Source organism: Grampus griseus (assembly GCF_964374135.1).
Source record: "Grampus griseus genome assembly, chromosome: 5".
NCBI lineage: Eukaryota > Metazoa > Chordata > Mammalia > Artiodactyla > Delphinidae > Grampus > Grampus griseus.
In genome coordinates, this window is record NC_138998.1 from 72,307,313 (window position 1) to 72,535,550 (window position 228,238).

General features: G+C 45.4%; 3 protein-coding genes and 2 long non-coding RNA genes across 15 annotated transcripts; 3 read left to right on the forward strand and 2 right to left on the reverse strand.

The window, feature by feature from the left end:
• Positions 1-78,189: 78,189 nt before the first annotated feature.
• Positions 78,190-104,339, forward strand: TFRC (transferrin receptor). Its single transcript, XM_082654197.1, has 19 exons — positions 78,190-78,279; positions 84,090-84,148; positions 84,691-84,901; positions 85,415-85,625; positions 86,777-86,926; positions 87,099-87,210; positions 88,786-88,899; positions 90,535-90,633; positions 91,015-91,154; positions 92,543-92,700; positions 93,426-93,545; positions 94,696-94,781; positions 95,008-95,071; positions 96,258-96,325; positions 97,037-97,095; positions 97,292-97,373; positions 99,361-99,582; positions 100,536-100,676; positions 101,299-104,339. Exons 2-19 carry the CDS (start codon positions 84,113-84,115, stop codon positions 101,539-101,541), a joined length of 2,316 nt encoding a protein of 771 aa, XP_082510323.1. The 5' UTR covers positions 78,190-78,279; positions 84,090-84,112; the 3' UTR covers positions 101,542-104,339.
• On the reverse strand, positions 84,917-104,540 carry LOC309822418. The gene is made up of 3 exons (XR_014296730.1): positions 104,500-104,540; positions 86,364-86,538; positions 84,917-85,064 (listed from the first exon to the last, which is right to left on the reverse strand). It is a non-coding gene; the product is annotated as an uncharacterized lncRNA (long non-coding RNA).
• A 3,327-nt stretch (positions 104,541-107,867) lies between these two features.
• Positions 107,868-131,952, reverse strand: LOC309822417. Its single transcript, XR_014296729.1, has 4 exons — positions 131,820-131,952; positions 128,365-128,473; positions 126,469-127,434; positions 107,868-107,934 (listed from the first exon to the last, which is right to left on the reverse strand). It is a non-coding gene; the product is annotated as an uncharacterized lncRNA (long non-coding RNA).
• On the forward strand, positions 115,641-119,187 carry LOC309822588 (N-alpha-acetyltransferase 50). Its single transcript, XM_082654543.1, has one exon. The coding sequence runs from the start codon at positions 115,831-115,833 to the stop codon at positions 116,338-116,340; it is 510 nt and encodes a 169-aa protein (XP_082510669.1). The 5' UTR covers positions 115,641-115,830; the 3' UTR covers positions 116,341-119,187.
• A 1,041-nt stretch (positions 131,953-132,993) lies between the features above and the next one.
• On the forward strand, positions 132,994-174,572 carry TNK2 (tyrosine kinase non receptor 2; the record flags this gene model as incomplete). 11 transcript variants are annotated; one of them, XM_082654236.1, is made up of 16 exons in its annotated part: positions 132,994-133,360; positions 155,096-155,276; positions 156,316-156,386; positions 158,245-158,466; positions 159,600-159,752; positions 160,256-160,533; positions 161,990-162,116; positions 162,521-162,667; positions 162,749-162,843; positions 167,824-168,018; positions 169,415-169,506; positions 170,117-170,236; positions 170,891-172,236; positions 172,338-172,433; positions 172,603-172,730; positions 173,768-174,572. In XM_082654236.1, exons 2-16 carry the CDS (start codon positions 155,114-155,116, stop codon positions 173,772-173,774), a joined length of 3,240 nt encoding a protein of 1,079 aa, XP_082510362.1. In that variant the 5' UTR covers positions 132,994-133,360; positions 155,096-155,113. The 11 variants fall into 11 exon arrangements, with proteins under 11 accessions (XP_082510362.1, XP_082510356.1, XP_082510359.1 ...); XM_082654230.1 differs by lacking the exon at positions 132,994-133,360 and adding an exon at positions 151,503-151,909; XM_082654233.1 differs by lacking the exon at positions 132,994-133,360 and adding an exon at positions 151,503-151,909 and having other exon boundaries at positions 172,344-172,433.
• Positions 174,573-228,238: the final 53,666 nt, after the last annotated feature.

Consider the following 228,238-nt stretch of genomic DNA (forward strand, 5'->3'; position numbering starts at 1 on the left):
GTGACAACAATAGTGACAATCGTTTTGATGCAAACTGTGGGCTAAGTGCTTGGCTTGTATTATCTCATTTAATCCTCAAAATGATTTGTGGGGAAGATGCTATGACTTTTGTGGGCATGACCTTGGACAGTCCTCGGGCCTCCATCTCCCTATCTGTAAGGACAGAGTTTTCTGGAGGATCCTTGGGGCTATTCCTGCCCTGCCCTCCTGGGAGTCCATGGCTTAGTGGCCAGGGAGGAGGGTCCTTGGTCTGGGCACAAGCCCTGAGGTGGATGGGGCCCCGGGCGGAGCTTATTCGAGGCTCGAGGACCTATTAGGGTCTTGTGCCTGAACTTCATCTGTCCCCTAGTAGCCGGGATGGGGAGAGCATTAGGTCACCAAGCAAGAGTACCGATCCCTGGGCAGTGCCGATCTGGGCTGGGAAAGTCCCCTGACCAATTGTTCCTAGGTAGCTGTTCTTCAGCTCCTGACAAACACAACACGGAAAGACACTCTCCTTCTTGCCCTTTGCCTGGCCGGGCAGTGGGATGCCAAGATGGGGCATCAGGAGACCTGGGTTGGAAAGCAGGGTCTGTGCTTCCCTGTGGTGTGGCCCCGGGAAAGCCCCTAGCCTTTCAGAGCCGCTGTTACCACATCTGCAGAAGGGAAACTCGAGCCCAGGCCCAGCTACCTCTGGCACTTGGGGGTGACACAGTGTACCATGGGAAGGTGCTCTGGACTTTCACTTCTTCACACCAGCCACAGCCCCACGGGCACGGGGCTTCTGGAAAGGGAGCAGCGGGAGGGCCAGATTGGGCCTGGGGAGCCTGGCAGGAGTAGCTCCCTGTCCCTCTGTCTACGTCTCCCCTGCCGTTTTGCAGGCTCTGGATTTGGATCATCTGGAAGTGGCCAAGGCTGAGGATGGGCCGCCTCACTGTAACTCCCAGCCTGGGTCACCTTCCTCGCGTGACTTCTCAGCTCCCTCTCTTCCCCACCAAGTATCTGTCCCGAGGGGAAGAGCTGGCTGGTTTGGGGCAGGGATATGGCCCTTTCTGCTCCCAGATGACGCCCCCATCTGCCAGCCACCCTGAGCCCCTGGGGTGGAAGCCTCTGGAAGGCCTCAAGATCTGGTTGTGATGGCTCGACTCTGAACCCTCGGCAGGGACGTGGGCTGCACCCACCTTGGCCCAGGGGCTTTACTTTACTTTGGTCTTTACTCCAGACCAAAGAGTAAGGGAGGTTTGTTCCTGAAGCAGAGACCAGAGGTAGGCACACAGAGGGCTCTGTGCTTTGGAGTTGAGGCTTTTAAAGGGTTGTTTTCTTTAAAGATCCTGCTGCAGGAAAGAGAAGCCCCAAGTCAAACATTCCCGAAACGTGAATTTCAGGTGGCTTTAAAGGAGGACTTTGTTTGGTTTCTGTCCCACCCTGATTCTGCTCGGTGGGGTCTTGGGCACTCATCCCTGGGGGTTGGTGGAGGGTCCAGCCTCACCGGGAGGTTCCTCAGCACCAGATCCAGCCTGAGGGCCTCTGGTCACAGCCAGGCCCCAAGCTTGCTCCCAGGGGACGCTGGTGCACACCCATCTCAAGAAGGGAAGGCCACTGTCCGTCCATCCTCAGCTGCATTCCCGCTGCTGGCCACACCCTCTTTCCTGAACTCTCTCTTTACCCTTGATCTCGGGTATCTGACACCCTCCTGACTCTCCCCCTGAGTTAAGGATACTCTGTCTATGACTCTTTCTCTCACTTCCTGCCAGGATCTCTCCCAGGTCCCATCCTTGGGGTGTGCCCCATCTCGGAGAACTCACTCATTCCCTTGCTTTCAGCAGTGCTGGGCCTGGCCCAGCCTCCATCTTCAGGCTCTCAGGCCCTGCCCGTTTCCCAGGCTCTGGCCTTAATATTCTTTTATTTTTTTTATCGGGCATAACTGACAAGTAAAATCCTAAGATATTTAAAGTGTACAACATGATGATTTGCTATCTGTATACATCGTGAAAGGATTCCCCCATCAAACTAGCCTTAATTTTGTATGATTGAATTATTCCCTTAGAGTCCCACCGGAGGCTCAGGGGCTTTCCAAGCCCCAGCACCACGGGGAAGAGAGAGAAAAAGCAAAGGCAAAACCAGCCGTTGAATGAAAGAGACACTTAGTGTGAGGGAGCCTCTGAGCAGGGTGCTGGGACATGGATCTAGGGGAGATGGCATCTGGATGTCCCAGATCTGTCCTAAGTCTAGTCCAAAGAGTGTCCCAAGGCCAGCCTTGACCTCGAGAGGAGCAGGATTAGAGGAATTCTCTGAGCAGCCTTGTTTGCCCTCCTTGCCCCTGGGTCCCTTCTGTGGGGCCCATGGTAGGACTGGGTGGGTATGGGGAGGAAGGGCACTCGGTGAAGGGATATCCAGAGGAGAGTACCTATCAAAGACTTGTTCCTGTCATTCATGGAGAAGCTTATAAAAAGATTGAGGCCTGAACTGGGATAGTGGGAATACAAATTCATTCATTCATTCATTCAATAAACACTGAATAACCACAACATACCCAGGAGGTAATGAAATTAATTTTTAAAAGAATGTGTTCATGTATAATTTAATTTAAATGTATACTATATTATTTAAATCATACTATATTTCAATATAATTTAAAATTATATTTATGTAGTTTTAAAAGACTGGAAGCAAATTCATCAGATACTCTTGGTGGATGAGCAAGTGTTTCCTAATGAAAGGGATTCTGGCTGCCAGTCTGGGTGTTTGGACACCTGTTTCTAGGCCCAGCGCTTTCTCCGCCAGGCTGTGTACCTGGGAAAAGCCCTTCCCCTCTCTGGGCCTGTTGCCTCATCTGTGCAGTGAGAGTGTGGAACCAGAAGATCAGTGGCTCTTTCCAGCTCTGACATTACCTGAGAACAATGGGGACGAGGGGGTTAGAGACACTTTCGTCGGCACGGCCAGCTGCTCTGCTTTGCCCGCCCTCACTGCAGGCCCCTCTCCTGCAGGGCTCCACGAATGGGAGGTAGTGGCCCCCCGCAGCCTGACCAGCTGTGAGGCTCTGATCTCAAGTTAGAATCACTCCTCTCGCCTCTTTATATCCACTTTGAATCATGCAAGACCTCTTCCACCCTTCAGCTGCAGCCTTATGACCTGGATCGAAGGGGGCTATGGCAGCAGCCTCGATGGCTCTGAAGGAAGTGAGGGAGCCAGCCAGGCTGGGAGGTGACATGTGTTGATTACCTGTCGTGTCCCCCCAGCCGTGTGCCCGACTCTGTGCCTGAGTTGTTCTGTGGACGTTATTCTCCGCAGTAGCCCTGGGTGGGAAGTGTACCGCCTCTTCAGTAGCAGATGAGGCTCAGAGAGGTGACGCACCTGCTGGGTTGCACAGCTGGTAAGTGGGGCTCCAGGACTGGAACCGGCTGTCTCAGCATCAGAGCTGAAAGCAGCCAGAGCGCTAGGCTGCTCTTTCCAGGTCTGAGGGGGTTTTCTAGCTGCTTTCAGATGCTGCACCTGCCCCCGCTTCCAGAATTTTGTACATGGTGGCAGGAGTTTAAATCCACTTCTGGTTCTACCCATTGGAAACACACTTCTCTTCCTGAGAAAATGCCTTTCCCTCTTTGTTCTCAGGCCTGTGACTCCCCAGGAGTCGGCAGGTCCAGTACCTTCTGTCATCTTTCTGTGGAGGCCAGAACTCTTGTTCCAATGGGAAGCAGCCTCTTGAGCGGGAGAGAATTTAGGGTCCCTGGCCATCCTGCCGGCCCCTTCACAAGGAGCTGGCTCCCGGGGACCTGCTTCTTCCTTACACAACATCCCGACTTGGTCAACTGTCTCTGTCCTTTTTTCTCCAGCCTGCGCCCCACTGGCTGCTCTGTGCCCCCCGCCCCACCTGTTTTTTCTTCTTTTTCTTTAAATTCTAAAATAGGAGTGCAGGGGAAATTATGTCCACTCTTCTATCTGGCCTCAGATTTTCAGGCAAGCATTGAAGATGAAAAGTAATTTCTTATCAAGTGCTATTGCTTTTCTGTTTCAATTACTGGTGTTACAACAATGTTTTTCTAGTGTTCACTACACATGTTCAAGAATTCTGGAGTGTTGTGGGTTAATTGGCCCTCCTTGGACCAGCCTGAGTACCTAAATACCATAACAACCCTATTTCAGTGGGAAAATATCTTTTGACCGTATCTTGGGTTATGCCCTAGTTGGAAGTTGGGGGCTGCTAGTAATTAACAAATTCAAATCGGCTACATCTTGGGTAGGGTTCTTAACTTTGTTTATTTGGCTTATAGTCCATACTTCCCAGCACTGTCCCAAGTATTAGATGAGGTCAGACATGGGAACATACCTGCTCCTAATAGGGGCCAGCAAGTATCCCTCGTTCCTCCCCCTCCATACACATCTCAGCCTCTCCGAAGCCCAGTTTCCTCATCTGTGAACTGGGGTAACAGTCCTGGAGTTGCCCTGACTACCTCACAGGGAAGCAGAGCGTGTGAAAGTGCTGTCTAAACTGACCGTGCAGAGCACAATGACAGGGTTGTTATATGCAGGCCCTGTGCACCACTTAATTGACTTGTTTTTGAAGCGATGAAGCTCCACACCCTTAAACCCTCGCTGGGCCAGGCTGCTCTGAGCTCACGGAATCAGGCCCTGCCGGCCCACACAGCTCGAGAGACCTGAGCTTAACGAAGGCCAGATCTGCCCTCGCCCCCTTGCCCGGTCTCAGCCATCCTGGCACTTGGTCCTCAGGCACCGACTGGCAGGAGGAATGCACTCTGACAGTGGCCTGAAGTGGGACTCCCAGGATGAGCTGACGTCTCATTGCAGCCAGGCCCTAGCGCTCCCTTGTCCCCTGTGCCCCCCGTCGCCCTGCTTGGGGGCTGAGGGCGCTGGTCCAGGTGGCCGGCAACTCCCCCAGGCAGAGGTTTCCCATGACCCACAGCCACTGCACCCTGCCTTGGGTACGGGCTCCAGGCTGCCTATCTGTTACCTTGGGGTCTCCCAAAGCATGTTGCAGCAGCCCGCATGTCCCTTCCCCAGGGGACTTTGTATATCAGTAGTTAAGCATTTATGGCAATGAGTATTAGAAAAGAATATAGGTGTCTCAAAAGAGGCCTGTCCTGACCAAGAATTGAAGGATTTGGGGACAGGAGTTTTTTAAATGGGTCAATTGAAAGGAATAATTGCGTGGGCTCAGTGTTCTTTAGCAAAGTGTATTTTTTACAAAGAGATGATTTAAAGTTGATTCAGTGACAAACACCAAGTAAAGAATAGAGCAGGTGATGTGCAGATATGGTAAAATTTGTGTTGGGAAATTGAATGACTGAAGTTTGGGAAACACTGTTTTCCCATTTAATGCTCACAACAATCCCGTGAGTAGGTGTTATTGTCTTGTTTTCCAGAGGCAGGAACAGGCGCAGAGAGGTGAGGCGAGTTGCTCAAGGTCACTCGGTGAGGGGGTGGAGGAGCTAAACAGTGGCCGCGACCGAGGGTGGTAGGGTGGTCCCTGCAGGACCACTGAAAGGGGGGGCAGTGGGGCCAATTCAGAGCTCACGTCTGCTCTCCAGCGGGGAACTGTGCCAGGCAGGGACTGGTCCTCCGACCAGAAACGGTTGCATCAGACTGGCTGATGTCACGCCTGTGGCAGGGCAGATAGCGAGACTGACTGGGGACTGGGGGGAGGGGATGGTGGGAAGGAGAAGCAGGCAGATACAAAAGGCAGGCAGAGGCCTGCCAGGCTGGGCCTCACAGGGATCTAGGACCTGGAGGGGGAACTAAGTAACTCACCCTCTGAGGTTCTTTGAAGCACTGGTCTGGCCTAGAATTGGCCTCCAGCAGGCCTGTAACACACAATCTGGCGATAGGTGAGGATTCAAGTCCAAGGAAAGCTGTAAACTTTGCGAACGAATCCCCCCCACCTGCCCAGACCCACAGACACTGTCCCTGCCACAGCTGCCCCTCTCCTCTGACACACACACACACACACACACACAGCATGAATGACGTGGGGTCAGGGCCCTTCCTATTTGAACACCTTTTGTTCTGGTGCCTTTTGTAAAACCCTTAGGGTGTGCTTTCACCTTTGGAATGACTAGTTGCTGATCTGTCTCTCTGCCTTTGTTCTATTGTCACCATAAAGTTTAATGGTTTAAAAGTCCCTGGCTGAGACTTGCCAGAGCGGTTCAAATAGAACAAACAAGTAAGGAGGCACCGGATGAGCTAGCTCTCTGCAAGGGGTGGATTTGCTGGGTGAAAAGCAAAGGGAGGGAGAGAAAGATGAATGAGGTGGCCTTGGCCTCAAGGGACTTGGAGCACCCTGAGGGGGAAGAGAAGGGAGCTTGCTTGAAGCTTAAATGACCAGCCAGCAGAAGATTTCAGTAAGACTTGTCAACTGAAGAAGAACACACAACGTAAAAGTCGCGAGTTGTGTTTTATTCAGGGACCTTACTACAGACTATAGCCCGAGAGACAGCCTCTCAGATGACTCTGAGGAGATGCTCCAAAGAGGTAAGGGAGGTTCCAGGATATATAGGAGTTTCCCTCGAGAAAAAAAAATGTAGTCAAACATCAAAAGATTACTGCTAATCATAAAAAACAGACACCTCAAGTTAATGATTTTAGTGCCTTTCTATGTGTGGGAAGATGCAAGAGTCTGCGCTCATTGAAATTATTCCTTTGACATGTATCTTATCTGTCCAGGGCCAGAGAATCCTTTTTTCTTCATCCTGAGTTTTCCTCAGGGCACACTGTTGGGGAGGCTACAGTGTCTGATGGCTTGATGGTGGGCAACATTAGTTCTTTTTTTTTTTTCCAACATCTTTATTGGAGTATAATTGCTTTACAATGGTGTGTTAGTTTCTGCTTTATAACAAAGTGAATCAGCTATACATATACATATATCCCCATATCTCTTCCCTCTTGCGTCTCCCTCCCTCCCACCCTCCCTATCCCACCCCTCTAGGTGGACACAAAGCACGAGCTGATCTCCTTGTGCTATGCGGCTGCTTCCCACTAGCTAGCTGTTTTACATTTGGTAGTGTTTATATGTCCATGCCACTCTCTCACTTCGTCCCAGCTTACCCTTCCCCCTCCCCGTGTCCGCAAGTCCATTCTCTAGTATGGAGAATACTAGTATAAAGTCTGCGTCTTTATTCCCGTCCTGCCCCTAGGTTCTTCATGACCATTTTTTTTTTTTTTTAGATTCCATATATATGTGTTAGCATATGGTATTTGTTTTTCTCTTTCTGACTTACTTCACTCTGTATGACAGACTCTAGGTCCATCCACCTCAGATAACTCAATTTCGTTTCTTTTACGGCTGAGTAACATTCCATTGTATATATGTGTCACAACTTCTTTATCCATTCATCTGTCCATGGACACTTAGGTTGCTTCCATGTCCTGGCTATTGTAAATGAACATTGTGGTACATGACTCTTTTTGAATTATGGTTTTCTCAGGGTATATGCCCAGTAGTGGGATTGCTGGGTCGTATGGTAGTTCTATTTTTAGTTTTTTAAGGAACGTCCATACTCTTCTCCATAGTGGCTGTATCAATTTACATTCCCACCAACAGTGCAAGAGGGTTCCCTTTTCTCCACACCCTCTCCAGCATTTATTGTTTGTGGATTTTTTGATGATGGCCATTCTGACTGGTGTGAGGTGATATCTCATTGTAGTTTTGATTTGCATTTCTCTAATGATTAATGATGTTGAACATTCTTTCATGTGTTTGTTGGTAATCTGTATATCTTCTTTGGAGAAATGTCTAAATGTAAGGCCAGACACTATAAAACTCTTAGAGGAAAACATAGGCAGAACACTCTATGACATAAATCACAGCAAGATCCTTTTTGACCCACCTCCTAGAGAAATGGAAATAAAAACAAAAATAAACAAATGGGACCTAATGAAACTCAAAAGCTTTTGCACAGCAAAAGAAACCATAAACAAGATGAAAAGACAACCCTCTGAATGGGAGAAAATATTTGCCAATGAAGCAACTGACAAAGGATTAATCTCCAAAGTTTACAAGCACCTCATGCAGCTCAATATCAAAAAAAACAAACAACCCAATCCAAAAACATTAGTTCTTTACTGAAATGGAAGACAACACTTTTTGTCAGCAACTTGAAGATGACTGACCATAGAAGGGTGGTCACAGTGAAGTACATGACGTCCTCAGGGGCTGGAGCCCATCCTTGGGTGAAGGGTAGAGTGTCAGAGAGGGTTTCCTCTTCCTGGAACTGGTGCCAACTGAAGAAAGTTTGGTCTCACCTGTGTCATGTGAGGCTTAATGCACAAGTCACAAAACATTCCCTGATGAGCCAGGTAAGGCAGGAGTTATCGGTGCCAGTAGACAGATGAGGAAGCTGAGGCTCAGGGAAGCATGGTAAGCTGCCCAAGACACCAGACTAAGTCAGTAAAGGATGCATCCAGACCCCTGAAGGCAAGGCCAAGCCAAAGATTGGGCTGGGCATGGGGGATGGGGAGGGCACAGGTGGTTACTCCTGGGTCTGCAGAAAAGGGACAAATAAAAGAAGGGAAGGGTAAAGTATGGTCTCTGCCCCCCAAAAGCAGCTGCAGGAGAGGCAAGCTCAGGTAATTCACAGCAGAGTATCAGAGAAGGAGAGGGAGGCCGGGAAGGGGGATATGCAGGGGGAGTGGGAGGGGACACACTTGCTGGCAGGGATGGGAGGGAGGGGGGCAGAAATGGTGGTTACTGCTGGTTGAGAGAGAAAGATTTCCAGTACCGGGTAAGAGAAACCTCAAAAATATTCAATTCCAGAACTGACTTTCTTTTTCAGAGATCATTCAACTCTCTTTAGTTTTATCTTTTTTTTTTTTTTAATAAAGCTTTTCTTAAGTCAGTTCTATTCTTTTTAATACCTTGAAGTTAAGACAGGAAGGGAATAGCAGCTACTAGTCACCCAGTCCCTACCATGCTGTGGGAACACTGCTATGACCTCACTGAACCTCTCAGCCACCTTCAGAGGCTTCTACAGTCATCCCCCATGTTATAATTGGGGAAACTGAGGCACGAAACATTCAAGTACCTAGCTCAAGGCCACTCAGCAAGCAAGTGGCAGAGCTGAGATGTGACCCAGGGCTGGCTTGTTTTGTCCGAAGCTGGTTGCCTCCGATACTGTAGCTCCAACACATGGCGCATCCGCCGCCTTGCCTCCACTGTTGCCCATCTTCACAAGATCCCTGTGACTTAGAGATTGCTCTTATTCTGAAGTAAACACTTTTTTTCCCCCTCACTACAAAAGTAAAACATATCTATTTTGGAAAATTTTTAATGTGTAGAAAAACACAAAGAGGAAAATTAAAATTCTCTCTAATCCCACAACCCCAAACTAACCACTGTTAACATTTGGGGAAACATCCTTCCAGTCTTTCTTCTGTCCATCTACATGCAAATGTAGTAAAAATTACCACCATACTCTGTGGTAATTTTTAACAGCTTTATGGAGATATAAATGACTAAACTGGACATATTTAAAGTGTACAATTTGATGAATTTTGACACGTGTACATCTGTGAAATGCCACCACAGTCAAGATACTGAACACACCTGCCATCCCCAAACAATTCCTTGAGGCTCTTTTATTTCCCTCCTTCCCTTCAGTCCCCTTCCAGTGAGGCTGTTACTGAGTGCAAGCTCGCCACAGGCCAATAAATAGACGAGTTGCTGGGGCAAGGAATAGCAACCTTATTCGGAGAGTCAGCAGACGGAGAAGATGGTGGACTAGTGTCTCAAAGAACCATCTTCCCTGAGTTAGAATTCAGGCCTCTTTTATACTAAAAAGGGAGGGGGTGTGATTGGTTGCTGCAAACTTCTTGGTGAAGGAGTCCTTTGTTCTCGCAGTTGTCCAGGTAGGTCTGGCCACAGTGTTCCTATAAACCTCCAACAAGGCAAAAGATATTCTCTGTTCCGCAACTTTTTATCTCTATATGAATGGAAAAGTGTTATACCTTTAAAGATCAGAGCCTTGAGAATGGGCTATTCTATATCTTTCAGGCTGTAGGCAACATTCTTTTAGTTATTAACTTGTAGCAAAAGCAATAGCGTACAAATGTTAAAGTAAAAGATCCAATATGGAGTTAGATTTATTCTTTGCAATTAGAAGGTCAGTGTCACAGGCTTGGTAGCAGGCATCTGGCAAGGGCTTGCCTAAGCCCTGGCTCTCAGCCGTGGTGTGCTTCAAGGTGCACGAACAATGCCACCTTCTGAGGTCAAAGGGTGCTTTTGATTTTGTCAGCCTCCTCCAGCAGTGTGACCTCCCAATGGACCTGCTGCCCTCCTCCCTGGGCTCTCAGCCCTCTACCTCTAACCAGCCCTGCAGACCTGCCTCCTTGGATCTGAATCTCCCAGTTCCCTGAAGTCGGCCCCACCTCCCCCTCGAGCTTTTATCTCTTCCATACGGGAAGGTTGCTGGGGTCCCCAGTCTCAGATGTCACAGGCGCGTCCTTGGCTTTTGTTGCCTCTCCAGGTGGAGTAGGAGCTGGGGTGGAGTCATCCGTCTTTGAGGGGGTGCAGCAGGTTCCCTGAGAAGTACCCATACTTGCTTTTTGCTGCTTTCGACAGACATCTTTCTGAATCTCGTTACTCACGCACTTTGGTGAGCAGATTTCCTGAGCATAATTTAATCTTTTCTTTATGACTCAGGGCTCTCTTGGCAACCACATTTGCTCATGTCAGATGGCTGATGGAGTGTGCAGTGTGGGTGGAGGGGAGAAAAACCCCAGTGGTTTTACTGGAACCTGCTTTCTTGCAAAGGCCACACATGTCCTTTAGCCTCAGAAGGGGGGAGGTAGTTTTGTTTCTGCCTGGCCTATTGGCAGCCTAACATGCAACCAACTTATTAGCTAACCAAGAGCTGGGACAGCCATCTCTCAAATGGCTTTCTCATCCCGCATCAAATTAACATCATAGGCCCCGCATTTGTACAGTGACAGTTCTCAGTGCCCTTTCCCACACATTTTCTCTTCTGATCTTCACAATAACCCTGTGAGAATAGCAGGGCAGGTTCTCTTGCCCATTTTAGATTCCTGCTACACAGCAGTCTCAAAAATCGATAACAGGTCCATTAACAGGCAGAATATAAACCCTTAAGAAGGGTATATAGGAGTATATCTCTGTGACCTTGGGGTGCAAAGAATTTCTTGAGAGCACTAACTGTTAAGAAAAAGATGAATAAATTCCACTACATTAGAATGAAAGCTGATAATGATGTGTCAGTGTAGGTAAATCAATGGTAACAAATATACCATTTTGGTGGAGGACGTTGGCAGTGGGGGAGCTGTGCCCGTGTGGGAGGCTGGCAGTATATGAGAAACTCTCTGTACTTTCTGCTTCGTAATTTTGCCATGAACCTAAAACTGCCCCCCCCCCAAATAAGTCCATTTAAAAGAAAAAAAAGAGGGCTTCCCTGGTGGCGCAGTGGTTGAGAGTCCGCCTGCCGATTCAGGGGACACGGGTTCGTGCCCCGGTCCGGGAGGATCCCACATGCCGCGGAGCGGCTGGGCCCGTGAGCCATGGCCGCTGAGCCTGCGCGTCTGGAGCCTGTGCTCCGCAACGGGAGAGGTCGCAACAGTGAGAGGCCCGCGTACCGCGGAAAAAAAAAAAAAAGAAAAGAAAATTTCTGTTCCTCAAAGGATGCTATAAATAAGACAAAAAGGTGCAAAACAGAAGAAGATACTTGCAGCACACAGCCAACGTAGGATTAGAGTCCAGAGTACATAAAGAACTCCTGGAAATAAATAAGAAAAAAGACAAGGAAAGTACAACCAGGTGTTTTGCAAAAGAGAAAACCTACATTGTCAGTAAACATGGAAAAATGCCTAACTTCATTAGGAATCGGGAAAAGGCAAATTGAAGACACTAGGAAATACCATTTTACACCCACCGTATTGGCACAGGGGTAGCAATCAGGGTTATCTTGCCGAGTATGTTAGTGCTCTGATTGTTGCTACCCAGTCAAGGCTTGCATCTGCCTTCTAGACCCAAACGACAGTTCCCTATAGCGTCCACCACGCAGGAGGTTCAGGTCAGCACCATTTGCCATGTCAAAAAATCTGTAAGTGAGCCATATAGCTTTGCAGAGTAAAATGGATAAATGGTGTTATGTCACGTCACGGAGCATGGCAGAAAAAATGAATAAACCTCAGCTTCATTCATTAACAAGTGAATTTCAAGAATATATTATTGAATGATGTATTCATTTCCTGGGACTGCCATAACAAAGTACCACAGACTGGGTGGCTTAAACAACAAGTATATTCTTTCACTGTTCTGGAGGCCAGAAGTCCAAGATCAAGCTGTCGGAAGGGTCATGCTCCCTCCGAAGCTGCTGGGAAGGATCTGTTCCAGGGCTTTCTCTGAGCATCTGGTTGTTCTTTGACTGGTGGCAACATAACTCCAGTCTTCACATGATGTCCTCCCTGTGTGTGTGGCTCTGCATCTGAATTTTCCCCTTTTTATACGTATGCCAGTCATATTGGATTAGGGCCCACACTCCCACTCTAATGGTATTTAAAAAAAAAGATATATATTGTGTGATTGGAGATATAAAGTACATGTATGTAAAATATTTGTATGATACATAGGCATATGTGAATAAAATAAAAACACATAGTCACTGAGAATCATCTTTTTCATTTTTATGCCATTGAATGGGAAAATACATCAGTATAAGGCAAAGTGGGCAAATAAGACTCTAACAAAGTGGGCTAGATAAGAAAGATTGCGAAGGTAATAAAACTCAACAGTATGGGGCTTCCCTGGTGGCGCAGTGGTTCAGAGTCCGCCTGCCGATGCAGGGGACACGGGTTCGTGCCCCGGTCCGGGAAGATCCCACATGCCGCGGAGTGGCTGGGCCCGTGAGCCATGGCCACTGAGCCTGCGCGTCCGGAGCCTGTGCTCCGCAACGGAAGAGGCCACAACAGTGAGAGGCCCGCGTACCGCAAAACAAACGAAAACAACAACAAAAAAAACCTCAACAGTATGGAAAATAATGCATCTTTAACACCGTAAATTAACAGTTATTTACACAATTCATGAAAAAAGGAGCAAGATACTTTGACAGGGCAGTGGGGAATTCAAAGGTGAATAAAACAAAATTCCTATTTTCAAGAGATTTGTAATCTAGTTGGAAAGAAAAGATAACCACCTAAAATAAGGTAATTAGTAATCTAAGTTCTAACAAGGCAGATTCCAAAAATAGTAACTAGTCTGTGTTAAACTATTTAGTTGATTTGGTCCATACAAGGCAAATAATTGGCTTCATTGATTTTCTTCCCTTATTTGTTGACTGAGTCAGTCATATGTTTTGGCATCATGTTGAATAAACCAAAACATAAACTTTATGCCTACATTCTGAGAGGTTATGGAGTAAATTGTAAATGGACGGCCTTTTTTTTTTTTTTTTTAAAGTGAGTTTTGCATGGTTCCTGAAGTTTGCTGGAGAGAAGGTGGGAAAAGATGCTGAAAAGAACATTTAGAGTAGAAATCCGAAAACCAGGTTTTCATACTGATTGATAATAATTTTGTTGTCAAGTCACTTAGCCTCTCTGGATTTTTATTTTCTGATTTGTGAAATGAAGAGTTTGGACCAGGTGATTGTTTAGAAGTTCCCTAGATCTCCAGTGCTTGTGTCCACATTTCAGAATTAGTACATTTAATGGTGGCACAGAGGTGATTTGCCTGGAGAAGGTAATAACCAGAGGTGATGTTGAATAGGAAGGAGTGGAGGGGGTCTTGGAGGTAAGCAAATGGTGGACAGTAAGAGCTGAATATCAAGTTAAGGAGTTTACCTTTGATCTGGTCGTCAGTAAGAGATCCCTGAAGCCATAGACTGATGTGATGAGTGCATATTTGAGGCAGACTGTCCTGGCAGTTAACTGTTGGCTGAATTAAGGCAGAGACCATCTAGTGGAAGCAGTAAGCTAAATGCCTTGCTACATTATTTTTAATCTTGACAGCCTCTCTGTGAGGTAGGTATTATACTATTTGACAATGGAGGAAACTCAGGGATAGAGAGGTTAAATGAAGGTCACACAAGTGGCAGAACTGAAATTTGAATTCATGTCTGTCTGACTCCAAGGACCAGGCTCTGCTCTCAAAACCACTATATTTTGCCTCTTCCCCAGCTAAGATACTGTTGCTTTTGGTTCAGAGGGTGTTGATAAGAGGTGTTGGTTAGAGTAGACATTGCATTGAAAAGGAAGGGATTAAAAAAATTTTTTTTTTAATTTTAATTTTATTGGAGTATAGTTGATTTACAATGTGTTAGTTTCAGGCATACAGCAAAGTGATTCAGTTTTATATATATATATATATATATACACACACACATACATACATATATTCATTCTGTTTTAGATTCTTTTCTCATATAGGTGTCATAGAATATTGAGTAGAGTTCCCTGTGCTATACAGTAGGTCCTTGTTGGTTATCTTATACATAGTATATGTATATGATATACATATACACTGTGTGTATGTTCATCCCAAGCTCCTGCTTTATCCACCCCCCCCTCAATTTCCCCTTTGGTAACCATAAGTTTGTTTTCAATATTTGTAAGTCTGTTTCTGTTTTGTAAATAAGTTCATTTGTATCATTTTTTAAAAAATTAGATTCCACATATGAGTGATATCATATGGCATTTGTCTTTCTCTGTCTGAGTTACTTCAGTTAGTATGGTAATCTTTAGGTTCATCCATGTTGCTGCAAATGGCATTATTTCATTCTTTTTTATGGTTGAATCCCACCCTAATGACTTGATTACCTCTACGAAGACCCTATCTCCCAGAAAGGTCACATTCTGTAATACTGAAGGTTAAGGCTCATGACACAATCTTTTCTCGGGGGTGACACAATTCAATCCATAACAAATTTAAAAAGTGGCAGAAATACGTTTAATGAGATACCATTTATATAAAGTTTAGGAATACATAAATACTTCAAAGTTTGATGAGAGGGGAGTGGCCAAGATGGCAGAGTAGGAAGACGCTGAGCTCACTTCCTCCCACAGGCACACCCAATTACAGCTACTTATAGAGCAACTATCGCTAAGAACAACCTGAGGACTAGCAGAAAAGATTTTCCACAACTAAAGCTGTAAAGAAGGAACCTACGAGTTGGGTAGGAGAGGTGGAGACAAGATATAGTCAAGACCTACACACCTGGGTGTGCAACCCACAAATGGTGGATAATTATAATTGCAGAGGGTCTCCCCAAGGAGTGAGGGGTCTGAGCCCCATATCAGGCTCCTCAGCCTCGGGGTCCTGCACTGGGAAGGTGAGCCCGCAGAATGTCTGGTTTTGAAGGCCAGCAGGGCTTGCCTTCAGCAGGACTGGAGGAAACAGACCCTACTCTTAAAGGGCTCATGTGAAATTTCACACACTCTAAGACCTTGTGCAGAGGCAGTAATTTGTTAGGAACCTGGGTCAGACCCACTTGCTGATCTTGGAGAGCCTCCTGGATAGGCAGGAGGCAACTGGGACTCCCTATGGGGACATAGATCCTGGCAGCAGCTATTTTTGGGAACAGTCCTGTACCTCAAGGACACTGTTGCTGGCAAGCACCATTTTGGAGTCCTCCCCCTAGCCTGTTAGCAGAGGGGGCTTACCCACCCACCAGTGGGCCAGCACCAGCCTCAGGGCCCCCAGGCCCTGCAGCCAATCCCCTAGAGACCTGACCCAGCCAACCAATGGGACACCCCATTGGACAGCCCTGGGACACCCCAGGCCGGACGGCCAGCCATGCTGGGTCCAGCCCTGCCTGCCCACCAGCGGGCTGGCAGCCTCTGCACGGGGCAGGGCCTGGCAACCAAGTGGGCCAGGGGCCAGCCCTGCCTACCAGTGCACCCACAGTGGTCAGCCCTGCCACAACAGAAGGGCCTATACAGCTCACAGAGTGGACACTCTAGAGCATATAACTCTGGTGACCAGACAGGAGTGTGCTACTGGGCCCCATAGCCTGTCTCCTACATAAGGCCACTTCTCCAAGATCAAGAAACGTAACCAACTTCCCTAATATATAGAAATAAAAACAGAGAATTGGGCAAAATGAAGCAACAGAGGAATATGTTCCAAATAAAGGAACAAGATAAAACCCCAGAAGAAGAGCTAAGCAAAGTGGAGATAGTCTACCCTATAAAGAGTTCAAAGTAATGATCACATAGATACTCAATGAACTCGGGAAAGAATGGATGAACACAGTGAGAAGTTTAATGAAGAGTTAGAAAATATAAAGAAGAACCCGACAGAGTTGAAGAATAAATAAATGAACTAAAAAATACACTAGAAGGAATTAACAGTAGATTAGATGATACAGAGGAACGTATCAGTGAACTGGAAGACAGAGTAGTGGAAACTACCCAAGCTCAACAGAAAAAAGAAAAAAAGAATTTAAAAAAATGAGGATAGTTTAAGAGACCTCTGGGACAGCATCAAGGATACTAACATTCACATTATAGGGGTCCAAGAAGGAGAAGAGAGAAAGAAGGGGTCAGAGAACTTATTTAAATAGATAATAACTGAAAACCTCTAACCTGGAAGACCTGAATAGACGTTTTCCCAAGAAGACACACAGATGGCCAACAGACACATGAAAAGATGCTCAGCATCACTAATCACTAGGGAAATGCAAATCAAAGCCACAATGAGATATCACCTCACACCTGTCAGAATGGCTATTATCAACAACAAAAAAGTGTTGGCAAGGATGTGGTGAAAAGGGAACCCTTGTACACTGTTGGTGATAATGTAAATTTGTGCAGTCTCTATGGAGAACAGTATGGAGGTTCCTCAAAAATTAAAAGTACCATACGATTCAGCAATTTCACTTCTGGGTATTTTTACAAAGAAAACAAAAACACTAATTCAGAAAGATATATGCACCCCTATGTTCATTGCAGCATTGTTTGCAGTAGCCAAGATATGGAAGCAGCCTAAGTGTCCTTTAGTAGATGAATGGTTAAAGAAGATATAGTATATATACACTTGAATACTACTCAGCCATTACAAAGAATGAAATCCTGTCATTTGTCAACATGGATGGACCTTGAAAGTATTTTTTTACCATATAATACTAGTGTTTATTTTTATTTTATTTACAGTAAGTCCCCTGCATACAAACCTTCAAGTTGCAAATTTTCAAAGATGCAAACGTGCCTTTGCATGTCCAATCATGTAAGTTAGTTCACGTGTCTGGCGTACATTGTCACATGCATGCATCCTCTATAAGTGGTTGTGCTTTTGTGTACTGTATAGAGTACAGTAGTACAGTATTTTTATTTCAAGCCCAGGATGTCTGGAAGCAAGCATAAAAGCAGTGGTGATGTAGCTGCTACAGTACTACCCAGACATCACTGGATCATTTTTTCAAGAGGGTAGATAGAATTGAATCCAGCTAGGAGCCAGAACCTCTGCCATCAACATCAGGCGTGAGTGAAATTGCAGCTTGCCCTCTGTCTCCTATTGCTGACGATCCTTCAGCTCTACCATCTCCCATCTCCTCTCTGTCCTCCAGTCAGTAACTCTTCTTGCCTGTTCACTCGATGCCAGCCCCAGTATGCCAGATGTTGTACTGTACTACTGTACTTTTCAAGGTACTGTACTGTGAGATTAAAACTGTTTTCTTTATTTTTTGTGTTTGTTTTTTATGTATTGTTTGAGTGAAAAGTATTATAAACCTATTACAGTACAGTACTATATAGCCGATTGTGTTAGTTGGGTACCTAAGCTAACTTTGTTGAGCTTACGAATAAATTGGACTTACAAACGTGCTCTCAGAATGGAACTCGTGCATATGTAGAGGACTTATTTTATTTTATTTTTAATTAATTTTTTTATTGAAGTGTAGTTGATTTACAATGTTGTGTTCATTTCAGCTGTATAGCAAAGTGATTCAGTTATACATATATATACATCCTTTTTTATATTCTTTTCCATTATGGTTTATCTCAGGATATTGAATATAGTTCTCTGTGCTATACACTCGGACCTTGTTGTTTATCCATTCTATATGTAATAGTTTGCATCTGCTAACCCCAAACTCCCAGTCCACTCCCCATCCCCACCTACCCCTTGGCAACCACAAGTCTGTTCTCTGTGTCTATGAGTCTGTTTCTCTTTCACAGATAGGTTCATTTGTGTCATATTTTAGATTCCATATATAAATGATATCATATGGTATTTGTCCTTCTCTTTCTGATTTACTTAGTATGATAACCTCTAGTTCCACCCATGTTGCTGCAAATGGCATTATTTCATTCTTTTTATGGCTGAGTAGTATTCCATTGTATATATATACCACATCTTTATCCATGCGTTGGTCGATGGACATTTAGGTTGTTTCCATGTCTTGGCTACTGCGAATAGTGCTGCTATGAACATAGGGGTGCACGTATCTTCTTGCATTATAGTTTTCTCTGGATATATGCCCAGGAGTGGGATTGCTGGATCATATGGTAATTCTACTTTTGGTTTTTTGAGGAACCTCCATACTGTTTTCCATAGTGGCTGCACCAACTTACATTCCCACCAACAGTGCAAGAGGGTTCCCTTTTCTCCACACCCTCTCCAACATTTGTTATTTGTAGACTTTTTAATGATGGCCATTCTTACCAGTGTGAGGTGATATCTCATTGTAGTTTTGATTTGCATTTCTCTAATAATTAGCAATATTGAACATCTTCTCATGTGCCTGTTGGCTATCTGTATGTCTTCTTTGGAGAAATGTCTATTTAGGTCTTCTGCCCATTTTTTCCACTGGGTTGTTTGTTTTTTTGTTGTTGAGTTGTATGAGCTGTTTGTATATTTTAGAAATTAAGCCCCTGTCATGGACCTTGAAAGTATTACACTGCATGAAATAAGTTAGACAGAGAAAGACAGATATCATATGATCTCACTCATATGTGGAATCTAAAAACCAAAACAAGTGAACAAATATTACAAAACAGAAACAGACTCATTGATACAGAGAACAAACAGGTGGTTGCCAGAGGGGAGGGGAGTGGGGGAGGAGTGAAATAGTTGAGGGAGATTGAGAGGTACAAAATTCCAGTTACAAAATAAATGAGTCACAGGGGTGAAATGTGCAGCGTGGGGAATATAGTCAATAATATTGTAATAACTTTGTACGGTGACAGACGGTAACTAGACTTATCGTGGTGATTGTTTTGTAATATACAGAAATATCAGATCACTCTGTTGTGTACCTGGAGCTAACACAGTGTTCAGGTAAATTTTACTTCAATTAAAAAAACCAGGTTTAGTGAAAAGGAAGGGAATGATAGATGGCATATTTGGAATAGTGGATACTCCTGGGTGGAGGGGAGAGGGACGTGATTGGGGACTTCAGATGCCTTAGTAGTCCCTGTTTCTTAAACTGACTGGCAGGTGCATAGTTTGTTTTAATATCCTTTATAACATATACGTTATTTTTATTTGAGAAGTAATTCACCATAAGTGCAAATTTTTTAAAAGAATCAGAAAAAAAGACTCAGAGGCGAGTATCCACAACACTTTGGAGGAGTTTTGCTATAGAGGGGAGGAGTGAAATGGGGTGATGGCTGGAGGAGGATGAGGGAATTTTTCGCATTTTATATGGGAAGAGCTAAGTTCAGAGAGGTGAAGTGTCTCACTCAGGCTCCTCACACAGCTGGCCTGGCTCAGCTGGGAATGGCACCCAGGTCCCTGTCCCCCAGCACAATGCCCTTTCTTCCCCCACAGCTGCTGCCTCTTTCTCGTGGTCATCATCAGGGTCCTTGGATACTGGCCCTCGGGTTGGTCCTCCTACTCCTATGGGAATTCCACGATTCAGAGCTTTGGAGCTGGAGGGACCAGTGCTACCTCTTGACACACTTGACCAAACCTCCCTGTCACTTGTCTCTTACTGTGATATGAAACCAGTTTCCAGACATGTGCAAGGTCGTGTATCTCTTTTTTATTACGTATGTTGAAGTTTGTTCAGGGTCCTCGTGACTAGTGAGTGGTGTGGTAAAAACACTGCAGCCGTTGGTGGTCAACCTGCGCTCAAATCCTGACTGCATTTGCTATCAGTTTGACCTTTGGCCAAGTTCTTTACCTTTTCCGAGCCTCATCTGCCAAAGGGGGCTAATGCCTGCATCCCAGGGTGGAACTGACGACCGAGGGAAAGAAGGTGGGTGCCCAGCACAGGGCCTGACACACAGTAGGTGCTCAGTGAAGGTAGGGCCCCTTCCCTACCCCATCCCCACTCCATTTCTTGCACAGGGCAAGCCTAGGTCTTCTCTGCCTCTCTCTGACCAAGAGCAAACCACCCAGCCACGTGCCTGCCCGTGGAGCACCTACCTGTGTTGTAAACCTAAGACCAGGTTTTTCTGAGTTTACAATAGGAGAAGGGGCTGAGCCGCTGTCCTGGAGAGTCTCACTGGCTCCTCCTGAGAGCCAGGATGTGGTCATGAGGCATTTTCACTGAGGCTGTCAAAAGATGGCCCGAAATGACCTCGCAGCTGTTCTGGAAGCTGGCGCTTGGTCCAGTGAGCTGGAGAATTTACTCTCAGCTGTTACCCCAACCCTCCTGGGGGGATGGAGCAAGCTCAGTTTTAGCTCAGACCATCCATCAAGAAAAAATAATATTATTCGCCTTTGTGTGCCCCATTTTCTTTTGGACAGAGCTGCATGGGGCCATCTCTAAGTCCCTTCCAGCAACAGAGACTCTAGACTTTTTTTTTTTTTTTAACATCTTTATTGGGGTATAATTGCTTTACAGTGGTGTGTAGACTTTTTGTAAGATGTCATTTGAACCTACAAAGTTACATCATAGAGACACAGGGACCCTTTTTTACTTTGCTTGAGTTCCAGAGCATTTAGTTCTCCAGCACCTGCAGGAGTCAAATCTAGCAGAAGTCAAAGGAGAGAAAGTCTGGGGCCTTCTGAGCACTGGCAGACACAGAGCACAGATCACGGGCCAGCTGTGCCCTGTGAACAAAAATGGGCGTCAGGAGGCCCTAGTCAGTGCCTGCCATCGGCCTCAAGATACTCAGAGTTTAACTCAGTAACTTCACTTCTGGGAAATTATTCTAAGGAAATGGTCAGAAATATGGATAACAGTATATACAGAAGAGTGTTATCACAGTACTGTTTAAAAATACTGAAAAACTTTATAAACAACCTAAATGTTCAGAAATAGAAGACTAGTTGAATAAATTTTATGTCCATATGATCACATACCAGGAAGCTATTAAAAATCATGTTACAGGAGATTTTGGAAATACTTACAATACATTAAGTGAAAAAGTAGTATATATAATTGTATCCATTGAATGCTATAAATTACAGATGGATAGATAGGTGTACACACAGGTACATGTCCAAATTACAGAAGGACATGTATCGTGTTAGCAGCAGTTGTCTCTGGGTAGTGGGGTTATGGGTAATTTTTATTTCTTTATGAGTTTTTATATGTAATATCTGAGATATGTCTTTTCCTCTTTAAACTTTTCTATAAGTCCAAGATTTTTAATATATATATACATATTTTTTTAATTAATTAATTAATTTATTTATGGGTGTTGGGTCTTCGTTTCTGTGCGAGGGCTTTCTCCAGTTGTGGCAAGTGGGGGCCACTCTTCATCGTGGTGCGCGGGCCTCTCACTATCACGGCCTCTCTTGTTGCTGAGCACAGGCTCCAGACGCACAGGCTCAGTAGTCGTGGCTCACGGGCCTAGTTGCTCCGCGGCATGTGGGATCTTCCCAAACCAGGGCTCGAACCCGTGTCCCCTGCATTGGCAGGCAGACTCTCAACCACTGCGCCACCAGAAGAAAAAATATTTCTTTTACATGCAGAAAAACACAAAATGTCATTAGGATTTTTATTTTTAATAGTGGTAAAATACACATAATATAAAATTTACCAACTTAACCATTTTTAAAATTTTTATTTTATACTGTAGGTTCTCATTATCTATTTTATACACATCAGTGTATATGTGTCAATCCCAATCTCCCAATTCATCACACCACCCCCTGCCCCCACTTTCCCCCTTTGGTGTCCATACATTTGTTCTCTATATCTGTGTCTCTATTTCTGCCTTGCAAACTGGTTCATCTGTACCATTTTTCTAGATTCCACATATATGGATTAATATACGATATTTGTTTTTCTCGTTCTGACTTACCTCACTCTGTATGATAGTCTCTAGGTCCATCCATGTCTTTACAAATGACCCAATTTCATTCCTTTTTATGGCTGAGTAATATTCCATTGTATATATGTACCACATCTTTTTCCATTTGTCGATGGGCATTTAGTTTGCTTCCATGACCTGGCTATTGGCTATTGTAAATAGTGCTGCAATGAACATTGGGGTGCATGTGTCTTTCTGAATTTTCTCTGGGTATATGCCCAGTAGTGGGATTGCTGGGTCATATGACCATCTTAACCATTTTTAAGTGTACAGTTCAGTAATGTTAAGTACATCCACACTGTTGTATAACGAAACTCCAGAACTCTTTCCATCTGGCAAAACTGAAACCCTACCCATTGAACAACAACTCTCCATACCCACCCCTGTAACACCATTCTACTCTCTGTCTCCATGTATGTGACCACTTCAGGTACCTCATGTCTTTGTCTTTTTGTGGCTGGCTTATTTCACTTAGCATGATGTCATTCAGGTTCATCCACGTAGTAGCAGGTGTCAGAATTTCCTTCCTTTTTAAGGCTGATTAATAGTCTGTTGTATGTATACACCACACTTTTTATACATTTTTCCGTCAGTGGACACTTGGGTTGCTTCCACCTTTCGGCTATTGTGAATATTGCTGCTATACATGGATGTACAAATATCTCTTCAAGATTCTACTTTCAGTTCTTTTGGATATATACTCAGAAGTGGAATTGCTGAGTCATATGGTAATTCTATTTTTAATTTTTTGAGGAACCGCTGTACTGGCACAAGGGTTCCAATATTGTTGGTTTCTTTTCCTTCTTTTTTTTTGATAGTAGCCAAAAAAAAAAGTCATTTTAAAAAGAAGACAGGCTAAGCTGAAATTCTGCCCATGCCCTCTGAGTACCAGATAATGACTCCTGGGCTAGGTGCAAAGAGCATACATAGAAGTTTATCACAGAGTCTCAGCCTCCCTGGAGCTTGTGGACCAGCCAGGAGACTTGTTCTGGCTGTGGCTCATCACTGAGGACCTCACTGGAAGGACCATTCGCTAAACTCATTTCAAAGTGGGGGCATTCAGGAAAGCCTCGTGCCAGAGCTTGAGCTACAGGGGAGGTTTGTAACCTGCCCCATAGCCACGGGCTGTAAAGGGGTGCATTCAGGCCTGGCCTGGCAAGTGCAACAGGGTGAGCCATGGCACACTTATGGCTTCCTTGTTTCTGGCATCACTGCCATCCTGGCCTTCGGTCTTCCTGGCCTGGTCTCTGGGGCTGAAGCAGGAGGAGTGGGGCTGGGTTGCCCCCAATCAGAGCTGCTCCCAAAGGCAGTGTAGAGAAATGGAGGTCCCTGGGCAAACTGGGGCATAGACGGGGACCTGTTCTTGGGTGCTGAGGAGGGTCAAAATAAGTCATGAGTGGGCAACAGAGCAGTAGGTGGGAAGCAGCCATGTCAGCCCTGGGCCTCTTCCCACAGACCTGTGAGATGGCCTCCGAGATGGTTGATGCCCAGTGATGCTTCACGTCACAGAACTTTCCGCATTTGCCTTGAAATTGCTGGAGGCAGGGGGTTGGCCTGGCTGACCTCTGGAGGGCCCAACCAGCCCAAGGATGTCACTTTACATCTCACTCTCATGCTGGTGCCTATCAAATATTTATGTGTACGGTACAGTTTATTATCCGTCTACTTTGGTTTCTGTCTCTGAGACCAGAGGGTCCCTGGCACTTCCTTTATTTGGGATTGTTAGCATCAGAGGCTCCTGTCCCTTTTCCTGGCCCCTGAACCTTCTGCTGGGGGTCTGAGGTGAGACAGAAGGCACAGGGAGGGACAGGCCATTGTCACTGGCCCCCAGACTATCGTAGGGCAGCTCCTTCTCACGCTGGGGAAATTAGCATCCATTCTGGCTTGTGGAAACCCACAGTCACTCCTGATGACTCTTATCGGACAGAACTAACTCTCCTCAAGCAGAAGTAGGGAGCGTGACACATGGTCACTGGCTTGGGGGAGGCCTGCTGACCCCTTTCCCACAGGTCTGCTCTGTGTCCGAGTCTCCCAGAGGCAGCAGCTGCCCTTCGTGCAGGACCTGAGAGGCCAGCAAGGGGGTCACACAGGGCCGTGCACCCAGAAGGGCCCCACCCTCAGTTTAAGGCTCTGCTGTCACTGAAATTAATTTTTAATAAATTCAGCTGGTCCTGGTGGCACCTCTTCCACGGCAGCTCTGGAGGACTGCTCCCTAGGGTGGGAAGGACAAGACCACGCTACACCCACACAGCCTCTGCCACCTCTGTGAAGTCCCAGCATTTTCAATTAGCACAACACATAGTTGTCACTATACCCTGCCTCATTTTAGACTTATTTGCCTACATGCAGAATTCTGAGAGCAGACTGTACCCTCCTAGGGCGAGGGCCAGGCCTCCAAGCAGCAGAGTGCCTGCCACTTGACAATTGCTCAGTAAATGCTAGTTGAAGTACTTCTGAAGACTTCAAGCCAAGTCAGCTTTTTAGTGGCAAAGGAGAACAAAACGGATGACTCCTGATTTTAAAGAGTTAGATTTTGTAAGCAAAGTACATGGGAAATAATATGATCTTGGTTTATGCAAAACCATAGCTGGTCCATGGCTGCATTTCCACATTGCTGCATCTCTAGAAAGGCACTGGTATTATCGAATACCTGCTGTCTCTGGGCACTGTGCTCGGTGCTCTAATCCAGCATCTCCTATTCAATCCTGCAACCTCTTGAGGTCTGCGAGGCCCAGAGAGCTGAGCAGCTTCCCCAGGGCCACACACTGACCAGAAGAAGAATGGGGATTTGAACGCAGGTCTGTTTGACTTCAACGGCCTCCTTTCCGGTGTTTTGATCCTGGGGAAGGGCCAGGGACGGTAATTGAGTGAAGGAGGCGGGGACGGCTTCCTATAAGGAGCAGTCAGTTTAGGACCAAACAGTTGAGGAATATCTGAATTAGGGCCTGTAAAATCTTGACTCATGTGTATTCCTGCAAAGTGTGATGTGCAAAGTGTGGAACTCCCCTTTCCTGCCTGCAGGAGGGAAGATATAATAACATTTACCTCATGGGGTTGCCCTGAAGATCACTTGAGACAATTAGTGATAACTGAGATGATTGTATCAAGGGCCCAGACTTTGGCGACTTGGATTGCCTTCCCAAAGTGGGGCCTTACAGTTTTCTGGAGACTGTTTCAGCTCCACGTCGGCATATTAACTTAGTCTTTTCCAAAAACGTTCACCTCTGGGTTTGGTTGCCTCCCCAACGTCCGTTTCCCCTTTCTTCCTTACTAATAGAACCCTGATTTTGTTTGGTGCAGTAGAACGACTGACGAGCCTAGGCCATGATCATAGCAACCCCGCGCTCTGCTTTCCCAGCCTGCGTTGCGGCTGAGGGAGACCACGTGACCAGCTCTGGCCAATGGGACTACGGTGAGAGGAGCGCGCCCAGGACAGCTTGCCTGCTGCAGTTCCCTAGTCTTTTCTGCCTGGGTTGAAGAGGTTCCTGATAGTTGAAACCGCAGTAACTGTATTTCCACGGAAAAAGGCCAAGATAACCACAGAGATGCCAGCCCTGACGCCCTTGAGTGCCAGTCCCTGCCCACTTTCAGATATTTTATTTTGTGAGACAAAGAAGCCATTATTTGTTCAAGTGCCTGCAAGTCAGGTTTTCTGTTGCTCGTAACTACATTTATACTTGACTGACGTGTGGCGCTTCCTTCTGCTTTCACGTGGGAGGGATGCCCTAAGGCTCTCGAGGAACGCTGGGTCCTGCAGTGTGTCTCTCCTCTCCTTATTCAGACTTTTGTGGGAGCTTTTTGTGCTCTTGGAGCCTTGGGGGCATTCTGGTCTTTCTCTGACCACACAGTTTACCCCATTTTTCCCTCATCTTTTCTGACCTCAATTTTCCATTTCCTTTGGTCAATCCCCTCCCCCCTAAATCATCTTCCTATACTACATACTAATTCAGTGTCCACTTCCTACATCACGTGGCACACAAAGAACACACACACACACACACCATACACCTCTCTCCTGGCCTTTTTGTCTTTTATTTTTGTCTTCTTGATAAATGGAGAGCCACAGATCTAAAATCCAGTGTCCTCATTATGCTCCTGCCCAATTCCATCTGCTCTTGCCAGATGGATTGCTTTTAATCCACATATAATTTTAGGGACAGGAGAGGTTACCACGGGGACCAGAGACATTCACTGGCGCACAGAGAGCCTGCCCTTTCTCCCCTCTGCCGCACCAAGTTATGCCCAGCTGGCCTACCCCAGGGGATGTATCCAGGAGGGTATGAGAGCAGAGAGCCTTTCCAGGATTCTCAGTGGAGTGCTGACCTCGGAGGCCAGGACGCCCAGGCCACCCTGAGGGCTATTTGGGGATACCTCCCCAGGTCCCACCCCCTCCCGAGCAGGCCCAGAGCTGGCCAGAGTGGCTGATACTTAAGGGAATCAACTATTTTCTTCTGCCTAGGCTTACTGCCCTTCTGGCTGAGCAGGTCCTCACCCACTCCAGTCCTCAGCCCTCTCCAGTGCAGGCAAGTGAGGGTGGTAGCTTTGCCACTGAAAGGGGTGAGCTATAAGGAGCCCCTGGGGGGTGGCTCACTGCAGAGGAGGAGGGAACGGCCCCCTGTCTTGTGGGAAAACTTTCTCTACGGGACCTGCCACCCTACCTGGCTGATCTCGTGGGTTCTGTAACCTAGGTTGCAGGAAGCAGCTCCCGCTGTGTGGGCCTGCCCTGGGGACCAGAAGCTCTGGTTCCTCAGCCACACCGAGGTGCCTCCTGACGCTCCGCAGAAGGTCTGAAAGCTTTCCTGGCTTCCCCTATTCCTGCCTGCTGGCATGTCTCCCATCCTGGGGATCCTTGCTGAGGTGGCTGGGGGATGGGTAATCAGGGCTTTCTCCTGTGTGTCAGGAGGCTACAGGCTCCCAGGCTCTCCCTTTGGGCACTCCTGGCTCAGGTGGGCTCAGTGTGTGGTCTGCAGGGCATGGCTGAAGGTCAGGAAAGGGGCGAAGGGAAGGGCACCCCACCTTTAAAGGTCCCACACCTGAGCGGGGTCTCAGACTCCACCGGGGGCGGGGTGGGGGGGCTCCTGCATGTTTTGGAAAGAGGCCTAGTTCTAGTGTCAGAGTCCTGAGTCGAGACCTGACCGTGTGACCTTGTTGCTTTACCTCTTGGAATCTCAGCTTCCTTCCTTGTGAAAGTGCTGCATGAACCACAGGGCCAGCAGAGGAGGACTTCTGTAGACAGTGGGTGCTTCTCTTGTCCACCTTCACACAGTGGGGACTCCCTCCTCTTCTGTTCCCTTGGTAGGCCCCGGAAATAGTTCCTTGTGGAAGCTTCCCAGCCCACATTAAATATTTTTTGCTGTAAACATTTGGAAAGAGTTTTTAAAAAGCTGCTTTATACATTATTTGACTATAACTAACCTACTGCACTTTGACTGGCTGATTCTTCAGTGATCATGGTGTGCTTTGGAAATTCTTAGAAAGTGAGAAAAGCTACCAAGAGTTCTAAATGTAGTGCCATTGTCTTGAATTCTGAATGAGTTCATTTGCAAGCCAATTAGTAAACCGTTAGCAGTTTGGTGGGAGCATTTACACCATGGAAATTGCCGAACACTACAAATCAGTGTAGTGTTAATTCATGCTCCCACCCCTCAACTGATTTATCCCCGACCACTGGGAGACTGTTTGTTTTAAATCTTCCTGGGTGATTCAAATGGGTAGCCCCCTATCTGGAAGTTCAAGTCTGGGAGTCCACCGAGATGGGCAGTAACAGGGACTCTGGCTCAGGGGGGACCCAGACTCGCTTCAGTTTCATCCAGCAAGGATGAATCCCTGCAGGAAGGAGGGAGTGCTCCCTTAGGGAAGTGTTCCCCACCTCCAGCCTCAGGCCTTGTTCTTGGTGAGTCCTAATTTAGATCAAAGTCTCGTCAAAAAGGGTTTAATCGCTATGTTTTTATATTTGCACTGTAAGTAGTTGGTTTGTTTTTATTGTTTGCTGCTGCCATTTTATTCACTACCCTTCAGCCTATTTATTGTGTTTATTTTACTTCTCTTTTTATCTTTCACTGTTAACAGTGAGTAGAGGTGAGGAGAACTGGCCCAGCAGAGAGGAACTGAGGGCTGCAGGGAGCTCCTGAGGCTCTGCTGGGCCTTCCTGCTCCTGCAGCAGGTGGCCAGGGGGAAGTCCTTGATCTTGAACCCAGACGGTTAGGGTCTGCAGGTGGCCCCACTTTCAAAGTGAACTCCCCGTGATTCTGGCCTCTCCGGGCCGAGGAAGTCTGTGAGCCCAGGAGGCTTCCTCAAAGCGGCTCAGGACCTGCCCCACAGAGCCCACAGCCCTCAGAAGCAGTGGGAAATGGGGCAGGAGCCTGGGGCTATCAACAGGGTCCATCAGGCATGGCACGTTTGATGGTGGAGTAGAGCAGACCAAAGGAACAAACCAGATTCATGCGTGTCAACAGGGACAACTCTCGAGACGTGCTGTGGAGTAAAAAATGCAAGTTGCCCAACCACGGGTGGTACGTGCTGCCATCTATGTGAAAACACCCGCACAAACACAGTATTTTGTATAGGTTTGTGTATCAATAAAGGAATGGAAATGTCTATGTTTTTTAAAGTTCTGGAGCATACATATCAAATCCATAAACAGGAGTCACCCCTGGGGAGGTGGATACGGGGATAAAGATTGAAAGGGATGGACAAAGAAACTTTAGATTTATCAGTAAGGTTCTAATGTTTTAAAAGAAAAAACTCATTTATATATGTAATTGAACTTTTTTTTAAAGTCTAAACTTCTCTGTGTAAAGGCAAAGCATGGGGTTTGGTGTTGGAGGGTGTGGACTGAAGCCCTGCTCCACCCCTTGTTACTCCGTGCCTCTAGGGCTGCCTCAGTTACCGCCTGGGTGAATATATATATGCTGGTTATAATTAGCGTTTGTTTTAAAAAAGCAGTCTAGAGTCTCTGTAAAGACAGGCTCAAAATACATCCAAGTTCTCTCCCCAAGGACAGAGAAAAGAGAGTGATCAGGAAGGAGTCACTTGAGTCTCCTAAGAGTAGGTCCTGTGAGACTAACATTACTTCTTTCCCTTCCCTTCTCCTCTCCTTTACTCCCAGGAGAAGGCAGCAAACATTTATGATGGCTTTACGGTGCCCCAGGCTCTGTAGTGGGTGTACTCAGAGCTCATTTTCCAGATGTGAACCCTGAAACAGGTTCGGCGATGTTGAGAAGCTCACCTCAGGGGGACATCGAAGATCTGGATGCAGATCTAGATTCACCCAAATCCTGAGCAGCTCACAGCAGAAGCAGCAGCAGCAACATCCACTGCTACCCTGGGATGTCATTTAATCGTCATAAAGAAAAGTTTTATTACTCACATTGTATAAGTGGAAAAAAATGAGATGCAGGAGACGTGGAGTAAGCCAGCACAAAGTCACAGCTCTGTCTCACACCAAAGTCCAAGCTCTTAACCAGGCTACTCTATGGCCTCCCTCCTCTTCCTACCATCTTCCCACGCCCAGGAGATTCTGGCCTCCCCGCCAGGGAGATTCTATCAGAATCTCTAAAAAGTGGAAAGGGATTGAGTTATTTGTAGTGAGGTGGATGGACCTAGAGTCTGTCATACAGAGTGAAGGAAGTCAGAAAGAGAAAAACAAATACTGTATGCTAACACATATATATGGAATCTAAAAAAAAAGGGTTCTGAAGAACCTAGGGGCTGGACAGGAATAAAGATGCAGACGTAGAGAGTGGACTTAAGGCCACGGGGAGGGGGAAGGGTAAGCTGGGACGAAGTGAGACAGTGGCATGCACTTATAAATACTACCAAATGTAAAATAGATAGCTAGTGGGAGGCAGCTGCATAGCTGCGGCTATGCCTAGCTGGGAGATCAACTCGGTGCTTTGTGACCACCTACAGGAGTGGGATAGGGAGGATGGGAGGGAGACGCAAGAGGGAGGGGATATGGGGATATAAGTATACGTATAGCTGATTCGCTTTGTTATACAGCAGAAACTAACACAACAATGTTAAGCAATTATACTCCAATAAAGATGTTTAAAAAAAAAAAACATGGAAAGGGAGAGGGCAGCCACATACAGCTCCTGGTGGCAGCCACCACTCTAGACTGGGTAAGTGGATCAGGTTGACTGGTTTATGGGGGTGGGTGCATGGAATCCCATGGCCACCTGGATTGCAGCAAGATTTTTTTTTTTAATTTATTTATTTTTGGTTGTGTTGAGTCTTCATTGCTGCACATGGGCTTTCTCTAGTTGCGGGGAGCGGGAGCTACTCTTAGTTGCAGTGTGCGGGCTTCTCATTGCGGTGGCTTCTCTTGTTGCAGAGCATGGGCTCTAGGCGTGCGGGCTCAGTAGTTGTGGCTCACAGGCTCTGGAGCGCAGGCCTAGTAGTTGTGGCACATGGGCTTAGTTGCTCCTCAGCACGTGGGATCTTCCTGGGCCAGGGATTGAACCCGTGTCCCCTGAATTGGCAGGCGGATTCTTAACCACTGCGCCACCAGGGAAGTCCTACAGCAAGACTTCTGATAGAGGAGATCTTCAGACATGAAAGGACATGAAGGAAACATGGGAGATGAAAACCGATACTGCTTGTATGGTGGGTTGAATTGTGTCTCCTAAAAAGATATGTCGGAGTCCTCACCCCTGGTACCTGTGAACATGACCTTATTTGGAACTCGGGTCTTTGCAGATGTAATCTAGTTAGATGAACTCATACTGGATCAGGGTGAGCCATAAATCCAATGACTGATGTCCTTATAAGAGGGAAATTTGGACATAGAGACACAAAGAAGACACACATAGAGGGAAGAATGCCATGTGAAGATGCAGGCAGACATGGAGTGATGCAGCTACAGTGAAGGAACATCAAGGATTGCCAGCAACCAACAAAAGTTAGGAAGAGGCAAGGAAGTATTTTTCCCTAGAGTCTTTGGAGGGGACATGGCCCTGCTGACACCTTGATGTAAGACTTCTAGCCTCTAGAGCTGTGAGAGAATGAATTTCTGTTGTCTAAGCCGCCCAGTCTGTGGTAATGTGTTCTGGCAGCCCTAGCAAACTCAAACAACGTGATTGCTCCATAGCTGATGGGGCAACATATCAGCTATGTTGCCCATATCGTGCGGACTTGGGAAGTGGGACAAAGGGCTTTTTCCTTGACCCTAATTTATTTTATTGTCCTCTTGGATGAAAATAAAGAAAATATCTGCCAATCAAATAGGTGGTTTATGCAAAACCTGGAGAGATGGTTCGTACTGAAGACAGGATTTAAATTCATAAACACCTCAAGGAACTGCAGTAATGGACCAAATTTTATAAGTTGAAATTTAACAAGGACAAAGTCCTTTATTTAGGTTCAAAGAACCAACTGTGAGAATGCAAAATGAGGAACCCCTGGCTTAATGCCAGCTCATATAATACAAGGTGTTGGCCGCAACTGAATATGACAGCAATGCATAGCATAGCATAGCAGTTACTAAAAAAGCTAGTACATCTTTAGGGTGCTCTACTGCCAAGGAGAAATAAGATGAGCATCCTGTGGGCCTCTGGACAGGTCAGGCCACATCTAGCACTTCATTCAGCTCTGGGTACCATGTTTCAGTATTTTGACACTACTCAGCGCCCAGGGAAAGAGAGCCAGGAAACTGAGGGGTTCAGAAACTGTCATGCAAGGATAACCAGGGGGTCTAGGCTTGTTTTCCCTGGAGATAAGAAGATGTGGGAACAGGGGACATGTCTTTAAACACTAACAGTTCTCGTGAAGCAGAAGAAATGGGCCGACTGGGTAGTGTTCTAGGAGAAGGCTCCTAGCCAGTGGCTTATACACTGATGATGAGCAGCCATCTCAGTTTTGGGGCACAACTGTTGATTTTGCAGCATTTATCCTCTCTTTTTCCAATAACAGCACCCAGATTTCCTTTGTGAAACCACTCCACCCCCACTTTCTCCATGGTTCCCTGGTGGGCATATGACTCAGGCTTAGCCAGTCAGAGGGCTCAATCCCTTTGGCCATAGCAGTCTGCTCAGGGATGGGCACGTGACCCGAGGCACATCACTGAGTGTCTATCCCAGGCATATTGTTGCAAATACCGGGCAAAGACTGTCTCCTTCCATTAGGATAATGAAGCTGGTCGGATAGAAACCTGGAGGTGCTGGAGGCCAGCTTGCCAAGATGGGAAAGGAGCCTGCTTGAGAATGAAGTCAACACAGGAAAAAAAGACAAGAAATGGAGACAGAAAGACTTCTGCTAGCACCATGTGACCGCCTGGATCCAGCCATGACTGAAGCTTGCTTGTGACGTGACACAGTACAATCCCCTTTATGCTTTCATCCGTTTGAGTTGAGGCTCGCTCATTTGCAATCAAGTGTCCTAACATATCACAAGACAGCTGCAAGAATAGCAAGCTGTCTGATGACATCGTACAGAAGGAATTATAATGGGCGACGTTTAATGAGCACCTTCTATATGTAGAAATTGTGGTAGATTTTTATTTAAAGTTTAACTTTTAACAGAGTTATACGTGCACATAGTCCTACAAGTTAAATAGTTCTGTAAGACTTGTGAAAACAACTGTCTCTTGCGACTCAGACCCCATTTCCAACTCTTCAGAGGCAATCGCTTTCAACTTTTCAGCTAATTCTTTATCTGTTGACTTTTCACTGTGGAAGATGAGGATTTAGCTTAGTTTCGTCCTCCCTGTCCCCACCTCACAGCACGCTTCCCATCCCCCATTCCTCTCCATTTAGTTCTGTTGTAATTTGTAGGTCAGTATTCACTGTTTATACTTTTGACTTTGTAAACTCCATTCACAGCTTATTAGTATACTGTGATTACTTTTTCTTGCACAACATTTTGTTTTTGCTAGAGTTAACAATTGTCTTACATTTTTCGTTTGCTTAGTCGTCTGTATACTTGTTACTAATTCAACCCCAAACTCTCTCCCATGTGTGCAAATCTCTAGTCAATATGTTCAAAACATTAGGTGGTCTGTCGGTGGCATCTTCCTTAGCAGACCTTCTGATGGGCCCCCGTGTGGACCAGTCGCCCTCTAGGCTTTGGCCACAGCTGTTATCCTGGGACCTCCCCTCATCACCAGCTAGAGAGTCCCTTTGCTCCTTGTTTTATTCTTCTTCTTTCTGGGTTTACTATCTCTTGTTCAGAGCACATCCTCGAGTACTTTCCTGAGAAATGGGGTTCATGGAGTTAAAGGTTTGAGATCTTCTCTGAAAGTGTTTTCACACTCACATTTTTTTTTTTTTCGGTACGCGGGCCTCTCACCGTTGTGGCCTCTCCCGTTGCGGAGCACAGGCTCCAGACGCGCAGGCTCAGCGGCCGTGGCTCACGGGCCCAGCCGCTCCGCGGCATGTGGGATCTTCCCGGACCGGGGCACGAAACCGTGTCCCCTGCATCGGCAGGCAGACTCTCAACCACTGCGCCACCAGGGAAGCCCCACACTCACATTTAATTGCTGTAGGTTGGATATCATTTTCCCTCAGAATTTTGAAGATCTTGTTCCCTTGTGTTCTGGCTTTCCAGAGTAGCTATTGAGAAGGTGATGCCATTCTGATTCTGGATCCTTTGTATGAAACCTGTCGTTTTGTTTTGGTTTGGTTTTGCTTCTTCAAAGCTTGTAGGATCTTCTCATTATCCCCTGTGAGCTGCCCCAGCATATCTAAAGATAAATAAGTCAGTCCCCAAGGGGCTCCAAGGCCAATGGAGAGCACAGGTGGTTACTGTGTAACAACTTACCCCAAAGTTAGAGGCTTCAAACTATAAACATTTGTTATCTCATGGTTTCTGTGGATCAAGAATCTGACGTAGCTTAGCCAGGTTCCTCTAACTCAGCGTCTCCATTCCAAAACCAATCAAGTGACAACTAGGGCAGCCGTCATCTCAAAGGCCTGACTGAGGGGAATCTGCTTCCAGCCCACTCCTGTGGCAGTAGACCCACCTCAAATCCTTACTGACAGTTAACCAGAGACATCTGTTCCTTGTCGCATGGGCCTCCCCATAGGACCGTTCCAAAATGGCAGTGTGTTTCCGTCAAAGTGAGGGCTCGGACATGGAGAGCCCAAGTCAGAAGCCACAGACATTCCTTTTGTAACCAATCTCAGAAGTTACATCCTTTAACTTTTGCCACATTCTTGTCATTAGAAGGGAGTCAGTGAGCCTAGTCCGCACTCAAGGGGAGAGTGTTGCATACGGAAAAATACCAAGAGGCAGGGGTCATTGAGAGCCATCCTACTAGCGGCCACCTACCACAACAGGCAAATGGGTGATTAGAGCACAGGTGGTAAGCGCCTAGAGAAGTGAGTGCAGGTTCTGCCTGAGGAGATCAAGAAGGGCTTTCCAGAGGAAGAAGCTTTGGGTTGAAATGTGAAAGATGAGTAGGAGATATCCCAGGTAGACCAGGGGGTAGAAGAGCATCGCAGGCAAAGAAAAAATGTGCAAAAGCCAGAGGTGTGAAAAGGCTTGGTGGGTTCTCGAAGCAACACGGCGGAGCGTGGAGCAGAGGGCTGAGCTGCAAGGCCCTCCCAAGGAGTTGGTGCCTTATCTTGGAGGCGCCAGGGAACCATGACTAGCTTTCAGGGGCGTGAGATGACCAGGTTTGTGTTTCAGGACACTCTCTAGGTGCTGGGTAAGTGGGAGGGCTGGAGGAGCAGAGGCGGGAGGCTGGGCACAGTGAGGAAGCTGCGGCAGGTGTCCAGGTGAAAGTGGGGACGCTGATCTAGGGCGAGGTAAACGTGACCAATGGGGCCTCTACAGTGTCAGTGACAAGGGATCCAGCCTGTCTGTGAGCCAGGTGAATGGAGGAGGTGGAGAAAGGAGGAAAGGGTGAGAATGGAGGGAGGTGTTGCCCAGCCCTGAGCCGGTTGACTGGTAGGCAAACAGTGAGCAGGCAGGGTCTTGCTCCTGCGTTATGGGAAAGTTCGCAGGGTTGGGTGGTGACCTTGGGAGGCTGGGAAGAAAGGTCAGGGTGGAGACGTCAGTGCCATTTTGGGTCCCTGGTTTGGTACCAGGAGGCCCGTCTCTAAGTCCTGTCGATGGCTCTCCCTCCGTACCTTTTAGATGGCTGCCCACCTGTGGCTTAGAACTCCAGCCCACCCCAGCAGCCTTCAGAGCTAGGCCTACCTTTGCCCCTCCGAAGTTCATGGAAGACTTTGAGCCTTTGAACTAACAGCCTTATCGCCTCCTCTTCCTCTATGTGACTGTGGGCAAGTGAGTCACTTTTCAGTCTTCTGTCTATAAAATGAGGGGCTGGGACCAGCTGCTCCCCATCATTCCTGCCCACGCTGACTTGCTGGGAGCCCATCTCTCACCCATCTCTCTGGGCTCCATGGGCTCCAGGCTGTTTCTGTAGCATGCGTTCCAGCCACTCTGATGGCTACCTGCTTTCCTCCTTCCTTCTGCTCAGGCCTGCCCTGCGGAGCCCGGAGGGGCTGCAGTGAGCTCAGCTCCTTTTCCTTCTGCACACAGTTTTTGAGGTTTGGTCTTGTTTCCAGTGGAGCACTTCGGTACTGGGACCAGGATGTCCTGGCCTGGGATCTGCCCAGCATACTACGAACCATCAGGCAGGCAGAGTCTTGCAGTCCACCCCCTTGCTCCAGACAGAGCTACTTTATTTATCAGAGATAATCTTTAAATAGGTACAGAAGAAAAATTCACACCTTCATGGTAACACGTTCATAGTTTACAGATCCTCAGTGGTGAGGTTCTCTGGTGGATGTAGCCTAAATCCTTCAGGGAACCATAAAAGAGAACAAAGCTGCCCTCTAAGGGCTCCTGGATAGAAGACTCAGACTGGGGCCGGCCCCACTCAGCTTTCCCTCTCCAGAGGGAGGCCTTCCCAGCAGGCCTCCAGGTGGGAAGGGGACCCTTCTTTGCCCTCCTGCGCTCTCTGACTGGGCCCAGCACACACCTGCCTTGGCCCAGAGCTGCAGTTGCCTTTGGCATCCAGAGGGTCTGAGGATATTATGTAACTGATCTTGGCCAGACATTCTGGTTCGGCAGGTACAGCCTGCAAAGTTAAAAATTGTTCTAAAAATGCAATGCAGCTGCCTAAACACACAGCCCTGGAGGAGGAGGCTGGCAGGCAGAGGCCACAGTCAGCAAAAGGAAGTGTCTTCCACGGGGACTTTGGGTCCAGTGCTCTGACACCAAGGGAAACATCAAACTCGGGGACCAGTGGTACATGCCTGCTCCCCAGAGATAGGTTTAGTGGCTTAACACCCTCTGAGCTTTCTTTCTTTCTTTCTTTTTTTTTCTGGCTGCGCTATGCATCCTACGGGATCTTAGTTCCCCAGCCAGGGATCGAACCCATGCCCCCTGCAGTGGAAGTGGGGAGCCTTCACCACTGGACCGCCAGCGAAGTCCCTGAGCTGTTTTCTTTAGAACCTACTGTGTCTCCCTGTGAGAAAGCTGCTCTGGCCCCACCTCCTCCATAATCCCATCCAGTCTCTACCTGTGTCTGTTTTGGGGTCTTGCTTTTTGTTCTTTGATGTCTTGTTCCCTTTCCATACTTTTAGGCACCTCTGACCTTCCTCTACTTCTTCTTTTCTGGTCACTTCTCTTCTTTCTTTTCCTTTTTCCCCCTCCTTGCTTCCACTCCCCTCAACCCACTAAGTAATGGGGATGGGAATTCCTTTTTCCCCCTCCTTAAACTCTGCCCGCCTTCCTAAGCCCCTGGGACTTGTCCTGGTAGAGGGAGGCAGACTCTGGTCCCTCCAGCTGTGATCTTGGGGAAGTCCCTTCTCCTCTCTTGGCCTCTGTGAAACGGGGACGATAATATACACTTTATTTGCTGCTTCACAAAATGTTTGTGAAAATCACAAGAGGCGACACTGACTTCTGTACACATATACAAGGGCTTAAAAAATTTTTTCCTTCAGTTCATTAATTTGTTACATATTTGTTAAGCACCTATGATTTGCCAGGCCTTATGGTAGGTTCTGGAATATAAGGAAAGATACTGATGGAGTAGGCCCTGAACCTGCTCATTAGAATCACATGCAGGGCTTCAGAAAAGACAAACTCCCAACCTCCACCCAGACCTACATGTCAGGGTCTGCAAAGATGGGGCCTAAGGAGGCAGGGGTAGAGTCTGTGTTTTTACAGCTTCTCAGGTAGGCCCCACCCTCAGGCTTGGAAACCAGCGTGCTGATGAGGGAAGGAGCTGAGGGTGGGCTGGGAGGAGGGAGGGCAAAGCCAAAAACTGGGAAGACATAGACAGGCAAAGGTGAGGATGGCAGAAGAAGATGGTGGAAGAAGCTGGTGACAGAGAACCAAGACGGCATTTTTCTCTTGCCTCTTGACTAGGTCTGTCCAGGTATATCTGTTGCCAGACTGGCCAGCGATTAAAGGCCTGTGATGGAGTCCTTTAAAAAAGTAATGAAGGACTTCCCTGGTGGTTCCGTGGTTAAGAATCCACCTGCCAATGCAGCGGACATTGGTTCGAGCCCTGGTCTAAGAAGATCCCACATGCCGCGGAGCAACTTAGCCCATGAGCCACAACTACTGAGCCTGCATGCCACAACTACTGAGCCCGTGTGCCACAACTACTGAAGCCCACGCGCCCTAGAGCCTGTGCTCTGCAACAAGAGAAGCCACCTCAATGAGAAGCCCACGCACTGCAACGAAGAGTAGCTCCCTCTCGCCGCAACTAGAGAAAACCCATGAGCAGCGATGAAGACCCAATGCAGCCAAAAATAAACAAATAAATAAATAATTTTTTAAAAAAAGTAATGAAAAGAATCACAAAGGAAATGTAGTAGTTCTAATCATTTCTTCATGATTGGTGGCTTTCTCCCCTCAGCTAGGATATTTTATAGGATATTTTCCACAGATCTGCCTTCCCCTATTTGCTTTGTCTAAAGGACCATTCGAAAAGTAGGCCTACGTTTTCTACTTTTTCTTGGTATACTTATAAATAAAAAATAAGGTTTGTTTCTTAAATATTCGTGATATTTATTCTGATGTTTATGAAGCAATTACTAAGTTTTGTTGCCTAGAAATTTAAACTTATGCCCATTAAGAAATGAAGGAACAGTTAAAATAAAAATCTAATGCCTCCAACCATGATGATTTCATATACATTTTTTTTTTAACTTTAAAAGGGTCCTTTAAGAAGGAACATAATCTGATGTTCAGTAATTCATTCTACTACAGTATTTTTTTTTTTTTTTTTTTTGCGGTACGCGGGCCTCTCACTGCTGTGGCCTCTCCCATTGCGGAGCACAGGCTCTGGACGCGCAGGCTCAGCGGCCATGGCTCACGGGCCCAGCCGCTCCGCGGCATGTGGGATCTTCCCGGACCGGGGCACGAACCTGTGTCCCATGCATCGGCAGGCGGACTCTCAACCACTGCGCCACCAGGGAAGCCCCTTAAGTGTAATTTTGAAAGGAAAAAGAATAGATGACAAACTGGAGAAGAATCTTGCAGCAAATAAGACAAAAAATTAGGTTCATAAATAACTAATCAATACTGATAATAAGCAAGGAATATGAACTAAATTTCTTTCAAGAGGAAATTAAACAGTAAATAAACACCATGCTGTACCAGATTTGGTTAACCATATTCAGTCATATTAACACCAACACTAAAGCTCTCTGCAGAGTTGGTGAAGACCCGCTCACACACTGCTAGAAAAGTGAAGATTGTTACGCTGGGGAACAACAGATCCATAAAGGATTAAAAAGGTATAAACAAGGGAGGGATAAATTGGGAGATTGGGTTTGCCATATACACACTACTGTAAATAAAATAGGTAACTAATAAGAACCTACTGTATAGCACAGGGAATTCTACTCAGTACTCTGTAATGGCCTATATAGGAAAAGAATCTAGAAAAGAGTGGATATATGTATATGTATAACAGAGTCACTTTGCTGTACACCTGTACAGAGTCACTTTACAACACAACATTGTAAATCAACTCTACTCCAATAAAAATTTAAAACAAAACAAAACAGGAAGGCTATAAACAAACATGTATTTATCTTTAGCTGCAAAAAGAAGCAAACTAAATATTCAGCAATAAGAAAATGAATAAATAAATAATGGTTCATCAACTTGATGGACAATCAGCCTGCCATGAAAAATTCTATGTGTGAAGACTATAGCGTTATGAAAGAGCATTTATGATGAAATGTTAAGTGATGTGAAAAATATAAAACAGATTACAAGTGCAGTGATATCAAATATGTATGTATTTGGACAAACAGGGAAGACTAGACAGAAAGAACATCATTGGGTTAGAACGCTGAGATCCTATAAGGTGATTTATTTTTCCTTTAACATCTTTGTATTGTTTTTACAATAATTCTTTTTAAAGAGAGGTCAGGATATGGGTTAAAATGTGGAATGATTTGGGAAATATGCTCCCATGCTATCTCCTCCTCTCTGGAAGTCTTGCCCAGGTCCCCCGTCCTGCCAGCCCTTGCTGTCCACACCCTGGGAGAGTCCTGAAGGGAGCCAGCTACGTAAACTCCATCTCAGCCACGAGCAGGCCCTGGCGCCCGGGCGCTCCCCTTTGCTGAGCCCGCCTCCCTGCCAAGCTCTTTACAAGCTTTATCTCAATTTAATCCTCACAACTGCTTGGTGAGGTAGGTGCTGCTATCTCCATTTTCTAGATTTAAAAACGGTCTCATAGAGAGTTTGATAACTTGCCCAAGGTCACAGGGTATGGAGCAGAGCCAAAGTCACGCTGCTGCTGCTAGCTTCTGTGCGCTCCACTGTGCTGGCTTCTCTGGGCAGCCCTGCCCCGTGGCTTGCTGTGCAGTGGAGTGAGCTCCTTAACCTCTCTGATCTCCTAGTCATTTGTAGGTAACAAGGAGAGGCGCCCTGGGGAGGAACCCACCTCCCTGGTTCTGGGCTCAGAGCTCCACATGCATGTGAACAGAGCAGAGGATGGTGGGACCATCAGCTCCACTGACTCGCCTGTGCATTCATTCATTCATTCATTCATTCCATGCATGTCTACCAAGCACTCTCCCTGAGCTAGGCACTGTGCTACCTCTGGGATAGCATAGTAAGGCTCGGTCCCCATCTAACAAAGCGGGGAGGACACATTAACAGAGAAGCATAATGAAATACTCTCTCCATTCAAGTATCCCCTCCTCAGAGAAGATGCGCCGCACCATGAGATTAATAGCATCTCTTCACGACCATTCACTCTCCCGTCATTCTGGTGTTTCTTCATATTAGTGAAATTCTTTTAGTGTTTATAACTTCCATGAGGTCAGGAACCTCTCTTGTTTACTTCTGTTATTTCCCAGGGCTTAGCCCAGAGTAAATCCTCATGCATGTTCACTGTTTACTGAATTATCTTAATGAATGAAAGTGTGGCCAGCACTGTGGTCGACATTTGTAGAACCGAGCAGAGCCGGGGGAGGGGGGAATGATTTCAGGAGGAGGATAAGGTGGTGGAGAAATTGTGTTGTGGGACAGTTTGGAAAAGGGCGGGAATGCACTTCTTTGGCAAGAGGTCACCAACACACTCAAGACCTTTTAAACCCAGAAGAGAGGTGTCTGCGGCTATGGAATGACAATCAGAGGGTCTGAGCTAGAGGGGCCCCAGAGCTCATCTGAGCAAATACTTAACATCTCCAGCTTCTGTGCTTTGTGGAGAAAAAGAAAAAGACTCATGGCTTTAGATGTCAGCTGTTTTAAAGAGACATGCTTTAAAAGATTGCATTCCCTTCAAACTAGCAGTATATTTCCTATAATTTGGCCTAATCAAATAATGACAAGATGAAGGCAAAGATGAGTACAAGAATGGTCATCCCCGCATTGTTGATAATGACAAAAAGCTGGAAAAGCGTTGTCCAACCACAGGGTAATGGTTAAATAATGATAGAGTCATGCAATGGAATAGTACGTACACATTGAAACATATGTGTAGCCCTGCATATGTATAGCGCCAAAAGTGTACTCAAGAAGTGTATGTCATGAAGAACAGTGTTCCCAAACAGTATGTTTGATATTATTTTATTTTGACAATTTTATATTTATGTATGAGACAAAGATATATTGGTTATCTCTGGTTGGTGGGCCTACAAGTGACTTCTGTACTTTTTTGCTTATTTTTTTCTTAGAATTTCTGCAATAAATATAAATACTTGGACAATGAAAATGAAAAGAAAAGAAAGCTAAATACACTCTAGGCTGTACTCTGGAGGTAGGGTTTAGGCGATGTGACCTGACAGGTGTGAGCTGAATAAAGGGAAAAGCATATGCGATCTCAGGGAGCAATATCCTCAGGGGAGGAACTTCAGTTCTCGTCCATCCGCAGAGGAAACCAAATCCTCCCTGAACGTGGATGGTATTGAAACCCAATGAACTAACTCTAATAGGCTTAGTGTTCATTCAGTACACTGAAGGCTTAGCCTGCCAGGTGCAGGGATCATGGGGCTAGGATGCAAAATTGATTTCAGGGCCACAGGGTCCCGGTCCAGTGTGAGGTAGAGGTCAACGGCTCCATCCCAGGATCCCAAGCAAGTGCCAGTTCCCTTCTAGGCACTGGGGTGTCTGATCCTCACACACACAGAGGGGTGGCAGAGCCTCCTCCCTGGGGACCCCTTTCTTGTCAATCCCACTCAGGGTGTTCTTCCATACTCCTAATTAAGCTTTCTGCCACTATTATTACAAATATAATATTTTCATTGTTTTCTGCTTATTGTAGAATCCTTGAAAGATATAACCATACATATGCTTGGAATATATCTGAATTATAAGGAAGAAAGTTATCACCGATAAACCCGTGCCCTGGAATATAACCACTAATTTTTTTAGTAGACTTCCTTCCCCACTTCAGTGCATAGACATAGGCATAAATGGCATCACCCCGTGGGGTCCTGATCTCTTCATTTACCATCAAGCATGCAGTCTCCCCAGGTCCCTGGGAAAGCACCTCGCAGCCTCACCCTGGGGCTCAGCTCCCCAGGCAGGGCTTGGCTGGTGCTGGTGGATCTCTGACTGGAGCACCTGTAGAGACTCAGGTGCCTCTTCCCCTCGGTGTGTGCTGTCCTGAAACCCCACAAGGAAGCAGATTTCCTTGGCTGTGGACTAAACTCATGGGGAAGGGCACTTGGAGGCAAAGGACATCAAGTTGGAATTAAGACTATGAAAGCCCCTATTACAGTATGTTTTTGTTTATTAACAAAATCAAGACAGCACCCTGCACAAAGGAGCACCAATAACATTGCCATATCCTTTGTTTCACATGACAGGCACCACACCATTTCCATTGTCTGGCTCTGGCTCTACACAAACTTCCCAGGGTCTCCCTCACAGGCCCAACGAGACCACTCCAGTTTTGCTTGGTTTTGCTGCTGGGTAATTCACACAGAGAAAGCTAGGGGTTCTGACTGGTTTCCAGAGCTTGACCGTTGCTGAGTCTCTGACTTGGGAGCAGGCTGTTCCCACCTCCTGACTAGGATGTTGGCCATTTGTGTGGCTCGGTCAGCCTGTGGGACCCTGGAGAGTCCCCATCTCTTTCCTCCCCATCTGGTCTTCTTGCGATAACCCATTGCTGCCAGGGTCCCCAGATGGGCCCCACCAGCCTAGTCTACACAGGCCCAGGAACCCACCCCCTTATCCCACTGAGCTGGCCCGAGGCCAGGGTCCACCTTCCTCAACTTCCCACATTTCTCCCCAGGCTCTGTTATGCAAGGATGAAATCTCTCCTCCAGCCTCTGGTTTACCAGAAAGAAATGGGATGAATTAAATGATGACCCGGAAGTTCCTGAGGCAGCTGAGATGTGGTGGAAAGAGTAAACATTGTGCAGCTGGGAGATGTGGATTCAGGTTCTACCTCTGCCACTTCCTAGCTGAGTGATAGGTTTCAGAACCTCTCTGTGGGAGGCAGAATAATGGTCCCCAAGGATGCCCGTGCCATGATCTTCAGAACTGTGAAGGTCGTACATTACATGGCCATGGCAAAGGTGACTTTGCAGATGTGATGAAGTTTCCAGACCTAGAGATGGGGAGATTGTGTGATGAGGTTTCCAGACGTAGAGATGGGGAGATTGTCCTGGATTATCCCTGTGGGCCCTGTCTAGTCACATGGGCCCTCAACAGCAGAGAGCTTTCTCTGGCTCAAGGCGGAAGAGAGATTAGTCACAAGAGGAGCTCTGAGAGACTCAAAACATGAAAGGAACTCAACCACCACTGGCTTTGAAGATGGCGGAAGGGAGCTGCAAGCTGAGGAGTGCAGGCAGTCTCTAGAAGCTGAGAAGGGCTCCCCGCTGACGGCCAACTGGTACCTCATCCTACACTGCATGGAATTCAATTCTGCCAACAACCTGCATGAGCTTGGACGCAGATTCATCTTCAGACCTTCAGAAAGGAACACAGCCCTGCCGACACCTTGATTTCAATGTCGCGAAACCCAAAGCAGAGGACCAGCTGAGCCGTGCTGTGCCCGCACTGCTGACCTACAGAATGGTGAGATGATGCGTTTGTGTGTTATTAAGCTGCTCGGTTTGTGTTGATTTCTCACAGCAAGAACAGAAGATGGATATTCTCTTTGAGCCTTGATTTTCTCAGCTGTAAAGTGGAGACAATGCTTATGGTAGGCATCTTGCCGACTTGCTGTAGCAACTGAATGAAATCAGAAGTACGTAGGCGCTGTGTAAACTGGAGAGTACTCTACCACAGAAGGCTGGAAGTTATTCTATCACTGAGTATTCCGCCCTTTAGGAGCCACAAGCTAATGCCTCAGCCCGGAGAGGCAAAGAGAGGAAAACTCAGCCCACCACCTGGTATCGACCCGAATTCCAGGTACGTCCAAGAATAGTGGTGAAGGGCTTTGATTCCTGGAGGCTAGGCCAAGGTGGGCCCCCTCCTCTGTGACTGTGGAAGGGAAGGGCCCAGGTCAGAGGCAATGAGGAGCCATTCCTGGCTGCCCTTCAATCCGTCTGGCAAAGCCACGCTGCTGATAGGCACACCCGAGGTGAGGTGAGGCGAGGCAGGTAAGGTGAGGAGACGGAACGTCACAAAGGGTACTTCTCCCAGCCCTTCCCTTCTCTTCCTGCTTCAGTTCAGCAAGTCAGGCCCTACTGTGCCCGAGGAGGCAGACGCAGAGATTCCAGGGAAATGGGAGCCCCTCCTGCCGCCCAGGGCACCGTGCTTCTGGCTCCAGTCCTGCTCTCTCTGCAGTCAGGGGCCCGCTCGCATCCCCCAGGCATCTGAGAGGTGTCCGCTGCCCCTGGCATCCCCCCTTCGCAGCCTGGTCCTGGTTGAAGCTGGGGGTGTGGGTGGGGCATGGCGTGACCCCTGAGCTGCTTGGAGCCTGCAGGGGGCAGTCCCCAAGCTGCGAGCACAGAGAGGAGTGTTGGCGACTTTGTCACTGAGCCTCCTGAGGAGGAGAGAATAGCCTCAAATGTGGGAACTGTATTCTTCCAAGGCAGGTGGGGGATGATGAACCCTCTTCCCAGATCCTGTGGGAAGATAAGGCCACAGTGGTTGAGAGACAAAGTAGTCAGGGATTCCACTGCCTGTTCCCACTACCCCCCAATGGACAATTCCACCCCCAGGGAGGCACCTCATCAACCCCCCTCCCCAATACACATAGAGCAGCCAAGTTAGAAGGGCCCTTTGAGGCTTTCTGGCCCAAACTCCTTGTCATACGCTTAGGAAACTGAGACCCAGAGAGAGGGATCCTTCCATTACACAGGCCATTGCTATGAAGTCAGTGATGAGGCCTCAGACCTTATCCCTCTCCAAAGTTCACACACTATGCCTTCAATGAGCTGTACCAAAAAGCAAGGTCAAGTCTCAAATGCCCCCCACCTCCACCCACTGCCAACCTTTTCACCTTATATTAACTTGCAGCTTTTATATTCTAGACAGAGATCAGGCCATCCTGTTTACTCTTGGCCGGAAGGGCTTATCGCAGTGGTTACCACATTTTCCCAAGATTAAATAAAAACAGTCACACTTCCAGATATTCACTCATTTATTTATTATTTATACCACACCTACTTCTAAAACATATTTGAGATGGCTCACAATAGAAGCCACACATACTACAGAACTATTCAAAAGTGAATAAATGTTCAGACAGTCAAACCTTTCAAGATTTTCAGACTGTGAGACTGATTTTGTTTTTTAAGAACAAGAGGTATTTGACCTCAGGTACTTGAGAGTCAGGTCCTGAGTGTGACTATTTAAAGGTGTCTGGTTAATTTGAGTATTTAATTTGAGTAGTTAATTGGAGCATCTGATAGAGGGTAGGGACCAGGGGTAGGAAAGGACAGGTATCAGCAGGCCAAGAGTGAGCGTAGGAATGAAAGGTTCATTTTTTTCCTACCCTCTTTCTTCCTTCTCGGATGCTGAGGTGTGATGATGTGATACCTGGAGCTACGGCCACTGTCTTGTGGCCGTGAGGCAAAACACACTCAAAATGCTGACGGTGATGGAAGAGAAAGGGCCTAGGTCCTTGATGACAGAGGTGAACTGCTGAACCAACCCTGAAGAGTGCACCATCAGTTGTCTGAGAGATAATGAAATGTTTCTATTGTTTAAGTCACTGTTAATCAGGTATTCTGTTACTTGCACCTGAATGCATTCAAACTGATAAAATGAAGCTCATTGTGGGATGGGATACAGTAGAAGCACAAAGGATGGCTGACATGTTTTATCCAGATGGATCATAAAAAGCTTCTCAGAAAACAACCCTGAAGAGGGTCTTGAAGGATGAAGAGGAGTTTGCTAGGCAGGCAGGGGAAGGAAGGGCATGCCAGGCAGTGGAATAGCATGTGAAAAGGCATGGAGGCAAGAAGGAGGATGCAGGTTAGGGGGGCCACTCACAGATTGCTGAGAGGTGAGAAGGCATCTGGTGGAACATGAACAGAGCACAAGGGACCAGGAGTCAGAATAAGAAGTCTGGACTTGGCTGAGTGGGCAGTAGAGAGCCAGTGAGGGGATTTAAGCAAGGGGCTAGAAGTGGGAGCAGGAGGAAGTCAAGCAGGTTACAAGACATCCAGGTGATTGGGATCCGTTGAGGCCGGGTGAATGTTGAGGACGGTCGAAGGGACCCAGACCACTGAGAGGGAGCCAGAATCAGTGTTAAGGTTTTTTGCCAAAGAATTTCTCACCTTTGTTTCGGACCTTCTCGAAGGGACTCTGTTTTGTAGGAACCAATCACCCTGAGGCTGGGAACAGTCAATCACACAGAAAATCAGCAGCTGCTGGAGAAAGCCTGACAAAGATCAGGAACCCTCCAAAAGAACCTGCCCGTGTGCTAGCACTTCAGAGCATCTGGCCAGACCCTTCATGACACAAATGAGGAAACTGAGCCTTGAGCAGGGATGTGGGCTGAGCAGACCACACAGCTACCTGGAAGCAGAGCAGGCCTGGTCCTTGGATTAGCACTCAGCCTCAGCACCCCTCAGCTCCTCTCCTAGGGACACATGGCCGCGGATCAAAAGAGAACAAACGAGAAACCCGGGCCCAACAGGATGACACAGCAAACAGAGAAGACGGATCAACAACGTTTGAAGCATATGAATAGGGCCTGTCCCCCAGCGTGAGGAAGTTAAAGATAAAATTCCTTCAGCTCATACTGATTACTTTTAATACCCTTTCAGAATTCCTAAGGAACTAAACTTTTATTCAAAAAACTACAAACAAGCTTTGAACTTGTTTGAAGATAAAAGAAGTACGTTATGGCCCAAGGCTGGCGAGGGGAAGGCTTACAGGTATTTTGAAACAAACTTTGGAGAGTTCATGACAGTTTGAAAGGCATTTTGCTAGTAGACGGCAGATGTGTCTGTCACCGCCCAGCTGAGACAACACACAACAGCCTGAGTCTTCGAGAGAGCAGAGCTACCCAGAGCGCCTGGGCTTAAACCCCAGTTTCATTTACCAGCTGTGGGCAAGTCACCTCACCTTTCTTGTTTTGTTTTCCTCATCTGTAAGTAGGGATGATAATCACAGTCACCAGCTGATAGAGCTGTTGTGAAGATTTATTGAGTTAGCGTTAATGGCGAAGAGTGGTGGTTGTACTTTGTTGGTGTTAGTTATCTTTATGAGTTCCAAAATCTGGGTGAGGAGAAATAGCCCAGCTGCAGCCAGCCTGCCTGGGCCTCCTTAGTCACTGACCACTCACCTGCGGGTAGCCGGGGATAGGCTCCTGCTATTAAGGGTGGTCCCTGGACCAGTGGTAACCATTATCTGGGAGATGGTTAGGAAGGCTGAATCTGAGGCCCCACCCCAAACCTACTGAGGCAGAATCCTCATTCTAACAAGATCCCCAGGGGATTCAGGTGAGCACTGGGATTGGTCACTGAAATGAGCACTAAAGGCATCTCCAAGTGGAGGGGCCTCGGCCCCTTTGTGGCCAGGCCCCTGCTGGCCCTCCTGGTCCTGAGACCAGGGCTTCTGGAGCTGCTGGAGATGCCTGGCCCCAGGGCCTGTTCATCCTGACTCTGGCTTTCTGCAAATATTGAGGTCACTTCCATTTCCCTGTCTCTGGTTTGGGTCCAACAGGTGGGGGCATGTGGGAGACACTGACCTTGCCTTGAGTTTACCTGGAGCAGGGAATTGGTGATGCATCTTCTGTGGAGCCGCTAGCTTTTCCCTAGGGGGATCGTATACAAACTCCTGTGGCATGTAGAGCTTGAGGCAACTTTCCCAATAACCATCCAAAGGTCAGTGCACCCTGCCACTGAGACAGTCATGGGGCTGGCTGTGGGGATGACTAATGCCAAGAACTTGGGGTCAACTAAAAACCCTCAGCAAAGCAGAGAAGGAACCATTCATCCAGTAATCCTCTCCAGTAACATTTTTTATAGACTGTATTTTTTTTCCTTTTTTAAAATTTTTTTTGTTGGATTATAGCTGATTTACAATGTTGTGTTAGTTTCAGGTGTACAGTAAAGTGAATCGGTTATACATATACATGTATCCACTCTTTTTTAGATTCTTTTCCCATATAGGTCATTACAGAGTATTGAGTAGAGTTCCCTGTGCTATAGAGTTATTAATTATCCATTTTATATATAGTAGTATATAAATGTCAATCCCAATTTCCCAATTTATTCCTCCCCCCCTTTCCCACCTGGTAACCATGTTTGTTTTCTACATCTGTGACTCTATTTCTGTTTTGTAAATAAGTTCATTTGTGTCATTTTTTCAGATTCCACATATAAACAATATCATATGATATTTGTCTTTGTCTGACGTACTTCACTCAGTATGACAATCTCTAGGTCCATCCATGTTGCTGCAAATGGCATTATTTCATCCTTTTTATGGCTGAGTAATGTTCCATTGCATATATATACCACATCTTCTTTATCCACTCTTCTGTCGACGGACATTTAGGTTGCTTCCATGTCTTGGCTGTTGTATAAAGTGCTGCAATGAACACTGGAGTGCATGTATCTTTTCGAATTATAGTTTTTCCGGATATAAGCCCAGGAGTGGGATTGCTGGATCATATGGTAATTCTATATTTAGTTTTTTAATGAACCTCCATACTGTTCTTCATAATGGTTGTATCAATTTACATTCCCACCAACAGTGCAGTAGGGTTCCCTTTTCTCCACACCCTCTCCAGCATTTATTGTTTGTAAATTTTTTGATGAGGCCATTCTGACCTGTGTGATGTGATACCTCATTGCAGTTTTGATTTGCATTTCTCTAATAATTAGTGATGTTGAGCATCTTTTCATGTGCTTTTTGGCCATCTGTGTGTCTTCTTTGGAGAAATGTCTGTTTAGATCTTCTGCCCATTTTTTGATTGGGTTGTTTGGGGTTTTTTTTATATTGAGCTGAATGAGCTGTTTGTATACTTTGGAGATTAATCCCTTGTTGGTCGCTTTGATTGCAAATATTTTCTCCCATTGTGAGGGTTGTCTTTTCATTTTGTTTATAGTTTCCTTTGCTGTGAAAAAGCTTTTAAGTTTAATTAGGTCCCATTTATTTATTTTTGTTTTTATTTTCATTACTCTAGGAGGTGGATCAAAAAATATTGCTGTGATTTATGTCAGAAAGTGTTCTGCCTATTTTCCTCTAAGAGTTTTATAGTATCCGGCCTTACATTTAGGTCTTTATCATAGACTCTATTTTACTTAACTGGCGCAAATGGTTCCACTTGCTTTAGAAGTCAGAAAAGCTTTGGTGTTGCTACTAAATATTTGAGTGACCTCAAGGAGGTCACTTTCCATGTCTGGGCTCATATGAGATTAGATGTAAAATGAAGGAAGTTCTCTAAGATCCCTTCTCTCTGTTCAGGAGTAAGGGTAGATATGCCTGAATTCGTAAATGGAGGTCAAGTTAAGAAGGACTTGGAAGGTCAAGCTGTGAAATTCAGACTTGATGCTCTAATCTGCACTGTCCAACATGGCAACCATTAGCCACATGTGGCTCTAAACATTTGAAATGTGGCTACTCTGAACTGAGATGCTGCAAGTATAAAATGCATACCAGATTTTGAGACTTCATATGAAAAAAATGTAAAATAGCTCATTGATATTCTGTTGATTACATGTTGAAATTATAATATTTTGGATATGTTGGGTAAAATAACATACTTTATTAAAATTCACTTCACCTGTTCCTTTTTTAATTTTAAATGTGGCTACTAGAAGATTTTAAATTACACATGTGGATTGCATTATACTTCTACTGAACAACAAACACTTCTCAAAGTGAGGAAGGATGGAAGTACAGATTAGTTTATCTTTGAATATTGCCCTGTGGGAATCACTTCCAAATTTAACCATCAAGGAAAGAATCCAGTGGGAACAATATGAGGAATAATTCTACAGATATTCTAATGGAAGTTCCAGATTTTGCCTGTACTTGCACAAAACGTCAGAGTTTGAACCTAAATTATTGTTCTGTCTTTGGGGCACCACTTGGTGCTTGCGTTAAAAGCCAGTTGGTTGAGAACCAGGGCTAGGTCTCTGGAGTGTGAGGATAATTCTTCAGGTCCTATTTTAATGACATGGCTGAGAGATAAATACAGATCTAGAAAAAACAGATGTGTTAATGCTGGGAATGGTATTGCAATATATTTTCCTGATACAGCAGATTCTTTCCATGGCATTGAAGGAAATGCTTTGTGGTTTAGATAAAAACTGGAAGAGTGGCAAAATGAGAGCAGAGGCTCATAGGAAGGAAGCTACCAACCCATGTCTCTGTGGATCAACTTCCTCTGATGAAATTCCCTGCGGAAGCCCCGCCATCGTTTGCTGTCATTTGCCGTGTGGATTTTGAGAAATTGGAGTTTTCTCTTCTTGACGTCCTGGCTGGCTCCCTGTCAGCTGCCACCACGGGAGACCTTCTGCCTGGCACATGTCTGACCCTTGGTCTATCCGGGGCCTGCCTGGGCTGGGAACCAAGGTAGAAGTTAGAGTGAGGGCTGCAAGGGTGAGAGAGGGAAAACACCTGCTTGAGCTTCATCTTTGGGCCTCCCTGGCCCCAGCTGAAGCCCATGCCAAGCTACAGCCCAGCAGATCCAGAGTGGCCCCCACTCCCAGGTTCTGCTGATCCTACCCAATCCTCTGGGCCCTTGACTGTGAGGATGGGACAATGTGGAGAATGATGCTGTCCCCACTGGGGGCCATAGGGCACTAGGACTGCATGGCCTGTGCCCTTTGGGCCAGAGTTGCTTGGGCCATTTACAATAAGCCTATTTTTCCCTCAGTGTTTTGGAGAGAAACCAAATTTCCTTGACCTAAGCTCTCATTACACTAACAAACAACTCCTCAAAAGTCCTAGAATAAAAGGGACATGGTGACTATACTTTTGGAATAAAAAATTTGGACATAGGATCAGATAAGAAGGGGCTTATTTATGGTGTGAATGGGGCTGTCTCTGCTCATTCCACAGAGTTCATTTGTTCCAGCCTCTACAGGGCACCGCTCTCCATCCACCCCCAGCCACTGAGTGCTGAGCTTTTTATTAAAGGCTCCAGAGGAGGGGACTCCTGGCTCCACAGTCCCAGCAGGGAAGGGGCACTTTGGATTCTGGTCCTTCCATGGAGAGGTGCCCCCTGGAGTCCTGAGCTTTCTCAACTGGCCTGGCCCTGATTGTCTCAGTCATCAGGATTGAAGCCAGCCTTAGTCATGCCTTTCTTCTTCTTTTTTTTTCCCTTACTTGACATTTCTAAGTGTGATGACACACTTAGAATAGACAATTTACGAATGGACCAATACTTTGGAGGAATTTCTCTCAGAAGCTCAACCTGTTCAGAGTAAGAGTTCTTACTTTCAGTGCTGCTGAGTCGGGGTTATAGTGAGTTTTAGACATTGGTTTCTCCTATTTAAAAATGTAAGGAGGTTATTCGCCACTAAGGAGTATTTTTGGTGAACAGAGAGCCTCGGGATGGAAATTCGTTCCTGGAATGGGTCTTAATTGAGATGCTTTCTCCTCCCAGGGGTCCAGACCCAGAATCCAGTCCACACGCCCCACCCCGACTCCCAGACAGGCCGGTGGGTGGCTCTGTGCAGGGACTCATTGTGGGAGGTGATGTTTGCTGTAAACGGTGCCTGCCTCAGAGCCAGTGAATGGGAAGAGCAGGAGAAATAACCGGGAGCTTACGCCATTGGCTTTGTAAGAGGCAGCCTAGTGAACAGGTTCTATCCATCAATATCTGCTTTCCCTTCCCTCCACAGCCAAGGCCATTTAAGTCCAACCACGTGTTCTAGAAACAGTCCTGTTTTAGATCAGGATGATTTAAGGAGCTGAATTTGATTCTGACCCTGCTCTGACACTGTTTATTTACGGTTATAATCATTAACCGTTTGTTGCACTCTTGCCATGTATCAGGTGTTTGCTTACTCATACTTGGCTCTGAGAGCCCTACAGGGAAGTAACTATTATTACAGTCACTCATAACATGACAAAACTGAGGTTGGAGAGATTCAGTCACTTAGTCACAGAGCCAGTTCAGTCCAGCTCCAAATCTACAGTTTGTCATTCTTGATTTTTTTTTTTACTGTAAAATATATTCTCAAAATAGAATGTATAACATATGTAATTGGCTTAACAAACTATAATATATATTTTATATACAGATAATTTATTGGTTATGTATGTTAGAAATGTTTGTAGCTTACTTTTTGCTTTCTTTATAGAATCTTTTAATAAAAACAAATTCTTAATTTCAATGGAATAGAATTTATCAATATTTTATTTTATGGTTTATACTTTTTATAGCTTATTTAAAAAATCATTTCCTATTCCAGAGTTATAAAGATGGTTTCTATATTTTTTCTTTTTTTTTTCAAGGTATAGTTGATGTACAATATTATATAAGTTACAGGTGTATAATGTAGTGATTCACAATTTTTAAAAGTTATACTCCACTTATTTATTATAAAATATGGGCTATATTCCCCATGTTGTACAATATATCCTTGTAGCTTATTTTATACCTAATAGTTTGTACTTTTTACTCTCCTACCCCATACTGCCCCTCCCCCCCACCATCACTGGTAACCAACCACTAGTTTGTTGTCTGTGAGTCTGCTTCTTTTCTGTTTTATTCACTAGTTTGTTGTAGTTTTTAGATTCCACATATGAATGATATCATACGGTATTTGTCTTTCTCTGCTTGACTTATTTTACTTAGCATAATGCCCTCCAAGTCCATCAATGTTGCTGCAAATGGCAAAATTTCATTCTTTTTTATGGCTGACTAGCATTCCATTATGTGTGTGCATGTGTGTACGCGCATATCACATCTTCTTTACCCATTTATCTGTTGATGGGCACTTAGGTTGCTTCCATGTCTTGGTAATTGTAAATAATACTGCTATGAACATTGGGGTACATGCATCTTTTTGAATTAGTATCTTTGTTTTTTTCAGATATATACCCTGGAGTGGAATTCCTGGGTCATGTGATATTCTATTTTTAGTTTTTATTTATTTATTTCTTTATTTTGGCTGCCTTGCGTCTTCGTTGCTGCGTGCGGGCTTTCTCTAGTTGGGGAGAGCGGGGCCTATTCTTCGTTGCGGTGCGCGGGCTTCTCATTGCGGTGGCTTCTCTTGTTGCAGAGTATGGGCTCTAGGCACGGGCTTCAGTAGTTGCGGCACGTGGGCTCATTAGTTGTGGCTCACGGGCTTTAGAGCGCAGGCTTAGTGGTTGTGGCGCATGGGCTTAGTTGCTCCACGGCATGTGGGATCTTCCCCAATCAGGGCTCGAACCCGTGTCGCCTGCATTGGCAGGCAGATTCTTAACCACGGCACCACTAAGGAAGTCCCTATTTTTAGTTTTTTGAGAAACCTCCACAGTGTTTTCCACAGCGGCTGCACCAATTTACCTTCTCACCAACAGTGCACAAGGGTTCCCTTTTCCCCACATCCTTGCCAGTGTTTGTGGTCTTTTTGATGATAGCCATTCCGACAGGTGTGAGGTAATATCTCATTGTGGTTTTGATTTGCATTTCCCTGATGATTATCAATGTGGAGCATCTTTTCATGTGCCTGTTGGCCATCTGCATTTCCTCTTTGGAAAAATGTCTATTCATTTCTTCTGCCCATTTTTTAATCAGGTTGTTGGATATTAATCCCTTATCGGTCATATCATTTGCAAATATTTTCTCCCATTCAGTAAGTTGTCGTTTCATTTTGTTGATGGTCTCCTTTGCTATGATCCTTAATTATGTCCCATTTGTTTATTTTTGTTTTTATTTCCTTTGTTTTAGGAGATGGATCCAAAGAATATGATTTTCTATATTGTTTTTTAGTTTGGTCTTTCACATTTATGTCTTTAAACCACCCAAAATTTTTTTGAGTGGGATGTAAGGTAGCGTTCTTATTCTTTATGTTATATCAAGTATAGACAATGTGTGTGCTTTCTAAACTTACACAGGAACTATACATTTCGATTTTATAAGATTTTATCTAGTATCTACTGTGGGCCTGTCTAGAAGTAGGTTTTTTTAAAAATTTTATTTATTTATTTTTGGCTGTGTTGGGTCTTCATTGCTGCTCCTAGGCTTTTTTTTCTTTTTTCTTTTTTTTTTTAGTTGCAGTGAGCAGGGGCTACTCTTCATTGCCATGCTCGGGCCTCTCATTGCAGTGGCCTCTCTCGTCGCGGAGCACCGGCTCTAGGCGCACGGGCTCTAGAGCGCAGGCTCAGTAGTTGTGGTGCACAGGCCTAGCTGCTCTGCAGCTGAACCGGGGCTCGAACCCATGTCCCCTGCATTGGCAGGCGGATTCCTAACCACTGCGCCACCAGGGAAGCCCTAGAAGTAGGTTTTGTATAGAAACAAAAAAGGAAATTATGGATTGCTACAGTTTTGAATCATTAATTAGGAATTTACTGGTAAGGAGAGCATAACATATTTTCTAGCTTCTTGATTCATTGTTTTCACATATAGAGGTATATAGGGGTTCTATGGGCCATTGGGGATTCCCAAACTTATGTCCTTTGAAATGTATCTGGTAAACACTGGTATGTCATGGTGAGCCTATGGTTTTGTTCACATTCTATTTTGTTACTTATCTTTCTCCACAGAGATATGCTGTGGTCCAGAAATTTTTCTTAAGATCTTACAATCACCTTCTACTTTTTCACAAGTAGGATAGATGTTTACAAAACAAGTATGGTACTCACATGGCTAAATGCTCCAAGAGTTAGGTATAATTATGGTTAAAATCAATGGGGCCACGTTTGGGTCATTAGGTCAAAACAATTGGCTTACCATGAGCCTACCACTACTACTGTAGAAAAACCCCTCAAGGCTGATAGTCTATCATGTTTGCATTTGTAGAACAGAGGTTGTTAGGGGAGTTCTTTCTCATTCAATATAAAAAATTTCTGGGAATTCCCTGGTCCAGTGGTTAAGACTCTGCACTTTCACTGCCAGGGCCCGGGTTCGATTCCCGGTTGGGGAACTAAGATGCCACAAGCCGCGTGGGATTATATATGATATAATGTATTATGTATATATGAACAAAGGGGAAGAAAACATCTCAAATACTACAGAGGGCTATAAGACGAAAAATGAATTTTTCCCTGGCCCACTCCCTGAAGTTAATCATTATCAATAATATCTTATGTGTCTTTCAGAAATTATTTAAAAATATTTATAAGCAAAAAATATTTATATCTCCTTTTTTATAACACAAATGGAATCATGCTGTTAATCTTACCAACAAATACAGTATTTCTGAAATCTTTTACCAGAAACGACTCTTTACAGGGGCGCACTGGACTTCAGTTCCTGCGTCTGTGCACTATGGGGAGGGATGAGATGGCCACTGAGGGTCTTTTCTCCAAGCCTCTGATGCTCAAGGGACCTAAATGGGCAAATAAATGTCACTAGGGGCATACATTTTAAAATATTTTTTAAATAACCAACAAAAAGGAACTGAGGTAGAGGCACTACAGACCAATAAATCCTTGAAAAAGAAAGGCTACTTTGATATTTAATAAGGTATATAATGCAGAGAAATGGCTAACATGACATCCTATTTAAGTCGGAAGCACATTCTACAGCCTATTTTTAAAAAGTGAACGAATATGCGATGCTGGTGTGAGCCAAAGCAAATAATAAAATCAAGTTATATCAAAATAAAGCCAATATGATCTTGATAACTAAAATTTTATGTGTGAAGCTCAGTGTCTATCATACGTTGTGTCCGTTGGAAATCCAGATTGTATCTCATCTGATAATAGATTATCATGGTGAGCTTGGTCAACAGACCCAAGACCAGGTTCCTCAAAAAAGAGATAAAGCTAAACCTGGCAGTGTGGACCAGAGGACAATGAGCCGTTTCCTCTGAGAAGACAGCTTCTCTCAGCTGCTCACCCACTTGCCAGCACCCACTCTGCACCCCAGTGATATCCTGGAGACAATTTTGCCCAGGTAAATAATTATTATTATGACTATGGCCCAAAAAACTGGTAAAATACATATTCAAAAACATGTTCACACTTCATGTGTGTACAATTATAAACAGGATCTCTAAGGACTCTCTTTGGAAATTTAGAATAGTTGCCCCTGAGTTCCATAAGGTTTACTGCGACCTCACCCCTCTCGACCAAATCACTACAGATGCATTTTAAAAATATATTTATTTATTTGGCTGCGCCAGATCTTAGTTGTGGCACGTGGGATCTTTAGTTGCAGCGTGTGGGATCTAGTTCCCTGACTAGGGATCAAACCCGGGCCCCCTGCATTGGGAGCGTGGAGTCTTAGCCACTGGACCACCAAGCAAGTCCCCAGATGCACTATTTTTAATATATCTAATTGAATCAGTGACCTGCAAGGTACCTAGGAGAACAGGCTTTAGTTCATATAGTGTTTTCAGGGGTTAAGCCTCATCTTGCAAGCTGCAATTTGACACCTCTGTGTATGTTCCCTCTCTGCTCAAATCCAGGCAGTGAGAGCTCCTTCAAGGAACTCATTATTGCTATTAAAATTTAAACTCTTGATTAGCGTCTAAAATTTTTGTACAGTTTCTTACCCAGAGCAAACAGTGGGTTTTCCCTTTTTGCTTAACTTGAGCTGGGGTGTTGGGGGAGGGAGCCAAAAACTCAGTTGTTACTCAAGAGCCTTTTAGAGTGAAGCAACTTCAATACAAAGTACTTCTGAGAAGTATGGTTTGGATTGTTCCTCTTTAGTGGTTCATGGGATTATTAAAATTTCCTTTTCTTTTATGGAGGAAACATTAGGATTTCTGCATTTTCTCCCAGTCTCTAATTTTGATCAGCTTCTGTAGGTTACCAGATCTGGAGGCATCCCTGAGGGGACAGTGCCCTGTCAGGGGAACTAGGAGGGTACGTGCCCATCATGGAGACAAACGCATTAGACTGTAGGAGATGGGGCCATTTGATAATCAAACCTTACAACTGTCACAGGTAGGGTGTCTGGGAAACAGACCAAGAGGGAGCTTTGCACACAGGAAGTTTATTAAAGATGCCCTCAGATTAACATCTGCAGAGAGGGGCGTGCAGCAGGATTGGGAGAGGTTGCCTTGGGTTGCAGGTGTGACCAAGGCCTCAACTGATCCTACAACAGGAAGCTCTGGAGCTGGTACAACCCTTTCCATGGGGAAGGTATGACCTTGGAGAGGCAGGTCTCTTCAGCCTCAGGTAATCTCCAGAGAAAGACTTCCCTTACCCTAATTCCATTCTACCTACCACTCTTCTGATTACATTTTGGTTTCTTCTGTGTTCGTCTAATAGGGAAAGAATGTCCCACATAGGCACATGGGGAAAGTCTGGTCTACCTAAGAGTTTCATCTTTGTACTTGTTTTTACCCCTATATCATTCCAAAAGAGGATTTGAGGTGGCAATGGAGAATAAATACAACTTAAAAATTATTACATTAGCTATCATTTATTGAGCATTAGTATAGGCTGTGTACTGGGCTAATTATTTTACACAGATAATTTTATTAATTCTCAGAACAACCCTGTGAGGTAGGTACTATTATCTTACAGATAAGGACGCAGACTCAAAGAGGTGAAGTATCTTGTCTAAAGTCACACAGTTGGTAAATGGCAATGCAGAAGGTTGGACTGACTCCAAGTCTGTTGTTTCAGCCATTCTCCTACTGAGAATGACAGGAAAATACGATGAAGCAAGTTGGGTTGGGCCTCTGTCTAAAAAACACACATCCTGAAGTCTTGCACAGTTGTTGGAATAGGGCCCTAGAATGGATTCTGACTTCCTCGGGCTACAGCAGAGAAAGAAACACGATCGGGAGCAAGATTCACAGCAATGTTTCTGCAGTTGATCAGGAGAAGCTCAGCCTTTTTTGGTACTGAAACCCTAGAAAAATTCCTAGAACCTCACAAGAGAGACTGATGGCCATCCTCCTTAATGGCTCCTACAATAAGTTCAGTCATGAGTTTCCTATGACTTTTCATTATAAAGTCCCTCAATGAAGGCAGATAGCATTATGCTAAAGAAGAATTTAGTGTAGGCTTCAGATGTCAACAGTGTGGTCCCAAGTCAGAGCTCTGTGTTCTCTTTCTCATTATTGTTAAATTGGCATTCACGGTACTAATGAGGGTTCTGGAGAGGAACCTCTGTCTCCAAGGTGGCCCTGTGTCTCTGGCTTAGACCTGTTGCCACAGGGAAGCTGTTGGTGCACACGTACTGGGGCACAGGGTGATTCAGTGGCTGGGAAACCTGGGTTCACCTGTTCTGACCAAGCCCAGGTTGCCCAAGACTGTGGCCTGCTCTGCTCCCTCACTTGGGATGGCCCCTCTCTTATTTCACAGACTATGCCACCGGCCATCGTACCTCTGAGTTGCAGCTCCAGGGAGCACCACTCACAAACGTGGATGTTGTGCCATGCAGTGACCCTGTCAGCAATGGCCTTGTTTCCCCTCACTGTCTCCTGGGAAGAAGGGGGCTTACTGCGGAGGAGGGAAGGACAGACTTCACCCCATCCCCATGGCTCTACAGTGGTTGGGGTCTGGGGGGAACCAGGAAGCCCTAAGGGGACTGTGGCCTAGGTGTCTGCCAGGCAGAGATGCTCAGGACCTGCCTACCTACTCTTCTGCCATCACTCTGAACCCTGGGTATTAACCAACACCAGCCAGCCTGCAGGCTGCAGGATTCATGGGAGCACAGGCCAGCATGGGCTCTGGAGTCAGTTGACGTAGATTCAACTTCTGCCTCTACCCCTTATTAGTTGGGCAAGTTCCTAACCACTCTAAGTTTTCTCAGCTGGAAAATGGGTATGACGATTACATTAGTACCCACCTCACTGGATTGTTATGAAAATTGATCGACGCATAAATGCACATTTTATGTGCTCAGAAGGAGTTAGCTACCTACACAAATCTATTATCTGCACCATGTTCAGCAGAAGAGAAAGATGTGCCTCCTATTATATAATAGAAGTAGATATAAAATAGTAGAAGTGAGAAGCCAGGGTTCGTTTTTAAACAAATACTCATTTTCTCTTTCCATGGTTTTAAAAAAAAGTTGTGGGGAAGAAAAATTTTTGGTCAAGGTGTACAAAATATCAATTATGCACAATGAATAAGTTCTGGAGGTCTAATGTTATTAACAATATGACTATAGTTAATAACATTGTATTGTATATTTGAAATTTGCTAAGAGAATAGATCTTAAGTGTTCTCACCACAAAAAGAAAAGAATGTGGTAACTATGTGAGCTGATAGATATGTTAAGTAGCTTGATTGTGGTAAATATTTCATGGTGTCTGTGTATATCAAGTTGTACACTTTAAATATATACAAGTTTAGGGCTTGCCTCGTGGTGCAGTGGTTGAGAATCTGCCTGCCAATGCAGGGGACACGGGTTCGAGCCCTTGTCCGGGAAGATCCCACATGCCACGGAGCAACTAAGCCCGTGAGCCACAACTACTGAGCCTGTGTGCCACAACTACTGAAGCTCACAAGCCTAGAGCCTGTGCTCCACAAGAGAAGCCACCGCAATGAGAAGCCCACACACCGCAACAAAGAGTAGCCCCTGCTCTCCACAACTAGAGAAAGCCCGCACACAGCAATGAAGACCCAACGCAGACAAAAAATATATATATATATATGTATATATATATATATATATATATGCAAGATTAAATTGTCAGCCATACTTCAATAAAGCTGGAAAGAACAACAACAAAGTTGTTTTTGTGTTTTTGTTTTGTTTTGTTTTTTGCAGGGCTTGTGGGATCTTAGTTCCCTGACCAGGGATTGAACCCGGCCCCTTGGCAGTGAAAGAGCCAAGTCCTAACCACTGGACTGCCAGGGAGTTCCCAATAAAGTGGTTTATTTTATTTAAAAAAAATTTTTATGTTCAAAGTAATATACATTCTTTAAGGAACATTTAATGAAAAAGAAAAAAATTTTAATTGTTTGCTATTAACTTTTTGTTATTTTTTCTTCTATTCCTTTTCTATAACTAGGTTGTATGTGTTGTATAATGTGTGTGTATTTTTTAAGCAACTTTCAAATATGTAATACAGTATTATTAACTATAGTCACCATGCTGTACATTACATCCCCATGACATTTATGACTTTATAAGTGGAAGTTTGTAGCTTTTGACCTCCTTCACCCATGTATATTTTTTTAAATAAAGTTTTTACTTTAAAATATTTTTGATTTACAGAAAAGTTACAAGGATAATACAGAGAGTTCCCATACACTCCACACCCACTTTCTCCTACTGTTATCTTACATTACTGAGGTACATTTACCACAACTTATGAACCAAAATTGATGCATATTCTTAACTAAAGTCCATAGTTAACATGGATTTCTTTGTTTTTACCCAATGTTCCATTTCTGTTCTAGGATTTCATCCAGGATACCATACTACATGTAGTTGTGTCTCCTTAGTCTCCTCTAGAAAGTACAAGTTTCTCAGGCTTTTCTTTTTTCTTTTGGTGAACTTCACAGTTTTAAGGTGTACTGGTCAAATATTTTGTAGGATGTCCTTCAATTATGGTTTGTCTAATATTTCCCTCTGATTGCATTGGAGTTACGGGTTTGGGGGAGGAAAACCACAGAAGAAAAGTGCCATTTTCTTCACATTATATCAAGGGTCCTATCAACATTGCTTATCTCTGTTGATGTTGACTTTGATTACCTAGTTGAGGTACTACTATTTGTAAGTTTTCTTTTTTCTCCCCTTTTCATACTGTGCTCTTTGGAAAGAAGTCACTATGCACAGTCCACACTCTAGGGGTAGGGAGTTAGTTAATGGAACAGTATCTGCATATATTATTTGTATAGGAATTCTTCTGTACAGAAGATTTGTCTATCTTTCCCATTTATTTATTTAGTCAATCATTTATTTATATTAGTAGGGGCTCATCAATATTTATTTTATGCTTTGGATAATAATCTAGTATTTTGCTATTTACTTTGTTGCTCTAATTGTTCCAGCTTTGGCCACAGGGAGCTCCTTCAGTTGGCTCCTGTGCTATAGACATATCTCCATCATTTTGTCCCTTGAGAAGTTCCTTATTTTTGGCACCAGAAGATGCTCTAGATTCATCTTGGATATTCCCTGCCCCAGCCATTTCTCCAGGTAGCCTGGTTTATTTTTATTGGAGAATGGTATTAAAAACCAAGATCTGGCACTAGATGTGCTCATTGTACCTGAATGTTTTTGCTTCTAGGCCCTCTCTTTGGCAGAGTTAGGAAATATATTTACATGTATATACTAATAGGTTTTTAATAGATATATTAAGATTTTCTATAGGTAAAATCATATTACCTACAAAATAGAGATAGTTTCACTTCTTTCTTTCTATCTTTTTAGATAGATACTTTTTTTCTTGCTTTATTGCTTTGGCTGGAACCTCCAGCACAATGTTGAATAGAAGTGGTGAGAGTAGACATCTTTGTCATTTTCCTGATTTTAGGGCAAAGCATCCTGTGTTTTACTACTAAGGATGATATTAGCTGTGGGTTTTTTGTAAATGCTCTTTATCATGTTGAGGTAGTTCCTTTCTATTTGTTGAGTGTTTTTATATGAAAGGGTATTGGAGTTTGTCAAATGCTTTTTCTGCTGTCTACTGAGATGATCATGTGGTTTTGGTCCTTTATTCTATTGATGTGGTATATTATGTTAATTGATATTTAGATGTTAAACCAACCTTGCATTTCTGGGATAAATCCTGCTTGGTCATTGTGTATAATCCTTTTTATATGTTATTGATTTCAGTTTGCAAGTATTTTGTTGAGGATTTTCCAATCTATATTCATAAGAGATATTGCTGTATTTTTTCTTTTCTTTCTTTCTTTTTTTTTTGGTAAAGTCTTTGGTTTTGGCATCAGGGTAATACTAACCTCATAGGCTGAGCTGGAAATTGTTCCTTCCATTTTAATTTTTTGGAAGAGTTTTTGAAGAATTTTTATTCATTCCTCTTTAAACATTTGTTAAAAGTCACCTGTGAAGTCATCTGAGCTTGGGCTTTAAATTGTGGGAAATTTAAAAATTACTAATCCAATCCCTTTACTTACTATAGGCTTATTTAGATTTTCTATTTCTTCTTGAGTCAGTTTTAGCAGTTTGTGTCTTTCTAGGAATTTGTCAATTTCATCGTAAGTTATCTAATTTGTTGGCATACAGTTGTTCATAGTATTGCCTTATAGTCTTTTAAAATTTCTGTAGGTTTGGTAATGATGTCCTCTTTTTCATTCCTGATTTTCATGTTTTGAGTGGATTTCTTTTCTCTTTCTAAATTTGGTCAGTTTACCTAAAGGTTTGTCAATTTTCTTGATCTTTTCAAAGGACCAACTTTGGTTTTGTTGACTTTCTCTCTTTCTTTATACGTATATACTAATCTGTGTATATACACACATCCATAATTGTTACTGTTATATCTATCTGTATCCACATTAAGCTAAACACAGATTCATAGTGATGTCTGCAACTATCTAGTATCACATGATTCATTCTAGACTCCCCTCTTGCTTATCTGTAACTTCACACTCCAAGAGTGAGAAATCTGCCTCCCACTATCTGCCATTCATTTATTTATTTGTTCAATCCCAGTATACATGTATAGTGGTTTCAGAATTGTTAACCCATGCCCCCATGGGAAACAACTTCATCAATTAGAGTACAGTGCTTATGTACAGTTCCTTTAGTCTTTAGTCTTACAGCCTCCACTCATTTCCAAAGTCACTTATGTCAGCACTTACCCTCCATTCTCTTCAGTAAGGTTATATAGTACATTTTAATAATATTCTTTTATCACAGTCTGTATTCCACTCTGGGATTCCCCTGACCTACTAATTTATTTTTTTAATTTGCATACATTAAGGTTGAGTCTTTGTGCTATAAAGTTCTATGGGGTTTTTTTTGTTGTTTTGTTTTTTTTTGCGGTACGCAGGCCTCTCACTGTTGTGGCCTCTCCCGTTGCGAAGCACAGGCTCCGGATGCGCAGGCTCAGCGGCCATGGCTCAAGGGCCCAGCCACTCCGCGGCATGTGGGATCTTCCCGGACCGGGGCACGAACCCGTGTCCCCTGTATCGGCAGGCGGACTCTCAACCACTGCGCCACCAGGGAAGCCCAAGTTCTATGGGTTTTGACAAATGCATAGTCTCATGTATCACAAAGAATAGTTTTACTGCTCTAAAATATAGTTCATTTATTAAGCCCTCCCCACTCCCCAAACCCCTGGCAACCACTGATGTATTTTCAGTCTCTATAATTTTGCCTTTTCCAGAATGTCGTATAAATGGAAGCATATAGTACGTAGTCTTTTAAGACTGACTACTTTCACTTAACAGTATGCATTTCACTTAGCAATATTTTCCATGTTCTTGCATGAATTGATAGCTCATTCCTTTTTATTGCTGAATAGTATTTCATTGTATGCATACACCAAAATTTATTTATCCATTCACCTATTGGTGAAGCAACTATCTTGGTTGCTTCCAGTTTTTGGAGATTATGAATAAGCTGCTCTAAACATTCATGTGAAGATTTTTGTGTGCACCTAAGTTTTCAAATCAGTTGAGTAAATGCCTAGGTGTGCGATTGTTGGATTGTTCTGTAAAACTGTGTTTAACTTTATTAGAAACTGCCAACCTCTCTTCCAGAGTGGCTGTACCATTTTGCATACTTACCAGCAATGAATGAGGGTTCTTATACACTGTGCTAGAGGGCTTTTCAGCTAAAATGACCCAGGATCTAAATTTATGGCCCTATGCTAATCTTGCTCTTTACTGCTCTGATGGATCTAAGGCCGTGGGAAACTGCAGGAAAGTAAGGGTGTGCCTAGGAGGGAGATATGGACCCTTTGATTAATTTTATCAGTCTCCTGGTCAATGGCTAACCTTATGAACACCAGATGTCCAAGGACATCTCATTCTGCTAATAGTAAAGGGCTATTGCTACAGAGAGAAAGGGTTCTTTCCTCACTAAACTGATAATCTCAACCTCTCACTTGAGATTTCCCTCAGGCCATGTCTATTTTGCACCCCTTCCCAATAAACCAGATGGTACCATGCCATAGGGTACTACAGATGTTATACTTCTCAGAAACTGCTTTAACTATCCCTTTCTTTTTTAGTAGAAAAAGTATACATTTGGGTTGAAGTGTTATAGGATAAGGTGGTCCCTTTGTTATTAATTTTGAATTCCAACTAAAGATGAATCTTAGGATATAGCTATGATGGGGCAAATAAATATGGCATTGGGGGTGCTGGCTACAACAAGACCCAGAGGAACTGGCAGGTATTAGGACAAGTGTGGAGAAATGGAGTCAGGAAGCCATAGTCAGTGATGGGGAGAGACAACAAGAATAAGAACCTATTTGTGGAAGAGGAAAGGGGTCCATGGCAGAGAACACCATGGGCCTGAATGGAGGAGGTGAAGAGAAAGAAAGATGCAAAAAGTCAGCCTAGAAAGTCAGGATATGGGGGCAAATGCAGTCTGACCCGAATGGGAGCTGAGAGTGAGAGACGTGGGGAGAAGAAACTGGGAGGACAGTTAGTTCAGGAGTCACTCTGACCTGAAGTATTTTTGTTTGTTTGTTTTTCCAAAACCGAAGTATTTTTTATTGTGGATTCCAAAAATGGCAAATTTTCATATACTTTAAAAAAATTGAAGTATAGTTGCTGTACAATATTATATGTTACATGTGTATAACATAGTGATTCACAATTTTTAAAGGTTCTAATCCATTTATACTTATTATAAAATATTGGCTATATTCCCTGTATTGTACAATATATCCTTGTAGCTTATTTTATACCTAGTAGTTTATACTTCTTACTCCCCTACCCCGAGATTGCCTCCCTGCCCCCCTCTGGTAACCACTAGTTTGTTCTCTGTATCTGTGAATCTGCTTTTTTTTTTTATTTTATTATATTCACTAGTTTGTTGTATTTTTTGGATTCCACATGTAAGTGATGTCATACAGTATTTGACCTGAAGTTTTGACACGGTATCAGCAACAGTTAACACGTTTTGAGTCCTTCTAAGGTGCCCATACTGTACTAAGCACTTAGCATGCATTATCTCACTTAAACCTGTGAGGTGAGAATTATTATTCCCATTTTACAGATTAGAGGTCATGGAGATTTAGAGAGTTTAAGATACTTAGAGACGAACATCTCTAAGATACTCAGAGAGCTTAAGTTGAGAGTTCAAACACCTAGGCTTGTTTGGTTCAGAGCTGTCTTCTTTGTGTCTGTGAGCAACTCTGAACATCTAAAGGTGGGGTATCAAAGTGCTCACAGCCTGTGCAGACGGTACCTTCAGGACTCCCAGGTCTGTTTCTTCCAGGATCCTCCCCAAGATCCCTGGTCACAGTCTTCCCTCCTCTGAACTCCCAGATACCCTTGTCTAATGATTCCTCAACAAGCACATCTCACCTTGAGTTTCAACTTTTGCATTTATATTGCAATTTCTGAACTTTTAACAACTTACCTTTTCATTTTTTTCCTACTCTTTTTTTGTTTCCCTTTAAATAGACTTTAATTTTTAGAACCCTTTTAGGTTTACAGAAACATTGTAGAGATAGTACAGAGTTCCCGTGTATCTCCCACACTCAGTTTCCCTTATAATTACCTGTTAGTCTGGGGTGTCTCCCTTTCGACTACGTTCTGTGCACTCAGGTACCCACCGATGTACTTTTGTAAATGCAGTTTGTTTTAGGAGCTCCACTCAATAAACATTTTTGAGCACCAACAGGTGACTGTGGGAGAGTCCCCAGGACTGTCAGGACTGTCCCCAGAATCTGTAAAGCACAGTGTCATGGAGCAGGGAAGACAGGAGGCAGGGGCACCAGGTTTGGGGAGGAAGGTGTTGGGTTCTCTTTGGGACAGGTTGAACTTGAGTGGGTCATCCAGGTGGGGGCATCCAGCAGGCACCTGAGAATAGGCACTTAGAGAGGACACAAATTGGTGTTTGTATAGTGAGCAGAATGAATTCCACTGTAGAGGTGAAGATGGGAGCATGTGGGTACCTGACCTTCAACTCATCACTTACCTTCTTTCTGATAACTCATGGCATTTGCACATCTGTTGCCTAGCTTGTTTTTACAAAAATTCTTGGAAGTGGGTAACAGTGAAGCACTTCTATGGGCCCTCTGTGCTGGTCATTTTGTTTTAAGTGATACCTAAATATGAAACAAGGAAGCTTCTCTTAATGTTTCAAAGGCTTTTGATACTATAGAAGTGGAATGGTGGGCTTCTGGAAGACGGGTAAGTCATCAGAGAGAACCCAAGGGAAGCATTCTGAGGCAGCTCTTTATCACCAGGGCTCAACACAGTGCCTGACACACAGTGGATCCTCCACAAATGTTCATCCAATACACTGTTAATAAGGTGAGAAGAATGGGAACAGAGTTTCTCTATTCTCTGAACACGTGGAAAATCAGAGTTATCCCTCAGACAGGGAGAGGGGACTTGACAGATAGTCCCAAAGCAAGCTCAGGCTTAGAAACAGGATGAGGTAATGCAGTGCCTCTGGCAGAGGGAGCTGACGCCATGCAGACAAGCACAGGGTGGGTGCCCCCTGCCACTCAGGCAGGATGCTGGTTTAGGGCCATTCATGACTGAGCCTAGTGACCGAAAGAAACGAGTCGAGGCAAGGCCTGGCCTTCCAGGAGCTAACGACACAGAGCTTTCCAGACAGGGTGGAGTGGCGTCTGTGGGCACTGTGCAGAGGGGCAGGGCCTTGGGGGAGGGATCAGGGGCTCACCTGAGGCTCAGCTTCTAGTGGAGGGCCTGGGTGGCCAGGGATGCTTCAGGTCAGGGCAATCCCTGTGGGGTGGGGGGAGGAAAGGATAACGTTGACAGTGCATTCCCAGGCAAGAGCCAGCTGTGCCACCCACACTGTGCCAGCACCAGCCCTCCCCAGCTCCAAGTATGAGTGTCCTTGCCCAGAAGCCACTCCCTCTGCCAACTCAGGCGAAGAAAAGGAAAACGGTCAAGGCGAGGGCCTACTCAAGCCGACCTTTACCTAGGCTCCCAAACTAGGCTTCCAGATGTGCAGTCTGTGATCTGTTTCATATCCTATGAATGTGTGAGTGGGTTGGGGAAGGAGGCAGGATAGTGATTTAGTATTTGTTTCCCTTTAGTTTTCCAGTAAGAATTTTTGTTTGTTTGTTTGTTTGGGGTGGGGGTGGGGAAAATGGGGGGTGGTGCTTGTTTTTGAAAATATCTACCCTCGTTCCAGCCCAGCCCCTGTCTCAGGAGAGGTTCCAGAGCAGAGTGTGCAGGGACTGGTTTTCTCAGCCCAGAGTCCTTGGTGAAGTTCACAACAGTTCTAGGTCATTCCTTTGTTTCGGAGACTCAATTTTATCAGTTCACCCAGGGTCATCAGGTAATCTGCTACCCAGAGGCACAAACACTGATTCATAAGGCCTGTTTATTAACTTGTATGGAGCAAGAGACCTGTCCTCTAGGCCAAATCTTCACATCAGGGTCTAGGGGCTTCTCCGGCGGGGGGAGGGGAATGCTCTCAAATCAGGATGAGTGGGTTGTTTGGAAACTGTGGATTCCCAGCAAAGAAGCTGAAGGTTGAGGTTGTTTACTTAAGCTGTGATAGCCCCAGTAATTGCCTTTAGCCACATAAAGATAGCTGCCATGCAGAAAGCACTTTCATGCCAGCTGGCCACACAGTGTGTCCTCTCTGTGGGAGTACTGGAGAAACTGCTAGTAAAAACTTCTTGCTCTAAAACCTACTCAAGTGTGCTCAGAAGACCAGCTGCCTGGGCATCACCAGGGATCTTGTTAGAAATTCAGAGTCACAGGCCCCCACCTGGGGTCAGAATCTGCACTTTAACAGACTCCCAGGACACCCATGCTTTTTATAGTTTAAGAAGCCCTGGGCTGATAAAAAGAAATGAAATTGAGTTATTTGTAGTGAGGTGGATGGACCTAGAGTCTGTCATACAGAATGAAGTAAGTCAGAAAGAGAAAAATACCGTATGCTAACACATATATATGGAATCTAAAAAAAAAGGTTATGAAGAACCTAGGGGCAGAACAGGAATAAAGATGCAGATGTAGAGAATGGACTTGAGGACACGGGGAAGGGGAAGGGGAAGCTGGGACGAAGTGAGAGAGTAGCATTGACATATATACACTACCAAATGTAAAACAGATAGCTAGTGGGAAGCAGCCGCATAGCACAGGGAGATCAGCTCGGTGCTTTGTGACCACCTAGAGGGGTGGGATAGGGAGGGTGGGAGGGAGACACAGAGGGAGGGGATATGGGGATATATGTATATGTATAGAGGATTCCCTTTGTTATACAGCAGAAACTAACACACCATTGTAAAGCAATTATACTCCAATAAAGATGTTTTAAAAAAAAAAAAAAGAAGCCCTGGGCTAGAGTCTAGGCTCCATGTGGATCTCAAAACCCACATCAGCTTGATTCATCTCAACACCCGCAGGGAACCCTTCCTGTCCACAGGGTCCCTCAAGGCTGGACCCGGGATCCCCCGCTGGCAACGGGGAGGGCACTGGGCTCAGCAGGGCTGCCTCCTGTTCCTGGATTCTCTTTCTCTCTGCAACTCTCTGCAGCCATTGCCTACTTTTGAGTCCTGGCGTGGACTTTGTTGTGGAAGTCAGTGGGTCTCTTCAAATGCTTCACTGTCTGAATCCAGTCTCAGAAGCAGTAATCTTATGACGTTTAGAGATGGTTTACAATGATAATATTTTAGGTTAGCTGCTTTCTGATCACCTGGTAGGGGGCTGTGGACTTTCATGTCATCAGTTAAGCAAATTTCAAATCTCACTTTAGCACAGGTTATTTCTAGGAAACATTCTGGGGGATGGTTATCCCAGGCACACTGCACTTAGTGACCTTGTCTTTATATTTTAGGGTCTTTTATTTCATGCCTGTGGCATCAAATTCAAATATAAACTGGACTCAAACCTTCCTAAGATGGCTATGGTTACAAGGTCCAGGCTGGAGCCTGGCAGTAAGTCATTCTATTCTGGGCACAGAGCTTCAGCCATCTGCCTGCTGGATAGTATTTCAATGTCTCAATACCTGAGATGTGCGAAAGGTGGCTTTAAGATAGAAGATCTCAAAGATCTGAAGCTAAGCTGTTCCACTTGGAATCAATTACTTTGTGTTCTTTTCACTCCCACATATTCGTCTATAAAACGGATATGGTACCTATTTGATAGAATTGTTGGCAGGCTAAAATTGACCCAGTATAAGCACTCAGCCCATTACCCAAACCGGGTAGGGGCTCAGTGAATATTAATAGACTGACACCTGGGAATCTTAGCTGTAGGACACAGCTTCCCTACCATTCAGGAGACTGTGTGCGATAAAGCAGGGAAGGCAGGCCAGCCCTCGTGGATGTAACCACCAAACAGTCGCCTGCTTGACCACATTTCCATGTATGAGAAATAAAACTGTTGGCAGGATAATTTTCCAAACCAAGGGAACATTTGTCTACTTGCACATATTAAGCTGAAGAAACCAAAAAGTTTCAGATGATAAGATATTTTCCAAACCCTGGATTTGCTGATTTAGGATTTAGATTTAATTAGGTTTGCAAGTATTTTCTTTACACATTTGTTCATGTTCCCCTTTTACATCAGCAGCCAGCCAGCACTTCACATTCAAAAGCCTCTTTTTTGAGCCCCCCCCTTTTTTTAAGACCTCAACTTATGCTAAGTTTGGCCATACTGCACAGAGTTTATCAGACGTATTATTAAGATGCCAGATTTACACCATAGAGGAAGGGAAACTAAGACATAAGTGAAAGAGTTGTAAGCTACAGATGTCAAAAAGAGGAAGATGAAACTGATTCATTGATATTTTAGGAACAAATATAATTATTTTAATTCAATAACTCTCCTTAGCAAAGATAAGTACACATATTGAGAATTTAATAAATCAGCTTGTCTTGTAGAAATAAAATGAATGCATCGCAATTCTGTTAAACCTGTACTTAGATTTCTGGACCATCAGTCACTCTCCAAAGTCTTATTTTTAGAATTATTTGAGATTTCCCCCTCAACATGAATCTGAATCCAAATTTTGAAATAAAATTAAATCTGAAATGAAAAATAAATGGATCCCCCCCAAATATTCAAATTTTTCAAATCCCACTTGGATGTTCCCTGAACCTCTTTAATAAAAATTCTGCCTTGCAGTCAGTCTGTGTCACGGTTAGATTTATAATGAGGCAGTACAGTGGTGTCATTTGGGGCTGGGTTCAGAAGCTAGACTGCCTAGATTTGAATTCTCGTTGTCACCACTAATTAGCCATGTGACCTGGGGCAAGTTCCCTCTGTATAATGCCAGTTTTCACACCTGGAAAATGGAGATAATATTTATTCTTATTTTTAAGGATTGTTATGAGGAGTGCATGAACTAATACTATAAAGGGATTAGAATTGTTACCAGCACACAGTAGATGATCAGTAAATCTTAGCTGTTGTCCGTCATTCAGCTCTATATTCAAGGATGTTCCCAGCCAAAGAGACTAGATTCTTCCCCATCATTCACTAACTAAAGTGGCAATAAACTGGGGAAGATAGTCTATGCATAGTGTATCAGACTGCAACAATATGTGGATATCACATTATCCACGGAAAAGAGAGAAATACGGAACAGTAGCACAGTCAGCTAGTACATGGCAAAACTCGATTTTGAACCCAGGTCTCTCTGCTCCAAAGGCCAATCTGTTCTTTTTGAACCCTGTTGCCAAGAGCTCAGCATGAGCTGACAATGTGCAGTGGTTGTTAATGCAGTGAATGTGGTGGTAGACAAATGGGATGTGTACAGGCAGAAGCCTCTGGAACAGAGGAATGGTGGTAGCCCTGCTCCAGTCCTCTGCTTGACCATCTGAATCGGTCAGACCATGCTTCCAAAAGTGACTAGTGGGTGGGAAGACATGGAATCGCGTCCTGTGGTGGCCCTTAGGAGGGATTAAGATATTTTTGCCTGAAGGAGAGAAGACAGCTGTGGACATGAGAGCAGTCTTCAAACAATAACCAATTTATCAAAAATAGAGGGGAAGAGAATTCAGTATAACATAGGTGAAAAACTTCTTTCTGGGCTTCCCTGGTGGCGCAGTGGTGGAGAGTCTGCCTGCCGATGCAGGGGACGCGGGTTCGTGCCCCGGTCTGGGAAGATCCCACATGCCGTGGAGCGGCTGGGCCCGTGAGCCATGGCTACTGGGCCTGCGCGTCCGGAGGCTGTGCTCCGCAACGGGAGGGGCCCCAACAGTGAGAGGCCCGCGTACCGCAAAAAACAAACAAACAAACAAAAAAAACTTCTTTCATTTTTGCCCACACCGTGTGGCTTGCAGGGTCTTCCCTGACCAGGGATTGAACCCGGGCCGTTGGCAGTGAAAGCTCAGAGTCCTACCACTGGGCCACCGAGGGAATTCCCTAGGTGAAAACGTTCTAACTGTCTGAACCATCCAAGGCTCTCTGGTTTGGGAAGTGATAAATTTGCTCTCATTGGAAAGATTGAGGAGAAGCTAGACAACCACTTGATGGGGTAAAGTAGAGGAATTTTGTCAAATGAATTCAACATATATTTAGTGGACATCTGTTACAGGCCATGTATGGTACATGAGTCAAAGTTCCTGCCAAACTTGAAATTCTATTATGAAACTAGAAGGGCTAACTAAATAGGACCTTATATCCTGCTCAAAACTCTGACTTTGACCACTATACTCATTGGCATAAATATTCTTGTAATTAATTTTAAAATTAATTATATATTCTTCTTTCCCTTACCTGAGTAACTTTTGCCACTTGCAATAAAGTAGGGGCAAATTCCACCATATTAACCTGGATTGCTCCTGTTCCATGTTCTCCCATGTAAGCTTCCTTCTAGCACAGGGGAAACAAAGAATAATTTAGTCAGCAGTATTAGGACAGGAAACTGAAGGTTTCCAAGTACATTTTAAAGGGAAAAAAATGCAAAATAAAATGGAAAATAGTACCAACCTCAAATATCAACCTCAAATATATGAGCTGACAATTCACCTTCATTCTCTGGAACACATCCTGTTCCAGTGTGCAGAGCTCCATATTTTTATTTTATGATTCTGGCCCTAAAGTGATTGCCCTGAGCTTAGGGTTCCAAAGTAAAGAAAGTGGATACAGCTTGTCAAATAGGAGCTGTGGTCAGAGCTGAATGTAGGTTGGAGTGGCGTCTGTAGTGGTTGCTGGGAGGACCTACTATGTGACCAGCAGAGTACGGCCATGACTGACCAAAGCATGTTTGAAAGCATTTGAAAAGGCTTTATCTATGTTTTGTTTTCTAACACTGCCTACCAATTCATAAAACCTCAATCAATATTTGCTCAAGTGCAGGGTGGTAGAAAGTCGAAACAGTGGGCAAAGTAACAGGGAGAAAACTTGCAAGTTGATATTTAACTTTGAGCGAGTCATTTGTCCTGTTCACTAGAAAGACGTATGCTCTGAGAAAGGAGATGAATTAAGACTGTGGTTTTCAAACACAGGTCGTAGCCCACTGAGAAATCAATTTAATAAGTTGAAATCAGCATTTAAAAACATTAAATAGAGGGGCTTCCCTGGTGGCGCAGTGGTTGAGAGTCCGCCTGCCGATGCAGGGGACACAGGTTCATGTCCCGGTCCGGGAGGATCCCATGTGCCGCGGAGGGGCTGGGCCCGTGAGCCATGGCCGCTGGGCCTGTGTGTCCGGAGCCTGTGCTCCGCGGCGGGAGAGGCCGCAACGGTGAGAGGCCCGCGTACCACAAAAAAAAAAAAAAAAAAAAAAATAGAAATAGAAAATTTCTATTTAATTTAAAAAATTAAATAGAAAATTCCAGACTGCTTTGCACACATCAAGGGTATTATTTAATGAAACTTTTGCTTATTTCATGTGAATACACACACATACCCATACACACACACACACACACACACACACATACACATGCACATGCACACATGTGTATACTGGATTGTGCTGTACCATGGAGCACAGTCAAAAATGTTTGACAAATGCTGACCTAAGAGAACCTATTTAGCATTTGGGCCACAGAGAGGACCCCAGAAAAAGCAAATAAATGATTTTGGATCCTCTATTACTGAGTTGACAGATTAATGTATTTTTATAAATTGTGATAAAATATACATAACATAAACAGACTAACGTTTTAAAATGTAAGGGAAAAAGCACTAAATGCCTTTGTCTAAAAACTAAAAACCTCCCACCCCCAACTTGTATCATCTTAAAGGTTTGAGTTTACAATGCTATCCCCCTTCTCCCATCCCCCTTGTTTTTCCTCCTAGGACTAGGACCAGGACTAGGTTCCTGGTCTGTATCTCCCGGAACAGGTGTATGTTTTGATTTTGATCTTATGGGGCAAGTAGCAAAAGTCCCCTCTTGTACCTGTGACTGAGTTAGAGAGGAGAGTGTGTTTACATTCAATTGTACTCTTATATTACAAAATAGATTGTTAAAAAGCAGGTAATTAACTAGAATCTAAATAGGCATATAATTTGGAACAAGATTTAGAGAACTACAGTGTGCCTTGGTGAGCATACCAGTCTTACCTTCCTTTTCAGATCTGGGCAGTTGTCTGTCACAGACCCTGACTTACTTTTATTTTTGCTTATGTTTCATATTTGCATCCTTGTTTTTTGTCCTTTAAGTATAAATTGTTTCCCCAGCTACATTGTTTGCCTTATCAGGGGTACAGATTCCTTTCCTATCTATTTACGTGTCTTTGCCAGACACACAATACTATTCAATAAATGTAATTGTATAAATGCAGTAAATGATAATTGATTACTTTTTCTTCTCAGCCATTATCAATAACTGAGTCATTTTTACTGGAATCAGGCAGTCAAATGCCATTGAAGACAACTTTTCCTTTTCTGGAGCAATAACCTCATTGCTAGTTGCTTAGAATTTCTCAGTTTCCAGGCTCTTCCCCCTCAGGCCACATTTACTCACTTGGCTTGGGCTCTGAACTAGCTGCACCTTGTATTTGTATAACTGTAGTTAAAGGAGCTTTACTACTTTTTAATTCACTGGTGAAGGACATAAAGGGATGTTATCTTCATGTGGCCAATGGGGAAACTGAGGCATAGAGCCATTAAGCCCATGGTTCTGCAGCACAGTTGGTGACAGCTCTGGACTAGTTGCTGACTTCGAGGGTGGGGCTCTTTTCACTACATCAGTGGCTTCTCTGCTTTGTTTTACCCTCCTATTCCTCCCTCACTAAATTGGAAGATTCCTGCTTTCATCTCAAGGTGAAGAAAAAAGAGAGGGAGGGAGAATTGTGCAGCTGATGATTTCTATAACTCTTTTCCACCAGTGATTTCCCTGAGGTATTTACATAGAGTAGGATTTTTAATACACACCACAGGCAAGCCGGTCTCCTCTGGCTAAATACCTTATTTCTTCCTCATCAATCCAAGTCTGGCCTGAAGACATCTTTCATGTTACTTTCCTGCCTGATCCTGCTCCATCCCACCCAGACTGACTCAGTGAAGAGGCTACTCTGTGCCAGTTTACTGTGTGTTTTTTGTTGTTTTTTTTAACATCTTTATTGGAGTATAATTGCTTTACAATGGTGTGTTAGTTTCTGCTTCAGAACAAAGTGAATCAGTTATACATATACATATGTTCCCATATCTCTTCCCTCTTGCATCTCCCTCCCTCCCACCCTCCCTATCCCACCCCTCTATGTGGACACAGAGCACCGAGCTGATCTCCCTGTGCTATGCGGCTGCTTCCCACTAGCTATCTATTTTACGTTTGGTAGTGTATATATGTCCATGCCACTCTCTCACTTTGTCACAGCTTACCCTTCCCCCTCCCCATATCTTCAAGTCCATTCTCTAGTAGGTCTGTGTCTTTATTCCCGTCTTACCCCTAGGTTCTTCATGACCTTTTTTTTTTTTCTTAGATTCCATATATATGTGTTAGCATATGGTATTTGTTTTTCTCTGACTTACTTCACTCTGTATGACAGACTCTAGGTCCATCCACCTCACTACAAATAACTCAATTTCGTTTCTTTTTATGGCTAATATTCCATTGTATATATGTGCCAAAACCCTGCAGAAAGTAGGCATAGAGGGAACTTTCCTCAACATCATAAAGGCCATATATGACAAACTCACAGCCAACATCGTCCTCAATGGTGAAAAACTGAAACCAGTTCCACTAAGATCAGGAACAAGACAAGGTTGCCCACTCTCACCACTATTACTGTGTGTTTTTAGGAGACTGCACCTGCCTTATCTCACTTAAACCCACAGAAAATCTGTGAGGCAAGTATTTTTATTCCCATTTAAGAGCTGATAAAACCCAGGCTCAAGAAAGTTGAAAACTCCAGTTCCTCAAGTCCAGGTTTTGTGCTCTTTTCCCAGATCTCCAGGGCTTTTATTTATTTACTTGCTTGTTTATTATTTAAGCACATCGTACATTCCTCTCCAACCTCCAGTTTCCTTTATGCAAAATTCTAGCATACATGATTTAAAAAAATTTTTGTGTACCTTTTGGAAGAACCGCAAGAATTTTAGGTCCACTGTAAGGTAAGTCTTGTGTAACAGCCTGTGGAAAGTTGGAAATTGAATAATGTCCATTTCAGTTATGCTGGATAGTTTAAATAAAGTTACCAAAAATTTATTTCATTGCAAGCAACCAAGTTACTGGGTCTCCAGAAGTGGGAGCCAATGCTATGTAATAATGGCAACAACAACAATGAAAATCAGATTTAAAAAATAAATCTTTGATCATATGTATGGAATACGAGACAAAGCAAAATTGCCTCTCAGTATGTATAGATACTACAAACAATAAATGCTGGAGAGGGTGTGGAGAAAAGGGAACCCTCTTGCACTGTTGGTGGGAATGTAAATTGATACAGCCACTATGGAGAACAGTATGGAGGGTCCTTAAAAAACTAAAAATAGAATTACCATATGATGCAGCAATCCCACTGCTGGGCATATACCCAGAGAAAACCATAATTCAAAAAGACACATGCACCCCAATGTTCATTGCAGCACTATTTACAATAGCCAGGTCATGGAAGCAACCTAAGTACCCATCGATAGACAAATGGATAAAGAAGATGTGGTACATATACAATGGAATATTACTCAGCCATAAAAAGGAACGAAATTGGGTCATTTGTAGAGACATGGATGGACCTAGAGACTGTCATACAGAGTGAAGTAAGTCAGAATGAGAAAAACAAATATCATATATTAACACATATATGTGGAATCTAGAAAAATGGTACAGATGAACTGGTTTGCAAGGCGGAAATAGAGACATAGAGGTAGAGAACAAACATATGGACATCAAAGGGGGAAAAGAGGGGTGGGATGAATTGGGAGATTGGGATTGACATATATACACTAATATGTATTAAATAGATAACTAATGAGAACCTGCTGTATAGCACAGGGAACTTCACTTTGCTGTACAGTAGAAACTAACACAACATTGTAAAACAACTATACCCCAATTTAAAAAAAAAAAGATTCTACAACAAAGCAAGACAAATTTATTTTCATCTACTTGAAATTGCAGAGGAGGGAGATCCTGCAAAGCTTCCAGGGAGAAAGGGATAGTGAAGGGAATGTAATTGCACAGTATCCGTTATTACTAATAAAAGCATGAAAATAAACATATAATTGACACGCTTTTTAGTGTCTTCTTTATTGTTTCATTTTGCTGAATGTAAACTTTTAAATTTGGATTTTCATAGGTTCCATCCTGACCTCCAGTCTCCTAAGTCTATTTTCTCCACGTGGTTATAAGATTTTCACCTGGATATTAGCATTCTTTTCTTTTCTTTCCTTTTTTTTTAAGGTCCCACCAGTCTGGGAAAGAGAAGGGACTCAGGACCTACTGTCAGAATTTCAAGTTGGCCCCATCACAGCGAATCCATCCCATTCCCTGCTTTAACTTTTTCCTGTGTAGAGCCACTAAGGTGCAGCGATATTCCTACTTATAAGATTTTAAAATATTTCTCCTTGGGGAGAGATTTTAGGGCGGCGGGCACACCCCTCTGTACTTCCTCATTTCGGCGCGTAATAAGTGGAAGCGCAGAAGCCCGAGGCCGGGAAACGGATTTGGGTTTCAAAGGGCTATTGTGCCTCCCTCTGGGCTCTGACCTGGAAAGCGCTTTATCTGTAACCCTTTTATGGCCCCAGACGTATTCTCGCTTCCTGGCTATTTGTAAACTTGTCTAATCTCGCTCACAGGACTGTAGGTTGCCGACCAAAGGGAGGGAGGGGGTGAGAATGTTTGTAAGAGTTTAGAAAGTGATAACAATCCCATTTTATTTATTTATTATGCATTGCACAATCCTATAACAATGACAGTGTACATGAAAGTTCTTCTACAATTCTATCACCCTAATAAATGCTTGTTTCTATTTTATCTTCCATTTCCTCATGCATTAAAACATTCTGCAAAGCTCTGTGCCAGCCTTAGGGATTCACGGGAAACTTTTACACATCCTAAATGCAAATTTGCATTGTTTTTTTAAAAAATTATAGTTGATTAACAATATTGTGTTAGTTTCAGGTGCACAGCAAACTGATTGGTTATACATACATATGTACATATCTATATTCTTTTTTTGACTCTTTTCCATTATAGTTTATTACAAGATATTGACTATAGTTCCCTGTGCTATTCAGTTGCATTTTGCTTTTATTTTTCCTTTTTACTTATCCTAAGTATTTCTGATGCTGCAAAAATATTCACAACATGGCTTTAGTGACTACTTAATATTCCATCAACGACATACACTTTAAAGTGTTATTTCAGTGTAAGTATCCAGCATTTACGAGTAAACGCTAACACCCTTTGACCTTGCACTGCAGGGCCAGAAGACCGGTCAAGGTTAGACGGAGGGCTCCGGGAGGAAGGGCTGCCGCCCGCGCGCCAGCCGGCCAGCCGAGGACGCGAGGAGGAAGCTTGGTGCGCCACCCCCTCGACCCCTTCCGGCACCTGCAGTCTGGCGCCTTTTCCCTCCGACCTCGCTTCCTCGGGTCCCGCGCTCCAGCGAAGGGCCCCCAATCCGGCTGCGTGCCCACCCCTAGCCCCGGGCTGTTTCCAGAGCGCCTCCTAAGGTGTACGTGAGGCAGGAAGTGACGCAAAGGGTCTCCGAGGATCTGGAGAGGGCGGGAGACTATAAACGGCAGACTGCAGGCAACCAACCCGTCAGAGGGCGTCAGCATCGGCCGGTGACGGGTAGTGGAGCGGCGGACCCGGGAGGCGCCTGTGTGAGTGACACGCTGCTGCTAGAATCCCGCTGACCCTCCTGCCCTCCCTTTAGCCTGCGGGGCTGCTCCGAGCAGTCTCGGGTGCGGCCCTCCGGCGTGCAGTCCAGCAGCCTCGGGGAGTCGCCGGGGGCGCGGGAAGGCTGCAGCGCCTCCGGGTGGGGCGGGAGGGGGTGCGCGCCGCGTGGCGGCGGGGAAGGGGTTGCGGCGGAGAGCGGAGTAGCCTGCAAGTGCAAGCAGGGTAGAGCCGCGCTGCAGAGAGGGGCTGCCCTACCTTTCTCTTCCTCTTGGTGCCCTCCTCCTCTTGGCCCCCGACCGGCGAATGGATTCTGTTAGGGCCCTGAGGGCGAGATGAGGGGTGCCCCACTGTCGCTCTGCGCTCCGCCATTCTTCTTCCGGCTCCTCAGGCCACCCGGATCCCTTGTCCTCAGTAGCTTGCCCTTAAAAGATGCAGGCCCTCGTGGGACAGCCCTAGCCTGAGGGCTCGGGAGCGAGGCGTGAGCCACGCTGCCGCAGCGCAGAGCCGCTGTGCGGGGAGCACGTGGCCGCTCTAGGAAGAGTTCCCAGGGAATGGCTGTCGCGGTGCGTGGGTGACCTTGAGCTCGTAGCCTTTGGATTCCTCGGGGCCCTCCCGGGCCCTGGTCTCATCGCTGTCCTCGACTAGATTACTGTGTCCTGGGCATTTAGGCGGGGGTTTCTATAAGCTGTATATTTGAACTCTAGTACAACCTGATCTTTCAGCGCTGCCCGTTGGCCTTGTGTGTGGGTTCTCAGTTTTCCCAAGGCAGAAGCCGACTGAAAACCGCAGGTGTTGATATTAAGAATATTCGGATTGCTAGGCCCTCCTCACTAACAGATGGGAGACTGTAGGAATAAGACTTATACTTTGTGAAAGCTATGGTCTAGAGACTAAATAAAAGCTATTTGGATTGGAATCGGCTTTTGCCTTCAGGAAATTAGGGATATGGTATAAAAAGGCTGTGCCGTATGGTATAAATGGGCTTAGAGACCCATTGTGTCACTGTTTCGGGTGGACAGCTTTCTAAGCTCGTAGTGGGGAGAGTGGGTAAGTTGTGACTTGACTCGTGTTAACGTCCTCCCTCTGCCTACTGCTTGTGGCGACTTTGGGTATACCAAGGAAATTGATTGCTGCTGCTTTTTTCGGAGAAGATTGAAGTAGGAAATAGTTGCCCTGTTACAAATATTTGGATACCTTTATTCTAGGTTTCGATAGGACTTTGGAATACTAGATGCTGATTCTGTGGTCTCTGAGCTAGGGAGTTTGACCTTACTGACAAAGACATTTAAGGTGATTTCCAGAAGTGGTTTTCTACCTTTTTTTTTTTGGTGGTATCTTATTTCCCCGACCGGGGATCGAACCCACATCCCCTGCAGTGGAAGCTCGGAGTCTTTACCACTGGACTGCCAGGGAGGTCCCTGATTTTCTGCTTTGAAAATTAAGGTTAGGCTATCTAAAGTATACTTGTTTGCCCTGCTGTTTCCCCCCCCCCTCAATTTTGGATTATAATAAACTCAGTATGCTTCACAAGAAAATCCAGAATTTAAAAAATTTTGTCATTGATATGAAATATTTTCCAAAAGTCTATATATAGCATAGCATCCTTTAACTTTTCTTTGATGGAATGTTCTGACAAGAACATTGTAGTGGTGGCTGTGAACCTAGCCTGTGCTGAAGATTGTTGGATAGCAAACAACTCAGCTAACTCTGCCCTAAGGGGTGACATTTATTTGCCTCTGATAATGTAGTTATCTGTAATGGAGAAGGCTCCCAGCTAAACTTGAATCAGACAACAACTGAAAGCTCCTAAAAATGATTCTCTGAGGCCGTTTGGAACTCTTCTGTGTGCCTTCTGTCTGTTCTCGCAGATGAGCAGTACACAAATAGACTGCAGGGACTTCAGGTGGTCCTGACCTTCAAGTTGAGCAATCTTTTTTTCAGAAAGCTAAATAGGAATGAAGATTTTGCTTGTTTTTTTTTGATTTCCTCCACTGCCTTTTCATTTTAGGCCCGGAAAGTTAACTCTGGAAGCTAGTAAAGACCTTGACCAACCGTCTCTTTACAGTTTTTCTACTTTTTAAAGTTTCCCTACTACCCAAGCTTTACCCAGTGATTTCAGGATAAACCAAAATAGTAGCAAGGATGGGAAGATCCCACGTCCAAGGTTTTCATCATATTCTCTTTCATATAATTTCCAAATGATATGAAAAGTGAACTTCATATACATTAACCATGCCCCCGTACGTTAACAAATAAAATATTTTAGTCTTTGTTGATTATGATATAATTGCATATCAAGTATTATAGGATAGGAATATCAGTCAGAGAAGGCTTCATAGAGATGGCCCTTGAGCAGATCCTGGAAGAAATGAGTAGGACTTTAAGAACAGAGGAAGAATGTTAGTGGGTACAGGCAGGGGCTGGATTCTGTCTCATTTTGGAGAAGATAGAGGGCGGCAAAGTAATTAGGTAGTATAGGTCTCTAGAACAGAGCCTCAAAAGCAGGCAGAGGAATTTCATTTTATGCGATCTCCAAGGACTTGAAACTGTGGCTTGTTTTCTAAATTGAAATGGGCTTGTCAATAATAACAAATAAGTGTCTTATTTTTATTTCAGGTAAAGTGGAGTAGCAGCTTTGGGTATGTTTTATATATAGGTGAAAGTATATTTTGGTACCTGATCCCCACAGCCCTTTAGCTGTACGTATTTTGTACAGAACTATTGTTTTAAGACATCCCGAAGTAGCTTAAGACCATAAGATAATTACTGTATTTAAAAAAAAATTAAATAGAAATGCCACATTTCAAGAAAGTAGGAATAAGATGATTTGAATTTGAAAGAAGTTTGGGGCTGTAGTCTAGCGAGTACCTTTGCTTGCCTCCTGTCTTCCATCCCATGGCTCAATTAAAAAACATTTCAGATCTTCCTTCCATTTCATGTTCAAAACATGTGGGGCTCTGGTTTTGCTTACCTTAATTTTCATTATTGTGAGAAACTGAATAGTTTTCCCAGTTATCACTGAGAACACCAAAGATATACAAGATGCTAATATGAATAAAAATCAAGGTGATGTTTGGTTTGTCTCTTGTAATAGATTGTTAGCACTGGTGGTGACATCTTGAAAGAAGCCAAATAATGGTTGTTTGCCTTTTATACATAGTCTTGTAAGAGAACTACTTGTTTATAGACTGGTATATAACTGGTATGAAAAGTTTCTCTCCCATGCTTTTAGAACACGTAAATTAGAGTTATTTCAGTTAGAAGAAAATTCATTAAGCGTTCTTTGAAATAGCTTTACTATGTGTGAGATTATTTTGAAAGAATAACTCAATTTTGTTATGTGTAAAAACTTCAGGAATAACTTTTCTGGATATCATAGAATTAATTGTGTTCTTCACAGATGTGGGGTTAAATGATGGAGTTAAAATGGAAATTACCTAGGTCACACTTTTTTTCCTCTGACTTGATTTCTTTTATGTTATAGTCTTAATGTTCTGTCTGGGGATTGAAAATAGAAATAGTGTATCTGTTTTCTCAGTAAAAAATATACTTTTAATTATACAAAATCATGGCATGTGCTATTAATGTTTTTTCAGACTTGCAATCCTCAATCTCATTGTTTATTTAAATCTTTTATGTAGATCATTTATTTAAATATGTTGTCACTTTAGTCTTTAAAACTAGAAGCCTTGAGGAATGGCTGGGTCAGATGAATATTAAACTGGTAAGCCGTTTTTTCCTAGAAAAGGGTGATTAAAGTTGGTTCAGGGTGGGGCCTTCTAGTTCTGGCTCTAGTGATTGGGTCTCTACGGTTCTGGTGCAGTGATAGTGATAAGCTTTTTGTACCACATGGGGCAAGAGATTGTGCTTCTAAGAATATGACCTATTGCTTATTGGCTCCGGTCTTTAAAGCTTGGGGATTAAAAATTGTTTTTTTGTTAATAGGTTTTGATAGACTTTTCTAATGCCAGTTTTTATAATTTCTTTGTTTTACAATCTGCATGTATATCACAGGTTGCTTTGTGCAATGTGGGTGTTAAATGTGCTATGAGTGTACTTGTAGTGGAGGAAAAGCTTTAAAATGGTGTGAAATAAATGTCCATTTTATACATCTCAACATACTATCACTTTCAAGCATCTAGATGGACTCAAACCAAATTAATTAGAAAATCTAGATTTCAGTTAATACCTACGCTTTAACTTAAGACTCTCTCTTGGTTACAGAGGTGTAGTTTGCTTTGAAAAAAGTTGAAATTAATTTCTTAAATTTCTGGAGATGAGAACGCGCTTTCTATAAAACCAGTTTTATAGAAACCCATTGGACTTCATTTTTAGATGATCAGTTTTCAGCCTCGAGCAAGTCACTTAACGTCTCAAATAACTGGCCTTTTCATCTGTAAAATAGCATACTCTGTTTTTCTTTTACCTATTCTTTTTGCATCGAAGATCTATCAAATCATTTGTTAGGAACTGTTCATTTAATCAGAAAGATCAGGTTCTCTCTCCTTTTCTATTGGCGGTGATTTGTTACGGATTTGTGTAGCATAACCAGTCTTGACTTAATTTTACTTTTGTTAGGTTTTTTTTTTTTCCAGGTGCTAGTCTATTTTCTTTTGTATTTGTCCCTTTTCTTTGACTACTAAATTCAATTACTTAAATCTACTTACCATGGATAACATTCTAACTAGTTTTCCTCACATTTTTTTCTTTTTTAAATAAATTTTTTGGCTGCATTGGGTCTTTGTTGCTGCGCACGGGCTTTTTCCAGTTGCAGCAAATGGGGGCTGCTCTTCTTTGCGGTGCATGGGCTTCTCATTGCAGTGGCTTCTCTTGTTGAGGAGCACGGGCTGTAGGCGCATGGGCATCGGTAGTTGTGGCACGCGGGCTCAGTAGTTGTGGCGCATGGGCTTAGTTGCTCCGCGGCATGTGGGATCATCCCGGACCAGGGCTCGAACCCGTGTCCCTTGTGCTGGCAGGCGGATTCTTAACCACTGCGCCACAAGGGAAGTCCCAGTTTTTCTCACTTTTTTTTTTTTTTTTTTTTTTTTGCGGTACGCGGGCCTCTCACTGTTGTGGCCTCTCCCGTTGCGGAGCACAGGCTCCGGACGCGCAGGCTCAGCGGACGTGGCTCACGGGCCCAGCCACTCCGCGGCATGTGGGATCTTCCCGGACCGGGGCACGAACCCGTGTCCCCTGCATCGGCAGGCAGACTCTCAACCACTGCGCCACCAGGGAAGCCCCCTCCTCACATTTTTAATTAAAAAAAATTTCAAACCTACAGGAAAAGCTGAAATAATATTACAATGTATATCCATTACCTAGATTCACTGATCGTTAACCACATTTCCTTTATTTCTTACATACTTTTTAAACTGAACTGTTTGGAATTAAGTGACAGACATCACAATACTTCATCCTTAAATTCTTTGGCATTAATCTCCTAAGAACAAGGGCGTTCTCCTCCAAAAAACGCAATACCATTATCACACTCCTAAATCTAATATTGATACAATCCTGTTATCTAGGATACAGTCTATATTCAAATTTCTTGTTTCTTCCAATAATGTCGTTCAAGCTGCCCACCCCCTGCCCCAATTTAGATCTAATCAAGGATCACACTAAATTTAGTTGTCATGTAAACTAAATATTTTGGTTAAAGACCGTTTCTAGAAAGGTGATAATATATTTAAAAGGATATTTGATATACAATAATCTAGTGTGGTAATGAAAAGTCCTCACCAGTCTGATACAGTGGTATGTATCTCATTATATTAATTCTCTATTTTACTACTAGGCTCTTCTGTGTGGCAGCTCGCAATGATGGATCAAGCAAGATCAGCATTCTCTAACTTGGTAAGATTTTCAGTAAGAAAGATTTCTCTGTCACCAGTTTGCAAGAATACGAAGTATACAAGGATGGCTTTCACCCAGTAAGCAGGAGATAATACCCAAAGCTGTCATCAGGTATTCATTTATATTCGAAGTGGTGGTCTTGAGGCGTAACTGATCTCACAAAGGAAGGGTATATTCAGTCTTGAGTAGAGCTAATTATGGAAAATCTTGTAAGAAGTTTCAGGGCAGAGAGACAATCAAGTAGGTAAGATGAAGTAAAGAAAGCACTGGTCAAATTGTATACCAGTAGACATGCATAACAGAAACCCTGAATGAAAAGTCTGAATGAGATGAAGGCCAGTGTGTGATCCAGCCCTCATCTGCCGTTGACAGAACTGGGCACAGAGGAGAATGCTGATTTGAAGGGGGAACTTCTTTTTCCTTGAGAATGTATAGCAAGTCATAGTAATGGCCCAATAATATGTATAACACCTCACCAAACTTTCTTTAACTGTCCCTATTCCCTTTCTTCTCTCTGTCCTTTGTTCTTTTTTAAATCTCAGTTTGGTGGAGAACCATTGTCATATACCCGGTTTAGTCTGGCTCGGCAAGTAGATGGCGATAACAGTCATGTGGAGATGAAACTAGCTGTAGATGAAGAAGAAAATGTTGACAATAACATGAGGGGTAACCACACCAATGTCACAAAACCAAAAAGGTTAAATGGATATATCTGCTATGGGACTATTGCTGTAATCGTCTTTTTCTTGATTGGTAAGAATGGCCATTCAAAACTTAAATGTTCCTTGTCACCAACTCTAGGAATTCTGTCCATCCAGCTCAGCAAACATTTATTTCGTACCTTTTTATGTGCCATTGTGCAAGGCACTAGGAATACAATGATGGCTAAGACTCTGTACCTGCCTTTGAGGTTAACCTGGTGGGAGAAGAGAGACACGTGAATCATTTCAGTGTAATGTGCAAATGTTATACTAGAAATATGCACAGGATATTTGTAGCATAGACCCTGGACCTGAGGATTCAAGGAAGGCTTCGGGGGAAGAAAAGGTACCTTTGCTTTGAAAAGGTAACTGTTTAAAGTAAAATTATTATATAATAGATTGGTTTAAAATAGACAAAATGGAGATGCATTACTTACTTTCAAATGGCTTACAATTTGATTAAAACCAGTATTTTCAAGGGTTAGCTGAAAATATTAACAATTCTTATAGGAATAGATTATAAATGAAATTCTATGAGTTCAGCTCTGAAACTTTTTATCCTTAGGATTTATGATTGGCTACTTGGGCTATTGTAAACGTGTAGAACCAAAAGCCGATTGTGAGAGACCGGCAGGAAGAGAGCCTTCGTGCACAGAGGAGACAGAAACTTTCGAAACAGAAGAGCAGCTCCCCGAAACACGTCGCATATTTTGGGCAGACCTCAAATCAATGTTGTCCAAGAGACTGGATGCCATAGACTTCACCAGTGCCATCAAGTAAGCTTGAGCTGCTTTACAAGTTCAACCTCAGTGCCTACACAAATATTGATTATTAGGTGCAGTGGAAAAAAACAAAGGTGATAGTCTGGAGGAAACGCTTTATACAATAGGCGAGACTTCCCATGTTCAGTTAGAGCGTAAAGAGTCAGTAAAGAACTCAAACTATGTTGTTAGGAAAAAATGTTAGAATTTCTGTGGGGACTCTCCTTTTTTTTAAGAAAATTCACAGGCTCTTGATCTTTTTGTCGTCTGGTTCTTTGTAGCCTGTTGCTTGCTGTCAGACTTTCTTCTGCTCCGATTTTCTGTCTCAACCCCTTGTAAGTCATGCTGAGCCCTGCTACTATCCATAAGGGCATCGGTAGCCTTTTTCATCCTCTAGTTCAGAACTAACTTGACTGCCCAGCTTGATATGTCTCTAGTTTCTTGATTTCTTCTGGTTCTCACTCAATCTATACCCTAAGAAGTGTCCGTAAGTTTCCTGTCCTTAGATTTTTAAGGTCTTCTTTGGACACATATCTAACTCCGTATAAAGAACAAATCAACTTTTACCTTTTGTTAGCCCCCTATAATTTCAATGGTACAGTAATTCTTTTTGTCTTAAATTAGAAATCTTGGCATTTTTTACTTCATCTGGTGAATACTTCTGTGGATACTGTATATTAGGCATTATGGATAAAGTGAGGATAAGGTCTATCAAAAAAAAGATCATATAACTAATATGATGTGGATACTTACAAAGAGTCATGGGAAAGAAAGCGGAACGAAGAGGAGTTTTGCTTCCGGGGTATTCAGAATGCTTCAAAAGAGTGAAAGTTGAAGCTGTAAATCTTGAGTTCACCACTAGCAATACTATCTTTCATTTTCCTTACAGCAGATCTTCTGGAAGCTACTCATTTCCCCTAAAATTACCCTAAGCAGATACATCAGATAAAGAGGTTTTAACAAGTTTGAAGTCACAAATTCCCTAAAATATAGGCACACAGTTTTTTTCTTCTAAGCTTGTCTCTGTCTGGTTAATCCAGGATTTTGGGTCACAGTTAATTTATTTTTTTGACTTACGCTTTTAAAACGATTTGCTTGATACTTGAGTTCAATGTTTATTTTAGGTTAAACTTTAGTTCATTTAACAGTGACGTTTTTTCCTCCAGGATGCTGAATGGAAATTCTTATGTCCCTCGTGAGGCTGGATCTCAAAAAGATGAAAGCCTTGCTTTTTACATTGAAAATCAGTTCCGTGAACTTAAACTCAGCAAAGCCTGGCATGATGAACATTTTGTTAAGATTCAGGTCAAAGGCAGGTATGTTGAAAGATGGTAACCTTATTTTATAAGAAGTAGCTATTCTCAGGTGTGCTAATTATAGCGAAGACCTTCAAAAGAAATAATGCAAGTCAAACGCTAAATGTATTAAATCCATTTAATTTGTTTCTCAGGAATGCCTTAGCTTCATTTTAACTTAATCTTTTTTTAGCAATGCTCACAACTCGGTGACCATAGTGAGTGAGAGCGGCAGCAGCAGTACGGTGTACCTGGTGGAGAATCCCGAGGGTTATGTGGCGTATAGTAAGGCTACGACAGTTACTGTGAGTAAGGCAAAACCGTGTGTGAGACATTTTTCCCTGTTGAATAGCTCAAAAACTCATTGTCTTTACTGTCCTTAGTATAAATTTACTTACAAAATGTAACTGACCTTGGGATATTTTTTGTTCTCAACCCTCCTAAGCCACAGTTAAAATAAAATCCCAAGTCCTCATCTTGGTTAGCAAGGCCCTCAGTAATTCTCCTGCTCCCCTCTTTGCTCACTCTGCTGTGGCCACTCTAACCTCCCTGCTGTTCCTCAAACCCTCAAACTCAAGCATGCTCCCACCTCACGGCCTTTATAGAAATCGCCTTTCCCTTTGCCTGGCCCACTCTTCCCTTAAATATTAGCATGGCTTCTTCCCTCACTTTGTGCACGTCTCTTCCCAGCATTACCTCCCTAGGGAAGTCTTCCTTGATTATCTGATCAAAAATGTCCTTCCTCTAATCACTTCTCCTTATCCTGCTTTATTTTTCTTCCTAGTACTTATAGCACCTGACTTTATTTACTTGTTTCCACACTAGAATGTAAACTACATGAAGGGCTAGGGGTTGGTTTCATGTTCTGCTATGTCCCAGAGTCTTGGACAGTGCCTGACACATGGTAGTATTTACTAAATGAATTCATGTATCAGGTACCCCCTTATGTGGGGACAGATATAAATAACTGTCTCAGCTAGAGTCTAATCTTAGTTTGGTTCTTTAATGCTTGATCTTTTAAAATTTAGGCAAATATGGCCAAACTACTATAGAAATTAAAAAACAGCTAGATAGATCTATCTAGGTTTTTTAGGTTAAAAACCACATATTTATATGCTGGGGTCTATCTAAAAACTGCCTTCTGAGCCAAATGAAGTTTTAGGGTTGTTCTCTGCCTTCCTGCTCTACCTGTGCTGTATCACTTTCCCACAAGCCAGTGGTTTGGAGGCGGGTAGATTGTTCTATTAAAGAACGTGGAGAGTTTTGGTTCACCTGTGAGCTTTCTATATTTAGATATTTGGTTGTTAATGTCAGTTTATAGCTGTATGTCTGAACTCTGATAGAGTTTAGGAGCATTATGATAACAGCTTATAAAAACATCTAAAAGTTGATCTATGCAAGTCATTTTATTATAAAACAATTTTCAGACAGATTTATTAACAGAACTTTTAGTTAATTCTTATGTCCTCAATTGTCTGGAGTTCAAGTGTGGGAACATTATGTAATTGGTACTGCCTTGGCTAGCCTACCATATTTATATTGATAGATGTCTCTTTGCTTAAGGATATCTTATTATCCTTTCTCTTCCCCCCAAATATCTGAAGCAATGTAAATTAATTGATGTAAATAATCAATGTTAATTAAAGGCATCATAAGATAATAAATGGCATGAATATAGGAGACCAGAAATCTTGACTTCACTCCTGTTAACCCTGACCAGTTTTGACTTTAGAACTCTCATATATTCTTTCCTGGCCTTGGCCTTCATTTTTTTCTCTCTTGGTTTTCTCTCTTGGGTTTGACCTGTAAAATATTTGGTGGCAGACTCTGTCGCTATTCTGATACCATAATGCTCATTGAATCTAATGTCTTTATTCTAGGGTAAACTGATCCATGCTAATTTTGGCACTAAAAAAGACTTTGAGGATTTAAATATGCCTGTGAATGGATCTTTAGTGATTGTTAGAGCAGGGAAAATTACTTTTGCTGAAAAGGTGAGTATGAGTTATTAAATACATTGGTACCATAACATTCTTCAGCTAAATGGTATTGTTAATTTTCTTACATTCTGAAAACCATCTGTCTTACACTCTCATACCTGATAATATAATTTATTAAAGTACTCTGCAAACCAAATAAGTTCCAGTTATCTAAAGTTATAGGATACTTCCAAAACTGGCATATCCACTTGGAGTATTTTGCAGTCGTTGTCTTTCAATAAAAATGCAATAATCAGAAATGCTTAAGTGAAAGAAGTTTAAATTGTGTCTATGTAACTGAGTTATATATAGAATATATTATATATATAAAATTCAGTTATAACTATGTTTTCTAAAAAGGAAAATTAAAAGTCACCTACACAGGGCTTAGAATGGAAAGACAGTGGCTGTTTTGGATGGGTTTTTATTATTTCTCTTATCTTCTGAACTCTCCTTAAGAGTTAGTTAAACTTTGTTGTGCAGCCACATTGAATTGTTTCTTTTTTACTTTTTAAATTGAGTTTAATCCACATACCATAAAATTCACTCTTTAAAGTGTATAGTTCAGTTTTTAGTATATTCACAGGTTGTGCAACAATCACCATGATCTAATTCCAGAATATTTTCATCGTCCCCTAAAAAAACCCTATACCCAGCAGCAGTCACTCCCCATTCCCCGCTCCTAGTCCCTGGCAATCACTCATCTACTCTCTGTTTCTATGGATTCGCCTCTTCTGGACATTTTATATGAAGGGACTCATACAATATTTTGCGTCTTTTGACTGGCTTCTTTTCACTTAGCATAATGTTTTCAAGGTTCATCCATGTTGTAGCATTAATCAGTACTTCATTTCTTTTTTTGGCTGAATAGAATTCTACTGTGCGGATATACCACATTTTGCTTGGCTACTTGTCAATTGATGGACATTCGGGCTGTGTCCACTTTCTGGCTTTATTAATAATGTTACAATAAACATTCATTTACGTGTTTCTATGTGAATAGATATTTCTAATTCTCTTGTGTATCTACCTAGGAGTGGGATTGCTGGGTCATATGGTAACTCTGTTTAGCTTTTTGAGTATATAATATTTTTGAAATGACAACATTTTAGAAATGGAGGCGAGGTTAGGTTAGTGGTTGCCAGGAGTTGAGGGTGGAAAGGAAGTGGGTGTGGATATCAAATGGCAATGGGAAGGATCTTTGTGGTATTAAAACTAATTGTTCAATATTTTGATTGTTTAGAACTTAATACACACAAACACAGAAATGAGTACAAGTAAAACTGGGGAAATCTGAATAATATTAGTGGATTGTATTGTATCAATGTTAATATTCAGGCTCTTACATTATAGTTTTGCAAAGTTTGACTAATGGGAGAAACTGGGCAAAGTTTACAGTGGATCTCTATTACTTCTTAAAACTGCAAATGAATCTACAATTACCTCATTAAAAATTTCAGTTAAATTTTTTAAAAAAGAGTTAAATTTTAAGGCAAGTATTTTTTTCTAAACATATAAGCTATTTGAAACATTGGGAGTACTGGTGTAGTCTGCTGTAACCCTTTGTCTTTCAGTATAAGTTCAGTATGTATTCTTCTAATTTTGGTTGATTAGGTCTTCATTTTCTGAGCTTTACCTGTTTTTCTTTAGGCTGCAAATGCTGAAAGTTTAAATGCAATCGGTGTCTTGATATACATGGACCAGACTAAATTTCCCATTGTTAATGCAGATCTTCCAGTTTTTGGACATGTGAGTTTTTATTTCTTGAGTAAATGAGTTACTGGGTTCTCCAAATTGTTGCTGGATTCCATCTACATTAATAGAAAGAGAACTGTGCCATCCTTAAATACTCTTTTTCCCTTGGAGAGTTTTAGCAGTAAGTGAGAAGATGAATTACATGACTTTGAGACCTAATTATTACTTATTGCTAAAAGTACTTTATCAGTCGTATCTTGAATTGAGAATTTGACATATGCCATATAAAAGTAAGAGTCACATATTATAGAACCACTCAGACTTTCAAACTTTAAGGTGCTAAACCAAACTCAGGTTATAGCCCCATACTGAATTTGAATCTTATAGGGATTTCTTGAATAAATGCCTGAGCTAATTATTCTTTTGTTTTACTAGGCTCATCTGGGAACAGGTGACCCTTACACACCTGGATTCCCTTCTTTCAATCACACTCAGTTTCCACCATCTCAGTCATCAGGATTGCCTAACATCCCTGTCCAAACAATTTCCAGAGCTGGTGCAGAAAAGCTATTTCAGTAAGTTCTCATTTGAAAACTGTAATGCAGGGTCAGGTTTTATGATTAGGGAGAAATAATAATAATTTGTTGATTTGATAAAATCTTAAAACAATTGGCTATAATTTTCCACATTTTGGACATTTTGAGGATGGTTAGCTGTTAACTTGGTGTAGATAAAAATGAAATTTTTCCTCCATAAAGTGATCTTAATAATAGACATTGGATTTATAAACTCAAGGAGTCCTTGTTCAATCCACCCAGTGAATTTCTTGTGTAATATTCCTGGCATAGCTTCTGCTTAAGTACTTCCTGTGGTAAAGCATTTTGTTACCTATGGCAACCCGTCCAATTATTGGAGATCTATAAGAATTTGTATTGAGCTGAAATCGTATTCCCTGGAACACTCATTAGTTCTGGATTTTCTTTTGAAGCAACAGAATGATTCAAGTTTCCTTGTCTATAGATTGAATATCCTCAGTTCTCATGACAGTTTCCAGATGCTTTATAGTCATGATTAGTCCTTCTGGATATCTCCCTAGTGTATTAGTACCCTCTTTAGAAATAGAACTCAGTCTGATTAGAGTACATGTCATTAATTTTTATCTTGATCTGGATATATTCCCCACCTGGTATTGGCATGGGATGTCAGTCTAGTTTCAAAACTCATGTGAGCATTTATTTGCTATGTGACATAGAACAAGTCACTCTTAACCCCATTGATCATGTTTCTTTGACTTAATCGGATAGCTATAAAGTATATTCTACTTAGCAGGGTTACTGGTATCAAATGAAGAGCCATCTACATGTAAGGACTTTCAAATATCCTATATGGCTATTAATAATGCTGTTTAAGAGGTTTTTGTAATGGATGATTCTTTTTGACTAAAATCAAACTGAGAATCAGTTAATTCTTCCTACCATCTACAAGTCTTTCCTAACCTATGAAGCCAGCCCCTTATCTTCTTGTGTAGTGGGGAGTAATGATGTTTTGACATATTTATGTAAGTAAGCCGTTTTAGAGTAGTCAGTGTTTGAATAACACAGGAGGAATCAGGTAGGGGAAGATATCTAACCTAACTACCAGCAGCATGAGAGTATTCTTTCTTAACTGAAATAAGAATGTATACTACCCTTGTTAGTGGAGAGTTAGGAAACAGGAGACTATATTAATGGACTTTTATGTATAAGAACTTCCTTCCGAGTCCATCTTGGAATCTATTTCAAATGTAAATTGTAGCTATGTCTCTGGCAGAAAGGCACACATCAGATGGGATAGGTAATACTTTTAGAAAACATTGGTTAAATTAGGAAGTAACTCATGATTTTCAAATGACCGCCTACAGATCAGAGTAAAAACACAAATGTAACAATAACTCAGAACTCTGATCTCTGTTTTCTACTTCTAGACATATGGAAGGAGACTGTCCTCCTATTTGGGGATTAGACTCTTCATGTAAGCTGGTATCCTCACAGAACAAGAATGTGAAGCTCACTGTGAACAATGTGCTGAAAGAGATAAGAATTTTTAACATCTTTGGAGTTATTAAGGGCTTTGAAGAACCAGGTAAAGATCCTTGGGGGGTTTTCGTTTGTTTTGTTTTCCTTACTCTTAAGGATGTGGCCAGAGGGAGGGAGTGCAGGAAGGCTGACTTGGCTTGGTTTCCTGAAATGCTAAATCTTATCTGTCCTAAAGGAACTGTTCAGGTGTCAGTTTTAGTGGGAGGTAATAAGGCCCTAGGAAATTAACTTGTCAAAAACTGACCATTATGACTAGAAAATCTCTTGTAAGTTATTAAATAGACCAGAGGTAAGCAAATTTCTTCTTAAGGGAGCAAATAATAAACATGTTGCAGGCCATACAGTCTCCACTGCAACTCTTCAACTCTGCCATTGTAGCATAAAAATAGCCATGGACAATATGGGCATGCAGGCTGTAGTCTGCCAATGTATCTGAATGCCATCAAATAATAATATTTGGTAAGGAAAGCCCTTGGACTTCAGTGCTTATTAGACAACTAGCACAAATAAGTAGTCAGTGAGTAACCTTATTGGTAATGTAGAAAAAAGAGTAGCAGTATGAATAAGGGAAAAGAGATCAGTATTGTCATGTGAATTTTTTAATCCCTAGAGTGCTAAGTCAGATCTGAAGGAAGGCTCTCTTACCCTTAATACGTATACTACATTGTTACCCTTCTACTAATGTGCTTACTCTAGACTTCAATATTAGAAAACAGTTTAAAAGCTGATTGTATAATTTATCTTTTTTTTTTTTTTTTTTTTTAAATTAAGATCGCTATGTTATAGTAGGGGCCCAGAGGGATGCCTGGGGTCCTGGAGCTGCAAAGTCCAGTGTAGGAACAAGTCTCCTATTGAAACTTGCCCAGATACTTTCCGATATGGTCTTAAAAGGTAGAGTACAAATTTTGAGAACTTGAACATCTATGTACTGTATTTCTAAATGTTATAATATGCTTTGCTCACTTTTGCCTATACTCTTATGGTTCACTTGTGTTAGACCCTGAATTCTTAAGTACAAAGCAGGTTGCCTTTTGTTGTATCTGCCTTTGACTTTGAAACAGCTTTCTGTGCAGTGCCTTCATTGTACTGGGAATCATGAGTTTCTTTGAGATGCTGGAAAGCATTATATTGGGCCCTAAATTCTTAGTTTGACATATCCAGAATGATACGGCAAATCTAACATGGTCCCTAAGGAATCTATTTGAAAGCAAGCAGTGTCATACCTTTGCACTAATGTTCTATAGTTTTGTTATAAAATGATAATATATAACTTAAATATTTATAAATACAACATAGAATATGTATTTATATATTTGATTTATAAATATATAATATTATATAGTATATAATTTGTTTATGTAAGAAAGGCTTCCTTTCAAGCCTTTCTCCCATAGTACTTGCCACTCTTTTGTACCCACCCACATGCAGACCCCCACCACATTCATGAATCTTTGCGTCATAGGGTAAGTTGCAGTGCTTAACTTGAATACAAAAGTACATTAATGCAGAAAAGTATATACCCAGGAGAGGGGGAGGGATGGAGGGTAGTGGCACATAAAACCCCCAAAGGAGCTGTCATTAATGTAATTTTTCTGAAAACTCACTCTTTTCCTAAACTTGAATTTGTGAGTTTTAATTTTATTTCAAACAGTTGTTTTTAAAGTAATCTAGTGTTTTAAGTGACTTACCTCTAGGCAAATTGTTTTCAAAGAAGATACTTTGGCTGTGATTTCAAATATCTCTTGGTCTGGAAGTTATAAGGGACTCAAAGAATGGAGGGTAAAAGAGTGAGGTCTAGGAAGCTCGTCCCTACTATGTACTTAAGATCTTATTTTCAAATGATCTCCTATCCTGTTCTTTGCTATATTACTTTAAAATTTTATTTCTATTTCTTTTTTTGGTTCTTTCACCTGGGGCCTCAAAAGGAAAAGAAATATTTCTGAATCTGCAGGCTTGAATTAGAAGTTTCTGATTTCATCTTAAGTCAGTTACCTACCTATAACCTTTACCAAGACAAAACTAACTTTCTGTTGTCTTTTAGGTCAGTTTAAACCCAGCAGGAGCATTGTCTTTGCCAGCTGGAGTGGTGGAGACTTTGGAGCTATTGGTGCCACTGAATGGCTAGAGGTATTATCTATATATCATCCATACCCAGAATGGGCACTCGAACTTGTATTGGCTTAAGCTGTCCTCCAGAAACCATGCTCTTTTAAATGTGATTATATCACTTTTACCTTTGTATATTTAGTTTCAATAGAATCCAAACTTAAACAGAAATCCCTAATAATAGCTACTGTCTGTGATAATTAAGTTAATACATATTAGTACATTTGTATTTTTCCTTCTCTTCTAGGGATACCTTGCCTCCTTGCATTTAAAGGCTTTCACTTACATTAATCTGGATAAAGCTGTTCTTGGTAAGTATCCTTGCATTAGCTGTTTATAAATTTATAAACTACTTACAGAATAGTAGAAGAAAGCTTTCTAAAGCAGCACTTGTTATTTTTTACAATTTACATTGGATATAACCAGATCAAAAGATTAACTTAGTTTCCTTTTTTTTTTTTTTTTTTTTTGCGGTACGCGGGCCTCTTACTGTTGTGGCCTCTCCCGTTTCGGAGCACAGGCTCCGGACACGCAGGCTCAGCGGCCATGGCTCACGGGCCCAGCCGCTCCGCGGTATGTGGGATCTTCCCGGACTGGGGCACGAACCCGTGTCCCCTGCATCGACAGGCGGACTCAACCACTGTGCCACCTGGGAAGCCCTAGCTTCCTTTTAAATAGTGGATTAAGTTATAGAATGGGTACAGACTGCCTTGTCTAGAGCAATGGTCTTAATGTGGTCCCAGATAAGCAGCATCAGGATCACCTGGGAGCTGTTAGAAATGCAAAATTTCAGGCCCTACTCCAGACCTTTTGAATCAGAATCTGGAGCATAGTGTCCAGCAAACTGTGTTCTAACAAGTGCTTTAGGTGATTCAGTTGCACTAAAGTTTGAGAACCACTAGTTCTCTACTTTGGACCAGAAGGAACTAAACCATATCAATAGAATGGTATTATTTCTAGAGACTAATTCACAACTTGCTAGATTGTGGCATCATGGATAGAAATACAAGGTAATCAAACTTCTGAAAGAGTTCGGTGTTATTTAACGTACAGATGTAGCTAGTGGATGAACTGGAGAGTAATGAAATGTCTACTTTGGGAATAAAAAGGCGTTATAATTAAACTGAAATTTATTAGGTTAGTCATTATTGCCATTTTACCTTTGCAGCAGAATGTACTGAATATAGCAAGCTTACTGTAGCTAATAGATGCCTACCCTAACATGGGTGAACCAAAAAGATACCAGAAAAACAAGTCATTAACATTAAATATGCAAACTCAAGGAGTAAGAGCTTCAGTTGAGTGAGATTAGGGTTATCAGTCACGAAAGAGCTTGACCCAACCATTTTTTTTAATCTACTTCATTAAGAGGATAGTTGTTGTATATGCCACTGATCTAGGTTATTGTCTTCCTGTTTGCCAAGTAGTTTTATAGAAGTAGCACTGTGCAAATTGCTTGACTAAAGAAAGAGCAATGTTAAAATAATCTCTTTGCAGGTACCAGCAAGTTCAAAGTTTCTTCCAGCCCACTGTTGTATTCGCTTATTGAGAAGATGATGCAAGATGTGAGTGTATACCTACTTATGAAAGTGTAATATAAATTAGACAAAAAATTAAGTTGAAAAACATTGATATTTAAACTGTAGGTGCCCACAGAGGTTATCTATAGAGTCAGAATGTTAAGGAAGGTTTAAATGAACTTGAACCATACCTGAGACTTAAATAAGAAGGCCAGATGAGATAGTCATTGAATAAAAACAGACATGTGAATGAGTGAGGAACAAAGTTTCCCTGATGGGATTAGAGACAATATATTGGAGTGACTGAAGTTGGAGAGAAATAAGGGTCAGGGAACTTGACCTTGATCCCATGGGAAACTAGGGATTGCTATAGGGTCTCCAACAGGGCAGTAATGTGCTTGCAGGTTAGGCTGGCAGTAGTATAAAATGTGCTGGAAGGAAGAAACCAGAAAGAAGAGAGGCAGATCATAAAGACTAGAGAGGGCTTTTAAAACTGTGGGGAAGTCACCTTTAAAATGTTAAGAAGGAAAACTTTTTTTTTCTCACCATAACTAGAGGAACTAACAGCACGAGCCTAGTAGAAGTAACTTCAGAAATTTGGGATTGTTTTAACTGTCTTAAATTTTTTTCAAGAAGATATAATAAAAAATTTAATATTTTTAATAAATGTTTATAGAGAAAAATGTTAGTGACTAGCCTGAATGAATAAGTCCAGAAAGGTTCACTGTAATGATAAAATAATGTCTTATTTTACAGGTGAAACATCCAGTTACTGGGCTCTCTCTATATCGGGATAGCAACTGGATCAACAAAGTGTAAGTTGAGATAAGTGAATGAATAGCTAATAGAAAAGCAGAGTCACTCAGTAAGTAGCACCTACTGTGTTAGGTAGAGGTTTAAACATAACCTTGCAGTGAGTTAAAATTTACTTGGGGGTGGGGTAGGGTTGCATGTAGCACAGTCTTTTTCTTTAGATAACTTTCTAAAAACACATTCCTGCTTTTCTTGCAGCGAGAAACTTTCTTTTGATAATGCTGCTTTCCCTTTCCTTGCATATTCTGGAATCCCAGCAGTCTCTTTCTGTTTTTGTGAGGTAAGTCTGAAGAACGCTACGGCATTATATCTTAGATCTTCTTTCGTCAGTTTTGAGGCCAAGTTTCCTAGAGTGCTTAGTATGTTTTGAGAAGTTAGATACGTGCAGTTATTGTAATGTCCCTTATTATCAGTCTTAAGACAGAATTTTAATCTCAGCTTAGTTAGCATTTGAGTTTATTTGCTAAACTTCTTCAGTTATGCATGATGAGCTTTTTTGTTTTTGTTTTGCAGTGCGGGCCTCTCACTGTTGTGGCCTCTGCCATTGCGGAGCACAGGCTCCGGACGCGCAGGTTCAGGGGCCATGGCTCACGGGCCTAGCCTCTCCACGGCACGTGGGATCTTCCCGGCACGAACCCGTGTCCCCTGCATCGGCAGGCGGGCTCTCAACCACTGCGTCACCAGGGAAGCCCCATGATGAGTTTTAATAATAAGGCCGTCTACTGAACAGTGCAGTATAGAATATTTCCTTCAAACAAAGTTCTACAGGATAATACTGTTCTTGATGCCTGTTGAAATATGGTTGTAGATGTTCATCCTGAAATGTTAGTCTCTTAAGCAGGGATTATAGATAAAGGCAGAAAAACCAAACAGAGGTAAGATTTTTAAGAGACAGAACTTTGAACTGACCAAGTTGGAAAACAAAATTGACTTGGTACAAGAGCCAGTTAGAAGGCACTAAAAACCAGGCAGAGTAAAAAGCATGATGAAGGCTTCTGTGCTGAAGGCTAGAGTTGGAAGACCAGCTCCGTAGCAGGCTCTTCGGAGGTGTGAAGAGATCCCAGAGTTAGTCTAAGGGGTCAGGGTGGAAGCTGTTGACTTCGGCATTAAATTGATGACGCTGTAGAGGCCAGGTCCTTAATAGACTTCTTACCACTGGGTGTTTTAGCCTGGAACTAGGACGGAAAGGTGTGAAGTGACGGAGTGATGAAAGATCTGGATTTGGAGATTAACATAGCTGGAATTCCCCTGACTTTCTGCTAGAGCAACAGTATGAATGGTATTGAAATATCTGGTCATTATGTCTATTTAGTACTTTAGGAAGAACTGTCAGGTCCTAGGGTTGAGGAAACTTATGGATGATTTCTGTTGACCTTCAGAAGTCATGTTTTTTTTAAAAACTTCTTAATGATTCCTAGCAGTGCTGGTTCAGAGGTATAGGTAATACAGATATATACAGTCTGAAAGTAAAGAATCGAGGTCAAACCAAAGGTTTGGCAATGAGATTATCACCGGGGACGGTGGTAGGGAATAGAGTTGAAGAAATAGCTACTAGGGGCTTCCCTGGTGGCGCAGTGGTTGAGAGTCCACCTGCCGGTGCAGGGGACATGGGTTCGTGCCCCAGTCCGGGAAGATTCCACATGCCGCGGAGCGGCTGGGCCCGTGACCCATGGCCGCTGAGCCTGCACGTCCGGAGCCTGTGCTCCTCAACGGGAGAGGCCACAACAGTGAGAGGCCTGCGTACCGCAAAAAAAAAAAAAGAGCTACTAAAGTTGTCCAGTGAAAGTGGAGAGGAGTTCTTGTGAGCATCCAGCGGTCTTGTTAGAAAGGTAACATGTATGAATGGATGAGTGCTGCATGAAGAAGGAGGTAAATTTTTGTCTAAAAGTAACACTTTATATTGAAAGTACATTTCACGTGTGCTCTCCTCTTTCCTCATTAATATGGGCCAAACTTCCCAGAGAGAAGGGAATAAGGATATAGCCTCAAGGAATTTGGCTAGAAATCTGTTTAGGGTCTGTGATGTGATTGAACAGGGATTCTGTGGAACCTAGAAGAAACTAATCATTCCAGGAGTAGGCTAGGTTCAGAAGAACTAGGAAAAGCCGTATCTTCTTAAAGTAGTGGATATGAGACAAAGTTGGAGTAGGAATATATTAGAAGCAAAGGAAGAATTACAGTTACTATTACTTTGATGGGGAAACTAGAACGTGAGGTTCCTAGTCTTACAACCCACCCAAGTACATTAACCTACCTTTGTCTTCCAGGACACAGATTACCCTTATTTGGGTACTCCCATGGATAGCTATGAGGTACTGAATCAGAATGTTCCTCAGTTGAACAAAATGGCACGTGCAGCAGCAGAAGTAGCCGGTCTGCTTGTGATTAAACTTACCCATGATGTTGAATTGAACCTGAACTATGAGATGTATAATGACAAAATACTTTGGTTTGTGAGAGAAATGAACCAGTTCAGAGCAGACATAAAGGTGAGCACTAACTAAAATCAGGTTCTTACTGCCGAAGTATCAAGCAGTTTGAAGAATAATGTTTAGCTGTTTTAAAGTGAACTGAAGTATAATTTTGCTTAGGATCCATAACTCATTTGAAAGGGAAGTTGGGAGGATGAAGGTTATAGATATAGGATAGACCACAGCAAGTCTTTCAGAATCTAAAATGGTGTTAAGCTTTCTCTCATTCATGTATTCCAAGCAACCCATAAAGAAGTTGAGCCTAGAGAATATAAAGATCTCAACTATGACTCTGAACCTATGAGTTTGGGCCACATGTGCCTTGCAGAGATGACATGGATGGAGAGAGAACATAGCCAGTGGTTCAAGTGTTATTTAGTGTTGATCCTTTGTGTCTAATATTCAAACATTTGATAAAACCAAATTAATTAATAAGTGGCTTTTATGGTACTAGAAGTCAATTTAACAGATCCCTTAAATGACGTAAATCATTGATAACCGAATCCTAATTATTAGGATTGGCTTACTTGAAACTAATTGTAACTGATCAGAAACTGGGACTTACCAGATGGAAATAACTAGATTTTGAAGTTCACTGAACCAAAATGTTTGAAGTTTGCCACCAAAGGGAAATTGAACCGGAAAGAATATACTACACAGGATTATATACTTTTACTAAGTACATTATGTTACATTTCTTGATGAGGATGGTTTTCTTATGAGACTAAGAATGGATAACTGTACTATCTGCTGAGCTGAAATATGAGTGTGTTACGAGTTTATAAAGCTTGGAACCTCCTGTACAAGATGGTTAAGTCTAGCTTTTGCTGGCTTGAGCTTGTCTGTGAGTCTCACCCCCTTCTATCAGAATCATTTCAGTTAGTACACCTAAATTTAGAAAGGTATATAGAATAACATCCTTAGAAATATAACGTCTAATAAATAGTGAGTTTAATGTCTTTCTGCTTCAGGAGATGGGTCTGAATCTACAGTGGTTGTATTCTGCTCGTGGAGACTTCTTCCGTGCTACGTCTAGACTAACAACAGATTATAAGAATGCTGAGAGGACAAACAGATTTGTCATGAGGGAGATCAATGACCGTATCATGAAAGTACGTAAACCCTTAGAAAAGGAGGAATTGAAGTATGTGCATTTTTAATTGGTAAATCTTGTGTTTCTAAAAAGTAGAGTAATAATTCCAGGAGCCTAAAATCCTTTGCTGCTTTAGAATTCAGCACAAATTTTAACTTTTACTTATTAGCAAGGTATAAAGCCAACATATCTAAACTGGAAATACAAAAGACATTTGACGTCATATTAACTTTTTTAGGCTTTAAAAACATTTTAAAGAAGGGATCATTAATGGTTTTTAGCTGTCATTTTCTCTGTATTTCTGTTTAATTTAGCCCTTAGCTGCTTTTAGCCTAGTCTGCTTGTAAGAAGCAGAAGACTGCATTACAGTGGAAACTTGTAAACCTTCCCTATATAGGCTCTGACCAAAAAAAAAAAAAAAAAAAAAATACCCAATGCAGTTAGAGTTTACAAAGGAATTGACAAGTTGCTTTACAATTTTAACATTAGAAGATTAGTAGCCTGTTCTCAACATTCTTAAGTTCAGGGAAATTTCAACATTTGAAGTGAGAGAATGACAGTTGTTTTACTCTATCAGGTCCTTCCCTCACAACAAAAGTCACAGCACTGTGTAAGCTCCCTTGTATGTTTTGTTTTCGTAGGTGGAATATCACTTCCTGTCACCCTACGTATCTCCAAGAGAGTCTCCTTTCCGACATATCTTCTGGGGCTCTGGCTCTCACACTCTGTCAGCTTTACTAGAGCACTTAAAGCTGCGGCAGAAAAATAACGGTGCTTTTAATGAAACACTGTTGAAAAACCAGTTGGCTCTAGCAACTTGGACTATTCAGGGAGCTGCAAATGCCCTCTCTGGTGACATCTGGGACATTGACAATGAATTTTAAATGTGATACCTATAACTTATATAAGAACATCAGGGTAGTGTGGTTCCTAGACTTGTGTTGGTTGTGCTAAATTTTCAGTAGGGCTACAAAACCTAATATTGTTAAAATTCTACCCAATCTTGGTACTAATAGATGTCTTTAGGCAGCAGCTTTTAATACAGGGTAGGTACCTGCACTTCAAGTTAAAGTGACTAACCACTTAAAAAAATGTTCACGATAGAATATTTTCTCTGATTATCTCTAGGGTTTTAAGTGCTTTGTAATGGTAACTGCCTCTTTCCTGTTACAGTTATGAAAAAGTCAGAACCATTTATGTGAACTATTGCTCTAAATCCTAAGTACGTGAACTGGTATCTTTTGAATTGGAGGAGGAAGGTGATATCTGCTGAAGGTGGAAAGTGGTAGCTTAATGTGATTCTCCACCTTCACTGGATGCTATATAGGAGATCCCAGGCTGTAAGGCTTTCCTCTCCACATGAGATCTCTGCCTTCTTAAAGGATTTAGCTCGTTTCCACATCTGAAAGTGAAACAGTTCACTTTCAGAAGAGATGGGACTTGTTTTCTTGCCAGTGAGGTCTGAAATAGAGGTCCTTCCGCTGCATAAAAGGAGGCTCAACTGTTTATCACAGGAGTAAGGCCTTAATGTGTTAACCTCAAGATTATGTATGAAAAGAGGAGACCAGAAGCCAAAGACCTAGTATATTTTCTCTTCCTCTGTCCCTTGTCCCATAAACCTTTGTTAGTTTTTTGTTTTCGTTTTTTCCGAGGTATTTTGAAAGAGAACCAAGTTTTAGGTGTTTAATTTCAAACTCAGTTCGTCAGACTTTAAAGAACACACTGCCAAATTTTGGCCAAAGTGTTAATTTTTTGGAAAAGCTTCCTGTCATTTTGGCACTGAGATATTTATTGTTTATTTATCAGTGACAGAGTTCACTATAAATGGTGTTTTTTTTATAGAAGATAATTATCGGAAGCAGTGCCTTCCATAATTATGACAGTTATACTGTCGTTTTTTTTTTAAATAATAGCAGCATCTGCTAATAAAACCCAACAGATACTGGAAGTTTTGCATTTGTGGTCGACACTTACGGGTGTTAGAAAACAACCGCAAGCCAAATAAAATTATAAAGCTAAGTCTTGGAGAAGAATTAAATTTAATTAGTGGTTGCTAATCAAGTTAAATTTCTATTTAGCTAATCAGATAAAAACAGCAGTTCCCCTGAATGCAGTGAATTGTGACCAAATTATAAATTAATGTCACTTAAAAGCTGTGATCGTACTCATACATGCAAAATTTTACAGCTCAATTTATCCAAGGTGTAACTTTAATTCGAATTTTGCAAAATTTCCAGTACCTTTGTCACAAACCTAACTCACATTATCGGGAGCAGTGTCTTCCATAATGTATAAAGAACAAGGTAGTTTTTGCCTACCACAGTGTCTATATCGGAGACAGTGATCTCCATATGTTACACTAAGGGTGTACGTAATTATCGGGAACAGTGTTTCCCATAATTTTCTTCATGCAATGACGTCTTCAAAGCTTGAAGATCGTTAGTATCTAACATGTATTCCCAGCTCCCTATAATTCTCTTTTAGTTTTAGTTGCAGAAACATGGAGGTCATTAAGCATTTGGTGGATAACTTCAACCACTGTAAAATAAAATTACTTCCTTCAAGAGTCTTTGTTTTTAAACCTAACGTTGTGTTTTGTTATATTTTTGGTTTCCCCAGGTCTTCTGTTTAGCGGGATAGTGGCATACATTTATAATGTTTGCTGTTGTCAAATGAATTTAACTTTATCCCCTTATTTGCATGTTATCTCCTATAAACTTAGTTCATACAAGTTTGAATCCAGAATTGACCTTCTAGCTTAAAGCAGGGGAAACTTATATAGGAGTTTGGGGGGGAGGGAGGAGTGGAGGGTGTGGGGAGATGAAGCTTGCAGAAAGGTATTTGATCATGTCTCCCCAACCATTAGGATTTGGTGGTTATAAGTTAAACATAGATTTGAACAAATAAGTTTGAGGCTACATCAGTTAGGACTTTCTTTTCTACTCAGCCATCATTATAAACCTGATAATCAGCTGTTTGTTCTAAGGCAGTTCAATACTGTCGCCTAAGAAAAACTCCATAGGGTCTCTTCAGGTTCTTAAAGTTAGTGTCCTTTATGTAAGTTAAAATAGATGTAGATTAATACGGTCTCACTGATTTGACCATTCACAGTCTATTTTAGTCTTTACGGTGTTTTATCTTGAACTGATATTTAGTGGTAAGTGAAAAGGTCATAGCTGGGATTCCTGGTTTGAGTATCATTCTTTATCGTATTTTAATGAAAGTTCAGTGGCTTCAAGGCATATTATGAACAATGGGCATATATTTTACAACAGTAAATCTCTTCAGAAAACTTTTCTGTAGTTAGGACTAAGTTATTTACAATCAAACAAGTCAGTAGTGGTAAGGGGCTTAATATTCCTGAATGAAATGTGTATCTGACTAGTGACAACCAACTGGTCTTCAGATTTTTTTTGTTTTAGATGTCATGTGCATTTTGAAGGTAAAGCATATAATGAATGAGCTTTGTCATGATTCACTATTCTAGAACTTGCATGACCTTTATTGTGTTTCCTTTTGAATGTTCTTGAAATTTTAGTTGGCTAAACATGGTTTATTAGACTTGTCAACTTACTGCTCAGCTGTGTCTTCGTAAACAAGTGATATGCCCTTATAATTGTATACAATCTGGTATGTGCAACAATGTGGAGATTCCTTATCTGATTTAATAAAATGCTTGAACACTGTTGTCATTTTTAATAGACTTTTTAGATCAGTTTTAGGTTCCCAGGAAAACTGAGCAGAAAGTACAGAGAGGTCCCATATACTCCCTGCCTGCACACTGCTCCCACCCCAGTTTCCCCCACTATTGACATCCTGAGAGCCCCACCCCCAAGAAGTACCTTTGTCACAATCAATGAACCTCACTTGACACATCATTATCGTCCATAGTTGACATTACGATTCACTCTTGGTGGTGTACATCCTATGGGTTTGGACAAATGTATAATGACATTTTTACTATTATGGTATGACACAGAATAATTTTACTGCCCTGAAAATCCTCTGTGCTCTGCCTCTTCATCTTCCCTTCCCAGGAACCCCTGGCAACCCTTGATATTTTTACTGTCTCCATAGTTTTGCCTTTTCCAGAATGTCAATATAGTTAGAATCATATAATTCATTCAATCTAGCTTATTCAGATTGGCTTTTTTCACTTAGTAATATGCATTTAAGATTCCTCTGTGTCTTTTCATGGCTTGATAGGTCATTTCTTTTTAGTGCTGGATAATATTCCATTGTCTGGATGTAACAGTTTATTTCTCCATTCACCTACCAAAGAACATCTTTGTTGCTTCCAAATTTTGGCAATTACGAGTAAAGCTACCATAAACGTGTACAGGTTTTTTGTGGACATTTGGGTAAATACCAAGGAGTGCAATTGCTGGATTATATGGGAAGAGTATCTTTAGTTTTGTAAGAAACTTCCAAACTGTCTTCCAAGGTAACTATACCATTTCGCATTCCCACTAGCAGTGAATGAGAGTTCCTGTTGTTCCACGTCCTTGTCAGCATTTGGTGGAGTCGGTGTTTTGGATTTTGGCCATTCTAGTAGGTGTGTAGTGGTATCTCATTTTAATTTGTATTTCCCTAATGACAAGATGTTTTATATTCTTATTTACCAAGTGTATATCTTTGGTGAAGTGTCTGTTCAGATCTTTTGCTCCTATTTTAAGCAGGTTGTTTGTTTTCTTATTGTTGAGTTTTAAGAATTTCTTTTTATATTTTAGACAACAGTCCTTTATTAGATATGTGTTTTACAAGTATTTTTCCCCAGTTTGTGGTTTGTCTTCTCATTCTCTTGAAAGTGTCTTTTGCAGAGCAGAATTTTTTAATTTTAAAGAAGTCCAGCTTATCACTTATTTCTTTCATGGATCACCAAACCCATCTAGGTTTTTCCCTGTGTCATCTTCTAGGAGTTTTAGTTTTCCATTTAACATTTAGGTCTGAGCTATTTTCAGGTAATTTTTCTAAAGGGTATATGGTTCATTTTTTTTGCATGTGGTTGTCCAATTGGTCATTGGTTTTCAGTAAGAATACTCTAGCAGGTCACATCATTTGCAAATATTTTCTCCCATTCTGTAGGTTGTCTTTTTGTTTTGGATTAATTTCCAAAATATACAAACAGCTCATACAGCTCAGTATCAAAAAAACAACCCAATAAAGAAATGGGCAGAAGATCTAAATAGATGTTTCTCCAAAGAAGACATTCAGATGGCCAAAAGGCACATGAAAAGATGCTCAACATCACTAATTATTAGAGAAATGCCAATCAAAATGACAATGAGGTACCACCTCACACCAGTCAGAATGGCCATCAAAAAAATCTATAAATAATAAATGCTGGAGAGGGTGTGGAGAAAAGGGAATCCTCCTACACTGTTGGTGGGAATGTAAATTGGTGCAGCTACTATGGAAAACAGTATGGAGGTTCATTAGAAAACTAAAAATAGAGCTACCACATGACCCAGCAATCCCACTCCTGGGCATATATCTGGAGGAAACCATAATTCGAAAAGATATGTGTACCCCAATGTTCGTAGCCAGCACTATCTACAATAGCTGAGACAGAAGCAACCTAAATGCCCATGGACAGATGAATGGATAAAGAAGATGTGGTATATATATACAGTGGAATACTACTCAGTCATACAAAAGAATGAAATAACGCCATTTGCAGCAACATGGATGGACCTAGAGATTATCATGGTAAGTGAAGTAAGCTAGACAGAGAAAGACAAATATCATATATCACTTATATGTGGAATCTAAAAAAACCCAAAAAACAAAAGATACAAATGAGCCTATGTACAAAACATAAACAGACCCACAGACATGGAAAACAAACTTATGGTTAACAAAGGGGAAAGGGGGGAGGGAAAAGGATAAATTAGGAGTTTGGGATTAACATAAACACAATACTATGTATAAAATAGATAACCAACAAGGACCTACTGTATAGCACAGGGAACTATGCTCAATATTTTATAATAACTTATAAGGAAAAAGAATCTGAAAAAGAATATATATATAAAACTGAATCACTGCTGTACACCTGAAGCTAACAACATTGTAAATCAACTATACTTCAATTAAAAAAAAAGAAAACTCTAGCAGGACCTATTTTGTCTCCCCTCCCCCTCCAAAATAGGTGAGTTACCTATCTAATTTTAATTTTTAGCCACATTAAAAACCTAAAAAGAAACATGAAATTTTAGTATATTTGAAATCAATATATTCAAAATGCTATTATTTTAACAGGTACACATTAAAAATTATTGCCAAGACATTTTATATTCCTTTTTCCATACTAAGTCTTCAAAATCCATTGTGCTTATCACATCACAATTTGGGCTACCCCTATTTCGAGTGCTCAATAGCTAATGGTTAGTGGACACTGCTGCTCTATAGTAAAAGGCATAATTGGTAAGGGTTTTATTTTACAGGCTTTCTACTAAGCAATTACCAAAAAAACCATTATACAACTGAATCTCGTAGCTACAAGTGCCAGCCAGAATTCTTCAGTACGCTTGCAGGAATTGCAGCCACTAGAATTGGGAAGCCTTTTAATTGCCTCACCTATGTCCAAGCTTTCCCCTGTCAGAATTAGTAGCCACGTGCACAGCCTGGAAAAAAATCAAGACAATAGATGACTGTATTCTAAGGAAAATGTGCCTTGTGAAAGGTGATGGGCCAGGAGGCAGCCCTAAACAAATATTTGAAGAGACATATGGTTGGTTATCTGCAACATATACCTTCGCTTGGAATTGAACACATCAAATACCGTTATCTTCCTTGTAGCTATCAATGGGCTTACCTTCTTAGGTGCTTGAGTGAAAGCCTTTGTAGTTGGCTACATCTGTCCTTCAAACTACCTAATGTTTAATCCATCCCAGATTGATTATTTTGACTAGTTGTTAATGCCTTTTTTGAAAAATGTTTACATACTAATGGTCAAAGTGCAGAAGGGTCTGTATTGAAAAGTTTTTCCTCTTGGCCCCCACAATTTCTCCCTCTAAATATCCACAATCACCAATTTCTTGCGTCTGCTTTCAAAGTAGTCTATGCATAAGTGAGAGTAGCCGTGAAACCTTCATGAAAGGAGTTTTGGTTCCAGTATCACAATGTAAGCCCCTATAACCCATCCCTCCACTGCTTACGATGATAAACTCTGAGTAAAATAGAAAAAAAAGAAAGGAAAAGAAACCCACCTGATGACTTAAAAAGTAAACACAGGCAAACAGACTGTGGATGGGAGTAAAGCTGGGAGAAGTGACCTTAAAAAAAAAAACGTGAGTTGGTAAGGACAAAAACAGAGGACAAACAAAAAACTAATAAAATATGCCAAGGTCCAACTATATCAATAATTACATCAGTGACACGTTAACATTCTAATCAAAAGGTTCATTTAAATGCTGCCTACGAGAAACACTTTAAAAACACAGATAAGTTGAAAGTTAAAGGATGGAAAACAAAGAACATGTAAATTAGCATAATAAGACTAGAATGGCTATATAAACACCAGATAAAAATAGACTTTAAGACAAAGATTATCATAGATAAAAATAGGAACGTTTCATGATAAACAGGACAATTCATTGGGAAGATAGTACAATTATAAATATGTGTGTAGGATGCCTGATAGCCTTAAATACATGAATTAAAAGTTTATAGCATTGTGGGGAGAAACATAATTCTGCCATAGTAGATTTAACACCCACTTCTTAGAAGTCATTAGAACAATTAGACAAATCAGGACAAAGATTTGAACCACTTTATCAGCCACCTCAATCTAACTGATGTTTATAGGACACTACATCCAACAAGTGCAAAATACTGTTTTTTTTGAGGTATGCATGGTAAATTCAAGATAGACCATATGCTGGGCTCTACAAGACTCAGATTAAAAAGTATTGAAATTATACATGGTGTGTTCTCTGATCACAAAGGAATTAAATTAAAAATTTAAAATCAGTAACAACATATCCAGAAACCCCCAAAACCTCCAGAAATTAAACAGCACAGTTGTAAATAATTTATTCATCAAAAAGATGAAGTCACAAGGGAAATTAGAAAATATTTTAAATTTAATGATAATTACAACATAAAATTGTGGATGCAGGTAAAGCAGTGCTTGGAGATGCACTGCTCATTACAGAAGCCACTGGATACATGTGACTAAATTTAAATTAATACAAAAGTTCAATTCTTCAGACACACTGGCCACATATCAAGTGCTCAATAGTTACATATGGCTAGTGGCTACTGTACTGGACAGCAGAAAACAGAATACTTCCATCACTGCAGAAAGTGCTATTGAATAGTCATGGCTTAGAGGGAAGCTTATAGTTTTAAATAATTATATTAGAAAAACATCTAAAATCAATGACCTAAGTTTCCATCTTAATAAGTTAGAGAAAGAAAAGCAAAGTAAGCTCACATGAAATAGAAGAAAGGAAATACAATAAAGAACAAAAATCAATGACATGAAAATCATACAATGGATAAAATTAACAAAGCCAAAATCTGATTCTTTGGAATGAAAAATGAAATAGAAAAACCCCTAGCTAGAGCAATGAAGAAAAAAAAATGATGGAAAACAATTACCAATATCAAGAATGAAAAAGGTTATCACTACAGATCCTATGACATTAAAGGATAGTAAAGGTATATCACGAACAATTTTATGCCAACAAATTAGACCACTTACATGAAGTAGACAAATGTACTAACAAATTTAATTATCAAAATTAATACAAGAAAAAATCAGGAAATCTGAATGGCCCTCTATCAAATAAACAGAATTTATCATAACTTTCCATAAAGAAAACTCTAGACTCAGTTTCACTGGTGAAGTCTATCAGACATTCAAGGAAGAACTATCACTAACCTTACACAAACTTTTTCAGAAAATAGAGGCAGAGGAAACTATTGATGTCAGTATAACATACCAAAACCTGACAAAGACATTACAAAAACAAAATTTACAGACCAATATTATCATGAATGTAGATGCAAAAACTATTAACAAAAGACTAGCAAATTGAATCCAACAATATATAAAAGGATAATATATTATGACCATGTAGGGTTTATTCTAGGAATGCAAGGTTAATAATAGTAATAATTGTTAATAATAGTAATCATTACACCCAGGTATTTCATGCCTATGTATACACCCAAGAGAAATAAAAACACAAGTCCACACAAAAATTTATAAGTGATTGTTCATAGAAGCATTATTCATAATAGTTAAAAATTGAAAACAACCCAAATGTCCATTACCTGATGAATGAATAAACAAAATGTGGTATAAGCCTACAATGTGATATTATTTGGCAATAAAAAGAAATGGAATGATGTCAGGGAAGGAAGCCATTTCTCCACCTAAACAACTACTGAGCTGGCAAGAACTGTCTAAAGCAACTATTTTGGAATTCTGGAGTCTAGTTAAATACTTGCAATGTTCAGGGTAGAACTTGATGAAGAGACTGGTAAATCAGTAAATTCTTGGGAATGTTGGTCTTTCACATAGTGGCTACCATTCCTCCACTACCATCCTCTGAAGCAGGGAGCAGAAAGGAGAGGTGGTGGCCCATATTCCTGGTGCAGCTTCCTGGACAATAAGAAACTTGTCCTCCAAATATTAGGATTGTGTGTTTTGATTGATAATTGCTGCTTTTGATCACTGAGGGGCCAGCACAAAGGTTGGCCATTGTTTCAACCCCCATGAACTAAAGTGGTTTACAGGGGATTAGAGACAGTATTTCCCTTTGGGAGCCAGACATTTGAGGAAATATTTGTCAGCTTACTGGCTGACTGTAGAGATATCAGACAGAAACTTCAGTGACCACACAAAACAAGGAATACACACTTTGCAAAAATCGTTTGGAGAAGTCACAATTATGGCTCCAGCCCTCAACTAGCAAGATTTACCAATTCCTGAGGAGAGGGAGAATTAGATTTCAGAGTTAAAACAACATAATGCTCAATATGTCTGGTTCTCAATAAAAGAGTTACAGGAAACAGAAACAGGAAAGTATAGTCCAATCATGGGGGAAAAAAGATTTCGACAGAAACCATCCCTGAGGAAGCCCAGACACTGGAATTATTAAAGATATTTAAGACAGTTGACTTAACATGCTTAATGAACTAAAGGAAGCCATGGGCAAAGAAGTAAAGGAAATCAGGAAAACTATGTAGAACAAATGAAAATATCAGTAAAAACATAGAAATTATAAAAAGGACCAAATAAATGCTGGAGCTTAAAACTGAAATAACAGAAATGAGAAACTCACTAGAGTTATTCAACAGCAAATTTGAGCAGACAGAAGAAAGTATTAGTGAACTTAAAGATAAAGCAATTGGAATTATCCAGTCTGAAGAGCAGAAAGAAAAAAGAATGAAGAGGAGAGCAGCCAAGATGGGAAAGCAGAAAGATTGGAGGCTCACCTCCTCTCACAAGCACACCAAAATCACAACTATCTGCAGAACAACCATCAGTGAGAAAGACTGGAACCTACAAGAAAAGACCTTCTACAACTAAAGACATAAAGAAGGAACCACAATGAGGGGGGTAGAAAGAGCAGACATGCAATATAATCAAATTTCATATGCCCTAGGTGGGTGGCCCACAAATTAGAAAATAAATACACTGCAGAGGTCCTCCCACAGGAGTGAGAGTTCTGACCTCCACATCAGGCTCCCCAACCCAGGGGTCCAGCACAAAGAAGACAAGCCCCCAGAGCACTTGGCTTTAAGGCCAGCACGGTTAATTACAGGAGCCGCATCAGACTGGGGAAAATAGAGATTTTCACTCTTAAAGGGCACACATAAAATCTCATGTGCACCAGGACACATGGCAAAAAGAGGAATTTGATAGGAGCCTGGGCCAGACTTACCTGCTGGTCTTAGAGAGCCTCCTGGAGAGGTGGCGGGGGTTGGGGGGAGATGGCTGAAACTCACCCTGGGGACATGGACACTGGCTGCATGCAGACATTTTGGGGGGCATTCAGCTGCATGAGCACTGCTACTGGTGGCTGCTGGCCCCACCCAACAGCCTGTAGGTGCCAGTGCTAGGACACCTCAGGCCAAACAACTAACTGGGCAGGGAGACAGCCCCACCCATCAGCAAACAGAATTCTTAAAGACTTCCTGAGCCCACAGCCACCTCTAGATACGCCTCTAGACATGGCCCTGCCCACCAGAGTGCCAAGACCCAGCTCCACCTACCAGTGGGCAGGTGCCAGAAGCAAGAAAACTATGATCCTGTACCCTGCAGACCACCACCAGCAGGTCAGACCCTACCCTGGGACCAGCTGGGCCGTGGCCCTGCCCACTAGCAGGCCAATGTAACCTGTGGGACACCCTGGCCCCCATACCCAACAGTGTCAAGAACCCATCTGCTCCAAATGATCTGAAACAAGCTCTGGGATCCCTGGGCCCTGCTGCCAGACTCCAGGAACCAGCTCTGCCTGCCAGTAGCACAGCATTAACCCCAGGACCTGGCTTCACCTGCCAGTGGGTGGGCAACAGACCCAGCGTCTTCAGGATCCTGACACTGCCCACCAGTGAGCTACCACTAGCCCTGGCGCCCCCTAGGCTTCTACCAATAGCCACCTTGTGACCAAGCCCTGCTCAACAGCAGCTAGCAGCATCCACACATGGAAGGGTCAGGCAACCAACGAGACTAGGGGCCAAAAAGCCTACCACACCGCCCCAGAGTCAGCCCACCACAGCAGAAGAACCCCTGCAGCCCTCTTAGGGGGGACTCCCTAAAGCATATAGCTTAGGTGATGAGAGGGGAGTGCACCGCTGGGATGCATATGACGTCACTTGCATACGAAGGTCACTTTTCCAAGGTCGAGAAATTTAACTAACATACCACATACATAAAAATACAGATAGCAACTTAGACAAAATGAGGTGGCAGAGGAGTATGTTCCAGATGAAGGAACAAAATAAAACCCAAGAAGAACTAAGTGAAGTAGAGATAGGCAATCTCCCTGAGAAACAGTTCAGAGCAATGATTGTAAAGATGATCAAAGCATTCAGGAGAAGAATGGATGCACAGAGTGAGAAGTTATGTTTTTAACAAAGAGTTAGAAAATATAAAGAAAAACCAAACAAAGAAGAAGAATACAAAAACTGAAATGAAAAATACACAAGGAGGAATCAATAGTAGATTAAATGATACAGAGGAACAGATCAGTGAGCTGGAAGACAGAGTAGTGGAAATCACTGCTGCTGAACAGAAAAAAGAATTAAAAAAATGAGGACAGCTTGAGACGTCTGGAACAACATCAAATGCACTAGTATTCGTATTATAGGAATCCCAGGAGAAGAGAGCCTGAGGGCTGAGAAAATATAATATTTGAAGAGATAATAGATGAAAACTTCCTTAACATGGTAAAGGAAGCAGTCACCCAAGTCCAGGAAGTGCATAGAGTCCCATACAGGATTAACCAAAAGACATGTTGTAATAAAAATGATAAAAATTAAAGATAGAGAATATTAAAAGCAGCAAGGGAAAAGCAACAAATAACATACAAGGGAACTCCCATAAGGCTATCAGCTGATTTTTCTGCAGAAATTCTGCAGACCAGAAGGAAGTGGCACAATATGTTTAAAGTGATGAAAAGGAAGAAACTACAACCAAGAATCCTCTACCCAGGGAGGCTCTCATTCAGATTTGATGGAGAAATCAAAAGCTTTACAGACAAGCAAAAGCTAAAAGAATTCCAAACCAGCATTACAATAAATGATAAAGGAACTTCTCTAGGTGAAAAAGAAAAGGCCACAACTAGAAACAAGAAAATTATGAAATGAAAGAGCTCATCAGTAAGAGAAAACATACAGTAAAGACAAGAATTAATCCACACACAAAGCTAGTACGGAGGTTAAAAACAAAAGTAGCAAAATCATCTGTATCTGCACTAAGTAGTTAAGGGTTAAACAAAACAATTAGATGTAAAACATGATATCAAAAACGGTAATTGTGAGAAGAGAGAGTACAAATGGAAGGTATCTAAAATGTATTTGAAATTAAGGGATCAACAACTTAAAACAAGTATGTGTATATATGTGTGTGTGTGTGTATACACACACACACACACATATATATATATATTGCTATATAAAAATCTCACAGTAACCACAAATCAAAAATCTATAACAGATATACACAAAAAAAGAAAAAGGAATCTAAACACAAAGCTAAAGATAGCCATCAAATCACAAAAGAAGAGAACAAAAGAAGAAAGGGGAAAAAAGATCTACAAAAACAAATCCAAAACAATTAACAAAATGTCAACAGGAACACACATATCAATAATTACTTTAAATGTAAACGGACTAAATGCTCCAACCAAAAGACATAAACTGGCTGAATGGATACAAAAACAAGACCCACGTATATGTTGCCTACAAGAGACTCACTTCAGAACTAGAGACACATACAGACTGAAAGTGAGGGGATGAAAAAAAGGTATTCAATGCAAATGGAAATCAAAAGAAAGCTGGAGTAGCAATACTTATACCAGACAAAGGAGACTTTAAAATAAAGACTGTTACAAGAGACAAAGAAGGACACTACATAATGATCAAGAGATCAATCCAAGAAGATATAACAATTGTAAATATATATGCCCCCAACATAGGAGCACCTCAATATATAAGGCAAATGTTAACTCAATATAGTAGGGGACTTTAACAGCCCACTTACATCAATGAATAGATCGTCCAGACAGAAAAATCAGTAAACACAGGCTTAAATAAGACATTAGACCAAAGGGGATTTCATTGATATTTATAGAACATTCCATCTGAAAGCAGAATACACATTCTTTTCAAGTGCACATGGAACATTCTCCAGGATAGATCACATGCTGGGCCATAAGGCAAGCCTCAGTAAATTTAAGAAAATTGAAATCATATCAAGCACCTTTTCTGACCATGCTACGAGATTAGAAATCAACTACAAGAAAAAAACTGTAAAGGCTAAACAATATGTTACTAAACAGCCAACAGATCACTGAAGAAATCAAAGAGGAAAGCAAAATATACCTAGAGACAAATGAAAATGAAAACATGACAATCCAAAGCCTTTGGGACACAGCAAAAGCAGTTCTAAGAGGTAAGTTTATAGTGATACAAGCTTACCTCAGGAAACAAGAAAAATCTCAAATAAACAACCTAACCTTACACCTAAAGCAACTAAAAAAGAAGAACAAACAAAACACAAACTTAGTAGAAGGAAAGAAATCATAAAGATCAGAGCAGAAATAAGTGAAATAGAGATGAAGAAAACTATAGAAAAAATCAATGAAACTAAAAGTTGGGTCTTTGAAAAAATAAACAAAATTGGGAATTCCCTGCTTGTCCAGTGGTCAGGACTGGGCGCTTTCACTGCCGAGGCCTGGGTTCAGTCCCTGGTCGGGGAGCTAAGATCCCACAAGCCATGCAGTGCTGCCAAAAAAAAAAAGAAAAGATAAAATTGATAAACCTTTAGCCAGACTCATCAAGAAAAATATGGAGAGGGCCCAAATCAATAAAATTAGAAATGAGAAAGAAGTTACAACTGATGCCACAGAAATACAAAGCACCATAAGAGCCTACTACAGGCAACTACATGCCAATAAAATGGACAACCTAAAAGAAATGGACAATTTCTTAGAAAGGCGCAATCTTCCAAGATTGAACCAGGAAGAAATACAAAAAATGAAGACCAATCACAAGTCCTGGAATTGAATTTGTGATTAAAAAACTTCCCAACATACAAAAGTCCAGGACCAGACAGCTTCACAGGTAAAATCTGTCAAACATTTAGAGAAGAGTTAACACCTATCCTTCTGAAATTATTCCAAAAAATTGCAGAAGAAAGAACACTCCCGGGGCTGGCGGCTGCGGTGGCGGAGGGCGGGAGGCGAGTGCCCCGCGTGCACGTGTGGAGAAGCGGCGGCACCAGCGCGGCGGCGGGAGGCACCCCCGCCCCCTCTGGAGACGCAGGGCCGCGCTCAACTCTCCGGCCTCCGTCACCCGCTCAGCTCCCTGCCCTAAGCGAGGAGGCCGGCTTGCGGGGTGGAGTGGCCCGAGCTGAGGGCGCGGAGAGCTCAGGGCGGCGACGACAACGGCGTTGATATCGGTGGTAACAACGGCCTCAGCAGGCGGGGAAGATGAAAGGTAGCCGGATCGAGCTGGGAGATGTGACACCACACAATATTAAGCAGTTGAAGAGATTAAACCAGGTGATCTTTCCAGTCAGCTACAATGACAAGTTCTATAAGGATGTGCTGGAGGTTGGCGAGCTAGCAAAACTTGCCTATTTCAATGATATTGCAGTAGGTGCAGTATGCTGTAGGGTGGATCATTCACAGAATCAGAAGAGACTTTACATCATGACACTAGGATGTCTGGCACCATACCGAAGGCTAGGAATAGGAACTAAAATGTTAAATCATGTCTTAAACATCTGTGAAAAAGATGGCACTTTTGACAACATCTATCTGCATGTCCAGATCAGCAATGAGTCTGCAATTGACTTCTACAGAAAGTTTGGCTTTGAGATTATTGAGACAAAGAAGAACTACTATAAGAGGATAGAGCCAGCTGATGCTCATGTGCTGCAGAAAAACCTCAAAGTCCCTTCTGGCCAGAACGCAGATGTGCAGAAGACAGACAACTGAACAAATTACAGATGAACTTTCTTGCACTTGCTTGTCGCCAAATAAAAGAGAGGCCCATTGATCCCCCCCCCTTTCTTTTAAACCTTTCCCCCTTCCTCGTTCTTGTGTTTCCTCCTTTCAAAACTTCCTTCCCTTTCCTCTAAAAGTTTTAAACTTTTAAGGATTTATTAATCATGTTTGGATTGTTTTAGTTTTCTTATTTTTATGAGGTTGTTTGATTGTAGGAAGGAGAAGGTATAGATCTGTTTAGTTTCACAGTTAAGATATATGGTCCCGAAAACTTGAGTGTCAATTTCTTTTTTTTTTTTTAATGTCCTGCTTTCACATTGAAGGGCAGAGCCTACAAAATATTGTATATTTCAAAGGACAAGAAGCAGCAGCAGCAATATCTTGTTCTCTAACTCATAGACAAGTTTAGTGTGTTTGTGGTACTTTGGGGTTTTCAAGATTTTGTGGGATACTAATCCCTATACATTGCCTTCACTCCACCTTTTGTCCTTCTGAGTATTATCTCAGGAGTTGGACCATTGTTATCCTTGTAAGAAATACTAAGTTTATTTTGTTCTGTTAAGCAGTTATTTCTTCCTTCCTCGCTGGTGGCTGACGGTGGCTGGGACAGTCTGAGTAAGTAGTATTATACTTTGGTCTCAGCATTTGAGTTAAACTGCTTTTTGCTAATGAGTGGGCTGGTTGTTAGCAGGTTTATTTTTCCTGCTGTTGATTGTTAGAAGTGGCATTAACTTTAGGAGTGTGGGCTGGTGAGATTAATTTTTTTTAATATCCCAGCTAGAGATAATGGCCTTTAACTGACCTTTAACAAACCTAAAGAGGTTTGTTGTGATTTGCTTTTTTTTCTCCTGTCCTTTTTCTTCAGTAAATCCACAATAGTTAGTCAAACCTTAAAAATGGAGTTGATGTCCTTATAGGTCAATGCCCCTAAATAAACCTGAAGCAGGTGTTGTCTCTTGGACATATTAAAAAATACCTAAAAGGAAGCTTAGATGGACTTGTGGCACAATAAATGCATTTAATGTCAGCTAATGCAGACGGTTAGAAGTGTGGCCACTGAGCATTTGATTTTAGAGGAAGGAATATCTAGACAGTATTTTTGAGAATAACATAGCTGTGCTAATTGCTTATCTGTTGGAGAACATCCCAGATTTGCTTACATTCTGTGCCTGTGATATTGAGTTTAAGGATTTGGGGGTGGGGGAATTATTAAACATATTGCTTCTATTCTTGGAAAAAGTAGAAGTCTAGAAGTGTTAATAACGCAAATGTCACTGTGACCTCCTCTACTGACAGGACTGGTTTATGCCAGATCGTTTCCTGGCACATAGGGAGTGGCTTTGACGGGTCGATAACTTTTTGTAAGATAGAAGACATCTGAAATTTTCATGTTTTCCTCCATAATCCCATCTCCAATATTTAAAATTTTCTACATTGCCAATACTGGTGGCCCAAGAAATGTTTTCATTAGACTTTAAAACAATGCACAGAGCTTGAATTTTCTGTCATTTGACTTTAAAAGGAAGATTGATTCATAATATTTATCCTCTTATGTAAATTCTGGCATAAAAGTTTCATCTCTTCAAATATGTTGAATGACAAAATTATTTTACACAATGTTTATGCACATTTTATAATCTTAAGTTCTTATTTGAGAATGTAAAAATACAAGGTACAATAGACTTCAGCAGTCTTAGTTGAGTGCCAAGTATAATATAGAAAAGGAAGATAGTTGATAAATGAATTTATAGGGTTATAATCTTAAGATAGTAAAAATGTAGAAAGACCATGCTGGTTTCTTGGGTATCCGTTTCTTAAGCAGTCCAAATCTAAGCTTAGAAGAAAAGTTTAGCATTAAGCACCTTTACCTTCATGGATAAGCTTCAGCTTGCTCTTGCCAAGAGAAGAATGCTTGAGTTACAGAAGGCATAATTAGTTTGAAGATTCAGCCTTTTTGTAAACTTCGCATATCAGAATAGATTTTGATATATAAATGAGTTTTGTGAGATGACACTGCCTCTATTTCTATAACCATTTCACCTGGACTATCTAATCAGTCCTATGAATGTATCCCTGAATGTGGTTAATGAAAACCGAATAGCTGCCTCATGACAATTAAGTACATATTATTTATGGAGGAAAAAATATTAAATTTTGAATTGAGTGTGTAGGCTCCCTATCATTTTAGTGTTTCTTTTTCCACACTAGTCACTGACTTTAACCTAAATTGTAAGTGTTTGTAAAGGGTGAATTGTCCTACATCAAACTTACATGAAATAATTCCATCCACTTATGGAGGAGGAGGATGTAGAAGAGGTGGAAGCTGGGCACTAGTTCACGTGCCTATGAGTCAGTAAAGACTGAAATAATGTCCCATGTTCAGTTGGTTATTTTGATAAAAATTATCGTTGAGGTAAATTCTATTAACTGGAAGATCACAGGATATATCCATCATATTTTTCAGGGTAGATAGTTTTTTTCTGTAGGGCAAATAGATAAACATTATATTGTATGGTAATTGCATTTAGGTTCTAAAGAAAAGAATCAGCAGAGAAATCTATGCAATATATAATTTGTCCAGATTAGTTTTCATTTGGGGAAAGAAGTTCTGAAATATCCCCAAAGTGGCTTACTCATCAATTGAAAGTCCTCCAAAAATAGAACTATTGGGAAACCATGACATATGGGGTGGAAAAGAAAAGCTCCCTCAGTTTTTTGGAGGGAATAACTTTAAAAATACTTAAATAGCTGAGTTTATTTGGTGCAGTTAAGATTTAAACTTGTTGATTTTAACATTGCTGTTACATCTGAAATAAACTTACATGATGTTCTGGTAAAAAAAAAAAAAAAAGAACACTCCCAAACTCATTCTGAGGCCACCATCACCCTGATACCAAAACCCAACAAGGATACCACAAAAATAGAAAGTCACAGGCCAATAACACAGATGAACATAGACGCAAAAATCCTTGACAAAATACTAGCAAACTGAATCAAACAATACATGAAAAGGATCATACACCATGATCAAGTGGGATTTAACCCAGGTTTGTAAGGATTCTTCAATACCCACAAATCAATCAGTGTGACACCACACAGCAAATTGAAGAATAAAAACCAAATGATCATTTTAATCAATGCAGAAAAACTTCTGATAGAATTCAACTTCCATTTATGATAAAAACTCTTCAGAAAGTGGGCAGAGAGGAAACATACCTCAACATAATAAAAGCCATATATGACAAACCCACAGCTAACATCATACTCAACGGTGAACAATTCTTCTAAGATCAAGAACAAGACAAGGATGTCCACTCTTGCCACTTTTATTCAACATAGTCTTGGAAGTTCTAGCCACAGCAATATGAGAAGAAAAACAAATAAAAGGGATCCAAATTGGAAAAGAAGTAAAACTGTCACTGTTTGCAGATGACATGATGCTCTACATATAAAATCCTAAAGATGCTACCAGAAAACAACCAGAGCTCAATGAATTCAGTAAAGTTGCAGGATACAAAATTAATATACAGAAATCTGTTGCATTTCTATACACTTATAACAAGGGATCAGAAAGGGAAATTATAGGAAACAATCCCATTTACCACCACATCAGAAAGACTAAAATACCTAGGAATAAACCTACCTAAGGAGACAAAAGACCTGTTCTCTGAAAAACTATAAGATGCTGATGAAAGAAATCAAAGATGACACAAACAGATGGAAAGATATACCATGTTTCTGGATTGGAAGAATCAGTATTGTCAGATGACTATACTACCAAAGTAATTTACAGACTCAATGCAATCCCTATCAAATTACCAATAGCATTTTTCACAGAATTAGAACAAAAAATTTTATAATTTGTATGGCAACACAAAAGACCCCAAATAACCAAAGCAATCTTGAGAAAGAAAAAGGGAGCTGGAGGAATCAGGTTCCCAGCCTTCAGACTATACTACAAAGCTACAGTAATCAAAACAGTATGGTACTGGCACAAAAACAGAAATATAGATCAACGGAACAGGATGGGAATTCCAGAGATAAACCCACGCACCTATGTTCACCTAAGCTATGACAAAGGAGGCAAGAATATACAATGGAGAAAAGACAGTCTCTTCAATAAGTGGTGCTGGGAAAACTGGACAGCTACATGTAAAAGAATAAAACTAGAACATTCTCTAACACCATACACACAAGTAAACTCAAAATGGACTAAAGACCTAAATGTAAGACTGGATACTATAAAACTCTTAGAGGACAGCATAGGCAGAACACTCTCTGACATACTGCAGCAATATCTTTTTGGATCCACCTCCTAGAGTAATGAAAATAAAAACAAAAATAAATGGGACCTAATTAAACTTAAAAGCTTTTGCACAGCAAAGGAAACCATAAACAAAATGAAAAGACAACCCATAGAATAGGAGAAAATATTTGCAAATGAAGCAATCAACGAGGGATTAATCTCCAAAATATACAAACAGCTCATGCAGTTCAATATCAAAAAATACAAACAACCCAATCAAAAAATGGGAAGATCTAAATAGACATTTCTCCAAAGAAGACATATAGATGGCCAAGAGGCACATGAAAAGATGTTCAATGTCACTAATTATTAGAGAAATGCAAATGAAAAGTACAATGAGGGGACTTCCCTGGTGGTGCAAAGGTTAAGAATCTGCCTGCCAAGGCAGGGGACACGGGTTCGATCCCTGGTCTGGGAAGATCCCACATGCCACGGAGCAACTAAGCCCATGCGCCACAATTACTGAAGCCCATGCACCTAGAGCCCGTGATCTGCAACAAGAGAAGCCACTGCAATGAGAAACCCGCGCACCACAACAAAGAGTAGCCTCTGCAACTAGAGAAAGCCCGTGTGCAGCAACAAAGACCCAACGTAGCCAAAAATAAATAAATAAAATATTTTTTTTTTTTTTTTTTTTTTTTTTGCTGTACGCGGGCCTCTCACTGTTGTGGCCTCTCCCGCTGCACAGGCTCCAGACGCGCAGGCTCAGCGGCCATGGCTCACGGGCCCAGCCACTCCGCGGCACGTGGGATCTTCCCAGACCAGGGCATGAACACGTGTCCCCTGCATCGGCAGGCGGACTCTCAACAACTGCGCCACCAGGGAAGCCCAATAAAATTTTTAAAACACTTCATTGAGGTATCACCTCACACTGGTCAGAATAGCCATCATCAAAATGTCTACAAACAATAAATGCTGGAGAGGGTGTGAAGAAAAAGGAACCCTCCTACACTGTTCATGGGACTGTAAACTGGTACAACCATTACAGAGAACAGTATGGAGGTTCCTGAAAAAACTAAAAACAGAAGTACCATATGATCCAGCAATTCCTCTCCTGGGCATAAATCCAGAGAAAACCATAATTCGAAAAGATACATGCACCCCAATGTTCATACCAGCACTATTTACAATTGCCAAGACATGGAAACAACCTAAATGTCCATTGACAGAGGAATGGATAGGGAAGATGTGGTACATGTATATAATGGACTATTACTCAGCCATTAAAAAAGAATGAAATAATGTCATCTGCAGCGACATGGATGGACCTGGAGATCATCATACCAAGTGAAGTAAGTCAGACAGAGAAAGAAAAATATCATGTGATATCAATTATATGTGGAATCTAAAAAAATTTGATACAAATGAACTTATTTACAAAACAGAAACAGACTTACAGACTTCAAAAACAAACTTACCGTTACCAAAGGGGAAAAGTGAGGGGAAGAGATAAATCGGGAGTTTGGGATTAACACATACACACTACTATATATAAAATAATCAACAAGGACCTACTGCACAGCACAGGAAACTCTATTCAATAGTCTGTAATAACCTATATGGGAAAAGAATCTGAAAAAGAATGGATATATGTGTAACTGAATCACTTTGCTGTACACCTGAAATTAGCACATTGTAAATCAACTATACTCTAATATAAAATAAAAATTAAATTAAAAGAAACCCAAGTGCCATGTGGGAAAAGATTGATACACTGATTTCATACAAATTGTAGCATTGCAAAAAAAAAAAAAACATAGCATAAACCAAATCATAAGATAATTGACAAACTAATAAAAAATGTTTTCTCCATACATAAAAGGCTTCCTTAATGCCTAAAGAGATCCTATAACACCTTTCTGATGTAGCATCATTCCTGTGGCCCCTTCTCTTTTCTGTATTTTTTGCCCTGTTTCCTGCTCCTCTCCCTGCTGAAAATGTCTATCCTATGTAAGTGCTCACACCAAGGACCAGGAACCTCATCAGCTCAAAGTGTGTCTGACTATTATCCACGCAGGCTACCAGTGTTTAGGAAAAAACTATGTGCGAGTGCATTCATGCATGTATGAACTGGAAGGTAAGGAGGCCTGATGGCCTAACCTGTTCCCATGCTAGAACTCAGCCCCAGCCTTCCTTGATATCCAGCTATTCCCCTCAACTAATTCCATAAGGTGCTTTCTCATCACCCCCAACCAAGCATATAGAGACTGGCCCATATATAATTTCTATACGTAAATCATCAGAACTCACTAGGATATTCTTACTCCCTTCTGTTTTTGCAGCTCAGCTTTGGCATGGTATATATGTATTTGCTAGAGGGAAAGTTGGGAAAAAGAATTAGTAGAGTAGGAGCCCTGCATTTGTATCTGGGTCATGGAGATTCTAATCCAATTCAATTAAATTGCTGGACGTCCTTGGGTAATCTGCTGTACATCTCAAGACCTCCGTTTCCTCACTTCTAAATGAGGGGGTTAGGCCTGCTGTTCTCTAAGATCCTTTCTAGCTCAAACAAAAAATCCCTCTCCCACTGAGAATGTATGTTTCCTCCCTCAAACCCAGATTTGATTCTATCCTCTTAGGGTACCTTTACAATCCTTTCTTACCCATCCCAATAGCTCAGATGTGCTACCGATGAGATTGTTAATCTGTCCTTATCTTGTAGACATTCTTCAGGCACTTATGCAGGTGCCCTGGATCTCCCCAACTAGTGTTTCCCATTGGTTTAACCACCTGATCACCTCCTTTGGGGCTGTTGATATTGAGGTGTCTTGGACCCACGTTCTCCCTAACGGTACTAAGGTGGTAGCTGAGAGGAAGTGAGTCTGGGGAGGAGGAGGCAGGCTGGAGCCCTGCAGTGTCTGGGGTCTGCACAGAGTGCCGAAGGAGGGGATGTGGAAAGAGGCGGCCAAGGACCTGAGTCTGGTTCCTGGGCAAATGAGAGAGCCAGGGGAGTCGAGGAGAGAGGGCTGGATTTGAGAGTCTGGGTTCTGTTGCCACTTCCTCAGATTGGCATGACCAAAAGGAAGTGTCTGGTAGTCACCAATGAACATTGTGGTTCAAGAGGGCAGCCACAGATGCAGGGAGCGCTATCCTGTGGGCCTAATTAGCTCAGATGTGTGTGTGTTTGCAGGTGGGGGTGGCAATGAGTGGAAATTAGCTGACCAAGCTGCAGAGGTGGCCAAAAAAGCAGCAGGTATGAGCTTCCCTGGGATGGTCATCACTGGAGCAGAAAGAGGAAGAACAGTCAGCTAAGGATTGTGCCATATCTACACTACCAATGGGGAGATTTAAACAAAGATGGAGAGAGGAACAGCAGGGAGGTCCAAAAGTGAAAAAATACCTCAGTAGCCCTGAGTGTTCCTCATTTCTAAACTTAGCACAGTGAGTTCCAAGGAAAGCCAGATCTGGGGGACGTAAAGAAGGAGTAGGTGAAGAATGAAAGGAGCCAGTCCTTTCTTTGTTTAGTCTTGCTTCCCTCAACTAGCAGTTTCTTGCTTACGCATATGGATCATGTCTTCTTTGATTGTGCCTGACATTGGCTTGGGTACGTGACAGATCAAGACTACATTCCATCAGAAAGGGAGATAAAGAATTAATATTGTTAAAATGGCCATACTGCCCAAAGCAATCTACAGATTTAATGTGATCCCTATCAAATTACCTATGACATTTTTCACAGAACTAGAACAAATAATCCTAAAATTTATATGAAACCATGAAAGACCTAGAATTGTCAAAGCAATAAAGCAGGAGGCATGATCCTCCCAGACTTCAGACAATACTACAAAGCTACAGTAATCCAAATGGCATGGTTTTGACACAGAAACAGACATATGGACCAATGGAACAGAATAGAGAGCCCAGAAATAAACACACCTATGGTCAACTAATCTTCAACAAAGGAGGAAAGAATATACAATGGAGAAAAGACGGTCTTCAAGTGTTGCTGGGAATGCTGGACAGCCATATATAAATCAGTGAAATTAGAACACTCCCTCACACCATACACAAAAAGAAACTCAAAATGGCTTAAAGACTTAAGTATAAGACATGATACCATAAAACTCCTAGAAGAGAACATAGGCAATACATTCTCTGACATAAATCGTAGCAATGTTTTCTTAGGTCAATCTCCCAAAGTAACAGAAATAAAACGAAAAATAAACAAATGGGACCTAACCAAACTTATAAGCTTTTGCACAGCAAAGGAAACCATGAACAAAATGAAAAGACAACCTACAGAATGTGAGAAAATACTTACAAATGATGCAACCAACAAGGGCTTAATTTCCAAAATATACAAACAGCTCATACAACTCAATAACAAAAAACCAAACAACCCAATCAAAAAATGGGCAGAAGACCTAAACAAACATCCAAAGAGGACATACAGATGGCCAAAAGGCACATGAAAAGAGGCTTGACATTGCTAATTATCAGAGAAATGCAAATCAAAACTACAATGAGCTATGACTTTACACCAGTCAGAATGGCCATCATTAAAAAGTCTACAAACAATAAATAAATGCTGGAGAGGGTGTGGAGAAAAGGGAACCCTCCTACACTTTTGGTGGGAATGTAAATTGGTGCAGCCACTATGGAGAACAGTGTCGAGTTTAGTTTTCCTTAAAAAAGGAAACTAAACAGTTTTAGTTTTCCTTAAAAAACTGAAAAAAGAACTACCGTATTATCCAGCAATCCCACTCCTGGGCATATATCCAGAAAAGACAGAAACTCTAATTCGATAAGATACTTGCACCCCAATGTTCATTGCAGCACTATTTACAATAGCCAAGACATGGAAGCAACCTAAATGTCTATTGACAGATGAATGGATAAAGAAGATGTGGTGTGTATATACAATGGAATATTACTCAGCCATTAAAAAGAATAAAATAATGCCATTTGCAGCAACATGGATGGACCTGGAGATCATCATACTAAGTGGGGTAAGTCAGACAGAGAAAGACAAATACCATATGATATCACTTATATGTGGAATCTAAAGAAAATGATACAAATGAACTTATTTACCAAACAGAAACAGACTCATAGATGTAGAAAGCCAACTTATGGTTACCAAAGGGGAAAGGGGAGGGGGAGGGATAAATTAGGAGTTTGGAACTAGCAGATACAAACTACTATATATAAAATACATAAACAACAAGGACCTACTGTATAGCCAAAGGAACTATATTCAATATCTTGTAATAAACTATAATGGAAAAGAATATGAAAATATATATATATATGTATAGCTGAATCACTTTGCTGTACACCAGAAACTAACACAGCATTGTAAATCAACTAAACTTCAATCTAAAGAAATAAATTTTTTGAGGCAAAAACAACCAAAAGAACCCCGATGAATGGATAAAGAAGCTGTAATACACACACACACACACACACGCGCGCGCGCGCAATGGAATACTACTCAACCATAAAAGAGAACAAAATTTTGCCATGTGCAGCAACACGGATGGACTTGGAGGGCATTATGCTAAGTGGAATAAATCAGACAGAGAAAGACATATACTGTATGCTATCACTTATATGTGGAATCTAAAAAATACAAAAAACGAATGAATAAAACAAAAAAGCAGACTTGCAGATACAGAGAACAAACTAATACCAGTGAGGGGGAGGGTGTAGGGGTGGGGGAATGGGAGGTACAAACTACTGGCTGTAAGATAGGTTCAACGGTGTATTGTACAACATGCGGAATACAACCAATATTTTGTAATGACTGTAAATGGAAAGTAACCTTTAAAAACTGTATTAAAAGTTTAAAAAATAAATATATAAAAGAGTACCTGGACACGGTAGTCTGTTGGTTACCAACTTCAACTCTAGGTGTCCACCAGAGGGCGTCAGAACCCAGGACTATGGCGCTTCATCCTGAATAGCCCATGTTGATCCAGGGCTTGTAATCTCTGGACTCATCTGGCTCTTTCTCTAGCAGGGCAGAGGGGGCAGGGTGTGGGAGCAGCTGGCAGCACCTCCTCCCACTGCCCTAGTAAGGTTTTGAAAATGTTTGAACTGCCTGGGGGCATGTGAGCCCAGCCCCTGGGGCAGCTCGGGGGAGCTCTGACTTGCTTGATAAGGTGAAGGCACAGGTCTGTTCTTGGTCCTGGGAGGATGTGACCTGGGTTAGCAGGTAGCCCCACGCCAAAGAATTCCTTCAGAAATCCCTCCCTTCACCTCCACTAAGGGGCAAATGGTCCATTCCTGACTAAGAAATCTCTTGCCCTTTGTCATACTGGATCGTTTGCTCAGACACCAGACCTGACCCCACACCTCACTTCCCTCCCACCTCAGCTCAGGCACTGGGGGTGCTCCAGGGAACCAGCACCCACTGTTTCTGGTTGCACACTGGAATCACCAGGGGAGCTTTTAAAACCTATGTATTTTGAGCCCCACCCCAGAGATTCCAACTGAATTGTTCTGGGGTGGGACCTGGGCAGCAGTGTTTTTAAAAGCCTCCCATGTGATTCTTATGTACAGCATTACTGAGAATCTCTGGGTTCAAGGCCTTGCTAACCAAGTGTAGGAGCTTGACAGGAATGTAGCATCGCAGCATCCCCTTCCCAGCTTGCTGAATCAGAACCTGCCTTTCAACCAGATGCCTGGGTCATTCAGTGGCACACTGCAGTTTGAGAAGCGCTGGTCTAGTCAGCATACTATTCTACTTCGTCCACGCTCATTCCCTGGACCTGAACCACAGCCTCCACGGCTTTCTCAAGTTGGGGCACTGGCCTTCAGAAGTCTTTGCCTCTGATCTGCAGAAAGAAACACATTTTATATCAAGATGTAGAGCACACCCGTGTATATATAACGAAACCATACCTTTACTATTGTTACCAAGCCAAACTTCAGTCCATTCACTCGGGCACAGTAAAGCCAATCTGCTGACACCGGATTGTGGTGAAGGAAAGCGCAGCGTTTATTGCAGGGCACCAAGCAAGGAGTCCAGGCTGCTAGTGCTCCAAAGACCCAACTCCCTGACGGCTTTCAGGGAAAGGTTGTTAAAGACAGGGTGAGAGAAAAGGGTGGATGATCAGCTCGTGGACATTCTTCTGATTGGTTGTTGGTGAGTAATTGGGAATCAGCATCATCAACCTCCTGATTCCAACTGGTCTGGGGTCTACGTGCTTGTGGGCAGCATGCAGTTAACTTCTTCCACTTTGTGGGGGTTTTAGTAGCTGTCAAACAGCTCAAAGGATATGATCCAGTATATTATCTATAGCCCTTGAGGAGGAACTAACAGTCCTTGACTTTGTTTAATGACTAAACTATTATTATTCTGTCTTGCTTGGCTGTTTTCCTTTCTTTCTGCATTTTCTTACTTCTCTGATTAAATTTATTCTTTGGAAGTTGGGGAAGGCCTAGGAGGCTGAAGTTTTTCTACAGACAAGAGGGAGGCAGAGGACTTGGTGGGGGGTAGGGTCTGTCCTGGGAAGGCCCCATAGGGTCCTGCTTGGTTACACTATCTGTGATGCAATCTCACCCATTCAATAGACATTGCTGGCACCTACTGTATACTTGGCACTGTTCTAGGTGCCTGTGCCAGTCTTATCCCCAGACAAAACTTCCTGTTATTGTGGAATTTATGTTGGTGGGCGGAGGCCAGGGAGGGTTGTCAGAAAGTTAAAAGTAAATCATAAATATGAAGGACGTGCTTGAAGATTATAGTTTCTTTTACAACTTACATTTGGGGGGACTTCCGGATCCTGATTATGGTGTTTCTTGATCTCGGTGCTGGGTGTATTCACTCTGTAAAATGCCCAAGTCTTTGCACTTCTCTGGATGCATGTTATACTTCAATGAAAAGTTCAGAAAATTATATTCTGATATTTTCTATTACTGTCCTCTTTCATTAAAAAAAAAAAAGCCAGGGCTTCCCTGGTGGCGCAGTAGCTGAGTGTCCGCCTGCCAATGCAGGGGACATGGGTTCGTGCCCCGGTCTGGGAAGATCCCACATGCCGTGGAGTGGCTAGGCCCGTGAGCCATGGCTGCTGAGCCTGCGCGTCCGGAGCCTGTGCTCCACAGTGGAAGGGGCCACAGCAGTGACAGGCCCGTGTACCGCAAAAACAAACAAACAAAAAAAAAGCCAGTTAAGGGACTTCCCTGGTGGCGCAGTGATAAAGAATCCACCTGCTAATGCAGGGGACATGGGTTAAAGCCCAGTCTGGGAAGATCCCACATGCCGCGGAGCAACTAAGCCCATGTGCCACAACTACTGAGCCTGTGCTCTAGAGCCCACAAGCCCATGTGCCACAACTACTGAAGCCCATGTGCCTAGAGCCCATGCTCTGCAACAAGAGAAGCCACCGCAAAGAGAAGCCCATTCACTGCAACTAGAGAAAGCCCACATGCAGCAATGAAGACCCAACACAGCAAAAAAAAAAGCCAGTTAAAACTCACTAAATTCAGTGCACCTCCAGCTAATAGTTTGCAAGAGTAGTTTAAAAAACATTGCTCTATTTTAAAAAACAAAACAGAACCCAAAAAACCTTCAGCCCAACCACTCCACAGCATCAACACTCTTGGCCGAGCACCTGCTTACAGGTATGAGCCAGGCTGCCTTCATCACCTGCTGCGGCCTTCCTTGCCCTCCTACTTACCCCAAACATGCAACCATTTCACAGTGGAGATTCTTCAAGGCACTGCCACAAGCCTCCCTCAAGCAGCTTGGGCTGCCTCTGCTTAGAACTAGACCTGACAAGCCCTTCTCCCTGCAGAATCACTCTCCTGTGGGCAGCTCTTTTCAAGTTTCAGATCTGGGAAGAGACTGGCACAGGCACATTGGAGGGTTGGGGTTATCCCCCCAGCCTCCTAAATCTCCTAAGCCTTGTGTTTCTAGCCTGTGTCTTATTTCCTCCATTGTGCTGTCAGTCCCCTTGGGAGAGAGCAGTCTCCTCAGCTACCAGTACCAGAGTCAAACACAATGAAGAGAAGGAGACATGCTCCAAGACAACTTCCATCACAGCCCCAGTGCTCAATGTGGTGGTGGGGACAGTCCAGGAGCTGAGATGGCAGGATGGGGGAAGGGAGCAGGAGACCTCTTTTCTGTGAGCCTGAAGCTCCAGATAACGCTGCACTAGGGATGTTGGAGGCATGGGTCTGGCTCTTGAGAGCAACTGGAAGGGAGATGGGAGAATGGGGAGCTGGGCTTCCCTAAGAGAATCACCCAGCAGAACAATCCAGCATGTAGGTGCTTTGACCCTTTGCCTTGTTTGATTTAGAGCTTGATTTACCAGCAGAGAAACTTGCTCCAAATCAGCTGTTTGCATCTATTGATCCCCAAAATCTGGTCAGACTGATGCCAAAAATCTCAGCTCTCTGTGCACCAATGCCAAACAGAAATACAGAGTTTTGGAGGAACAAGAAAAATGGCTTTAATCTTTGTCTGGCAAAGGGGAAAACACAGCAGGCTAGCACCTCAAGAACTGTACCCCCCCTTCCCGGGGAATCAGACAAGATCTTATAGGTGGGGCTCACAGTCCAGGGTATATGATAAGGATCAAAATTGTGAAGGTCTTGCATTCTTCTTGCATTATTTCAAAACAGTCACAGCTGGTGTCAGGCAGCTGGGTAACTGGGTCCAGCAGCCCAGTACTTGAGCCTGTTTGTCTATGGTTTATCTTTTTTTCTGAAATGCAAAAGGCTACAAGGGGTGATTTGTAATAAGGGAGTGCAGGGTAGTAGGGCATGATGTAATTTACATAGAGTTAGGGGGTATTACCATGCAGGATGTAATTCACATAGTGTCAGGGAGTAATAGGTTAGCTTTGTGAAGGACAAATCTAGTTACAGACACTACAGATTAGCAACAGTTAAAATAAAGCTACGAGTGATTAACCCTTTCCATCCCATTTGTTTCTTCTCTAGCCTGTTCACTGTTCCCTTTACTTTCCTTGTTCTCAGGAGAGGAAAAACTTCATTTCTATTTTTGTTGCAACAAATTCCCCAGTGCTAGTTCATTCCGTCCATATTAATGGAGGAAGGGAAATGGGCGTCATTCTTCTCTGGCTGAGGACAAAACTTCAGTTTTGCTCCACTTGACAATCACCAGCTGTTCAGCCCAGGGGCCCATCTACTACTTTAAAACCTGATGCTTCCCAAAGCTCCTGGGTATGGTGTTGCTTTGTTGTCCCTTATTGGTTCAGAGCAGACTTGGGAGTCAGAAAAGTGGATTTGAATTCTGGCTTCACTACTACCAGCTGTTACTTAATCGTGTAGAGCCTCAGTTCTATCACCTGTGGAGTATTGCCTGCCCTAGACCCTGTCTCGGCCCAGGTGGGGTGCATTCAACTTCCTGCTCAGTGGCCCTGGCTGCATGGTGAAGGGCAACCCCCTTACACACACTGTTATCGAATGATTTAGTAGAAAGTTGCCCTGCTCACCTCACAGGGAAAGACGCCATGACCCAAATCCACCCAGTCCAGCCCCCCATAGCTGTCTAGAACCCGCGCCCTTCTCATTGTCCTACTGTCCTCAGGCCAGAGCCCTTGGGCCCAATGCTGGAAAACAAGAGTGCAGGAGTCACCCTTACACAGTTCTCTGATGTCTGATCCCTGGGACAATTCTGTCTGGAGTTGTTTTATTATTAAACGCATCTTATAGATGAGGTACAGTCAGAAACGGCCAACTTGCCCTAGCTTTTGGGTTCTAAGCTTGGCAGCCCAAGGCCGCCTCCAGCTGTGCTAGGATCTGGGTCTGCAGGTTGCACTATCACTGGGAGAAGGAGCTCTGAATTTTCTCCTCCTTTCGGGGTACAGACCCAAGAGGGAGCAGTGCAAGAGGAAGACTCCCTTTGCCTGGGACTCTTTCTGCCTGTATTCCCAGCAGGAAGTGTCACAGGCCTGAGCCCGGCTCTCCCTTGGCCCCAGGGTAAAGGTGGAGGCAGCCCAGGTTCATAGGTCTCTGGGCTGTTGCTGAAAGATTAGGACTAGAGTCCCTCTCTGCAGTCAAACACTCACTGGATTGGGACCTTGGAAACTTTCCGGTCCAATCTCCTCTTCATTTTAGAAACGAAGGTAAGTGTTTTTTTTACACTCATAAGTCAGGAGCAGCTGAACTGCTACTTAGAATTCGAGACTCCTACTTCAGCGCTCCTCCATTGGGCCCTGTTGACTACACCGTCTCAGTAGGCACTCCCTACCTTCCGGTTCACCTCTTCTCCCTCTGGCTCCACAGGAAGGCGCAAGCAGGGCTTCTAGTGGGATGAAGAAGGGGGAGCAGTAGGGGCTCTGAAGGAAGGAGAAGTAAGTGGGACATGGCCCCTTAAGGCCCCGCCCGGCCCCCAACCCGGCCAGGCTCCGCCCCCCTCGGGCAGCGCAGGCGCAGGCTGGCTCCAGGAACCCCCGGCGGGAGGGCGGGCGCTCTTGGTTCTCGGGCCGGGGCGTGGGGCCGCAGCACCTGCGGGGGCCTGCGCAGGGCGCGGCGCCCGGCGGGCGGACGTCGACGCCCAGGAGCGAGGGCTGGGAGCCGGGACCGGGACGTGTGGGCGGAGCGGGAGGGGACGCGACCCCGCAGCCCCCTCCCCCGGGGGACGGGGCGGAAGGAACCGGGTAGGGGGGTGTGAGCGGGCGGCGAGGGCAGCACCATCTGGAGGGGCGGGACCGCGCGGCCTCTGGTGGGCAGGAGAGTGCGTTGGGCAGTGCCGGCTGGGGGCCCTAGGCCGGGAGCGCAGGAGGAGCGCGGCGGGCTCTGCCCAGCGCTGCAGGAGCAGCATCCGCAGCGGATCGGGGTTCTCAGCTGGGGCCCGCAGCAGCTCCGCGGGCTGAAGCTCGGTGTGGAGGAGCAGGGGGGCGTGGGTCCGGCCGTGCAGGAGGAGGGCGGGGTGGGTCCGGGGGTGCAGGAGCGGGGCGGCCGGGGCCGCGAGCCTAGCCTGGGGGTGGTGTGGGGGCCTGCGGACAGCGCGGACTGGAGGCGCCCGCCGCCGTGGACGGGCTCCGCGGGCTGGCCTGTGGTGCAGGAGGAGGGGCTGGGCCCCCGCAAGCAGTACCAGGAGAAAGGGGGAGGCAGCCCCGCAGTGCAGGAACGGGGGGAGGCTCGCACCGGGGTGCAGGAGCAGGGGGAGGGGAGCCCACGCAGGCTGCTACAGCAGCCCGAGCAGCTGTCCGAGCTCGGGGACGGCCTCTGGGAGAGCAGAGACGAGCTCGAAAGTTCCGAGGAGCGGGGGGAGCAGTACTGGGAGAGCTGCGGGCACCTCAGAGGGGAGGCAGAGGTCCTTGGAGTGGCCCCGGCACGCCGCAAGAGACTCGAAGTGGTGGGGAGGGCCCGGCCAGTGGGGCCCCAGGGCCCTGAGGGAGAGGGGCGCCTGGGGGTGCAGGAAGCAAATTGGCTGCCCGGGGTGCAGGAAGGGCAGGTTGTGCGGGCTGTCCAGGAAACATACCTGGACGGGAAAGGGTCCCAGGAAGGAGACGGACCCCTGGAGGGACACAGGATCCGGAGGCGCAGGCGGAGGAGGAGGTGGTAACTCACAGGCCGGCTGCTCAGCATCAGCATCGGGCCGAGCCAGGGCCGTGGTGAGAGCAGAATGTAGGGGTTTGGGGAGTGGGGGGCAGAAGAGCGCCGTGAACCTGGGAGCGTTGGAAACCACTGCCCAATAGCAGGCAGTGTCCTGCTGGGTCCTTTTCTGCCGCCTCAGCCGGGACATCATAGAAGCTTTGTCTGCAGAGAGCCAGTGGAAGGCAGCAGGTAAGGAAGCCCAGTTCTGTTCTCAGCTGGAATTGGTGTGTTTGGAAGGAGGGGGCTGCAGTTATCGCAGGAGAGCGTGGTCTCCAAACTGCCGTTTTTCATTCCCCTGTGTTTAAACCTGGAGAGGAATGAAGCAGTGCAGTGTTCAACAACGAGACAGGATCCCTCCCCCCAGTACTGTATATGCCAACTGGAGTGATGGGATATTTCCTTAAAGTCTAGACTGGCGGTGAGACTGTCTGGGTGGCTGCCAGGCCTGGGCAGAAGGGAGAGAGGGGTAGTCCCAGGCTGAGGTTGCAGAGGAAGTAGTCATCTCTCCACCCCTCCACCCCCGCTTCACCCGTTTACCGGTAGAGATAGGGGTGCCTCCATGCCATTGCTGGGTTAGTGCAATCAGCACACGCTGCTTCACGTCCTCAAAACACGTTCCAGAAAAGGGAAGGGGCAGCATTGCATTAACAGGACCTTATCTTGTAACCCTCTTGGCCACGTGAGCTGAGATGTCAGCGTGGCAGCCGGTAACTTGGGCACGAGCCTGGCCTGCTCCTGCCACACCTTCTTGTCACATTTGATTAATACTGAGGGCCCAGAGCCAAGGATAAATAGTGGGCAGAAGGGTGGAGAGCTGGTGAGGACTTCTGTCTCCATGTGGGCTCTCAGGACCCCAACCTGAAAGTGTGGGATAGGAGAGGTTATCTGCACTGCTGGACTCTGGGCATCCTCGGTGGCCCAGACCTCAGCCCCACCCCATGGAGGTGGACAGATGGGCAGCTGTGGCATCATGGGTTCTGTACCAGCCAGGGCCAGCTCTCAGCCCAGCTTAGAGGTGGGGCTTGCAGAGGTGGGGGCTAGATTTGGCTTCCTGTTGACTTCCTCATGGCCTGGGTGCCAGGCCTATTCATTCCTGCCCCACAGGGGCTTGGTTGGCCACTTGTGGGCCTCATCTGCCTAGGGACGTTCACCTCTTACCTGGCGCTGTCTGGGTTCTTGCTTCTCTAGTCCTCGGGTTGGGGTGGGTACAGAGTTGCTGCCTGTCTCGGGGCCTTAGCCAAGACCCATCTCTGCCCTACCCCAAGGAGTGGCTCTGAGTCAGATGGCCCCCAGACCCCTGTCCCAACCGGACTGGGTGGAGATAGTCCTTTTCTGTTGGGGCAGGGGGAGTGGTGGTCACGTCCTAAGCAGGCAGCTGCTGGGACTCTGCTGGAGGAGCCAGTTAGCCTGCTCCCCATGCAGACCCAGACTTGACTGTCAACTTCGTCCCATGCCTGCCTGTCATCCTGCCACCCCAAACACTCATGCACCGGAAGTTCAGCTGCTGTGTCCAAGGCGTCTGGCTCCTCTGGGACGGCCAGACTGGTTCTTGCGCTCTGGCTTCAGTGGAGAGAACTGTTCTAAACACGCGCACGTAAGCATACACGTTCACCCTGTTTCAGGTTGATTCTTGAATTTGTGGTAGATGAAGAGAAAGAGGACTTTGGCAGATCTGGGTTTACTAGCTGTGTAACTAGTGTGTAACTAGGATAACATTTCTGGGCTTCAATTCCTCGTCTGTGAGGCGGGCCCTGGTTTTCCCTACAGTGTCCTGAGTGCAGCGGGCTCAGACCCTTCTTTGCCAGCCTAGCATCCACCTTCCCAGGAGCCATGGCCAGTGGACATTAGGCAGGAGGGGTCAGTGCTACCAGACCTTTTCCTCTAGCCCCTGAGCCCACAATTATCCCCCTGCCCTGTGCTTTATCCTGGAAGATGAAGTGTTTGTTTTTAATAATAGCTTTATTGAGGTATAATGACGTATGGTAAATGACACGTATTTAAAACATAATTTAATAAGTTTTAACATACGTGTATACCTGTGAAACCACCACCACAATCAAGATAATGAACATACCCGTTATTCCCAGACTCCCAAAAGTTTTTTGTGCCCCTTTGTAATCCCTCCATCCCACCCCTCCTTTGCCATCCCCCTTCCCCAGGTAACAATAGTCTGCTTTCTGTCACTATACATTAGTTCGCATTACCTAAAATTTATGTAAGTAGAATCATACAGTATGTGCTCTTTTTTTTTTTGGCCTGGCTTTTTTCACTCAGCATAATTATTTTGAGATTCATCCATGTTTTTGTGGGTATCAATTGCTTATTCCTTTTTATTGCTGAGTAGTATACCACAGTCTGTTTATCCATTTATCTCCTGATGGGTTGTTTTCAGTTTTTGGCTATTACAAGTAAAACTGCTATGAACATATGTGTAAGTCTTTGTACGGACATATGCTTTTTTTTTTCTTGGGTAAATCCTTAGGACTGGAATAGTTGGATCATATGGTAGGTATACATTTAATTTTTAACAAACCGCCAGACTGTTTTCCAAAGTGGTTGTACCATTTTATGTACCCACCAGCTGTGTATGAAAGTTCTAGTTTGTTCACTACTTTGTCAGCACTTGGTATGATCAGTCTCTTTAAATTTAGACATACTAATAGGTCTGTAATGGTATCTCATTTTGGTTTTAATTTACATTTCTCTAATGACGAACGTTGAGCATCTTTTCATCTTATTTGCCATCTGTATATCTTTGGGGATGTGTCTGTTCAAATTGTTTACCCATTTATTGTGTGGGTTTTTTTTTCATACTAAGTTTTGGGAGTTTCTTTTATATTTCTGGATTCAAGCCTTTTATGGGATATGTGATTTGCAAGTATTTTCTTCCAGGCTCTAGCTTGCACTTTAATTCTCCTGCGGTACGCGGGCCTCTCACTGCTGTGACCTCTCCCGTTGCCGGAGCACAGGCTCCGGACACGCAGGCTCAGCGGCCATGGCTCACGGGCATAGCCGCTCCGCGGCATGTGGGATCTTCCCAGACCGGGGCACGAACCCATGTCCCTTGTATCGGCAGGCGGACTCTCAACCACTGCGCCACCAGGGAAGCCCAGTTTTAACTTTTAATGAACTCCAGTTTACCAGCTTGTTCTTTTATGGATTGTGCTTTTGGTGTTTAAGAACTCTCTGCCTAACCCAAAACATGATGGTTTTCTCCTATAACTTTTATAGTTATGGGTTTTCCATTTAGGTCTACAATCTATTTGGGGTTAATTCTTAGGTTAGTATATGGTGCAAGGTATGAATGGAAGTTCAGTTTTTTGCATATGGGCATCCAATTGTTCAGCAAAATTTTTTTAATAGACTTGTTTCTCCATGGAGTTGCCTTTGCACCTTTATCAAAAATCAGTTGTTTGTATGTGTGTAGATCCAATTGTGGACTTTGTTTTGTTCCATTGATCTAACTTGTCTGTCTTTATCCCAGGACCACATTATCTTGATCACTGTAGATTTTATAGTAAGCCTTGAAACCAAGGGAAGATCTTAAACTTTGTTCTTCCTTTTCAAAATTGCTTTAGTTATTCTAGGTTTGTTGTACTTCCATAGGCATTTTAGAACAATTTGTAAATTTCTACAAAATAGCCTGCTGGGATTGCATTGAATCTACAGATCAATTTGGGGAGAATTGCTGTCTTAGCAGTATTGAACCTGACTTATGAACAATGTGTATCTCTGTATTTATTTAGATTTTTAAGAATTTCACCAATGTTTTATAGTTTACAATGTACAGATCTTTTAAATCTTTTGTCAGATATATCCTTAAGTATTGCATATTTTTGATGCTATTGTAAATGGTATTTTTAATGGAATTCAGTTTTTTGTTAAAAAAATTTACCTACCTTAACTGTGGTAAAATATACACAACATAAAATTTACCATTTTAACCACTTTTAAGTGTATAGTTCAGTAGAGTTGGGTACTTTCACGTTGTTGCACAACCATCACTATCATCCATCTCCAGAACTTTTTCTTATCTTGCAGAACTGAAACTCTTTTTTTTTTTTTTTTTGCGGTACGCGGGCCTCTCACTGTTGTGGCCTCTTCCGCTGCGGAGCACAGGCTCCGGACGCGCAGGCTCAGCGGCCATGGCTCACAGGCCCAGCCGCTCCGTGGCACGTGGAATCTTCCCGGACCGGGGCACGAACCCGGGTCCCCTGCATCGGCAGGCGGACTCTCAACCACTGCGCCACCAGGGAAGCCTTTGGGTGGTTCTTTTCCCCAGCCTTGGGTAGTTCCCATACATTCATGTGACGATCAGTACTCAGCTTACTGCTCAAGGGGGACCTTTTACAGACTTCTGTGGTGCTCTCTCTTCTCTGATGCTCTGTTCTGTGAATTCTGACCACTTGAGTTTCCCCAGAGTCTCAGCTTCATCTCTTCAACTCAGAGAGTCCTTTGGGGTCCAACTGGTTCCCTTCCCTTTTCTGTAGCCTGGAAACCCAACCATAGGGCTGACCTCCTTTGTTTCCTATTTCCTAGGTATCACTGACCTTTGCATCTTGATGTCTGGTGTCTTCAAAACCATTTTGTATATTTTGTCCATTTTTCTGTGTTTCAGTCAGGAGGGTAAGTCTGATCCGTGTTATTCCATCTTGGCCAAAGATGAGGATTTTACTTTAATTCCCTCATTCCCACCCTGCTACTCATCCCATCTTCCAGCCCATCCACTCTGGGCGTATCTCATGTTTTCTTCAATCTACTGTTCATTGTTTATATTGTTATGGTGTAATAAACTGTGACTTTTCCTTTCCTGGGCACCTTTTTGTTCTTCCTGGAGTTGCTTTTTTTGTTTGCTTAGTTTTCTATGTACTTTTCAATTAATTAAACTCTCCAGTAGCTGCATAAATTTCTCAGGGTGTCAATTCCATTAGGTATTCTAACAAATTCACCTCTCTAAAGAAGTCTCTTTCAGAGCCTTGTGCCCTAAAGCAGCATGGACTAATTGCTCTCTATCACTGATGCTTAGCTGTCCTCCTGGGATCTCCCTTTCAGCATCTTGGGCATTTCCTTCACTGCCTTTCTGTGCCTTTCTCTCCTGTTTCCTGTCTTCCCCTTTGTTGGTTTATTCTCTAGTTTGGTAGAGTACATCCTTTAGTAGCTTCCTAAGAGAGGAGGGTGAAAGAGTGGTAGATTATTTTGAGACCTTGCCAGTCTGACACTCAGTCACTTAATTAGCTGAATATAGAGATCTAGGCTGGAAATTGCTTTCCTTTGGAAGCTTAAGGACATTGCTCTTAAGTTCCAGAGTTAACATTAATGTCTAAAATCATTCCCAATCCTTTTTGTGGAACTTGTGTTATAGCGTTGCCCAGGAGTTTATAGCATCTTTTCTTTATCTCCAGTATTCTTTAATTATGTAGCTTGGTGTGGGCTTTTGCTCTCCATTGTGGAAGATGCTTTATCCTCCAACCCTTCTATTGTGATTTTAGCAATTTTAACAGCAGTAAGTGTCTGTTGATATTATTTTATCCCATGGCATGGATGAGGTAGACACAAAACTACTAAATTCAAGTTAAGTTTTAACAGAAACATTGGAATAATGGATTAGGATTTTTGGCTAGGGAGATATCCACATTTCACTTTTAAAAATCCATTATTTTTTTTAAAGCACTTGCTAAAGTTTTACGGTCCAGATTTTTTTTAATTAGAAAAATTAAGATAAGTGTGTGAATCTAATAAGGAAAAAATTCTCAATGAATTTTTGGAAATTTAGTAGAATGATTTCTCCATCCACTGACATTAATGGGACTTAGCATTAAGAATTACCCTCTGGGGCTTCCCTGGTGGCGCAGTGGTTGAGAGTCCGCCTGCCGATGCAGGGGACACGGGTTCGTGCCCCGGTCCGGGAAGATCCCACATGCCGCGGAGCGGCTGGACCCGTGAGCCATGGCCGCTGAGCCTGCGCGTCCGGAGCCTGTGCTCCGGCAACGGGAGAGGCCACAACAGTGAGAGGCCCACATACCGCAAAAAAAAAAAAAAAAAGAATTACCCTCTGTATAGTAAATAGTCCCATAAACTGATGCTCATGGCCGTGATGAGAAGGGCCTTCTGAAAGAGTGGTCAGTGTCAACAATGGGAAAGAATATTTGAAAACAGGACTGCTCTGGCTAGGACCAATGATTGGCGCAGTTACAGGCTTTCTCCAGAGCAGCAGTTCTCGACCCCAGTATGGATTCATCTGCAGAGATTTCAAGATATGATGCCTGAGTCTCACCTAGACCAAGTTGATTAGAATCTCAGTGGGCGGGGCCCACACACCGACACTTTCCTACCTCCCAGGTGATTTTAATGCACAGCCAGTGCAAAGAACCACTGCTCCAGGGTTTAGCAGAGACCCTTGCTTCTCAGAGTGTGGTCTAAGGACCAGCACATTATCACTGGGAGCTTGTTAGAAATGTAAAACTCAGGCCCACCCCCATATCTATGGAATCCGAATCTGCATTTTAACAAGATTCCCCCAGGTGATCTGCGTGTGCATTAAAGTTCATGAAATACTGCCTCATTTATCCATTCAGCAGATATTTCTGAGCACCTGCTGTGGGCTAGACTTTGTTGGTTGGGGTGAGGATGGGTCTGTTGAATTTGTTATGTTTCCTGTCATATTTGTAATTTCTTATTCCCCCTATTAAAAAGTACTAATATTCTCTTCTTGTTTTGTAGATACAACATCTTGTCTTTCTGAGGATATTAATGAGCATTTTCTGTGTGTTTTGCTCTTTCTTCCACGTTAGAGGCTTTCCTTGGGTGTCCAGTATTTCTTTGTCATCTACTCTTATTCCCATTTTCTTAATTGTTTTGGGTTCGTTATTGTAGGTCCTTTCCTTCTTTTGTGTTTCTTGCCTAGAAAAGTTCCTTTAGGAGTTGTTGTAGAGCTGGTTTGGTGGTGCTGAACTCTCTCAGCTTTTGCTTGTCTCTAAAGGTTTTAATTTCTCCATCAAATCTGAATGAGATCCTTGCTGGGTAGAGTAATCTTGGTTGCAGGTTTTTCTCCTTCAACACTTTCAATATGTCCTGCCACTCCCTTCTGGCTTGCAGAGTTTCTGCTGAAAGATCAGCTGTTAACCTTATGGGGATTCCCTTGTGTGTTATTTGTTGTTTTTCCCTTGCTGCTTTTAATATGTTTTCTTTGTATTTAATTTTTGACAGTTTGATTAATATGTGTCTTGGAGTATTTCTCCTTGGATTTATCCTGTATGGGACTCTCTGTGCTTCCTGGACTTGATTAACTATTTCCTTTCCCATATTAGGGAAGTTTTCAACTATAATCTCTTCAAATATTTTCTCAGTCCCTTTCTTTTTCTCTTCTTCTTCTGGAACCCCTATAATTCGAATGTTGGTGCGTTTAATGTTGTCCCAGAGGTCTCTGAGACTGTCCTCAGTTCTTTTCATTCTTTTTTCTTTATTCTGCTCTGCAGTAGTTATTTCCACTATTTTATCTTCCAGGTCACTTATCCGTTCTTCTGCCTCAGTTATTCTGCTATTGATCCCATCTAGAGTACTTTTAATTTCATTTATTGTGTTGTTCATCGTTGCTTGTTTCATCTTTAGTTCTTCTAGGTCCTTGTTAACTGTTAATTAACCTTGTTAATTCTTGCAATTTGTCCATTCTATTGTCCATTCTATCTCCAAGATTTCGGATCAACCTTACTATCATTATTCTGAATTCTTTTTCAGGTAGACTGCCTATTTCCTCTTCATTTGTTAGGTCTGGTGGGTTTTTATCTTGCTCCCTCATCTGCTGTGTGATTTTCTGTCTTTTCATTTTGCTTATCTTACTGTGTTTGGGGTCTCCTTTTTTGCAGGCTGAAGGTTCGTAGTTCCTGTTGTTTTTTGTGTCTGTCCCCAGTGGCTAAGGTTGGTTCAGTGGGTTGTGTAGGCTTCCTGGTGGAGGGTACTAGTGCCTGTGTTCTGGTGGATGAGGCTGGATCTTGTCTTTCTGGTGGGCAGGTCCACGTCTGGTGGTGTGTTTTGGGGTGTCTGTAGATTTATTATGATTTTGGGCAGCCTCTCTGCTAATGGGTGGGGTTGTGTTCCTGTCTTGCTAGTTGTTTGGCATAGGATGTCCAGCACTGTAGCTTGCTGGTCGTTGAGTGAAGCTGGGTGCTGGCGTTGAGATGGAGATCTCTCGGAGATTTTTGCTGTTTGATATTATGTGCAGCTGGGAGGCCTCTTGTGGACCAGTGTCCTGAAGTTGGCTCTCCCACCTCAGAGGCACAGCACTGAGTCCTGGCTGCAGCACCAAGAGCCTTTCATCCACAGGGCTCCTTAATTTGGGATGATTCGTTGTCTATTCAGGTATTCCACAGATGCAGGGTATATCAAGTTGATTGTGGAGCTTTAATCCGCTGCTTCTGAGGCTGCTGGGAGAGATTTCCCTTTCTCTTCTTTGTTCTCACAGTTCCCAGGGGCTCAGCTTTGGATTTGGCCCCGCCTGTGCGTGTAGGTCGCCGGAGGGCGTCTGTTCTTTGCTCAGACAGGACGGGGTTAAAGGAGCCGCTGATTCGGAGGCTCTGGCTCACCCAGGCCGGGGGGTAGGGAGGGTCACGGAGTGCGGGGCGGGCCTGCAGCGGCAGAGGCTGGCGTGACAGCTGCAGCCTGAGGCGCGCCGTGCGCTCTCCCGGGGGAGCCGTCCCTGGATCCCGGGACCCTGGCAGTGGCGGGCTGCACAGGCTCCCCGGAAGGGCGTGTGGCTAGTGACCTGTGTTCGCACACAGGCTTCCTGGCGGCGGCAGCAGCGGCCTTAGCGTCCCATGTCCGTCTCTGGGCTCCGCACTCTTAGCCGCGGCTCGCGCCCGTCCCTGGAGCTCTCTCAAGCAGCGTTCTTAATCCCCTCTCCTCGTGCACCAGGAAACAAAGAGGGACGTAAAAGTCTCTTGCCTCTTCGGCAGGTCCAGACCCCTCCCCGGACTCTCTCCCGGCTAGCCGCGGCGCACCAACGCCCTGCAGGCTGTGTTCACGCCGCCAACCTCAGTCCTCTCCCGGCGCTCCGACAAAAGCCGGAGCCTCAGCTCCCAGTCCCGCCCGCCCCGGCGGGCGAGGAGACAAGCCTCTCGGCTGGTGAGTGCCGGTCGGCCCGATCCTCTGCGCTGGAATCTGTCCGCTTTGTCCTCCGCACCCCTGTTGCTGTGCTCTCCTCCGCGGCTCCCAAGCTCCCCCACTCCGCCTCCCGAAGTCTCCACCCGCGAAGGGGCTTCCTAGTGTGTGGACACTTTTCCTCCTTCACAGCTCTCTCCCGCTGGTGCAGGTCCTGTCCCTTTCCTTTTGTCTCTGTTTATTCTTTTTTCTTTTGCCCTACCCAGGTACGTGGGGGATTTCTTGCCTTTTGGGAGGTCTGAGGTCTTCTGCCAGCGTTCAGTAGGTGCTCTGTAGGAGTTGTTCCACGCGTAGATGTATTTCTGGTGTATCTGTGGAGAGGAAGGTGATCTCCGCGTCTTACTCTTCCGCCATCTTCCCAAGGGCTTCCTCTGTCATCTACTCTTGACCACAAGCACTGGGTGGCCTTGTTGACCGAGCTTCTTTGTATGGTGACCTGGCTGCTCGGTTTGTGGAGAACTCCCAATGTTGGTTTCTTTATATCTTTCTTGGCCTGATCAGAGTCCCCAGAAAGGACACTCCTGTCTTCTGCCAGGAGGTGGAGGTCTGGCTCCATGTTCCTGGAGGGAGTCGAGAAGGAGACTGAGATCTCCACATCTATGTGTGCTTTCCTTGTTAGGTCCCTGGCACCCCGCTGTCAGCCAAGCCTGCTGCGCCAGTGCAGAGGCCCGCACTTTACCCCCGAAGGGAAATCCCGATCTTGCCGGGTGGTACCAGGGCAGCAACCCAGCGGCTTTGTACTGGAGAGGGAGTCCAGGGGGGTCTTACTGCTTCTTAAACAGCTTTTGACTAATCCTCTGTATTTTTAGCACCTGTTCTTCTTCTAGAGGTTTCTGGGGCTTCTAGTTCCCAGGCCTTTTGAGGATTCTGTGGGGTCAATCAGGTCCTTTTCACCTTGGGATTGGGGATTTTCTCAGGTCTGCTCTCCATAGTCACTGGCCATCTGCTTTCCAGCTTCCAAAGCTATGTTGTGGTTTTCTCTTCTACTATTCTTCCCGTCCTTAGGGACTTTTGCCATTCAGAAAATTTCTCTTTTGATCATTTTGGCTTTGGTGGGGTTTTGGGAAGGAGTGAAATTATGTGCATTTGTGCAATCTGTCTTTTCCTGGAGCCTCTATTCCCTCCTTAAACTTCCTCGCAGAATCCATGAATTCATTCAGTATCTAGTATATATTTAACAAATAAGACTCCAGCTCTGCCCTCCATGAGCTCAAATCCTTGAACCAAGCAGTTTTGTGTCCAGTTGTATATGGACTGAATTCTGGTTCACCTGTGACTCTCCAGTAACAGGTGACCCTGGTCACCCCTCCAGAGCCTCAGTGTCCTCATCTGTAAAATGCGGGTAATGTAGGGTAGTGGGGGGCAGGTTAATCAGGCAATGAAAGATAAAACTTTTAGTAAAGAACTTGCACACAGTGTCTTTCTGAGGATGTGAATCGTGACTTCTCCTCCTTCATAGTTCCCCAAACCTAGCACAGGGTGAGCACACAGTCAGTATGTGGTGAGTGGCTAAAGAGGTGGGTGGGATGAGAGGTTTGGCCTGGGCCCTCCTTCAGCAGCTCTAGGTCCTGGGAGCCAAGGGCTTCTGCTGGATGTGAGAACTCTAGGTTCTTCCTGTCTCTGCCTGTCCCCTGGATGTTGTGTCTCCTCCTGAGGCAGGTTCTCCGCTCAGGCCCCTGACCTTTATTAGTCCCTGACCTTGGCAGGGCTGCCCCTCTATGGCCAGAGAGGAATCACCATTGCTCTGAACTGCTCCGCAGCTCCTAGGGATCCATTCCCTATGACAGCTTCTTAGGTGCCTCAGACCAGGCATGTCCCTTCCTTTTCAGGGTCTCAGTTTCTTTATCTCTAAAATGGGGGGGATTTAAGGTATCTTAAATATCTTGCAGTCCCTGACATCTCTCTCACTTCCAGGTTCGGACCCTTTCTCTCCCTGGCCCAGCAGCCCACCCTGCGCTGGATGTTCCTAGCTCCTGGGGTTCTGGTGTGGGCGCTGTCCCAAGGGAATGAGCAGTCCCTCTCACAGAGTAAATGCTCTCCAATTCACAGCTCTGGGCCCACCCCACCTCCAGGGCCCAACAATAGGCCCCTTCAGCTCTAGGCTCTTGCTGAGGGGGTTGGGGGAGTGGGGTGAGGCCTGAGCTGGTAGGCAGGGCGACCAGCTGGGCGGCCTCTGCCCAGCCCTGGAAGAGCCCTGGGAGTGGCTGGCTGCTGGGAGCCAGACTACATCCTTCCTCTCTTCCCGGGAGCCTCGGCTGCCGGGCCTTGGTGCCGGGAGGATGTTTGGGCCAGAGGATGGTGAGAGGCAGCTCTCTGCAGTACCCTGCATCCCAGCCCTGTCACTCGGGCGTGTGGGGTGCATGTGTGCAAGAGACCCAGGCAACTGCAGGAATTTACCCACTGTCACACTCGAGTGGTGTTTATGTGCGGGGGAGGGATGCTCCAGGAATGTATTAGGGCTCTCAGCGTCCTGTCTCTGGGTGTCAGGGTTGGCACACTGGTCTTTCGCTGGTGGAGCATGAAACAGCTAAAAAATACTTTCAAGGGCTTCCCTGGTGGGGCAGTGGTTGAGAGTCCGCCTGCCGATGCAGGGGACACGGGTTCATGCCCCGGTCCGGGAAGATCCCACATGCCGCGGAGCGGCTGGGCCCGTGAGCCATGGCCGCTGAGCCTGCACGTCCAGAGCCTGTGCTCTGCAACGGGAGAGGCTGCAACAGTGAGAGGCCTGTGTACCCCCCCCACAAAAAAAAAAAAAAACTTTCAAGACCAAGTTGGTAGATGTGCGGAGGTACTGGGTTCAGTGAGGGCCTGTGGTTGTGGTGTTTAGTCAGGTTCTTTCCTTTCCTCTCTGAAAGTTACACCTCCTTCTCTGTTGGAGTCAAAGGAGATGAGGCGTAGGAGGGTCCCTGTATCTGGTGTGTCTGCCCCTGCTTCTGTGCCCTGCCTTCCCACCCTCTGATCCCCCTGTCTCCCTCCTCTCTCTCTGCGAGGCTGGGATGCCTGACAAAAAAGACCTCCTGCCCATCGATCAACGCTGTGGTATCCCCAGCTCTCCCTCCGCAGTCTGATGAGAAGGCAGCCTTCAGTCAAAGCTGTCCCTCTGCCTTGAGGGACTGCTGTATTGTCCCCGGGGCTGAAATAGCTTTGTGGGAGCAAAGTAGCTTAGTGGTTCTGGGACAGGAGTAGCTGTAATGAGATTGGCTGCCCTTCTTCGCATGAAGGTGCTTGCTTTTCTGGGTTCGAAATAATGGGGGGAAGCAAAGCCAGGGCCGACAAGGGCAACCAGGCTTATTCCTGGTATTCACTGGACATAAGGTGGTACCAGCTCACTGGAAAAGAGACAGGCCTCCTTTCCTCAGTGTCTGTCACAAAGGCTTGAAGTCCCTTTCAGCAAACTCTTTTGACCAGGTGCCTTGCCAGATTCTTCTTTCAAGGTGACAGATATAAACAGATGGTTACAATGTACAAACCACAAGAGGTACGTACATAGGGCTCCCTCAATAGAATTATGTATTAATACAGAGTGCTACAGAAATAGCACCCTTTAAGGATCAGAGCATGATAGATAATTAAAATTTTTTTCATCCTTTTGGCTATTTTCCACGTGTAGTATTATGTGTTTATACCACTCTTGTTTTCAAACATACTTTAACAAAATAACATGGGAAGCAATGGCAAAAAGAACCGTTTGGGGATAGGAAATGGGAATTTACAAAGGAGATGACATTTTATTTGGGTCTTGAGGGACCCAAATGTGTAGGAGTTCATCATGAAGAGAAAAGAGTATCACAAAGAATAGCTCAAAGACATTAAAATTAAAGAAGATGTTGTGTCTAGGGAAGGGCAAGTATTTGACTTGGTTGGAATATGGAGACGTTTTGAAGGAAATGATAAGAGTTGGAGATGGACAGATAGGCGAGGGATGGATCCTGAAGGGCCTTGTATTTGGCTCAGTGAGGAATTACAGAGGACGTAAGCAGGGGAGGAACTTCGGATCCGTGTTCAGATGACAGTATAAGAATAGGCAACTACGTGCCAGATGCTGTGCTAAGTGTGCCGTTCGTGATCTCATTGAGTTTGCACTTTCTGAAGGACGTACTGTTTATTCCCATTTGCAGATAAGGAAATTGAGGCTTAGAGGTTAAGGCGTTTGCCCAGAAGTCGTCTGACTAGAGAGTGATACAGCCAAGATTTCAGCCCGGGTCTGTCTGACTCTTGTCCCAAAGGTATCGATGGGAGCAGAAACAAGATTTTGTGGCCTGCCCAGTGGGGAAAGAAGGGAGTTATGGTTGGGGAGCCAGGGGTGAGGTGTCTAGCCTAGGTGGCTCGTGTTGGCTTGTGATGTTTTCAGTCAGGGTATGAGAGCACACATAAGCTAGGTTTAAGGCGGGGGTTGATGAGCTCAATTTGGACATGTAGAATTTATGGTACCTTTGCATCCTCCTGGTGGAGCTGGCTGTAAATGTCTAGAAGCATGGGTGTAGAGCTTCTAGAGCTCAGGAATGGAGAAAGACAGCACATGGTGCTAATTGGAGCCCTGGGAGGAGAGGAGGTGACTCCCAGGGAGGGAAGAGAAGGAAGGGTGAGTTCCAAAGTCTTAGGAAATATCCACAGTTAAGGAGAAGGGTGAAGAGCCCTTAGGGTTAGACTCAGGGCCTGTGGGCTCAGCACTGCTGGCAAATATGCCTCAGGCTTGACTGTCCTCAGGGCCTCAGCTGCCAAGCTCCCCTGGAAGGGAGTGGGCCACTGTGGCCTGGAGATGGAGAGGGTGTGGACAGCCATGGTATGTGTCTGAATCACCCCCTTCTCTCCCTTGGCCTGTGGCCAGCCTCCTCCCCAGACCAGTGTGATTTCAGACCTGGGATGACCTGAAGGTGTGGGGTTACCTGGTACAGTTCTCTCTGGGATGAAGTCCCAAGGGGAACCAGCCTGGCCTTGGTCCAGAAGCTTGGGCGCTGCACACAGAGGGGTGAGTTGAGGTTGACTGGGCTTGGTGGGGCTGGCATGTGTAGGCAAGATAATCCTCTGGTTGGGAGAGGAGCCATAAGCCCCCCTCCTTCTCCTCCCCAATATGTTGTTTTCCCTCCAGGGCCTGGAGAAGAGGGAGGGCAGAGATACGAGAGAGCTGGCCTGGCATATATTCCTGAGAATACGGTAGATTGTTTTGGAAAAATCTTCTTGGCCGGAAATTACATGTCACGTCTGCTCCTCTGTGTGGATTTGTAACTTGACTGATGCTGTTGGAGAGCCTGGGGGAGGGGAGTGGACGGCAGAGGCAGGCTGGTTCCTGGGCCACTACCGGCTCCCTTTAGAGATAAGGGGGCAAGTTGTAGACCAGAGGGTATACATGTGGGGTGGATTCCCCAAATCCTAGAGGCAGTTTGGATCTTGTGGGTATCTTGTAATAGGATGGCTTTCGGAGGCAGGGGCCTTGTGGAGGGAGGAGGTAGGGAGAAAGCAGGATGGGGGAATGGTTTAGATCAGACTCTTTATCCAACCAGGAGAAGGAGGGATCTGTGGGCCTGGCATTTTCAGCCTCTCTTTCTCGACGGCCTCCTGAGTGTTCCTGCAGCTGCTCCCAAAACCAGTTTCTGCCATAGCTGCAGTAAGATGCAGAGGAGCTTCTGCCTAGAATAAACACCCTGCCTGGCAGGGTCATCCCCTATGCCAACGCGCTTCAGCTGGAGAAGGAGCTTTTGAAGAGAGTGAGCCTTATGGGAACTCACCTAGTGCCCACCCGGGGTCTCCTTCCTTAGTCTTGAGGTGGAGTGTGTGTGTGTGGGGAGGGGAGTGGGGAGTAGAGGTGTCTCAGCATTTCCCTCCTCCTCTGCCCCAAACACCCAAGGTGTGAGGGTGCCCTGAGCTCACCCCTAAATACCTGGTACTGAGGAGTCAGTGGATGCTTCAGGTGCCATTGGAATGAGAGGGTGTGCGTGTGGCACCTTGGGGCCTCTGCCGTGGGACTTCCTCCACTAGCAATGTCCTCATCCTGGCACTGGGTGACAGCCCTGCGTGGACACGTGTTGGAGCAGCTCCTGCGGGAGGGAGTGTGGGTACTCGCACTCTTCTGAGCCCAGAGAGGTCAGCCACAGTGCTCTGCCGGGCCGAGCAGTCTTGGGGGCGGGGCGGGTGGAGGTGCAGGCGGGGAGAAGTCCAGGCTGGTGAGAAGAGGCGTGGGCTGCGGAGGGCTGAGGTCTCCCTCCCAGTGCGGATGCGGGGGCGTGGCTTCCACTGCGGAGAGGAGTGGGCTGGGCAGGTTCCCCGGGCCTGAGTGGAGTGCGGAATGGCAGCGCACCAGGGAGCCTGGCAGGTGGGCGCATGCTTGGAGCTAGGTGGAAGCTGGGCTGGTGGAAGGAGAGGGGTCTAGAGGGAGGGGTCTCAGGTCGAGTTAGGATGGGGGCTTCTCTTCTGTGAGCTTCTTGGACGGACCCCCCCCCCTTGTCATGGAGTATGGGGGCCCTTGAGTCCCCAGGACCTGATCGGTGGCTGTGGCTCTCTGGGGTCCTGCAGGCGGCCAGGGGCCGAGGGGAGCTGTGGCTCCGTGGTCAGTGAAGGTGCAGCCCCGCACCTGGCTCTCTGGGGGGCAGCCTACGCTGCGGAGAGGCGGCTCCTTGGAATGGAGCCTGTGCACGGGATTGGGGGAGGGGCAGCCGCAGGCCCAGCGGGAGAGACCGCTACCACCAGGCTCTGCTCCCTCGCTCTGGCTGCAGGTGGCAGATACGGGGCTGTGGGGTGCGTGCGGGCCCGGGGACTGGGCCTTCCCTTGGCTGAGGTGCTTTAGCGGCCCCGGCCCTCCTTGTTGAGGATGCTCGAGGCCCGGCCCCTCAGGACGCAGGGCAGTGACGCTGCCGGTGCGCTGGAGGGGCGGGGACTGCGGGAGGGCTCTGCTCCCCTCCCGGGCCCTAAAGCCCGGAGTTTGGGTTCCAAGGGTGAGAGATTTGCATATCTGCGCCTAACTGGGGCCGAGGAGGGACAGCAGGTAATAGGGGAAACCTGGGGGATAGCCAGGTAGCCGGGCCCTAGACCGCATCGTCTGCTGGTGAGCTGAGGGGAGCCTTTCAGGAGTGAGGGGTATCTGTGATCCTGGCCCCAGGACAGATCCTGGGGGCTGGGATGCTGGGTAAAGAAGGGTGATGTGTTTGTGTGTGGGGTGGGGCGGGGCGAGTCAGTGGTGGTGAATTCCTGTTGCTGACATCTGCTTCAGTATCTCTGAGTCCTTGGGACTTGGGACCCAATTAAGCTGCCCTTTGGGCTTGCTTCATCGGTGCAGGGGAGCCCCGAAAGCACTGCCAGGATGTGGGTTTAGTCCTTTATGGACACTGAGTCCCTGTGCCCTGGACATTCCCTCTTATTGGCTTTATGAATCTGCGTATTAAGCCAAATGTCCCTGTTTGCTTTGGAAAACATGATCATGGTATTTATGGGTCGGCTTCCCTTCCCCTTGGAGATCAAGCACTTTCTCTCTTGACCAGTAGAGGGCAGTCACTGACAGGACGAAGCGGGGTGGGGGTGGCGGTGCAGAAAGGTGGCTGTTTTCTGGGGCTGGGAGAAGAGGTCTAGGAGCTGGCCTGACCTCTGACCCCTGACCATGCTTTGCTTTTCTCCACAGCCTCCCACAGCTGTATTGCTGAGCAAGCTACTGAGGCTTGTTCTTACCTGATGTGCAAGGGAACAGGCAGGCATGGGGTTCCGGTGGATTTGGGGCACATCTTTCAGGGGGTGGCTATAATTTTCAGTCTGGCCATTCCAATCCAGCAGTCCCCCAACTTGCGGTAGAGGGAATAATCCTGCTTAAATTGTCCCTTGAAGTCAGGTCCCTGGATCTCCTTCAGAATGGTGCTTTGTGGGAAATAAGCAATAGGCTTCTCTGTGCTGTGGGCATTGTGAGCCAGCGTTTGCGGGAAAGTCAGCTCCAGTGTGACCTTGACCCGACTTCATCTTGTCCATTAGCTCTGACTCCATTCTCAGGCTGGTGATTCACTGGCACTGAAGGGAGGCTGCACCTGGCTGGCCTCACAAGCTTTGGGTGGTGGTGGATGACATGACAGGGGGATGGGAAAGAGGACTGATTGCTGGGGGTGTCCCATTTCCCCCCTCCCTGAGTCAGATCTGGAAACGGCTGCCCCTGCAGGCACCTCCCCGCCAGGGAGGTCAAGCACTGAGAGAGAGGCCCTGGAAAGAGCCTGGGATGCTGACTCCCCAAAACTCAACCCCAGCTGCCTACTCCACCAGCCAGCTGGGACTCCCAGAGCTGGTGGCCAGCTGGATAGGGACAAGAGAGCAGTGTGCAAGAAACAGGGGCTCCCTGGGCACGGCTGGGAGGGGGGTGCTGAGGGAGCCTGAGAGGACTTCCTGCAGCTGTCAGGTGTGTCTGGGGGCTGTAGCGAGGGGGGTGTAAGAGCAGCTGGCGCCCTTGAGGAGGGCCAGAGGGATCACTTGTCAGCTCTAGGAATGTGTAGGTTCCACGGGGGCTTCATGGGGTGACTGCAGTTCCCTCTAGCTGGGGCTGTTGTCTGTGTGTGTAGGTGCTATTCAGGAGACATCCTATGGCCCGGAATCCTCTAGCTTTGGCTGGGGGCATCGCAGGGTTTAGGGGCATATTTGTGTGTTTTGAGGGGGCTTTGGATCTTGGCCAGCTGGACTGGGAGATTCTTCCCCCCACCCCGGCTCTTGGCTGGACTGCCCCGCTCTGGCAGGCTGCCGGACTCCTATTTCCGTCGGGCACCAGGGTAACAGGGCCACATTAGGGCCTGAGCCAGGAGACGCCCAGCCAAGGCTGGGACTGGGAGATGGGGGAGGGTCTCCGAAGGGTCTGCCTGCAAGGTCCAGGACCGACTCTCTGGTGTCCAAGCCCCCAGCTCAGGCTGTGCACTAAGCCCTCACAGCCCCAGACAAGCGCGACGGGGGCCTCTTTGTATATTGCTGCCTGATTGACCTGGCCCCCACCCTAAAATCCCAGGGGTTGTCTGCAGCTCTGGGGGCTGGGGTGGAAGCCAGAGACAGGGGCCTTGTGTGCGGGGAGGAGGTGGGGGCAGCGCGGGTGGCTGGGAGGAAGAGTCCCCCCATTCCCGCCGCCCTCTTGGCAGTGATTCAGAAAGGTCCTTTTTCAGCCAGTGTCAGAGCTGCTCAGCTGTGGAGGGAGGGGGGAGGGAGGCGGGCTGTCGGGGGAGCCAGGGAGTAGGGCTGGAGCCGTGACCACTGCGCTGGAGAGAAGACAGAGAAACAGGACCGAGGACCCAGGCTGCAGTCAACTGAGAGAAGAACTAACTCTCTCCTGCCAGGGTAGCCAGCTGTGGAAACAGCTGTAGAGCAGAGAAAAGGGGACCACCCTATTCTTCTGCTCCATTTCCCACCCCTGGTGTGGGATTTGGGGGGTCTCTGGGGCAGACCTCTGGCCACCTTCACTTCTGGGCAGAACCTGAAATTCAGGAGCTGAGACCACTGCCCACCCCACCTCCCTCGGGCCAGAGCCCCGGTGACCTGGTCAGGGGGTCCAGCTCCGTGGAGATGCCAGCAGCTCGTCGGTTCCCTGGCCTAGAGCTCTCCTTCCCTCTTCTGGCCAGACTCCGGCGGAGACTCTACACAGTGAGTGGGGGGTTGTGGGCGGGAGCTGGACAGACTGAGAGGCAGCCCTGCGCTGAGGGCCAGAGAGCAGGACCGGGCTGCTTGACAGGGGTCCAGGGCCTCCCTGCTCCAGCGGCTGCATTCTTGGTGGCGAGTGCGTCAGGAGAGCGTGTGTGGGAAGTGTGCGTGCCGGCCATGAGAGCCACACGTGTCAGACACAGGTGTGTGGACGGGGCTGTGCTGGGGGCAGCCGCAGCAGTGCTCTGTGCTTCACCGACAAAGACACGGGCTAGAGAGGGAGGGAGGGGAGGGAGGGGACATGTCCAGGGTCACCCTGGGTGGGGTGGTGGAGACCGGACAGGGACCCTGGCTGCTTTCTTCTCACCCAGGTCCCAGTGTTCTCTCTAGTCTTCCCCCACACACACGCACACCCCCACCCCACGTAGAGCAGCCCTGTTCCTGGGGTTGGGGAGCAGGGAGAGGAGGACCCAGCTGAGCAGGGAGATTTGTTAGCTGGTGTTTCATGGGTAAAGGAACAGGGCAGACTGTGCTTTCTAAGCAGCTTCTTCAGGGGAGTGGCCTCTGGGTCTCTCCCAGCCCGGACCACACAGGGCAGGGCTTGGAGCTGTTCTCAGGAGTGGCTGCCTCCTACCCCCAGGAGGGTAGGAATGAGTGGCCTGGAGCCCTGGGATTCGGGGACTGGGGAGGAAGCAGTGGGGATCTTCAGACCACTTGCCCTGGTGGCCAGCCTCTTCTTGGGCTGAGCCGTGTAGGGGGTGGGATCCTTTTGCTCCAGGGATGGAATAGTGATGGCGGAAGTGCTGGCTGGCCTCTCCTGGTCACGCCACAGAGAGACGGGGCCTAGGTTAGTGATTTTCACAGGGCACCTTTGGGGCTTTCTTCTGGAAAGCAGTGGTGCCCTGCCCTCTTAAGTCCACACCCCCTTGTTTGTAACAGATGGCTTTGCTGTGGATAAGTGAATTAATACAGCTAAGTGCTCAGAACTGTGCCCAGCATGTAGTTAACTGTAGTTGAAGTGTTAGAGTTTTTATTTTTCTTAACTAAAATTAAGAGAAATACAACCTGTTTACTCTGTGTGTGTGTGGTCAGTCAACTTAATGCCTCCTGTAATATAAAGGAGAACCAAAAGGAAATCGATTGTAGCATTTCGTGTATTCTAATACGTCAGTACAATCTGACATTACCAAGCAGTCAGATGCTAAGACCTCAGGTAGAACCAGCACGGCAACATCTACACAAGTGCTGACTGAGAGGAGAGTTTTGAAATAGTAGGATGGGCTGCCTTCAGTGATATTTTTCTGAATGGTGGACAACTTCTGCTAAGTTCCAAACAAAGCAAAAGGCCAGTTTTCCCTCAGTTTACACAGTAGCTCCATTCCAGGAAAATTCAGTCTGTATTAACACTGTAAAAATACTTTCTTGTTCATATGTAAAATGGGATTTGATTTATAATCAGATGATTGTAAACAAATTTCTCACCTGCATGAATTAAGTTGTATGGGATTTGGGACAGTGTGTGAGTCCCCCAGCCACCCACTCAGTGCCACTAATGGTCCCCCAACACTGTGACAGCCAAAAATGCCCCCTAGGGGGCTGTATGGCCCTCATGAGAACCATCTGAGTGAAGGGTTAGGGCTTAAAGTTTGGAAACCCCCTTCTGGCCCAGCCACTTTGGTAGAGGAGCCAGGGTTTGAACTGAGGGCTTCTCTTTCCCAGTGGTGGCTCTTTGTACTGCCCTGAGCTGCCTGGGAGAGTCTGAGCTCCTGGCACTGGGTTGGCAGCAGCGCTGGGAACTGTGAGAGCAGGAGGCTCATGCTGGTCCCAGGCTGTGAGCACCTGCTCTCTTAGTGCGACCTGTGATGAGCGCTGGGGGACAAGGCCACCTCCAAGTCGGGAGGAGGGGGTCTTGGGGCAGCTGGCCTTTTCCCTCATCCCTGTCTTCTCCAGTGGGGATTGAACACGGGTCAGGGGCTGGCCAAGCCCTCAGCTCTGACGGGTCTTACTCGGACAAGGATGGGTTTAGTGTAGGGCTGCCTAGCTTTGAGGGTGCCACTGGCTTCTTTCTCTGGGCCCCAGAGGGTGTAACAGGTCTGGTGGCCCCTTGGCTGATTGAGGCCTGCATGTAATTTTGTTTGACCAGCACAGCATACACGTGTGCTTGCGTGTGTGTATTTCAAACTTGAATTAGTTGACATAGTTCAAAAGTCAGGAGAAAGATCTAATGTCAAGTGTAAACAAGGAACAGAATGGTGTGGGTAATGGGTGAGTATTTGTGTGGGGAAAAAACAAGTCTGGAAGAACGCGTAAAAGTCATGAATGGCAGCCGACTTTGGGGGTGGGGCCGAGGTGGCCGTGCGGCAAGAGAGGGAGGAGACTTTACGGCTCTCGTGTGCCTTTTGAATATCTTACGTGTGCGTATAGTACCTTTTCAAAAAAAATTTTAATAGCGAGATTTTACATGTCGATTCAGATTTCTGGTATTTCTTGAAAAAGTTGAAAGCTTTGACCACACTGGGCCAGAGTCTGTTGTGACAGCCGTTGACAGCAGTCTGAAAGCCCGCCCCAGCCTCTGCCGCTCCTTCCCTCTGACCCTCCTGTGGTCCTGGAGGTGTTTGTGTGCTGGCCTGCGGAGGGGTCTTTGGACCTGGGGGGAGGCTCATGCGATGTCAGGCACTGAGAGGAAAGTAGCTAGAGCTCATCTAGTCCCTGGGGGGTCCATCAGGTCTGGGGAGCTCATGGATGGGTCTCAAGGGGCACTGCACCCCCAAAAGTTTTGTAATTAAAACGTTATGAATAAGGATGCATCTGTTTTCCTGGAGACACACTCGATAGTTTTCATCAGATTCTCAAAGGCCTTGTGACAACAGGAGCGTTGAAGAGCCAGTGGGGAACCGGAGAACAGAGTTTGATCTCAGTTCACTCGGCCATGGATGGCAGATTTGGGGAGTAAGACCCTAACTCCAGGGCCTGGGCTGTGTCCCAACTGCCCTGATTCTACCCTTGCTGCCATAGGAGGAGAACAGGTGGCTACAGGCTCTTCTGTACAGCTGTTTTGGGGAGCAAGAAGGTGGTGTGAGTCCTTCCCCACAGCACATAGTAGGATGTGGGTGAGCCCAAGGCAGAGGCGGGGTCGCCGGTTACCTGCCTGCATCCCGTGGTCCCTGAGCCATTCTTCTCTCCCCGCAGAGGCTGGGGAGCAGCAGCATGCAGCCGGAGGAGGGCACAGGCTGGCTGCTGGAGCTGCTGTCCGAGGTGCAGCTGCAGCAGTATTTCCTGCGGCTCCGCGACGACCTCAACGTTACCCGCCTGTCCCACTTTGAGTATGTCAAGAATGAGGACCTGGAGAAGATTGGCATGGGCCGGCCTGGTAGGTGGGGGCATTGGCCTTGCCTGTCGTCGCCCCACTGACCATTTACCTCCTCTGTCCTCAGGATCGGCAACCGCATGGAAGAGCCCTCCCCCCTTTATTCCGTGGGGTGGCAGAGCTGAGAACTCTCACTGCCTGTCCAAGAGCCCCCGCGGTGGGGCAGAGGGGCATCAATAGATGCTGCACACAGTGAGTGCATGAGAGCAGTTTGCAGTCGTGAAGGTGAATTGGAGTTTGAGGAATCTTACTTAAATTTCCGGCTACTCAGGATTAACTACACACTCTGTTTTGTTTGTGCAGACATTTCTAGGGTGTATTTCTTCCATCTCCTCCTCTTTTATAAATGTAGAATTGAGTCTGTTCTGAACACCAGGGGGGTTAGTGTCCAGAGGTCTGTGGAGAAGGGAAGATAAAATCCTTCAGATGTTGGTTTGCTGCTTTTCTCCCCATCTCTCCCTTTCTCTGTCTCTCCTACAAAGATCTATTCTATAAGTTGAACTCTTTTTTTTTTTTTTCTATGTGTTTATCCTGAAAGTAGTGACTATAGCTTCTAGAAGTCACGGTGTTCCTTGTAGAACATTAGAAACTTTTGAGTGCATTCAGCCTGAAATAGCTAAATAAGTAATGGTGTGCTAATTTAGACACTGACTTACGCTGCTTTTAGCCTAGAGAGTTGATATCTGATGCCAGTAACATAATAAAATTTTATGGGAGAAAAACTCAAAATTGGGGAAATTCTGTCCGTTACCTTGATTTATTTATTTTTTCTTGAGAGTTGGCATAAGAGCACTACTGTTCAATTTTGGTGGTTAAATACCTCCATCCGGTTCGAGAAGAATTGCCTAGAAGTGGAATGCAGTGACCATCTGGTTAATGGCAGCCCCTGGTTGGTGGGGATGGCTTGTTTCCTTGGTGTCATCGTGCTGGGCAGTGTCTAGTGGTGGACTCCCCCCAGGGTGACCGAGGAAGCCTGCGATGGGCAGCAGCCTCTTGGGGGTGTGAGCGCCTTAACAGCACGGGTTCCCCTTCCTCCCCGCAGGCCAGCGGCGGCTGTGGGAGGCTGTGAAGAGGAGGAAGGCCATGTGCAAACGCAAGTCCTGGATGAGCAAGGTGGGTGGACAGGGAGGGACGTGGGAGGGGTAGCTCACTGGGGCCTCCTCTGTTGTCATCCTGAGAGCCTTCCCCCACTCCCCGCAGTATAATCTCACAGTTTGTACAGACCTCCCACCTCCGGGGTCTTATCGGGCAGGGTGCTTGTAGAGCTGCCTGGCTAAGCGTCTGTCTCCGCTGGAGACGGCACTGAGTGGCCTGTGTGTAGCCTTGGCTTCACGTCCCCTCCCGCCAGGCAGTGGTGCCGGGCATGGAACAGGCGCTTGTTGACAAGTGTGCTGTAACTTGAGCCCTCGCTTTGCCTAAGTGTTGGGGCCGGTGTCCAGTGTGGGGCGGTGGGACCGTCTGGACCCAGGACGTCTTTGCTTCCCTCATCCCGCACCTCCCTAGTCTGTGGAAGGTTTCTCTGGTCACCGGGCCCCACTGACAGCTTCCTTCCCTAAGGCCCGCCCCCACCCCGTTGCCCTAATTTGGGTCTCTGGAGTGGTGAGTCCCAGGTCTGACTCAGGGGAACTTTGCCCATTGTCTGGAAGACAATGTGAGAGGAAGTGAACCAGCCGGGCCTTCCCCCCACTTCTGGCCTCAGGGCTGGGGAGAGGGGCGGGCAGTGCAGAACAGCTGGATCTGGGATTGGGCCGCAGAGATTTCCTGGCTGTGATCTGGCAAGGGGCTGTCTCTTGGGATCCTGTGGCCTTTTCTGGGGACACTGTCCTGGTCCCTTGCCCAGGTTTTAGGGGAGGATGGGTGTGTTGGGGCGGGCGAAGGCAGGAGGGAAGAGCCACGCGGTGTGCAGGATTCAGGGGGCCTTGGAGCTACCACCGACTCACAGGATGTCCCCGGGCCAGTCGGTTGACCGCTCCAGACTTGAGGCATGTGGCCAGTAAGGCAGTGCCAGCCGCACTTGCCCAGCTCACCTCACGGGGCCTTGGGGAGGGTCCCTTGAGAAAAAGGCTGTGAAGGACCTTGTCAGCTGAACACTGCTTGCAAATGGAAGGGATGCCAGTTGCTGGGAGGAAGGACGGAGCAGCGGCCAGAAGAGGCCCTCAGACTGGAGACCCCTTCACCCCACACAGACAAGGCTCTGCCGACCTTGGGGGCAGGGACCAACTGGGCAGAGGGTGCCGCCTGAAGCCGAGGCTTTGCATGCCCCGGTAGGGTGGCCAAGTCAAACTGACAGGGCCGCTCTGACCCTCAGGGCTTCCCTCCTGTCCCCTGACCCTTGGCCCCTTCCCTCTCCAGCCCAGGCCGCAGAGTCCTCTCCAACCTTCCTTCTTTCTGAGCCCTCAGCTCTAGGCCTCCCTCCAGAAGCCCAGCTGTCTTCCCAGGCCCTTCCCCGGCAAGGCCTTGCTTCATCTGCACCCCCATACACACTCACGGTCCAACCTCAGGCTCAAATTATCCTCTCCCCAGGCAGGATGAAGAGCAGCCGACTCCCTGGGGAGGGTGGAGACAGACAGCGCCAAATGGGCAACCCAGAGACGGGGCCAGGGCTAAAAATGGACAGGAGGTGTTTGCAAGGGCCCCTAGGGCTCCTGCCCATCTGCTCGGGTGAGGGGCTGGAGTCTGTGCTGGGTAGGGGTACAGAGCAGGGAGGGGGGCAGAGGTGGTGCCGGGCTTTGGGCTATCCCTGACCCCACAGCTGGGGGTGGGACTGCAGCCCGAGGCCACACCGAGGCCGTGGGTGCCCGTTTGGAGGTGTGGTCAGGAGGGGGCGTGGGCCTCCAGCCAGGCCGCCCCCCAGAAGTTTGGCAAAGCCACGACCTGTCTGGCGGCCTCGCCAAGGACCCAGTGGGGCAGGGCTGAATGACTGGCTCTGGGGCCTCAGGGTTCCATCTGGCCCCTGGCTGCCTTCAAACAGGTGTTCAGTGGAAAGCGGCTGGAGGCTGAGTTCCCCCCTCATCACTCTCAGAGCACCTTCCGGAAGACCTCACCCACCCCCGGAGGCCCAGCAGCAGAGGGGTCCCTGCAGAGCCTCACCTGCCTCATTGGGGAGAAGGACCTGCATCTCTTTGAGAAGCTGGGAGATGGCTCCTTTGGCGTGGTGCGCAGGGGCGAGTGGGACGCCCCCTCGGGGAAGACGGTGAGCTCTCTGGGTCCTGTGGGGCGTGGCAGGCCCTGCTCTGCTCTCTGAGGCGGATCTGTCCCCTCTGCTGGGATGTGAAGGGGGCTGGGGACAGGTCCAAAGTGGCTCACCCTGGAGTCCGTGCTCAGGGTTAACTAGACACATGTTCCTTTTTTCAGTTATAAAACTAATGATCATAAAAGTTTGGAGACTTAAAAATAAGAAAAACAAAAAAAAGCCTGTAACCCACCACTCAGAGGAAGCAGAGTTAGCACTTACACCTTTTTTCCCCTTCAGACATTTTGTTGAATTTCTTTAAGATACAAATTTTAGATACAACTTTTTAACGCTTGCCCTTTCATCTTAGTATTGTATTTAAAAAATTTTCCCCGGAGGGAAAGATAGCGTGTGTGCAGTAAAGCATACAGTTCTTGAGTGTACAGCTCAGTGACTTTTCACATATGCATGGGCCCGTGTGACCACTGCCCAGATTGTGATGTAGAACAGGGGTCCCCAGCCCCCGGGCCGTGGACCGGGACCGGTCCACAGCCTGTTAGGAACCGGGCCGCACGGCAGGCGGTGAGTGGTGGGCAATTGAGCGAGCTTCATCTGCCGTTCCCCATCGCTTGCGTTAGCGCCTGAACCCTCATATCCAGCCCCGCCCCATCCCAGTCTGTGGAAAAACCGTCTTCCACGAACCCGTCCCTGGGGCCAAAAAGGTTGGAGACCACTGGTGTGGAACATCTCTGTCATCCGAGAAGGCTCCCTCATGCCTCTTCCACTGAGTATCACCTCCCTTCAAGGGAAGCCACTCTTTTGATTTCTGTCACCACAGATTAGTTTTATGGCATTATATTTAAAGCATTTTACTTCTACACCAAAAACATTTCTTATCATAACATTTTAATATTCCGTCATTGCACCGGTCATCTCTTACCTTGCGGTTGCCACTTAACTTGGGCACTCCCGCAGGAAGGGGAGGCCCGGCTCATGGCTGTTGGGGTAAGCTGCCCTCCCCCTGCCAGGCCACAGGCCCCTGGGACACGCTCACTCACCCGATGAGCAGGTCTGAGGCTGGAGTGGGGAGCAGGCTAGCCCGGAGTGTGGAGGCTGGGGCCTGTCCTGACTCTCTGCAGCCCCACTCTGGCCAGGTGAGTGTGGCTGTGAAGTGCCTGAAGCCTGATGTGCTGAGCCAGCCAGAGGCCATGGATGACTTCATCCGGGAGGTCAATGCCATGCACTCGCTTGACCACCGCAACCTCATTCGCCTCTATGGTGTGGTGCTCACGCCGCCCATGAAGATGGTGAGTGCTGTGGGCAGAAGGGGGATGGCGGCAGGGAAGACCCTGTGCCCCTCACCTCCTGCCTGTGCTGTGGTTACTCCCTCCATCCTGACGAAGGTCAGAGGTCCTCCAGATCCTGCTTTGGTCCCCCACCTGATGTGGCAAGGGGGCTCACAGGCCTGCCCCAGTACTGACCGACCCTGGTGTCCGCTGGAGCTCACTTCCGTCTCTCTGGGTTTGGCTTGTGTTCACTGGCAGAGCGTTGCACCCACGGGAGGGGCCGGTCCCAGAGTTTAGTGTTTGGCATTTGCTAACCTGAGCCTCTTTGGGTTGCTCTTCTGGGCCTCGGTTTCCCATGTTCCCTAGAGGGGAGAGGCTTGGGAAGCTGTAGGATTCCTAGAGGTCCCTGGAGGACAGGCCAGGGAGGAGCATGGAGCACGGCTCTGGCAGGCCTTGAGGGAAGGAGCTGAGGGAGGAGCAGGGCTCAGCCGTGCTTATTCCTCCTTCCTCCTCCGTGGCCTCAGGTGACAGAGCTGGCACCTCTGGGATCGTTGTTGGACCGGCTGCGCAAGCATCAGGGCCACTTCCTCCTGGGTACCCTGAGCCGCTACGCTGTGCAGGTGGCTGAGGGCATGGGCTACCTGGAGTCCAAGCGCTTTATTCACCGTGACCTGGCCGCCCGCAATCTGCTGTTGGCCACCCGTGACCTGGTCAAGATCGGGGACTTCGGGCTGATGCGAGCACTACCCCAGAATGACGACCACTACGTCATGCAGGAGCACCGCAAGGTGCCCTTTGCCTGGTGAGGGGCAGGCGCTGCCGGCTCGCGGGGCCTGGACCACCCCCCACACCCGGTCCCTACACACCCAGGCTTCAGAGCTTCCAGGGCCTTCCATACACCCACCAGCCCTTGTCTCTTCTGGGCCTGGGGTGCCCTTGTTGTGTGCCCATCCATTCACTTACCCATCCAGTAATTCTCAGGGGCCCACGTGCCAGCTGCTAGGGTGCACAGGGATAAGTGCTGTGGGACACATTAAGGCTTCCTGGAAGACGCAGTTTTAAGCTCCTGAAATACCAGGAGAAGTTAGCCAGGCAGAGACTGGCTGCTAAGCGTGTCCCAGGTAGAGCTGGGGGCAGGCAGGGCCTTGTAGACTGACGAGGGATGTTCACCTGCACACTGGGGTGGTACCTGACCCTGCCCTGGCCCCTGTGTGAGCTTATCGTGTGCTGAGACCATCATGATCCTCTGCTGTCAGAGGCTCCTGAAGGAGTGTCATCTCCTTGCTTTGGGGTGGGAGGAGTCGGTCCAGTTCTGGTTGCCAGAAAACCCTCTAACCCAGGATGTACGGTCACCCCTAATTAATTACTAACTTAATATCTAGGATGATCACACATCCTGGATCATGCCTGATGTCCTGGAGTAATTAATAGCACCTCCTTTCATACTCAGGCGTCCTGGTTTGAATGGTAAATTATAAGGTCACCTTTTTTTATGCAGCCCTCTTAAAACAATCCTGTGAAGTGAGCAGATTATTGTTATTCCCATTTCACAGATGACGAACGTGGGGCTTAGAGCTCTTGGGTAACTTTCCCTGGGTCCCACGCCCTTTGAGTGGCAGGGCCAGCTCTCCAGTCCCATGAGGTATCTCTGATTCTCCATCGAGGGCGGCTTCCTCCTCACTCCCCGTGCCTCAGTCCACCGTGGAATGAATACCCTTTGTTAGCTTCCCTGCAGTACCATTTTTCTTCCTTACCCAAGAGGGAGCTCCAGAGAGTGTGTGGGATGAGGAAAGCGACTGTGACTGTTCCCACCCATTTTGGTTCTTCCCCAGGCCCTATCCAGATTTCCCACCCACACCTTCCTGCTGAAATGACCTAAATCCTAGGATCCTGCCCCAAATCTGGAAATTGTCATCCTCCCACCACAATTAGAAAACAGCCTGAGATCTTATCCCACCCCACTTTTTGCCCCTTCTGGAGCTGCTGACCTTCTTCCTTTCCCTGACATGGGAACATCCTCCTCTCCCCACCCCAGGCCGCGTGTGGAAAAAAGACCTGAGCAGAGACAATCTTGTCCAAGTCTGTGCACCCCGTAGTTAAGAAGTCCTTAACTTCACACTGCGCCCCCAGCACCTACTGTGAAGCTGGGCATGCGGGGCAACGGCACACTTGTGCATGAGCATTTGGGGTCCACTGGCGCTGATGCAGGGGGTGGGGGTGCTCTGAGAGGCCTTCTGCTTGACCCCTGCCTCTGCCAGGTGTGCCCCTGAGAGCCTGAAGACTCGCACCTTCTCCCATGCCAGCGACACCTGGATGTTTGGGGTCACGCTGTGGGAGATGTTCACCTATGGCCAGGAGCCCTGGATTGGCCTCAATGGCAGTCAGGTGAGGGGGCTGGGGCTATGCTCCCCACAGCGTGGCTGGGGGTTGATTTGATCCTTGTCTCCCAACCTGGCCCTGTTGGAACTGGCTCCTACCTGTTGGAATCCCTGTCTCCCTTGCCCTGTGTCTGCCTGACACCCTCAGGTAAGCTGAGCAAAGAGCACGGCCCCCAGTGGTCAGGAACAGGCCGGCCTGGGCTTTTTCGCAGTCCTCCTTTGCCACGGCCCCCTGTTCAGAGGCCCCAGACCTAGGCGTAAGGGTCAGAGGCCCAGGGCACAGGCAGAGCTCTTCTTTGGGGTACAGGCATGGCGGCCAGCAGTTCCAGCTGTTCCGTGGGCTGGGGGGAAGATGAGTGGTGAAGAGCCGGGTGCTCTGCTTGTCCTCAAACTGCACCTCCCCACCACCAGATCCTGCATAAGATTGACAAGGAGGGGGAGCGTCTGCCCCGGCCCGAGGACTGCCCCCAGGACATCTACAATGTCATGGTTCAGTGCTGGGCTCACAAGCCAGAGGACAGACCCACCTTTGTGGCACTGAGAGACTTCCTGCTGGAGGTGAGGGCAGATCTGCCCCCGGGGCAGGGGTATCGAGCAGGTGTCAGCCTGAGGTGGTTAGTGACCTGTCTCTGCCCCCAGGCCCAGCCCACTGACATGCGGGCCCTTCAGGACTTTGAGGAATCAGACAAGCTGCACATCCAGATGAACGATGTCATCACCGTCATTGAGGGGAGGTAGGGAGCGCGGGGGCTGTGCCTGCACCGCTGTGAAGGGCGCAGACTGGTTGGGCCTGGGGCCCAGAGCCGTTCTGCCTCTCAGGTCCCCATGGCAACAGCCCCTCTCAGGGCTCCTGCAGCAAGAGGAGAGGGCAGGCCTGGGTCCTCCTGAGTGCTTGGGGTTAAGTATGCAGGTGCGGTGGCTCGCAGGGGGGTTTCCCTGCCTAGCGTCTCCTCTGTCACCCTTTTCCCACCAGGCTCCAGTGCTGGCTCTGTGGGTTGGGGCCTCACTGCCGTAATGGTGGGGTGTAGGAAGTGGAGCAGCCTGGCCTCGGGGCCCAGCTGGGACTCCTGGACATTCCTCCTCTTATCCTCCCCTGCCCCACCTCTTTCCTCTCCTCCCAGGATAAGGACTCTGGACTCCCACCTGGGTGCCCTTCAGTAGCCCCAAGCAGCCCTGCCTCTTCCTGGCAGCCTCTGCCTTCCCAGGGCTCTCCTCCGTCCTCTGCTGGGCCTCCCACCTGGCCATTTTGTCCCCGGGCTGCCCTCACAGGGTCTCTATTCCTGCCCCCTCAATCCCCCTCACACCTGGCAACAAGTGTCTGCCTGCAGGCAGCCTCTCCTGAGTCAGGTCTCCCACCTGGAGCCCCCAAAGTTCAAGCCTGCCTGCTGTGGAGGCCCCCCTACCGCTCAGGCCACCCTCTGTTATCTCATCCCCAGGGTGTCTGAGAAGCTGATTGCGGTGGGGCAGGCTAGAGGTGCCTTTGGGGTAGGGGGTGAGCACGGAGGACCCGGAAGAGGAGCGAGGCTGAGGAAATCCCCCGCACTCCCAGCCCCTCTGACTCAGAGCCAGGCAGGGACTTCCCACGGAGCCCTTCCTACCTGGACTTCAGGTTGGGGGGTCTGGGACCTTTGGATAAACCTTGTGCCTCATGGGGGGTTGTTGAGAGGGAGTGTTTCTGGGTCTGAGTCAGACTGACAGGGTAGGCCCTGGAGCCCGGGCTGGCTGTGGGGGAGCATGGCCTGCACGCGCTGTGGCCCCAGCATCTCCTCCTCAGGCTGGGGCTCCCCTCACGTTCGGGCCCAGTATCTGTGAATTAAGAATGACATCCTAGCAAGTTGGGCGGGGGGAGGTATGGTTGGGGAGTTAGTGGTGGTGGACAGAAAGCTGGAAAGCTGCTAGGAGAGAAGCCTGGAGGACAGGAAGGAATACGTGGTGTGTGGTTTGGAGCTAAGGGGCCAGGGCAGGGAATGCAGGCGTGGCAGTCTGGGGAGCATTCTGGAAATAGGAAGATTGGGCTGGGGGCCCTTCTGGAGGTGCATGGCAGGACCTTCAGCTAGAATCTGAGCCTACAGCCATTCCCACCTCCAGGAGCCAGACGGCCCTGGACCTGAGCCCTCTTGTGCCCTGTAGTCCCCAGGTCTTTACTTCCCTCATCCCTTGCTCTCAGTAGGGGTGACTCAGGAGCTTTGTGTGTTTCTGGGGCGTTTGTCTCTGGAGCTGGCAACCTGGGTCACCACTGGGGTGAGGCGGGGAACAGGAGGGGAGAGGGGAGCCGCTCCTCCTGGGAGGCCACCGTGGGCGGGCCCTGCCCCGCCCTTTCATCACAGGCTTGGGTTGGCCCATCTGCTGGCTCCACCGCCACTGCCTGCCAGTGTGGGCTTGCTGGGTTCTTCCTCCAGGGCCACCGGCCGACTTGGACCACAGTGCCTGCCGCAGGTCCCTGGAGCTACTCAGGAGGTGGGAGGTGAGGGGCAGGAGGCATGACAGCCGGTGAGGCTTTGGGAGTGGGCCTGTGTGTCGGTGGCACCAGAGCTTTAAATGCCCCCTTGTTTCCTTGGTGCCGCAAGTGTGTGTGTTTGTCTGGCTCTGTCTCCGTGTCTCCGGGTGGGTGGGCTCTGTTCGTGGGTGTCCCTTTGGGTCTGGGTTTGTACGTGTGGGTCTCGGTCTGTTTCTCCATCTTCCTTTAGCAGCCTGGCTCTCAGCTGTCTCGTATCTGTGCTCTTCTGTTAGACTGGGATTTCTTCTTGCAGAAGCTGTCTCCTAGCCAGAGTCTGGAGCACCCTTGTCCCTGGCTCTGACTGATTCTTTAGACTCAGGGCTTCTCGGGGTACCAGGCGGCGGGCAGAGAGAGGACACCAGATGTCCCGTGAGCCAAGCTTGCGAGGCTCTGTCTAGACTGTGAGGGACAGATGATGACCACTCTTTTCCAGGGGGTCTTCTTTGGAGGCTGGGATGGCTGACAGAACTTTGATGTTCTGTTTTCACAAACCAGAAAAGGGGGACAGAGATTTTGAAATCCATGTGTAGGTCCTTGGCCTGGCCTGGTCCCTGGAGCCTTTGCTTCCTGTGGTGGGTGGGAGAGGGGGAAGCAAAGGGGGTGTGCTGTCCCTCAGGGCCAGGGGCTGCCGGGGACACCTGGAGAGAAGTGCGTGGGGTAGTGTTTTGAGCAGAATGTTTAAGCCACATTTGTCAGCCATTTCTGGGCTGCCTAAGCCAGAACTGGGATAATGGGCTGAGGTTTCCAGAGGCTGGTCCCCAGGAGAGCTGGGGCAGCCTTCGGTGGTTCCCAGGTGCTGCTTCACATCTTGCCTGTCCCAGGATGCTGTCGGGCAGCCTGCTGGAGGTGCCTGTCTTTGCTGCGGGGACTGTGCCCTCCACTTGCCATGGAGTCTCTGGGCTGTTCTTGGAAGGGGAAGGGAGGTGTGGCCAGAGCAGGCTGGGTGGGAAGGGCTGGTCTGGTCCTCTCTGGGCTGCTGGTATCTCCGCCCCACTGAGCCTTGGAGGGGGACCAGTGGGCAGCGTGACGTAACGTTGGCCATCTCGGGAGTTGTAATTGACCCTCGTTGGGAGGAAGCTGCTTCCGTGCTTGGGATGTCATTCCCAAGGGGGTCTTTCTTATACATACTCTGCACTCCCCACTCTCCTTCCCCAGTAGCAAGGGCTGTCGTGCCTCCTGCCCCTCACCTCCCACCTCCTTTTTTGAGACTTGATGTGAGGACTCCCAGCAGTGATAAAGGGAGCCCTTCCTTCTGGGCCTGGCTCTAGCCTTGGCCATACCTGTAACAGAGAGGTAGGCTTGGCTCTGCTCTTGCTCTCAGAAGTGGGTCCAGAGGAGGCTTCCGAGTGAGGGTCTGTTAGCAAAAGGAAGGGAGCAGAGGGAGTGACCTCCTGCCCATCTGGTCTTGCTCAGGATCCACTGGGAGGGTGTGGTCACGGCATAAACCTGGCCTTGGACGCGAGTCTGTTCCGCTCTGCACTGCTTCTCTACCTCAGTTAACGAGCATCTCTGAAGAGGTGTGGAGAGCAGAGTCTAGCGTCCAGCCATGGGCTTGGTGTCTGAGCCTGTTCCGTGGAGGGGCCCGTGGGACCCAGGGGGCCCATGGGTGTTGGGTGAGAGCAGCATCGGGGTCTGGGGGCCAGGGGCTCCCCACCCTGCCTCCTTGGCCTCAGCCGGCCTGGGGGTGTGGGGTGTGTGGGGGGGGAGACGTTTCTCTCTTTGGAATGGCCCTGCTATTTTTGGATGGGCTTTGTCCCTTCCGGGTGTTGTCCTCCCTTCTTCCTTCCTTTCCTGCCCTTCCCACCCAGGGGGGCTGGGTGGTAATCACAGGGTTGCTGTGTCTGTGGTGGCTGGTCAGCAGCCTTGCTGACAAGGAGGCTGGGCTCTTGTCCCTCCCCCTGCACGCCTCTTGGCTCCCCAAGGATTGCTGTGTTTGTGGGGTTCGACGTTAGGTCTCTGGGACAGGCTCTTTGGGGGTCACACTGGCCCAGTGGCCACATCACCTCACGGAGGGGGGTCCAGGTGTTCGGGCCTCGCTGCCTCCTTCCAGCCTCCACCTCCCCCAACCCCTCTGGTCTGGCTGCAGCTTGGAGGAAGCCTTTCTTTGTGCTCCCGCTGTGGACAGGTGATGTGCAGGTGGGGGGCTGACAGTGAGCGGACGCAGCTTGGTGCCACACACGTCCGCTGCAGCAGCAGCACGAGGCTGTCACCACCTCCGCCTTAGCCCAGCTTCTGTGCCTGTCCTCAGGTGTGCGTGATCCCAGCAGATGCAGGAGCCTCGTGGCCTGTTGGATTTGGGGCATTGGAAGCGTCCAGGAGGGTGCTCTGTTCTTTCTTGCCCACCTGGCCCGGCTCCCACCCCCACCCCAGGCCTGGACTTAGGCTGTGCCAACAGATTCTGTGTCTGAGGTCAGAGCGAGGGGCTGGTGGTCCCATAGTCCAGCCACGCTGGGAGGCTGGGTTCCCTTCTGGACCCCTTGTTGAAGACAAGAGTGGAGCTCTCCTCCCAAGGAGGTGGATGGGGGCCAGAGTGGGGGTCCCACGGTCCTGGCAGGAGGTGGTGGAAGGCACTGGAGATGTGTAAACTGGTGATGTGATAGCGTGGGTTGCCCCAGGTGCTTCCAAAACTTGGAGGGCTGACTGCAGGAGATGGGATTGTGGTAGGAGGGCTTGGCCCCAAGCCCAGTCCTAAGGCCATGGTTCTCCCTTGGGCCGTTGTAGCTCAGAACTCCTGGAACTGGGTTGAAGAGTGAGATCGGGTGGCTAGGAGAGGACTAGGGCTTAGGCCTTGCCAGGCGAGGAGGGAGGCAAGGTGGTATTGTGAGAAGGGCGCTGGCTTCACGGATTAACAACTGGATTTGAATCCTGGATCTGCTGTACTCTTTCTGGTAACTGTAGGCAAGTCATGTCACTTGTTTGAACCTGTTTCCGTATTTGTAAACTGTAGGAAAAGCTGTCTGACCCACCTAGGGCACTTAGGGTAAGGCTGCGTGCAAATACCAGGCCCTGTACTGGGTGACTGGCAGGTCCTGGGGGACTGCTGGGAGGAGGTGGGCTGGTGGCAGGCTACTCTGATCCTGGGCCTTTAGCCCTTGTGCTCCCTCCTGCCAAAGTGGTCAGATACCACGGCTAAAGAGAGCTTGGTGTAAAAAGGGTCCCAGTCCTTGGGACTGTCCCACCACTCCCTGGTGTTCACCATGTCATCTCTGTTGCACAGGGCTGAGAATTACTGGTGGCGTGGGCAGAACACACGGACGCTGTGCGTGGGGCCCTTCCCTCGCAACGTGGTAACCTCTGTGGCCGGCCTGTCAGCCCAGGACATCAGCCAGCCCCTGCAGAACAGCTTCATTCACACAGGGCATGGTGACAGTGACCCCCGGCACTGCTGGGGCTTCCCTGACAGGATCGATGAGTGAGTACTGGCAGGGTCCCGCCTGGGGGCTCCAGGGCCAGCAGCCCCTCTCTGGGCATGCAGGCTCTCCGGGCCTCCAAGGTCCCAGTTACAGCCGTGGGCCAAGGGTCTCTTGTTCAGCAGCTTTTCCTTGTCGGCAGAACTGGGGTTGGAGCTTCAAAGGATAAATGGCCTCCAGGGTGCACACCTTAAGCCCCCCTGGCACACTGGCTTTAGGAGAATGGACTTGGGAACAGCCTTTGGAAGCAGTTCAGTAGGAAAGCTGCTCATGATCCCCAGCACTTGGGTGGCAGTTTCCCTTCTCCTGCTGGTAGGACCTGAGTCCTGGAGATGGGAGCTGCTGGCTCAGGCCCAGGGGTGCAAGGTGCAGAAAAAGCTCCCTACGGGGAAACTTCAGAGTGCCCACCTGCCTGCTCACTCTGTACCTGGGAGGGGGGTTCAGCCTCCTTTAAGTGAAAAGACGAGGTCATGGGGTGGGGGGCATCTGGGGAGGATACACAGGAGAATTAGTCATTTCCTGGGGGCCCCGCCCGAGGGTGCCACTTGGAGCTCCTCCTGCTGGGCCTCCGAGCCTCTGTGCTGGCAGCACGGGGCTTCCGGGCAGCGCTCTCTCCTCTGACTTCTGACAGGCTTCTGCCCCGGGGGCGTGGCGCAGCAGGCCCTTCACCCCCTGCCCCGCACACCAGAACGCTGAGCCCTGGGAGGGTGCCCGTCTCTTGCCTCACAGGAGCCAGGCGAGGGCCTGAGAGAGCTGGGGCCGGAGAAGGCAGACACCTTCCAGTAGGCGGCCCGGCACCCTCTGCCCTGCTCCTGGCGTGCCATGGCCAGCCCAGCCCCATTCCTCTGGGCTGTAATCAGCCCCAGTAACTACGTCCCAGATGCTGAGAGTTGGCACAGGGGTTGCAGGTGAATTGGGAGCATGGCGGTAGCCCGGCCCATACCCTACCTCCTGGCAGTGGGGCAGAAGGATGCCTCCTGTCCACCCTGGCTGGGGCATTGTGGCCCAGACGCCTCAGGGCCTGGCAGGAGAGAAGAGAGTGTGCCAGCAGGTGGCTGCTGGGCATGGGTTGGGGTGCCTTGGGGTTACAGAGGGCCAGCTCTGCCCTTTTGGGGTGTCCTTGGAGCTCCTACAGTCCTAGGTTTTTCAGCCTACAGTCAGGAGTTCTTTCTCTGCCCCCTCTCCACTGTACCCTCCCCTGGTTCCTGCTAGATCTACAGAAGGGAGCTACCAGGGTCAGAAGTCCTGGGCTCCAGGCCTGCGTCTGCAAGGGGCTTGGATGACGTGGTTCTGTCCTCTGCCTGACCCCAGGGGACAGGCCCAGCACCTCCTCCAGGGTGCCCTCACTGCCGCCGCCCCACACCCTTACCCATCTCTGACCTGCGTCTCTCCCCACAGACTGTATCTGGGAAACCCCATGGACCCTCCTGACCTGCTGAGTGTGGAACTGAGCACCTCCAGACCCACCCAGCATCTGGGCAGGGTGAAAAGTAAGGGCCCCCAAGCCCTGGTCCCCTAGTTCATCAGCTGCCCGGGAAGGGATGCTGTCTCCTCAGGCCACCCCGAGCTGGCTGGGTCAGGGCAGCATGGGGACAGCTGTGTCCCTGGCTCCGGCTGGGCGTGGGGCGGACGGCAAGAGGCAGCTGTATCCGCCGAGGTGGGCATCCTCGGTCTGGCCCGCACTGGCCTGCCTGCTCAGCTTCCCTCCTCCCTCCTCCTTCCCGCCGTGCTCAGATCCTGGCTCTCCTCGCTCCCCCTAATCCTGCTCTCCTCTCCTGCCAAAACCACCCCACGGGCTCCATCTTGGCCAGGAGCCTCATCCATGTCCCGGATCCAGGGCCTGTCGCTCCGGAACATAGTTTTCCCATCCTGCCGCCCCATTGCTTCCCATTGCTGCTGGGTTTGTGCATTCACTTGCCCCTTTTCACATCTCTCTCTCTCTCTCTCTCTCTCTCTCTCTCCCTCTCTCTCCCTCTCTCTCCCTCTCCCTCTCCCTCTCCCCCGCCTCCCCCCTCCACACTCTGCCCTCTTGTCTGACTCTGTCTCCCCTCCCTTGTCCTTGCTCTGCCCCCTCTACTCTCCGCATGACCTTTCTCGCAGGGGAACCTCCACCTCGCCCTCCTCAGCCTGCCATCTTCACTCAGAGTAAGTGGGGCTGCTCTTGGTGCCTTGGCCCCCGCCCCCGCCCCCTCTCTCCTCTCATTTCTCTCCTCCTGGAAGGTACAGAGCCCCAGCTGGCCGGGGTGGGAGGGGAAGTGGGTGTGTGCTGTGAGCTTTTGCCGCTGACCTGGCCCGGCATGCCTGCCTCTCCCCCAACCCCCAAAAGCCTGGGCTTCGGGAACAAGAGTGTGGTCCTGGCACCCACTCTGCCACTGTCCGCCATTGCCTGGCCCTGCCTCACTTCCTTTGGGACCTGCCGAGGCCGTGTCCGGGCTTTATGCCAGTTGATCAGGAGCTCTGTCCTCTCTAAGGATAGCTCCTATTGCCCTTGATGGTGGGAGATGGCCCATAGCCCCCTGCCTGCACTAATGGTGTGCCGTAATGGGGTAGGGATTACTAACCAGGGCTCAGGAGCCGGGGTATATGGGATCTTGTGTTGATGGAGGAGTGTCAGGCAGGCAGGTGTGGGGTGTTCTTGGTCTAGCTGAAATGGAGGGAGGGGCTCGCCAGGCCCCATAGAGGGCTGCCAACCACCGGCACAGGTTCTGCCCTCCTGTTGAATGGGGTCTGGGTGTGCAGAGAATTCTGGCGGTTGAGGGCTGACCTCTGGGGGAATTGGGAGTGGGGAGTTGGTGGGCTGTCTTCCCCACACCCCACCTTCCCCATCGGCCTGCCTGACGCCGCCTCCCTGTTGGGGTCTACCTTCCATCGCAGAACCAACCTACGACCCTGTGAGTGAGGACCAAGACCCCCTGTCCAGCGACTTCAAGAGGCTGGGCCTGCGGAAGCCAGGACTGCCCCGTGGGCTGTGGCTCGCGAAGCCCTCTGCCCGGGTGCCGGGCACCAAAGCGGGCCACGGGAGCAGTGAGGTCACGCTCATCGACTTCGGTGAGGAGCCCGTGGTCCCGGCCCCACGGCCCTGTGCGCCCTCACTGGCGCAGCTGGCCATGGATGCCTGCTCCTTGCTGGACAAGACCCCGCCGCAGAGCCCCTCGCGGGCCCTGCCCCGGCCCCTGCATCCCACGCCGGTGGTGGACTGGGATGCGCGCCCGCTGCCCCCGCCTCCTGCCTACGATGACGTGGCCCAGGATGAGGATGACTTTGAGGTCTGCTCCATCAACAGCACCCTCGTGAGTGCAGGGCTCTCTGCTGGGCCCAGTCAGGGCGAGACCAATTACGCCTTTGTGCCTGAGCCAGCGCGGCTCTTCCCTGCCCTGGAGGACAACCTGTTCCTCCCGCCTCAGGGTGGGGGCAAGCCGCCCAACTCAGCCCAGACCGCAGAGATCTTCCAGGCGCTGCAGCAGGAGTGCATGCGGCAGCTACAGGTCCCGGCCGGCTCTCTGGTCCCCTCGCCAAGCCCGGTGGGCGACGACAAGCCCCAGGTGCCCCCTCGTGTGCCCATCCCCCCGAGGCCGACACGCCCACGTGGGGAGCTGTCTCCAGCCCCCTCGGGCGAGGAGGAGACGGGGCGGTGGCCTGGACCTGCCTCCCCTCCGCGGGTACCACCCCGGGAGCCCCTGTCCCCACAAGGCTCCAGGACCCCCAGCCCCTTGGTGCCACGCGGCAGCTCCCCGCTGCCACCCCGGCTCTCCAGCTCACCTGGGAAGACCATGCCCACCACCCAGAGCTTCGCCTCAGACCCCAAGTATGCCACACCCCAGGTGATCCAGGCACCTGGCCCCCGGGCTGGCCCCTGCATCTTACCCATCGTCCGTGATGGCAAGAAGGTCAGCAGCACCCACTACTACCTGCTGCCTGAGCGCCCACCCTACCTGGAGCGCTACCAGCGCTTCCTGCGTGAGACCCGGAGCCCCGAAGAGCCGACCCCCATGCCTGTGCCCCTGCTGCTGCCCCCTCCCGGCATCTCAGCTCCTGCTGCCCCCACTGCCACCGTTCGACCAATGCCTCAGGCTGCCCCAGACCCCAAGGCTAACTTCTCCACCAACACCAGCAACTCAGGGGCCCAGCTGCCAGCCCTGAGGGCCGCTGCTCGGCTGCCACAGAGGGGCTGCCCCGGGGACGGGCCAGAGGCTGGACGGCCAGCAGAGAAGATCCAGATGGTGAGTAGTGGGCCAGGCTAACAGGGCGAGGAGGGGCAGGGGCCCGAGGGACCCAGAGGAAGGGGCCCAAGTGGTGCTGACAGGTGGGTGGGTGTGCCCAGCTGCAGGCCATGGTGCATGGGGTGACCACAGAGGAGTGCCAGGCGGCCCTGCAGAGCCACAGCTGGAGCGTGCAGAGGGCTGCCCAGTATCTGAAGGTACCACCACCTCCTGCCCACTCTGGCTTTCAGGGACCCTGAAGACTGGTTCTGCGGCTCTCCTCCAACCCTCCCGCTCCCTGCCCCCACCCTCACTCTCCTCTGTCCCGCCCTGGTCCAGCACCCCTTGGCCCCAGTGTGTCCCACGGCACCACCCTCTGCTCCTCAGGTGGAGCAGCTCTTTGGTTTGGGTCTGCGGCCACGAGGCGAGTGCCACAAAGTGCTGGAAATGTTCGACTGGAACTTGGAGCAGGCTGGCTGCCACCTGCTGGGCTCCTGCGGCCCAGCCCACCACAAGTGAGCAGACCTTGCCCCAGCCACCTTCCTGTCCCCGGGGTGTCCTGGAGCAGTCACTCTGGGAAAAGCCAACAGCTCACAGCCACACACGGCCAGACACAGGGCTCCAGGCGGGAGGAGGGAAAGGGGTCCCGATCCCAGGACACAGACAGTTCTCGGAGAAAACAGCTTCTCCTAAGCACGTTTATCTAGACTTCACAGGCGCTTTGTTCAAACAAGCTAATGAGTAAAAGGAATTGGAGCCTCTCTGGTTGCAGGGGGCTTGCTTCCTGACCGGGCTCCAGTGAGCAGCAGTTTAGGATCCAGTGGTTTAAACAAATCTCTCTCACCTCTTCATTTCCTATTTCAGTTTAAAGTAACAAAGATTTAATGCCTTTTTAAAGGAATGTCTAATCAAAAAAAAATCCATTACTTTCCTATAAAAAATATGTACGTGTATATATAACACAATATATAGATATATAAATAACATACTTGATGTAGAGTATAAATACATACAAATGAAAGTTTTATCAAGTCAAAAAGTGAAATCCTTCCCTGGGGGGCGCTGGCGGGGTGGGTGTGTTGGATTCCTCTGGCGGCAGACAGCTGGAGCTGGAGCCCAGCCTTCTGATCCCACGTGGCGTCCGCTTATGCTCCTTCCCTGACCTCTCAGGGTCCTCATCTGTAAAACGTGTGTAAATGATAGTGCCTACCTCGTAGAACTGGTTAGGAGAATTAATGAGGGATGCACCGCACAGCAAGTGTCTGGCCCGTGGGACGCCATCGCTGAACGTTGGCCATTACCTCGTGGTTATTCTTACTGATTTGCATCAGTTACTCTAAAACACGATACTGCTGGTGTCTTATTCTTAGTTTATTAAAGAAGTCATCCCAGGTTGCTAAATTCCAAAATTAGTGCCTAGAACCACCAGTTTTCAACCGATTTGGCTGACCCTGAGAGGCCCCTCTCGCACCCACCCACACTGGACATTCCATACTCTGTTGCAGCGACCCCTGTTGATGGAAGGGCTTTCTGGTGGTTTCCCATCCTTTAGGCGCTGAGATGTCTGGAGACCCAGAGGATCTGCCCCGAAGGAATCATTTGAGCCTGTCCATCTGACGAGGGTGGGGAGACGCCCTGCCAGGCCTGGAGGACCTGCTGCACCTGCTGCCCCCAGTGGCAGAGCGAGGCCAAGGCAGCAGGAGGCTGGGAGCCCCGCCTTGCCTGTCCCTCCCTCACCCAGCGCTGTCCCTGCAACTTCGGAGCTCTCAGTGCACCCAGCCGAGGTGCAGGAGGGAGCCTCTTGTAGGCAGGCCTGGGGGTGGCCTCAGAAGGCCCTGTGGCTGACCTGCCTCTGGCTTCAGTCCCTGGTGGGGCCTGCAGCTGAAATGTGTTGCCAGGCCCTGGCGGCGGGGAAGCCAGGCTTGACCCCGGGCAGGGAGGATGTGTTGGCCATGCAGAAAGGTGGGCCAGCACCCAGGGCGTGGGGCGGGGGCCCTCCCCAGGGAGCCCCTGGCGGCAGTTGGGGTGTCGGACGGAATGTGACTTGTGGCCTCACTATGGACATGTTATGGGACTTGGCTGGTGTTAGGATCTTGTGCCTGGAAATAGCCTGAGGTGGCTCAGGTAGCAGAGCTAGGGTGCCAGATCGTTCTCTGGCAGGGACCAGGGCCCAAGGCCCCAGGGTTGGAAGGAGACCAAGGGGGCAGCTGCCCTGGAGGGACACCAGTGCTTCCTCTGACCCAGCTCTTCCCCTGTGCTGTTCTTTGTTTTCCCACCAGCCTCTTGCCAAAGTTTCTGCCCCGGCTATGAATATCTGCTTCTTCCAGAGAAATAAAGTTAGTTTCTATTTTATGTTACTAATTTGTGTCTGCCTGCTTCTTTGCCTCTTGGTCAGCACCCCGAGGCTCCTGGGCTCCCCAAGCCACTGCCATCTGTCCCAGGCCACAGGCCCTGTAGCGCCACCTGTTGACGGAGTGGGGGAAGTGCAGGCCTGGTTGACCCTAACAGGTCTCTCCCTTTCCGGGGCTGGCAGTGGGCAGAGCCCCACATGACTCAGAGCCCCTAGGTTTTATCTCTGATGTTCCATGAGGCAGGATATACCGCAGGACAGAGTACAGTAACTCAATTAGTGGGAGCTAAGCCAGAAACTTTCATAACATGGAAGGACTCAATATGTATAAGTATTTTAAGTTTCTTTTTCTGAATAGCTAATAATTCACATGGTTCAAAATTCAGAAGGTACTAAAGAGTATACAGTGAAATTCCCCAGCCAGCTGCCACCTCTCCTCTCCAGAGGCTGCCTTTAACATCAGTTTCCCGTGTGTTTCTAATTTTCTTCACTATTTTGAAGAGCTCCATGGCCTTACTGAAAGAACTCTTGTTTAGGGTTGCATGGATAGGGTTTTACGATAATCTATCTAACCAGGCCCCTTTTGATGGAGGGATATTTGGTTGTTTCCAGTCCTTTGCAGTTATAGCCATTGCATCAATAAATGGCGAATGTGGGTTATTCCTTACTTGCAAGGCAGTCTGAAGGATGAGTTCCCAGAAGCAGCGCTCCTCAGTTAGGGTGTGTGTGGCTAATGAGGGATCCTGCCAGTTGGGAAAGTTTTCTCCCCACAGAGGAGGCTCTTCCCGATGTTACAGCCACCAGTGTGTGAGAGCTTTCCATGTGGTACCAAAGCTTTCTGATTTTTGACGGTATGACACGTGGAAAATGGTGTCTTGATAGTTTTAATTGCATTCCTCTAATGAATGAATAAACATTTAAAACATAAGTTGGGCCATTTATATTTCCTTTTCTATACGCTACCTATTAATAGCTTCTGTGGAGCCCTACATCAAGGGCACAGGACAAAAATTCTGGAATTAACCAAACCCCCATGGCAACTGTTGCCATGGGCTCTCCTAGTCTAAACCGGGCAGCCCCCCAGCTCCGTATTAGGCAAAATGATCACCATGTCATAACCTTGTAGCATCCTGACCAATCACCTAATGCCATCCTGCCAGCAGGAATTTCTTTGTCTTGAGGCTATAAAAGTTGGCTACTAGCCCACAAAGGGGGTCGGCTCTCCCTGGTCTATCGGGAAGTTGGCCCGCTGTATTGGCAGCGCCCCTCACTAACTCGGCTCTGCTCTTTGTTCTCAATAAACTCACCGTTTTCTAAAATACTTCGTGTCTGGAAATTCTTCCTCCAACCTGCGCTCGGACCACGACATTTTGGTGGCCCATACGGGGACACCTCTTGGGGGATCTCCTCCCCAGCCTCCTCTCCTCATTTCTTGGGACCCTCTGTGAACAAGCAAGCTGCGGGGGAAGCAGCAGAGGAACTCTGGCCAGGGCCACGCCCTGGTGTGTTCTGAAGGCTCCACGGCTCACTTTGCCCCAGTGACTGCCGCCCAGAATGGGTGAGGTTCCCTCTGTCTTCTTTCTGACTAAGGACTAGGCCGATTGGTACTGTGCTGGCTCGGGTCAGGCATTTAAAAGCCATTAGGGTGCCTGCCGCTTGAAGACTCCCATGAAAGGATGGGGGGGTCACGAAACAGCCAAGGCTGTTACAGCTTCTGCCCCCCCCCCCCAGTAAGACAACTTCCGTGCACCATGGGGTACATATTGATTCAAGCAAAACACTGAGCCCCCCTCCCCTTGGCCGCCGCCTTCCTGGCAGGACTACAAGGCAGATTCCTCAGCCTGTCTTCTCTGTTAACTTTCCCCTTTTTCTCAGTCCAGGTTGACTTACAGGGGCCTAGGTGTTGCCTCTGAGCCATCCCAGGAGTGCCTTTTCACGTTTCAGGGAATTGCCAAACAGTGGGTCCTGGGAATCTCTCTTTTCTTTCTTTCCCTGCCCGAGTCGCATGGTGCCTTAGTCGCACGCTCAGGGGTCACCTCTCATAGTCGGACGCGATTGTTGGGATGGCCGGCCCATTTTGTGCCTTAGTCGCACGAAGAGATCACTGGCACAAAGGGGACGCTTTCTGTCAGCTGGTGACTCTCAGTACCCCCATTCTACGGCAAACAGGCTAAGAATGGGTTCTGGTACGTCTTGGGAGCCTCCCTCAGACTCACCCCTCGGCTGTATCCTCAGGAACAGGAAAAATTTGACCCTGAAAAATCTCAAAAAGAAGAGGCTCATTTTCTTTTGTAACACGGCTTGGCCTCAGTGTAAACTGGGGGACCGAGAACAATGGCCTCTTAATGGCACACTAAATTATAACACGATCCTCCAACTTGATCTCTTTTGCCAGAAACAAGGAAAGGACTCAGAGGTTCCTCATGTCCAGACCTTTATGGCCCTTAGTCAGAATCTGGAGCTAAGGGACTCATGCCGCATGTGCCTTTCTGTTGCCGCCTTATCCTTCCGACCCCCTCTGTCTCCCTCTCCATCAGATCTCCTAGGCGACCCTCTACTCGACCTTTCCTGTCCCCCACCCCATCAACCCCCTTTGCTTCAGCCCCCGCCCCTGCCTCAACCCACAGCTCCCCAACAGGCACCTCCTTATCAGGGCGAAAGCCCCCTCTCCCCTCTCCACAAAAGGTGGAGGACTGCCCAACGCTAGGAAACAGATTCTAATATGCTTCCCTTAAGGGAAGTAGCAAATGGAGACATGAACACTATTAGAGTCCATGCTCCCTTTCCCATGTCTGACATTTCCCAAATTCAAAACAAGTTAGGTTCCTTCAGTCAGGATGGCTACAATATTCTTTAGACTCCAGAGAAAACTGGTTAAAATAAAACTTTTCTTGAAATTGCAAAAGGGGTTCTTTTTGCATGTGCAGTTAGAAAAGCTAGCTAGCCTGTTGAAATATTTTTTTCAGAATCCTGACCCTGAGAGAACAAAAATATCCCTAGGAAAAAGTTTGAAGCTAACTCTTATCATGTCCTTGAGCTACAAACACAGCCCACTTTGCCTGAGACTTCAGCCTTGGGTTAATGAGTAGAACTTCAAGCCAAGAAAAAAAAAAAAAGAGGCAAAGAGACATTTTAAATCTCAAGTGGAAACAATGAGATCTCTGACTGTCTGGATATATGTGTATGTCTCAGCATGTGTCTTTGTCTTTGGATAATATTGCTGAGGTTAATTTGTAAGTGAGCTCTATTTAATTGGCTTAGAAGAAAGGTAAGCGCTTACAAATCAAACAATTCTAAAACAAGAAAAATTAAGCTAAATAAATTTCAGGTTCATGTGAACTGGGAAATATTCAATATTAAATTAATACCTGGTGTTAATGTTTATGTTTGTTGATCTAATTAATATAGACATGTCTTTCGAGCCATCAACATTAAGTATAATACTTTTATTGTGCCTAGGTTTAATATAAACTAAATAAGATCTTATTTCATTGCTGCAAGTTTGTCAGCAATGAAAATAATTCAAGATGAAGAAACTAAAAAAAAAAAAAAAAAAGATGAAGAAACTTTTACGAAAAGAAAATACAAATGAGAAAGAGCTTTGGGTGAACTTTTTAGGAATAATTATGTTTTAGGAATGTCTACTTAAGAATAATCTCTCCAGATGGTCGACAACTTAAAACACTGAGTTGTGCTAAATTAAGTTAAAGGATGGAAGTTTATTAAATACCTAGTCCATTTCCAAATAAAATAAGATACTGAAACATTAATTACTGAACACTGGCTTCCTTTTACAGAGAAACAAAAGGTTTGGAACTATTAAAAAATGTGTTGGTGCCACACTGAGATATTTACTATAAGAAAGCACATTCTTCAAAAATTATTCTTTGGATGTATGTTTACCAATCTACAGAGTGATGATATAAAGGACAGTTCATGGTTGCTTAAGGAAAGTAGGATGTATGTTTTTAGTAAAAAAGGTATGAAGAATGGAATTGCATTTTATTAAGGAAAAAGGAAGTAGGACTGACTTACAGGTAGCTGTTTTTGAATGGGAAAATAAAGTGATGGATACAGAAAGTGATAAAAAAAGGTTTGTGGAAAGTGGACCCCGAGAAAAGAGTTTTATACACGGTACAATTTTCTTAAGATGTTGAACTGCCTTTGCAAAAATACTGCCTCTTCAAGATTTATAGAAAGGACTTTCTAAGATTGAATTAAAATTAATTAAGTAAGTAAATTTTGTTATTAACAGTCAGCTGGTACCAGACTGGAATTTGGTTCTCTCTCTCTGTTAAGAGAACGAAGTTTTCTTGGAATGCTGCCTTTGATAACAGGCCGTGTGAATTACCTTGCATTTAAATGATTTATATTTGCTTTTAAAATCCTTTTGTTACTTTGGTTGAGTAAATAAGTAGTATTTCACAATGATCTATGAAGATTATGGCGCATGTAGATAAAGTTCATTCTGGTTCTACAAAAATTAACCCCTCATTGCCAGACTTTTGCCATCCTGATGCCCTTAAAACATGGCAACAGTCTGCTCCTACATCAGGGAATTTAAAATGGGTAAACAATAGCTGTTAATCAAACAGTCAGGGCTATGGGAAATCCAAGACAGCGGCTTGGTTTTTTCCGGCTCCCTGACAAACCTCATTTATTTGATGGGATAAAGCCTTCCCTGGCTGCAGGGTTAATGCCCTTACAATGGGGGGGAATAATTACGTTTCACTGAATATTAAATTCTAGTTTTGTTAATTAAGGTCTGTGTTACCAAGACTCACTTCCCAGATAGTTCCTTGCTGTTATGTTATATTGCTAAAAAGTTTAATTGAATTATTAAAGGACACTCTAAGTTTGTTTCTAAAACTCTCTCAGGAATCTATTTTTGGATGAAGATCAGATGCCCTACGACCTACAATCGAGGGATTGTGCATACTGGAAAAGACATAATTTAAAGGACTATCTCCAACCTGGATGGATGGGGACCCATTGGGGGCTGGCTAAATGACTCTCTTTGTATCTACACCCTCAATTTTAATCAGACTAGCCTGGAGTGGAATCCCTGGTCAGAGGAGGATGCATATGATGTATGTGAAGATAATTTCACTTTGTGTTGGGAAAATTCAAGGAAAAATGCGACTAAGAAATATATTAATGAAGATCATATCCGCATAAACAGCTTGGCCCTGGGAACTAAATATGTGGGGATTGGTGTGACCACCAGACACTTAGTTTAACCTCCCGACAAGACTGTCCTCCGAAATATAACATAATTCAACTAACATTCAGAAATTTGTTATGCCAATCCCCCCATCGCACTCATAATCAGTCAGAGCCCGGATTCTCCCCTTTGTGTAGATGATTACTTCCTCAGAGTTTGTCCTTCCCAATATAATCCTAGGCCATGGGACCCCAGTCTATTTCCAGAAGAAAACTCCCAAAAGGTCAGGGCCTGGATCTGGGGACCCATAGCGGGGTATCCTTGAGGGGCCCCGGACTTTCATTTCTATGTGGTAACGGGGTCTATCTGGATCTTCCCACACTTTGGGGGCTCCTGCACAATTATTGCTGTGGTCCCAGAGGCGACCATTATGACTACAAAGGATTTAGGTTCCTCGGGAGGCATTCCCAACCTTGGGTCCTTCCTCAAGGAGGCCTTAAGACCTGTCCCAGAGAGACAAAAATGAACCACTGATTGGGGGGGACATGGTTATGATACCCCAATTCTTGATCGGCCCAAAATAATACATTGTGTCTTTAGAGGATTCTTTTGGTTTGCAGGCATACCCCTCTTAGAGAGGAGCGTTCTCCATCTCACCATCATGGTCCAGGAGTCTTGGAAGACTATGGTAGCAGCCACTGAGGAACAGCAGTCAGCCCTAAGCTCTCTGGCCAAGGTGATTTTACAAAACAGGAGGGCCCTTAATGTTATATAACAGCTGTGGCAGGGGGGGCGGGGGCGGTGTCTGTGCCCTACTAAATGAGACAGGCTGCTTCTATGTTCATACCTCCGGCCAGGTTGAAGAAGACCTTCAGAGTCTAAAGAAAAACATCAAATTAATAGAAGATTTAAAAGAGAGAGCAGGACAGGGCCCCCAGCTGGCTTTCCAGCCTCCTCTCCTCTATGGGGATCCAGATATGGACATGGCTATTGCCCTTGCTGGGACCATTAATCCTGATGGCCTTTGTTTTGTTGTTTGGCCCCTGCATTATCAACACATTATCTAAGTTCATCTCCTGACAGGTTCAAAAGATTCAATTCCAGATGGTGATACAACAAGGATACCAGCCAGTTGGCACATGAACTACATTGGAACAAGCCGCCTTATCATTCTGCGGGCTCTCATCTCCCTCCGTAAATACACCCTGACGGAGAGCGGGCATTGGGACCCAGGGGCCCACGAGGCCCCTGTCCAGCAGGAAGAAGCTAGGAAAGGTCATCGCCTCTTTCCCCAGTACCCTGGGTTCCTATGGCCCCAGATGAGGATAGGCAGATAGTTAGTCATGAGCGGAGTGTTAAGGGGCCAAAGATTTGGCCCATAAATAAGAAGAGGGGGGAATGTGGAGCCCGACATCAAGGACAACCTACATCAAGGACACAGAACAAAAATTCTGGAATTAACCAAACCCGCCTATCAACTGTTGTCATGGGCTCTCCTAGTCTAAACCAGGCAGCCCCCCAACTCCATATTAGGCAAAATGATCACCAGGTCATAACCTTGTAGCATCCTGACCAATCACCTAATGCCATCCTGCCAGCAGGAATTTCTTTGTCTTGAGGCTATAAAAGTTGGCTACTAGCCCACAAAGGGGGTCGGCTTTCCCTGGTCTATCAGGAAGTGGGCCTGCTGTATTGGCAGAGCCCCTCACTAACTCGGCTCTGCTCTCTGTTCTCAATAAATTCATTCTTTTCTAAAATACTTTGTGTCTGGAAATTCTTCTTCCAACCTGTGCTCGGACCACGACAGCTTTGACCCATTAAGGATTAGGTTATTAATCTGGTTCTTACTGTTTCTAAGGAATTTACTGGAAGAAGAAATTTAGCCTTTTGAGCTTCACCATATTATCCTCTGAACTTTAGGAAAAGAGATAAATCATAACAAAGCAAGCTGGTGGTTTGGGTTTATTAAAAACAAAAGCCATTCAGGATGAGTCTGAGCCACTCTCCTTAGTGTCTGGGGCTCCAGGATGGCTTGTGTGGTGGGCCCTGAGGCCTGGGAGGTCTTTAGCCTTCAGATCCAAATGTGTTCTGTGTATCCTATTCACTAATGCAGGAATTAAATTATATTTAGTTGCAATTTTTAAAAATTAGTCAAATAGGGGCTTCCCTGGTGGCGCAGTGGTTGAGAGTCTGCCTGCTGATGCAGGGGACACGGGTTCGTGCCCCGGTCTGGGAGGATACCACATGCCGCGGAGCGGCTGGGCCCGTGAGCCATGGCCACTGAGCCTGCGTGTCCGGAGCCTGTGCTCCGCAACGGGAGAGGCCACAACAGTGAGAGGCCTGCGTACCGCCAAAAAAAAAAAAAAAAAAAAAAATTAGTCAAATATGATATCATAGAAGGGAAAAAGTATTGTTACCTTTGGGCATCACTGCTAGACCTGGATTTCATTCTCAGCTGTTGGATCTTGGTAAAATTTCTCAACATTTCTGAGCCTGTAAACTGGGGGAGAGTAATTCCTGCTTTATAGAATGGTCGTGAGGATTAAATGAGGTCACATAGGTAAAACATTTTGCTAAGTGTGTGGGCCATGGTAAGTACCCAATAAACTATAATCATAATACATTTTATTTCTTCATGTTCCTGCCTGTCCCTACCAATCAATAGCTTACATTATACACTGAACAACTCTAAGTGTACAATTGTCTTCTTTTCCCATCCCGCACCCCCGTTTTTTGGAAACAGTTTGTTTTTTTGCTGCAAAGCTGCCCCTATTTATAGAGCATGGGCACTTTGGACTCCATTGAAAAATGTCATTTTTTGATAAACAATGGCAGAGCTAATACACTTCAGAAATATTTTTTGTAAGGGGCATGCCAAAGCGTCTGGGGTTTCCTCAGGGGGTCAGGAGAACCAATGTATTGAATACTTTTCTTGCCAGACACACAGTTCCCTAAACTCTAGGGTTTCCTGCTGTTTTTCTCACTTCTGATCAGCCTGCCAGCTTCTGACAGCATCTCTTGGGTTTATTTTGAAGATCTTAAGGAAAGATATTGAAAAAGCTGACCCAGGTTTGTTTGCCAACATGGAGAATCGATAAATCAGTGAGGATTCATTGGGCACCTTCTCTGTGTCAAGCCCTGAAGAGGGGATACAAGTTGAACAGACATACTCTGTGCCCCAGGGGACTGTGACACTGCAAGGTGATGAGTGCTCTCAGATCATTATGCACCAGGTGCCTTGGGATCAGAGGAAGTAGCTCCCCAGAGGAGGTGACATTGTCTGACGTGATAGGGAGGAGCAGGCCTATGCCAGGAAGGTGAGATGGCATGAAAGCATTGTAGGTGTGGGGAACTGCACGTGTAACGGTATGGAGATGCCAACTGGCCTGTCCTGAGAACTGAAGTTGGCAAGTTTAGCACCCATCCTTTTGTTAAGTTTCTGGGGTGGGTTGGAAGTGGCTTTCGTGTGATCCTAGCTAGTAAGGCAGGCCTGGATCATGAAAACGTTGGTGTGAAATGCTGAGTTCTCTGACTCTGACTTTGTAGACAAAGGGAGATGGCAGAGAAGCAGCAGCAGAGGAATAATGTGGTCGGACCTGTGTTTTTAAGAGAGATGGGGGTTTGGGGTTAGCAGATGCAAACTATTATATATAGAATGGATAAACAACAGAGTCCTACTGTATAGCACAGGGAACTATATTCAATATCCTGTGATGAGCCATAATGGAAAAGAATATGTACATGTATAACTGAGTCACTTTGCTGTACAGCAGAAATTAAACACAACATTGTAAATCAACTAAGTTCAAAAACATTTTTTAAAAGGAGAGATGGCTCTGCTTTAAAGTGGCTCGCTCCTCCACTGCGGCCACGAGTGGAGGAAAGATCTAGCATATTTGTCTCGCTGCACAATGGGAAAATAAATGTGTTCTTAATTTGAAGCAAATTGATTTTTACAGAAATTTGAACTTGGGGAATGAAGAGGCCACAAATTCCTGGAATCCTTGGGTAGAACAGGGGTCCTGAGGGCCAGTCCAAGGCCAGTGCTGGCCTAGGGTCAAGTTTTCACTGGCCTGAGGTGACATGTTAAGAATCAGAAGCAAGCAACTGAGTTTTTCCTAAAATGAAATGTGCTCAATTGCAGGGATTGTCTTTACTCTGAGATTTTTGTCTTCCTACATTTTTGGTATTAAAATGGCTATTCTTGTGTCGTGATGGCAGTGGTAGGGGGTGAATTTGTCCCCTCACCCTTACGTAGCAATGCTATATCAGCACACCCTCTCAAGCAATTATTAGTTTAAATCATGATCCCTGAAATCTATCTTCAGAACTCCCAGGCAAGAGTGCTTTTGTGTTAGGCAGCACCACCTATTGGCAACATGGGACATTGCAGTCTCTTGGGCTAAATGTCAGTTAGGGGGAGGGATAAGATTGTGTAAAGTCATTGCCCAATAATCAAGTCCAAAAGCTCTGGGCCCAGGCCCATGGGTACTTAAAGGGACTCATTCCAGAGAAGCTGCGAGGAAAGGAACAGGTTCGCCCATCATCTGGAGCCAAAGAGGGGCCAGCTAGGATTTAATGCCAGGAAGAGGGACTGAGTGGGGGGCTTTGAAGGAGCCCACCCCTAACCTAGGAAAGAAACTCTGGGCTACCTGGGAGGAAGTTGTGGGCTAAGGGAAAAGTCCTGGGAGGACAAAAGTGCCCTTTGGGACCCCCACACACCCACTCTATTTTTTAAATTTATTTTTTAATTGAAGTATAGTTGATTTACAATATGTATTAATTTCTGCTATACAGCAAAGTGACTCAGTTATACACATATGCCCATTCTTTTTTATATTCTTTTCTATTATGGTTTATCCCAGGATATTGAATAGAGTTCCCTGTGCTATACAGTAGGACCTTTTTGTTTATTCATTCTAAATGTAGTTTGCCTCTGCTAACCCCAAACTCCCAGTCCATCCCTCCCCCATGCCCCCCAACCCTGCCCCCGGCAACCACAAGTCTCTTCTCTGTGTCTGTGAGTCTCTTTCTGTTTTGTAGATAAGTTCATTTGTGTCATATTTTAGATTCCACATATAAGTGATATCATATGGTATTTGTCTTTCTCTTTCTGACTTCACTTAGTATGATAATCTCTAGTTGCATCCATGTTGCTACAAATGGCATTATTTTGTTCTTTTTTATGGCTGAGTAGTATTCCATCATATATATGTACCACATCTTTATTCATTCATCTGTTGATGGACATTTAGGTTGTTTCCATGTCTTGGCTATTGTGAATAGTGCTGCTATGAACATAGGGGTGAATGTATCTTTTTGAATTATAGTTTTGTCTGGATATATGCCCAGGAGTGGGATTGCTGGATCATATGGTAATTCTATTTTTGGTTTTCTGAGGAACCTCCATACTGTTTTCCACAGTGGCTGCACCAACTCACATTCCCACCAACAGTGTAGGAGGGTTCCCTTTTCTCCACACCCTCTCCAACATTTGCTATTTGTAGACTTCTTAATGATGGCCATTCTGACGGACGTGAGGTGATACTTCATTGTAGTTTTGATTTTCATTTCCCTAATAATTAGTGATGTTGAGCATCTTTTCCTGTGCCTATTGGCCATCTGCAGATCTTCTTTGGAGAAATGTTTATTTAGGTCTTCTGTCCATTTTTTTTTAAGATTTTTTTGATGTGGACCATTTTTAAAGCCTTTATTGAATTTGTTACAATATTGTTTCTGTTTTTATGTTTTGGTTTTTTGGCCGAGAGGCACGTGGGATCTTAGCTCCCCAACCAGGGATCGAACCTGCACCCCTTGCATTGGAAGGCGAAGTCTTAACCACTGGACCTCCAGGGAAGTCCCTTCTGTCCGTTTTTCGACTGGGTTGTTTTGTTGTTGTTGTTGAGTTATATGAGCTGTTTGTATATTTTGGAAATTAATCCCTTGTCAGTCACATCGTTTGCAAGTATTTTCTCCCATTCTGTACGTTGTCTTTTTGTTTTGTTTATGGTTCCCTTTGCTGGCAAAAGCTTGTGAGTTTGGGGTTTCCCTGGTGGCGTGGTGGTTGAGAGTCTGCCTGATGATGCAGGGGACACGGGTTCGTGCCCCGGTCTGGGGAGATCGCACATGCCGTGGAGCGGCTGGGCCCATGAGCCATGGCTGCTGAGCCTGCTTGTCCGGAGCCTGTGCTCTGCAACAGGAGAGGCCACAACAGTGAGAGGCCCGCGTACTGCAAAAAAAAAAAAAAAGCTTGTAAGTTTGATTAAGTCCCATTTGTTTGTTTTTGTTTTTACTTCTATTGCTACAGGAGACTGACCTAAGAAAACATTGGTACGATTTATGTCAGAGAATGTTTTGCCTCTGATCTCTTCCACCACTGTATTTTTTAAATTCTTTTTTGTGTATTCTTTAGTATTCCATTGTATATATATACCACATCTTCTTTATCCATTCATTAGTCGATGGGCATTTAGTTTGCTTCCATGTCTTAGCTATTGTGAATTGTGCTGCTATGAACATAGGGGTGCATGTATCTTTTTGAATTATAGAAACAAAACCTATATGTTTTTAAAGACAGGATTTATATTTTGGAGCCATGTTTACGAACATTTCTGAATGAAGTGATCTGTTGAGAATAGTCCAGATGGTTGAAGGAAATGGGCCATGAGTTGATAAATGTCAAAGCTGGTGATGGGATATGATGGCTTATTCTACTTAAGGGGGTGAATAAACTGTTCCATGATAAAAAGCTAAACGAAAATACACGCACTTTCCAGGTGGGGACATTCTCACTGGTCCAGCTGTCTTCTCTGAAACTGTCCCTTTGGAGGTTTCTGACTTTGTTTCTGCTACACCTCCAGGATGGCCCCCAGAATGCATGGCTTCTCCCTTTACAGCTCTGGCATCAGGTGGACAGAATCCCCTTCTCTTGCTGGCCTTTGTGAGGTAGAGACAAGGTGGGGCTTTTACAAACCACTGGGCCAAATTCTGAGGGAAACATCTCCAGTCCTGTTATCACAGGCTGCATCCTGTGTTCATCTTTTATGCTAAGGGTATCCTCATCCTTATCCTTGCTACTTAAAGGGTGGCATGAGGTAGGTCCAGAGGTGTCAGCATCACCTGGGAACCTGCTAGAAATGCAGAACCCAGGCCCCACCCTGGACCTACTGAATTGGAATCTCCATTCTACCAAGATTCCCAGGGGATCCTCGGACACACTTAATTGTGTAAAGTCTTGAAGTAAGGCAGCTCTGCTCTAATCCCAGAGAGCTGGTGGGCCTTGGGTGGCCCTGCTGGCTCCCAGGACCCCTGGTCCTCTCCTAGCAGGGGCTGTGCTCCCTGCCCTGCCCTCTCCGATGACTCATCACCCATTCTAACGCTCCCCCCCTTTTATGAATAAACAATTCGTTTAAATATATATATACAAGGAATTTAATCACAACACTGTGTATAACAGTAAACAATTGGAAACCATCAAAATGTCCGATAATGGGGGATTGGTTGAACATACTTTATTTCATCCACAGAATGGGATATGACACAGCATATCAAACCATCCTTAAAAGAATATTCAATTGATATTCAATTAATATTAAAATCGATTATTTCTTAGTGATGGGATTGTGGCTAGTTTTTCAAAAAAACAAAAAAAATAAAATAAAACTTCTCTTCTATTGGAAAATGACTTTCTGTTATACTTTTTTTCCCCAATTTTTTTTCTTTTTTTCTTTTGGCCGAGACAGGCAACTTGTGGGATCTTAGTTCCCCAACCAGGGACTGAACCCGGGCACTCAACAGTGAGAGCGTGGAATCCTAACCACTGGACCGCCAGGGAATTCCCCCCACCCCGCTCAGTTTTGTTTTGTGGTAAAATACACATTACAAAATTTATTTTATTTACTTATTTATTTTTTAAAATAGCAGCTATCCTAATGAGTACAAGGTGGTTTTGATTTGCATTTTCCTAACGATCAGTGATGTTGAGCATGTTTTCTTGTGTTTCTTGGTCATCTGTCTTCCATTTTTTAACTGGTTCGTTGGTTTTTTGTTGTCCTAACTGCCCTCTTGCTTGACCCCATGACCTGGAGCCTCCTCTCTCGCCATCTAGTTTCACTGGCCTTAGGAATCCTGCTTTTCTCCTGTCTCCATGCATGTGAGGTGGGCCCAGCTCTCCCTACACACACGCCAGCACCTTCTGTCCTGACTGTTCCTTTCTTCAGGGTTTTTATCAGCCGGTTCTTGGAGGAGCAGCACCTCGCATGTGGCCCTTGCCATCCCCGCCAGGCTGGCTGCGCCCCTGTGCAGAGACGTCTCGCAGTCCTGCTGATGGCAGCCGTCCAGTAAGTGCCGGCTCTCACTCGGCCTTCCCAGCCCCTCCAGCCCAGGCTGCCTCTTCCGCGTGCCCGTGGCCGCAGCCCCTCCCCTACGGTTCGTTCGGTTCATTCGCAGGCGTCCTGTCTAGGTGAGCTGCCCTCTCGCGCGGTCACGAGGCTCTTACGGGCCCCAGTGAATGAGGGGAGACGGCCACACACAGATCCTTATACGACGCCGAGCCAAGAGTTGGGACACACAGGGACGAGGGGCCCTGGCAGCACAACTGGAGAAATGTGTGAAGCTAGATGGACGAGCGCTTGCCAGGCACAGAAAGCGGAAGTTAGAAGAAACAAAGATCTGGAATCACAGAAGCAGTCGTGTGGTAGGAAACGGTGGCTGGACATGGGTGCGGGGAGGTAGGGGAGAGCCCAGAGGAAGCGCTGGACAGGTGGCCTCAGGGGACGGTTTTGTCTCCGTGACCAGGTCTGAAGTTCTAGAGAGCAGACCTGTATCTTGCTCCTCCTCATGTGCGCCAGCCAAGTGTTGCTTTCCTCGTTTTCCAGGCCAGTGTTTCCCTCCCCGTTATAACTGAGTGGCTACTGTTGGGTGCTTGGAATACATTAACTCTATTTCTGTAAGATGCACACAGTGTCTATGATGGCAAGTCACTGCCCCCCCAGTCCCATCCTTCCCTGCCAGAACAAGAGAGGCCACTCGGGGCACGGAGCGTCCCTGGGTGCGGGGCAGGCCTCCAGAAGGACTCAGCCTGGAGCGAAGGCGCCCAGGTCTCCTCTCGGCCTGCCCACCCCTCTCACTTACTTGCTTCCCCTCAGAACCTCAGGGTTGACTTTGGCCGTGGAGGTGAAGGACAGCTGGTCAGAGAAGGATGATAGAGGTGCAGAAAAACATCAGGCCCATGTTTTGGAGGAGTGTTTTGGCTGCTGAAAGCCTTGGGGCTGTGAGGACTCTGTCATGTCTGATAGTCATTCTCTGTTTAACCACAGCCTAATTTACAGGTGAAAAGCCTAACAGCTTCCTCTAATATGCAATAATTTCTCTTTGTCTCATTTACAGAGTTCCCATTTGGAATCATTCTTATTTTTAACTCCTTTGTTTCTCTACTAGATGTTTTTAAATTTCAAGTATTAAATATTTCCAAATATGTCATCTATCTATCCATCCATTCATTTACTCATCAACAAATATTTCCTGCCCTCCTACTGTATGCCTGGCACTGTGCTAGGAGCTAGAGGTATAGTCATGAGCAAAATAGAAATGGGTTACCAGGCGTGGAGGTTGCTTAAAGTCAGATCAGCTATTGTTCCATCTATTGTCCTCCCACTAAAAGAAAAGAGTGGCTTCCCGCCACCCCTGAATAAAACATTTTCCTTCTTTACTAAAAGAACATTCTCATTACAGAATTTCTGGAACATAGGAAAATAGAATCTTCAGCTCATGTGTAGCCTGACACTTGAATACAACCAGTGCCTAGCATCTTGGTATTTGTCTTGTCTTCGTTTTTGTTTGGTTTTTACTGTATTCACTTCATCATAGATTCATAAGCATAGTCCACTGAGTACATGTGCCAAATATTCTTAACCATTGCCCTTCGGTTGAGTATTGAAGCAGTTCCTACTTTCCTTCTATAATTCTTATTGCCAAAGCTAATTGTGCTAAGTATATTACTATTTAACCAGCTCCTCTCAGTGCTTTGCATTTAATCTGGTGCATTCCTTTAAAAAATAGTAATTACTTGTCACGCTACTTTAGCAAATTATTTATTAAGGATATCTAAATATAAGAACCTTTTTTCTTGAACTGTGCACATTTTGGTAAAAATGAAATCCTTAATGAAACTTGTAGAAGCCTTATAGTACTGAATTCTCCAGAAATATAGAAAGTTCAGGAAAACAGGTATTTCTGCCACTGGTTGTATGACCTTAGGCAAGTCCCGGTCCTTCCCTGGTCCTGAGTTTCACAGACCGTAAAGGAGGGGGTTGGAGGAGGGTCCTTATCCCCTGCCTCTATTAGTCTGTGTTCTGTCCCTGGGAGGAGAAGACGGATGCTTTAACTGTGCCCGCAGCTGCCATCTGTGCTCCCCTCCCTTGTCCCTCTTGTCTTCTCTGTCTAATGAGCCCAGGGTTATAAGCAGAAGCCCTAGTTTGAATCCCAGCTCTTGAAATGGGAGCGAGCAATTGTGAGGGAGTGGACATGTCAGGGCTTCCAGGTGTGAGATCTAATTAGCAGTTCACTCCCCCCACCCTACCCCCGGTGTTTACTTTTGCTCCTTCCCCCAGAGCCCCAGTTGGAGGTGAGTACTCCTTCTGTACCTCCTGCTGTGTGCAGAGGGAAAACTACCAGTCCCTCCCTGTAGGCAGCTTATACATGGAGGGGGCTCATCAAGGAGTTGGTTAGAAAAGACAGTGGTGGGCTGGAGGGTAAGCACAGCCCGGTTCTGAGTCGGGGGCTAGGGTGGCTGGTCTAGGAAGGGCGGGGCAGATTTAGCCACATGTAGGCCTCAGGGCAGCAGCATTAAGTGTTCTGGGGCCAAAGCCACTCGGTTGGGTGCTGGCTTTACTGCCCTACCCTCCACACCTCGTCTTTTAAACCCAAGGAGCCCTTGGGCTGCCAGTGGCCCATTCTAGGGTGGTACCCATCCAATGAATATTTTGTTTTGGTTAAATAATTATGTTGTGAGACTCTAGTCTTGCTTAAAGCCTATGGAGAATGTTGGTTTTGTTTGTTTGTTTTAGCAGGCAATTGATTTACAATTACAAGTTCCTACTTGCCTGTGAGCTGCGGTTCCAGTGTCAGTTCAATTTTCAAGTCTTTGCTAGTGCGTTGTAATGCTATTTGGATCTGTCCATGTGTGCATCACCCAGTGGGCAAATTGGGACCTGGGTGGCTGACTGTCTCTTTCCTTTGGTATACTGTTTAGGGAAAGACCAGGCATGTGTAGTGTGGGCATGAGCCCAGGAGTTCCTCTAACATTTTATAGGGTCGATTTCTGGAGCCTCCTCCTCCTCACAATCTCCTTGGCACTTTCTGGTTCCCAGGGGCCTCCCTTCCAGGTTCTCTGGCTTGAAAGCCAGGGCTTTGGGACTTCCCTGGTGGTGCAGTGGTTAAGAATCCGCCTGCCCATGCAGGGAACACAGGTTCGAGCCCTGGTCCGGGAAGATCCCACATGCCGCGGAGCAACTAAGCCTGTGCGCCACAACTACTGAGCCTGCGCTCTAGAGCCTGCGAGCCACAGCTACTGAGACCACATGCTGCAACTACTGAAGCCCACGCGCCTAGAGCCCGTGCTCCACAACAAGAGAAGCCACTGCAATGAGAAGCCCGTGCACCGCAATGAAGAGTAGCCCCCGCTCACCGCAACTAGAGAGAGCCCGTGTGCAGCAGCGAAGACCCAACGCAGCCAAAAATAAAATAAAATAAATAAATTTATTAAAAAAAAAAAGAAAGCCAGGGTTTTAGTTTCCCTGCTCTACCCCACACTTCCCATGATGGTAACTGCCTCTGACCACACAAAAGGAGAGGAGAATAAAGAGAGAGAAGAAAAAGCAGTGTGATTCCCCCCATACTTTGGGGGCCACAGATTCTCTGGTCAGAGAGAAGAGTTCTCTCCCTTGGAGCTTTAGGTGCCTGTCCAGCTGTTGCCAGTGCCGCTGTAGGTTTGCCGGGAAACTGAGGTGGAAGAGAATGAAAAAACAGCAGAAAATGTAGGAGATTCCCTCCACTCACTCTAACCCATGAGCCCCCCCTTTCTGCTCCTTTGACCAGAAGTAGAGAGCTTCTTCAGAGCTCTTTCTGACCAGAGCTCCAGGTCAGCTGTCCTAGTTCGGGTCTGGAGAGGCCAGAGGGGAAAAAAGGAAAATTCCCTGCTGGTCTGATGTAACTTCAGGTTCTAGTTTTCTTCCCCATCCACCTGCCACCATTTACTTCTCAGAGTCTCCAATAGCGGACCTCAGACTAGGACGGGCACCTGCCTCCCAGGCTAGTGCTCCTGAGGGTACTCCTGCAGAAGAAAGCCACAGGCCAATCAGGATTTACCCCGCTGGAGAAAACTTACATTGGCCTTGACACTTAATTAACATCATCACCCTGACGACCCGGTGCCACCCACATACCGACCCCACCTCAAAGGTAAACACTATCTTTATGGAGCAGGTACCTACTAAGCAGTCGGCCCTTTCGCAGACCCTATATAATATGGTAACCCCACAAGCTGGAATTTATTGTCCCATTTTACAGACAAGGAAACTGAGGCTCAGAAAGGTTTGGTAATTTCCCCAAAGGCACAGAGAGAGATGGCACTGGAATCCATAGCTGCTGGCTGCATAAACAACCAGTGTGGCTGCCAAGCTGGGTCCTGGGAACCCAGCCATAAGGAGAGTCAGTCACCTGAAGAAACCACACGATTGCTCGGAATATCACTCGCTGCCCAGAACTCACCTGAGGGGTGAGCTTGTGCATTTTGGCCACTCTGGGCAATCTCCTTAGAAAGTACTTTTGCCACCCTCCATCTGCCCTGAGCAGGGTGACCATCCCTCCCCATTTTCTCTAGCGCATCCCTGTTTATGCCCATTGCTTCTGGGTATTGCTAATTAGCAACCCTTTTCACACCCAAAGGTGTGCCAGTACGGACCCGGACCCTAGATTATAGTAGCGTCAGCCTGCCCCTGGGGGATGCTCAGTCATGCCTCTGACCATACGCTGAGCCTTGTTCTTGGGACAGGACAGGCACTGGCTCCTCCGATTAAACCTCCACGTTGACTAGAAAATGTTTCCTGAATCTTCCGTCAGCCTCTTCTCCGGCCTGGAGAGTCCCCAGAGGGCTTCTGGCAGGCTGCATGCTGCTGTGCAAAGGGCATGAGCTCTGGAATCCAGAATTCTGGGTTCTCTACTGGCCACCCCTGGTGAAATATTTAGTCTATTTGAACCTTAGTTTCTTCATCCATAAAGTGGGCATAATAAAACATAAATTTTAAGGTGGTTGTAAGGACGTGATGAAAAAAAGTGTAAAGCACTTGGCACAAATGGCTGTTTCTCCTTTTTCAGGTTGGAGAAGCTGGAGAATAGGGATGCAGAAGAGGGTGTCGGGAGGGGGACTCTCTCTCCTAGTTGGAGGCTAGGATGAGGCTGCTGTGGAGGGACCACCGGGGCCTCCTGCTCGGGACACACCCCACCCCTCCCCTCCTTGACCCAGAGACTCCTGGGCCCCAGTCTGTGCACATCTCTCCCAGGAAGGAGTCAGTGAGGGTCTGGGTGCTGGGAGACACGGTGGAGGGGGGCCACAGAGGGAAAGAGGCCCAGAGTGCGTTCAGGCACTCAGTGAGAATGTAATGAATACATGAATGAGTGAATGAATGCATTAAAGGATGACCCCAATCCTTCAGAGTCAGAGCAGAAGCCCAGGGCCCTGTGTGAACGTGAGACATCTTTGAAAGGCCATCCAGACCTCGAGCTCCCTGAGGGATCCTTCTATGCTGCCTCACAGCTCAGCTCCCTCTGCCTTTCCCACCCCTCACAGGGGTTTCCAACACGCCTCAGGCAACCACCTGCACGGAAATATCCCTCTCAGGGTGTTTCCTGGGACACTCAACCTAAGACAATGCTCTAACTGTCATACAAAGGAGGAAGTGGAATTTATAATTCATAATGAAGCATGTCATGGCTCAGGTGTGACTGCACCAGGACCTTGTAGCATTGGCCTCTCCTGGGGCCTTGTGAGAAACGCCGGTCTCAGTTCCCCACCGACCTGCTGGAATCCCAACCTGCACCTGAGTACGGTCCCCAGGGGATGAATGTGCACTGAGTTAGAACACATCACTGAGACATCACAAGGGTCAGGTGTGATTACGAACGTGCACTGACACACAGGTATCTCATGGCCGCTCAGAGACCACAAGTAGCAGTGCTGTCAGTGATGAGATTTTCTAAATCAGTGAACAAGTGTTGGTAAAGTGCCAAACAAAACACATAAAATTCCCTCAATTCATCCAGTAGTTGCATTCCTGGAAAATTCAGTGTCTCTTAATATCGTGCAAAAAACCCTCCTTTGCCACATGTAGAACAGAGGACATTTCCTCACTGTGCATAACTGCTCCATGTAAGGCAGAAGATCCCTGGCCTTTTATTTGGGTGGGCCAAAAGTTTCGTTCAGTTTTTTCTGTAAGATGGCTCTAGTAGCACTTAGTTGTCTTTAACTTCATTCGAAACAATTTTGTTAGATTGTATGCGACAGCTGTCATATCAGCGTGCATTTAAAAAAAGACGTATCAAAATTGGTGAATTTTTGTGCAGCCATTTTAATATTAAAATGGAAGAAAAAAAGCAACAATTTTGGCATATTATGCTTTATTATTTCAAGAAAGGTGAAAACGCAACTGAAACGCAAAAAAAGATTTGTGTGGTGTATGGAGAAGGTGCTGTGACTGATCGAACGTGTCAAAAGTGGTTTGTGAAGTTTCGTGCTGGAGATTTCTCACTGGACGACGCTCCACAGTTGGGTGGATTAGGTGAAGTTGATAACGATCAAATTGAGACATTAACTGAGAACAGTCAACGTTATACCACGCGGGAGATAGCCGACATACTCAAAATATCTAAATCAAGCACTGAAAATCATTTGCACCAGCTTGGTTATGTTCATCGCTTTGATGTTTGGGTTCCACGTAAGTTAAGAGAAAAAAACCTTCTTGACCGTATTTCCAAATGCGATTCTCTACTTAAACGTTATGAAAACGTTCCATTTTTAAAACAAATTGTGAGTGGCGATGAAAAGTGGATACAGTTACAATAACGTGGAACGAAAGAGGTGGTGGGGCAAGCGAAATGAACCACCACCAACCACGCCAAAGGCTGGTCTTCATTCAAAGAAGGTGATGTTGTGTATATGGTGGGGTTGGAAGGGAATCCTCTATTATGAGCTCCTTCCGCAAAACCAAACGATTAATTCCAACAAGTACTGCTCCCAGTTAGACCAACTCAAAGCAGCACTCGACAAAAAGCATCCGGAATTAGTCAACAGAAAACGCATAATCTTCCATCAGGATAACGCAAGACCGCATGTTTTTTTGATGACCAGGCAAAAACTGTTACAGCTTGGCTGGGAAGCTCTGATTCATCCAATATATTCACTAGACATTGCGCCTTTGGATTTCCATTTATTTCGGTCTTTAAAAAATTCTCTTAATGGAAAAAATTTCAACTCCCTGGAAGACTGTAAAAGACACCTGGAACTTCTTTGCTCGAAAAGATAAAAAGCTTTGGGAAGATGGAATTATGAAGTTACCCGAAAAACGGCAGAAGGTAGTGGAACAAAAGGGTGAATACATTTTCAATAAAGTTCTTTTTTGTTTGTTTGTTTTTAATAATATTTATTTTCTCTAGTTTCCCAAACCCATTGCTGGTCAGTGTTTTTACAAATTCTGTTTCTCTACACATTTAATTCATATGCACATAAATATATATAGGTCATTTAAAAACTTTCATACGTGGAAGAAGATTGGAAACATTTTTATAACAGTCCAGTTAACTCTGGATAATCAGAGGGCAAATATTTATCACTTAATTTATCTTTTTTTTAAAACATCTTTATTGGAGTATAATTGCTTTACAGTGGTGTGTTAGTTTCTGCTGTATAACAAAGTGAATCAGCTATACATATACATAGATCCCCATATCTCCTCCCTCTTGCGTCTCCCTCCCACCCTCCCTATCCCACCCCTCTAGGTGGTCAAATAAAGTTCTTGAAAATGAAAAATGTGTCTTTTATTTTTACTTAAAAACCAAAGGCACTTTTTGACCAACCCAGTACATCAGTAGCCTCTGGCACAGTGACAACTGAAAACACCCCAGCACTTCCCAAACTGTCCCCTAGGGGTCATTACTGTCCCTTTGAGAACTGCTGATCCCCTAGAGAAAACCCTGGGCTTAGAAATTTACATGTTATTCATCCACTCCTCCCAATAAGTTTAGGAGGTAAGTATTATTATTCCGTCTCCTGAGCTAAGAAAATCAAGCTCAGAGACGTTAAGCAATTTGTCCACTTTCACACAGCTAGTAATTGGGGAGCAGGCAAGATTGAACCCAAGTCTGCTTGTCACCAAAGCCCATGTTTCCCTCTATGGGTTGCTTTGCAGGTGTTTAGTTTATCAAGGGTTGTGTAGTCACCAGGGCATGGCCAGGTTTGTTTACAACAGAAAAGAATAAACCTTCTTTAGGGACTAAAGAGGGCAACTGTAGGAGCCTGAGGCTGAGAGCAGCTGGGCATCCCTGGGGAATCCCCACCTGCACTGCCCTGTGCCCTCAGAGCCTGGGTGGGCAGATGGAACCATGGCCCCAGGACCCCTTCCTCAGGTGGCACGCCAAGTGGTCGTCTACCCCACACACCACAGACAGACCCCTAGAGACACCGGCAGGCCCAGATGGGGGAGGTGCCAGTGACATGGTCTCTGTGGGTCCCTCCCACCCTCCACACCTGTGTCTCAGATGAGCGGGGAGAGCTCCAGTATCCAGCTGGGATGCCATGCCCTTCACCTGGAATTAACTTGACCCCGAGTGAGGCTTCGAAGGACAGCTAAGTTTGGCAGGTGTACGTGGGAGCTGACAAAATCAGGAAGGGGCCAAGACGGGAGCGAGCTCTCCTCAAGCCGGCCTGGCGGAGGAGGAGGAGGGCTGAGGGGCGCTTGCTCTGTGTGCACTGGTAGAATCACGCTCAGCTTCTTCAGCGAGCTAGGTTCAGCTGCAGCTGAGGTTGTGTGAAAAAAGGTGCAGCCCGACTGCATTAGTCCCGGATCCTCCAAGAAGCCGTCACCGAGGGTTGGGATCAAATACCCAAGGTCTTTATTTGGGGGAGTGATTGTGTGAGAGAAAATAAGGAAGGGGCTGGAGGCGCTGGGAGAGCCTCCAGGCCTCCGTGCAAGTCTGAACCTGAGTGAAGGAGAGAGGGAGAGAACGTGAAGTGGGGTGTCATAAACCGCCTCCCGCCCCGCCACGGAGTAGTCTGTAGAAGTTTCGACAGAGCCGTCGGGGAATCCTGGAGCCTGTATCTCTCGGGAATGGGTTGATATCCCTGCCACAGTCAGTCACTGTCTGGGAGTTGGGGGCATTTCTGCTCTGACCCTAAGGACCCTCCTACCCACCACACACACACAGGCACACCCGCTGGGTTTCCTAGGCCCTTCCATCAATCCAGGGTCTTGGCTCTGCCAGATTTTCCTCCTCCTGGAGTTGGTGAGGAGACTTCAGGAGTGTGAAGGAGGAAGAAAAGATGAAGGAAAACGGCCCTCCGTGTCCAGCCTCAGAAAAGCACATCCACAAGACCAGCAAACCTTTCTTTTGTCAGTGTTGACGGCCTTACCACGTTGGTGCACTGCAGGTATCGTGCTAAGACCATCTCTATTTTGCTCCCTCCATCTTCCTAAAGAGCCCCTCCCAGGAAGAGTGCGGGTGGGATGAGCATGGTCGTCTGTCCCGCTGTTCATGCGTTAGTAGGAGAAACGTCTGGGAAGGTGTGACTTTGGTCAACCCCAGAGGCGGGGCAGCGTGCTGTGAGGGCTGTTCAGCAGCAGTGGGCGCCCACCGAGGGGGGCCATGCAGACGGGCATGGGGAGCCTGGGCGGGTGATTAGGGAGGAGGGCCCTGCATGGCTCCAGGGAGCAGGTGAGAGGCGCCGGGGCCATGGTGCCGAGCAGGAAGTATGTTGATTTGTGACAGACTTGAAGGGGAGGGGAGAGTCAGCGCCGGACGGAACACCCCCGGGCAGCCGGTACTTCTCTCCGCTGGCTGAGGAGGAGAGCACTATGGGACCCCACACGCAGCTCCGGCCTCAGCGAGGCCCACTGTGGTCTCTGCTTTCTCTCCAGGACAGCCTGGCCTTGGTCATTCCAGAGCAGCCCAGGGGCAGTGAGACACCAAGCTGAGTCCTTGCTCCACCTACTTCCTCCTGTCCTCCTCATGACCCCAGCCTCTCTGCCATCCTGTGCTCTCTAAGCCAAGTGATTAATGCACAGAAACCTCCCCAGGAAGAAACAAGACCAGGCTGACCTCCAAAATGGAAACCAAGCCCAAAGGGGTGTGGTTTGCAACCTGGGCAGCCCCTTGTCATAGCTCATGGGTGCCAGGAGAGAGATCTGAGGAAGAGGAAGGAGCGTGAGAAGAAGGGCAGGAGGAGGGAGTGGGTGAGGAGGGATGGGAAGAGATTTCCTGCTGGATTGGGAGATCCGTGAAGGCAGGAGCCAGGTTTGCCTCATGTCCCAGGGCTGGCAAGCAACTGGCATGTAGTAAGCACTCAATGAACATTTGTTGATTGATTGATCGATCGATCAATTGATTGATTTTGAACAAGTTCATCTAGAGAGGCTGTGCAAAGGATGGTGAAAATGCTTTTTTTTTTTAATTAATTATTTTTTGGCTGTGTTGGGTCTTCGTTGCTGCACGCAGGCTTTCTCTAGTTGTGGCGAGCGGCGGCTACTCTTCACTGTGGTGCGTGGGCTTCTCATTGCGGTGGCTTCTCTTGCGGTGGTCTCTTCTCTTTCACCTCTGGGTGAAAATGGCAGGAGTCTTTTTGTAGAATAGCTGTCCTTTAGAGAAGTCTAAGCAGGGGCATGGAGGGGACCTAGAATGGGCACTTCAGGGAGAGACCTCCAACTGATCTGTGAGTCAGTCAGTCACCAATGTCCCATTGAGCATTCAAGGAGGAAAGACAACAGGATGTGAAGGGTGCTTCTCTGGGATGTGCTGTGTAGTTATTTCCTGCTGTGTCCTTGCCATGCACATATTCTTCAAAAAGGACACCTGTAGGGCTTCGGTGGTGGTGCAGTGGTTGAGAGTCCGCCTGCCGATGCAGGGGACATGGGTTCGTGCCCTGGTCCGGGAAGATCCCACATGCCACGGAGTGGCTGGGCCCGTGAGCCATGGCTGCTGAGCCTGTGCGTCCGGAGCCTGTGCTCCGCAATGGGAGAGGACACAACAGTGAGAGGCCCGTGTACCGCAAAAAAAAAAAAATAAATAAAAGAGGACACCTGCATGGTCCAATATGACAGCCACTAGACTTGAAATCTGGCTGGACCAAATTGAGATGTACGATAAGTATAAAGTACACCTGGATTTCAGTGAGTGGTAGTATGAGAAAAAACATTAAATATCTCATTAACACTTTTTCATATTGATATGTTGAAATGATACTATTTTGGATATAATTGGGTTAAATAAATTATATTGTTAAAATTAACTTCACCTGTTTCTTTTTACTTTCAATGTGGCTATTAGATAATTTAAAATTATGTGTGTGGCTTGCGTTATATTTCTCCCGGACAGCACCACCCTGCACAGTGTTGCACATCTTGCTTTTTTTCCATGTTGTGGAAATTATTCCAGATCAGTACATACGGAGCTGTCTCATTCTTTCCAATGGCCTCACGGTATACAATTGTGTAAAGATATTATGATGAGGTTTCAACATGATGCGTTGGTAGGAATTACAAAATCCCCAGGAATTCATTGCTGGGAGCTCTGAGTCTTTCATTACACAATTTAAAGGCACAAAGGGAATTCCAAGTGGGACCTTGCAGGTTGCAGGTAGTAGGAGAACTTAGGGTCAGATGTATGGACCGGTGAGTCATCCACACAGAGAGACCCAGATGCCATTGAGGGGATGCGTTATACGCTGGAGAGAACTAAGACTCAGGTGTGGAGGAAGGCTCACAATTGGGAGGCGAAGGGAGAGGAAGAGGAAACAGGAAGCAAGTAGACAAAGGACTAGTCAGAGTGAGAGAAGAACCAGGATGGCCCGGGGCCACAGAGGTCAGAGAGTGAAAAGCATTTCCTAAAGGAGGAGGGAGTCAAGGGTAGGTGTGCATCACAGGGACATAGGGCCTTTAACTTCTGCAGAGTCTTCACGTTTGTGACTTAAAATCATTATGTGGTTAAAAAAAAAATAAAAGCTATTTTCACACTGAACATATATTAGTCATTTAATATATATTATTGAGTCCCTTCCGTGTGCCAGGCCCTGTTCTGAGGTTGGGTGCAGAGGTAAATAAGATTCCTGCTCTCAGGGAGCTTATATTTTAGAGTGGAAATGTTGTAGTTTATCTTAGGACAGGGCCGAAAGTAAGCTCATCGCACGAGATGAATTGTGCCAAAGCACAGCAGTAGAGGGCTGCCGCTCGCTCAGGCAAAACAGTGCCGTCTGTCCTGCTGTGGCAGCTTTTATTAAAGCATTATCTAGGTTTACGTTTTAAGACTTGTTTTCTTAACATTTCAGAAATGCCAAAGCAGCAACCTATGTTTTTATTAATTATACAAGCAATAATTGGCTTTCTTGAAAACATGCCGTGCTTCGTCCTTGAGCGCGAAAGCAGCACAAAGTTCCCACCATTATTTTGATTATACCGAAGTAGCACAAGGACATTTCCTTGCGTTCCTACCACTCTGATTATACTGAGGACATCTCATGGATCAGTGCCCAAAGCACTCAATGCTTCTTCGCAGGCCCCCGGTTTGCCCGGGGGGCTCAAAGCAATCAGGACTGTTTGCGGTTCTGGCTTATTCACCAGCCCCCAGTTTGCTGGGGGGGGGCGCTCATGGGTCACGTCTCCTTTCCATGTCCTCAGTTATTCCACTACATTTCCCCCTTTTTGTTTTGTAGCTTGTGCAGCATCAAGGAGAACACGGCAGCTTGTTGTGATGTTGCGTGGCGGGTAGCTTTCACTCGTCGTCGGACTACAATTAAACATATGATTATTATTATAATGAGCATTAGCAATCCTGTAGTAGAACCAAATAAAGCATGTAATTTAGACATGGAATTTAGATTATTAAGTCCTTGAATAATTTCAGTCCATACTCCTTGTGAATTAAGTCGTTGTAATCTCTTTTGAAAAGTTTGTTGAATTTTCCCTTGTAAATTTACAATTTTTTCAGTCAAATTTTTGTGATGTAATAAATGCTTTTTTATTTTTGTTCAGGGGAATGCAGACTGATTATATGGAACCGAAGTGACACAAAAGGCACTTTGATTCCAGTCACAACGTAGCTTCATTTGTCTTTGTAAATTCACAAGTTGGTCCCCCAACATAACCACAGCTTGTTGTAAGTCTGCTGTTTCCGAATGTATTTCCGAATCAATTTGTCGTTGAGAGGACCAAAGCATTTCAGAATTTTTATGCCAATCAGTTATATAATCAACGGTCTGAATAGATTGTTCTAAAGCAACTCCAGCTACTGCAGCAGTAGCTGTTATGGCTATAATATCCATGACAGCTGTAATCAACATTCCTACAAATCTTTTACTTCTTTTTAATGTATCAGCTAAATATTGCAAAACAGCCATAGGAAGAGATTTTTGCCGTTCCCTTCCAAGATTGACAGGAAGCCAAAGACCTGTCTGAGCTCATAAGATATACAAACTTTCAGTAGACATGTTAAAAGATATACTAGAGTTAATGCAGGTATACAGAGAGTAATTTTTACACATTATAATACCTTGAGTCTCATTCCATACAGCTGGTCCTTTTAACAATATATAAGGTAATTTTACACAACTACGAGTATATCGAGTAACATTTTCATGAAAAGTTAAACTATGATTTCCAGATTTGTTAACCATATGTCCTACCCAGGCATTAATCTTTTTTAAAGCTGCCATAAGCTTCCACCTTTTCTAAAGGCCAATATGAAGGCCATTCAGACTGTTTTATTATAGACACATCAGCTCCCGTATCAACAAGGCCCGTAAATTTCACATTATTGTTAAAAGTAATCGTTAATTGAGGACGTTGGTCATTGATAAAGGATTGCCAAAAAACATTTTTTTCTGTGCTGCCGAACCCCCCCCCCCCACCGTACGCTTTACTGGGGCGGCTGCTTGTTTTACATATGGTAACAGTAACAATTGAGCAATTCTTTGTCCCTTATTAAATTCTATAGATTTTGCAACAGAAATCATAATAGAAATTTCTCCATTATAATCCTCATCAATAACTCCAGTATGAACTGTTACACCCTGCAGGGTCAAACTACTTCGTCCTAATAATAGTCCCATGGTTCCTGCAGGTATAGGGCCATAAACTCCTGTAGCTAATTTGTGTACTCCTCCTGCTGGCGTAAGGATACAATCTCGAGGAGCAATTAAGCATTGCCGCTGGTAGCGTGCATGAGATCAGTAACTAAGAGCCGAGGTTGAGATTGTCCTGTAATGTCTGATAAAAGCTGCCATTGCTTACTGGATACTGTTGAGAGTTTACTGTCACTTTTCCCGTATTGTTGTTGCGGCCCCGGGTTGGGCCTAGCTTCCCATTTCCCGAGACATCATCTCGTGGAGGCAAAAGATTTCCTAACTTATCCCTTTTGGAACGGCATTTATTAGCCCAGTGTCGTCCTTTACTACACTGGCGACACATACCAGGTAGCTGCTCATTCTTAACCTGTTTTGATATTTGGCCTTGCCCTTTTCGACAATCTCGCATCACATGTCCACACTTTCCACAATTGTAACATTTAGTACGATTATCTTTCAACCCTTCATTTATGGCAGCTGCAAGTAAATTGGCACGATAAGTAGGAGATCCAATATCATGGCAAGCTTTTATATACTCCTCAAGGGGAGCATTTACAGCCCGTAAAGGCCGCAATGCCTTCTGGCATTCAGAATTTGCATTCTTAAAGGCCAAAGATTGTAATAATAAATCTTGCACGTCTATTTGTGCTGCAGCTCTTTGAATGGCTGCACGCAGTCTAGACAAGAAATCAGTGTAAGGCTCACCAGGCCCTTGCATTAACTTAGTAAAAGATTGAGCTGTTTTTCCCTGGGGTTTTACTCGTAACCATGCTCGTAAACAACACATAGGTAGTTGAATGATTCGTAAATCATCAAATTGAGCTTGAGCTTGTAGATTACTAAATGCGCCTGCTCCTATTAATTCATCTAAAAGTGGCCCTGGAGGATTACGGGCCGCATTAGTCCTTGCCATGTTTTCAGCTTCCTCTCTCCACCAAGTCTTAAACTGCCTATATTGTCCAGGTTCAAGAACAGTTTTGGCTATCGCTTCCCAATCATGAAGAATTAGCATGTTTTCAGTAGCGTACCCAGACAAAAGTCCTTGAACATAATTAGAATGCATCCCATACACATTAATGGCTTCTTTTAGCATTTAAAAATTTTTTATATCATGATGGTTATAATCAACATTTACATAACCATTCGGAAATTGATCATTAGCAGGCATAGCTTGTCTAACAATAGGGAAAGCAAAGAATGGTTCAGAATATTGCTTTTCTTCCTTATTCATCTCTTCTTCCAACAATACTCTATTAGATTCAGGTTTTGGAGGAAAGCGAAACTGATGAGAGGCTCCAACAGGATAAGCTGCTAATTCTAAAGGAGGAGCCGAAGGAATAGTAGGACATGGCTCCTGGTATGAGGGAGTGGTAGCATTATTTTTATTTTCTTCCAATTTAACCATCAAATTTTTTAACTTTGAAAGTATATCAGAAATCTCATTCTGTTGAGAAAGTGGCATTTCATTTTGTTTGCTAGTCTGCTCCCGATCTTTATTACCATCAGAAAAAGCCCCTTCGTCACTGGAATCCGAAAAATCCTCTCCTGTCTCAGACACAAGGGGAGGAGGAGGCGGAGGAAGGTCCTCTATAGGAGACTCACGAAACAGAGTACGAAAAGCAGCAGAATGATCGGGAGCAGAATTCGGACGCTGGGGGCGCGCCCCATTTTCACTTTCCGTTTCAGATTATAATGGTTCCAGGGCAAGGGAAATTAATTTACAAAGAGACCAAACACGGACAGATATAGGGTCTCCATGCTGATGAGCTCTTCTTAAGACTCGCATAACCTGTTTCCAAACTTTTAAATTCAACCGATTATGACCAGTAGATTGAAACCAGTAGCAATGTTTACGTACCAGAGCAAACAATTCATCAACAGATTCTGGTTTCACTTTCACTCCTGAACTCCGTAATAACTGTTTCAGGAGTCTAACGTATTGAAATGCTACTGAATGGGAATTCCCCATTACAGTTACTCTACTGTTCCCAAAGGTTTCGCTTACTCTTGAGCGGACCAATTTCCCCTTCGGTCCCGCGATCACGCGATTACTTACCTTCAGGTTCCTGTTCGGGCGCCAAATGTTGTAGTTTATCTTAGGACAGGGCCGGAAGTAAGCGCATCGCACGAGATGAATTGTGCCAAAGCACAGCAGTAGAGGGCTGCCGCTCGCTCAGGCAAAACAGCGCCGTCTGTCCTGCTGTGGCAGCTTTTATTAAAGCATTATCTAGGTTTACGTTTTAAGACTTGTTTTCTTAACATTTCAGAAATGCCAAAGCAGCAACCTATGTTTTTATTAATTATACAAGCAATAATTGGCTTTCTTGAAAACATGCCGTGCTTCGTCCTTGAGCGCGAAAGCAGCACAAAGTTCCCACCATTATTTTGATTATACTGAAGTAGCACAAGGACATTTCCTTGCGTTCCCACCACTCTGATTATACTGAGGACATCTCATGGATCAGTGCCCTAAGCACTCAATGCTTCTTCGCAGGCCCCCGGTTTGCCCGGGGGGCTCAAAGCAATCAGGACTGTTTGCGGTTCTGGCTTATTCGCCAGCCCCCAGTTTGCTGGGGGGGTGGGGGCTCATGGGTCACGTCTCCTTTTCATGTCCTCAGTTATTCCACTACAGGAAAAGAGATAATAAACAAGCAAATAAATTTAAAAGACTACAGGTAGATATAAGTGCTAAGAATGAAATGTGATATCTAGTGACTGGAGTAGGTGGTGGCATGGCGTCATCAAGGAAGGCCTCTCTGTGGAGGTGACACTGAGTGGAGATTGGAACAAGGAGAAGGGGTCAGCCATGTAACCACCTGAGTCAGAGGTAAATATGAGTGCAACCCAGTGTTCTAACTGCCATGGGGAGGCTTGTGAGGGGTCTAGTCCAGTTTGGAGGGTGGGTAAGAGATCAAGAGAGAAAGTGGTCACCAAGGTGAGTCTTGATTGATGAGCTCCTACTTGTCCAGGGGACAGTCTGGCTGGCTCAGGACAGAGCTCAGTCAGTTGGAGTGTAGATGCAAGATGAGGCAGAGGGCCAGGCAGGGCTTCTGTCCTGGAGGGATTTGTAAGCCATGATGAGAACTTTGAACTTTATCCTGAGGGCAGTGGGAAGGCATGGAAGGGTTGTAAGCAGAACAGAGACATGGTCAGCTCCGAAAATAAGGGTCCCCACCACCACGATGTCGAGAATGGACAGAAGGGACAGAGCTGGAGGCAGGGTGACAGTTCAGGGGATTGGGGTAGTCATCTGAGAGAGGAGGGTGTCCTGACCATGGGTAGGGTCCATGATGCTAGAAGGGTGGGGAGGAGAGATTTAGAGAGGGAAAGAATTGACAAGACTTCAACCTTGCCTGACTGGATTATGAGGGAGGAGAAGATCACAGAAGACATCCCAATTTTTGGTACGGAACACAGGATGAAGGCTGCTACTCAGTAGATATACAAGACGGGCATAAGAGCAACTGTGGGATAAACAAACAGTTGTATAGCGATACAATGGAATATTATTCAGCCATAGAGAGAAATGAAGTACTGATACATGGATGAACCTTGAAAATTTATGGTAAGTGAAAGAAGTCAGATACAGAAGACCACATATTGTGTGGTTCCATTTATGTGAAATGTCCAGAGAACAGGCAAATCCATAGAGATGAGTGGTTGTTAGGGGTTGGGAGAGAGAGTAATGGGGAGTGACTGCTTAATGGGTACAGGGTTGTTTTGTGGGGGGGGTGATAAAAATGTTTTGGAATTAGTGGTGATGATTGCACAGCATGGTAAATATACTAAAACCACTGAATTGTACACTTTCAAATGGTTAAAATGATGAGTTTTATGTTTATGTGAATTTTATCTCAATAAAAAAAGAAAAAGAGCAGGTTTGGGATGCAATGATTAGTTTGGGAGAGGTGAATTTGGAGTGTCTGAGACACATCTGGGGGCAATGCCCAGGAGGGAGTTGTGACATTTGACTCAGAAAAGAGGCCGCAGGTGGAGTTATCAATACAAACAGAGCCACAGAGAAGCCACTTCAGCCTCAAGCTGTCCCTCTCCTTCTGGTCCATCTTATTTTGGGGGCCCCTGCTCACCGCCTTAGGTCTGTGACCATGGAGACAAAGGTCAGGTTACCCTTCGTGTTAATCGTGAGTCTTCTTTGTGATGCATATTTCTTATTTTCACGTGAGCCCTAGCGCACACACCGTAGAACAAAAAGAGCTACCAAGGCAGCCCCAGCCCACCACGACTTATACTTTTTGTCACAGTGAGACCTCAGAGGCAATTCTGTGGCACTACAGATTCCCAGGGGCAATGCTCAGAGTTACTCACTGGCTGGTTTCTCTGGGGTCAGATTAAACCCCAGGTCCACCTGAAAGTCTTCCCACACTCACTGTAATCGCAAGAGTGTTTTTTTTGTTTTTACTTCTTTGATACTTACGGACTGAGCTTCTTTTCTACATTTTACATCTCCATTTATAATTCTTTCCCCTCAGCAAGAGGTTTACAGTCATTCAATTACCACATAATGCAAACATTTGATCTTTTCATGAGATTCTTCATGTTTTTTTTTTTTTGGTTGACTGGGTAAAGATCCTACCACCCATTTCTTCTCCCGACTCTTACATTTTTATCATCTCCAAAGAATTAATGGTTTCCTGTTTTCTCTTTATAATGTATCAGGTGTGTATCTATTGACAAATACCCTGCTAGGCTGTGAACTTCTTGAAGGACAGTGTCCCTCTGTGTCCTGTGTCCTAGGCACCCAGTAAGGGCCTGGCATAAGGCAGGGTCCCAACTTGGGGCTATGGAATCACCCCCAAAATGCAAATGGGCTTTATGTAATGCCCAGGGCCATATGCACAGTTTTCGTCTTCCTTCTTCCTTCAACTTCCTGAGTCCACATAGAGGCCTTTTTTGTAACCATGGCTTGCCCACTTCTGTTTTCCTCCATAATCTTGTCTAACTGGCTCCTAAAGCATCTCATAGTGGCTATTCAGAGCTCAGAATGAGGGATCCCTCTTAATGCTTGAATAGGGGAGAATCAAGAGACAGACATGGAAACCAGCTCAGGACTCAGAACCAAGCAGACGTGACTTCAAATTCTCATTCTCCCTTGTGGTAGTGGAGTGGCCTTGGGTTGATTATTAAGATCACTACTTTTGGGCTTCCCTGGTGGTGCAGTGGTTGAGAGTCCACCTGCCGATGCAGGGGACACGGGTTCGTGCCCCGGTCCGGAAAGATCCCACGTGCCGCGGAGCAGCTGGGCCCATGAGCCATGGCCGCTGAGCCTGCGCGTCCGGAGCCTGTGCTCTGCAACGGGAGAAGCCACAACAGTGAGAGGCCCGCGTACCACACACACACAAAAAAAGATCACTGCTTTTTAAACTATTTGTGCTGAAGTATTAAGTTTAAAGATTTTTAAATTCATCATAGATCAATATTTTTATACAATACAGTACTTTCTGCAAAAGGCAAAATTACAGCATAATTGGTAAAAAGATCAGTTGTTGCTAAGGGGAAGGGGAAAGAGGAGGAGTTGAGTAGGTGAAGCACTGGGGATTTTAGGGCAGTGAAACTGTTCTGTATGATATTGTAGTGGTGGATATATGACACGACCCACGTGTAAAAGCCTGTAATACTTTACAACACGAAGAGTGAACCTTAATGTGTGCGAATGAAAAAATATTAATTTAGGAGGTCAGGAATCCCAGGACAGAATGCAAAATGTGTCAAAACAATCTAACTGTATTACAAATGTATGAAACAATCTCCCTAATAGGGGTAGAGGAAATGGTGCTGACATAAGTAATTTTGCAGATGAGTGGAGTATATAAGATTAAAGGCAAAAGAAACTGTATATCAAATTCTTTCTCCTTTGCGTACAGGTTAACAATTCTGATGTACACTGGTATTGAGCAATTAAGCAAACGGTGATGGCAGCAATCAGGTACCTCCCTGTTAGAGTGGGAGGTTACAGGTAAGCAGGGGAGGAAGATAGAGTTATCTGTGGAAATGGATTGGCGTTGGAGACATCAGCATGAACTCATGTTTAGCTTAATATAGATACAGATGATTTTATACAAAATATTTTTATATATATATGTGTGTATGTATGTGGGTTAGTATATACATATATTTTCTTGTTCTGTCAGCTTAGAGATGCTGTGGTAGCAATGGACACACCTAGCATCAAGGATCTTGGTTGCTAATGCCATTCTCCAATAAAAAGGAGCCTGGGCTCCTTGGAGAAATGACTAATTCTAGGATTCCGGCAAGAAATACAAAATATGAACTGGAGCATCTTGGTTTTTTTTTTAATTTTTAAATTTTATTTTTTTTTTACACAGCAGGTTCTTATTAGTCATCAATTTTATACACATCAGTGTATACATGTCAATCCCAATCTCCCAATTCATCACACCCCCACCCCCACCCCCACCCCCTGGCTGCTTTTCCCCCTTGGTGTCCATACGTTTGTTCTCTACATCTGTGTCTCCTCCATTCCTGCCCTGCAAACCGGTTCATCTGTACCATTTTTCTAGGTTCCTCATATATGCGTTAATATACGATATTTGTTTTTTCTTTCTGACATACTGGACTCTGTATGACAGTCTCTAGATCCATCCACGTCTCCACAAACGACCCAATTTCGTTCCTTTTTATGGATGAGTAATATTCAATTGTATATATGTACCACATCGTCTTTATCCATTTGTCTGTCGATGGGCATTTAGGTTGCTTCCATGACCTGGCTATTGTAAATAGTGCTGCAATGAACATTGGGGTGCATGTGTCTTTTTGAATTATGGTTTTCTCTGGGTATATGCCCAGTAGTGGGATTGCTAAATCATATGATAATTCCATTTTTAGTTTTTTAAGGAACCTTCATACTGTTCTCCACAGTGGCTGTATCAGTTTACATTCCCATCAACAGCGCAAGAGGGTTCCCTTTTGTCCACACCCTATCCAGAATTTGTTGTTTGTAAATTTTTTGATGAAGCCCATTCTAACTGGGGTGAGCTGATACCTCACTGTAGTTTTGATTTGCATTTCTCTAATAATTAGTGATGCTGAGCAGCTTTTCATGTGCTTCTTGGCCATATGTATGTCTTCTTTGGAGAAATGTCTGTTTAGGTCTTCTGCCCATTTTTGGATTGGGTTGTTTCCTTAATATTGAGCTGCATGAGCTGTTTAGATATTTTGGAGATTAATCCTTTGTCCATTGCTTAGTTGGCAAATATTTTCTCCCATTGTGAGGGTTTTCTTTTTGTCTTATTTATGGTTTCCTTTGCTGTGCAAAAGCTTTGAAGTTTCATTAGGTCCCATTTGTTAATTTTTGTTTTTATTTCCATTACTCTAGGAGGTGGATCAAAAAAGATCTTGCTGTGATTTCTGTCAAAGAGTGTTCTTCCTATGTTTTCCTCTAAGAGTTTTATAGTGTCCGGTCTTACATTTAGGTCTCAAATCCATTTTGAGTTTATTTTTATGTATGGTGTTAGGGAGTGTTCTAATTTCATTCTTTTACATGTACCTGTCCAGTTTTCCCAGTACCACTTATTGAAGAGGCTGTCTTTTCTCCATTGTATATCCTTGCCTCCTTTGTCATAGATTAGTTGACCATAGGTGTGTGGATTTACCTCTGGGCTTTCTATCGTGTCCCATTGATCTATGTTTCTGTTTCTGTGCCAGTGCCATATTGTCTTGATTACTGTAGCTTTGTAGTATAGTCTGAAGTCAGGGAGTCTGATTCCTCCAGCTCCGTGTTTTTCCCTCAGGGTCTTTTTTGTCTCCATATAAATTTTAAGATTTTTTGTTCTAGTTCTGTAAAAAATGCCATTGGTAATTTGGTAGGGATTGCATTGAATCTGTAGATTGCTTTGGGTAGTATAGTCATTTTCACAATATTGATTCTTCCAATCCAAGAACATGGTATATCTCTCCGTCTATTGGTATCATCTTTAATTTCTTTCATCAGTGTCTTATAGTTTTCTGCATACAAGTATTTTGTCTCCCTAGGTAGGTTTATTCCTAGGTATTTTATTCTTTTTGTTGCAGTGGTAAATGGGAGTGTTTCCTTAATTTCTCTTTCAGATTTTTCATCATCAGTGTATAGGAATGCAAGAGATTTCTGTGCATTAATTTTGTATCCTGCAACTTTACCAAATTCATTGATTAGCTCTAGTAGTTTTCCGGTGGCATCTTTAGGATTCTCTATGTATAGTATCATGTCATCTGCAAAGAGTGACAGTTTTACTTCTTCTTTTCCAATTTGTATTCCTTTTATTTCTTTCTCTTCTCTGATTGCCGTGGCTAGGACTTCCAAAACAATGTTGAATAATAGTGGTGAGAGTGGACATCCTTGTCTTGTTCTTGATCTTAGAGGAAATGCTTTCAGTTTTTCACCATTGAGAATGATGTTTGCTGTGGGTTTGTCATATATGGCCTTTATTATGTTGAGGTAAGTTCCCTCTATGCCCACTTTCTGGAGAGTTTTTATCATAAACAGGCGTTGAATTCTGTCAAAAGCTTTTTCTGCATCTATTGAGATGATCATATGGTTTTTCTTCTTCAATTTGTTAATATGGTGTATCACATTGATTGATTTGCATATATTGAAGAATCCTTGCATCCCTAGGATAAATCCCACTTGATCATGGAGTATGGTCCTTTTAATGTGTTGTTGGATTCTGTTTACTAGTATTTTGTTGAGGATTCTTGCATCTTTTTCATCAGTGAATTTGGTCTGTAATTTTCTTTTTTTTTGTAGTATGTTTGTCTGGTTTTGGTATCAGGGTGATGGTGGCCTCATAGAGTGAGTTTGGGAATGTTCCTTCCTCGGCAATTTTTTGGAAGAGTTTGAGAAGGATGGGTGTTAGCTCTTCTCTAAATGTTTGATAGAATTCACCTGTGAAGCCATCTGGTCCTGGACTTTTGTTTGTTGGAAGATTTTTAGTCACAGTTTCAATTTCATTACTTGTGATTGGTCTGTTCATAGTTTCTATTTCTTCCTGGTTCAGTCTTGGAAGCTTATACCTTTCTAAGAATTTGTCCATTTCTTCCAGGTTGTCCATTTTATTGGCATAGAGTTGCTTGTAGTAGTCTCTTAGGGTGCTGTGTATTTCTGCGGTGTCTGTTGTAACATCTCCTTTTTCATTTCTAATTTTATTGATTTAAGTCCTCTCCCTCTTTTTCTTGATGAGTCTGGCTAGTGGTTTATCAATTTTGTTTATCTTCTCAAAGAACCTGCTTTTAGTTTTATTGATCTTTGCTATTGTTTTCTTTGTTTCTATTGCATTTATTTCTGCTCTGATCTTTATGATTTCTTCCTTCTGCTAACTTTGGGTTTTGTTTGTTCTTCTTTCTATAGTTCCTTTAGGTGTAAGGTTAGATTGTTTCTTGAGGTAGGCTTGTATAGCTATAAACTTCCCTCTTAGAACTGCTTTTGCTGCATCCCATAGGTTTTGGATTGTCGTGTTTTCATTGTCATTTGTCTCTAGGTATTTTTTTTATTTCCTCTTTGATTTCTTCAGTGATCTCTTGGTTATTTAGTAACGTATTGTTTAGCCTCCATGTGTTTGTATTTTTATGTTCTTTTCCCTGTAATTGATTTCTAATCTCATAGCATTGTGGTCATAAAAGATGCTTGATATGATTTCAATTTTCTTAAATTTACTGAGGCTTGATTTGTGACCCAAGATGTGATCTCTCCTGGAGAATGTTCTGTGTGCACTTGAGAAGAAAGTGTAAACTGCTGTTTTTGGATGGAATGTCCTATAAATATCAATCAAATCTATCTGGTCTATTGTGTCATTTAAAGCTTCTGTTTCCATATTTATTTTCATTTTGGATGATCTGTCCATTGGTGTAATTGAGGTGTTAAAGTCCCCCACTATTATTGTGTTACTGTCGATTTCCTCTTTTATATCTGTTAGCAGTTGCCTTATGTATTGAGGTGCTCCTATGTTGGGTGCATATATATTTATAATTGTTACATCTTCTTCTTGGATTGATCCCTTGATCATTAGGTAGTGTCCTTCCTTGTCTCTTGTAACATTCTTTATTTTAAAGTCTATTTTATCCGATATGAGTATTGCTACTCCAGCTTTCTTTTGATTTCCATTTGCATGGAATATCTTTTCCCATCCCCTCACTTTCAATCTGTATGTGTCCCTAGGTCTGAAGTGGGTATCTTGTAGACAGCATATATATGGGTCTTGTTTTTGTATCCATTCAGCAAGCCTGTGTCTTTTGGTTGGAGCATTTAATCCATTCACGTTTAAGGTAATTATCGATATGTATGTCCCTATGACCATTTTCTTAAGTGTTTTGGGTTAATTTTTGTAGGTCCTTTTCTTCTCTGGTGTTTCCCACTTAGAGAAGTTCCTTTAGCGTTTGTTGTAGAGCTGGTTTGGTGGTGCTGAATTCTCTTAGCTTTTGCTTGTCTGTAAAGCTTTTGATTTCTCCATCGAATCTGAATGCCGGGTGGAGTAATCTTGGTTGGAGGTTCTTCCCTTTCATCACTTTAAGTATATCATGCCACTCCCTTCTGGTTTGTAGAGTTTCTCCTGAGAAATCAGCTGTTAACCCTATGGGAGTTCCCTTGTACGTTATTTGTCGTTTTTCCCTTGCTGCTTTCAATAATTTTTCTTTCTCTTTTGATATTTTCCAATTTGATTACTATGTGTTTTGGTGTGTTTCTCCTTGTGTTTATCCTGTATGGGACTCTCTGCACTTCTTGGATTTGGGTGGCTATTACCTTTACCATGTTAGGGAAGTTTTCGACTATAATCTCTTCAAATATTTTCTCAGGTCCTTTCTCTCTCTCTTCTCCTTCTGGGACCCCTATAATGCGAATGTTGTTGTGTTTAATGTTGTTCCAGAGGTCTCTTAGGCTGTCTTCATTTCTTTTCATTCTTTTTTCTTTATTCTGTTCCACAGCAGTGAATTCCACCATTCTGTCTTCCAGGTCACTCATCTGTTCTTCTGCCTCAGTTATTCTGCTATTGATTCCTTCTAGTGTAGTTTTCATTTCAGTTATTGTATTGTTCATCTCTGTTTGTTTGTTCTTTAATTCTTCTAGGTCTTTGTTAAACATTTCTTGCATCTTCTCGATCTTTGCCTCCATCCTTTTTCCAAGGTCCTGGGTCATCTTCACTATCATTATTCTGAATTCTTTTTCTGGAAAGTTGCCTATCTCCACTTCATTTAGTTGTTTTTCTGGGGTTTTATCTTGTTCCTTCATCTGGTACATAGCCCTCTGCCTTTCCATCTTGTCTATCTTTCTGTGAATGTGGTTTTTGTTCCACAAGCTGCAGGATTGTAGTTCTTCTTGCTTCTGCTGTCTGCCCTCTGGTAGATGAGGATTTCTAAGAGGCTTGTGCAAGTTTTCTGAAGGGAGGTGGAGCATCTTGTAGAAATGCAGAAAGTTAAGGAAGTGCTCATCAATAGATGAATGGATAAAGAAGATGTGGTATACACACACACACACACACACACACACTGGAATGTTACTCTGCCATAAAAAAACGAGTGAAATCTTGTCACTTGCGACAACATGGGTGGACCTAGAAGGTATTATACTAAGGGAAATAAATCAGAAAGAGAAAGACAATACTGTATGATTCCACTTATATGTGGAATCTAAAAAAACAAAACAAATGAACAAGCATAACTAAACAGAAACTTGAGCCATAGATACAAAAAACAATCAGGTGGCTGCCAGAGGAGAGGGTGGTGGAGTGATGAGAGAAATAGCTGAGGGAGATTAAGATGTACAAATTTCTAGTTACAAAACAAATGAATCACAGGGATGAAATGTACAGTGTAGGGAATATAATCAATAATAATATAACATCTTTGTATGGTGACAGATGGTAACTAGACTTATTGTGATGATCATTTTGAAATGTACAGAAATATCGAATCACAATGTTGTGAACCAGGAACTAACATAGTGTTGTAGGTTAACTATACTTCAAAAACAAACAAACTCATAGAAAAAGAGATCAGATTTATGGTTACCAGAGGTGGGGGTGGGGGTGAAGGAAGAGGGAATTGAATGAAAATAGCCAAAAGGTAAAATCTTCCAGTTATAAGATAAATAACTACTAGGGATGTAATGTTAAACATGATAAATATAATTAATGCCACTGTATGTTATACATGAAAGTTGTTAAGAGAATAAATCCTAAGAGCTCTCATCACAAGGAAAAATTTTTTTTTTCTTTTTCTTTTGTATCTATATGAAATGATGAATATTCACTGAATTTATTGTGGCAATCATTTTCTGATGTAAGTGAAATCATCATGCTGTCATGCTGTACACTTTAAACTTATATGGTGCTGTATGTCAATTATGACTCACTAAAGCTGGAAGGAAAAGAATCAGAAAAAAAGAGAATTAGACAAATGAAACATAAAAGCCAAAGACATAAAATATTAATCCCAAAATTTTACACGATAATATGCTTATTTTATTTTTTATTTATCAAATTGTTGGGTATCATTGAACCTATTTTATGATTATAAATATACAGTGATTGCTTAGAGTATTTTTTCTGATTAAAAATAAATTATAGGGCTTCCCTGGTGGCACAGTGGTTGAGAGTCCGCCTGCTGATGCAGGGGACACGGGTTCGTGCCCCGGTCCGGGAAGATCCCATATGCCGCAGAGCGGCTAGGCCCATGAGCCATGGCCGCTGAGCCTGCGTGTCCAGAGCCTGTGCTCCACAACGGGAGAGGCCACAACAGTGAGAGGCCTGTGTACCGCAAAAAATAAATAAATTGTAGCACAATCAGATACCCTTCATCTGACTTTTAACTTATTCTAATTCAATTACATAGAGCAGAGCCTGGCAAACTTTTTCTGCAAAGGGCCATACAATCTCTGTCCATAGCTACTCAACTCTTCCATGGTAGCATGAAAGCAGCTGTAGACAGTATGGAAACGAATGGGCGTGGCTGTGTTCCAATAAAACTTTATTTACAAAAATAGGCAGCAGCTGGATTTGGTCTGTAATTTGCCAACCCGTCACATTTTAGCCAAACATTTGTGAAATTTATGTTTCCCCAAGAGTATCTTGGTTTTCAAATCACTATCTTGTGAAGCAAACTACTCACTTCTTTTCTTTGTGGAATTTTTTTTTTTTAAATTCTGGCTTTCAATGAATATTGCTTGATGGGCCCCATGAATATAGAAGTCTTTCAAATGACATTATAAAGTGAAATAAACATTCCTAGAGACACGTTTATTAAACACATAGAGATATTATTTCATTTAGTACCAGAGTTTCAAATTGTCAAAAATCTTCATTTAATTTCCATGAATTTTTCTCTGATATTGTTCCCTTACATTGATCTATTTACCAGTTCTTAGACCAAGACTATACTTTAAGTTACTATAGTTTTACATTTTGATGTCTGGCTAGTTACTCAAAATTTATTTTTCCATGTGAATTTGAGAATCAAATTTTCAAGTTTCAGGACTTCCCTGGTGGCACAGTGGTTAAGAATCCACCTGCCAATGCAGGGGACATGGGTTCGAGCCCTGGTCCGGGAGGATCCCACATGCCGCGGAGCAACTAAGCCTGTGCGCCACAACTACTGAGCCCACATGCCACAACTACTGAAGCCCACGTGCCTAGAGCCCATGCTCTGCAACAAAGAGAGACCACCGCAATGAGAAGCCTGTGCACTGCAACGAAGAGTAGCCCCCGCTCGCTGCAACTAGGGAAAGCCCGCGCAGCAATGAAGACCGAATGCAGCCAAAATAAATAAATAAAATAAATTTAAAAAATAAAATTTTTTTCAAGTTTCAAAAAATAACATTAGCATTTTAGTTCTAACTGCAGAGATTAATATAGGGAGAATTACATGTTTATACTATTAACGCTTTTCATCTGGGAAAACGACATGTCTTCCTATTTATTCAGGACTTTCTTTTTTAAATCCTTCATTAACAGTTTAAAAGCTTTCCCCATATGACTTTTTCACAATTCTTTGAAAGTTTATTCCTAGCTGTTTTATGCCAAATGTTTATTATATAAGAGAGAAGCAACTTCTCTGTCACAGTGTTGTCGAAGTTCCCAAACAACTCTTCCCAGTTTCTGTAGTTATCTCACGGTGACCAGCATAGGTCTGAGGGCTACATTTGGGAATGCACCCACTTGGACCTCTCTGAGCCTCAGTCTCCTCTGGGCTGACATAAGATGGTAATCCCCTTCTCGGGGATTGTTATGAGGGAAGGTAAAGTGTTCCCAGAGGGTACAGAGCAGACCCCTAACTGAGGGAGGCTTTCTCATGCGCTCCTCAGGGCCTTCGAGGAGGCATGCCTTCTCTGCTTACATCCCCCAAGCCCTGTAGTTGCTCCCCACGCTTCCCACCCTCCAATCCCCCCTTCCCAGACCCAAGTTCAGGAGGGGGTGGGGAGAGGGGACTCTCCCTCCTGGATGTGATGTGACTCCAAGGTACAAGAATTTGGGCACAGAAGCTCCTTGACAACCAGCCTATTTCCAATACTCATTCCCACCTGCTCTTATTCGGTGTCTTCCTCTGTGTCCTTTCTCCCTCGTTTCCACCCCCTTCTGCCTCTTCTGCCCCATTTCACAGACTATGCCATCTCCATAGCCTTCCTCCTCTGGTACATCCTTGGAGCCATCTTTCCCCCTTCCCTCCTTTCTACTCTCAAGCCTTCTTTAATTGTTGGTTGTCACTCTGGGAACCCAAGACGAGTCAACACAACTTTTTATGCGCGCCTTCTCCCATCTTTGGTTCCTCCCAGTGGGAGATTGTTGAGCGCTCCTGCCAGCCTCAGCCACTCCCCAGCCTCAGCCCCACCCTGGTCACCTCTCACATCCCCTCCACTTCTCTTGCTTGGTGGCTGCCTGGCCCTGTGTGCCTCTGCAGGCTGGTGCTCACGTGTGTCCCTCGCCTCTGGCACAATAGGTCATTGGGCCCCCGAGACTTCCCATCATTTGCAACCTGCCTTGACCCACCTCCACTGAACTCCTCAGTCTGTTCTGCATCTTCCCAGCTTCTGCCCTTGAGTCTTGTTTTCCTGTCGGCCTCAACCCGCCCCTCAGACCTCACTCTTGGCTCTGCTTCACTGTCTATGAGCATCTGCATCACATTGTCCCACTGGCTGTGCTGTGGTCCGTAGCACTATCCAGCCTGGCCTGAGACCTTACACTCCCCTAGGACGTGACAGGTGTGCGTCCCTGGTGAAGGGATTTGCAGACTGTCCTGGTTGTCAGGGCTGCACAGGCCTCACCTTTTTCTGTGTCTGCCAGAGAGCCCTCTCCTTTCTTTGCCTGGCTAATCCCTACAGTCTTGAAAGATTCAGCTAAGGTGTCACCTCCTACGGGAAGCCTTCCCAGATATGTGCTTACCTGTCAGGCTGGCTCAGCTGGGAATGCCGGGAGGACAGAGACGGTGTCTTTCCAGGCCTAGGCAGAGCTGAAACTTAGAAAATATTTGTCCACTGAAAAGAAAATCACTTGCTTGTGATTCACTTGGCGCTTGGCCTCAAATCTCCCTGGGCCCACCACACATAATATCTTTTGAAGAACAGCTTCTTTGATTACATTTATGTACTGTGGGGCAGGGTTTTGTGACAGCCATGAAAATGCACTGGTCAGGTCTCCTGCTGCAAGGAGCATAACTGACTGACAACCCAGCTGCTGTCCCTCTGTGTCTACCATCACTTTTGCCCAGAGGCCATTTCTTCCCCCTACCCCCCACCTTAGGCTGCTCCCAACCAATGCCTGAGCACAGTGAGACTATAATGCAGGCCCATTCCAGCAAACCATGGAGCTTCTCCAATGCATAACTCTGGCTGGAGAACACCCTATTGGCCTGATGAGAACCATCTTAGAACTGAGCTGTGACCTAGGACTCTTCCTACCCAGTCCTTTTTCCTTTCCTCTTTCTCTGAATCCTGGTCCAAAGGCTGCTCTCACCCTCTCTGGTTCCCTCCCTGTGGTAGCCAGTCTCCAAATGGCGTTCAATGATCCCCACCTCCCAGTATTCGCGTTCCTATGCAGTCCCCTCCCACATTGTACCAGGTTCGGTCTGTGTGACCAGTAGAATATAGCACAAGAGATAGTATGTCAGTTCTGAGATGAGGCTATGAAAGGCACTGCGGCTTCTGTCTTGCTCTCTCCCTCTCCCTCTCTCAGATCACTTGCTCTGGGGGAAGCCAGCTGCCATGTTGTTGAGCAGCTCTAGTCCACACAGTAAGGAGCTGAGGCCTCCAGCCAACAGTCACCTGAGTGAGTTTGGAAGCCTTTAGCTGACCGTTGCCCCGGCTGACAGCTCAACTGCAACCTCCCAAGAGGCCCTGAACCAGAAGCACCTAGCTAAGTGTCTCCAGATTCCTGACTCTCAGAAACTGTGAAATAATACGTTTGCTGTTTTAAGCCACTGAGTTTTGGAGTAATCTGATCTGCAGTAATAGATAACAAATATACTCCCCTTCTTTCAGAGGCTTTTCCTCCAATTGCATGTCTAATCCTGTCATGGCAACAGCTTTTCAGAGGACTGAAACAACATAGGTGTCAAGAGATGACAATAAAAACAGGTATCAGTGGTGGACACTTCTAATCATGTATCATTTTAGTTAATCCTCACAACAGTCCTATGATAAACTATTATTGTCCCCATTTTATAGACAAGGCACAACAATGTTAACTCTTTTGAATGTGGAGAGAGAACTTAGAATAGCAGAAAGAGCTGTGTTTACCACAGGGGCTGCTAGTTCTGGCTCAGCTGTGTGACTCTGGACAAGCCGGTTCACTCCTCTGGGCCTCAGTTTCTTCATGCCTACCATGAGAGTACTGAAATAATTGGTCTTTGAAGTCCTTTTTAAGGATAACAATAAGGATTGTTATCCCATCTCTAGGATTCTGAGAGACTAACAAAACTAACATGTAATAGGTAAGATCATACACACATACACATGTGTACATATACAAACATATAAGACCCAAATGTCAACTGGAGTCATCCTTTCCTTGAAGTCTAGATATGGTGGGTTCAAGTCCCATCCCACCTCCCTCATCAAGTTCAATGCTCCTCCCAGACACTGAGAACCCTTTGGTGGTGGGGGATTGGAAGGGATGCTCTTGTGTCAGCCCCCTACACCCTGACCCCCTCCTCCAGTTTCCTGCCTGGTGACTTTTTGGGCTCTACCCTGCACAAGGCAGTTCTGCTTTTCTCTCTGTCCCTGTGCCAATCCAAATGTGAGACAAAGTCTTCCTCTCCTGGATCCTGGCCCTGTGCCCCAGCCCCATGAGGCACCCCCCTGTAGCAGAACACTGACTGTTGTCTCCAGATCACTGGACGCACGGCACAGCAAACAGCTGCCTGTCACAGAGGGGCAGGCAGTCTTCCTGTCACTGGCCTCAGGCCTGCCCCCAGCACCCCCGACTCCCAGCCACCCAGGCCTCCCCTTCTTGCTGCACAGAGCTGTCAGATAAAATATAGGACGTTCAGTTAAATTTGAATTTCACATGAACAACAAATGATCTTTAATATAAGTATGTCCCAAATACTGCATGGAATATATAAAATAATTATCTGTTGTTCATATGAAATTCAAATTTTACTGGATGTTCTATGTTTTTATTTGTGAAATCTGGCTTCCTCTCCTTTTCCAAGGCTTCTCCTCACCTCTCCCTCTAAGATCACCCCTGACACTCCAGGTTCTAGTCACTGTGTAAGTCAGAGCAATTCTGGTCTCCCCAGACCTCATCCCCAAACTCAGCCCAGGTCCGTGCCTGTGTTTCTAAATCCCTCACGGACATCTGCTCCCTTATTGGCTCAGTGCACCTGCCCTTTATGATTTTTTTCTTGAATTCCTTCCTGGTTCTCCTAAACAGCACTTTCATCCCCTGTTGCTGGTATAGAAGTCGTCTTAAACACAAAAAGGCTTCCCAAGCTATCATCAGGGTATAGAAGGGTTGTCAGAGCCTTGATAATGCAAATAACACGGATAAAGAAAGAATGTGCTAGCAGAAACTGGTCAACAAGGAGAACAAGAAAGGGGGCCCATGAAGCTGAACCAGGTGGGCCAGCCTGATGGGAGGGGAGAGGCCCTGGGACAGGAGCACGGCTCTCCACTTCCCAGAAACCATTACCCACAGTAGCCCAGCATTAGCCTTCTGATAGTATTAGGGAGTGTGGGGGAAAACAGTTTCACCTTCAAATAAATTTGGAAAATTTCTTGTAAACTTGTTCATTTCACAGCCTTGAATAGGCCAACACACACTGTCAATTTGCAGGAGGGGGTTGAAGTATGCAGCCTTCTCCAAATGCAACTGGCTTTACACGTCCTTTTTTTGGGAAAGTTATTCATGTGAGAATGTTGTGCTTTGGGAAATGCAGCCTTATACTCCCCTCTCCCCTAATTCCGATCCTAGGCTCACCAAGCTACTTAATTTGAGTGTTCAGATACCCACAAGTTGTGAAGGAAATGCCCTGTCATCAGATGCAAGTGTTCTAATCCTTGCAAAGGGACAGACCCCACTGAAGATGAACAGACTAGAACTGGGGAGAATAAATCAACAGGCATCAAGCATTCAGACCCTTTGGGAGTTTCATCTTATATTTTCAGTTAACTAACTGGCATTTTGGTTTATATACCAGGTGTCCTCCAGTGGGTGTGGTTAGCAGGAATCATTTCCCCAGAGGCTGGGGCACTGACAAGACCTCACGCTTCGCCGCTGGGCTGAGAGCATGGGCCCGGCCAACGTGATCAGTAGGCTCCCTGTCACCTCCCATGGAGCACCTTCCAACTCTAGAATTATGGGCTTTAGGAAATGTGGATCTTTCATAAATGTTAAATTTGCTGAGGATCAAAGGGGTCATCATGGGTCTACCATCTTAGCAATAGGCAAAAGGCCAGCTAGTGGCCTGAGGTGTATGAGGGAGGAGAGAATTGAGGAAAAGGGGAAGGATGACAAAGAAGAGGAGAGATGAGTCAGGGAGGTGCATAATTAGACACGGACAGGAGATTTGGTAGGTGCCCAATACAGCAGGGCAGTGGGGAGCAGAGAGGTGTGGGAAACAGGAGGACAGAGGAACCAGGCTGCTGTGGGCTGGGGCTTCAGAGCAGTTTCAGGTTGAATGCAGGAGAACAAGCCAGGAGGAGATGCACATCCTAGCCTGGGAAGGCCGAGAGATGGCTGTGGGTCTGCACAGCCACGTGGAGTTCTGCAGTAGTGGACAGAGTGTGGAGACCATCCCTGGGGGAGGCACCTGCTCTGAGCTCTCACATGGGGAGAAGGGGCAGGTGAGGGCTTGACTGGGGTGCTGAGTGATGGCAAAAAATCTCTGAGGACTGAGAAGTCAAAGCCTCCCATGCCCCACCTTCCCTTTCATCAGCCACTGCCCTGGTCCTACTCCTCTGATCCAACCTGGTTGTAAGAGGAGAGGGAGCTTCTTGTGGGCCAGTGGAGACCAGCAAGGTCCCTCCCTAGGGGAGCCCCACATTTGCCCCCACCTCTGCCAGGATGTCATGCTGCTGATTCCATTTCCTTTGCCTGGCCCCGGGGTCTGAGCCCACAGTCACCTCCTCTCTGCTTGTGACAGCCCCACCCTTCACCCCATTCCCCACCCAGTTCTCACAGCAGCCCACATTGAAACTGAATTTGAAACATTCCCTTACTTCCTTGTTCCTCTTGGCACTGGGATCACTGCTGTCTCAGCCCCAAACATCCATGGTGCCAGCACCCTCCAGAATCAGGGACCCACCCAACCCGACTCAGAGTCGCACAGTGTTTGACCTGAAAATGGCTATAGCAACTGACTAGTCCAACCTCATTTCACAAACAGGAACCTGAGGCGCAAAGTGGTAGCAGCCGCCCAAAGTCACACAGTGGTGAGACTGTCCAGGTTTCGGTATCTCCATGACCTCCCTGAACCAAAGCAGCGCCCACACAGAGAGCTCCTGTGATCAAAATCCAGAGCTCATTTTTTCCAGCCTCCTGCCTCCAAGGGGTTGATGACAGCAGGGGTTGCTGCTGTCTCATAACCTCTGGAACATGCAAGGACCACTCTGGCTGCCCACTGGCAAATCCAGTCCTCTTCCTTCCTCAGGCCCTAGCACATTTTTCTACTCACTGACTTAACACAGGCCATCAAGTAAATGGTGTCAATTTAAATAAAAAGATAAAATGAGGTAAGATAAAAATTGTCAAAAAAGGGCTTCCCTGGTGGTGCAGTGGTTGAGAGTCCACCTGCTGATGCAGGGGACACGGGTTCGTGCCCTGGTCTGGGAAGATCCCACATGCCGCGGAGCGGCTGGGCCCGTGAGCCATGGCCGCTGAGCCTGCGCGTCCGGAGCCTGTGCTCCGCAGCGGGAGAGGCCACAACAGTGAGAGGCCCACGTACCGCAAAAAAACCAAAAACAAAATTGTCAAAAAAGATGAGTTTATTCAGGAATAGCAGAGGAATTCCAATTCAGGACACATATGGGCAGGAATGTACAGAAGGGAGAATTCAGTTAGAGTCTGTTAAAATAAAAAACAAATGGCGACCAGCTTTGAAAATTCCTGAGCAGATAAAACCAGTTCAGTCATACAAACAAAGTTCAGGTCAGCTTCTTTTGCAAGACCAACCTGACTTGGGTCATTTCTTCTTCATACCTCTGGAAACCATAAGCAAAATTTCCCAAGGTTGATATGAAGGAACCCCTGACCAACTCTTCATCATTTAAGAAAACTCCAATATTACCAGTTTTCTGTAAATCAGGCACTTACAAAAAAATCAGTCTCTCAGTCCTTAAGTTTTGTTTTCCTGAGGGTACAGGCAAGAGATTTTCCATTTTATATCCTCAGGTTCCATTTTAGATGGAAATTCTTTCACATTTCCCCCGTTTTGATCAAGATCTTTCGCAGAAAGCATTACTCATCAATTATGCCATTCAGGTGTTTTTGTTAATTTTTGTCTAAGGTATAGTTCTTTAAAAGGTTTAAATGGTTTCTGTTTAAATGGTTTGTAAGCATTAAATTCAAGGCCACCCCGGTGGATTCAATGTCTATAGGGAGTCCAGAATTTTGTTTAAAGACAATTTGGAGTCTGCTGTAGTAATCATAAATATATTTGGCAGGCTTTTGGGTGCACACCTGAAATTTGTTCTAGTTTAGTAGTTTAGAGAAAGCCCTTGGAATGGCGAGATGCAACCTTTGAGTATGGTATGAGCTTGGTCATATAACATACAAGCTTGGTCATATAACATACGAGCTTGGTCATATAAAAAATCTGTTGGTTGACTTAATTGGAATTCTAAAGATTGTTTGGGGCTTTCCCAATTAGCAGTTTTCATCCAATGCTGGACTTGACCTTCTCCAGCAAGCATGTGGACTGACTGATAAAGATCGGAGAAGCCAGGTTGATAAATTTGAATTGCAATACTGAATTCTTCAGCGAATCTGAGCACCCTCAGTTACCTTGGGGAAAATCTTTTATTATAGCTCCAAATTCAGCTTTGGTCCATGGGATTTAAGAAATCCTCAGGAGGCCTAATTTTATTTATTTATTTTTTAATTGAAGTACAGTTGATTTACAATATTGTACTAGTTTCAGGTGTACAGCAAAGTGATTCAGTTATGTATATTTTTTCCAGATTATTTTCCATTATAGGTTTTTATGAGATATTGAATATTGTCACCTGTGTTATACAGTAAATCTTTGTTATTTATCTATTTTATGTGTAGTAGTATGTATCTGTTAATCCCATAAGGCCTAATTTTATTTTATTTAAAAAAATATATTTATTTATTTAATTTTTTTTGGCTGCGTTGGTTTTTGTTGTTGCCTGTGGGCTTTCTCTAGTTGCGGTGAGTGGGGGCTACTCTTTGTTGTAGTGCACGGGCTTCTCATTGTGGTGGCTTCTCTTGTTGCAAAGCACGGGCTCTAGGCACGCAGGCTTCAGTAGTGCATGGGCTTAGCTGTGGCATGTGGAATCTTCCCGAACCAGGGATTGAACCCGTGTCCCCTGCATTGGCAGGCGGATTCTTAACCACTGTGCCACCAGGGAAGTCCCAGGAGGGCTAATTTTAAAAGGGAATATTTTAGCAGGCTCAGTTGGTTAGTTTCAGCACTAGAGAAGAAAGGGAGTTCAGATAAAGGAAGGAGATTAGAAGAGGGCAAAGGTGGATATAGAGGAGGCAGAGTAATGGGATTAGGGAAACATTGGCTGGTGCTGCTGAGGAAGAGGCCTCAAATGCTTTTTAAAAATCTGGGCTAAGTGAAATAAGTCAGAAAAAGACAAATTCTGTATATCACTCTTATATGTGGAATGCAAAAAATACAACAAACTAGTGAATATAACAAAAAGGAAACAGACTCACAGATACAGAGAACAAACTAGTGGCTACCAGCAGGGAGAAGGGTGGAGGGAGGGGCAAGATAGGGGTAGGGGATTAAGAGATACAAACTATTAGGTATAAAATAAATAAGCTACGAAGATATATTGTACAACACAGGGAATATAGCCAATGTTTTATAATAACTCTAAATGGAGTATAACCTTTAAAAATTGTGAATCACTGTGTTACATGCCTATAACATATAATATTGTACTATATCTCAATTAAAAAAACTAGAAAAAAATCTCCTTTTTTATTTTCCTTCTGTTTAATCTCCTTCTGTTAACTTAGAAATAGTATTTTGTAAAGAAACAATTTTAGAATTCTGAATACTTTAGAAGTCTTTAGTCACCAAGTAAAATAGCTATTCCATTCATATGTTTAGTTCTATTGACACAGTCTTCTAATTTAGTCCATAGAAAAACAAGTTTGGGGAGATCTAAGGTTCTCCATAATGGCCATTGAAGTTCTAAATTATCTTTAGTAAGGTTGGTCCAGTTAGTCAAAAATGCATCTGAGGAGAGACCATAATTTTTTAACATAAAACCAGCCAGGGTCCTTGAAGGAGGGCCACCCTTAGAGCATTCAGATGACTGGGATTACATATCTCAGAGGTTTTCTTCTGAGCAAAAGAAAATTCCTAAATAGTCTGAAAGGGGTGTTTTCAGAGTTGGGAGTTGTGTTTTGTTTCACAGAGTGCCTTTCATGGGATTCTCTCTCTCTCTCTCTCTCTCTCTTTTTTTTCCCCTGGCGGACAGCCTTTGTCTCAGTTGTTTGACTCATGACCAGTTATCCCTTGTTACACAGAAATTGTCTTGCAGTTGGCAGGTGACCTAATGTCAATCTGGCCTGTCCACAACCAACTTAGCTCTCATGGGAGTCTTGCTTCAAGATCGAAATCTCTCATAACGAGGAGCGGGGAGTGCTCTCGTAGTGTTTATTTGCTTGACCTGTGCCCACTGATTATTTATTTACTTATTCATTCATTCATTCATTCATTTTTGCACTCAAGAATTCCAAAGGAATTATACCAAAATTCTAGCGTGCTTCCAATAAGAAAACAAACAAGTACTCACCAAAAAGGACAAAGCCTTTAAATAGAGCCCAAGTAAAGTCATAAAGTCGGAGAACTCAACCAAAGGGAGGGACCTCAGAATCTGAGCGGAGACTCACCAAACTGGAAGTCATGGGTAACACATGGAAGCGATGAGTACAAGGGACTCAGTGCATGCACCTGGCTGGATCCTGAGGGGCGTCGTCCTTTAGAGGTCATTTCCTTTGGATCTTACTTCAGACGCCAAGGAATGTTGACCTAAATAAAAAGGTAAAATGAGGCAAGCTCAAAGTTGTCAAAAAGATAAGTTTATTCCAGAATAGCAGAAGAATTGCAGTTGAGGACACAAAAACTGTAGCAAGCTACAGGCAAGTCTGATGAGGATCTGTGGTAGTCTGTATTTATGGGCAGGGACTGTAGAGAGTGGGGGACTCAGTTAGAATTTGCTACAATAAAAAACAAACAGAGACCAGCTTTGAAAATTCCCCGAGCAGACAAAACCAGTCCAGTCATATAAACAAAGCTCAATTCAGCTCATTTTGTGAGACCAACCTGACCTGGGTCATTTCTTCTTCATGCCTCTGGAAACTATAAGCAAAAATCTGCAAGGTTGATATGAAGCAACCCCTGATCACCTCCATACCATTTAAGAAAATTCCAATATTATCACTCTTCTGTTAATCAGGGATTTATGAAAAATCAGTTTCTTGGTCCTTAAGTTTTTTTCCCTGAGGGCCCGTAGATGAGATTTTCCATGTTATAGCTTCAGGTTCCATTGTACATTGAAATTCTTTCACGGTGGTTTCACCTAGGTGACCCTCAGTGTATTCACTGGAGAAGAAAGAGAATGGTCCCAGTAGACTCTTCCTCTTCACAGTGGTACAGTATTTGTAAAGCCAAAATGAGATTCAGATGCAAAAGTACTTGGGACAGGAACATGTGAGGCCCTCACAAGGTGATGGGGAAAGGAGACCTTGAGCCTTGGCTCTGCTCAGGCCAGTGGCTGTGGCTGCCCTGACCCCCTACCTCCGAGCCACAAGGATTCTGGCTGACACTGTTCCCTCCCCTGGACGGTCCTTCCTCCAGCCCTCAGTGCGCCCACCTGACACCACCTTCCTTTTAGGAAGAGACAGTGTCCCCTGCTTTGGGAATCAGATGGAACTGAGTTCAAATCTCTGCCAGCTAGCATGCTGTATGGTCTTGGTCTCAACAGCTTCCCCTCCTCTTAGGAAAAGTCTGAGATCCTTCAGATGGCTGATGACACCTACATCTGTACTCCTTGAGGTGTCTGCTTCTGGCTACCTGCCTCAGCATCACTTGGGGAAACAGGTAAAAGTGCAGGTGCTCTGGCTGAGACTCGGTGGAGGGTGGGCTCCAGAGCCGGCCTTGAAATCAGCTCCCCCAGGAGATCCTTATGCTTGCAGAGCTTGAAAACCTGAAGGATCTGACTCCTACCCAGCTCTCTAGCCTCATTCCACTCATTCCCCTGTCTTGGCCCCAATCCCTCTGGCCTTCTTTCAGACCCTTGATTAGGCCAAGTTTCTATTCACCTCAGGGCCTTAGCACATGCCATTGCTCTGCTCACAGCCATCTTGCCCCACTCCTCCCTGGCTAACTCCTGTTCCTCCTTTAGCTCCTGCCTGCCCCCCACTAAAGTAAGTGTTCCTGCTGTATGTCCCTAGAATGTTCTCTACTTTCCTTCATGGCACTTATCATAATTATTATTTGCTTGCCTTTCTGTTTAATATCTGCTTCCAGACAAGACTGAGGAGGGAAGAGACTGGCAGTCTTGCTCCCCACTGCCTTTATCTCTGCTTCTAGTCTCATACCTTGCACAGACAGGTGCTCAATAGACATTATTTGTACAAAAAAATTAACATCTGTGTTTAATTTTCTCATCTGTAAAACAGGATAAACACCTACTTCAAGAAGTTTCAATGATTAGAGATAATACATCAAAATGCCAAACATAGTGGATACTAAATAAATCATAGCTTAAAAAAAAAAAAGAGCAGAAAAATTTGATAACAAGCACAAAAGACCTGGCATAGACCTTTACGCTTAGTAGCAAGTAAATTCTGGGAGGATGGTTCTGTTTTATTCCCCTACCCGTGCAGGAGGTGGCTGGCACAGGTACCAGTTGTCAGGAAACTTCGGAGCCTCTGGGGGAAGGGGAAGTGAAATACAGAGGCTTGTGTGGCTTCGGGCTGCTTGCTGGAGGGACATGCCTCATCCCAGAGCTGGCTGAGGCGCAGAGGAGCTGGCGGGCAGGTGGCGGGCATTGCCTGTGTGATGCACAGAGGCAGGTTTCTCTCTGCTCAAGCAGAGGGAAGACAGCATGCTGAGGTCCCTGGGTGAATGTAAGTCTAGCTGGCCATCATGGGCAACATAGCTTAGTCATGACAAACATGATCTGTGCTGACGCATCTCACTCCACCAGACTAGGGGATCCCCATGGCAGGTGGCTGGGTCTTCCTTCCTTCCTTCCTTTCTTCCTTCCTTCCTTCCTTCCTTCCTTCCTTTCTTCCTTCCTTCCTCGCTCCCTCCCTCCCTCCCTCCCTTCCTTCCTCTGTATCTTTCTTTCTTTCTTCTTTTTCTTTTTTTTTGTCAAATGAGAGTTAAGTATTTATTATCTGATAATGCTTTTAGTTTATTTTTCTGCAATGATTATTTGGGTAAAGAGTGTTTTCAGGGAGGAAAAACTGACACA

Excerpts from the sequence above, each read along its gene's own strand:
- LOC309822588 (XM_082654543.1), top strand. The coding sequence starts at position 115,831 with ATGAAAGGTAGCCGGATCGAGCTGGGAGATGTGACACCACACAATATT.
- TFRC (XM_082654197.1), top strand. The coding sequence starts at position 84,113 with ATGATGGATCAAGCAAGATCAGCATTCTCTAACTTG. Across the intron at positions 90,634-91,014 it reads ATCTTCCAGTTTTTGGACAT|GCTCATCTGGGAACAGGTGA; the intron begins GTGAGTTTTTAT and ends TTGTTTTACTAG. Across the intron at positions 97,096-97,291 it reads AGCAACTGGATCAACAAAGT|CGAGAAACTTTCTTTTGATA; the intron begins GTAAGTTGAGAT and ends CTTTTCTTGCAG.